The 288,358-nt window shown below is 29.5% G+C and overlaps 9 protein-coding genes and 2 long non-coding RNA genes across 43 annotated transcripts in view; 8 read left to right on the forward strand and 3 right to left on the reverse strand.

The window, feature by feature from the left end:
* The first annotated feature begins 4,493 nt into the window (after positions 1-4,493).
* LOC148237501 (uncharacterized) lies at positions 4,494-97,980 on the forward strand. 2 transcript variants are annotated; one of them, XR_015812609.1, is made up of 4 exons: positions 4,494-4,633; positions 48,691-48,720; positions 96,140-96,241; positions 97,899-97,980. It is a non-coding gene; the product is annotated as an uncharacterized LOC148237501 (long non-coding RNA). The 2 variants fall into 2 exon arrangements; XR_015812610.1 differs by lacking the exon at positions 48,691-48,720.
* A 785-nt stretch (positions 97,981-98,765) lies between these two features.
* Positions 98,766-166,983, forward strand: unc-13-4A (BAI1 associated protein 3). Its single transcript, XM_088205072.1, has 22 exons — positions 98,766-99,043; positions 114,808-115,039; positions 123,881-124,073; positions 133,070-133,289; positions 152,385-152,673; positions 157,163-157,341; positions 157,408-157,574; positions 157,642-157,862; positions 157,926-158,099; positions 158,376-158,459; positions 160,376-160,537; positions 160,609-160,660; positions 160,728-161,010; positions 161,150-161,213; positions 161,395-161,546; positions 163,321-163,411; positions 163,477-163,648; positions 163,717-163,942; positions 165,405-165,567; positions 165,647-165,806; positions 166,368-166,614; positions 166,674-166,983. The coding sequence occupies exons 1-22, from the start codon at positions 98,881-98,883 to the stop codon at positions 166,763-166,765; spliced, it is 3,786 nt and encodes a 1,261-aa protein (XP_088061198.1). The 5' UTR covers positions 98,766-98,880; the 3' UTR covers positions 166,766-166,983.
* Positions 166,984-167,928: 945 nt separating this feature from the next.
* LOC148237503 (THUMP domain-containing protein 1 homolog) lies at positions 167,929-169,015 on the reverse strand. Its single transcript, XM_088205073.1, has one exon. The coding sequence runs from the start codon at positions 168,945-168,947 to the stop codon at positions 168,051-168,053; it is 897 nt and encodes a 298-aa protein (XP_088061199.1). The 5' UTR covers positions 168,948-169,015; the 3' UTR covers positions 167,929-168,050.
* Positions 169,016-170,591: 1,576 nt separating this feature from the next.
* On the reverse strand, positions 170,592-179,997 carry scny (ubiquitin specific peptidase 36). The gene is made up of 9 exons (XM_088205535.1): positions 179,596-179,997; positions 175,839-176,063; positions 175,462-175,612; positions 175,089-175,380; positions 174,821-174,985; positions 173,655-174,748; positions 173,434-173,587; positions 172,124-172,270; positions 170,592-172,049 (listed from the first exon to the last, which is right to left on the reverse strand). Exons 1-9 carry the CDS (start codon positions 179,849-179,851, stop codon positions 171,879-171,881), a joined length of 2,655 nt encoding a protein of 884 aa, XP_088061661.1. The 5' UTR covers positions 179,852-179,997; the 3' UTR covers positions 170,592-171,878.
* A 5,647-nt stretch (positions 179,998-185,644) lies between these two features.
* LOC148237505 (uncharacterized) lies at positions 185,645-191,956 on the forward strand. The gene is made up of 13 exons (XM_088181329.1): positions 185,645-185,970; positions 186,062-186,296; positions 186,359-186,430; positions 186,502-186,573; positions 186,658-186,732; positions 186,803-186,898; positions 188,121-188,697; positions 188,764-188,912; positions 188,974-189,109; positions 190,910-191,054; positions 191,115-191,257; positions 191,569-191,731; positions 191,813-191,956. Exons 1-13 carry the CDS (start codon positions 185,779-185,781, stop codon positions 191,954-191,956), a joined length of 2,199 nt encoding a protein of 732 aa, XP_088037455.1. The 5' UTR covers positions 185,645-185,778.
* Positions 191,957-193,551: 1,595 nt separating this feature from the next.
* Positions 193,552-194,536, forward strand: LOC148237506 (uncharacterized). The gene has a single exon (XM_088181321.1). The coding sequence runs from the start codon at positions 193,623-193,625 to the stop codon at positions 194,313-194,315; it is 693 nt and encodes a 230-aa protein (XP_088037447.1). The 5' UTR covers positions 193,552-193,622; the 3' UTR covers positions 194,316-194,536.
* Positions 194,537-209,759: 15,223 nt separating this feature from the next.
* On the forward strand, positions 209,760-269,481 carry Shab (potassium voltage-gated channel shaker cognate b). Of its 21 annotated transcripts, none has more exons than XM_088205428.1 (13): positions 209,772-209,919; positions 225,079-225,243; positions 257,642-257,898; positions 257,963-258,497; positions 261,512-262,358; positions 265,308-265,432; positions 266,682-266,765; positions 267,035-267,112; positions 267,223-267,373; positions 267,441-267,850; positions 267,928-268,000; positions 268,125-268,261; positions 269,341-269,481. In XM_088205428.1, exons 3-13 carry the CDS (start codon positions 257,708-257,710, stop codon positions 269,455-269,457), a joined length of 2,748 nt encoding a protein of 915 aa, XP_088061554.1. In that variant the 5' UTR covers positions 209,772-209,919; positions 225,079-225,243; positions 257,642-257,707; the 3' UTR covers positions 269,458-269,481. The 21 variants fall into 21 exon arrangements, 12 of the variants coding, with proteins under 12 accessions (XP_088061556.1, XP_088061554.1, XP_088061553.1 ...); XM_088205427.1 differs by having other exon boundaries at positions 225,079-225,239; XM_088205435.1 differs by having other exon boundaries at positions 225,079-225,239; positions 267,480-267,850.
* On the forward strand, positions 252,111-254,187 carry LOC148237508 (uncharacterized). 3 transcript variants are annotated; one of them, XR_015812681.1, is made up of 3 exons: positions 252,111-252,822; positions 252,922-253,022; positions 253,094-254,187. It is a non-coding gene; the product is annotated as an uncharacterized LOC148237508 (long non-coding RNA). The 3 variants fall into 3 exon arrangements; XR_015812680.1 differs by having other exon boundaries at positions 252,111-252,676; positions 252,758-252,822; positions 252,922-254,187; XR_015812679.1 differs by having other exon boundaries at positions 252,111-252,564; positions 252,633-252,676; positions 252,758-254,187.
* Positions 269,482-270,998: 1,517 nt separating the features above from the next.
* LOC148237509 (uncharacterized) lies at positions 270,999-272,596 on the forward strand. The gene is made up of 3 exons (XM_088205440.1): positions 270,999-271,135; positions 271,294-271,433; positions 272,390-272,596. The coding sequence occupies exons 1-3, from the start codon at positions 271,046-271,048 to the stop codon at positions 272,502-272,504; spliced, it is 345 nt and encodes a 114-aa protein (XP_088061566.1). The 5' UTR covers positions 270,999-271,045; the 3' UTR covers positions 272,505-272,596.
* LOC148237510 (glomulin-like) lies at positions 272,515-276,943 on the reverse strand. The gene is made up of 6 exons (XM_088181330.1): positions 276,863-276,943; positions 274,945-276,709; positions 274,489-274,829; positions 273,025-273,231; positions 272,766-272,954; positions 272,515-272,695 (listed from the first exon to the last, which is right to left on the reverse strand). Exons 2-6 carry the CDS (start codon positions 276,671-276,673, stop codon positions 272,660-272,662), a joined length of 2,502 nt encoding a protein of 833 aa, XP_088037456.1. The 5' UTR covers positions 276,674-276,709; positions 276,863-276,943; the 3' UTR covers positions 272,515-272,659.
* A 2,697-nt stretch (positions 276,944-279,640) lies between these two features.
* LRR (capping protein regulator and myosin 1 linker 1 leucine rich repeat protein) overlaps positions 279,641-288,358 on the forward strand; it is a 12,623-nt gene continuing 3,905 nt past the window's right edge. For all 10 annotated transcript variants that reach the window (XR_015812317.1, XR_015812319.1, XR_015812316.1 and 7 more), the window contains exons 1-15: positions 279,641-279,786; positions 281,512-281,609; positions 282,216-282,266; positions 282,447-282,555; positions 282,615-282,721; positions 282,793-282,920; positions 282,990-283,079; positions 283,141-283,388; positions 283,455-283,642; positions 283,708-283,785; positions 283,850-284,034; positions 284,106-284,254; positions 287,578-287,693; positions 287,764-288,182; positions 288,244-288,358. Coding sequence is in view for 3 of the 10 variants with exons in the window: in XM_088204258.1 (XP_088060384.1) it covers positions 279,750-279,786; positions 281,512-281,609; positions 282,216-282,266; positions 282,447-282,555; positions 282,615-282,721; positions 282,793-282,920; positions 282,990-283,079; positions 283,141-283,388; positions 283,455-283,642; positions 283,708-283,785; positions 283,850-284,034; positions 284,106-284,254; positions 287,578-287,693; positions 287,764-288,182; positions 288,244-288,358 (2,118 nt within the window). In the remaining 7 variants the exon portion in view is untranslated. The remainder of the gene's footprint in view (positions 279,787-281,511; positions 281,610-282,215; positions 282,267-282,446; positions 282,556-282,614; positions 282,722-282,792; positions 282,921-282,989; positions 283,080-283,140; positions 283,389-283,454; positions 283,643-283,707; positions 283,786-283,849; positions 284,035-284,105; positions 284,255-287,577; positions 287,694-287,763; positions 288,183-288,243) is intronic.

Below are 288,358 nucleotides of genomic sequence, written 5' to 3' on the forward strand. Positions count from 1 at the left end.
ATATTGTATTTATTTATATGTTATATTATAAGATCTGCCAAGATTAGTATAATTATAAGAAAGTTAAATATATAACAGTTTTAAAATCAATAAAATAATTGCAAGCATTTTTGTAACATGTTTTTATTAAAAATAGCTTTTATAATGTTTTGTGTAAAGCAAATGTGTAAAATATAATAAAATTTTGTGCCATACTCAGGTTTGCCGAAAGGGGGTCTCTTAATATGTGATATATTTCTTATTGTTTAATAAAAATATTTATCAAAATCACATACGGCATTACGAGGGTGAAACTTCCGACTTAAGTTACATTGACTTGTTGTGAAATTATATACATTTTATAATATGAAAGCGAAAGTTATGATTGGATTTATATTTTGATGTATAAAGTATACAACAGTACTATTAAATTATTAACAAATATTATAAATCGATACTTATATAGGTAACATAATTTATTTATCATAGGAACTAACACAATGGAAGGTTACGCAGCGGTCATGTTTTTATTATATTGTGAAAACGTCCTGATAACAATGTGTTTTTATTAAAAATAAAAATGCTTTTTTAATATTAAAAATTAAAAATCAACCTACATATTTTTTATTCTATTCGTCTACTGACGCATGGAAACATAAAACAAATATATAATTTAATGTAACCGCTTGGTGTTGTCAAAAGACTATGTTAAATATGTTATGCTAAGGATTCCATAACGTCTTATAGTAGCAAAAATTGTCTGTGTTAAAAAAATGCACTACTCCCATAAAAATTCTGTTCAAATATATAAAATTGATTTGCACTTATGACATTATTAAACATAACTTCAATTTGTTGGGCTATGCATCGCAATATTTAAAAATATTTTTAAAACTAAGTAAGAACGCGTAGTGCGAAATTTCTTTACTGGACTAGATTTTACGTGAAGTGTGAAGCGGCTGTTTTTCTGAATTTATTATTGTATGTTACTTTCATTATAATATATTATTAATATCTCGTAATATTTATAAGCTGATGAGTATTCGCACAAATTCAGATTTACTATTTTTACAGAATGACCTGGAGTCAATCGACAATCGACTACTTTTAGCATCGCTAAGTGTCACGTTATCACCTTTTTTAGATCCCTAACCTGGCGGAATCCTCTTACAATTTATGCTTCACTAAGTATGATCATATGTTATTAAGATTATAAATGAAATTCGATATAAACATAAAGAAATGGGTTGCAAATATATCTACCTTATTTTTACCTGTCGAGGGAAAAAATACTAGCCCTACGCAAAGAAGTCAAGTTATTTTTTCAGCATCAAAATAGTCATAAAAGTTAAGACATTTTAACTGACGATAAGTAGGTAGCCAAGTTTGTAGACTTATTCACACTACGAGGTAAAATAGATGCTTTTTAAAAGAAAATATTATGAAATGTTTTCAAATTTTGTTCAACAGCACTTACAGAATCATTTGTCGTTATTATCCAAAGAAATAAGATTCCATGCATTGGTATATTTGGATAATAAATCCATTTGCAGCAAACATAAAAAATAGCAATTTAATCATTAATGAAAAAGAAAGCCTTCAGTTTAAGAGCGCTAAATTCCTGTTATTCATATTTTTGGCTCTCCATAAAATGTTTGCTGAGTGAAAAAGCAATGAAAGTTTTGATCCAATTTTCGACAACATATTTGTATGAAAAAACCTTTTCATCCGTCACAATAATTAAAGCACGGTTTAGATTTGAAATAAAAACGATTCTCCGTTTTGCAGTAACGTCATTAGAGTAAAAAATATATTTAATATAATACTAAAATGTGTATAAGCTTAATTTATTTTGTAGTAAATAAACCATGCTATAAATACAGATTTTTAATTTAATTATATTAAATGACTGTATTTATCAATAAAATATTAATTTTCCGTTTTTTATTTTATATATGAATTTATCATTTAAAAAAATATGTAAGTGGTCCGCGGGTTCTTAAATTATTATTTTAAAAAGGTTGGCGACCGATCGCTTACCTGAAGAGTTGCGATCACGTTTCTTATTCTTGTCCGTTGCGACTAGGACGTCAACGCTTGAGAACGCTCCTCTTACACGAGCCATCCATCTTATCGATGAGCCTGCCAATCACAAGGAAAATTATATGAGATGGTGCTCATCAATTTACATATGCACATTAACTGTTTTTTGAAATATTTATTATTGTTTATTTAATGGCCATCATGACACATTGGGAAACAATAATCAGATTTGTAATAAAAAATAAAATAATAAAAAAATTATTGCGTCACTTATTCCATCACTTCAGCGCCTTAATTTACAAATTTATTTATCTAAAGTTAGTATCTAAACCTAATTTTAAGCACAAATACAAGATATCTATATGTGCTCTCAGATATAAACATTTTAAAAACGGAAACTTTTGCAATATAAATTTTTTTTTTTTTTTTTTTTAATCCTGCTAAAGAGAAAAACACAAAAATCAAACTGCAAAGAACAGATATTAAAATATATTTCTTTGCTAAACTTTTCAAACAGTACAGAAAAATAATTAATTTCCTATATTTGTAGGAACATTTTTTCAGAAATTTCAAATATTTTTGTATCTACATATACGAGATTTTTATCCCCTGATTAAAAATATATTTTATTAAACAAAGGTTTAGTAACGTTCAATAGATAACCATAAATTACTATTGATTTTAGATGATTAGTACGTACTTATTTATGCAGCGTACAATTTTCATAATAAATTGCTATTGAATTTAACCAATTCGATTAAATTTAAAATATTTATAATTTTATTTTTAAAGATAAATTTAAAAGTTTTAATTATTTTTTGGCGTACGTGCTTATCAGATATTTGGGTGGATTAGAAGCAAAACATAATTCAATTTGTCAAAAGGGACTAATTAAACTGCCTACAAAGTCGGTAAATGTGTGCTGTTTAAATTACAACCGTTACGCAAAAGTTATTTTTTTATCATTAATACAAATTTGCCAATCTACCAAGTTTCCCTTATGAGTTATAATAGCCAGTATACAGAATGTAGGGATCACACAGAGCACTCGTTTTGGGGATCTTATTCTTGAAGCTCACGTTAAAACCTGTGACCAAAAATAATTATTTATCAATAAGGATAAATTAGACAAAGCAATTAAAGATTTCCCATAAATAACGCGCAAGGATTCTCCGGTGCATTTAATAAATATTTATTTGTTAATAAACGGTAACGAGAAACAATATATCACCGGAAGACAAAAATCACTGTGAGGCCACAACATTCCCGTTTCACAATTTGACCTCGGAGTTGCCCATTAAGCAAATGTTACTTTTTATTGGAGTATACATATTTAGTTTTTATAAGAAGCGAGTGCAACGATTGTATGGATGATTGTAATTGGTCAGTAAGCTTTGCAGCCTTGGATACTTAGGCCTGGACTCCAATGAGGCGAGACTAGCAGACGAACAGACAACATACTGTCATGAACGATTACATTCAGAAACGAGCACTGTAGCAGAGAGGGATCAACCTCCGCTATACTGTCGCTGCCACGTCACCTACAATACCTCTAAGGATCTTCCGCCGATATCATCCCTCCACCACTACTCGGAAAAAACATTGCGCCTATCATAGTCTGTCGCAATATGTAATAACATTTTCACTAGTTTCCACCTGCGTCTTACTGGCTGCGAAGTCACACCACTGAGGGTTATACACCCGAAAAACCCAAATAACTAACGAGAATTTTTTGCACAAAATATTAAATTGTATTTGCCATACGTTTGAAGATTTTACTTATTTTTAAAAGCTTGCTAATTATTTAGAGTTTTTAATAACTTAAGAATATACATTTTTGATTTGTCATTCAGAGGCAAAGAGGTTGCGACCTTTGTTTCAGATATGGATTTTTAACATCAAAATACATTTAAGTATATTTTGCGGCAAAAAGGTGTTAATTTTCTGTACAATAATAACCTTGAATATTCAGTTGAAGGACGAATGTAACGCAAGATACAGTTTAAATATGTATAACGCTGCTTATAAAATGTTTAAAAATGGCCACCAAGTATATGGTCAAAAAACCCTAAAAGAGAATATATAAATATAAGAAAATTTATCGCAAGCCTCTCGGGTGCAAAAAATATAATTCCAAATTCCAATTGAGGTCTAATATAAACGATTCAAGTAGATATATACATATCAAAGGATATTTCAATTTAAAAATATCGCTTCTCAACATCTAGAAGCTAATTAAAATTCGTTTTTGTCATTTAAATTTTTCTCAAACAATTTCCTGTCACCGATCGCAATTATTCAAATCCATCTCTATTTATAAACGCCAAAGAGTCCTAGGAGCGATTTTTATTTGTCGCGAGGTGAAAAGGTTCGCTTCGGAACGGCGGGGCCTCCAGGGGGCGCCGGGGGTCCTTTGACGGGGACTCGGGAGCCTCCCCGCCAGTAAGCGTCGAGCTCCCATCCCGGTCGGTCGTGGCTCGTATCTTAAATATCGTCGGCGCATTTTGAAAACTTTCGATAACTCCAATCGGCGAACGTTCATCCAGGAAAAGCCGAACATTTCTCCTGAAAAAGTGCTTCAAACATTCAACATCTGCGTGAAACACTCTATGTGAGTAAATTAATTAATATTATTAGATTAATGCCCTTTTATTGTACGCCATGATGTATTTATATGAAGCTAATTATTATTTTATATAAAACACATTCAATATGAATAATATTTTCACTTAGAAAAATTCCAAAAGTACGGAAGTACCTCATTGAAAACATAGCTAGAAATTTGGATATTTCGAATTATTTTCGATTTATAATAATAAACATTTATTAAAATATTCATTCAAAAAAATGGTAGACAAATGATGATCTAATATATATATATTTAAATAAACAGCAACACACTGTATTCTATATATATACTCTCTCACACTAATACCATTTCCATCTCTTAAGAAAATTTATTACTTGCAAAAATCACTTGAAAGTAATTTAACTGTTGATCCAGCATTAAAAAATAAAGATGTTTCTTTATTGGACTATTGCATTATTTACTACATATAGACTTTCTAGTATTTTAAAAAATACAAAATAATAACATTTCTGATAGTAAAGTACTACATATTCTATTATTGCTAATTTTTATAATCACCATCAGTGGCGGTTTATCCATATGGGCTGCGTGGCTGCAGTCCTCCCAGTATAAAATAAATAACAACAGGTATATGCTCGTATAAAAAATTAAAAGTATATTCATACCTGGATTACTATTGTGTTGGCTGGTTTTATTAAAGAAAAATGTAATACAAATAAAATAGTGTTGAAAAATACAATATATAAATATTTTCAAACATATGAATCTCTAAAATATAAATCAATTATTTTATAATGAAATCTTTAATTAAATAAATTCACAGTCATTTGATTTATTAAGCTTTTAAATATAATAATATTTTAAGAACATTTTTTATTATAAAACTTATATTTCATTTACTGGTTTATAACCATTTTCATGTTTAAAATTTGTTATTTGTTACAATTTAAAAAACAATAATTGGAGGTTTAAATTTAAACTCTTGACTGATCATTAAAGTATTGATCGATGCGTGTCTCTAATATTATAAAAAAATGTATTATTTTTATTGGTTGTTGATATTATTTATATCGCAATTTACATTTATTATATTATTATGTTGACAGTATTTTCGTATATCCGTCAAAATTAATTTTCATAAATTTAGTCTGAACTCTCAAGTGACACTATTCATGTTTGATTTAGTTCAGAACAATCTCAATGCAATAACAACACGTCTGTTCTCTGGCAGTTTTGTAACTACGGGAACTGCACGGATATAGATTCAAACTTTGCTAATGTCAATTTAATTAATGGAAAACCAGTTTAAGTTTGTTAAGAAAATTATTATTATTATTATAATTTCTACATTTTTATTTAAAAATAAATTATTCCTTGAAGTGGGTCGCGATAAAACATTGCAAAAAACATCAATTCGCTGAAAAAGAAAAAGTTTTTAGCGCAGTGGTTTCCGGTTTGCTGTTTTTACAGTTAAATGTTTAATGTTTATTATTTATTTATTGCAGTATTTTTATTAATAATTTGCTTGGCAAAATTATTATTTTGAATATCATAACATTATTCAATTAATTAAGTATAGACTATTTATTTAAGGTACAAACGCTATCATCTAATTGGACATGTCTGTATTAAAATGTTAATTTTTTTAAACGAGTACGATACTAGTAATAACATATTTCTTTGTGTTTCTTATTTATTCAGCAAACAAGCATGTAAACAGTAATTTACTTTCTGGTATGTGGGTTATCTTTAGGGTCTAACAAAATTACATTTACTTTTGGCACATATTCGGTTGTTTCTTTTTCATAAATATTTTATGGCCATTGATTATATTATGATTAAAAAAATATATTTAAATAGGTACATTAAAGCTATTTTTAATTTTTTATACTTCTGACGATGTATTAAACATAAGTTATAGATATAAACTTTTGTGGAAAAATCTTGTTGCATAGTTTATTTTTAAAATCTTGTGCCTTGAAAATATTATATCTTCTGTAATTATAGAAAGCACATATCTTTTCAGGGGTAAAAATCAGTATTCAATTCAATTTCTATGTGTTTTTTGAGCCTTTCTAAATTATATTGAACCATCGATCTGAGACAATAGTGTTTCCAGATAAATCCTGGATTTACTCATTCAGAACATTAAGAACATCATCGTTTATTTTATATAAAGTCGAACAAAAAGAGCTTAAATATATATTATATAAAATGTGGGCTCTCAATAAAAATAATTTTTCTGCAGTAAAATTAAAATATTTTGCATAAAAAATTGACCCAGTAAAGGATAAGGTTATATTTAATAAAATAATATTTTAAAGCATTAAATAAAAATAAACATTTAACAGTGATTTTTTGCTTCATTAAAAAATAACACTCATTTCAGAAATTCCTCAAGGTTATATTCTCTGCCCATTACTGTTTATAGTGTTTATTAATACTAATAATTAAGTTATTTATAATTTCAAATTCCTACTTTTCGCCGATGACCTTAAATTATTCATTAAAATAAAATCCATTTTTATTGTAAAAAACTTTAATTTGAAGTTAAAAATCTATGTCTATGGTTTACTTCTTACTTTTTAAACATGTCATTTCATAACATATTGTAGTGCAGAAATACGATTTAAATTTAATTATAAATGTGCTTCATCGCACAGAAGTGGTATCCGATTTTGGTGTCAATTTCAAAAGGACTACAGATGCATAAAAATGTAATAAAACCTTAAACATGTTGGGATTTTTATTGTGAATTGAGAAGATTGAGGGCACTGTGTGCCTTGTGTAACCCAATAGTGCGCAATATCTACAGATCCAAAAAAGATTTTTCAGATACTTGTGCATGAGGATTATTAATATAATCAATTTTTATTTCCCACAAAATTTCTATAAGGTTTGCTGGGATATGAATCCCTCGAGTCGCGTCAACGAGTTTTTGGTAGGGAATATGCATAATTAATTTTTGTGTACCACATAATTAACAGCGCTTGTGTTCCTGAATATTGTTTAAAGTATTGCACACATTGGCAATCGTGTCAGGTCACGATGGTCATAATTTTAATAAGAAAAAAATATTTAAACTATTATATTGATAATCATTTCTATGCAAATGTATATTTATTTTTAGTCGTGTTTCGGGCTCTCAATAAAAAATATTTTTTTGAAGTAAAATTTGCCGAAAAATCATTTAGTATTTTTTTGCTGAATATTTTTTTTGATAACGTATGTAATTTAACGTATCAATATTTACGGTTATGATTCACTGGGTTTATTTATATATTTTTTCGCAACTATTGCGGGCTAAATGAAAATATTACTCAACCTTCGTGTACACTTTCACACGATAAAAACGACTATAAAAAACTATACACCCTAGCGAAAAGCTAATTACAACACAAACCTTTCCTTATAACTATGATAACAAAAATTTAGAAAAATAGTATAAGCTTTGTTATATTTAAAATTTACAAGCCTAATTTTATGCTATACGAAATCAATTCTAAAAATTTGATTTGGAAATAATAAAATATTTGCCTTTAAGTTTAATAATGGATTAAGTTATCTTGTCTTTATGGAAAGAGAGGTGTAAGATTATCGTTTAATTTTTTTAAAAAATATTGTTACAATTTTGTGTAACCGAAATAACATCTTACTTAAGGAATATATTATATAAAAATATTCATTACTTCTTAATTATTTGTGTGTTTCACAAATAATTAGATATGTAAATTTTACCAAAATTTTGTGTATTTGATAAAAAATTTAAGCAGTTTTTCAAAACACCATAAAAAAATTAATATCATGTATTTGTAATAATGTAGTTAATAATAGCAGTATTGTTTTTAACAGAAAGCAAATTAGGTATTTTTTAGATCAATATTTAAATATTATTTGGTGAGAGAAATTAATGTTTAAAACAGTAGTCTCTAATACACATTTTCAATTAGGGTGTTCATTTAATTTTATATGCATTATATATTGTTTTTAATTAAAAAAATCTTCGATGTTAAAAATTTACTAATTTCGCAAAAGTAATATGGAAATTTAATTAATTGCTGTAGTAATATTATACTAGAAAAATTATGATAAATTTACATAAAGTATGTAAAAAAATTCTCTCTAAAAATATGTAAATTATAAAAATACTTTACATATTAGAAAAAATATTGTAAAAATGTCGAATTAAATGGAGAGTAAGCGATGTCAGATGAAAGGGTTGGAAATTTGCAAACTATGCGTTTCAAAAAAGGTTCAATCTGGGAAATTGTCATTAATTTTTACAAGCGCAACTTTTCGTTATATACCTCGTTATTTGATTCGATTTTTATTATTTTATTTCCAAATTGCGTTATGCTTTACATAAAGAAAGAATTTCGAGAGCGTATTATTACGTTTTCACGTACAATTTTCTGCTGAAAGAAAGTCGGGAAGGTGTTAAATTATTTCTTATATAATTATATTGAAAATTATATTATATTTGATAAAGCGGCTTTTATATAACGATTCTTTCATCGATGTCGTGGCACGAGAGTCGTTACGACGGGCTATCAGTTCCGATGATAAAAAGGGAATTAGGGAAGGTAAAAATAAAGGTAAAGAAGCAAAGAAAGCAAAGAGCACGTTACGGCATGCTTCGTCGTTCTCTTATAATGACCGACGTCAAATTATTCCTTTTTATTTTGGACGAATACACTCGAATACTTATACGCCGTATTCACATTGAATCATGGAACGAACATATAATATATAAAAAAATCAAAGATCACAAACAAATATTTACATTATTTTTCCAATATTAACTGAAAGCTTTAGAACAGTATCTAAAAAAATAAATAATGATGGATAGATAAAAGAAAACTGACAAATTGTTTTTAATCATACATCAAAAAACATGAAATAAATTATCCAATAAGGACCAGAATACTGCCATAAATAAAAGTCGTTTTATTCAATTTAAATTAGTAGTAGATCTGTATTGCAGCTGTAATAATTGTAAAATAGTATTGCAGCTTTTAATCCATAATCTAGTTCGACTTTTTAATATAAAAATATTTATCAAAATATTGATTTGTGAGATTATAAAAAAAATAGGAAAACTTTATCTCTGATGATCGATCAAAATAATAATTATTTAATAATCACGAAATTCCGATCTTTCAGACACGATAAAAATTGAAACATATTAAGAGTCCATATGGGATTTAAACATAGGTCTTTCGGGATTTAGTTACTGGTTTATCGTTCTGGTATATAATATAATAACACTAATTGCTGATTCACATGTAGGTGAAGCAAACTTTATATACTTAATACTCTTAACAATGAGTAATTCTTCATTTTTTTATAATATATCATTGCGTATATGAAGCTTTTGCTCTTTACAAAGCACACGTTTTTATATCGTATTGAACCGTCTTGAGCTTTTCTTTAGCCGATTCTGCTCGATTTAGTAATTAAAATAGTTTATCGTGTTTCTTCCGAGGGGCATGATGACAGGTTTGGGTTTTCAATTTGCTCCGGATAGGTTTATTTCAATTCGGTTGGGGACCGTCTGAGACGATTACGTAAAATTTGCATTCTCACCCCATTGCGTTGATTAGGCAAACAAATTTTATTTGCGTTTAAATTCAAGTAAAACTCGGTTTAAATTGTATTTAAAATATATAGCTTGTGCATTTTTTTTTGTGTGTGGGAGACATTAAAGCAATTGACATATGTTGATGATGGGAATTCGGGAGGAAAAAATTCGCTTTTATACATACGATAGGGTTTGTTCGTGACACAAGTTATTGAGTGCATGCATTATTTTATATTATATGTGATATAATAAAGGATAGGACGTACACGCTCATGTTATAGAGTACCTTTTGTAAAGCTTCGTTAGTAAAAAAAATAAAAATAAAATGGCTCTTTTGTGACCTTTTGTTAGCACCATTTTTGGTCTATATTGCATACGAAATATTTTTGTACTCTAAATTACAAATGTGCTATATAGAAAAAGTGATTTTTAGTATCTAAAGTGTTTAATGAAATTTTTAATATATTTGTTATAATGAAAATATTTAATAAATTAAACCGCAAATCAAAAAGTCGCTTCTTGAGACTAAAAGTGTGGCTATTATTTTCATACATACGTATGTATGTACTATATAATAAATATTTTCTTGTGTTATATATAGTATATTATTTCATTTGGGATTTAATATTATTAAATTCTGTACGATATATATTAATTATGATTAAATAGTACCTGTTGAAAAATCAATAGAATAAATAGATATCGGTAGTATATATTAAACCAAATTTTTCTTAACTTCTAAAACATTTTTCAGGATTACCTGATACAGGAATTCCTCAAGGATATAATTTCTGCCCATTACTATTTATTGTGTTTATTCATAATGATAATCAAGTTATTTATAATTTAAAATTCCTTTTTTTCGCTGATGACTTTAAATTATTCATTAAAAAAATCCGTTGAAGATTGTAAAAAACTTTAATTTCAAGTTAAAAATCTATGTTTGTGGTTCACCTCTTACCTTTAAAACATGTTATTCCATGTCATATTCTAGTGCAGAAACACAATGTGCTTCATTGCACAGAAGTGGTAACCGATTTTGGTGTCTCATTTCAAAAGGACTACAGATTACATCAGTATATATTATAGAAAACATATGCAATAAAGCCTATAAAATTTGGGATTTGTCTTGCAAATTGAGTGTTTAACCCACTGGTGCGCAATATAATTGAGCATATTTAAGATTTTTCAGATAATTGTACATAAAAGTTATTAATATTATAGTTTGAGAACCCTAGGGAAGTGAATCTGTAGCCGATGAGACTCATAGTGGAATCTAATTGGAGTTTTTATTACAATATTTACATATGTTGCGACGGACGATTAATGGCGAGACGTTTTCTCCAAGCGGTGGTGGAGAAGCTGGCGCAGGGATGATGTCCATGAACGATCTTCAGAGTTCTTGTAGCGAGTGTCTGGAGACTGTTTCTCTTGCTACGATATTCACGTCTGTCGGTGGGCGAGGTGAATCTGCTGTTCTTTTCGAGTGGCTTCTATGACTTTGAGACTTTTTAACTGCATGACTGCCTTATGTATCCAGGGCTACAAGGCTTGCCAAGCAATCGCAATTATGCAGCGATCATCCAACTAATCGCTGCAATTGGTTCGTAGAACGGCGAAATAAGTCTACGCCTTTAGATAGCAACGTTCGCATATCCAAGGTCGTATTACATTTTCGGGAATGTTACGGACGCGATGTTTCTCCACAAAGGAATTCTCTCAATTTACAGAGAATATTTATAGTGGTCCAAAATTCTTTCTTGTGATGGATGATTATTTTGCTCACAGTAAATTACCGTAAGTTTTGCGACAAAGACCCTTTCAAACGTAGTCATTAGTGTGTGGTTGCTACATTATCCATTTTTATTTCCCACAAAATTCTTATAAGGTATGCTGGGATATGAATCCCTTGAGTTGTGTCAAACCTTATGTAAATAAGTTTTTAGTAGAAAATATGTACAATTTAATTTTGGAAGAACATAATTTTTGTGTACCACCTAAATAACAGCGCTTGTGCTCCCGAATATTGCTGTGCAACTCTTCATCTGTGAGATAGTATTGATTTTTGCTCATCCAGGTACTCGCGGGTGGTGGATTGTGATTTAATATATATTTATTTTATGTATTTTGTTATTATATTTTTTCAAATACATTGTCTTCCTTAAGACCATATTGAAAAAAAACCAACGGTGTACCACTAAAATCAACTTATATTTATGGCAATGATTCCTAATATTAGAACATTTTAATTGTCTATTATAGGAATACTTAACTTTCCTTTATATACTTTTGAGGCATTAGGAATATAACGAACTCAACATATGCATATTATGCGAATAAACGTATTAAGGATTAAGCCTGTACAATTTTTATTAATTTTTTTAATTCTATTTGGCATAATGCTTCTAATACTGAATGCATATTTTTTATTATATAATAAGGTTTTAGATATAACCTAAAGTATATATTTTATTATGTTACTCTTAAAAAATTGTTGGGTTAATATTCGTCCGTAATATTCTCAAATCAAATATTTATATTGTACAATATAACAAACATATATTTTTTGCTTTTAGTAATTAAATTTTTGCAATCGTAACAAAGAGCGCACTATAAAAACAAACCAATGAAAATGAAACAACCAGCATTTAGAACTGTGGAATTAAAACTGCGTTATCCAAACGTAAAATTTCACCCAGCTTAACTCTTGAGCGACTTTACGTATATATTAAACGTAGATTTAGCCACGTAGACTATTGTTTACACGTACATAGATAAACGTCGTTTTTTGTCACAAACATCTGTCTCATGATTAGTAGGTTGTGGTTTTGAGTTGTGCGGGACAATTATGATTAAACGTACTAAATCGGGGTAATAATGATTGGCGTTGATAATAGGGCGTTATTGAAATATCCTTATCAATCAATACATCACACTCGACGAAGCGTTATCTATTGTCGTCGTTTACGCATATGATATTTTCATTAATTTTGGGAATAAATTGTAAGGGGGTAAATTTGGAATATTGAACCTAACATCTACTACTATTTTATAAGGTATATTGTCGTCGTTTACACATATGATATTTTCATTAATTTTGGGAATAAATTATAAGGGGGTAAATTTGATATATTAAACCTAACATCTACTACTATTTTATAAGCTTTAAAGTCTAAACATATAACCAAGTTAAAATAGTGCTTCAGTCTATTTATGTGTGCTTATAAACATGGCAGATTTTTGTACCCATTATCAGCTTAAGGTAATGCATTTTTAGTAAATGTCATTTTTAGTTTTATGTATAGTTTCAGTAAAGCAATACTTACATACATTACAGTCAAAACGGTAACGAGAGATTTTTGTAATAAAAAATAGTATACGATTGGTTTGACTTTTGCAGCCAGTTAGTATATGTGTTGAAAACAGTTCTGCCGAATTTGCAAGTCTTGAATGTTTTTATTGAGCGAAAGCTAACTAACTTTATATGATTAATATCTTAAACACTTAATATATTTCCTTCCATTTTAATTTCATAAGTGTCACTTAAAAATAAATTTCATCAGAATATTATTTTTCAAGCATAACTATATATTATTGTATTTCTATTTAATATGTCTTAAATTTGGAGTTCTTTCGCACAAATTTCCACAGATAATAAATATAACAAATTTGTTCAAGTGTAACCTTCGTGGATTTTTTTATTGTATTTGATACTAGTTTCCTATAATGTTCATAAGGGTGGAATTAATTCTTAAACGTACCTGGATAATATGGTATATTAACATATTTGTATATATGTCATGCATTTGAAGTTGTGCATGTCGCATGCTTGTCACTCATATTTATATATGTATGACCAAAATAGTAAGCGAGTTGATTATAATATTTTAGGTCACACATAACAATGTAGTTACTGTATTAGTTTACATATGTACATATATATTAGTATGCTAGAGCAGTTGGTAATACACTGTACATACATGCTTTGCCACAATAACGAGGCACCCTAATAAAATCGAGAAAATATAAATAAAAAAACGACTAGTGTTTATTTTAAATTAATTTTTAATATTTAGTAGGTTCACCCTTAGTTATAATTACAGCTGCAACTCTTTTTCTTTTAATTTTATCCATTAATTTTAAGATTAAGGATTTAGGTCTGGTGACTGTATAGGCCGTTCTAAAAGCGTTAAATCATTTGACGCAAACTAACCCCTGCTTTTTAGTTAAATATGACATGGAGCGTTTTCCTTTTGGAATCATGGATATATTTTCCAGTAGAAATCCATTAAAGTGGTTTTAAACATTGAAATATAAATGTAACTATTCATACTACCCTCGCAAGTGTACAGGTTCAGAATTGCACATAAACCACGCAGACGCCTTGCATCAAATAAGCATTATTTGAATTATTCTTTGTAATTATTGGACGGTTATCTTGGTTTTTGCTTTCTAAGTATTTTATAAAATATGTGACACTCGATAGATTTTAATTTTTATTTAAACACGCGACGCGACGCGCAAACCTACATTTTGGTGAATTATACTATATGGTCCTGCTCATATCATATAATATGTTATATATACCCCATTAGTTCTAGGGTAAGATGAAGATAAATTTGCTTCCGAAAGTATGTAGTTGCTACTACAAATTTTAATAAGCCCGACGATAAAATCGTAACTTGATACTTACATGCGGATACATTAGAGGTCCCGGCGTTTAAACGGGCGCCCGGATTTGTAAAACCCGCAAGAAATCCACACCCCCCGTAAACTATGCAGTAGACCCTTCTGAAAACCGACCCGTTTCCAACCCATCCGCCTACTCCTCCACCCTAAGTTTCCCCGGACGTGCAACAGGCTGACTACGACGTGCATTAACTGAAATCCGGCAAGCTCGGGTTACTGTTTCAGGCGTTTAAGGTATTAATTATGACTCGTGTGCGCGCGTAGAGAGAAAACCGTCCGCGTGGATCATAATCCGGCCCTGGCGTAGTTAAATGTTGGAATGCGGTAATAGCAGGTGTTTTATTACATCTTGGGTGTCAGGATTTGTTGGATTACATTCGTTATAAGCACTGAAATGTAATATAAGAAGGGAACAGAATACTATTGGTTTAATACGTATTTAAACATCCTTTATACACCTATATTTTTCAGTATCCGTTTTACGAGGATTCACTTTTTTATTTTTTTATAATATATATTTCGATTTGCCTTGAAAAAAATAACCGATTTTAGAATTTTATGCTGGATCGAGTGTTCATTATTTAGTGAAACAACATAGCTTCTACTTTTCATGTATGAACGTATTAAGCGTAGTAGATAATCAGGGATTTTGTTTCTGTGTAATTTATTAATCAAACCGTCGTGTCAGTGGCGTAGCTATGGGGGAGGGGGGCGGGCCGCCCCAGGCGGCACTTGCTTGGGGGCGGCATATTCGCGATGGGATCGTCTAGTATGGTTCTTAACCCTAGATTGACTAAAACATATATAAATCCATGAATAACAAGAGCTTAATAATAACCAATTTATTATTTTAAGAAATGCTGATTTTATGACCCTGTAAGAAATGTATGGGGGGGGGGGGCAATTTTAAGGATCGCCCTGGGCGGCACATACCCTAGCTACGCCACTGCGTCGTGCCATGCTGTGTCGAAAGCGTTTTCTATATCTAATATTAAAAGTATTGTACTCTTTTTCATATTAAAATTAGCGCATATGTGTTCCGTTAAGCTATTAAGTTGATAAAGTGATTTTCGCGAAAACAAAACTTTTTTTGATAATTTTATTCTAAATGAAAGTAGTAAGCTGATGGGGTGATAACTAATCAAATTTGTAGGATGCTTATCGGTTTTTTATATAAAAATACCAAAAAATAAGCAGACGTTAAAGATGTTTGTTAAGTAATGAATACAAATTTTAAGAAGGTGTTTAATCATCGTGCTATCTAGTCTATATATTCTAGAATGATTTTAATTTATAGTTCTCCCTTTTTTGACAATTATAATAAATATTTTGTAAGGATAGTTTTTCAATTAGATAGGAACAGACCCAATAGATGTTTCTTTCGTGATGCAATCTTACATCTTAGCATAAAAAACATATAATAAAGTAAATATTTAAAGAATGCGAAATTATTAGGAACAAATTACGGGAAGTGTCATAGTTCAAAGATAGTAAATATAGTTAGGGATATATGAGAATGAGAAATTAATAACAGAAACTATTTAAGTATACTGTCGGTCCTTCATTACTGTGAGGTACCGCAGCTAGCCAGTGTATGGGTACAGGACGCTGCGCTTTAAATTTATTTTAATTAATTTTGCTAACTGTTATATGCTAATAATACAAAATTAGTAAATGATCTACATATCCAGTACACTTATGACTTATTCATTGAGTCGAGCTGCTTCATATACAGCTTATTACAAACAAAATATATTATTTATATTAAAATACAATAAAAATGGGGGGGTATCCAGCAGCGGTTTCTAATGAGGAAAAATTGTAGAGCCTCACAGTTGTGAAAATTTTGTCTCTCTGGTATCTGGTTCTTGAGCGAGCTATGGGTTTTCTTTCAGTCTGAGAGTGGTGTTGTGACTAAGGGTCAATTAAGTATATATATTACTTGGACGAACGGGGAAAAGGCCAATTTAACTTCACCTCTTGTAATCCATAATGACAAAAAATACGTGAATTGTTTCTCAGCATGTGTTTAAAATGCTGAAATTTATGGCTATGTGTCTAAATACTCAAAGCTGTCTAAATAAATTTTCTAGTTAATTTTTTTCATTCATAAAATTATCAAAAAATAATATGCTAGATAACGGATAATTGACGACGGCAACAACACACTTAAAGACATAGATTTATACACGCTTTCCTTTAGAACGATTGTGGTTTAATATATATGTGTAATATGATATCATTGTCGGCGATTTATTGCGCATGAAAAGGTTACGTGTGCTCCCTGATGAAATTCAACGCCGTTTGACGTACGAATATAATATGTTACATGTAAATTGGGTCAGATGGGAAAGCGTCGTGTTTTCGATATTGAAGTTAAATCAAAATAAAATTGAAATTATTTTCGTGTATCGAATGTATAAAATAAAGCAAGCTCTCTAATAGTAAAATTTAATGCAACGCTTAAAAGATACATAAACTTGGGCGTTGTGGTTGTATTATGTCGAAATAAAATATGAAGTTTATTTAGGGTCGAGGGTTAAAATTTGGTAGAATCACTAGTTTGTTTAGAATATATTGGTTTAATTATCACGGGAAATAAAATAATGGCTTCGGAGTCGATAAAATATAACGATGTTTTTGTTTGTTGTACCTGTATTGTAATTGCATTTAACCTTAATACTGTATAAGTTGTTTCTTATGAAGATAAACACGATTTGTTTATACAAATACACGCTTTTTTATAATTGCTTGTTATATATATTTATATAAATACTTTAATACATAGTTCAACGCTAATTAAAGCATAACATTCTTGATATTCTATTGAATCGACTGTTGTATTAAGTTTTTTTTATTAGATGCAATTTAAACATTAACTAGAAAATAAAGTTGTTTATGTTGTTTCATTTTAATTGAAAAAATACATATATTAGATTTTAGTACTTTAGCAAAAAATTATGGACTATAAAATATTTTCTCTAAATTCTGTTTTATTTATTATTGAAAATATGTGCTCACAAATCTAGTTACTTCCAAAAAGCCATGACTTGAATAAGGCGTAATTGTAAGGCGAGGGATATTTTTCTCTGAAAAGATAGATCTTGTAAAAGTTTTGTAAGAAATACAATTTCATATTTTTTATTTGAATTTCAGATTAAAAATCTATGCATTTCACTGAAAAATTTGCGAGTAATATGATAAATCAATTAAAATATAGGTGAAAACTACAATGAAGTATAGAAATAACATCTATTTTGGAATTCTGCTATTTAAATAAAAGCTGGTTTTCCATAGCTTGAGCAAATTTGTTTTGTTTAGAATTTGTTATGGTTTGAAATATTGCAATGATAAGTTAGTTATTTAAAAAAAATTACATTGAAATTCTAGCACATTCAGTAAGCAGACAAGTAACAAAGCGTATTGTCTCAAGTGCATTTCTTCACTTTTTTATTGCTGTGATAATTGGTAATTATTATTGAATTTTGAAAGTGTATGGTTATTGTGCAATTTTTGATGTCCTGCACAATTGATATATCCTTTGTTGCGCTACCTCTATGTATGGTAGATCTCTCTTACATTATAGTCGTCTTCAATATTAATATTTCATTGTAAAAATCTATTTTATTGAATCACTAAGACTCTCTAAAATATATTTTTAAAGCTTTCACGCTTATTTTTTCAGATGTATTTACGATGTGCATCTCTTAGAATAGATGTTACTCATTAACATGTTTTTATTAAGTTTACTATGGCTTAATATGTGCATTAAGCTTTTGACTTTTGTCCCTAATATGACCATTAAACGGTTTTTACACGTGCCTTGCCTTTTTTAACAACTGAGATATGATATTTTTATCAGTGATTTTAATCAGATTTATGATATTGTGAATTATAAAAACTAAATGTCTGGGTTTTTTCATTCATATAACTAATGTGCAGTACTACATATTATTAATGTGCAGTACAACACATTGTTAAAGTCACACGTGTGACTTTAACAATGAAAAAAAATTGTGCAGGACACCAAGCATTGCATAATAACCACAAACTTTAGTTATCGACCAGTAGAATAGTCACATCTGATATCTCTTTCTATGATTTGGGTTAAATTTTTAAAGGTGTGTTTACGAATATAACGAGATCTTCGCAATAGTTCCCTTGAACGATCGATATAAAAGTTAAGAGAAATACGTATAGAGCGTTAATAGAACACAAGAAAAATATCAGAATTAAAGTATATCGAATACTATTTCGGGGTATATACCAGCAAATCCTCTCAGACAATTATTTTCAAAAATATTTATATAAATCACATTTTTGCTGTTGGACAAAGAATATTTTTTCCTGAAAATCATAATGCAGCAAAAATAAAATTTATATTCAGTCTTCGCTCTCTTTTCCGAGAGTCTAAACCGTAAATATTCAAGAGTTTTCGAAGAGTTCCCAAGGCAAAACTCTTTAATTGCGAAAGTAAATTATAATTGACAGTTTGAATACAAGGATTCGTATATTTTATATTTAATTATGAGAATGTAGAGATATTTTATTCTGAATTTATATAAACGCTTCACCTTAACGATAGCTACGCTATGCCATTAAATATGTATGAAATTTTGCGGCAAACTGGATACAACAAAAATATGTATCATCGTGTATGTATAATATATAACCATACCTCAGCAAACATGCGTATATACATTTTTCATATGCCACTACATCCTCTTTTGTATGGTAAATAGGTCAATTTTTAAGCTGTTTTTCTTTTCCTTGAATCGCATTTGTGCTGATTTATTATTTAATATAATATTGAATATCCTGGTTTTAGACAAGTCGTTTTAATAACTTTTGTCGTGATTTTTCACGAGCAGATGCCATTTAGGGATTGGATTAAAAAGTGTCGTAATCTTTTTTTCTTATGGTGGGATGAAATTCTCATAAAGTTTGAACGTGCTCGTTTAATGTGGATGTATTTTATTATATTAAAGCGCCTTTAGTGACACGGGTGAAAATTTTGTTTCTAAAAATAAGTTCTTAGCATGTTTGAGTGGAGTTGAGTTGAAGTATTATAATTGTGAACGTATTTGTAACTTCGTTGCGAAATTTAAACACAATAATCTTTAATGTGATATATGCTTTAAATAAAAATTAAATAATCAACCTGATCATTTAAATAGAGAAGTACTTTAAAACAGAAATAAAATATGTGATGAGAAGCTAAATAAAATATTTGTGGACTTTTTTATTAAATACAATAGCTTCAAGTTCATAAGTAGTATTATTATCCAACTATTTTAGTAGTAATTACGGCGTGATCTTTAAAATAACTTTATCTCATTTTGTCAGAGGTCTGATGTTATTTTTGTAAACTCTTAAGTATCCGAAGCAATGCCAGGAAAAGGGCTTTGATGTGGAAAAGCATTTCCCGTGACTTTCTTCCGTTTTGTTGCCGGCGTCATAAAGTTCAGCCTACGGTAAAGTAATATTGAAAATTCCGACTGTTTTAGATGTCTCTGTGATAATTACATAAATTTAAATAAATATATACAACAATATTTGAACCACTGACAAATTTATTTCAAACTTGTTCTATCTCATATTGTATACATTTAAATTTATTCGCATCCCTTTGAGCGCATAGTATTTAAATCAGATCATATTGAATATATGTACAACATAAAAAAATATATGCAAGTATTAAATTATATATATATAAATTTCTGCAAAATTTAATAAATTTTTTGGCGTTGATTCAAAGTTTGCTATTTCAATTGTGTAAAATTTCAATAAAGTCATTTAAAACTGCGTCAAAGTTTACGTTAATTTAACTCCATCTGTTTACTTTAAATTTAATATTATATTTTATAATACTGTATCTCGAATTTATTAAGCGATATTATGAAATTTAAATTTTAATATTGAGAGTGGAAAAAATATGCTTTCGGAAAATGAAAAAAAATCACGCGGGTTTGCTTGCTTGAGCTTAAATTCGGCCCACATAACTTTCCCTCATATTATCCACGGTTTTTTTAGCAGGAAAATCTCTTCATTTTCCTAATATGCTTATATTAAATATATATATTGATGAAACATTAAATTAGCTGTATTTATCTAATATAAAATAAATAGTTCGAGTCTGTTGTCATACACATTAATATAATATTAAAAACACATTTGCCATACTAAGTGTATGTATTTCTATAATATTACTACTTATTTAAAAAAAATCTTATTTCTGTCTCAATATTTTTTTATTGTAAATTGTGTCCAGGATTTTATGACTGTATTTAATTAAAAATAAACAACTCAATTTATATTTAAAAAAAACATAGTAATTGTGCTGATAGATGGGCTAGATATTTTTGCATTTATTTACATAAATACATTATTAAATTTTCCGATTTGCTTAAAAATTAATTTCATATTGTATAGCATAATGTATAGAAATATATATTTATCTTCTGAATTTTTAACTATTTATGTTATACACACATCCCTCAAATTATGCAATAAATCGAGGTATAGATTGAAATTTGTAATTAAATAGTATTTACTTCAACTTTTTAACGTTTCTTTAACTTATAAATAAATTAGCAAATTCAGCGACACGCATGCACTCTAAAAAGCAACCCATGAAACACTGCATGGACAGTGGGAGAGGTTACAGATGTAGGTCAAGTACAAGTAGTATGAGTAAGCCATTAAATCATGCTTTTCTATACTATAAATATGTTTGATATTAGGTATAATTTTTTAAACTGAGTAAAATGAGGGGTATTATATACAACTGCAGCTGAATCGAGTATCCAAATGTTTGCTATTTTCAATAGTAAATAATAAAGAAACTTTTATATGTACAATTCATACATATACAGAGTATGTTAATAAAGATTTTTTTTATTTCTGTTGCCAAAAAGTTGCTGGTAATGTGGAATTTATTTGAAATTATGTGTTGCATCAATTTAAACTCAAAGTGCTCAACAATATTAATATAATAAATTACTGCAGACAGACTTAATTTTAAAAAGATAAAAAAATCAATACCCGATTTTTATATGTCCAAAGCTGCATTTTAATAACTCGAAAAAATGAGTAATTTATGGAATTTCTGCAATTACAAAGTAGATTTCTTCCGTCATTTTCTATGTGAAAAAATATTTTTTTTGCACTATTGGCTGTAAATAATTGAGTTGTAGGAGGACAATTGACTACCTGCGTTTTTAAAAATACAGAACATATTTTTAGAGTAAAAATATTTACAAAGTATAAACTTTAAAATATTTTACTACAAATATAAACAATAACTTGACGAATAGTTAGACAAATATTTGATTAAAAATAGTTTAAAAAAACGAGCAATTATATTCTGTATTCAAATATTCGGATTATAGTCTCTGCTATGGGGGTTTAATGTTAATTTATAAAATAAGGTAGTAGCGAGTTAATAATTAAATATTTTAATAATGGTTTAATGGTATTTTTTATAGATATTTTACTAAAATACAATAAATTAATTTGATAATAACAGTATTTATACTGTATATTCCAAAATAAAGCAATATTATCTTATGCGGCAATTTTATAAAATGCACAATATTTATGAAAAGTTATTTATTTACATGTAAATTTTAACTTTTGTATTATAATTAAACGTATAATATTATGAATAAATTAAATTTTCCGCGAGTCAATTATGGGTAGTAAAAATAGAAAATTGTTGATTTACATATTTATGATATGTTATTTTCAGGTAACTACTCTCAGTTGATTTTTTAATTGCGAGACTATAATTTAATGTTTGTTGCAAAATTCATTCTATGGCTTTTACTACAGCATATTTTTAGTACAGGAATACCGGTATTCATATGGGTTTAAATCCTTTTTAAATTAAAATGACTATTACTATGAAATAAAATATCATAATAATATTAAAAAATAAATAAAATTTTATAAAATTCACAACAATAGTAATTTATATTTGATAGAGTTATCTCAATAAAATATGAGCTAAAAATATAAATAGATATTTTTTCTTATTTAATGTTTTTTTGTGACACATATTTGTGTTACCAGAAAACATAGAATATTAAAAATCATCATTTAAGAAATTCCTGTAAATACAGCCCATCAGAAATTCATACCAAGTTTAGCATTTGACATTCAACATATGATCTTTCTTTTATAATCCAGTACACCTGGTTGGTTCGCAAGTAAATTATTACATGCCGGCCGACCCAGAGAAAAAATTGCTAATTGCTCTTTTATTTGCCGATTTACACAAAGGAACAAATTATTATTTGGTAATCTCAACTCAAAAATAATTTGTGTAAATATGACTTGCTTTGAAATTGTTTAGGCTTGTCCAGGAAATTTTTTATCAACTTTATTTTTTTTTTAAGTGTATAATCTCTGTATAATATTGTGTATTAAGTGTATAATATTGTGTGAAAATTGGTTCACAACCGGTCTTCATAATCTTTATCTTTAGTTGTTTATCGCGGAACACAATATTATAGACAATCTTTTTTATTCATAAAAATACCTTTGAAATCATCAACGTACAATATTTTTTTGGGTCGTTCTATTGACAAAAATATCTAAAGATATGCTTTATAAAAATGTTTTCATTAAATCTTTTAGATTAAATAATTGTTAAAGTGTATGACGTTAATACGAAATATGACTTAATATATTTAATAAGTAACGGTATTTTAATAATAATAAAAATAGTTTTAAAACCATGATACTGGCATATGTTCATAAGATAAATTTATAAGCTCGTATTTTTAATATATAATACATACATATGTAAACCAACTTTTTCAATATGTAATATGAGCTTAATTCGTATTAATAAAATAATAATATCACAATAAACACAAAAGATATTATCTTATTGTTATAAATATGTAAACAATTAGAATATGTACCTATGTATGTTATTTTATATAAATAACATACATACAGTAAAATTGCTTTTGCAAAACCAAAGAACAGCGCAATAGTCTCTAAATACCTCAGCGGTACATCAGAGAAAAATGACTACCTGCGCTGTTGAATATTATACACAACATATTTTCAAACACAAATGCTTATATTATTATTTTTTATAAATTTAAATTTGTTGTTATAAATATGTTCCTCTATATGTTTTTTTACGTGTTTTTTAATATTTTCAATACTAAAAAACCTTTTTCTCGTTGATTTTTAAACGTAACATGTGAAGAATTTTTAATATATTTTGCATTAAGTCTAGTAATTTATATTATCAAACGTCTTCTTCTTTAAAACGTTAATGGTATACAATCGATTATCAATACTGAACTAAATATCTAATATTATACATTATTCAAAGCATTCTCGCACGTTACACACATACATATCCTAAATCTAAATTACTTGGCGTTCAAACTAGCTCGAATACCAAACTATCGTGTGTTTATAGTGTATATTCACAAATTAAACAATAAAGGTTGATATAGTAGCGTATTTATTTTTAATTATACATAGCTTTCGCAAATTCCACGCCATTTTCTTTTACGGCTTATTCGTGTTGTTAATTTTAATAATTACTTTGCGTTACGCTGCCAATTATTACAAACAAAATTATCGCGATTTATTTACATATATTTTGGGTATAAATATATAAAACTAGCATCGGATAAATATCGCCGCACACTTGGTATAAAGCGAAATTAATCATATTATTATATTTATATATACAAAGGCTTCGTTTCGTTTAGTATACGAGGGAAGCCGGCAGTGCATCAAATTTGATTAGACACACGAGGATGAAGTCTGTACGTCTAGAAAATTGCTAAGCAGGAAAATGCGTGATATTTCCAACGTGTATGGCAATCATGGTTATGGAACTTTTATGAAATGGAAACGACATGTGAGTGTACATGTATATATGCGAATGTATGACACAATGGGACACTTATGTCGATAATTTTTTTTGTGCGTGTTTCCTGTTAATATTATATTATTAATGAGGTTAGCGAATATAATAACTTATTGAATTATTAAAAATATTTTATCCAAATTAAGAAGCTCAAGTCATTTCGTAAAAAAGTCATAGAAATATCCCGAAAAATATAAAATAAAATTCATTATATTCAACTCGATTTATAATCTAAATCTTGTAAATAAATGGACAGAAAAGTAAAAAAATTCTCATTCCAGTGAAATTATTTTTATTGTAGCACAAAGTCAAAGACATGCTATTATAATGTCTACTAAAGTAATTTTCATATTTTTTGTGATACAGTTTACCTTCATTAGCAATACAAATCTCTAATGTAAAGAACATGGACATTTGCACATATCATTTTGAATGTAATTTATAGGACAACTGTACTATTTTTTCTTTCAATTTTTAAATAATAAATTAAAAATATTGTATATAAGTAATTAAAAAAATAATTGTAGCCTTCCGCACATGTCTTCTTAGTCGCTAGTGGCTCTCTAAAATGTGTGTGCAGAGGTCACGTGAATGATATTCTGTTAGATCTATTGGTTACTATATGGACCAGTCATCTACTGATCTACACATGTAAGTCATTTAAATAAAATAATATTGGAAAACATGTCTGATATAAAAAAATACAAATCTATTATTATATTTTAATAATGAGTAAATTAAAAAAAATCATTGGCAAAATAAGGCATTTATTATTGAAAACGTTTAATTTTTTTTTATATTTTTCTGGTTATTTTGTATATTTTTTCTGGTTTAAAACTATTGCGATTTAGTAGCGTCGATACTAGGTTAACGAGGGTTCTCAATGTAGGGTTCATGAACCACTTGGGGTCCGTGGAAATATTTCAGATGGTCTGCAATCAGTGATTATAAAATAAAATATTATCTTAATTTTAACCAATCAATAGAAAGTGCTTGGCTAAGATGGTGTCACATTTTTAATCCGGGGGAGCGTTATTTTTTTTTACTGGAAAAGTGCTCTATAGAATATAAATAGGTGAAAAAATCCTGGTTTAGATAATATAGCGCTATGGCGCAGCTCTCAGATTTATAATTTCTGTGAGCCTAATTACATCATTTATTGTAAAAGACATATAAAAGGTACAAATACTCTCTTTTATGCTAATATAAATGATTTTTGAGGTTTTAAAATAGGCAAGGGTTAAGCCCCGGTGGCGGACCTAACTTACACGCCTATCGCAACAGAAATGTCTAGTGTTTTATATAATAACAGTGTTGTCATTTTAGTTACCATTATCGATTTTATATACTTTAGTATACCAAAATAGCACTTATTAGCATATATTATTTTTATTTTTACTTTACCATTATTTGTATGTACATAATCAGAGATCACAGATATGTGAAACTGTTGGACTTTTCAAAGACACGTTCATCTATGTTGATCAGTTGCAGGGGGGTCAGATTTCTTGAGACTTTTATGTATTTAGTCTTCTTGGTGTTGACTCAAAGGTCTATCTCAGTTGCTGTTTTCTACAATCTTTTGAAAGCCTTAGATTTGAGATCTACATATTTTAGCAATATCAACTGCATAGTCCAACAACTGGAAAGATTTTTGGAATATGGTACCTTTCGTTTTAAATGCATTTTTCAGTGCCATAAAAAACACATTTCTTTGCATCTCCCATTTCTCGTGTGAAGAATTAGAACGAAAAACCAGTAGTAATAGTTAGTGGCTAATACCTGTAAGACTTGGGCTCAAATCTTATGTTAGTTTAAAATTATTAAAAAAAATAACTGATTTAAGACGAATGGCACGCGTATTACAATGTAGTTGTTGATTGTGTTTACCCTGTTGTAACGCATTTGCCTAACTCCTATCATGTTACAACAGAAGATTTTTAATAAATAAATAAATAATCAAGACCAGAATACATTGGGTTAAATAATATTTTTATTAAATAGTACGATATGATGATTTTGATACATAATATTTTTTTATCAACTCTTCTTCTATAAATATAATACAAACAAGTCCAAAGCATAATTATTCATTAAGATCAAAACTTTAAATATCAACAATCTGTTGTAAAAACTATATGTGAGATTTTTTATACATATTAAAAAAATATGAATTTTTAATTTGTATAAAATTAATCTAGCTATTAAAAATTATGATAGTTTAACGTAAATAATTTTTTTTCTGTAGAATTTTTTTAGCGTAGAAAATAATGTATATAAAAAAAAGTTCAAATAAAAATGATTTAATTTAATTAATTGTATTATAGAAACAATAATAACATATAAATAAATTAAACGTGTAGGTACATATTATATATATGTACGTACATATATAAATAGAGTTATTATATTTTTATTGTAGTGCCGTGTTTTAGCTTACAATATTTTAATCCACTATATCTCTCTTTTATCCAGATGTATTAAAGCAAGGGATTTCGACACCATATTTGAGTGCTTTTGCCATTCAATACAGGGATGATATTTTTTTTTTAAATAATGGTAAAAGTCAAAAATAAAAATATAATGCACGAATTACGCAAAATACATATAATTGTATCAAATTAAATTTATATAGATACAATATATACAATTAATAATAAATAAAATTAAATATATCTTTATTGAAAAGTATTTTATTTTGATTCATAATGATAAATATTTAAAATATAAATGCAAAAAACTTTAAAGTTCCTATCTTATGATATTAAACGCTATTCTAAAAAAATCATTGAGCAAAATCATATTTTATTTTATTTTTTCGATTAAATTAAGACCATCGTGGCCTAACAGGTTACCCCAATGCGCCACGATGGTCGAAAGCAAATTATAAATTTATAAAACATAAAAAAACGTATATATATAAATAAATATAACAATACTTAAACATAACAAAAAAAAATATAAAATATTAAAATTAAAAGATATAAACCGGATCAGATCCTCGTAGCTAACATTAAATAAATCAATTTTCAATGCCAGCGTATTAAGGAGCCGTATGGCCACAGCTATAGGCGAGTCGGCAAGTGCGGATGTCCTAGCCCTAACTGCCATCAAAAGAGGTCTCGATCGTGATTCTCGAAAATGTTCCGGAACCCAAAACTGGAATTCCTCGAGAATAGCTGGATTGTCGACAGCACCTTTTAGTAGTTTGAAAAAATGCTTAGCGACATACAGCTTTCTGCGAGAATTCAGCGAATCATATCCCAACGCTCCTAAAAGAAAGGCGCTGGGATATAAGAACGGATAATAACCAAATGTCCTTTTGTAAAGGTATCTTAAATACCTTTTTTGAATTTTTTCTACTAAAAGGGAATATTTGGCTATTCGGGGATTCCAAATTATAGATCCCGATTCAAGAATGCTACGAACTAAGGTGTCATAGAGGATGCGAATAACTGACGGATCGTCAAAGTGAAAGGCATTCCTCATAACAAAGCCGAGCATCTTGGAAGACTTATCACAGACGTCGTGTATGTGTAGAGAGAACCTCCATTTGCTCTCGAAAGTGATTCCGAGATCTTTAATGGAAGTTTCTCTAGTCAAAATGTTACCACCGAGACGGTAGAAATAAGCTGATGGCGAACGGGATCGAGAAAATGACACAGTATGGCACTTTCCGACACTAAAGGGCAGACGGTTAACGGAAGCCCATCTCCACAGAGAGTCTAAATCACTTTGTAGAGAGAAGGAGTCCGCAACAGATCGAATGCATTTATATAATTTTAAATCATCTGCGTACAGAAGAAAACTTGAATTTTTAATTGCTGTATTTATGTCATTAATAAATAACACAAAAAGCAGAGGTCCCAGATTGGATCCTTGAGGAACCCCCGAAGGGGTAAAATATTCTTTTGACAATCGGCCACCATAGGTTACAAACTGTCTACGATTGCTTAAATAGCTCGAAAATAACCGAGTTAAATTATCTGAGCAACCGAGGTTCGACAATTTTTTTAATAATAACGTATGACAAACTTTGTCAAAGGCTTTCTCAAAATCTGTATACACGACGTCTACTTGAATTCCGGCATCAAGAGAAGTTGTCACCGTTTTGGTGAACGACAGAAGATTAGTAACAGTGGAACGGGCAGGACGAAACCCGTGCTGTTGGTCTAATAAAACGTGCTGAAAGTGATTGTAGAGATATTTATGAATAATTATTTCAAATAATTTAGCAGGAGCTGACAACACTGCTACTGGTCTATAATTCTTTATATATAATTTGTCACCCTTTTTATGAATAGGGGTGACTTTTGTGCATTTCCATAGATCAGGAAATGATGATGTTTTGAGAATCAGATCATAAATACATTTTAGAGGAGCAGCGAGACTGACTTCGCAACCCTTCAAAATAAAATCGGGAATTAAATCAGGTCCAGAAGAAAATTAAATCCGTATTTAAGATCTGAGTGCTCAGTTTCTTTGATGGTCAGTACTGAAGACCAAGAACATGAAGTAGGAAGCGACTGAGCAGAAGTCGAAAAATATTCCTCGAAAACAGAACGAAAATATTGCGCAAAACCGTCAGCAATATTTTGTGAACCATCCAATGTTTTATCGTCGAGGTTCATCACTTTCGACGTCGACTGAGTAGCGCGTTTAGTGCTAATGAATCTCCAGAACGCTTTGGGATCATTAATAATTTGTTTTTGGCAATTTTTGTAATGATTGCGATGACAGGAAATTATTAAACACTTAACGCGTGCTCTTAATGAACGAAATTCCTCGAGAGCAGATGGATGTCCCGATCTCTTCCATAACTTATGAAAGGCGTGCTTTCTTTTTAGCAATGAGATGATCTCATGAGAAAACCATCTAGGATATGACACGTTAAGCACTTGAGGGCGCTTTCGAATAAAGAGCTGGTCGAATGCACTATAAAGAACCTCATAGAAGGCCGCCAGGGAAGATTTAACATCAACACACCCGCCAGCTCGGCTCCAGTCCATACCTAAAAGTAAATTATTTAATAAACCAAAATCTACACAATTTCCAAACGACCATCCGAAATCATTCCGATCGCTCACGCATTCCAACTCATTCGTAGTTATGCCATTTTTATTTATATTTAATATATATGTTATTGAAAAATATGTAGTGTTTATTTACATATGAGTTTTGTATAAGCAAAACCTATGCTTTGCAATAGCTACAATTTGTAGCATTTATATATAATAAAATGCAATATGCATGCAATATATAATAAAAATGTGTTCCTTTATCTTGTACTTATTTTTACATTCACTCAAATTTACTTATATAGAAATTCAGTGGAATAGTGTAGTAAAGCGTTGGTGTAAGAATGTCATACTGTTCATATCATAATACGTTATGGAAATTTTACCTTGGTATCTTGGAAGCTATAATCTTACAGCATTTCTACACAATAATTCTCTAACAATGTAAAGGAAGCAGCTTCCAAGAACCGAAGATCGCATTCAACTATATATGCTTAAATGCATAATCTTTGCCATTTCGCTTTATATACCGCACTAGCAACGTAACGAACACCCGACGTGAAATGTGTCTGCAGCTCGATGTAATAATACAATGCAATAATAGCTGTATCTCGTTTTATAGTGTAGTAGATATTACAACCCGCGTGTTTCTAAATTAGACATTTTATTATTTTGATTTTTAACGCGGTGACATTAACGCTGTTATGGCGAAAGTTTATGATTCGGTTGTAAAATGGCAAACGCTGCCGTTGTGGTTCATGGTTCATTTATTAATATTATTTCCCTACAGGTTTATATAAATATCATGTTTTTAAACGTGTGGTTTTTAAAGCTGTTGTGATAATATTTCAGAAAAATATATCAGGGAATTTATTTAACATATGTAGTATATATTCACTTTAATATTTACTTGCTCTTTTTATTATATATGCTTTAAAATATATTGATCTAACATATACATAAACATTTATACATTATATTTTACATACTCTCTCACACCCATCCAATTTAATTATTCACCTTAGTATATTTATTACACTATAAAACAACCTCTCATTGATCTTATTTGAATGCATTAAGAACAAGATAATAAACTAAATACAATATTAGATAAATCATTCAGATAAAGAGTAGTCAATTTATTTATATCCTTAAATCACATTTATTTTTTCAGAATTTGTCTTATAGTATTATTATGATGTTTAAAGCTTATAAAAAAAATACTGAACTATTAGATAAGGCCTTATAACCCACGTATAATCGTAAGCTCAAAATGAATATATAAACAAATCTAACAGTTGATCTTTTTTCCCTAATATTAAATTTGACAAATTGTATCTTGCTACTACTTATCAAATTATGATCAGTTTGTTAAAGGATAAATAATCATGTAATTTCCGAGAATCCGTCTAAAATAAGATTTTTTTACCAACAATCTACTGACGTAGGCGTTTGTTTTTCTTCCTTATAGGAGCAAACATGTAATATAAGATAGTGTCCAAGAGCTGGTTCGATTATTTACTTGTGTCATATGTATATATTCATTTATATATACAGGTTGGTGAATAAATCTATTTATATAATATACCATTATTTTTTATGATACTAGGTTTAACATAATCTAGTTTATAATTAATAGAATAATATGTTTTAATGGAACTGTATACATATTTAATGGCAGCCGGTCAAAAGAGCGTGCGTCAAATGAGCGCCGACATATAAGCGCTGCGTCATAAGGGCGCTTACTAAAGTAGCGCTATCACAAAATAGCGTACGTCATATGAGCGCTTAAAAAAAGAGAGCACGTCATAAGAGCGCAAAAACAACTTGATATATATCAAGTAATGAATATTTTAGGAATTATGTATACAAAATATAAGTAATTGTGAGAAATTTACTAAGAATTAAAATTCACGAGATATAGGTGGTAAAATTAGTATTTTATGTGCCAGAGCGCAATGACGATGTTATAATTTATTAATTTTTACGTACATACGAAAGTTTAGCTCCCCATCCCCATACATGCGATATATGCATATCAGTGTCGTGCGATAATTTTGCAACAGGGCATGCGGTTAGGGGGGATAGGAGCAAAAACTATTTTTTTAAATTTATTACAATTTAGGTGAAACTCGTAAAATAGGGGGAATGGGAATAAACACTATATTTTTAAATTTATTACAATTTAAGTGAAGCTCGTAAAAAGTACGAATGCTCTCAACCTCACATATGCGCTACTATACAATTAAAAATATTTAGTAAAGAAAATCGTATCGATGATTTCTTCAGTGCTTAATTTAAGGCAAATGTTGAATTAAATAATAAGAAAGTTACTGCAAACAGATATATTATTTCCAAATTAATTGACGTGATTTGCTTTTTATCTAAACAAGAACTTTCTTTTCGAGGACACTCTGAAAATAATAATACCGTAAATGAAGGCAACTATGTTGAATTATTGTATTTTCTAAGCGAATCAGACACATTATTAAAAAAAGTGACAATAGATTGTCAGCTCTTGCATTAATATCAATCAAAAAAAACATTTGGCCAAATTAAAGAAAGACAATATACTGATTATATAATGCGGTTATTGCTGACTTTTGTAAGAAGGAGCGTCGAATAAAATTAATTTTCAATAAAAATAAATACATAATATGTTTATAAAATAAAAAAAAAAAATTTCAAAATATAGGTTTGTTCAGCCACCCCTAACCCCCATATTATCAATATGTAATAAAAGTATATATTTTTCACTATTTTCAACGAAAGAACGTCATTTGAAAATGTCGTAAATTTGGCACATATAAATTAGATTTAAATAATATAAAACTTGAAATCATGGACATTACTTTTAGAAGGTCAACAAGCTAACAACAAAGGTGACCTTCGTGTCACTCTCGCATTAAAAAAATCGAACGAGAGATACATATTTAAAAATAAACAAACAACTTGCATTAAAATAATTCGAATTAGAGATAAATATTTTAAAAATAGACAAAGAGGTGAATGACATTTGTTATTTTTAATGAATCATAACCTTGAATTGTCTGGATGCATCTAGAAATATTTAAAAAAAAAATACCAGTAGCTATGCGACCACGGTCGTAAACGGCCGAATAAATTCTTTTGTTACATTTGTCTCGAATAAGTGTTCTCGTTCATATTTTTTATAATAATATCCGTTTCGATGTTTTTAAATATAAAGTGATAGTGTAATTTAGTGTATGTGTTAGAATTAAGCAGTGTATAATTCAAATTAGTGTATATAATATTGTTACTATGCAAGGCAACCGACACGATGCGACGCGTCACTTCCCCCGCCGGCCTCGCGGGGAAGGGACGCCGATTGACGCCGAAAGCGCGGTATTTACAATTCTAGGCATTATGCGGTTGACAAGGTAATGTCTTTGGAATTTTCTGTGTCATATAGTTAACCCTTTGTACTAGTAACTCAACATTCCAAGCGTTGCACTCAAAACTTTCAATGCATTTATTGGCTTTGTGTTCGAGCTAATTTTACCAATTTCAATTTATTAATGGTAAAAAAGCTTCTGGTAGACACAGTTAAGTAATATAATGCAAATAAGTCAATAATCTTAAATTTACGAGTGTAAGTTTATTGTAAATTTTTTCATCGGAATATGGCCGAATCGAGCTGTGTTAAGACCGCATAACGCTTACTTGACAGTTTTAAGTTATTATTTATTCCTCTTAAACTGCTTTTTTCCTTCAAAGGTATCTATATTTTTATGATATGGGATTAAACGGGATTATATGCTCTAATTGTGCATAATTGTTACTTAATATTGTGTGTCTGTTATGAAATAAAAGGATTAGAAAACATCTATTTCGCTCGCACTATTAAAATTAGCGATTGACAACTATCGATCTGGGTATCGACATTTTTAGCGGCAACTCAAATAATAATATTAGTCTTTTCGAGCTAGTAAATTACTAAGTCGCGTAAAACAGAATTAGTAATCTGTGTTTTAATTATTTATAAATACATATATTGATTTATTTTTACAAATTATCCATATAATTACGAATGACGATATAATAATGAATGTTTAAGAAAGTGACGATGAATTTGATATTAACTGTGTGATTATTACTGTGATAGTAATAGTAGTAGGAATTATATCTAACTACTGAGGGGCCGTATACCTGCCCTATTATACGCATTCATTGAAAGTCGAGTCGATAAATAATAATATTTTATTAATAATTTAAAAAAATTATTTATAATTTATTATTTAATTAATAATATTAATATTTGTCAATTTAATGAAACATTATAAAACAAACGTAATGATAAATTTTAAATCAGCGTTTCATTTTAGTACAAAATATATAAGTATATCGTACGTATGGGAATGGGGAGTCATACTTTCGTATGTACGTAATAATTCATAAATAATAATGTTTTCATTGACTTTAATCGTTAATACGCTCTGGCACATAAAATGTTAATTTTACCGCCTATGTTTCGTGAATTTTTATTCCTTGTAAATTTTTCACAATTTACCTATATTTTGTATACCTCATTCCTAAAATATATATTATTTAATTTTCTTCAAGTATTTTTGCGCTCTTATGATGTGCTTTCTTTTGTTAAACGCTCATATGACTGTCTGCGCATTTGACGCGCGCTATTTTGTTACAGCGCTACTATGACGCAACGCTTATAATGCAGCGCTCTTTTGACACACGCTCATTTGTCCGCGTTTATTTGTGACGTTGCCATATTTAATATATGTATTATAACAAATATCTATAGAAAATGTATGTCTGTATATAAATTATAAATAAATTTAATCCTACACCTTTGATCAATCTGAGTAAAATTTAAAGCCGTGGAATTCGATACAAAACTGGCAACTGGAGCTACTAATTAGTGAGCACAAAGTTAATATTACCGTAGACTAGAAACTTATGTTAAACCTCACGTTAACATTAACATATATTTCAAACTTTTTCTGCCTCTAGAGGGACCATCTCACATTGTCTGGTTGAGAAGTTAAATTTATTAAAAGATCAATAAAGTTCGCCAGATTTAACTTTAATTCTATTTACTTAAAAACCATCGGAATTCAAATAAAATTATAAAAAAATTCTGGACTTGGACTTATCCGTTATTTTAATTGTAGATATCAGGCATTCAATCCGCAAGAGTGCTGTTTGTATATTTACATTAAATAAATATACATATTTGGTTTATATTTGCTTGATAGTTTTTGAAAAAGCCTTCCATTAGGTATGACTTTATAGGCGTGTGCTTTTCTCTAAGCGGTGGTGGAGAAGCTGGCGCATGGATGATGTTCGTGAGAGGTTCTCGGAGGTCTAGTAGATGGTCCTTTTGCATTTTGATCTCAAAAATATTATGATTGAATTCTAGCAATAAATTAATTTTTATTGTATTATTTTTATATGCAATAAATATTTTCTTGTTGTTTTTATAAATTGCTTAGTATTATGAATTTATTTTTTACGGTAACTTGATTGTCATTCGTTGGTTATAATATATTAAAAAAAACGGTACATAAAATATATACAAAATATATTAAGTAAAGAAAAAAGATACTATTAATTTAACTAATTTTATTGAAAAAAAAATACACTTAACAAGTATGATACTAGTTATATAATATCTATGCAAAAAGTGTAGGCTGAGAAACTCGCGAAATCTAATATCCTTTCGTGCTTTGTTTATTTTTTGATCAAAATAACGAAGCAGTAGCTATATAACATCTAATTAGCGTTCCTTTACCTATTTTTCAAAGCGTACGTATAGCTACGATTAAAAACAAACCCTTGTTTATGTCAAACGTAGCAAAGCATATGTATAATACATCTATCCCTTAAGTATAATCTTGAATAAAATACCGTTAATTACCATGTATTTATTTTATTCTTAAGCATTGATGTAAAAATATTAAGCTTAAAATTTCAACACGTTTTAAAAATAATTGAAACATATATAAAAATACAAGAAACGCTTCTAGTCAAATTTGCATTGCGTTTCACGGTAATTGTTGAGTTTGTTTTTGTGCCGTACCTCGAAGCATGTAGAATAATACCGATTTCGAAAGAGAGAGAGAGAGATGAGGAAAGGGAAGAACTTACACTGTGAGCTTATATTTTATAATTCACGGCGAAATTATTAAAATCGTTCATTTTCACCCTACCTGGAAAACACAGAGGGAGAGAAAGACAATCGTCGCGATAATTCGTCCCTTTTCTGGGATAAAACGCTTTGTTGAATCCAATTAGTAGCTGATGTACTGTGCTGATACTTTTCATCTCTTCAATAAACAGCTTTGTCAAAAACTCCTTGCGCAAATTCAAATTTTATTTAAGGTCGAAATAGCGCAGTTTGTACGGTCCCGTCTGGTATCCCAGAAGTCGCGGGTTCGAACCACGGCAGCGATTCGAATTTTTATTTATAAAAATGCGCTATTGTTACAAACCGACCTCAGCTAAAATGTGATATCTATACATGAATCGTCAATTTAAAAGTTATTATTCCCTAGAAGATTATTTCTAAAAATATTGCCAATATATAAAATAATTTTGAACTAGATTTTTCAACGAAGAGCAATAAAAATATACTAAGATTTCAACTCACTACCTGTAATCTTAAGATTTTTTCTTTTTACTACAACCTTACTTTCTATCTAAAATAGATTTTCTATTAAAAGGCACTTTATATAATAAATATTGCACAAGTTTAAAAATTGTTCACTCGACTGCATTAAATTTCTTACTATTCGCTAATAGTCTACCGGTTCAAAGCAAGCGATTTATTTTCCGGTCTGAAGGAAAATATTTTATGTTAAAAAATATGGTTGTACATACACATTTTAAAATCATATTTTTAAAATCATACTGTAAATTTTAATTAAATTATTGATTCAGTGATTTTATTAAGCTTGAAGTGTCAATATTGTTTTTTATGTACAAACGGGTCATTGAACTAAAATAATGGACCATTTACCATGCGATCTAGGGGAATATCGGATAAGTACCCGAGAAAATGGAATTGACCAATAAAAGTGTCTAGTACGTGTTGCGTCGGTGAAATAATCTAACGAATTAATTGGATTTAGTGAAGTAAAAGTTATGGGAAGAATTTTATTTTAATTAAAAGTGTTTATGTCCGTATGTATTCGTGTATATGCTAAATGCATTAGATATACAAACTAAGATCTGAATCATGTCCGACGATATATTTCAATTACAAAGAGATACGAGCGCCATTAAAAGCTTGTCGGACTAATTACAAGTAAAAAGGTCGCAGTAGATAATAAGAAAAATGATTAGGATTAGTTCGTTGCAAATTAATCTTATGAGTTATAGAACAGTATAATTTATGTTTAATGTTTTGATGCTTACTTGAAATTATATATTTTATCAGGAAATATATTTATTTACTCACATACATTTAATTAATATGAGTTGCCATATCGCAACCCCAATGCAAAATAGATCTAATTAAAGCCAGACCAAGTTTATGAAGCAGCATTTCAAAGCTTTGTATGAGCTATTTATTTAAAATTAACTTACGCGAAAATTCAACTACCTAAAACCGTATAGTTTATAAAGCTAGAGATATATTAAATTACTAGCACGACCAGTGGTATAGTCGGTGAGAAATACATGATAGTCCTGAGATCGAATTACATATGCACCTTTGTGTTTTTCAATTTCTATAGTGTTTGGGAAAGTATAATTGGTGATTATTATATATTTTTTTATATATAAGGTTTACTTAATCTCATATTTAAATTTTGTGATAATCAATTTAAATCGAGTTACATATTAGGTGTAAAAAAGATTTAATAATGAGTTACTTTTGCTTATAGAAAAAAATCATATAATATATGTATAAAAAAGAGATTTTCGGATATGTTTGTTTGCAATTGTATTAAAAATTAACCTTTAATCTTAAATAAGATTCTTGTGAAAAATCATATTTTTTAAAACATTTTTAGCCACACGGCTAAAAAAAACCAGTAATGTAAACTATTTACTAAATCGACAATTTAGCGGCTGTTCAATTTTCATTGACAACTTTAGATGTTCTACTTCGAGGTTAGTCTTTAACACAGAAATCTCACGATTCCAATACACTTTTGACATTAATGAACACTGAACATGCAATACGTTATCATAAATTAAACAAATGTTTCTGGTTGCTGTGGCTGCGTAATAGTTTTGGTGAAACTTGTGTAACATACAATTGCGCAGAAATAGTTTTTTTATGAATCAATAATTCAATAGTAAAAGCGTTTTTTTAAATAAAAATATTTTATATTATTATTTTTTCACGGAACAAACCTTTAATATGAGTTGATGCAAAAGTTTTGACGTTTTTGTATGACGCTAACATAGGTTTATTTCTTTGAATTGATAAGTAACAGACGTTTTTAAACTATTCCATTGTATTCCAAAAATATAATATTTTTAAAATACATTTTCTAATAAAGTGCATTTACGTTTTTGTACACTTTTTAGTTTTTGTAAAATAAATATTACGACTGTGTAATTGTGTATGGAAAATGCCTCTAAAACATATACATATGTGGTCATTGGGAATCCATCATCAACTTCAAAGCTTGCTCCTTTTGATTATCTTAAAACAATTTAATCAGTAGACGAGGTAAGCATGCTCTTGATCTATTTTTCACATCAAATCCACAGAATTTTTGTTTCAATGAAATACAGCATATATAACCAACCTATAAAAATGATGTAATTAATTAAATTAGTAAGCAATCATTTTTTAATTTATTATTAAAAAAACATTAGGACTATTCATTCAACCATATTTATTGTATATTGAAAAAAAATCAATATAATAAATTTTAATTAACAAACAACTTTTTTTAAAGATTCATTATTGGACATCACAATTGATTTGTAGTGTAAGTCAGTAACTAATGTCGAAAGACCCAGGTTAAAATTTCTTTTGGAAGTTGTATTGAATGTTTAAGATCAGGATTGGTGATTATCAAATAATTATAAATGTATAGGATCATCACTAATTATCTGTAGGGTGGCTATTTATATGTATTTATTTAGGTTTATCATGGCCAAGACTTGGCGGCACTTTAGTAACACTGGCGTGACGGATTCTCTAGATTGGCAAACTTTGGCGCGTTTGTACGCGCGCCGTTGCGGGCACGCGCACCCCGGCTTTTTACCAACTATGTAAACAACTTCAAATTTCAATAGATATAGTACTGCAGCGGATCAATCTGTGTCTAATTGCCAACTGTCACCTTCCGTCGTCATATAGGTTTTAATAGATTTTCTTCGTCTCATAATTGAATAAATAAAAATTAAAAATTTATATCGTACTTATGTATAAAATATATGTCACTGATTTACATACTTTAATTTCAGTCTGTTTTCTTTATACTCAGTAGCTGTTGATTGCGTTTACTCTGTTGTGACGCATTTGACTAACGCCTGTCATGGTCAAAGGAAAAAATATAATAAATTAATAAATAATTTAAAAGATATCGGGTTAAAAAGCTTACATACAAAAATATTTGTTATCTTTTATTTGGTAATTTTTGGTTTAAGAAATAACGACATTAAGCTTTTCTTTATTGGAAATTTTAGTGAGTGCTTTTTCCGATCATTTTCTCAATTGAATACTTAATAAAATTTCATTGTATGATATTTTATGCCTTTTTAGTTCACAAATCCCTGTATAAAAAAATGCTTAAACGTTAATAGGTCGATGATTTTCTGAATCGAAATTTTATTTTTCTTATATTAAATTATTCAGGCATTCCAAAATTTTGTGGTGTGTTGTGTAATTGTCGTTTTTATACTTACTGTAAAATATTATTTAACTAAAACTATACTTTGGTGCAAGCACAATAGTTAAATCCAGGGCTTTTTTTAAACAAAAAAAGTGCCTGAACTCACTTTTTATATTGTATTAAAATATAATTTTAATTTAATTTAAAGGAGCTTTTGCTATGCCACGGTACCTCATAAAAAAATAAACAAAATTTTTACGGCAGATTTATTTATTTCATATTATTTTGACTGGTGAAAGATTCTGAATTTTGCATTAATAACATCAATGTCTGGTTTCTTAGATTATATCATTTCTCTTCAATTTTCCGTTGAAATTTCGAGCGTAGCTCAGAATTGATATTTTCACAACGTTTTAACAAAAAATTTAAAGCACCTTCGGGAGTACAAGAACAAAATAAAAAAAAACCGTTTGAATTATCGCAAAAAGAAAAATAGCGGCAAATCGTCTTGCATTCTGCCGATTCCCATGCGTAATTTCTTCTTATCGGAGCGGATTCTTAGATCACCAAAGCAAAGATAAAGCCGCCGGCCGGTTAGAGCACTAGACAATCGCAAATTCGCAAGTCATTCAAATACTTTCACTCTTCCGAGAAAGTATGCATTTTTCAAACATCGGCCACGAGCACCTTTGGAAAGGTTTATTATCTGAGTGTCTTCCTTTTTTACTTATGCAAAAATAAGTATTAAAAATTTGTAAACAATTTTTCGTCATTCCCAGACTATTATTAAAATCTTTCAAGAAGTATGCGTATTAGCCATAAGCCCACCTTAAAAAGGCAGTGGTTGTAAATCTTTTGAACATATTTGTACAAATTTAATTTTATATAATAAAAAATGCTTTTTAAAATTTTCCGAGAAATGAGAATTCTCGATTTGCCATTTTTCTCAAAAAATAATTCTCGATTAAAAAAACAGTAGTTATGAGTGTGAGATACAGGGACGTCATTTGGGGAAGGCAGGTGGGGCACCCCCTCTCCTTCTTGAATTTGGCTATAAAAATGCATGTCATTTGATAAAATGCTATAAAAATGTGTAAAAAGTGTTTTTTTTTTATTTTTGCTTTGCCCCCCCCCCGCCACCTGAAAAAAACGAAAAGGACGTCAAAGAAAATCTAAAAAATAAAGTATCCCCAAAATATTTTTTAAAATACGTAATTTCAGTAAAATCAAATCAGAATACATTTTCACCGGTAATATAATAGTATTAATAACTATTGTATTAGTGAAAATACACATTTTATCTGGCAAATTATATTTTTACTAGCGAAGCTAGAATACATTTTCACCAGTAGATATATATTTCTACTAGTGAAAATATAATTTAACTGATGAAATTATATGCTGCTCTATATTGTATATAAAACTCAATTTAACAGTCGCGAAACATCTATTTGTTACTCAAATCCAAATTTAACCTAATGCAAGTTCTAAAACTAATTATAGTTTTAGAACTGTTATTAGGTCAAGTCTAAAAGTACAGAGAGACGTCGCATCTTGCATAGTTTTTCTGCATTTGGATGTTACACTCTGTTTTAAAAATATAATCGCAATTCTTACCGATATTTCTACGTATTTTGGATGTTAAAGTATTGGTCAAAGTGTATTCAAACCGAATTTTGGTCAATAGGATAGCGCAAAAATAATTATCACTTCTCAGAAGTAAAAAATTCACGTCAAAAGCAATAAAATCGTGTTGGCGCCGTTGCAGTGGGAACGCTCGGCAACGAGTGTTCCCACAGCAACGGCGCCAACACGATTTTATTGCTTTTGACGTGAATTTTTGACTTCTGAGAAGTGATAATTGTTTTTTGCGCTATCCTATTGGGCAAAATTCGGTTTAGATGTGCTTCATTTGATTTTCACACATTGAAAATCGTAATATTGTTAAAATGTCGTAATTTAAATTGTAGCATCTTATCTTATATATCTTAAGATGTTACACAAATTGTCAATCGATTTTTAAACATCAAAAGTACCAAAAAAATGGCGTTGGAACGTCGTTCCACCGCGTTACATGACAAAAAGCTCTGGTTAAATCTGTTATAAAAAAATTATATTTATTAAGTCGATTTTATCTTTATTTATTTACAATATATCATACATTTAAAAAGTATATTTAAAATTAATTTTAAAAATTAGCTGTCTTAATAATTTAAAGGAAAAAAGTAATAAATTATAAAATAAAATTGAATGAAAACGCCGCTTTAAAAACTACAATTGAAAACCACAAATTTTTATACAACCAACAATACAGTATATTTGATATGAAATGTAATTTGATTAAGGCAGTTAAGCATACATTTTGAAAGAATAACTTCCGAGTGCTTTTTAGTGATTTAGAACTGTTAATAAAGTATATTTATACATCAAAAAATATGTTTTGTTGCTGTATCATATATCTCTGATACTCAGTGTGGATTATTTTAGACCTATCCGTACATAAGCTGCAATTATGGAACAAAACCAACTCTGTTGATTTATAGCTGCCAATATAAACACGATCGTTTTGCTCAGAAAACGACCACCTACAGCTTTATGGATAGCGATTTCTCCACAATCACCCTCCACACGCATTTTTCCTCCTTCTATTTCTGGACACCAAATTAAATTTCATTACTGCCATAATAGGTAAACGTGTGCGATTTAATTTCGGTCATCGTGACGAATATCCCGTTTCCCGTAAAAACGTGACCCGACGCAAGGGATTTAATATGAAAATATATACATATAATTTAAATAACGCGATATCCTGAGTGAGGTCGCTTCAGACCCAGAGATTAATTTGCTTTTCTATTTCTATTTATATTTCACGTACATTTGAGGCTTTCTCTGGAACGATCCACAGCTCGTTTCAGCGCGAGCCGTTCGCGGAAGAAAGTGTAATATCCTTTTTAGTTTTCAATCTCGAACCAAATCTATGACAGGGCTAATTAAATATATGCTATCCATATACTGATATATAATATCATGCGAATCTTAAGTAAAAACATATATTTACATATATAAATTAATTCATAATTTTTAGTAATTATAAATTTAATCATATTTTATTACATGTTTATGATTATTAGTCGCAGATTAATCCATCTTGTGATTTGTACAAATATATATTTTTATTTTCTCGTCAACTTCCAAGAAGAAAGAATTATACAAACAGCATTTTTTTTCGATGGAAAAACGTAATTTTTTTACTTCTTAGAAGGAAAAAATTCACGTCAAAAGAAATAAAATCGTCGTAGCTATGGTTTCGATTTCGACGAATTATTTCAATTTTAATTTGGTTGAAAACGTGAAACATCGTGTAAAATATAAAATTATTATTTTAACAAATATAAAATTAATATTTTCTGATATTGAGTTATCGAACATATATAACCGTTTTAAGATAAAAATAAAATAGTTTTGCATATAGTAAAAAGCATAGTATAGTTTCAACTAGGGATTCTGAAGTCTCGGGTTTTTTCGACTCCCGGGACTCGAGACCCAAATTTTTAAAGTCCCGGGAATTCCCGGGACTCGAGACTTTGATTATTTTTCGTATAATCATGAAAAAAAATTATGTTAAAAAATTAACTTATTATTATTAACTATAATTAACTTATTATTATTAACTTTAATTAATTTATTATTATTAACTTATATTTTTTGTGTTATAGGTACGATAGGTAAAAATTTATTGAAACAATTTAAAAACACTTTATTCGATACTTATTTAAATTTAATTTATTACAATTTTTTTAATCGAAATATTTATATCAATATTAAGTTGAAACCTTTACTTTTGTAAGGAAAAATATGTTTTTAAAAAAACCAAGGCGTTTAATGATGAATCACATAGCCTGTTCCTGGTTTTTGTGGCAAATATTCCTGATGTAGAAAAAACTCTCTCGCTTTCTGTAGATGTTGGCTTAATTGTAAGCAATGATTTGAATAAAAGCTCTAGATTCAGAGTTCACTTGATAGTTGAATCTAATATCTGAAACTCCTTTTTAAAGTTGATTTTTTTATTTCTCATTCGTTGAAATATTTTGGTGGTTCGTGCGACAAAATTGTGTTGATTTCAAATATTTTTTAAAAAGGAAATTAACAATAATTTCGGAAGTTAATAAAGTGGCATCTCGACGACTTAGAGCTTCAACTGCCAGTTTTATAGGAGTGAGTACTTCACAAATATTTTCCAATACGTGAATGTTCGATTCATTCCAAATTTGTCCGATGCCAAGATCAATTAATGATTTTCTAATGCAATTTCGTAACTTATCAATATCATGGGTAATAAGAAATTCCACCTTGTCTTCATATCGAGATATAAATTAAGCTCGACATCAAATTCGCTCTTTACATAGTTTTGTAAAATTGCACTTCGGAAAGTCTCGAGTCCCGGGTTATTCATTTTTAAATTCCCGGGACGCGAGACAGCAAAAAATCTTTGAATTCTCGGGAATAAATTCCCGGGTTGTCTCGACACAGAATCCCTAGTTTCAACTAACCAACGACTGATTTTTATGACTAATGCTCGGTATATAAAATAATATTAACCAAATCGTCAGTATTATTTTTGTTTATGGAAAAAATAAACATCAGACGATCAGTATTTATTTTAAATCATAGTTATTTAACTGTGCTTGTTTTTATTTACTTGGCAAAAACTTTATTATGGATAGAATCTATATTTTTATTTATTTGTATAATTTTAAAGTTCTGTATTATGTAATTGGTACACAATATATTTTTGATAAAAAATTTATGGAGAATATTATTTTTTAGACAGTATATTTTATTTATCAATATTAAGTGGCCAATTTTGTACCTTCTTTAACATTTTTATCTGTCGCTTGTTGACATTCTACAATGGCAAAAACAGCAATCAATTAAAGCATTATATTATTTATTTAGCTAATAAAGCTAATTTTTACAATAATATCTTGTATTATTATTATAATAATATCATGTGATTAAAACCGATGAACTGTCAATATTGACAATTTTCATATAAATTCTGAATATTTGTTTTAAATTAATATTTATTAAAATGCTGATCAAATAATCATAAGCTTGATGTAATTTTTTTTTATCAATTATATAATATATTTATTGTTAGTGCAATATTAAAAACTCTACACAAAATTGTCATAAATTTTATAAATTGCTAAAAATAAGCAAAAATATTGCTGTGTTATTAAAACATATTTAAAATCCATTTTTATTTGCTTTTCAATATTGAAATTTTTTAATATCAATACATAATAAAGTATTGTGGCGGCCGACGTATGTCACACGGATGGAAAATAACGATGATCTGAGAAGATAAGGGATGACTTGCAGTGGAGTAGCCCTTAAAACCCTACGTAAATCTGCCATTAGGGCTTTACAATTAATTAATTTTACAAAAGACTAGCGCCTCAGAGTGCCATTTAAGAGCCAGCCTCACAGAGAGGGTTGCTTCCCTGAGCGTTTGTAAAGAGCATAAGATCACTGGCAAAACTCTCCAAAAAGCTGCTAATTAATTTTTTTAAGATAGACCCCCCCCTCTCAGAGATCCGCTGAGGGCAAACTCGGACTCAGGGAAAATAACATGACAAAAATGATAATTTATATATTTTTTTAAATCGTAATATAATTTCTTGAATAAATGATAATAGGTAGAAAATTAACTCTTTCTATGCTACAAATAAATATAAAAAATAGCCACCATTGTGACATATTTTCTGAAATCATATTTCATGCGAAATATTTTAATTAGGCATTTAAAATAACTAATCATAAGCCTTTCTTTGCTGCTCAGTGTTGCCATATAGTGAATTTCCAGTCCAGGTCACATAAATGTTTCTTATAAATATGCAATAAACAATGAGAAATAAGCATGAGAATCAGATCAAACCAATCTCGACTTTTGGGGTAGAATAAAACAGACAGAATTTTAATAAATTCTGTTTAAAAGTTTGTTTTTGACTGAGCAAATTAATCAAATTATGATTCTAAAGGAGTCTCTAAAAACGTTGGACAAATATAATAGGGACTTTAAAAATGTGAAAAAGTTTTATTTGTCGAAAATTTCACTCTTAATATTGTATAAAATTTAATGATTATCTAAGAATTTTGCTCATACGCGCAATTCAAAGGAATAAATGTATGAGAGCGATTTTCCAATATATTCCAATTATGATATGTATACTAAAGTCGATCGGCGTCTTATCGGGTTTCTCATGGCAATTAACTCACAATTTGACGTCAATTAATTTGCAAGGTCGTATCCTTTCACGTGGCAGCAAAAGGGCTTTCAACCTGGTGTAATTTACCAAATTATAGCTGCTTTTGACGTAATTCAATACTTTACCATTTACCGGAAGGTGTATTCGCGGCGCGCTGCATTGGAAATTTGCCTTTGAAACGCGCTTCCTGACTAATTAGCAAGTTTTGTCGCATAAAAGCGGCAATGGCAGTGTGTAGTGCTCAAAACGCGAGATTCAATCGAATTAACATATTTTAATTGAAGCTAATGTACCTACAGCTAGGCCGCTTTGTGCTATGAATTGCGAGCCGAGGTCTCTTTGACAGACGAACAAAACATTCAGACTGGTGATAGCGCATTTGTTGTAGCATTGCAGTTTTGTGAGATAAAATGTGTCGGTGTAAAGAAAAAAATATTGACATCTTTATATTTTAGAACTGTCGTTTCATCAATAATATTGTTTTAAATCTCTGTGAGATAAAATAAAATAGATTAGCAGACATCATGTGTAAAGACAGCATGAAATATTTTATTATATTATTGACACTAGGACACCCATTGATTCCATATATTGTACTTAATCTTTCGTTACCATTATACTAACGACCGTATTGTTTATTAATCTACTTCACAAAGTGATTCGAATTATAAACATATAATATATATCTTACTTTTCGCTGATGATCTTAAAGTATTTTTAAAAAATGATTGCATCGTGTATTGTGAAGAACTTTTACTTGATGTTGTACATCTGTGTCATATTTAGTATAAAAATATTCTTAAGCAAGAACACTTATTAAATTTGATTATAAAATGGATAATAATGTGCTTTACAGTATAGACGTGGTAACCGATTTGAATGCCCTATTTCAGATTCCATTAGCACATATAAACTATATGCAATAGAGCCTCAAAGGTGTTGGGGTTGATTAACTAAGGAGCTCGAGGGCACTGTGTATCTTGTATAATCATGCAATTGAACAATTGAACATTCTTCTCTAGTTCTGGTTGTCAAATAATGCAACTGACATACTAACATGAATATTAGCCATTTTTATTTTCCCACAAAAGACATACAAGTTATGCTGGGATATGAATCCCTCGAGTCGCGTCGACAAGAATACTTGGAAAAGTATTTTTTCATGCAGCTGTTAAGAAAGATTCTAAAAATAACTCGTTTTTTTGCTCCGGAAATTTGTCCCCTCTCGGCAGGCCTGTATATGTATTACGTTATATTTTGTAACACCTGATTTGTGTTGCGATGTAATTACTAACTGTTGCGTTGGCGTTCGGATTGTATTTAGCTTATATTTACTCACCATAGTATCAAAATGTAAATTCAAAGAAACATTTTTAGAGCTTGGTTTATTGAAAGTATAGTATGAAACATAGTGTAAATAATGTTGTGGAATATTAATAAATTTACCATTTTGTCACTGTGACTTGACAGGCGTAATCCTTATGTGTTAAAACGAGGTTAACACAATCAACATATACATGTAAGTGGTGAAAGACCAGGCTTAAAATCCATTCCATTAATTATAAACTATAATTACATATTACAATCAATATATGTGATCAGTTTTTAATAAAATATATATACATATTTAAAAAAATAAAAATTCCAGTCTGCTGCAGGACTTGAACCCGTATCCTCTGAATTATTAGTCCAGCGTTTTATAGACTACGCTACTCAAGCTTAAATTTAAAAAAATCTCAACACAGCTTTTGTAAATATAAATCTATCTGATCATTTCAAAAATCAGATGAAAACAATGAAAAGTAATTTTAAACTATCATATTAATAAGCATTGATATGTATTATTTTTATCGTTAATTTTTTAAACATGTACCAAATGGCGTATTTTTGAAGTTCTGAAACTTTAACCTCTTGCATATATTCTCTGGTTTAATTCGGATTTTTCAAGCAAGTAAACACTTTCAATATATACATATATAAAAGAGAACAAGCTTGTTATATTAGTTTAAAGATTACATTGTGGAGAAAAAACGAAAGAAAAGAAGTTCGCGTCTTTTCGGCTCTAATAAATTAATAAAGGCAAAAACATTTTTTTGATCGATTTATTCCCAAAGGATCTTTCAATATAATGGATAAAAATACCGTTTTATTTTAATATAAATGCGTGAAGATTAAAAGGCACTTTGATACAATTTTTATTATAACTACACCAACTAATTTTCTGCATTATTGTGTTCATTTCATGATGGTGTGCTTAAGATATATTTGTCACAAATATAAATTTAATACTAATTACTCATAGTAGCTTTTAAAGCGATAATTAAAGTGAAGCCACCTTTGTGCGTGAGTAATTAATTGGATTTTTCGGCGACTTCACATTAACGGCTGGTTTGACCTTTTAAATGCTTTTCTTCTTTATACCAACTTTACAAACTTTGGGCTTTCATCCATTAATTTGCATCGCTTTGCATTTCTTTAACAATGAGACTTGACACGCAACGTCACCGCGCGTTTATATTTACAAAACCGAAAATTGAATTAATGTTGTATTCACGTAACAGAGAAATTCATAACTCTATATTGTATAGCAATAATATAATGTATTAAAATTCAACATAATTATAGATCACCATTTATTTTATTAATCGCGGTTTACGGAGGTATTAATAATAAAAAAATATATACAAGATTTGCACCTCTTTCCATTAAGATAAAAAGAGCTTTAATATTTATTAATTATTAAAATATTCTTATAAGTTTAAATTAAATTTAAAATTGACGCTACTTATTTATTCCTTAAACTTATTCATTATTGATATTTTATGATATTTTCAGAACGAAACCCACAATACTGTCATTGTTCATGTAAGTACCACTCAACTTTTTAAATGTAAATCGCAATTGCATTCGTGTTATATTATATAACACATTTGGTACATATTTATCTCAATTCTTCTGTAAAAGATCTAGCATAATTTTGCATTAAATGTATAAATACTCCCTTTAGAGTAATCACTATATAAACATAACGCAAAATAAGAACTATCAGAAGTGGATATCGCCACAAACTTGACCAAAATGTGACCAAATACCCTTTAAAATATTTATATAACCATTTTTTACGTCTTAATGATATAACTATTCTCATTCAAATACGTGCCTTACAATTTTCTATGCCAACGCGGAAATTAACTTAATTAATAAATTATCTATGGATTGTACTCCTGTAGAAAATACATACATACGCATTATATATCAAGGGGCTTATGAGGGGGAGGGCGAATATTGCACGTACAGCCTAATTAGTAGAAATAATCCTGTTCATCACTTATAAAACCGCTATTAGGAAACTTACTCATTCTGAGAAGCAGTAACATAATTCCTTAAAGTACTTTTACTACTAATGTAATTTTTATAACTAGCATGATGACCTTCTACACCACTTTAATGTATCTGGACTCACATCATTCGACTTTTAATATATCAATATAAATACAACAATTTATAGTTGTAAGGCATGTCACATGTATTAAGATCCCCTAGCTTAGACTTTAATATACCATCACAAAAGATCAGTGTTATATAAATCAATGACTAACACTTGAAAGACCTTGGTTCGAATCCCATATTAACTCTAGTGCTTTTTTATTTATATCCCATCTAGGATATCGACATTTGTGATTATTAAATAAATATAATTTCAATCGATCATCACAGGTTGAGTCTTACTAGATTTTCATAATCTCACATACATTTGAGTTTAATGCTTCACTACTTATTTGTAGGTATTACTTGTTTTTAACCTGTTGCAACGCTTTGGGCTAATGTCTATCATTTACCAAAGAAATATTTACAGATTGATAATAGGCCTCGGATACACAATAGTTTAAAAATCACCTTAATAGTGTATATTTTTTATGTTTAAGATTAATGTAGTAAATAATATTAAATAGCAAGAATGACAAAATATTATTATTTATTATTAATGAGCCCCCAAAGGATTACACCTAAAATTAATTTATAGCCATTGCTAACATTGAAAAGGGATCATTTTGCAGTACGCCGTCCTTTTAGTATTATAATGTGTCATTATAAATTAAAATTTATAATCAGAGTAATTTAATATGTTGGCATTAGATCAACATTCCTAGAATAGTTGGTGTTTTCATTGAGTGAGCGAATAAAATAATGGATGTATGTGTTTTATGTCGAAAGCTTGTTAGCAAGTATGGGGAAAGCTTCGAAAACCTTTCAACCGCGAACGTTCGAGCAAATTTATGGCAAAGCACGTTTCGTACTCATAAATGTTTTCAGAATTTCCTCCCAGCCACCTCCCCTCTCCACCGTCGATACGTGTCAGCCTCCCGCGGAGTGCTGTTAAATCTTATTTGATTGGATTTGATGATGTGTCATTTATGCCCAAAGGACTCTAATAGGGTCTTGGCCTCCTTACGCCTCCTTAAAATCCCCTCATCTCCTTCCGGTTTCGTATTCTTCTCGCAGAGATTATCCTCGCGTGTTCGGCATGTTCGTAAAATTTATTTTCTTTCACATTTGAGAAGCGCTAATATGCCGCAGATGTAATATGTTCTCGATATGGATTTCTAAAATTCATCGCTATGTCATATTCAATTTATTGTATAAAAAATTCAATTAAATTTTAAACGTAAAATATTTTAAGAGAATTTATTATTATAAATATACATAAAAATATCTTGATTTATTATGTAACACCAGATTAAATGTGAAAGCATGAAAAAGCTACTAAAATAATTTATATCAATTCAACATTAAAAATACTTGTGTGCATAAACAACACTTGTAAATCCAATTAACAAAATATATCTGAAAGAAAAGCACCAGAAGCTCCATGGTTTGTCCACAGCCTGGTTCACTGAAATTTAAATATATATATATACCTCTATATTTTGATGGAATTAAATATTTTTTATTATTTTCCGAAACTTATTTTTTCAGTCAATGAATCAAATTTTATTTAAATTATGATTAACAAATTATTTAAATACAATTTCATTGGAAAGGCTTGTGGAGCAAAAGTATGTCTGCCGGGTGTTTCTTTATAAACAAAACCACTGTGCTCACTTCTAAATATGGTAAATAATACTGTTCGGTTAGTTGAAAAATGATCATATTGCGACGTATTTTTAAAATAATCTAAATACATAAAGGTAATTGCTGCGGTTAGGTTTACGATAATTTGCGTGTTATTGTTTATTTGCTCTTTACAAAGTCTTGGGTGTTGCAAATATGACGATTAACTCGTATTTTTGTTTGGTAAAGTGCCTTTGTATGCTTTCACTTTATACTAGTTGTTATTGAACAATTCTGAAAAAAAAACTGTTGAACTATATTTCGCAACAAAAATAATATTTAGTACTTGGGGTTAAATAAATAATTTTTTTAATGTACGGTTCCATGTTAAGTATTATTTTCTTTGTCTTTCCTATAAATGTGAATTTAATACAATAGAAATTATTATAAATTATGATTAAAAATTAAATTATATATGATTATAAATTAAACTTATAAATTGATTTCATAGACTTTAACATCAATTGGCTTAAGAATTATTTTTTTTAATATTTAATATAGCTTATTTTTTGTAGATATTTAATAAATCATTAAAAATACGTTAAGCAAAAATAATATATCGAAGGCAAAATAATAACAAAATAAGTTTGGAAAACATGTTATTTAATCTATACTATATTTTTGCAATCCCAAATTCTCAAAATTCCATCTCCGAGCAATCAGGTAACAATTTCATAGTTGCAATTCCAAACGTAAAAACTTTAATCAGATGAAAAACAAACATTTAGTTCCATACAAAATCATTTAAATTGCTCAGGGGATCAAAAATAAATATAGACGTTGAGAAATGAAATTAAAGAAGGGTAGCCTTAAATTAAAAAAAAATATTATAGGTTCATGTGGATTAAATATCATTTTTTATGGTATTTTAGCCGGAGCGCTAGCATAAAAATATTATTTGAACTTTACTTTCGAATTTAAAATACGCGAGAATTTATCATTGAACTTGTATTCAGCGAAGCTTACGCCGAATCGACACAGTCGGCACATTTAAAGTCAAGAGTTCTACTCAAAATTATTTAATGTATATGATTTATAAAACTTTGCAACTTAACATTGAAAATAGACGCGGGTTCCACGCAAATATATTTTTATTTTAATAAAATAATTGTAATATTGTCGTAAAGTTAAATTATGTTTATATATATGTAGTTCTTAAATGACTTTTCAATATAATTTTAAATTTTCAGTTAAGATTTTCATGAACCTTAGTTTATCAGATTTTTTCTCAAATTATTTTTTATCCCCACTTACATAATTTATTAAATAAATAAAGAATTTAATACTTTTCTAAATTATTTAAAAATTAAATACGTATTCTATAAAAACTAAAACATTTGCTTCATCATTGTTAATGTTAAATTTTCATTCAGCAAAATCATTCATTATTTACCACACTAAAATGTGGATATGACGTCAAATGTAAAAATGTTAACGTCGCTTTTAAAGTAAATATTTATTTTGTGAATTTCAATGAAGCTCACTTCATGAAAAAAATATTCAAAGTCAACATTTTGCTTGTTTTTACAAAGTGAGCAATCACGAGTCGCTACATGCCAACTTCGTATGTGGGTTAATATGAGACGTGCAATTCCGATATAATCGACTTCCGGCCAATAAACTCGTCGATTTCCGTCCGCAATATCGATAATGATCATTTCCGTAGTGGCGAGCTTTGGAAAAGCTCATATGCTTATAGGAGTGCAGCTTCGTTTGACGCCATTATTATCTCAAATGGTTAACCACTTTTTAGATTTGCGCTAATTAATTAATCAGGGCACCCCAAGTATCTGGTTGTATATGTAGAATACATAATTATCAAACCACAAACTATGGTTTAGGTATGATTGACGTTTCGTTGTGGTGTGTAATAGAGATCTAATATTAATATAAAAAATAAGTTCATTAGTTAATTCACTATTTAATGACATTATCTATAATATTTTATTTATATGGCAATGTATTTGTTGTCTCTGTTTTCTGATACGTTAAAAATTTTTTCGGTTAAATTATTCTGTATTTTTACCATATACTACTATACCGAAGTAGAACGAAATTAATTCTATGTGTCATTTCACTAGAGCAAAATTGTTTATCGGCATGTCTGACATTATCGGTGCTCGTTAATCAAACAAAAGGTAATGGTGCTGTTTCCTTATCTCGATCTGCCGTAATTATAATGTGAAAGGTATTTTTTATCCTCCATCAAATCGTACGAATGACATAAAATATAAACAATTTTTTTTTTAATATTTATTAAAAGGGCATAATATTTTTTAATGATACGTGTAATCTGTAAACTTTACACTAAAATCCTGTAGCTATGTAACTATGTTAAAAGCGGAAAGTTAGAGTCGCACGGCGTCTGTTTACAAAGCATCCATTAATAAATATAAACTTATGTACGCCATTGTAGCATGACGATAAAAAGTTAAAAACTACATAAAGAAGAGCTTTTTAATTCATAAAACTTAATAACTTGCAGTTTTAATATACTATTTATATTATTTATTTATCACGTGCTGCCTGTTTATATATTTATATGTTTCTGGACTTTGTTTAGAACATACCTTTTTTTAAATATTTACTTCAAAGTATTTACCATTCTGATGTCAGTGTTTTTTTCCATCCAAAAAACATTATTGCTATGCAATATTTTCTCTAGTCTTATAGCTTTTCTCATAAAACGTTGTCCTCTTAATTTGTGGAAACGTTAAAGAGATGCAGAGGGTCATACCTAAAAAATATGGAAGATGTCGTATTTGGACAAAAAAATATTGTTTTTTACATTTCTGGTAAACATTCGTAATGGACTATACCGTTTAAATAATAAAATTATACAGTAAAGCGAGCATTGATTATTGATCAAACTTGACGTGCTTTTTTGACTTTGACTTTTCATTGCACTTTTATTAAAACGATTGGTTCTTTGGTACGATGATTCATCACCTGTTTCAAGCAATTCTGGATTGCTTGAAATTTTCTCAATCAATTGCTCAGCAATTTCTTTAGTCTTGAAACAAAATTCACTGCTACTCGTTTCGCGTATAATGTTGATTTGTATGAATCTTAAAAGATACCATCTTCTTTGGCAAACTCTGGTAGATAATATACTTTAAATAGTATATTTTAAAAAGTAGTAATAATTCAAAAATTGAAACTGAAACTGTTATTTGGTGGATGATACCCACAGTTTTAACGGTAATACAAAACTACCACATATTTATATTTTGTGTTACTATCTTTATTTGCACTTAGAGAATTATTTTCATCAAAAATTTTCACATTACTATTTTAATAACAATTCTGATTTGAAATTCTCGTCGAGGCGCTCGTTTAACGGCGCAGTAAAAAGTTCTAGCGCCAAAGTTCGGCTTGAGCTTTCGCAAAAGATAATCCTTATGAGATGCACCGAACTTTCGTACCAGTACATTACCGTAGGATGTTTATTATTTACTACTGATATAGCACAGGCTCTGTTCATTATTTAATAAATTTCGTTAATTTGGGTGATTTTGATCAAAATTAATTAAGTATTTACTATTGAAAATAGTTATATTAAGCATTTATAATTCTCATTAATGGTCTTAATTTGACACCGCAGAACCTTCCTTTTAAATATATGCAATACATTTTTGCTATTTTTAATACAAGTCCAACTTTCTGATTCGAGGATAAATACTGGACGCAGTATTGTAAATACTGGACGTAACAATCACAGCCTTGTTACAAAAGCGCGGAGGAAAAAACCACGGTGTTAAAAACGCGCGGTAAAAATAGCGCACCGACATAAGTGCGTACGACAAAAGCGTCCTTTATGCTTTTGTTGCTTTGCAATGTTTTTATTCCCTGAATATAAGATGAATAATACCGTATTATATATTATTGTTTTATTTATGTTTGTAGCAATAATCAAAGTTACCATTTTTATAAATTTGTCAGTCTTTTCGAATTGATGCACATACACAAATATTTATTTTAGGCACTGTATTAAGTAAGAATCATCACATATGCTACTTTCTCAAATTTAAAAAATCTTTGGTTATCAATTACTAGGATTTATCAATGACAGCAATGCTATCTGAATATTTCAACATTTTGAATGTGTCATTTTGGATCCTAATCATACTTTTTTTGCATTTGTAATTTTGTCAAGTTTTTGACAATATTATATTTGCCCCTAAAATCTACAACAATATTGTGAATATCGATGTTTTATTCTTAAGACCTGTGTTTTTCAGCTCGTTCTTATTGCGTGGTATAAATAGTTTATACATTTATTTACTGTTTGATTTTTGACCGATTGCATTAAATCTTTCTATAATACGATTACTATATGTATTTATGATTTATTTCAGCTTCTATTTTCTACATTTATTATTCAATGAAGCTCGGAAAATTGCTCGGGATTAAGCTCCATTGTCGTGCGGTGGAAGCTGCGTGCACCCTTCCCGACCGAAAACAAACCGGTCATGTGAAAACGAGGAATGCTTTCAAATTTATTTTTAACCGATTCAGGGCCAGGCTGTTCATCAAATTATGCGAGTCTCTTGTTGTACGTAGTATGTATATATCTGCAAGATGTACTACTATTAAAAAAACTCGACGCTATGCTTCAGAAATTTTGCTTAAATATGGCTCATAGTTCACGGCGGTGATTGAAAAAAAATATATACTAGAATACTCAATGTTTTGCTTGAGTTGAATTAAAATTATCAGTTCTATTAAAAACCAGAAATTCAACTAAAACAAAAATTAAAACCCTTGATAGTATATTAATACGTATATGTATGTGATAAAAGAATAGTAATTATCTTTTTTATATACATTGTTATATAATGTGTATTGATAACATGTACATACATACTTTCAATAGTTAGTAGATACATAAGGAAATTAATAATCTAATTACATTTTTAATTATTTGCAAACACATTAGTCAGTGACTTATATAGAAATAAAAAACCTATAAACAGATCAATCAATAGTAACCACAAGGGAGTAAATGATTTAAACTCGATGTAGTAAATTTACTGTAAAAGGCAAATAAATCACTTAAGAAAAAAATGTGTATTGCAGCTTTAACAATTATTTTTTATTTTTTTTTTAATGAAAGAGACAACCAATATATTAATTTTACTTACAAAAACATCAAATGTGAGCTTAAATAATTTTAAAGTAGCATCTCTAATAACCACATTTTTAACTGGCCCACTTAATAAGTAATAGCAACTCAGTCTTAAAAAATTATAAGATGTAAACTTGATTACGTAAGTAATTGATTCTTGATTGAATTGAGCCAGACCACCCGCCACCCGCGCTGCAGTCGGCTTTAGCCGCTCCCTCGGTATGGTTGTCTGTAGCTGATTTTCATTATATTTAATTTTTAGAATGGTTTTACAAACCATGCGTTGCATTTACCGCATGCATGAACCTCATGCCACTGGTGGGGGTCTATGAATGAAAATTAGTTAAGAAAGTACTGAAAATCATAATAATAATATCCAGTCTCTATTTAATTTTTTAAATTATGTTACTCGTCGATTTAATAATTTTAAACTACTTTATTATATTAAAAGTATCGATTCATTATAAATCAATACGTTTCATATATCCCTCATTAAAATTTTTGGTGAATCTGTCAGAGATTATTAGATACAAGTTTGTGAAATTAATTAATGTTATATTACGTAGGTTAAAAGAGTTTAAAATGAGCTTTTACTTATAGTTTTATTCTGTAATTATCGGCATTTTTATGCTTCATAAGTTGTTTTCAAAAATAATCATTTGCTGTTTTTATAGATGGTACCTTATGTAGATTTATATTACAAAAATACTGTGCCTGAATATTTGCTTCGAGACAAATTAAAAAAAAGTATTTTAAAGTCGGGAATGAAATTGAGATTAAAAATATGACATTTTTCTTGCTTAAGGTGCAAAACTAATTATATTTTTAATAGTTTGCTTCTGGTGTTGTTATCAAATAGCTTATTTAAAAAATAATAATAATAACTTAACATAACATAAAATATAAGTTATACTATATAGGTATATATTTATTATTTTACAATAATTAAGGTTCAGCAAAAAATAAAACTTACACAAAGGTTAAAAAGCGTGTGATTTCAGTTAATGTTTTGGCTATATTTATTATAGATAATAATAATGATTTGTGGCAAATAAAAGTAAAGAACAAAATACAATTTTTAGGGTAGTGGAAATGGCAGCTAATTGGCTTTTAAAAGTTGAGATTCACATTAGAAGTTCAATCTTATTTTTCCAATAATTAGTCATAGCAACGTCTGCGAAAATCTTTTTATATAATACAAAGTTATTATTATCACAAATTAATTTTATTTTATTTTGTACGATTAATGCAATATTAAAGATGTTATTGCACCTACGTTGTCTGCATTTGCTTTCCAAAGATCATATTAGATTCATGGATTTCAAACTAGGTTTGACTTAAAGCGGGAAAAAACTGCTTCCTTGGTTTTTCAAGTCTCAATTGATATTTGGCGTAGCTCCGCTTGGTGCGCGTTCAATGAATTTTCGCGTGTCTCAAGCTAGAAGCAAAGTAATATAAAAGTAAAGTTCTAACTTGTATAAGTTTTAGATGTAAGATTCTGATGAAAGTGTATTCCGACAGGAAGGGTCGTGAGTATGCTATACTTGCTCTTATATACTCATTTTTATATGTGCTTGACTTTTTTCTACTTTAAGTAGTTTGCCAAATTTGGGGTTGAAATAAACTTTGCTGTTATATATTACCTTTATATTAATAAGCATTTTTTCTTATAGCTATTTAAAAATCTGGATACTTGCTTGTCACTTTTGTATTTGTATAGACATCAATTGTCCTCTGCAAGTTGTCTCCGATTGTCACGTACGCTTGCATGATTTTTTGGTTTGAGATTTTTTATATATTATTTATATTTTTTCAATCATAATATTAAATCGCGGTCAATATGTTAAATACGGGCGATTTTATTTATGGTTTTTAATAATAATAATAAAGCTATTCGTAATTCTAAATTCATACTGCTAGATATAAAGTAATCAGGAGTAGTTTTATTGATGATTAATAAAATAACTAAAATGTGCAGCTTTTGTATAGTCTTTTTATTTAAGACTGCATGCTATACATTACAATATTTCTTAAATTGAGTTTTTCTTTAAAATGATTCATTATAAATTATAATTTTTTTAGTTTTTCGTAATTTTTATTATCAATATCTAGTTTACTATGGTGAATCATATATAACAAAATACGATTTTAAACGTTACCACCAATCTCGTCGTATCTTTCATCCTCGCCGTCATCCGGTTTATAGTCTCATCCGCTTCTCTCGGTCCAAGGTTGACAGCTTTTCACCTCCCGACATACTTCCGTTCATCCGTAAAACCGGAAATAACTCGATTATTCGTCTGACGGGAGTTTTACATCGAGGACGACAAGTTGTCGCGGCCGATGCATCATTGTTGCAAAGCGAGTGATACGATTTAGATGAGGACTGCCTTCAACGCTTGCTGTGTTAAAATAAAATAAACCTGCTATGAAATCTTTAGGAAAGGTTTTAAACTCGTCAAGTACTGAAGCGCATCTGCGCCGAGCGATAAATCACAGAATGATTGACGCAAAGTTTACAGTGTTTCCAATGTATACAATGTTTCAGTATACCTTTGAAATTGCCTTTTTTAGAATATATGAGATATATTTGAAATGTAGAGATTCAAGGCAAGTAGAAATGAAAACATTTTTTAACTGTATTTAACTGTTGTTTATTTTTTTTCTGTATTTTTTAAAGCCATACTTAATTGTCGTTATAAATACAGAAGAAGCAAAACATAGTGACGTTTGAATAAATTAATTAAAATATAATGCTTAAAAAATATTTTTATTATTATTATTACATATATTGATTTTATAATAATTATTCATAACGATACTCATCCTCATGAACGAATATCATGATCAAGAAAATTTAATAAAACATATCTACGTAGATTTTCCTGTTGAAGTTGGTTATTTTCTTGCATAGCTAAGTACAATTGAGGACATTTAGGAAAAGGAATTTGAGATCACGATCCCCACAATATTTGTTGTATAATATGTATTGCAATATAGTCCCTATTCAACAAAGAATTTGTTTCACAAATTCTTTGTTTTGTTTAATCGTATGTTTAGGAAGCTTTATTTTTCCGTGAAGGTTATTGGGCCTATTTGACCTTCCATTTTGATGCTGATTGCTTGCAGGAAGTCTTAATCTAAATAATATTTATATTTTTTGTAATGTTTAATCAAGCATAAAATTAATATTGCTGTCCCTCCATAGGCGATAACATCTGGATGCTCCGTATAATAAACATATATTATAGTTATAATTTTTTTATCTAGCATTTACAGTAAATTGTATTTTAGAGAACATTGTATCTATGTTGGGGTCTAGCAGAAATTATTAAGTTCTTGTGTTTTTTACTTCAGTCCGTTGGCGTTCCAAGTTAATATTTTCGTAATTTTGGTTACTGTTCATTTTAAATATTAGTGGCGTTGAGTAAATTTGATAGAATTTTGATTTTACTCATCAAGTTTGATTTTACTTCTTCAAGATTTTTTATTATTTTTTTTTTCATATTATAGTTTTCTGAATTTTGTGTTGAGTTTTTTTTTTTGCTTAATCGTTTGAATAGTTTCTTCGATATAAAGAAAAGAATGCTTTGCTTAACATTTCTTCTATAGGATTTTCTGGCTCAATAATTTTTTTTCTTAATTATTAGTACAGGATTTTTTTTAAAGTTCTTTATAAACTAGATATTTTTCACCGCAGCTACAGAATTTAAAATTGTTATTCATGCCTTTTATTCGACACTTTTAAGTTTAATGTGATGAAACGTGAAAAATGCGATTTTTATGTGTCCGTAATTTTAAAACCTCATACATTGAAGGATCTCTATTTTTTATTCGGCTGTGCAATTTTAATGTTTAGTATTTTGTCAGTTTTATAAATATCGTTGTTGTTTTCATTTTGCTCAATATCTATAAATAAACTTAGGGTTTTAAGGCCTAAGGGATGTGACTTTGCAGCCAAAATACGCCGAAACAAGCTGGTAACAGTTTATTGTTAAGTTGTACAATTAACCAAAGCGAAATATTAGATTGGGCGCTTGTAGAAAAGTGATATCCTTTGAATGATCCATTGAGGTCTCTCCTGTTTGTTGTTGTTGTTTGTTCACTGTCTCGGTCTGGATGTCTTTCATCTCCAATCATGTTTTAGTTTGCTTTTGATGTGTGTGGTCGTCTCCTAAGGTAACTGTCAGATTTTTTGAATTTTTGATACGAATCATCATTAGCGAAATTTGTTTGCTAATTGTTTCGCTTGCATATACGACTAACGAAATATGTTCACGCCTTTAATAAATAAAAAAAAATCTTAAAGGTAGTTATAGCAAAGGTTAGATTACAATAGCGGTTTTTACGCGGGATAGATGCATTGTCTATTGTATACTTATGCACAAGTATATTTTTTAATACAACTCGAAAGATTTTTTTTGTTTAATTTGATACTTGTGACGGTCTTTGCCTTTTTCTATTATTTTTTATCATATTGTTTGTTGTTGCTAATATAATAATGGCGCACACACACTTACAAATCACAAATTATGATCTTCAAGATCCATATGGGGTTCAAACGTATGTCTTTTATGTGCTATTTAGCAACTTTTCCACTGGTGTATTGTATCAATTAATATACTAATATTTCTATTTTTGCTGCCTTTTTTAAAAGTTGTAATTAGAAAATGCTTTTATATTAATTTAATAATGTGAAACAATTGTGATTGTTTTCCTCGTACATTTTAAAAGCCCAAACTCCTTTTCCGCAAACATCATGAGATAATTGTACACAAAAAGGTAATTTAAAAGGTCTGAGATCTAATAAATGAGCTATAATTTGTTTACATCTAAACGCGAACCTTTTTTATTACTCTCATTTTTCTCGGTGTAAAATAAAATTATGATTATATTTATTATCATTTCATGCTTTGAATGCTAATACTTTATGCTATAATTTAAGTATTTAAGTTGAAATACTTAATATTATTTGTATAATATATTTATCTATATTATTTACCATATCAAGTAAATCATATTTTACGTAAGGTTCGTCGCTGTATTATTTCAACTTCTCGTATTTGCAACTTTTGTCATAGTTAAAACTATGTGAGCAGTTGCCTGTTGTTCGCATAATGTACTAGACAAACTTTAAATTTGAATGTGATATAGTACACTGTACAGTAGCACGCGGTTGTATACTTTTAATTAGTTGTAACTGAATACATATGAACAAATAAATAATAAAATGTAGTAGTAACTTAATATAAATATTAAACTACTACCTATATTAAATTTGAGGATATGTCTGTCATTTAAAATTGAGCTTTACCAGTATCCCTTGGTTTGAAAAAGTAGGTCATACCAGTGTGTGTGTGTTCCGGAGCAAAAAACTAAAATTAAAATTAATAAAAAATTTAATGAATATTACTTGGATATTCGGAATTTCTACTAAAACAAATGTAGGTGTTAATATTTATTGTACTGATTCGATAATAAGTGTGAAGGATTTTAACATTCCTTCTAATTCGCAATCCGTTGACTAATGCAGGTGATTCGGAGCAAAACAGACTCTTTGTTTTTGTCATATACATATATTTTTGGTGAATGTAATTGCATCACAATAGATCAAACATTTGTCAACGTGGTTATTCTCTGAAATGTATAATACAATTATAAAGTTATATATTTGCAGTGCTAACTTTTTTTGTTAAAGTAAGGTCCAACCGTTATAATACAAATGTTAAGACACAATTAATATATAGCATTTATATACATTTTTACGGATATGCATAACTGATTATTTTGCTTGTTACGCTGCAACTATGTTTCATTAAGTTTTAGAGAATTTACTACCCCTTTAAAGAGTCTACTATAATAACGATTGTCTGGGGTCCTAAAGAAACACATCAAGTAATAATGTTAATGATTGAATTCCTAAAATGTAACTCAATAATATTATGGTATTTCAAAATTGAGGATTATATCTGATTATTATATTACATTTTAATGTATCGAGCTATAGTAATCATTATCTTTAACTTTCAACACAAAAAACAGACGTTAGGTAATTTTGGTAATTTGGATATTTTTTTAATAATGGAAAGCAGTCTTTTATTTTAGTTACTAGCATTAAGTAATTGCCATATGCATTTAGAATTATGAATTTTATAACATATCTGTTTTATGATATTTTTTTAAAGATAAAGCTAATCGTCGGCTTTTGCTCGGGACAAAGCCCGGTTGAGCAATTTATGAGCAAAAATATATAAATGCTACTAAATATTGTCCAAAATCGATCACAAACATAAATAGCATAGAATATTTTCTAAAATCGATCTCTCTAATTTGTGCATAAAATGTAAGACTTTTATACACAATTAATTTGCCATAAAGATAAGTGTTTTAAAAATAACGTTTTATTTTATATATTGTATATATATATATATATATATTTAAAACATTTTTGTTTTGATTAAAATATTTTTACTTTCACGATGTAGTGAATTTTAATATTTTAAAAATAAATTTTATGTTCAATATTATTAAAAATATAGAGCATTTTTAATATAAAAATAAATAAATCTTATTGTAATGATATTATTTAGTATTCCTGTATTTTTTTAATAAGTTGTTTTTATTATTTCTTAGTAAAATATATCTCAAAGCTATGTGTATAATTTATTTTATTACAATACAGAACTGTAGTTATGTTCTAGCATTTATGTTTTTTATTTTTATAAATTATATCACGTGTATGGTTATTATTCTTAATTGCCAATGAAATGCACAGTATCCGAGAGGCACAGGCCCTCTGGTAATGCGGCATCTATGGAGACGCGTTAGCACCGTCAGTTCTCTTTGGGTAGAACATAGGTACTGTACTGGCTTCTATTTTTTTTCTGCTGCAGTCTCCTTAAGTAACGATTGGGCCATTTCTGTGGATTTGTAGTCAAAAGTTTTTTAAAATTGATTTTGTCTTTTGTCAAATTCAGAGGTTAAGTTAGTTTAGATGACACATTGAAATTTACAATGAGTCATCTCTTATCTCTTCGCCAAGGTTATTAAAATGTTGATATTTTTATGTGTCATAGTTGAAACCATATTATATGTTTATTTTTATATCTAAAATATCATTACGATTACTAAAAATCACACTTTTAAAGCGATTTTAAAACAAAAAAATATTTTTGAAATATAAATCTAACTAAATAAAATATTTCTTATCCATAAAAATGTGAATAAAACAACATCCCAATGACTATCACAATTTTATATTTCTTTGCATTAAAATAATTAAAATAAAAATAATTACTGATCCTTCTGACGTGATTCGAATGAGTTTATACCTTTGTTTTATTTATTTTTTATTATAATATTATATATAAGTAGCAATACAAAACTTTCACCAGATATTTCTGAAAGTTGTCAGGACAAGATGGAGCTGTAAAATCAACGATTTCGTTTTCGCATAGTGATGTTTATTGACGTTTTGTCGAACGTTTGGCAGACTTTTCTATACAGTACGTGCCCTTTTTGTGTGACTTTATAAAAGGCAAACACACTTCTTGTCTGCTCACTTCAAGGAGTTGAAAAGTGAACTTTGAAAGAATGTCGGTCATGTATGTATAACATGCAAGTAATGACCGATCGATCATCCATCCGCATAGTCGAGTGTGCTCGTTCGTCATTCATGCATGTTTTATTTCTTGTTTGCGTCAAAAGGTGTCAAATGAGTAAGTGACGCGACACTTCGTTTTTCGCAGAAACGAATAAATTAAATGTTAACGGCAAAGTGTCGCTAAAAATATATGATACTGTGTTATTTTTATAATTCATATATTCAATTTTTAGGTGACACGACCATCTGATATAAATAATAAAATTTGCATGGAATGTCAAAACTTCCAGGGATTTGAGTCGAGGGGTGTCAGATGCCAAATATCGGCCGGCGGAAATTAATCTGTACACCGGCCGATAATATATTGCTTTTTATTTGTGACATTATTGGTTGACTGTTGATTGATGATTTCGGTATTCACGCTTTTATAATGCGCCTTTTATTCTGATTCTGATTACGCAATGCATCCAGTGTTATTTACTTAGATTATGTAAGATTTTACATGATGTATTTTGTATATGTACAATAAATTAGAGCTAGGGTTTATTTACTCGAATTGAAACCTAAAATTTAGAGCACATACATTTTAATGGCTTGTCGTTTTATGGTATGCAAAAGTTTTTATTAGTAGTGTATCGTTAATTAGTCTTAAAAACAGTATACGTATAATACTAATTTAAATTATTATATTTTACTTTTTAAATGTCCTGTTTTTTTTATTAGGATTGTATTATTTGTACAAAAAATAAAATAAATATTATTTGTTCATGTGTATGTAAATTAAAATTGTTTCGAATAATACAACTTTTTCATTATAAACTTTAACAGTAAATACTCATTAGATAAAATAATTCGTTGCATTAGCTCTTATATGTATTGTAAAAAAAAAATTAAAGTTGAAATACATATTTTTCATCGTTATTTAATTTTTATTTTAAACTCTTTAAATATATTATATTTACGTATAATGGAGAATTTATAAAATATAACTTTTTCATTAAAAAGTTAATAATTACTCGAGCAGGTAACATCGTAGCATCCCTGCGACTTTTTGTTTCAATAGAAATGTTCACTGAAGTGGAAACTTTTGAAACATTTCTTAAAATAGCAATATTAGCTTCCATATATATGAAATCCATTAAAAATAATACATAAATTATATTTTAATATAAATAAACATCCTGTAGACACAGGCTTACCACTTTCATCCCTGATAAACAATCTGAAAGGCTTTCAACGTTGTTTGCAAGAAACATTGATACAATCTTAAAATCGTTCACCGTAAAACATCTCATTTTATTTCCACTTAGTTCGATCATATTGTAAAATCCGTTTCGGTGCCTATTTTAAAATGAAGAATTTAATTTCCTTCGGGCATAATTTGATTGGTATCGGCTCTATATTTCAGATGAACAATTTATCTCGCAAATTTTTTTCCAGTTTAAATAACGAAATCTCTGGCAAACAATACCTTTTGAAAACACGTCCGAATCGGGCATTATTCGATATTTTTACTCCAGCGAAAAATGAATAGTTTGCGCGCTTTAACCGAGCAGTTAAATGTCATATGCACAAAGCACACGTATATACTACGTACTGACGCGAACGAGTCCCGGGGAGGCTTTTCAGATTATGAAAAGCCTCTCTATGGTATCAGACATAAAAAGCCGTCTAGTTATTACCTAGAAACTAAGTAGTCTTTATGAGGTTTAAATTAATCGCGAAAGAAGATGGAAAAAATTAGTTTTTAACGTCTTTGTTCTGCCTTTTAATTTATAATGTTATCTGCAACTAACGTGTAATTATACGTCAATCAAAAAAAAAATGAACGTACATTTATTCTAAACTATAATATGTAAATTATATATCTAACATGTGACAATCGTGTAATATTTAAGAGATACTGAATATAAATGTCAATGTTAATATGTATGTAATAAACGTAGCTAGAAAGTGTATCTAATAGTAGTATACGCAATATGAAATCGTTTATTTAAATACATAATGTATGCATATTTTATCTGACATTTAGATTGAACTGTAAATTAATTTAAATTAATAAAGCAACTTACAGTATTTATTATTCAGATATGAAAAATTAAAGCATATTTTTAGATGTATATAAATATTAAAATTTAGTTTAATCCTAAATAAAAATATGCATTGTTAATATCTATCAGTATTAAAAAAAATCATTACTCTAAAACTGAAAATAAAGTAAATATTTCAATAAAAAAAAATTGAAGCATACATAGTAGATAATAATTTATTCGTAAAAATAGCCCACGGTAAATTTTAAATATCACTTAAAAAGTTCTGGAATTGAAAAATTAGATGTTGATCAAACACCATCTTGGAATTTGCATTCATTATTTAACAAGCATCTTTAACGCTTGCTTATCTTTTGGGTATTACCCAACCATTTGTAATAACGCCAAAATTAATTCGATTAAAAAGTATCCTACAGTTACAATTAGTAATCGACACCGGAATTTTTGGGGAATATAATTTTTAACGAACAGTTTTCCGCTAAAATCACACATAATACTGTATTTTAGTGTAAAAAATAGTGCGGTCCTTTTAATGTAAGATATAGATAAAGCTTTCGACGCTGTATGACATGACGGTTTGATTCATAAACTATTCTATACTATACTTTACAAATACAAAACCTCAGACTATATGTTACGTATGATACGCTCACACCCAGGCCTGCCGAAGAGGAGGGGGGGGGGACAAATTCCCAGGCCCGTTCTCCGTGAGGGACCCAACTTTGTAAAAATCAAAGCAAGAATATATTTATATAAAAAGTTAAAACTGACCTCAAATACAGTTGTTTGAGATGTACCTATATACTGATGTATTTCAGATATAAGTTCCTTTAGCTTTTAATGCAGCGGAACATTGCCTTCAATAGCACCCACTTTCACAATAAACATTATAACTCAAAGGGACAAATTGTTGTTTTTTGACGCAGCTCCGTTTGTGTTAAAATTTGTTTGCAAATTATTGTTGACTTTATTGCTTTTAGAACGTTTAAAAAATATTAGACACGGGGGAAATATTCAACGAATGTAAATTAGTAGCAGTAAATTTAGGTATTCGATATGCAAATTTAGATCGAATACCTAAGGAGCAAAGAAATAACGAAAATTCAACAACAGCACCAGCTGAATTATATAAATTTATTATCGGTAATTTGACAACTTGATTTAATACAGAAAAATTAATAAACAATAAATTGAGTGACATGTGTTTATTCCTAAAATAAAATCTAGAAAAATCAAATCAAAAATATTTTTTAAATATGTCATTTCAGTAAAATCAAATCGGAATACATTTTCACTGGTAGATATATATATTTAATAGTGAAAATATGAATTATCTGGCAGATGCTAGTAAAATTATATGATTTCAACTTTCTATATGTAGTAATATACATATGTATTTACATACTCATCATTATTTATTTACATCCGATGTATAAATGTTACAGCGTGTGTATTTTTTGGTAAAGTGATATATCCAATAGTTAAGTCTAAATATATTTTTACCAGTAGATATATACTTCTAATAGCGAAAATATAATTTAACTGATAGGCGCTAATATGCTTCTCTAAAATATCTGTTCAAACCCACACCTACCTAACGAATGTTCTAAGACTAATAATAATTTTAGAACTTACATTAGAATACGTTTGGGTTTGTTTATAAATATGTAAGATTGAATTATTTTTTATGCATTCTTCAATATTTTTTTAGAAGGTACGATTCAAGTGATAATATGTGCTCATATTTTTATATTATATTTAGAGCTCTTTGAAAGGTAAAAAATAAAAATATATACAATGATCTGTAAAAATCTTTCAAATATAGCATATTTTGCTTCTTTGTATCGAATCATAATAGGGCTTTTAACTGCGAAGAAACGAATAATGGATGTTGTACAGCTATTCTTATCTATTATATAAAATATTTTATATTAATTAATATTGCTACAAAAATAAATGTAAACATCTTTGTTGTATTTATTTGATTGTGTAAAAAATATTGAAGTTTAACTAAAAATATTTTTCTAAAGGCGCAGCTACAAAGCCTGGAATTGACAAAGGGATCATTTATGGTGTTGTTTGAATTATTTTGTGAATTTGTGTACATATTGAATACAATATCATCAATTATTGTATTTTTCTAAATGCCAAGGAACGATATATTGTGACTGTTAAATTATATTCTTAGAAAGATTTGTATGTCCTCTGGTGATTTCACTTCTAGATTTATATTTATTTTCAATTACAGTTCAACATTCTACTACTTAAGTTTCTTATTCACTTTATGTTTACTTGTTTCATGCTTATTTTTTATGGTACAAATTTTAGATAGTAAAAATAAATTTACAACTAATAATTATTTGGTAAAATAAAAATTACTAATTGAAATAAAGGGAAATTATTCATACAGGAATACTTTGCTACTTTAATTACAACGAGAATCAAAGTTCAGGATTAAATTTGCTTTTATATTGATAACATGAATTTTTCTTTAAAATGGCTTAGATCTAGGCCCTAGGGTATTTTTTCATTTGAAACATTTACAATAGTTTTAATCAGCGGTCGGTGATTTTAAACAGACTTGCTAATTTTCAGCTCAGTTGCAAATTATTTAAAAATAAAAATAAAATGTATTCTTTATTATTTATTTCATTAAAAAACATGTATTGCACATCTTATCAAGATATTTTCTTGACAAAGCAATAAAATTCTGCTTCACAACTTTTGCATAAAGAATGTTTTATGAAACTGGCATTTATGGTAGATATTACAACATATTTAAATAATCTCAACTCTTTGAGCGGTATCGCCGTACATGTACGGCAGTCGATATTTCACTGTTTTGCGGTACTCCAGATAGTTGTTTATTTACATATATAACTGAATAAATAATAAATAAAAAACATTATATTTATTTAATATTTTTTTTATAAATTAAATATTGAGTACGTATATGAATATAACAAAAAATATGTTATATTTATTTTATAAAATATTTTATTAAAGCCGAAAAATTTATAATAAAATATAAAATAAATTACTGAAATTTAATTTTAGAAAAATGTTTAAATAAATTATTAAAACACTGATTTTTTTCAATAATTCACAATACATGTAATATAAAAAATAATTTTACGCGTTGTAAATATATATCTGCAATTGGTTGGCAAACTCTTATTTGTTGGAAATATCAAAAATTTACAATGTGATTTTTTGAGAAGATTTTCGTAAAAAAAATTAAATATTTTAATTAAATTCATTTAATACTGAAATTTATGATGTACCGCAGATATTTTCAAACTTATTTGGCTTAGCGCTCACTTTTCAACTGTATTATATCTCATCACTAAATACTGAATGTGGTATACGACAGTCTATGTTAATAAAGAGGACTTCATTAACAATTTCATATTGAGACTGATTTTACCACAAGCTTAATTATATAAAATAAAAATCACGTATTAAAAACATAAACCCTTGAAACATCAAATTGCCGTTTAAATTCTAAGAAATAATTTATTGGGTGAAACTGTCACCACAACGATCTCTCGGTCGAGATGCAAAACCAATTTCCCGGTAATCCTGGTAACGACGGCACCTTTTTGTTGTTGCAAGCTTTACTCCGCGATCTGTGCATCACTGTGACGAAATTTATTCAAAACTTTGCCCCACCGAAGTGACGTGAAACAGTCGCTTTCTCTGAAACTTCACAACAGTGATAATTAATTGTGAAACTAGCAATATGTTCTGCTATCGTGAGAAGGCGAGAATTAAATACGAATCGTGTTTATTGTCAATGTGAGACGCTATTGTGCTCGCAGATATTTATTTGCACGAGCGATATATTGCAGAAGAATAATTTTGTTATATAATATTTCTATGAAAGTTGGCTCCGCAGCAATAAGAAACTTATTATTAATTTTTGTTTATTACATAATTAAATAATACATTTTTATAAACATATATATTTACATTTCATTGGTTGCTGGTTAATTACCATTATCACAATTTACGATTGATTTGCTAAATTAAGAGGAATTACAAAAATAAAAATAATAAAAGAACATAAAATACGTTAAGTTTAGGTCAAAGTACATAAACACCTTTAACAATAAACACCTTTAACAAAATAAGAAACTTGAACTTCTTCGGGGACTTAAGAGAGAGATATTTATAGTTTTACTTTTTATTTTTTTATATGCGATGTGGTCGACCTGTTTGGTTAATATTTTTGTATGAGTATGAATTGTCGTCTCTTTAATAATGCATGTAATGCTTACATGTTTTCTCATGGGAATTAAATTTTATTCAAAACGTCACGTACATACACCTATAAGCAAACGATTACACAACAGTTTTCATGTAAAATAAAATTTGTGTGTTACCATGAAACCCTGAGAAAACAATAAAAGTTGTATTTTATTTATAGCAGTGAACGTCACATCTTCCACTCTCTATCCAAATCACACGCACGCTTGACTTACACTGTAGGAGTTAACAATCAGTTACTGTGATATTACATATATATTATTTTTTTTATTTATTTTCTGCGAAATATGCCAAAATATTTTTTTTTATATCTAATGGTGCTGTGTTGATATGGTTTGTCATATATATATATGATTGTAAATTTTTTGAGGAAATATTAAATGCTTAAAAATTTGGAGTCATAAACGAATATTTTATAAATTATGATTAAGATTGGAAGTGCGTTGACGGTGCCCCAGGAGTACATTCTGAAGTAACCTCAAAAAGTTTGTGTTGTTTTGCGATATATTATCAATTAAAAAATGTGTATTGTTTTTAGTCAATTCTGTATTTTTATTAAATGCATGATTTTTTATCCTAACTGCTAATAAGCGTATTTGTAAAGTCATATTAAATTGCTCTTTTAAACGGCTATATTATATTTTACTGATAAAAATACGCTTCATTAAATATTGAATTTCAAACACAGGTAAATACGTATTTATCCCTCCTTGACCCGTTTAAAGGTACATAATATTAATTTGCTCATGACCTATTTTGTAAAACAAATATTTGCAGTGAAAAGTTCAATTTCAATAGAGGGATATTCATACAAATGCGAACATTGAACGAAAGTTTTATAGCTGCATAATCTGCCCTATTATTTATCACAAAAAATAAATATAATATGATAACTAATAATGATATATTTGCCATATTAAATTAAACGTCAAACCAAAATTTCCGGCGAAATTGAAATAGAGTTTCTGGTATTAGATATAGCTTCGGGGCCAGTTTTGCCAATTAACTGGACCCTTTCACTGGTAATCTGACGCTATTGCTTTCTGCTGATCAAAGGCATGCAATCGTGTCCACTCATTATCGAGATTGGAACTCGATGCTCAATCGCGTTGATCCTGAGATCATCTGTATATAGTCAGACCTCATATGGATGTGTCGATTTCGTCCTAAATCCTATATGACGCCCCTGACATGCCTAAGACCTTTTTCGTGTTAGCTTTCTTCTTGACACGCCGTTGACATTTATAAAAATAGCCGAACGAGAGTTCTATAAAATGCTAAAGTATTCCTTTAACATTAAGAGGATTTTTCGGATGCTATAAAAGCACACATGTTTCAAAGATTCTGACAGTTTGATGTATTATACAATAATTTAATGTAGTGTAAATTAAACTTTAAATTATATATTATGTTTAAATGTAGTTGTTAATTTTTAACAAGAAAATCATAATTTAATTAATGCGTTTGTGTATGTATTTTAAAAGTAGCAAACATTGTGTATAATATAATTAATGCACTCTTATATAAATTAATAATATTGTGCGAAAAAATACATAAAATATAATTTTCCTAGAATTTTTGTGACGAATATTATCAATGGTAATTTGTAATAAATTATTTACATTAATGTTTTTCAATAAAATATACTTCTGTTAATTTATATTAAAATATCTTATTTCAAATTAATTAATTTAATAATGTGACTGTGTTAATAATAAGTTAGTATGCAGTTTATATAGAATTTTACACACTCGATATCTTATATATAATTGTTCTAAGCCGTAAAAATGAAACATTCTATGCTAATTTTCTGCTTATTATAACGGTGTATATAATAATATAAATAAACAAAAGAAATATATTTAATTATAATAATAAAAATAAAAATTGAATATGCCCGGTAATGAACTCTGTTGTTTCGACCAATGAAAAATAAGCATTCAAATATAAAACAAGATGGCCGACAGTTATAAATAATTTTGCTACGCGACAGTAATTTTCATTATCTTCTCATGTTCGTTGTTCGATTTAACTGAATATAAATGTTCGGATTGCAAATTAACTATGTGTGTGAGGATAAGAAGAATACATTGATTAAACTATATAAACAATCATAAAACATCTTCGTGTTGAAATCTACAAATTTTGAGTTCCGAGGCCAGCAAGTGAGTTTTTTTCTTTTACAATACATAAACATTATCATTGCTTCCGATTTAATACACATATTCGTTAGATTTGACTTAATATAATTACTCGAATTGAAAATAAATTAGGTACATTTTAATCGTGAAAATGTAATATATACTTAGTACTAGTTAATATCGATCAAACTATACAAATGCTAATAAAACGTAATTTTTTATCTATTGATATTTGGGGATACTATCTTTCACAATGATTGTGATGCAGTCTGTTATTTACCAGAAGAATTTTGCTTCCATTTTTGCATAATCATCTTATTGCTCGCTCATGGGTTTTAAAAAATAATTATAAAGAATAAAAACTATGTACACAATACTTACATAGAGAATCGACAATGATATGACATAATAATTTGGCAAGGATGTAGATATTTTAATTTTTAAATTAATTTAATAATTACTGATAATATTTAGGATAGTGAGTTAGTTGTTGTGTACACAAGGTATATAAAAAAAATAAAATAAAATCATTATTGCATAAAAAAAAATCACCTAGATCGTACCGTTCCGAGCAACGACTCGCAATATATGTATATATCAGCAAATGGCCAGTTTATAAATGAGTTGCTTCTTGGATGTTATCTAATATACGAGATCTTACAATGAATACCTGGAATAGTCGATAGCCAAAATATCTAAGAGTGGGTTATTTTTAATTCTGATGTGACAAAATATGTATCTATGTCATAGATTTTTTTATCAATTTTTGTCCTGTGCAATTATTTTTCTTTTGGAATAGCCAATTTCAGGATATTCAGTTACAGCAAACTTATGAAGTATGTTCTTTAAAAAAAAAATTCTTGCTGATAGTGACTTCCACATGAGATGATTCACTTTCTGTTTATATATACCAATTCTACGTTGTCGTAATATAACTCATCAAATCATTCCCTCTGAAAAAAAATTAAAAACAATAAGACCTTATTAAAAGGTAAACTTATAATCCAGAAATAAAATTTAAACGACAACTGAAGAACAAAATTAGCCGAAGTTACCGTAGAGGACTAAACACGTAGATTGGCATATTTTCTTCAACTAATAAATTGTAATAATTTAATTGTTTGCCATACGTAAATGACATTCGATCTTTCATTACTTCTGAAAATAACTGTAAACGATACTATAATATATAGTGGATAAAATGTAACTTTGTTTTTACGCTAATATTTGATTTTTTATTATTACTACCATTGTAATATGTTTAATTAACTTTGGTATGCATATCTTTAATTTTCAAATCACTGCTGTTTGTCATTTAATATTTGATCCTAAAAATTAAATAGTAATTTTGTTAGAATAACCGTGTTATATTATTCATATAACCAAACACTTACTGTCAAATTCATAATTTAATGTGTCTATAATTCCAAGTGTTAGATTATTTTTAATCATCTTCAATTAACACTTTGTAAGAAAAATGCTGTGATTATAGCATATTTCACTGTTTATTTAATTGCACTGAATCGTGCGTGGCGAGCGTTTGACAGATGACAAGAGAGTTGTCATATGTAAGCAAATTTTACATTTAAAGGAAATCCCGGTTTTGGCGCGCTTAACAACAAACTACGCAATTGATTTTAATTATAAAACTCTTATCAAAATAGGTAGACAATCATACAGTTCTAAAAATATATTTAGTGAATAAGGGATTTTAAATATAATATAAATAATGTGGATTTGTATTAGCTTTACTATACAGAAAAAAAGTATAATTATATTTTGGCGAGTGTTGGTTATTTAAAGTCAAAATTAAACGATCTCCAAAATTACAGTTAAGTTAGGAAAATATTTTGTGTAGCTTTTTCTATAGCATATCCAGATCCTTATGTAAAAATAGTGAATCCGCATTTTTTTAAATGTTGTAATACACTTAAAAATCAGAGATATATATATTTTGTGGTTTCAATTGGCGCATTTGTGTCGTTATTAAAAAAAAGAAAAAGCATTGGCTACCAAACTAACTTTAGGAAACGTTAACAAGTTCGCTCGTTCAAGTTGCTTAACTTTCGAAGAAGTTTGTAATAAAATTTGTTAAGTGTCGGTATTGACTACGTCGATCTACATTTTAGTATTAAGGGATTATGTATTACTGGCAAAAGGCTTAAAAGGTTAGCGACCATAGAATAAAGCAGATGAAAATCATGTTTCTGTTCTGCTGAAACATATAGACATTGATTATGGATATATTTATATAAAAAAGTAGCAAATAATTCCGCAGATGTCATATAAATAGCCACTGATTTTTAAGTTTCTTTGATACATAGTTTATCATCCGTATTGTGTAACAGAATGACTCTCGTACATCGAAAAAGGTTTTAATGTCAAATTGAAAATATATAAAGACGATATTATATAATTATAGTTCTGATTGATCATCTGAAATTAGGTAATTTTAAATTCTTCTAATCTCACTGTTGAAAATTGAGATAGGCCATTTTAGTTCATCGAGAATATTTGCTTAAAAAATGATAATAATTAGATAAATGAAGAAACTTTTATTTGTTGCTAATGATGTTTATCTCATGTAAATAAAATATTGCAATGAAACTAAACTAATCATATTTATTCCTATTTTTTCTGTTTCAAATCCATTGTCACGTAAATATTTAATTAAAATTCGCAAATGGTTTCTTCCGGTCTATCTGCATGCACAGTTTGCAATTTAAAAGTCAAATATGTGCAGGTGGAAATTAATTAAAATGTAAATGAAGACAATGACCGATGGTCATGAAAATAGATTATAATATAGATACGTATTTATCGAAAAGTATACCGCTTTAAGCTATCCCCACACGTTCGTTGCAAACTTCCGCCACAGACTCCATTAGTGCAATGTCAAAGTTTGACATTAGACAAAATCGGTCAAACTGTCTCATCTGTATGTACGAAATTTTCGCCACGTATTCGCTTGCGTGCACATAATCAAGCACAGACGCTAATTAAACTCAGCCCCGTCTTTGCAAAGGACCAATCTGACCAGATGAAGCTTTTATGCTGGATCATAACTAAAATTGGACAACCGAAAGGGTATTAGTGGGGAATACCAAAACCGAAACCTTTCAGTGACAAACTTAAATAAGCGTATATATATTATGTATATCATAAAATCGATTTAGATGTACATGTTATTTTATATTATGCCCGCATTAGGATCTTACAATTTGTGAAATACTCACGTATTTTTTTCTTTAAAATTTAATTAAAGGATATCCAATTTAACTCAATTACAAAAGATTGTTACCATGGAAATTTCAATTGGACGATACCGTTCCAACAATTTTACTTTTAACGAAAGATCATAATACATAACCATTATTTTCTTTCATTCGAAATTGGGCTTGATATTTTTTTATGATTAAAATTCATAAATTGATTCAAGGAGCGTTGTTAACAATATTCAAAATGACGTTACATAACCGGAGTCACGTGAAGTAAGACCGTAGCATTTAATATTTTATACTTTTATAATACCGAAAAGTTAAAAAATTTTTAACTCAGTGACTGACGTGTACATTGTATATATCAAACAATTTCTAGTTAAATATACGTAAAAAAGACTGCATGTTATAATGCTATTAAACATGCAACTGACACATTGGAAACATTTTTTAACTCTTCTGCCTAGAATATGTCTTTCAAAGTTACAATATAAATAAAATATACTGAACAACGTATTTTTGGTTGCAAGTAGTTAAATATAATTAGTTTTTCTTTATAGTTCTACGTTTATTAATATCATATTAAACACATTTTCTCTGAAAAAATACTAAAAAGTGCATGTTCATGAAATATCAGTGCATTCTGTGATCTCTAATATATAGTAGGAGTTTTACGCCTTGGATTATAATTAAAATTTTAGAAATAAAAAAAAAATTGAAATAAATATCTTGATAATTTTTGTTCTATTCTACACATTACTAAAGTCAGCAAAATAAATTTGTTTTGGATTTTAAATACTTAATAATATAATTTGATTATTATACAATGTAATTGATTTAATTTACAACTTGTTTTAAAGCAAAAAACTATAATTTTTTATATTTTATTTCGATGCAGGCTTAGCATCTGAATATTTTTTGTCTATCACATTTTTTGTAGGATTTTATCCGATGAAATTATGATAATTGAAGTTTTATATTTGCCACCATTTTGCAAAAAAAGATACATATTTTCTTTTCTTACCAAATATTATGGGGGTGCTTAATAATTATATATTATAACAAAAATTCAATTCTTAGTCATTAAAACAATATAAATACTTGCCTTCAGTATATTTCAAGTCTTATAAACGTTAATATGCAGGGCCGTTCGACCTATAGTACTGTACTTGTTTTGAAGCAAAAAACTATTTTATGACATATTTTTTTTAGCGAATATTTTAACGGCTCTATTCTATAACAAAAATTTGAGTCTTAAAAACAAAAGAATTAACAGCGTTAACTAAATTTAAAATCTCGTATGGGGGTCCAATCAATAAGCTAATACAGAAACATAAATACGAATATGCGATAATTTTTTTCGAGCGATAGTAACAAAATACTCCACCGTCTGACATTGTATGTCCTTACATATTATACAAGTAAATATTGTTTCATCTTTCTATATCTAACAATATATTCCAACTAGTAGATATACACAAATTACTGTTTTATCTTTGATAGAAAGGGACAGATAACATGTTTTTGTCTGCCTTGTACATAAAGGCAGATATAAAAAGTAATAGGTCTTTATTTACTAGTTAAGAGTGACAGTATGGCAACTGAAAATAGAGGTATTGAGAAATAGTGTGACTTACTAAAAAGTCGCTGGCATTTAAAAGGTTAAAAACTAATGTTTTAACGCTGCTTGAACGATTGTGTCCAAGTTTTTGTTATTTTATATACATACATATATTTCATGCGAAAAAATTGACGAATCGTAAAAGGGCTTATTTCTACTAATTAGACCATACGGTCAATCTCTGTTTCCTAATAAACGCTTTTTCATTAACACATTTGCTATCTAGAAGCTGTAAGGTTATTTTACGCGTATTTATTGCAAGCATGGCAATTACAAATGGTTATAGAAATTTAAATACTTATTGTTTATGGTAACGTATTTAATAGGGTCTCTTGAACGTCCATTGTTTACGTTTTCAAAAGTCTGATGGAAATTTTTAATTCTTGGTGTTCTCATATGGCGATTTCTTGTAATGGTTATAGGATTTTTTAGAGACAAACATAATAAGCTACGTGTCTTAAAACATTTAAATATGTGCTTCTGTTTTTTAATTTTATTCTTTTAAAGATTTCTGATACTTTAAATTAGTTGCTTAGTTTCATTAGCCTAAATGTTTTTATACTATTATATTTTCCACTGTAATAATATTGCTCCTAATGAATATATATGTTTAAATAAATCTGATTTTTGTATTTAAAAACAAAAATTTCAGTTGAAGCGCTGTTTTTGGTAAAATTAGATCTACGGACCGCCATAGCGTCAAGCTCTTAAGTGCAGCAGTGTGTTTATTAAATTCATGCGCTGAGTCCAACCTTGGTATTTAATGTTCAACTTTACTATCCTGTTTACATTAAAGAGACAGTGATTAAATAAATATTTAAATTTTACACTTTTACTTTAATAGTACAGATTGTACACTACTTTAATATTTCATAGTAAATATACCAAAATTTCAATATAAATATATTCTGCAAAATCTCAAGAGTTTATTGGTTAAAAATAATGTTGAGAAATAATGAGTTATTATACGTGTTTAATTTAATTTATCGATTATCTTTGTGGAAATTATTGTGACTGTACTTATTAAGATTTTTATAAGTGATAATTTAAATTGATTAAATGTTGCGCCTATATTTAAAATAGTAGTAAAATATTTATAGTATTTTTTTAGCTCTGTAAGAAAATATTAATGAAGCTCGTATCAGTTGATAATTTACCTTTGTAAATTAATGCAAAATTTTAAAATTATTCTAAAGAGATTAGGTGATATTGTTATTAGGCTTGGTCTTGAATGAATATATACGGATATTTTACTTTTTTAATTTTATTCTGATTTTTTTTCAATAAAGATTGATTTTTAGATGTGTTGTGAGAAAACATTTCAGACCAGTGAGTCCTCACAAACAACATACTTTAATATGTAATATATTTTTTTAGAAAGTATACTGAAGTGAGGTGCCTAAAACAACACTTTGTAGTGTCGAATTACTCGATTAATTTATTATATAAATATATGAAAGAGGGTTCAAAATAAATAAAGTGTGTTTTGATAAAATGTTCGCACTGACTATGTCGTGTCGTATACAAACATACCATAAATCATTAATATCCAAAACGGCACTTAAGGAAATCCCACATGCGATGGCCAATAATAAAGCCTTCCCGGTTAAAGCGAGACAAATGGTCTCAGTATACAAGTAAAAGGGGTCGTAAACGACCTTATAAAATACTAGACAACTTTTAGGGTCGTCACTCAACGCTCTATACGCGCATGTTTACATGCTAAAACTTTCTTGAAAGATCAAGTATAATACTAACACTTTATTGCTTAACTTTTAACATGTACATAAAAATTTGAATAAATCGAACATTTTAAAAGTATATTTAGACATATTACAATATGAAGAATATTTACACTTTGATTTTTTTATTTGCTTTCAAATTTTAAAAATATATATTTTGTAGAAAATCAGTCAATTCGAATCTGTTTATATTTTAGTAAACTTAGGAAAACACATAAATCTAAAATTAAAACCTCTGACTTATTAAGTTCATAATATATGGTTCAAAAAGTTTGCTTTGCTTCGAACCGTAAACATTACTCTGACAACAAAGAGGTTAATTAGTTTCCTTTGTTCAAAAGCAAACGTTTTAAAATAGTAATGGAATACTTTGATCGTTTAGAATTAATTAGAGTGTATATTTTCGTCGAAATCGTACTTAATACGTTATAAGGAAAATTGGGTTGGGGGAAATTTATGTGAGCTTTATAAGTATCGAATAACTTGCTCTTACGTGCTTTTTCATGATCTTGAGCCCAGCTTCATTATTTTTATTTCTTTATAAAAACAATTTAGTAGAAATTTGCTCGAATGGTAAAAATCCTTTAAACCGATTAAGATATTTTTGCCTGGATCAAAGTAAGGATCGTGATATAAGAGGATTTGCAATGGTGATAAACACCGACTCTCCGTGGGTTAATTCTTGAATATCGGCACATTTCGTAAGCGAAAGCTCATTAATGCCTTCAGAGCAAACGTTTTGTTTATTATTTATTTAAGAAATATTTTTTGCTGTTTTTGATATGATCTGTAGCGAGCGCTCATCTGGATTTAGACGCGTTTTAAATGTCACATTCAGTAGTTGTCAACAGTTTATAATTTTTTTTACGTAGTGGATGAAGGCTTGACGTTTTTCTGAAATCTTATATATTATTTAGTATATTTTCAAGATATTTAAAAAATGTCTTTTGTTAAAAAAAACATGTATATTTTTAAATAATGGCAATTATTTTTGTTAAAATCATAACTAAAAATCGCTATAAATAAGGCAGTTCATTTTTTAATTTTCATAAAATTATTTTACCTTTCTAACAAAAATATTTATATAATTTACAATCTTACGATAGAAGATGTGACATTGAATGATAATAATTTAAGGCGACGTTTCTCTTTGTTATTATTATAACAATAATAATAATTTTCATTGAAGTCATTGTAATATTTTAAAAGGAAATTTTAGCCCGAATAGAGCAAAACTGATTATTGAAGAAAATTTTATTTTAATTTTTAATAAAAATCTGACTTTTCATACGCAATAAAAGCATTAAAAATATGTTTACATTTATTGTGTATAAGAATAAGGGTAGATTTAAAAAAAAATCTTCAAAATACATTCGTCCTTAAATCGTGCTCGAATGAAGCGAACTCGAAAAGTGCTTATAGGGATCAGGAAAAGTGTGCAGCGTTAAGTCCCGTGCAAAACCCTTCTGACCCGTTTTCTACTCTTACTGGGTCGTTTTTCTTAAGAAAAAGCCCTGGCGCGATATTTATGTGCTCTGCGTCGATTTGTCTCCGGTGTATGGACTTTATCGAATTTTAAAACAAAGGGAATTACGTCCGAATGTCCATCCATCTGTTATTTGATACACAAGAAGGGATTTTTTTTTTGTATTTACACTTTAGATTCACTAATATGGTAGTAAAAGAGAAAAAAATATTGTATGTTTGTTGTTCATATAACACAATCTATTCTTATAATATAATACAGAATAAATTGATTTATATTATAATAAACTGAATTATTTCTTAATAGCATTTAATGTTTATATAATATATTTTTTTTATGCTGGAAGTAATATTAAAAAAAAATTACCAGTTTAATATAATTAGCTACAAAAACAACAGGAACGTAATTCGCTGAAAGAGTTATATACAGGTTGTGTTAAAATATTTTTTTTACAAAATATATTGATTTATTCGTCAATATTTAAAGTAGTTAATATGAAATATGATACACTAAGGCATTAGCTCACCTTATGTTCGCATTGTATTTATTCTACTCTATGGTCTAAAAACTTTATTATTTAATGTTTTACCTGAAGGAACAGAAAAAGTCACAGGTGGACATATTTGATGAATAGAGGCTTTGACCTTTGTACAATACCATTCACAGACATAGCACTTTAGCAAAAAAGCTTTCTTAAACATTTGCATAACTTCACTGAACTTGATTCCATTTCAAACACAAAATCCAATGCACTCTTTGTTTTCTCAATTTAAAAAAATTAATTACTAAGCTTGACAAAATGCGTCATATTAAATGTCTGTCAAATATAGCTTACAATTAGCCAGTGAGATGCAGGTGAATCGAGATGTTTTCTACGAGTGCCCATGGCCGTATATTGTCCGCGGGCGGGGCGAATCTGATAGTCTCTTCGAGTGTCTGCCAGTGTCTGCCTGGTCCTATGAGAGACCAGCCTTAGAAATCCAGGGTTGCAAAGCTTGCTGATCAATCACAATCATGCAACACAGCGAAATAGGTATACGCCTTTAAAAAGCGTCATTTGCTTGATGGGCATTGTCCAAGATCGTATTACATTGCAATTGGAATCTTGTGGATTCAGTGATTTAATATATCCGTAACCGTTTTGCAACAATGACTATGAATATTTACAGTAAAAATACTTGAGTGTTATTTTTTCTGGTCGTAACGGGGGCTTCTGTGTGGTCCATCCTTTACGTTATTGTTTCGTTTCCTTGTTGATGGATGATCATTTTGGTCACAGTCAATTGACGCAATTTTCGAGAATAAGACCCTTTTAAACGTAGGCATCTGTGTGTGGTCGCTACAGATTTAATCGATTCGAAAGTAATGGTTTCAAAAACTATTTTTTATGTGTTAAAGTTAGCTTTTTGTTTATTTTTGATCCAAATATTACCGGAAAACTTTAAGAGATCCTAATAATAAGTTTGGGATTAATAAACGTGCGTAGGAAGGCCAGAATATTTGCTTATTACTCAGCGATAAAAATCATAGAAAGGTAGGACGTAAGTAATAAAATAGGATATAGATAGGAGCATGTCGACATTTTGTTAAACATTTTAATTAATATAATAAAATTCACATATTTAGCAAGATGTCTAAATAGTTTAGTTTGTGTATTGTTGTGCGTTGAAAATTCACATATTTTTTTCTCATAGTCAATGTGAGATAATTGTCTGATCTGAAAAAATATGTAATCATCAACTAATGATAATAATTCGCAAATGTTGTTCGACGAAACTTTGTGAATATGAAAAACAACAACCCAGATTTTTTTTGTGAATTTAATTAGTTCCATAATTATTAATTAATATGTATCATTTTCAATTTTAAAACGCATTATAAAATATATTACATATATGTATTATGAGTGTTTTATACAAATTAATTTGTTTTAAAATAAAATAAATGGTGAGCTTTGATATTGTTGTGCTTTTTGTGATTACTTTATCGATTGAAATATTTTTTTAAACATTTTGCTCAGTAAATATATTTATATTTTTTATTAAAAATATACCTTTGTTTAAACTAAACATAAAAATCACTTAATGTTAATTAATAATCTGATACCCAGAAACAGCGCTGTGTGAAAAAATCCATTACAGAAGTATAGTATAAAAAAAATAATACATAACAAAAGGACGCATGTATATGAGTATTAAAAAAAAGGACATTTGGGGTAGTTTTATTTCGTCTCAAAAATCATAAGGTAACAAAGTTTTCAAACACCCCATATATATGCAAATTTGCCCAAAGAATCCATTACGCCGGATAATATCTCCGCATATCGCTGTTCCGAAAAAGTTTTCTAGCTCAAAAATTCAGGTTCATCTATATGTATTTCAGAGTTTATCGTATTATGTTGGTTATTCTCTTTTTGTAAATTGTGATTGAACAACCATCGAAGGTTATCGGATTATCCGTCGTTGGTCGTCTGGGGCTTACAAGATTATAGACCTCACTACAAACGATCTAACATCGTTTAATTAAGGACCCAGGAACTAATTTTGCAACGTAACACTCTTGGATCAAATTAATAGTACATAACGCGAACCGTAAATTAAGACAAAATTTATGTCTTTCAAATACATAAAATTAAGAGTATTTTACTAATTAGTGTAAAAATTGTTTATGACGTCAAAACGAAAAATAAAAATATATGACAACAATTGTCTATTCAATAAAATAAATTTAAATTAGTTTAGAAATATTTTTTTTATTATTATATTAAATGTATTAAATATACAGATTATATATAATAAAAATAATAAATAAAATATTTGTAACATTTTCGATAACAGAATTATTATATTAATAAAATACTTAAAAACATTATCAAATATTTTAACAAAGTTCTTGGAAAGCTTGTCTTTATATTTTAACGATCTATTGTAGTAATTATTTATTATAATAAATTGTTACTAGATGTTCCTATTTTTATACCAGTTTTTTTAATGCTTATAAATAAACATTTATGAAATATTAACACAAGTGTTTATTCCTATTATCTATCTTCCATTTTTATGCCTTAATTTTAAGCTGAGTTGATGTTTATTTTCATTTGTTTGAAATGGTAAAATGACCTATAAATTAAAAAACATCTTATATACATAATATATCAAGTTATGTTGAAAGCTTAACAATAAAATATACTGTATGTAAAAAGTATTGATATCGTGGTAAAGATTTTAAGTGAAATTAAATTATCAGTAATTCTAAATTACTCACTTTGATTGGAAAAAGCTTAGCAATAGTTTGATTCAGGCTTACACTATTTCGATTAAGATTTAACGGTATAGTTAAAGGGTTACATGTTAAACAGAGAATATTTGTTCAAATATAATACAATATTATTAATATACATGAGAATGTAGAAAATGCTAATGCTAAGTTCAAAGGCTGTTGCTTGTTTTAATGATAAGTTGTGTAGATCTGTGTTTTGTTGTATAAAATATAACAATATTTTGAATCAGCCTAATGCAAATTATGTTTGTTTTTTTTAGTGAAAACATTCTTAGCAAAATATATATGTATATGTTTTAGTTTATTGTAAACAATGAACTGATAATTGTAAATATGCACTGAGCTTTATCGGGGTGAATTCTGTTTAGAAATTAATTTATGGCATTTTCTGTGGAAAAATGTGCATTTTCTCTCATAAATGCTCATTTTTCACATAGTTTCTTTAACAAGCTTATTCCCCGTTGTCCGGCGAATGCTTTACATACTCAATGGGAATAAACGAATAAACATATTTAATGGCGACCGAGAGGAAATTTTCCTCAGCCTCTGTAGATACTAAGAATTCTCTCCAGGCAAGTCTTGACCCACATTTAAATTGAAATATATCTTTGAGTCTTACAGACGTAATATTTAGATGAACCATTATTGTGTGTTTATTTACTTTAAATAAATTAAATTGTCTGAGAGAACGTTGTTGTTATCGATGAGCAAACAGATATAATTCAACGTTTATATTTCGGTACACAGTTTTATTATTTAAAATCATCATTAGAAGCAAAGAAAATATTGTATATTGACATTAAAATTAATAATTCTCATATACAATTTTGTGTAAATAAGAGTAAAAATCCTTTTATTTAATAATATTCAAAATAAAAAGCTCTCCAATGTTGAGCAAAAGCTCGCGTGTGTTTGCGTCCAATTATTTTATTTTTCATCCTTACTTTACAACGCTTTTAATTACAGCTAACTCAATTATTTACTTAACAAACATTTTTATTTTAGCGATATTAAGTAATAAAGAAAGTCTTTTCGTATATTTTCATCATAATATATTTAGTACTTTTTCAATTCATTATTAATCATTTTATATCGTTAAATATTGACTATTGCTTAGTTATTTATATCAATTAAAAATTGCATCAATATTTTAATCAAAATATAATATTAAAATAATTATTACAGGTAAATAAAATTTTAGCTTCTGTCATTAAAACACAAAATATTTATAGAATGTCCTGATATTTATGATAAAGATTTAAAATATTTTCTAAATTAAACGTCTTTATTAAAAAAAATGTGAGCGGCGTCAAAGGAGAAAAATTCGACTAATTCGAAAAATGTGCACTGAAGTGAACGTTGACATTTAAAAGTGATCATAACAGCTTTTCCTGAGATCACTGAAGCTTTCTCGCTATAGATAATATATATTATACATGGGAAAAATTACAACAGATATCTATTTTTGATAACCTTTCATATTAAAATAAATTATTCGAACAAATATAAAATTAATGCTTAATAAAGACCGGTAATTTTCTTATATATTTTTTTAAATTATATTATTCATATTTATGTTTTGTATTTTTTTAAATGATTAATGCATTTAGCGCTTCGGTGGTTAAAAGCCAGTTTTCGGCGCTGTTATTTAATACCTTTAAGGATATGGTCATTAATTCTACTTTTATGGCGCATAAACAAGCAAAGTTAATAAACGTCCCTACGATATATGTACATACATACGTGTGAGGCTTTTCGTCCTTAGAAAATGACGCTTGATAAAGGTTTAGTTGATTTAATATATTTATTTACGAATTAAGTTAATACTATTATTTAATATTTATTAAAAAAGCACATTTCTCACGCCATTACAATTTTTTATTTACTCAAAGTTTTGACTATTTAACGTCGATTAAATTTATATTAAAATATCTTATATGGATTTTATGAATATGAGTATATTACGTATTTATATAAAATCACTACATGTATACGCATAGTAAAATATATATGTATTTTATATATATATATATATATATATATATATATATATATATATATATATATATATATATATATATATATATATATATATATATATATATATATATATATATATATATATATATATATATATATATATATATATATATATATATATATGTTGCGAAATTTCGTTCCAAAAAAGTATCCGAGGGTTCTTTCTTCCCATACTTAGGTCATTAGTAATGCTATATAATCTATACGATCCATTTGCTTCCAATACCTGAACTTTTACTCAAAATTACAATATTTAAGTCCTCTGCATTTTTTTATCCAAAAGTATTTATTAAAATGCTCATAGAGTATTTGCTTTGGAGAAAAATAACATTGTCTCTAAATATATTTTTTTTATGTAAAACGATATTTATAAAATGATTCCAAATAGTTTGGCAAACATGTGATTACTTTAGCATCCCAAAAAATTGTCATATTTGTTAATTAGCATAACAATCACCTCAATATACTTCATAAAAAATATAATTTTTTATTCAAAAACGATCTAAAATATTTCCTGTGATTTTATTTTCAGGTTTTTTATATTTCTCATGACATACTAAATAATTCTTATTATATTATTATTACGTAGGATTTTTGTATTATTAATTATATTTACTGTATGAATTCCATGTTCCCAATATTACGTCGACTTGAAAATTTAATGTGTCTAACGATAATATATGTCTCAATTCTTTTTTTAACAATTTTTATTTTTACTTTAACTTTAACTGTACTATGCAAAATATATTCATAGAATAAATATTTAAACGAAAAACCATTTTTTATATAACTGTCAAGGTAGTGTGTATTTAAAAATGTTTTATTTATAAAATATGATAGATGAGGGTTAGATACAATTTCAATAAAAAATATAACCCACAAGTCCTTTTTTTAAAGCTTTTTTCATGTTATATCGGAACAACGGCTTCAACTTTCAATAATTAAATATTATTCTAACTGCGTCATTGTTGCTTTAATATTTATAATAGAGTAGAGTAAAAGTGCATAATATATATTCTGAAAGTAAAGATACAATGTGCAGATATATTTTTAAAGGCATCGTATTTTGATTTGCTTTCATTGCACCCACTTTTGTGACCAGTCCAGACCCGACTGCGAAAGCCTAGGTAGGAGGTCTTAGCCCACGCTGTATTGTGAAGCAAAAATTTGATTAGGTAAGAGTCGAATACTAATAATTCGGAACTCTTGAACCTTTTTCAACTACTTAAAGAGGGCAAGGGTATTGCACCCAATGTCATTTTAAACAACGTTGCTACAAATATAGTCTGCTAAATTATTTCCATTTTATTGTTGTATTTTTACTTTTTCGACATAGTCAGTGAGGTATTATATTATAGTAAAGCTCTATTCTTAGCTAATAATGTTATATTTTTTAGTTCTCACTTTTTTATCCATTTCCCACTACCAGAGACTCAAGTATTCTATTTCAATGTTTTTTCTTCCGCTTGAATGTTTGCTGCATACACACGTAAAATAGACTTTATACATATTATATCGGATGCTGTTTCATCGTAGATCACGTTCTCATGTTATTTGCATCGAAACAAGTTGTTTCTCCGGTAACCTCAATAGCTTTCCCGCATTTGCGTCCTTGCGGAATACTCTCAGGTATTCCGCAGCATCGACGCATTCATCTCCAAATGCGCGTTCCAAACACTCCTTTCCCCTCTCCTCTTCATGAAACCAGACCACTTGAATAGAAATAATAAATGTAGAGCCAAACGCATGTGGATAAATTATAATCAAGTGTTGTATGTATATTTAAATAAATGTCCGAATGGAACTTTAAAGTGCTTTGTACTGAAATTGCGTAGTTCGAGAGCATGAGACCATATCATTTATAAAACTGTAGTTATGCGTGTTATTGTAGCATTAAACTTTGTTTAGTTTATTTGAGTTCTATTTAAACTAAGAAAGTTTATCTATATGTAAATTATTTAGTAACAAAAACATTAAATTATATGAAAATATTTTCTCCTTTTCTTACACCAGATTTTATTTTAAAATTTTCAGAATTATATTTTATACTTAGATTCTAATAACAGAGCTTTTATTAATCTGACATTTTTCACAGGTACAGATAAAGCTTAAACATATGTTATGCTTTTTTTGTTTGTCGTATAAAATTTTACCTGCAGTATTTTAATTATTATTATATTATTTTTTTAATACAAAATTGTTTTATAGCATTTATTTTTTCCACTTATAATGATTAAGAGTTGTTTATATTTAATAAAATAGATAATATCGCTATATGCTGTCTTAAAATATAATAAATATTTTTTCAATAGCACTTCAAAATAAAAATAAAAACCACATCAAATACATCGCGGAAAGCGCAACTCTTGCTTAGATTGAAAATAAAATCTACTTTACGTTCTATACGTCAGAAACGCTTCCTCGACAGCGGAAAAAGTGTTCGCGAAAATTTACCTTTAAAATTATATTATCACCCGCCGCCCCTGGGTACAAACGTGTCTGCCCTCATCCGTTCTCGTTCTTCTTTGACCAAAACGAGACTAGAATCGCAACGAGATAGGTTCATTACTACCAAAAAATGTTTAGCTGCGAGTTTTAATAATGCTTACATTGCGCATACACATATGTAATCAAAAACGCAGACCATCTGTATGCATATTTTACTGAACGTCGCATCGAGAGTAGGAGTAGGGGTGGAAGTGGAAGTGGGAGTTTTCAAATTTGGTTTTTCTCTCATCCTTGGCATGTTATTTCCCTTGGAAATACGAAGGTAATCAAAAATTAAAAATAATAATCCTTAAATGTTTTTTTTTGTTAAAAAAATCTGATATTATCAAAATAAGTTTACACTTGTAAATATCAATATTATAAGTGCCTAATTGTTTTTGAATAAACATACAAACTTAAAATTTGAATCCCGATACGAACTAGTATTTAAATGGTTAACTATATATCTGTAAAATCTTTACAAAGAAAATAAAAATATATTTACTACATATACCTAGATTGCGAAACACAGTATTTTATTGTTTTTATGCGCGCACGCATATGAAAGGGGTTTATCCATATTTTTTCTCATGTCACACAGCATGTTGCTATTTTATGGTGTCGTGCGACTTTTCATATGGCACGAACGCAAAATTCACGCCACCATGGCGCGTTGTCGGTTCGTCGAACTTTTCTAATTGTGGTCTATAAATTACTGTTTATCAACTTTGTACTAATAATAAACAGAGCCGCTTTATTTGCAAACTTAATCGATGATCATAGTTTTGTCTGTATTATTTCCACTGGGATACTCAGACACTCTTTTGATAGCAAAAGTTATGATTGAGTATTTTGGCTGACGAGCTGCGGTCAAATTAAACGCCGCACGGGTTATAATTATATGTTATATAAACTATATTTTATTTCTCAAAGTTTGCCTGTCAAAAGAAATTTCATAGGAAGTATAAATTTCAAAATTTAGGATATGCCAGTTGCAACACGTTTATTTTTATAATTTAAAAATTAATCAGCAAATAATAAAGGTACCAGTTATCGTAGTACGTTTCTAAATAACATGAAGTATCATATATTACCATAAAATAAACTTAATTTGATATGGGTAATGCCTGATCTTCTATACATTGTAAATCTTTCATCCAAATGCGTAACAACGAAGTAAACACAATCAACAATCACTTAAAAAGGGATTATTATTATTTATTTGTATTTACACTCCAAAACTAATAAATTCGATAATATAATAGTGGAATAAAATAAAATATTTTTTTTATTCTCATACACAATCATTTTTTATAATAATAAACTTAGTTGTTTCTTAATAGCCTGAAGAGCACAACTCTTCTAATATATAAAGAAGAATTACTAGTTTAACATTATTAGCTAAAAACATAACATGTATCATATTTGCAAAATTAAAATTTGCTGAAATAGTTAAATATAGGATATGTGACAACATTTTTATTAATAAAAATATTTATTTATTTTTCTACAAAGTACTAAATATCAGATAGAACACACTTATACCAGTGTCTCTTCAAACCAAAAAATATTTGTAAAATTAACTATGTAAAATAGCTTTTAGTTCACTTGGTTTTCAGATTGCTTTTATTAATCATTAATCGCGATGACAAAGACAGTTCATACGTTTGATTGATTGATAAATATTAAAAATTTAGTAATGATTTTAATTTTTATAAATTTGTTTAAAATATAAACAGGAGTAATGATAAATAAATCGAACGTATATTCATATCGTGTGCTTTAGAGCTAATAGTAGGGGCGTAAACCTCTTTCGCAATTATGAATAATGATGAAATGGATGGCTCTCAAACTGACTGTGTTAACGCAAATGTAGTATAGTTCAAAAAAAAATACTTTTTAATTATTATTTTCAATTTATAGTTTGGTGTCCCATTACTTATTTGGTAAGTGTTGATTATGTTTATATTGTAGGAAATAAAATCATATCTCACTACTAAATAAGTAGTGGGATATTTATGTATAAAAATAATTAAAATGTATTATCTAATCAATAGATGTAACACTAGTGTATTTTAATTAGTCATCACAATATTCATTCGTGAGATTATAATAATACAGGTAAACCTTAGATGCTCAATGAGAATTTTAATTATATAATAATCATTAAGAGCGATTTTTCCGACACGTTAAAAATAATGCATGATCTATCTAAATTTTATTTTAATCCGCGAAACCTTATCTGAAACACTCGATTGGAATTTTAATTATAAAATAATCACTAACTACTATCGATAGCAATTTAAAAACATTTGGATTCTTATGGGATTCTAACTTTCTATGTCTTTTTGGTATTAAACACCATGGTATTAAACCAATTTGTAACGCATATGGTTAACTTAATAGAATTATTAGAAAAAGGTATATGTAATAGTAATATAATTTACATAAAATATATGAATAATTAATAACTATGTTATTATTAGTTAAATTTATAATGAAAAATATAAAAAAGTCATTATGAGTTGTGATATTATTATTTATTTATTTCGCAATGCATGCAATATTTATAATGTCACGTTTTATATTCATTTTATAAGCGTTTCCATTAAAATAATTATCGTAGAGAAATTATACGTTAAATGGAAAATGCATTTGTGACGTGCACGTAATTCCTTCAACTGTTATATAGAATAATAATTATATAGAGCCTATGCGAATTATACAGAATTATATAAAATGCATTTTTTAAATGAGCAATACATATGTATATGTATACGAAAAAGTACAAAAATGATCAAAAATGTAATTTATTTAAAACATAAAAGTCAATATTCCTAAAAGTCAATATATCTTCTAAATAAAAAATCTTTAAATACAGCATAATTATATTTTTCTTAAAATGCGTATCGTCAACTTTAATCATGTTTATTAAATTTCTCTTATTAAAATACATTGTATATCCTAGTTATTATCTTCATAAGGATTATCTGAGCATTGTTACTTCACAACACAGTTTCTCGGAAAAAAGCTTTTGAGTGAGTTTATATTTTTTTATCTTACGGTGCATATTTATACGGCTGGCGGACTTAAGTATATTTTATTTATACTTGTAACATAACAGTGATTATATTAAATCTTTAGAAATCAGACTCAAGCTTCATTTTTAATGGTAAATTTTGATTATGATGTGCAAATCAAACATTCCCTTGAGTCTTAATTTTTTTAATTTATAATGATTATGTCACGTAGAAAAGAATTTTCATGATTTATATTTAATTAAAAGTAAATTAATTTTATACATAACATACGTATCTTAAAGTTTAATCCAATGTATTAAATTATTTTCATTAATTCCAATTCTGAATTTATGACAATTTTTAATGTTTTATTACAACCGCCATAAAAATTAATTAAAATAATCCAACATAATTGCAATCTGTCGACATATTTTTTGGATTATGAATTCATCTACATTTTCATTTCATTCATAAAGATTGATTATTGTATTGTATTTTTAAATTAACATCCATATTTTTTTCTGAATTATCAAATTTATTCACGTTTTAATACTTTTTAATAATTAAATTTATAATAATTATTTAGAGCTCAAAAAAAACATATATGATATACCTAATAGTTTATTATACTTCCTCAGAGGCTTTCTCTGACCCTTTTACTGACATTTATACTTTGAAATTCAAGGCATCATTACTTTAAAAACTCTTGTACTTACTAAGTTCGTATGAAATTTGACCAAAAATAGGCCCTCATATCCATCGAAGATCGCAGAAGCCGCTGCTTCTCTCTTCGCATCTCCCGATCTAGCTCGAGTGTTTCTCAGAAACCTGGAGCTTACAGACGCAACCTACGGAAAACTTTCCTTAAGCATATATAAATGTATATAACAATCCTTATTGCTGCACAAAAATTAAATAACAAAGAATAACTTTGTCTTAAACGAAAATAAACACACTTGATATTGTGTCAGGAGCTATTTTATTTTTATAGCAATAAAGCCTAACGAAATTATTTATAAATAGAGAAATATGTGTTAATTCAAGCATTATTTTACAATTAGAACCTAAATATTGATACGCATTTGATTGAACAAATATTATATGATGAAATAAAACGTGCAATTCTTTAAGAAAATGATCAGATAATGCCAAAAAAAAAATTGCGAAACGTCGTGTAGCACTAAAATTAATCCATGTTATCGATTATTATATTTTTTTTTAATTTTAAACTCGTGTAAAATATATTAAAAATAATTGCTAATATACAGGTATATTAATGTAAATGTATTTCTATTACAAATATACCTCACAGTAGTCCTTTTGTGCACGTTCTCATTTTCCGTTTGACATGTTCGAGAGGGCCGACATGCCTGGTGTTTTGCGGTACAGATAGCGGCTTTCCGCTAGTTTGTGACTTTAATGACCTAGGATTTGACTATCAGATAGCAAACCGAGAGATGTTAGAGCCCTTTCGCCGAACAACAAACCGAGCCTACCGTAATTACTTTCCGGCCAACTTTTTTCTGACGGTTTCGTAAACTCTTTGTTATACTTCTATATATACACTATTTTGCCACTTATTTTTTATTCGACTTGTATATAAAAATATATGATTTATATAATAAAAATAATGTATTGAATACGATTTCCTTTTTATCTTCACATATGCGAGATCTTTCAATGATACTCTCCATAACTACATGCCAAATATCTGGCTATATCGCTCGGATTTCTTTACGGATATTGTTCTTCAACTCAAGAAGAGATCGAAGCTTATTGTCAAACACTCGCTCTTTTAAATATTCCCACAAAATAAATCGTGGAGCTTTATGATAAGAGAAACTCGATGCATAGCAAAATTTCTAGAAATAATTAATTTTTGAAGAATAACTTCTTATATGAAAATTGTGTTTTTATGTTATATATTTTAATTTTTAGGATCATAAATTTTGACTAAATAATATATAACCCACTATTTTGTTAAATACGTATTGAGAATCATTAAAAATGTTACCAACTCAATTATAAATTTTACTATTATTTTAGTTAAATCAACTTATAGTGTACGTAAATGGAATGATTAAATATTTTCTTATGAAAAGAATATGAGAAATTATTATAAATCTAGTGAGCAAACATTTTTTATTCTTCATAAAGTTGTCAATAATGAACTTAGCTAATTTACACATATTATAAGATTTTTTTCGTATCTCATTCGAATCGGTTTAATCGATCTGTGACAAATGAAACTTATTCTTTCTTCTTCGATTTGGGGGTGAAAAACTTTTGATCGTGTCTGCGACTACGTCTTAATTTTGGAGACACTTGCCCTTAATGTTTTTCTCACATGATCGATATCGGCAAGTGTCGGGCCTCGCCTATGTATGCGAAGATGAGGCGAGAAGATACCTTATTTATATTCGCGGGGCGAACCTTAACCGCCCCCCAGACAACAAACTTTGCTTCGATATTGAAAGCTTTCGCGTTTTCTACCTTTGTTTGATTTCTACGCGTCTGTACCGCCGAATCTATTCCGTTTCTTTTCTTTTTTTCATCTCGAACCTGAAATTTCCATCAACTAATTCTCAACGCACTATACGGCAGCGGATTCAGTGAAAAGCTTATTTATATACGTTTGTATTATATATTAGCTGTGGATATATACCTATATGCCTTTTATGTGTGTACTTAACGCTTCACATGTGATGCTTTTATCTAGAATAAATAATAATGAATTTGTTATTTGGCTTATTTTTATTTTAAGCAGTATATAATATTAAAAATCTTACATACTTCATCTTGCAGATATTCAAACATATTCACAAAAGTTCATTTGCTATATTTATAACTATTTTAAGTAAAATAGATGGTTTTAAATTAAAAATTAATAGATATATATTAATCTTTATGCCTGCACTACACTCTCTGGAAGTTGTCCGAACGGAAGTTACAACTGAAGTCGGCCGAGATCTATGACTTCGAGTAAGCGACCACACTGTCGCAAATTTCGCGGCGTGAATGATGTCCGGACGGCGGGTTCTGTCACGTACAGCCGGCATATTTGCGCGCGATCGAAAAAAGTGCCAAATATTCGCAATTTTTAAATTGTCATATTAATAAAATTACACTACTGATAATTATAAAAGTTTGTGTGAGCACTCACCAATACAATATAACGAGCACCACATGTGTGACTATCCTAGAATTTGTCTCCATCGATTATAAATAAGAATTCGTTATGGTGTTACATTTATATAAACCGATCTAGGAAAATACATTTCTTTTTACAAAATCAAGTACCACTAATTATTTTTAATTATTTAATTTTATATGAAAAAAATATATGATATATCAAAAATATTATTAATCCCTTATGGTGCCCTAAAATATTCAAAGATGTCAGTAAAAGATTTTAGAGCGGGCAGAACCGAACTCGACCGAAGTAACCCACTATATCCTCCGTCCTTAGCCAACCTTGGCCAACTTCAAGAGAGTGTAGTGTAGGCATTACACTTTATGTATAAAAATACAATTTTATTTTTAATTAATTAATAAATATTTGTTAATGTTAATAAACAACGTTTTAATGGATATCAGATTCATAAACTTCCATAATGAATTGTATTTTAATGCATCTGACTTATATTAAAACGATAATACTTAACATTAATGAGTAATCGTTCTATAATAAATAACAAAGTAAAATCTGGAAACATTTAAAAAAGTATATTGTATAAGCTGAAAACATTTATCTCGAAATATTTTTAACAAATGTATTTTCTAAATTTTTTTTATTATTAAAATCAATAAACAATTTTTTAAATATTTATGAACTAAAATGTGAATTTGAAGCTTGAGTATGAAAGTTTGATAATATATTACGAAACCTTAAGACTGTAACTTCGCTTAATATTCTATAATCTCTTTATAACTTTGGATTACTAATGCTTTGTGCTAAAGAAGTTTTAGCAAGTTAAAATCAATTAAATAATATTTAAAATTGACTATCGAAAATTAATCCTAATATAACTATAAATAAATAAAATATTAGTAATTCTGATGTAATCATAAATTTGCGTGAAAAAAATGTTAAAAAGTATTATATGTATAGTGTACCCAAAAACTGTTTAATAAATAAATTAATCTAATATTGCATATAGACATTTATACATGTATATGTATGTAAACAGAATTAATTAGTTTGATATTCGGTATTAGTATACCTTTAAGGATTATAACTGATTTCCTTATAATAAATAATATTTTAATGTAATATATTTAAAATGAAATACTAATATTTATTTAATAGAAACTATGTATTAACAATAATACTATTAAAAGTAATTTTGCATTATTATTAAAGCATATAACAATTACTAATAGAGATTATATTAATTGTGTGTTTTAATATTATTGTTATAATTTAAATGATATATATTTTGTTGTAGGTCAATTTGTCTTAGTAATACAATAATGACTAAAATTGCTAATACAATAAACCTAATTCGCAAATATAAAACGTATTAATTAACCATGTTTTGGTTGAGCTTGTTTAATAGTATGTATTACATACATATGTATATAAAGATCACAGAGTGTAATCCTATTGTCTTCTGAATATTGTATTATGTATGTACGTTTATATTAATTATTCAATTAAGAATCATAAGCATCGATTCGTATTATACCTTTGTAAATAATATAATAGGATATGACTCGAAAAGTAGCTTAAATAAGCATGAAATCAATTGCGAATTTGCATATAAATAACCGATATAACCACTTCTTAAATAATTAATTTTTTTATATAAAGGGGAGAGTATAAGCTATATAATGTATATAACTTGATATATTTTCCTCATCACGTTCTTCGCTTATTATCCTGACCATATAATTATTATGTAGGAGGAAAATGATAAGAGAGTGAGTGAGAAATTCAATATCCGATCGTATAGTGAAAATGCTTTGGAGATCCTTAAATTTTCAGTTTGACAAAAATTTAATTTATTTTTTTATTTGTGACTTTAATATAATTTAATTCAAATATACGCTTAATAACTAATCAATATTTTACTGTTTTGTTTCAGATGTTCTTGCGGCTATGAATTGTCTCGACATGTGTCTGGTTAACGATCGTTTTGAAGATATACAAAACATAGAGTGGTGTAAAAAGTTAATTAAACAAATCGGTGAATATTTATTATAATATAGAATATTTAAGAATAACGTAAAATGCGTTTTGTATTTTGCATTATAATTATTATTTTAAAAAATATGCTTAAAATACTAATTTTTTTCTTTAAAAATATGTCGATTTTTAAGCAATTCTTTCTTAATAAAAATAAATAAAATATAAAGAGCAAAGTATTTAAAACAAACAGGAACATAATAACAATATAAATAAAATAAAAACATAACTATGAAGAAATAGGAAATAAATCATAATTAAAAATAGTAGCTTATTTATTTTTCAATTTATTTAAAAGACTAATATCAAAAAAAAAAAATTAGATTAGTTTTCGACAGTTAAAAATACATATAATTTCCACAAAATAGAAAATCAGTTGTTCGATTGTTCATCACCCATTTTCCATAGACGTTAAAAGCATATCGAATGAATTTTAACTTGAAATTATAGCCCTGCAGTGTGATATAAATTTAAAAGATTTTCATCATAGTGTAGAAATATGATCATTTTATAAATCATTGCACTTGGAAAACTTTGCTAATTTGAAAAATTATGCTAAAAAATGTACGTTATTTTTGGATCGACGTACATTTGCGAACAAATATTTTCAATATTAAATTATAACAAAAACTCATTAAAACGTGTATTAGTGATAAACATTTAAAAGCAGTGTTAAGAATTTTAACGACAAAATTTACACCAAACAACTAAAAATTATGTGCCATTAAATTTTGATATGTATTTTTGGGAAAACATTTTTTTTAATTTCATTCGCTTCGATAAATTTAGTTTTATATAAGATTTGTCTATTGATAAGAAATTGAATATACTTCAAGATTCTTCTTAATTGTGAAGATTTAATTAATTAAAAATAATGTTTTTATTATTTATATATATTATGTGGATTTAAATATTTTTTTTATTTGTTTCATTTACATTAAAAGCTTTTATTACATATTTTGAAACGATTATTTTTTCTTTTGTTTAAAATTTTATTTACCTCATTATGTATCGCACAATATATGAATTGTACTTACGAAAAAATGGGATACTTCTTAAAAATTAGGTAATTAGTTTTTTTTTGCTTTAATGATAAATTATTGTATATATCAATCTTTCACTAAATTGTATAATGATTTTATTAGCAAATGTATGTGATGTGTAAAGATTTATATGCATATTGATAAATTTTTCCACCTCTTATATCTTCCACAATATGAAAATTGTACATTCTAAAAAAAATTAATGTTCTTTAAAATTTAACTCTGGTTTTCAATTTTTAGTTTAATGAAAAATTAAACTCATTGAAAACTCAAAGATATATATATTTATGTAGGTTAATGTTATTAGCATTTTAAAAAAATATCTTGTTGTTTTATGTTATACGATTAATATACGTTTTGCTAAATATCTGATAATGTTAATTTTTTGTATAATAAATACAAATTTTGGTTACACTTAAAAAAAATACAATTTTGTAAGTTGGCTCGCGGCCAAAATGTTCAGTAAACTATTTTTAACTGCTATTATATACAAAATATTCGAGAAATGATTGTGATTTATTACCATAAAATTTAAATATAATTTTATTACTAATTAATGTACAGCTAAAAGCGAAACATTCTTCCATTTAATTAACAGTTTATTATTTATTTCAGTAGTGTGAAATTTCTGAAGTCCAGAGTTGCTAAAATTGTCGAAATGCATTTAAGATATGCTTAAGCAATATGTTGGAAAAATATCTGGTGAGTTTAGTGAATAAAATAATATTTCATGGCTTAACTTATTTTTTTAGAAGGTTAATCGTGCATTATCGTGAATGAGAATAGGATCTTTTGATTGCCCATACGAGAATCGGACGTTCATGGTTTTGGCAATTTTATGACATGAACTCACCATTGTAATGGTTTCGCTATTATTAAAAAAAAAAACAGTAGTATTTATATTATATCGTAGGTAATATAATCATTGTGTAGATCACTAAATGATATTTTTTATTTTCATTAAATTCGTGCGGTAACCATTTTAATTTATTTTTATTTTGTTAGTTTTAAGTAGTTTAAAACTGTTATTAAATTTTGTGTTACATGGTTTTTTGTTATCAACTAAAGAAGAGCTTTCACGATCTTCTTCATCTGCAATGTTCATCCCTCTCTCGCCTCTAGTAATATTTTTTTTAACCTCCCATGCACTATACATTTTTTTATTAATAGCCACACAACAATCAGTTTATACTACTTTAATATTCGTTTTCTCTTATACAAAAAAAGCTTGAAGTAATTTATTTTCTATTTTTTAATTCAATAGCCAAATTTAAAGCAAAATTAATAATAAAATAAAATTCGGTCATCGCGAAATATATTTTGAAATAAAAATACAATTGCAAGATAGTTAGATAGACTTATAGTTTTATTTTTAAACCATATATTTTAACTATACATTAATTATATATTCAAGTGCCATTTTTACACATTTCAGATCAATAAAATAATCAAAAACATATAACTGACTTAACCAAGATTTAACAGTTAATTAATACTAACTTTAAAGATAATAAAAAAATGTTAAATTTAATCTAAATTATAAGATCGAGTGATAAAAAAAAGTGTTTAACAAAGTTCAAAAAGTGCAATAGTCAAGATGAGTTTCTTCAGCTCCATTGGCCAATATGTGGCCGACAGCGTGGCAGGTCTTTCGCTGAGTCCCAAGCGGTTCTCGCTGTCTAGGCAGGGCTCCGGGGAGGTGCCCCCGCCGCCGTCACCCGCCCCGGGAGCCCCCGGTGCCTCCGCCCCCGTCCACCATGGTAAGTCGCTTCCTTCCCTTACACGTTCTCCTCGCTAATGTAATTGAATGCTTTCAACACGGATATAGAGCAGATTTTATGCCCATCTCTTTTGTGTTTCCGGTAATCCGGATCGCTGATCCGAAACCGACTGAATCCGTACATTTCTGTTCTTATTTCTTTAAGATAAGCGCGAGAATTAAACACTACGTTCTTGTTGTTAGTTTAAGAACCGTCGCAAAGAAATCTTTCAAGTTTCGACGCAAAGTTGCTTTAAAGATCGAAACGCGTAAACAAACTTCGCTTTTGAAACTTTTGTAAAAATAACGACTTTGTAATAATGATGATGGAGTTTGTTATATTATGTATACTTTTTAATTATCTTTGATATTGTGGATTGAAAACGTAACTGAAATAACTTTCATCTATGATGCTATATATAAATATTGTTATTATGCTAATTTAAAATTATATTTTAAAGAAGGTTTAAGATAAATACTTTATTTATATTTTTGTAATGAATTTCAAGAATTGTTAAAGCACGAAACCATGCACGCAAAAGTAATTAACCTAACTGATTAAAATTTAGTTTTAATTAATCAAAGCTTAATGCTTTAATGAATACATTTAGAAAGCAAAACTAAGATAAAATTACAGTTTTGCAAACATTTTTGAACAAAAAGGCTCTATTAAAATAACTAAATCATAAATTCTCATTTCTCGAGAAATGAGCAAATTTCTAAATTTCGCGTTTTTTTTTTTATTTTGAAGAAATTCCTGAAAGTAACTTTTAAATAATTAAACCACCTGTCATTTTTGTCGGGGTTTCTACCTGCATGTGCTTAAATTGTATGCTGAATTTTGTCAAACAATATATGTATTAATTAAATTTGAATTATTATCTTTCTGTGAAATAACCAACTGTCCCAAAAACTCAGATCCTTTATTTTAAATTTTAGCACAAAGTAGGTCAACAATAAATACTTATTTTAAAAGCGTTTATTGCATCAAAAAGCAATACTCAGCGATAGACAAAATCGTTTTTAAGTTTATCAAATTTATTTACCTACTGTTTATTATTTTGCATTTATACATATGTATCAGTGGCGTGCGGTCCTTACATGCGGTATATGCGGCGCATGCCTTGGGATTCTAAAACGATTTTAAAAATCTAATATTTTTGGCTACAAACAACCATTCCGGGGGAGCGGCTAAAGCCGACTGCAGCGCGGGTGGGCTGGCTGGCCAGCTGTCTTAAGCAGTCGATACGCGTGTGCCATGAATTACTTTTCGGGAATTGAATTGGTCGCGCACGCGCACTAGAACTTCAGCCGTTACTCGTGCTCGTGCTTACAGTAGCCTGTCATTAACCGTTCATGCGGTTGACGTTTTGAATCTGTCTATTTATCCGGCCTTTCGGCCTTCATGTCTCGTAGTGGGAGCTGCCGGCCTCCCACAGCAATAGCCGGGCAAGTCTTAAGTCTCGCGTGCACTTTATATTTCGATTATCGTGTTCTAAATTTAAGTAATACAAAAAGTGCTTTTGTAAAAAGATCATTTTCTTCAACAAAAAGTATAAATACATTCACTAGAAATAGTTAAAGTGAGAATAGATTGTTAGCTCTTGCATTAATATCAATCGAAAAAATACTTTTAGACAAATTAATGAAAGACATTATATACTATTATATGATGCGGTTATTGATGACTTTTGTAAGAAGGAGCATCGAATAAAATTAATTAAAAAAAAAAATACATAATATGTTTAACAAATAAAGAAAATAAATTTAAAAATATTGTTTTTGTTTCCCCCCCCCCCTTACTGCATGCCTTGTTTCAAAAGTCACCGCATGTCACTGATGTGTATATATTATTTTTTGTTTTATACGTAATATTAACATATAAAAAGTAATCAATTTTACATATTATAGTTTATCTACAATATATAAGGATGGAATAGCGTAGTTCGTAACGTCTCAGAATAGTAACTCTGAGGTTGCGGGGTTGAGCCTCGGCAGCGGCACTCGAATTTTTATTTCTAAGAAATGCCATATTTTAAAAAGCCGGCCTCAGCTGCAGCGACATCTATTAATTATAGCATATAATCATTTATAATTATTAATATAATGAAGACCGATTTCCAGACAGTTGTAACAAATTTATTTTACAGATAATTTTTGCACAAATTTGTATTTAATATTTCATATAATCGCAATGTTGTGTAATTTCCTTTGTCTTAGTTTCTAACTATATAAACTAAATAAATACTAGCTTTGATTTAATATCTAACTGTGCTATAAATATGGTAAAAAAAGTATTCTTGAATCTTTCATTAGAATTTTCTATTCCTAGATGTCTTGATTTCTTAGTGATTACATAGTGATTTCTATTTACCAAAGATGATCTCGAAACATATAAATTTGTTTAATACATAGATTCTTATTAATCAAAAACCTTTGAAACGAGCGGTATATCCGGCTTAAAAAGCTTATCTTTAACTTCTTATTTGATAAGCGTTCTTGAGCTTCACGATAAGGCCGTTTTAACGGAGCTTCGAAGGACCAGTGAAACACTCAGATGTTTTAATCTTTTATATCGTCTTTTATAGATAGTTAACATTATGTAATATGCATGCTACGTATGCCGAAAAATGACAAAAAACATTTGATATTGGAAACAAATGGATTACGAACCAAGAATTTGGATCACTTGATTTTGTCTTCGTTTTATGAAAGCAAAATTTATTATGAAAATTAAAACCAGGATTCAGAAATGTCGCTTGAAGCATTTATTTTTATGAAAGCTTTTTAATGGACAATTAATATTTATTAAAATTATATAAATAAAATAATATAAATTTATAAATATATTATTACAAAAATATTTATAGAATGTACAAATTCAATCTATTTTTTTGATGGCAATTACATGTAATATATTTATACATATAAATTAAAGATTACAAGAAATTTATTTTAAACTGATGAAACATAACACATTTTTTAAAGCATGTATATATGTATATTAAATACATCTTGAATCCCGGGAATTCATGGAATTTATCATAATGTTTGCCGATAATTCCGAAAAGTGTCAAAAATATTATTTCCTTGTAGATATGACAAATATAATGATTAACAAATATTTTCATATGTATATCTAGTTACTAAATTCGTTTATTATGATTAAATCGCAAAATAATATGTGCAGCTAAATTATATCATATAAAATACAAAGAAAAATTTTAAAAGGCTTGTCGACGTAGTTCATAAAACAAAAACGCTTAAGTGATTTTTTTGTGAACAAAATATTCGTGACCCAAAAATGCCTAAAGTATTTTGAAGGAAATGTCTGTTTACGACAGGTATACGCATTTTCTCAAATAAGTTTCTTAAAAAATATAATTAACAGTATTTTTTAGCAATGTGCGGCAACTATAATATATAAAAGGTAGACGGAACTTTACTCTTTGTCAATCTACAAAATCAGTATAAGAGTTTCGAGAGGAATTTGTTTCATAGATTCAGTTCATTATCTTAAATATTTCTATTGATGTGTCTTCATTTATTTCGTCGGCTCGTGGTCAGGACTATTAACCCTTCGGTTTTTTCCCGTTCTTGTGGCATAAGTCAGCCACTACAGAAAATACCTAAAATTATGATTAATATTTTTCTGTAGCTTCAAATAAAAGTTATGTTTTATTTTAAATAAATGTATGTATCATAATTAAAAATTAATTGTTTTTAGATACCTAGTTTTATTTTTATTTTCAAATTACCAGTTTTTTACAAAATAGCCTGTGTTCTCAGCTTGAAACTTGCTCTCTAAATAAGTGACTTCAGATTTTACTTCAAACAATATAATTCAATTCAAAGTTATTTAATAAGAGTAATATATTTTCCTGCTGGCCTAATGTTCGTATTTAATTTGTTTTTTTATAAATTCAACAAATATAACAAATATTTTGCATCAAACATACTTATTTTCAAAAATCATGAATATATTTATACGTTACATTTTCACGCAAAATGCTTACAAACTTTCGCGCTCAAGTTCGAAAAATCAGTTACGGGCCAAATTGGGTCCTCCAGGGATTTTACTTTTCCCGTTGACCCCGCGCGATCTGAATGATAAAACATTTTTCTTTCGCATTTACATGTTTTCCTCTTCATTTTTTTCTTCATCATAAAAATAAAAAAATACACCCCTCCCCCGCCACTTGCCCAAACGTTAGCGATTATTCAGTTCGTTACTTTTCGAAAACGTTCAACTGCAATATCAGCGAGGCCTTATTAAAACTTTCTCTTATATTTTTCTCATGTTTTCTTCTTCATCTCATTCGTCTTATCGAACGCCTGGAATTTAATAACATCGCTCAATTTAATTTCGTTCGATATTTCGAACTTATAAACATTTTTCCGATGGAAGCAATAACAGCCACTTTATTAGGGTCGTTTGCGGATTTAATGTGATTATAATTTACGATAATCTGAGAGGTACACAGAACCCTCGGTTTTTGGGTAATATTTAAATCTAGCTTGTACTTTATTTTATGAAGCGGAATTGAGATGTGCAATATCGAACAACGCGTAGATAACTATTTAATGCCAACTGTGTAATAACAATGGGTTTAATAACCGCACTAGACAGTAAAACTCTCAAATTATATCAATACTGTTCAGCGACTTTATGGTCGGTATCATAAATGTTGCTTTAGTGCTTAGTTCTACTGAATGTATTAATAAAATAGTAATTGATTTAAATAGTTATTACGGTATTATTAATTAAATCAATTGAAATGGCACAAATATTTTTTATATTTCAAACTTTAATTTTGCATAAATAATACTTACAATTCTTATTAAAAATCACTTCATTTTATTATTGTTTTTGTTATAAAACACTGCTAACTATCTTAAAGCTAAAAACAATTTAAAGTTTTAATAAAATTTAATAGCAAACTACCTAGAAATTAATTAATTCCACGTAATAATTGTTTTACAACTATCCAACTAGTTGAAAAAGCAATAGAGAATACTTAAAAATTAGCGTAAATCAACTGAAAGTTTCATATAATATTAACGATAAAAAATACATAATTAATTGAAATAAATCTTGTATTTTATAAGAGCTGAAAATAATTTAACATGTATTTTATAATATTACGTTATATTTTTAAAGTGCATGGAATTAATTTATAATGCATTTATGTTATATATAAACTAAACTTTATTATGATTATAAGTAATTTATAATTATTTTTTTTTGCTTTTGACTTTTATATAATCTTAGTCTAATGCATCTTTAGTTAAATATTATATTATAATTAATTCCATATATTTATAATTAAATAGTATATCGTAATTATTAGAATCGGCCATTATAAGAACAGAGTAGCGTAATCCGTAACGTCTCAGACTAGTAACTTTAAGGTTGCGGGTTCGAGCCCTGATAGCGGTTTTTATTTCTAAAAATCTTCTTATTTTCACAATAATAAACGGAATAAATAAATAAAAATATAGTTAAAATATTACTTTTTCTTTTAATCAAATTTATGATTTCAACTTAGATCCAGAATTTAGAACTAAATTTATTTTGTATATATTATTTATTATTTTCTATCATAAATACTAATAAAAAAATATTATCAACCTAATAAACATATTCTTTGAGTAATACATTTTAAAAGCAAAGAGTTATGTTGAAATTATTATTAAAAATTAAAATTAAATCAAGTTGTCTTTAACTTTGTGGCTTCATAAATATATTGCAACAGTATTATTTTTTATAATCTTTACTTATGGCTATTTAGAAATACTTCTGATGCTTAATTGACTGTTGTGAAAGTTCATTTAAAGTATGTGGTTGTTGTTTTGCTTATTTAGCTTAGATATGTTACAATAAAATAATAAGAAAAATATTTCATTTTCTTTAAATATACATTTCCAAGCACATAATGACGCGACAACAGCACGCGTCCGTATTAATAAATTTCCATATAAACTTCATTTAAACTTCATTACCAGTCTCGAGTGAGTCCTACGCAGCTCGTAAACGAAAAAAATACACCTCAGAGGTGTTCTTTTGTGAGAATTTCGTTGCGAAACGACCGACGGAAAAACTTTTTCAATATATATGGACCACTCGCTCTTTCTTCTCATACCACAAAACCTAATCTGCGTTGCCATATCCAGCGTATTTATTTATGGATGTAGCTTTTGATGTTGCCAGTTGCAAGGCACGTAAGCTTCTATAGTACGTAGTACGTGACCATAGGCGCTTTCTAGAATTTTTCCTTTTCAGTAGGAGAGAACATGCCCTTTTCGTGTGACAGTGCTCGAGCGTGACCATACTCCGCAACGGTCCGTCGCTAATGCGAAATACGGGCTAGGGATTTTTCATCAGTTGATTACTCGAGAAAGGCTTTATAAAGCGATTTTTCATCGGCAATTGGGTTTTGGCGCAGCTGCCCCGTCTGCCTCGAGCTTTGTTTCTCGTCTGCGAGCACGAGAATATATTTTACTCACGTTCAGCGTGCGAGTTGCTCGCTTCGCCGATCGTTTGTCTCATTGATCTATTTTTTGAGTGAAGAAAAGTCCAGGTAGAAATATATAAAAATCTATTTTACGTTAGATGAATAAATAAATTTATGCAAACGAAGGAATGTCAATTATTTAAAACATTTCATAGAAATTGAACATGGTTTTCTCTTTCATCATTTCGTGATCCGCATAAATGTCAACTACAAGTCTTTTCATTATTTTCTTAATTTAGCTGTTCGTAGAATTGTGATCAAAGATAAGGTAACTTTGACTTAAGACATAGTGAATATAAAAATTTAAATTTCATTATAAATATAAGAGGGGAGCAAAAAGTTATTTGAACCAAATATATACGCTATTTTTGGATAGTATTTTTCTTATTTTTATACATGATCTCTTTTATGTTCTGTTTCTTTTAAATTAAGCGGATTATTTTTCTATTGCAACATAAATAGAAAATATGTCGCTTTATATAAATACTATGCACTTCAAAAAGTATAGCTTTTATGTCATTCACGCAGTTTAAATTTATATGATTCATAACAATAATTATATACATATTATTCAAACTTCCTTCGTAACTAAACTAAGATACGTTTCGTGATCATTTTTTGGCAGGACTCTAACAAAAATTACGTTGCAATCTAAATGTCAATAAAATAAAATTATTTTAAAAGTCCTTATTGAAATTATTTTTGGATGTTCCAAAATGCAGATTTTTATTATATTTTTCTTAGTATTTTTTTTTCTCTTTATTTTAAAATGAAATTTGCTAATAATAATGTTTGTAACGTAAATTCTTCAAAATAAAATAAGTTGTTGATTTCAGCAAAAATTGTATCTTTTGTACAGACGAAACGGACCACACAAAATAATTACAACCAAATTTAAAGCATAATCTAAAACTAGCCCATATATTATTTTGCTTCGTGTTTCTTGGATTTTCTAAGAAACAGTTTTTGTTCTTTGACGTGAAAAACAATATTGACTCAATAGCAGTTGCAAAGCACATGTGTAAAAATCGTGGACCTTACTTTAACAAAGGCAAGGATCAGTGTCCAAATATTTTCCCTATTATTAGGTACAGAATCAGCGCATTTCATAGCATATTTTAGCGCAAAATAATTACAATTTAATCGCAAGAAATCATATTAAATAAATAAACAATATTTAATAATGTATTGCGATACATGTAGGAACTTTTCTTAGAAACACACACGACAATTGTGCAAACTTTTTGGCAACTCTTGATCTCCGGGGGATTGCACTCATCAAATATTTACGTAATCATTAGAAGTGGAAGTAATTCGTAAAACAACACACAACAAAGGCCGTTCGCTTATATATGTATTCTATCAGATCCATTTATAAGCAATTAGGAGTCTCTTAGTTAAACAATAAATTCAAGCTGATAAAAAACACAATATAAACTTAGAAATCACGAATTAATAGTAAACTGTTTTTAATATATTAATTAATATTTATTAATGGCTTAAATTTCTTAATTAACCTACCAACTAAAACGGTTGTTTTTTATGTCTTAAGTTTTAATTGAATGAATCGGAAAACGTTCGATAAAGTTTCAGACAGGGGCGTATAAACTAAATATGAAATTTAGTTTTTAACCCCATGTTTAAAATTATGTGATGGTAATCCCACGATAATTTAAATAAACCGTTAATATAACATAAAATATATTTTAACCGTTAATATGATATAATATATATTTTTATTTAATTATTTATATGGCTCAATTAAAAAGTCGTTAACTTGAACCCTGATTGTCACGCAATATACGCAATGAAGTTTATTTTTGTGATTTGGATATATTTGTTATTTTATACCAACAAAGTTTATCTGTAAAAATACGGAAATCTCGTATTTTGCGAAAAATGCGACAATGATGCTATAAACGCGTATTTTTTTAAAATAAATTATATTATATAGGGTTTAAATTATTCTTTGCAATTGTCGGACGGTCTTTATTAGATCCTAATGCGATTGGTACTCAATCTATATTTGTCCAGCTTTCTTAATTGACTACTGTAGGTTTTTACAAGAATAATAAGTGGCTTTGTTAACATATTTATTATTTTGTTAAATCAGTAAACAATTATATCTTTTTTTATTTTGTAGTATCCGATTAGGTTTACTTTTTAATAATATTTCATTAAAAAAAAATTTTTTTTCGGTGAACTTCTAATAATATAAGTAAAATTTGTTAAATGGTCATTCAATTATGCTTTCCACATTATATATTATTGTCAATAACTGTTAGTGTGTGTTTAATATATTGTATTTTAATACTATAAATATGCTAAAATAAGTTTCTCAAAGGATTATTTCAAATGTATCAATAAAAATATTAAAAACTTTGAAATCTTCAGCATAAGCGATAAATAATATCGAAAAGCGATAAAAGCTCATATTGGTATTATCGGATATATTTAACGACGGCGTAAAATCGCAAACTGGAATTTAAAACAATATATTAGAAGGCTACGTATATTTATTAAATTTAATAAAAAAAATGTGCAAAAGCACGAAAAACATGTGTAACTTGAATTCTCTGTGAAATTTAGCGCTGTGAATCCCATTTGAATATTAAAATTTGCCAAAAACGTGCACGAAAGCTTAAATTTCCAAATAAAAATTCTTCCGTCGTGAGAAAGCTTCTAATGAGCTTCCTGTTTGTGCACCGTTTGGTTGATGGTGTAAGAATCTCAATTTTAGTATAAATATGTCTTTATATATGTTTGTACATATACGACAATATAATTTTATAGCGTAATAAAATAAGGCTGACTTCGTATTAGATTAGCGCGAATAATTATTTAGGTAATGAAATGAATCTCTGAATATGCAGCTAGATTATTTAACAATCAAAGTTAAATGTGTCGGATTCACTTCTAGATCATGTTTTGAATTAAACATTATCTGGTGGCAAATTTCATTAGTTTATAAATTAGATACAATTCAAACTGGCATTTCGTGAATTACTGACTATTAATTTGTGAATAAATTTCATATGCTTAATTCAGGGTATTCCAAACTGAGATATGGTTAAAATAAGCTAAAAATTATTAACCATAATATTTGCTGCTTGAAAATATTTGCTTATTTTTTTGATTGGTAAAACTATTTTTTTGTGTAGATTATATTTATTTTAATAATAATATGGCATTAAATAAGTTGATGCATAGTTTTGATAAAAAATCTTATGAATCATTATATATTTTAAATGGTCTTATTTTACATATGAACCAAGCGAACAGTCAAAGGCCGGTTTCACACGTGCCGGATGGATTCACCCGGCACCGAGCCGGCGCCGTGTAGTGGGGATGGTGTTGTATGGGCTAGTACTTACCATTTCAGACGTGCCGGACGAATCCATCCGGCGCCGGCCCGACGCTGCCCATACAACACCACCCCCACTACACGCCGCCAGCCCGGTGCCGGGCAAATCCATCCGGCACGTGTGAAACCGGCCAAAGGCTTTATTGTAATGTCTCTATATAAAGTATGGCTTTGTTTACTATATATATTTATTAAAATCAGCATAAGAAATACTTGGATTATGTTTCAGATGTTTTTAGGTTGCATTTGTCAAAATAAAAATCACCCATCCGCTATTTTCTTCAAGCCTTGCTCCTCTAAAAACTTTTAATTATATACGAGTTTACTTTATAAATAGATAAATGTTTAAAAAAATGTTTGAGATTTACATCGAAGCACCAATAGCAGATAAGCAGAGTTGCTATAAATAAGTTTGCAGAATAGATGGAAAATACATCATTTATTAATTCAATATTTTTTTCACAGTACTAATATTTTTTTTTAATCTGTATGTGCTTAACGGTGTGATTCATTCAGATTCTATTTTTATCTTCAACAATATACATTTTGTCGCCAATCGATGGGCATATACGTAATCACTCCTTTTATATCATATTTTTCCTACATAATACTGATTTACGCCTGAATCCAATCGCGTGAAAAGTGGGCATCGGACAAAATGGCGAATACAAATAAGTGGCCTGTGTAAAATGGCCCACTAATCCCGTTTCAACGTCGTAAATACATGATTGGTCACAACGATGACATAATGGAGTCTGAGACGAGCTCTAGATTTTTTTTCTTCGCTGCTCTCACTTCCATATCGACACAGTTTACACTTTACACGGTACGATGGGCGCCATTTTGCCGTTCCGAAGCTCTTATCGAGAAAAATAATAAAAGCTCCACGCGATAAAATGATGTACGACGTTTTTAAAATAGTTTCGTGACGCGTAACGCAAATCGTGACGAGCGTGCAGCGATTATTTTGCAGCTTTGGCGACGATATACAATATTATTTTATTTTATGCGAGCGTGTTATGAATTCTGAAACGACGGGGCTTAGATTTAAGAATAATGTTTAGGTTATTGCTTTTTATTTTTTTGACAGTGAATAATTTGTATTTTAAATTATACATATACACAAACAAAATTGTAATCTGTGATAAGCGATGGTTTTTACAGCAATTTATCTGTGTCCAAACTCATTAAAGCTGATCGCACGTCGCTCATGTTTTCATCGTTGCCGGTTTCTCGCTAATGTAAGGACTACAAGCATATATGTTTATTCTCTCAAATTTGTAAATGCTACAACTATAAATACATAGTTATAAATAAATAAAAAATATTAATGTTAAGTTTGCTGAAGTTTTACATACTAGAAACCTTCACAACATAAAAAGAAAAAGTTTTTACACTTAAAGTATGTTAAATTACGTCGAGGGTTCAAATATAAATGTAAATAAACGTTTAGCAACCCTTATGTCAATAGCAAATATATATTATATATACTGTATACAAGGACGGAATAGCGTCGTCAGTAACGTTTCAGATTAGTAACTCTGAGTTTCGGGTTCGAGCCCCGGCAGCGGCACTCGAATTTTTATTTATACATGCGCTATTATTTATAAAAAAACTGGCCCTAGCTGCAGTGACATCTATTAATTATATATTATATTAAACATAATAATTTATAATTATTAATTTAGATGTCACCAATTCCCAGACTTCCAGTCTGGTGGTTAATATTCAGTTGTAGGTATTAATTTTGTCTGATTGAAACATAATTGGGCTAAAAAATATACAGGCATGGCGATTAGATCTTCCTACCCGCTACTTAAAATTCGAGTATAGTCCCGACTAGGGTTCTCAAATATTCGTAGTTTTCAACAATTCAAATATTGAATAAAAAATAGGTGAAGTATACAAATATTTAAATATATTCGTAATTTTATTCGTAAGTAAACTTAAGCTTAAAATAAATTATTGTTTAAATTTAATTGTACTTTCACGATTGTTCATTATTTAGCGAAACAGCATAGCTTTCATCTCATAGATAAGGGCAAATTATGTATAGATAATCAGGGCTTTTATATTTAAATAGTTTATTCATTAAACCGTAACTTCACACCGCACCAAAAGCTTTTTACGCCAAGCCTTAAAAGATCAACCTTATATTGAAATTGTGAAAATGTATTTGCAAGTCTGTTAGGTCGGTGAGTAGTTAAGTGCTTTTTGTGAAAACCAAATTGTTCGTTGATTATATTTTACCACCAGATTCCTTTGAGTGCGATAAGTAACGGTAATAAACTAATTGCTAAACATATTTGCACCTTTTCTAGTATTTTTTTTAATCTGACGGTCTTTTGCTGTTTTACAAATTGTGTGAAAATACTTAAATGTCTTAGTTAAGTAATGAAAGCAATTAGTCGGAAGTTGTTTAATTAAACTGCTATTGACTATATCAATTCCTTGGGTTTAAAACGATGATAAAAAAGCACAGATTAATTGCTTTAAAGTTGCATTTGTAATATTTATGTGTCACATATGACGTAAAAAATATGCTAACCAATATATCCGCTTTCTCTTGGTTATTATTGGCAATGTTTTTTCATAATTTTAGTATTAAAATGTCTAAGCTTTTATTTGAAACCTATTAAATTATTTAAAAATATTTATATTAGGTAATGAGAATGTTATTATTAAATTATATAACAACTGTTTATAAATATGTAACATCGCTTATTTATTTCATATAGTATACATTTAGGCATGCTTTGCCTATGTACTTTAAATACTTAAAAACATTTTTAATTTAATTCATATTGTTAAATAAACCATTGAAAAACTAAGATTTTTACATGACCCGTAACTCTTTAAATATTTTTTATATTAGTAAAATTAATTTCGTTTTGATAACTTGCTTTATATGTAATACCGAGTTAATCTAAAATATGGTATTATTTTTTTGCATATACAGTTTAAGTGACACAACTTATATGTGTCTATTATAATTTTGTTTTAATAATTTAAATACCAAATATATATATATATTATTAGTAATGAATTTGGATAACCACATACTGATATAAATGAAGTAAAAAAAAAACTAAAAACACAATAGCGAAAAAATAATCACAGGCTTTAATGTCGTATACTTAAAAAAAATATAAATAAATTTACTCAAAAGCGACTAAAATAATACATGAAAAGAGGGTTAAATTTTAATCAGTAATGCGTGAAGTTTTTTTAATATTGTTGTTTATGTTTCGAGCAATGAACTTTAAGATTATGCAACTGACAGTTGCAAATCTTTAGCAATATAAAAGCTTAATTTAACTGCTTTAAACTTGTTTTGTTATAATATTTCATGCTAAACTTTTTAATTAATTATTTTATAAATATTTTAAGCTCAGCTTACTGCATTTTTCTTTTAAAATACAATCGAATTTTAATTAATATTTTTTTCAACCTAGCTTATATGTTAATTTAACTTTATTATTAAAATCTCTTATCGCAAATACCAAAGTTAATTTTGCATCGTTTAGTGACACCATAGCAAATACATTTATGAGAAAATTTAATTTCACCCTTGTTTAAATTGTAAAATGCTATTTGTACGTCTAGAAAGTTTATGAGAATGTTTGAAATTTGCGATTTAATATTTCATAAAATTTTAGATGTGTTTATTGTCATATATATTTTTTTCTTCTTAAAATAAAGGGATAAGCATATTGACAAAGGTTTCGAGAGCTATGAATAAATTATAATTATTCATGATGTTTTCGATGCGGGCGAAAATTGAAACATAATAATATTCCGAAACTCGCTTTCGAATAAAAAAATTATGCATGCTATATTATACTATACAAATATTTATTTTTATAATTTGTAATATTTTACCAGCATATAATAAAGGTTCGATTCATTCAAATATTTCAGATAAACCCACATTAATCATTTATGAATAAAATTTAGGAAAATCGAATTATTTATTATCATACTGAAAACTTTCTACGTGAAATGATAAATTCTAAAACATAAATAAATTTTACGTACCAGAAATATATGACAATAACGTTATTCCCATATGTGTTTTGAAAGCACACATTGCACGAAAAGGTATCGATTCCAGAAAAACATAATAAAAAAATCAATGGTACGTTGTTACATGAGCGTATATAGAATAAAACATGATTTGATTAATAGCTACAAGTCATTAAGCTGATCTATTATAGTTAATGATTTGCAATATCCGAAACATAACTCAAATGTCGTATACGCATTATTCATTATAGTTTTTTTCTATGTAACTAGACAAAATGTATATGGAAAAAAATTGGATTAAATAATATTATTTATTTTCATATTATATTTATATTATTTCTATAACTGAAAGGGATACAAAAATACACTTTTAGCTTCGAATTTTATTTAGGCACAATATAATGCTTTAATATTTGATTGACATAAATAGAGTTTATTTTAACTATTTATGTATGTTTACAATAGTTTTACTAAATAAAATACAGACTCACTAGTAACATAAATAAAATAGAATCGATATTTGATTTTTGATATTATTTTGTTTATGGTGAAAAATAATGATTTGCACAAATATGTAGTAAAACACACGATTTAATTTTAAAAATTTGTATAAAAAAATCTGGAAACTGTTTTTAAACCATACTCGCTGGATTTCCAACCTGAAACCAAAAAAGAAGTACGTGAATACCCCAAAACGCACAAATAAGATTGTTTATAGTTCACAAAATAAAAACAGCCATAATAAAGGATCTAAACTCAACAGGATATGACCTATAATAATTATAGAAAAATTAGTAAAGGAATTGCTAGAGAAAGGCATAAAATTCATTACATTTATATTAAATGCCATAATAAAAATAGCATACTACCCTGATCAACGAAAGGTTACAGAAATTATATTGATTCTAAAAATAGATCTTAGAAAAACTTTTTTAGTGTATACTATTTAATAAAGATTACATTAACCCTTAAATGCATGATTTTTTCAATATCAAAATATTTTTATACTAAAATTAGGCTGAAAATTAAGGCAAAAATAATTAAAAAAATATTTAGGTTTATTTGTGGATTATATTTATAAAAAAGAATGCTTGTTGTAAATATGCAACATCGTTCAGAACGCGAACAAAGTATATTAATGTTATAAATATAAAAAAAATATATACAAGTGGAAATTCTTAAAACAATTTTTCTTCTTATTAAAACATAAGTCCACACCACATTTTTCACACATTATTTGTGAAATTCCATTGCATTTTGGCATTTTGCATCTGTTTCTCTTTGTCAATATGGGCCAGTGTCTACAACTGCATGTTTTGTTTATTTTATGCAACTATTACAAAAAATAAAAATCTTAAATAAATAAACAATGGTAAACTTACCTTTTTGGAGTAAATAAATTTTATTTCGTTTTATATCCACTAGCACCAATGAAAACAAATGTTAAAATTCCCAAAAATGTGACACATTTGCACCCATTTGCGATTTTTTTATGGCATTATTACGCATACAGAGACATCTATCAGAATAATTTGAAAACACAATGGCTCGGTGTTTGTTACACATATGTAACATTATGCAATAGAGTTTCTTTATTGAACGTAGACTGAGTTACTGCAACACCATGCATTTAAGGGTTGAAGGGGACGATACCAATATTGATAAATAAATCATCACTTAATATTAATTTAAATTTTCTTTATTTTTTATCACACTATATAAGCCGTTGAAGTTATTATTTTTCTTTATTGTGTTATACAGTGACTCACATTGTACGTGTATCTATAATCAACAAGTGTCCCGCTGCATCCACAAGTGGTTCTCTCCACACATACTTAGACGTTGGTTTTTGTTTTGCAGGTTTTCCGAAAGTGGTGCCGGCGCCTGGAACCAGCGTCCTGGCCAACAGACGCCGCACTCTCGAGTGCCTGGCGCCGCCGCCCGGGCGCACGCTCCGCGGGGGCTCACTGCGCCAGCCGAGGAGAGAGCAGAATACGTCGACAAGCCCCGCGGCGCCGCCCCATAGGCCTCCGCTCGCCTTCTGCCGACGCCGTCTCTCCTGGCCGGAGGTCGATCAGCATGCCACTTCTGGGTAAGCCACTTGTTAATTATTAAATACAATTTATATTATAGCTCCAAAGTGATTGTAAATCTGACAATATGTACAACATACTTGTAGAATACAGGATGGGGCATAAATATCTTTCGTAATTCAATGGGTACTGTGTAGTTTGTAATGGGTGTAAATAAATAAAACACGAATTTCTCTTGTGAACATCTGGTCTGTGTTGTTCAAGCGTATTATGAGAACAACTGTTCAGTAATAACCGTTCCGTATATGCTTTGTTGTCAGTTTGAATTCATATATACAATATCAGAAAACGATTTTGATATATATATATCTAAACTTTGAGCAACTGGATTCACAGCCAGAAAATATGAAAGTAGTATGAGTATACATTCAACCATTGTCTTAGGCGTTTGGAACCCATTTGTTTTAAATAATCCTGAACAGATTGTTATCATTTAACTTTATTTTCTATCCAACCATTTTATAGATCGCTTTTTGTTGTCGATAAAAATTAACTTTCGTCGCACGTTACAACAATACAAGTAGAACCCATATGTCAAATATTTTTATTTTCCTAGCTGCTTTAGGCGATCTAAAACTGTACTAACGCCAAAATTTTCTGCAAAACCTTGAATTCTTGATCATTACCAACTGAAAAAGTTGCCAGTTTTTTTAGTATCACCGTTACAAATTAGGTTCTTCAACAAACATTGCATTGCACTAACATATCTTAAAATCTCACAAAAAATACTTTATTTGCGTTTTCCATATTTTATTCGAAATGATTATTTAGCTACTTAATCTTATTATCCATTTTTATAGACACGCGTTTTCGAATATATTAAAAATTAACGACAAATATCATTTTTTCTCGAATTTTTTAAATAAATATTAAATACTTTGTTAACTGAATAATGATGCTAGTACAATAATCTTTAATAATTCATATAAAATATTTTTTAAATAATTCGTAAACTTCTTTTAAAAATTAATTTGTTTAAGTGGTTAAGAAATACAAGCTAATAATTTGGTTATGAACCTCTAAAAAATATTAGACCGCTTGTCTGCTATTTAATACATTTATACAAAAAAAAGTTATAAGCTATATTTTTATTTTAAATAATGAACAACCAAAACTGGAATTTTTTATTAAAGTAATTGTATTTTAAATACTATTGATATCCTAAAATTTTAAATACGCCATTACGATATATGCTAATGACAAGTTAGAGACAAGTATTGGTTATAATCCACATTTTAATGCATTTTTAATCTAGGTAGTCGAAAGAGGAACAGATATTTACGTTTAACACCCCAAAAACTATGTAAGTTTTATGACCAACTCGAGGAATTATTATACAATTTACTTTATATATTCATTTTTTATTTTAAAAGACTGACAGTTTAGACAAAATGTGTTACTGCTGTTACTCCATTCCTAACAAGCATGGATAAAAATTGATCAGACTATTTGTGTTTATATTAGACTTTCTTTGCTTTAATTTATCCAAAATAAATTCATTAAAGTAATTTTAATACTAATTTTATAAAAACTTTTTAATAAGCAACGATTACCAACGAATAAAGAATATTGTTATTTTTTCACTTATATTTGCATAACTTATCACAAATATCAGAGACAACGAGAATATCAAATTTAAACGTAACCACACAATGTCAAAAGCACATGTTACTGTAGAAGCAAGATGACACATTTTTAAATGTTTTTATGTATTCAGCTTGGTATATATTAATAATGCTTTAATATCTTGGTAATTTTTTTCCCTTACATAAATTACAGATTTTTTTGTAGTTCTAATATGCTTAGTATTTTTTATGTAATTAAATAAATATAGTAATTGTACATTACATCATCATATATAATACCTATCACGTTAATATTTATCTAATTTTTCAATTTAGATTATATCAAAATATATATTATCATTTATTATCAGTCATATATTATCAACAATGAAGTATTACTATTCTGGCTCTCTCTAAACAACAAATGTTCATGTGTTATTCCAAGAAGGGATGGTTGCCTTTTTTGCTAATATTAGTTCGACTTTTGAGTCAAATACGTTATTTTTTTATTTTGGTATCCGTCGTATGTTGTTGATTTTTTTGTGAATTTCAGATTTTGATCAAAAATTTAACGAATCTATTATTTATTTGACTCACGTTTTTAATATTTCTTAAGCCTTGATTTAACCATACATTTTATTTATTATTTAATTGCTTTAAATTGATCCGATTTTTAGAAATATTCCAAAAAGTTCATCCATTTATTTTATTATAAAATTATTCATTAAAAAATATTTAATAATTGAATTATCATTACAATATAATTTTTCGTAAGCTTGATACCTTTCTAAATAAAATAATCTCGATTTCTTAGAATTTTCCGGGACTTTAAAATATTGTGTCACTTTAATAAGATCAAGACTTTAGAATTCCTATCGGTTATAAATTTAGATTAAAATTAAAATCATATTGATTTTATTGTGTAAGAATATGTATTGTAAATTGTACAGTAAATAGCATTTTACATAAATACAAGGTACACATTTATATAATTAAAGCTCGTGTACCAAGCATTGAAAAGGGTTTTAATCAACATTAATTCCCATCACAAGACCGAGTTTATTGTCTTTCGAAATCATAGCTTCCATTGATTTTGAGTCTGCAATTCAGTATTACCCGAAGCACCGCCTTTTGGGAATACCCTTTGTCAAATGTACTATGCTATAGTAACCACGGATTTGCACCACTCGAAATCCTGAACGTCGTTCGGTAACTGGTTATTGACGATAACCATGATGAACGTGCGAGACACGTTTGATTAAACGCGTAGATTGCTTTGTAAAATTAAATCCATCAACAGTTAATATAGTAGTACCATATAATAAATGTATTGGTAAATGTCGAAATACGTGTGTACGTCAGGTATATGTATATAAGGATATTTTCGTATAATAATTACCTATCATGCGTGTGTTTTTTCTGCTCTAAAAGTCAAATACAAATTACAAGTCGATCGATCATACCGTCTTTACAGACAACGTCACAACATCAGGTATATGTTTGTAAAGACACTTTCATATAATAATGTATTTAATGACACATGAGCAGCACGAGAACATATACTCCACCAAAATCACAGCCGACAATAATACAACTTGAAACGCCAGCAAACATTTCCTGACTTTTAAACCTCCTATATTTATTTATATAAATGGTTATAAAATATATTGTTCGGCGGTTGTTTGCATGCAAAGTCACACCTCTTCGACTTTAAAACCAGAAAAATCTTCACATATGTTTTATTCGGTTTTAAATAATAATCATTTATAAACCGAATTGTGTTAAGTGATGGTAAATAAATACCATTTAAGAACATATTATTAAAACACATTTAACATTGAAAATTGCGTTAAACATAATAGAGGTCTTATGGTTTGATTTGTATTGGAATATTTACATTGATAATATATGATATAAAAATATAATAAATATTTTTATATGTTATATATTATCATCATTACTATTACTTTTGTTTTAGTATATCTCAAAAATAAACGCAAATTAGTGGAATAAGCCAAAGCTGTAATATTCTATGTACTATACATAAATATTAAAAATACATAATAATTAAACTTAGAATTAAAATAAACCTTCAAATATTTAGCACGTTCGTAACGTACATTTTAAGACATGGTACGCTTTTGAAATATATTCGGTTGATCGTTATCTTCTCTCTGACGAACTCCTTTGATATATTTTATTTCATATATTATACATGTTCGTACGTACATTCACATATACGTAAATCGAACATCGTGTAAAATAATATCTTTGTAAAATAAAAATTGAGGCAAGCTATTAAAGAGCTAACTTTCATTTTAATATATAATAAAACAACTTTCAATATAAAAATAATACATACAACTGTCCATTAAGAAGGCAATAGTCTAATGATAAATTACATAATAAATGCGCCCCCGAATCTTATAAATTCGAAAACCCAAAAGTATACACACAATAAGTCTTTCTATAGCAATTTCAGCAACTTCTGGGCGAGAAAGTCAAGTAAATCTGTATTTTTACGGTTCAGTAAAGATATCCTAAGTAGAGCGTTCTATCATAATATTATAGTAAGTAACAAGCGCAAATTCCTTTGAGGCATATTTGTATAAAGCCTCGCATACTGTAATATACCAATCCTTTGATGTTCAGGCTGACCATCATATAAAATCGAAATCGACCTTGGATTCTCTCTGGACTGAATTAACATTAACGCTAGATGCGGAATTCCAAAATCTGGTTACTGTGTACTTTTGGCTCAAAACCTTTGTGTCTGTCGTGTAATCAAGTTGATTACATCAGTTGCGAGTGACTCTTGGTTACGGTGACCAGTCGTCTCGTATTACGTGATACAGAAAAAATTAACAATGCTGGAGTTGTTACGAAAAATATAAAAAATAAATATATATATTTTCTCGCGAATATTATGTTATTGAGGCGTTATCGTGTGTCCCGCATATCGATTCTTTATCGTGATATTTCGAATAGATCACACCAGCCATCTTCGGGCGAATTTATTAAATTCGTATATATATATATTCTCTGAACATGTCCTAATTTATTAATTTATTTTAGTTGTAAAACATGAATTTTATTAGAGATTTAAGCATTAAAAATCTGGTCACCCTTCTCTAAGTATTAAGCGAATAATCAATAAGCATTATTTACTTTTCCAAGACATGCGATTAATGGGCTCTAAATTGGTGTGCCTCTCCAGAGCCTAGCTGATCACTAACACCAATATTGCCTTCTTCGAAATGCCAAAACAAATATTTGAGTGAATCGTGAGAAATGTTTGCTAAGAATTTAAGTGCTCGTTTATTTTTATTGTAATACGTAATGATTAACTTTTTAATTGTACATATTGACGATTTAAGACATGCGCTTGTTATTAAATGCAATTGTAACATATGCTATGTTGTTCGTGCCGTAGCGCTGCGTTGTGGGATAAGCTATTGGCGCTTTAAAGTAACTGTTTGACTGGACAAAATCTTACGGTCGAAATAAAAGCGGCTGCTTGCATTTAAAATTTAGAAACGTAGGTTCAGAAAATCTGTGAAGATTCTGCGTATGCTCCTCTGCATGTGAGCTCAATATCAAATTCTCGTATATTTCAAATTTACCAAATCGTCTTAGTATAAGTGAATTGAAAGGCGATCAACGACCCTCTACTCCTTGCTTAATCCTTGATTATTTGGAGTGAAATTGGGAATGGTTTTAACAAGTGCATTTAACTTGAGTTGCATAAATCGCAAAACAAATTAGTAAGACCTGCTGAATACGGTATTTTTCTAGTTACTTTTAGGTGTTTGGGTAACGATTGTTCATTTTTTAAGGAATGCTCGTTACTTTTGCTACTCACAATAAATTCTGTTCTAGCTTTTGGAAAAAAGATGCATTGCTTGGCTTGTTGTAGAATATTCCTTTTAGCCATGCCGCTAAAATTCCGTTTATTTTGTAAATCACACAAAATAGTTATTATTACTTTTTATGACTCTTATAACGTGCAAAAGTGATCTGGACCTGGAATCAAATTACATATGGACCCTAATGATTTTTAATATATATCCCATCAGAGAGATTGGAATTATTGATTATTATATAATTTTAATGATTGATTAATAATTATTTTCTTATCCTTACATATGTAATGAATGATTATAATAATTCATTCATAGTGACTTAAATTAAGTGTAAGCTCTAATAACAGTTTATAATAAATAAAATATATGTTGTAAGCTTTGATCTGAGATGATACATTACACACTTCGTAATTGTTAACTATATTTACCCCATTGTAACGCATTGGGCTTTTTTCAATCATGTTACAATAAAACATATGCAAAAAATACATAACCTCGAAAGCCTATATAATGAATTATTGACATAAATTAGCGTATTTATTAATCGCAAAATATTTTTTACTAAAACGCCAAACCAACAAAAAGTAAACAGCTAAGCGAAGCACTTCTATGATTCGGTTTTAACTACCCACTAATATTATTTTTACATAACGAACTACCTACGAATGGTATAAGTCTCTGATTATTGACCTGAAATACTTGGGTTGTAATCCAATATGCACCTTAATGTTTTTAAATTTCAATCGCGTCTGAGATCGGAATTAGTGATTGTAATATAAAAATAATTCCAATCGAAATACACTTTTTTTTATAAATAGCTATTAATCTTTTTAATGTATAAAAAATGTATTTTTAAAGTTGCGTTAGAGTTTTATGCACTTTTATTTAGAACAAATCAGTATAGATTTATGTTAATTTTTTTTACAATACGCTAAGAATTCACCTTTTATTATTTAAATATTATTTATTTTGTATTTTATTCTGTACTTTTAGTACATTTAACATAATTTTTCGTATTTTCAAAATATTTTGATTTTGTATTTTTATCATATTTTAAGCATAATCACATACTAGTGTTGAAAATATGATTAAGTAATGAAAGCTCTATTTTAAATATATATTAAACTAAAATATATTAAAACATAATTTAATTAAATTACTATTACTACAAATAATATAAAAAAACTTTAAATCAATCAATAGTTTTACATTATTTATATTAAAAATATGTACATTTCGTTAGCAATATTTAATTAATAATGTGCGATGCTTTCAAAGGGTATGTGTCAATATGACGCCACCAATTCACTCTATATTACGAATTTGTCACTATATCGTGTTGTGAATGCATCCAATCAGTTAATTGATTAAATTTAAATATATTAAAGCCTCAGACACGTATCATTTGACTCTAAATATAAAAACACTACACCCCCAAACAACCTTTAGTCGCTTCACTGACAAATTTCACCCATTTCTACTCTAGAAGCCTTCATTTACACGTGTCAATGACATGGTATAACATTTGACAAACAAACGAGCTTGTTTCTATTCATGCATAAAGAACGCGATGAGGTTATATATTTTAATGATACTAATTCAGACGGTGGAAAAACTTTTCATTTGTAAAATAATAGAGTGTTGTATAACACTATGATTGTTTAGTCTGGCTGCTTTATATTTAAGACGCCCTAAGCGTGACCTTCTGAACAATTCGAGCGATTTATCTTTTTTGGGCATAATATATTAGATTCTGTGGCTTTTAAGAACCGAATATAATCGAGCACCTGTGATACATTTTTGCTTTCAAAAAACCTATTCATTGGTTTTTCAGTGCTGATAAGGCACTTATTTAAAAGTAGCTAGCATAAAAAATCACACGTGCCACAATAATAAGCCATTAATATCATGCTTCATTAAATATAAGTTTTAAGTAAAAATTAAATATTTTGATAACCGATCTTTGATCTACGTATATATTAGCTTAATTGAGCTGCCATGTTTTTATTACTATATTGTCGGTAAACGTGGAGCTCAAATTGCCACAGCATATTTAAAAATTGATAGCAAAAGTGGCATACAATTATGAAATGTTTAAAAATTCCATTTAATGTCTAAAATAAACATGAGGTATTTACGATGTTCGGTATATTTGTATAATAAAATTGTTACACGCTTACTCTAAAGAATTCCATTAAACAATGTCAACATAAAAAATAAAAAAATAACTCGCTAGAATTTTTCATTTATACATTTTATATAGAGAGATATGTTATTTACTTTTATGTACAAAAATAATCCTCGTTGTAATAAATTTATTACCAGATATGAATGTATCAATATAAAATAGCACACATACGAGGTACTACAATTAAACTTATGGATTATGGTTGATATTTAATGAATTTTATTTTTAGTACATGTGTACAACACTTTTTTAAAGAATTAATGCGTAATTAATAAGAAATTAGTGAACTAGTGACTTATTTATATTCACGGAAAATAATTGCGTACATAATTTTCAATATTTACAATCAACTGCGTTTTATTATACAGTTTTGGTAGCAGCATCATTTAATTAGTCGACTTTTAACAAATATCCAGGCGCGTACGGTGAGATACATCATGAAGTACATAAACTTTGTGAGTGTTAAAATATATGAAAAAAATATAAGTTCAACTTACAGACAAAATTAATTGTTAGCCGCAAAGATTAAAAGACCCGTGAAATTGGATGAATGTATATTTAGGGCAGCTGTTATATATAATTCACCCAATAGCTTAGTCATCAATACCTAAAGGACGAGGAAATACTCTAAATGGGAATAATTCGTGCCATATAAATTAAGCAAAAATAATCTATAGCAAGGAATGAACGTATTTACATTCAATCGCGATTGGATATTGAGCAGTTTTTAAAATCGATCAAAGTTTGATTGGGAAATAATCCCATAATCTCTAGACATCGCCCCATCAGATTACTACATATTCCGAAGTTTGCAAAATCATTTGAACGGAAAACGATTGCCTGACGTGGATAATGTTATAAATGCACAGAAGGACTTTTCCGTTCAAAGTCATGGATAAAAGAAAATAAATTAAACTTTGTTCTTGATTCAAAATAATTAAAAAGTGTGTTGTAAATGTAAAAACATATGTTAATAAAAGATTATTTACTTATGGGATAATCTGATATTATCATATTATATAATATAAAAATTATAAACATCAAGTGTCTCATATTTTTCTCCCCACAATTTTTTTAAGGCGCTTTTATCACCAAAATTCCTCGGTTAACCGACACCGCACATAAAGCTGAATTATAATTTTTAAAACAACTTTTTTATACTGCGTTTTTTAATAATGAAATTAATATTAAATACTAAATTCGCTGAATTATGTTTATTTACAGAGTTCAAGAGACGGACGGTTCGTATTTCGAAAGCTTCACGGCGCTTTCGTGGAAGCAAGAAAATCGAAGGCTCGGGGCTCTCAGAGCTGGTGAAGCTCGAGCCGAGCAGCCTCCGCCCTGCGAGTCGGCTCTTGGAATTCAGCAGGTATCCAGTGAGATGAACCTGCACGATAAAGAGGCACTGTACATAGAGGTAAGTTTCTCACAAAAATAAACTAATTAGGGTTGAAAAAATACACATCAAAGTCAGATTATTTTATAATTATTTGGGGAAATTCGCAATAAGAGCTGACGTCAGGAAACGTCTGAAAAACGTCGGCTGAACATTTCACAGCCGCAAACTTGTTTAAAGTCTAATTAATTTCACGCTCAAATCTTACACGTTGGCGTTTAATAGGAAATTCGTATAATCAATTTGGCATTGAAAGAAAGGGTCTTACTTGGGTTTTAAGAGCCGTTCGGATTTGTGAGGAAATAAAATGTATTACCCACATCAGTTCGAGGATCCTTCTGAACAAAATTGAATTTGCTGTTTATTATTGCGTATTAAATTATTTTACTTATATATTTTTTTCATGATCCAACTTTTGTATACTGATTCTATTTTCAGTTGTCAATTGCGTTGGTGTTGTTCCATAGTTCTGAAATTAATAGAATCTTTAAATAAACGTCTGTTTGTAATGAATCTTGCCCTGAAATAAGTTATCGATATGCTCAAACTGTAAGTAAGATGTCTTGTGTGTATAGATTTTGTCATGCTATGATATTTCATAGACCGACTCATATAAATTTTAATGTTTACGCATTATCGTTCAAGAGAATCAATGGATCCACAAAATGAATTTTGTGGATCTCTTAATAACTCTTAGATGTACTGGTTTTGCTATGTTTAAAAAAATTAAGAGGATTATAAATAGCACATATCATTTTATTTTTATTTAATTTTGGTTTTCCGAACTGCTTTATTTTTGTCCAACCATTATGCGTGTCGCTCGATCGCCATCATTAAGTTCGAAAGTTTATTTTTATTTTTTTATTGCAAGCTCTCAAAACTTTGTGCGTTATTCTGAGTAAATTTACACCTTTAGTTGATCGTTATCAACTGAAAAAAAATATGCCAACGACTTTCTATTTGTCTTCTAGCTTCTGCCATTTTTTTGATAACTACTTTGGCATTTACACCATAATCTTGTTTAGTTCACGAGCATATTTTGCCGCTGAATCACCTGCATTAAGGACACACAAAAATGTTGCTTTTTTATGGAAAAGAATTCCCATCTTTGTTTTAATATTTAATGAGAAGAGTCTGAAGTTATTCTAACAATATTTGTTTATATTAAAAAAATGCCTATTTTTCAGCTTAACTTCAATAGCTAATTAATATCAAAATCAATAATTAAACTTAATAAGGTGCTACTAAAATACATACGTAATAATCTATTACGGCTAATAATATTATATTTAAGAAAAAAGTAAAATAAAAAACTTTTCTAGCAACTAATGAAAATATTTTACCATAACTATCTAATGTTGATAATATAAAAATTACAATGTATAATAAAGTTTAGTTCAAGCCATTTATAAACTCTGAGTAATTTAAATTAGTTTATTAAACTATTATTAGTTAGGTTAACTATTACACTGTAAAACATGTGTTTTGTTACAAATATATAATTAAATTATAGATACGTCTAATACACATTGATCATAATTATATTTTATTTTCTTATAAAATACATTTAAGAATCATTATTAATATTTTTTATGATTATGTATTTATTGAGTTTTGGGTTATAGATTATTCTAAAAAAATAGTATATATTATTTTTTAATATTTAAAAAAAAAAAATATATAAATAATATATTGTAATAGTCAGGTTTATTGTTGTTTATTTATTATATAACATAATTTTTAATAACCAGTTTTATATATAAAATTATGTACAATTAATATATTTTCTATATAAAAAATTAAAAATATAAACATCTACATCTTATAAATAAAAAATATTTAGTAACAAAAACGCTAGATGTGTATTTAGCCAAAGCAAAAGTGTTGAAAAACGATTAATAAAACCCAAGTTATAGTATTAAAAAATATTTAATTTATCAAAAAAAAAAACAACGATACTGTGGACAAGTTATAAAAAAAACATTTTGTGCATTTCACATGGATTATGTAATACAGTTACATAATACGTTACAAAAAATAGGATTCCTTAAAGCCATTCCGCCGCCCGACGTAATGCAATTCAAATAACGGATCTTTGATATCCGATTAAAGCTAGCGCTAAAATTAGATTTTGTTATCATGTTATATATTTATGATGATACCCATTCATAAGATAATTTATATCTATAATAAGCCTATAGATTATTTATATCTAATATACATAAAGATTTAAAAATAAACACTTTACGCGATTATTTCGATAAACTTAAAGTAAATTACCATGACAGAAATAAAAATCATTCTAACCCATTAGTTCAAAACCTTAATAAGATAACATAAATATTTAAAAAAAATGCTAGCTAATTTAATAAGAAACAAAAAGTTTTTACCTATGACTTATAACTTATAGCGTATGGTTTGCAAAATCTATGTATAACCTTTTTAAACAGGATAAAAACGTGAGAGCGATTTTATCCTATTTAAAAAGGTTAAGACTTGTTACTTTGATGTAGTACCTTTTTCGCAACTGTGAAATTACTAACAAACTAATATTTTAAGTTACTAGCCTATTCTAGGAGAGTCGTTTCATAACAATCTACTACACTCATACACAAAAAATTTTATCTTTCACTCATACCTTTATATTTTTATTACTAATATAATAATGTCAGCGTAATCTTTCTGGCAGCTTTAAGAGTTATTAGTAACGATATTCCCACAAGAGTTCTATCGTTATTTTAAGATTTTTATTTTACTGTCTTCTTCATTGTACTCGTAGTTTCATATTTTAATATCATATTGAAAAATATAAATATGAGATAAAATACTATTCGCTTTTAGCATGGATTTATAAATAAATATTCTCATATCGCAGAGATTTCCTTTATGTATTTACAATATTTAAAATAATATTATTTTCTTATATTTTGATAAGATCATATCCTAAAAATAGGTTTTCATAAATATTATTACAAAATATTATTCTTAGAGTTTTGTGTGAATAGATAATACTAAATATCATTATTGTAAAATAATATTTCATTTCGCTCGCATAGCTAAGTTGTAAACATGTTTTGAATTTCTATAAATATATTGGGTTCCAATATAGAATTAGGCAGATCATTGATTTTCCAATACGATATTCGCATTCGCGTTTTATATTATATACACATAAAATATAAGCTTTTACCGTACCGAAACATACTTGTAGGGGTAATGCAGAATTATTAAATTCCTAGAATATGTTACCTCTGCCATGTTGCATAATGTTTTATTTTGAGTTCGATATACAAGGCGGGTGAATATCTGAGAATAAGACGGTACATTGATCAGGCATGTATTTATTTTTCGTATTAAACCGACTGAGCGAGACACTAAAAAGGGAGAAACGAGACTAAGTGTGCTTATGTTCGAGTGGCGGTAAAGTTTTCAGCTTCAGCTACATCATGGTGGACCACTCAAAGATCAAAGTCGAAGTTCACAAAGCGAACTTTTGAGTCGGCTATTGAATGTTTGTTAATTGTTCGATTCAATTCTTGTTTGTAGTTTGTATTAATGCGTATTATACACACAAGCAAACGAGTGTCACCTATATTTTATCAAAATGACTATGATATGAAATATGGGTGAGTAATTTTGGGTATTGTGTTAAATTTGGAGAGCGTCAAATTTATTGTCGGTTCAACGCAAATGTATGGTTTTGTAATTTTAATCAATATGCAGTGAAACTTGACGAGCATATTTCCTTTTTCATATTTTACAAATTTCTCCATTAGAAATGGTGTAAAATTAAAGTGATTCGTTCTAAAACTATACAAATCTTTTTAAATATTAATCTATAAGAAAAATTTGATTTAATAATTATTCATATTAGAATCACTTCTGTCTGACTAACACTGATGGCTCTTAAAATAGAGCATTCAGTTTTCTTAAAATAGAAAACAGTAAATTACTTTTTAGCATAAATTGACAATAAATAAATACCTGATTTAAGTAGCTCGATTATTTTTAAATAGAGATATGTAAATTTATTTGTATATAAAATGTGTTATTTCATATTTTTCGTAAATAATGCAAATTTTATGTTTAGTATTATTTAATTAATAGATAACTAAATATCGTTTAAAGTACTTTTCATTAATATATTAACACTTTGTATGCAAAAAACAAGAATATTTATTTTGCGACGTTATTCGGTTAAAAGTGTTTACTATTTACTATTTAAAACAGAAATATACTTTATTATTTTAAAACAATAATTATAATCGAATAACAAACATCTAGTTAAAATATTTTAATTTGTTTTATCGAGAATGCTAACTTTGTTTATTTAATCTTTTTCTTTCCAAAACCATCAAAGCCACTTTTGAAATTATTTTACGACAGTCAATAAATATTTATGTGACGAAATAATGACAGATTTATAATTAGACCATTTATTGGATAGAGAAGAAATTAAATTTATTATATAAAGATTATTCAACTTATTTTGTTTTCCAAATCGATAAAAAAATTAATATGTTTTAGAAATTTAGATTTTTTATTAGCATGTGGTGACTACACATATAGGCACATTTAAAAGGGCGATTGTCTCATTGCTAATGACCATGATCAAAAACGTTTATTCAATAACAATGAGAGCACAATCATGGCACAAGAGGGATTTTTTTTGACCACACACAACACGGGTCGTTAAGAGAATCCCTTTTGTGACAAAACGGTACGGACGCAATCAATCACCACAATACAAACCCTTTCTGAAGAATTTGAAAGTCTGGAGCCAAGCAAAAAACTCGTTTTCGAAAATACATACTTTTGGAAATATAAATGATTTAAATAAAATTTGCATAAAAATGAATCGATTTTCTTGTACATTAATTTAATCTGGTTGCTTACAATACAGATTTTTTCCATTTTGACAAAAAAAAATATTACAGAATTTACATATTATTCAAAAACTACCCATGGATCTTTGGTTGAAAACAGGAAATTTGACGAAAGAAATACCAAATACTTCTACTGATACATCTATCATCGAAGAAGAAAATAATCCAAAAACTGAGAATACAACTGATCAATATTATGCCTGTATAAAAAAAATTGTAATATAAGAACCCAAAATCATCAGTCATTAGGAGTTTTATTTATTTAAATTTTTATGTTGATTTAATAAATGATATTTCTTTTTTAACATTTTTTTATTTTTATTTATACTGTTATGAATTACCCAACCTAAAAAATAAGCTAAGTGTTCCGCCAAAGTTTTCGGATTTGCCAAGTGTTCCGTCGCTGAAAAAGTTTGGGAAGCCCTGCTCTATAGGATATAAAGTCCGGACGAGGAGAGGGCAGACGGTCCGAAATATGAGACGATCGGATGCACCATACGAGACGGCCCAGACAAGCAGAGAGCCAACGACGCAGACTGCTTGGAGACAGCAGATACAGACACAGACGACCAGAGAGCCAAGATCTATCAGCAGCCATGCTGAGGAACCAGCCACGCGCTCGCCGCACGTAGCCTAAGAACCCTGAGAATCGTCTACCGACATCACCACCTGCGCCAACTTCACCGTATTCATGAGAAACGTCACGCCGTAATCGTCCATAGTCAAAATGTAATTATTACTTAATAAAAACAGTCTAATAGGATTCACCAAAGAGTCTCATTGGCCGCGAGGTCAACCATCCCTAGGGCTACGCCCCCTAAAAGCAATTCATATGATATCTTTATACAATTTATTTTTATAGAAGTTTGTTTATTTCATTGAATTAAATATTGATTTAGTTTACTTTGTACTTTTTATAACTTTTAGTTTATTTTATATTTGTAATCACCTAAATATTTCACTTCCTAAAGAAATTTAAAATTAGATATTTTTTTAAATTAAAAAATCAGGATTATGGATAAACCCTAGCTACTACAAAGCCCTGAAAAATCGATTATATCAACAATCCATAAAAAAAGCAAACTTTGTGTCTTTATGATACGTATATCTCTAGAGATTTACGTAAAGTATTATATATACTAGTACATATATTATAATTATTATAAAAAAAATTCAATACGTCTGGGAGAATTTATTATTTAATTAATCCTAATTGGCTAATTCTAAATAATTGTGCTGTAAACAGGAGCGTGTAATAGTCCTTGGTTTACCAAATTTTTAATGTTTTTATATTTTTAGTCTGCAGTTGTATAAGAGCGAACTTTATTTAAGCCAAGAAAATGTTAACTTTTTTATTTAAACTTTCATACTGTAACTAAACTTGACTTGAAAAACTGCAATTATAATGATAATAATGTGTTCGATCGACTTTAGTATGTCCATAAAGCGACGGACGGGCCAGTTAAGAAAAGTCTTGTAATTACGAACGCGAACAGAATATAAAGGTAAATCAATTAAATCTCTTCTAATTAGCGGGATGGAAGTTTTCTTCGAAAAGAGCCTCGAAGAGCAGGTATCGTTTTCGAGTTAATTTCGTACGGTTCAAAGTCTCCACCTCACACTCCTGTTACATTTCGTCGAGCTTCTCCTGTCAATATTTCCACCTCGCACATCTAGACTACGCCTGTCAATATCTACGGAAAAATACACGTGTGTAAATTGCGTAAAATTTGATAGAGTGCCACTCGAGCGGAGAGGCATTTTTATACGCAGCATCCGTCGCGGAGAATCCTCTCGCGGTCGTTGGCGCGATACCGCTACAAGAGGAAGCCATGAAATTCGATATAATGCGTAATGCGAGTATCTACGAAAAATCGCGCGTGCCGTGTGAAAAGGTCGTGATGCAAGAGAAAAATTGCTCGTATCTCTTAAACGAATAAAGCTGAAATTAGGTTAGGCGATACAATGAAATTGTAGTTTCGCTTTGTCACATTTGAGAAAAACACACGAAAGCTTTGTGAAAGCCTATGTTTAGTTCATAGTTTCACTAACTTTTTTCATGGGAAATTTGTTTTTTGTTCTACTGTATATCTTTATATCTATCTCAACTATCCTTAAAACAAAGCTCTTTGGGTAAAGTTAATTTGTATTTTATTTAATAAAAATTTATTTAAGCCAAGAAAATTTTAACTTTTTTATTAAGACTTTCATACTGTAACTAAACTTGACTTTAAAAACTACAATTTTAATGATAATAATGTGTTAATTAAACGTCTAATATTATTTTTTTAAAGATTAAGCTTTCTAAGGAAAGCGATAATGACTTTTTACACGTTATGAGATTACAATGTTTGTTTAACAAATTAAGTTTTTAAAATATATCTGATAAATAAAACAAATCCCATTTTCCCAAAATTGTTTTTATCGTTTATAAAAGATACATTACTATTCCAAAGTACAACAACGCAATTAAAACAATTACCCTTTAATAACCAACAAACTTTTGTGTGTAATAGAAAGTGCTGAAATTCTTCCTCATTTTTCTTACAGAGTTCTCGAAAAAGACGATCTCGAAGTGGACTTGATTTAATGAAATTTATTGTTTTTATTACAATAAAAGAGAGACGTGTTTAAAGGTCCTCTCAACCTTCTTACAACGCTAGATTACGCATTGTATGCAAAAAATATTTGGCACATAATTTTTACAGATATTTGCCAACCATTGAAGCAGCCTTATCGGTTGCACAAACTAGTATATTATCTTCATACATAGCTTCTTTCAAGTCAGTTTTAAATTATCTGGCAAAGAGCATTTCTTTAATGAGTTTGCCGTTATCGTAGGGATTCATTATCACGTATAGACGATTAATCTTTTTGCAAGGCAATTTTCATAACTTGCAAATGAGCAATTAGCTTTTTTCAATTCATCGATACGCCTCAATGCGAATAATTTCTCAAAGGAGTAATTGAATTTGAAATTTGATTCATGACCCTTGAAATGACAAGACACTGCTAACAAAATCAAAGATTCGGCAGTAATATGTTCTCTTTCGACTTTTGCAATTAACTGTGAAATCTCATAGGAAGCAAGAAAACCATTGATCTTTTATTAAATGCTTGTAATATGATCGAAGCTTGATTAAAAATCATCTTGAAGCTTTATAAAGTATTTAAATAGTTGTCTTTCTTGTCTTTATGTTTGGTCACATGCTATCATTTTTAAATATATTTTTTTTATTAAAGTTTATTTCAAATATATATATATATATAGAAACATTAAATTCACAATGCTGGTTCATTGTTTACATTTGTTAAAGGTATACAATAAAAAAATAAAATAAAAAATAATAAGACAGATACATTGAGCTTATCAGTACTTTTATCAAAATAAAGTACAAAAGAAAAGTTCACTTCTCTGAGTTTTTTTATGAGTTTTTAGCATTTCTTGTTGTTAAAGAAATACTTCTGTATTTTTTCCTTGACCTTATATGATGAAACTTATACGACTTATTATAATAATTATACTACTGAAAAATGTTTGGCTTAATAATATTAATATTATCATTGCGAATTGCGGAAAAAACATATATTTATTATTTAATTCCCATCGCTCATTACAATACATCCGTAATTACAGCAGTAAATAAAATCAGAAGCCATGCACTCAATGCTAAATTGTTTGAATAGCTTTTCATTTAAAACGACGTACACTTCAGTCGTTTGCTACTTCACACAGAAGCACGTTGGCTTTCAAGGGTTTTTTGTTAAAATCGATTTTATAAACTCTTTGTCGCAATTGTTCGTAACTGAATTAGTTTATATGAGCTGAATTTAAACAAAATGTAGACTACTATTTCTGCATTTCTTACTGATTATGGATATATGTTAGTTTATGATTGGTCAATAAAAATATAAAAAGAATTTCAAATGCTGTATAAGATATGTATCTAAATAAAGTTTAGCGTTCCCTAGAGAAGCTTGTATACTTCAATGTTCAAGTAACCATGATGAAATAAATGAGTAAAAGGATTATGAAGAATTCTATTTTATTATATAATATAAATACAGCCGACCAAATCAATGCCCGTAAAATATTTTTTTCCAGGAATAATGTTTCATTTTCTATTGTAGGTATTGTATACGATCGCAAATACTGTGGGGGCCCCTGCACCGGGAGGTCAATTTGCTCACTACAAAGAAGACCTTCATTTGTATGCTCAGCGAGCTTTCGACATGAGTCCCGACAGGCATTATCGTCTTCTACACGCTGCTGGGGAGGAGAAACCGCCCATTGTTGTTCTCTCTGTGAACGTCATCGAAGCAGATGGACTGGAAGCCAAGGACGCCAACGGTAGGAAAATAATTACTATTCTCTACTGTACCTCCCTCACTTTCTCCCATACTCCCACCTACTATCATCGATTTTTTCAATCAATAGAGTATAATCTTCTACACTAATGATCTATTTTTAGCAACTTTTACGTATTATATAATATAAATACAGCGTGTTTCTTTAATGGTTTTGAAGTCTCAAAAAAATCAGTCTAGAATCCTGATATTGTTAATATTATTCGCACACTTATGAATGCTTATATATATATATTTTTATGTTTTCAAAATTTTAAGAAATAGAAAACAGATTTTAATCAAATATATTAAAGGCTTCCGTTTATGCTTCCGCTTGTTAGAGGTCTGAATAAAATACAAGTGTTTGAAATAATTTAGGCATAGAAGTTTAAATATTTGTTTGATAGCAAAATATGTACGAATTAATTTAATTATATGAATGTAAAGTATGCGCTTGCAAAACACACATTATATTTTTATGTTCGGATCTGTATCGACAATCTCTGGATCTATTTGTGATTGATATTTTGTTTTGATGGCAGCTAGCTTTAAAACGCCAGTTTCACGTACATATGTTGAGGCTGAGAGAGTACGTGATCTTCGTCGCGTCGCTTGGCACTCCACGTGGCGATTATTACGGCGTCCCTGCTTATATCAGAGAAATGCATATACATTTTTATATTATATTTTTATTTTTTATTTTACCGGCCCTTCCTTTTTATTAAATTAATTTACCATATTTTTTATCAAATAAATAATTTTACTAATTTGCGTTGAATCAATACTTTTTTGTCAAATAAATTTCTTAGCATCTTGCAAACTCATGGTTTGCTTACCACTGATCTAGAAACTTTTAACCGAATATTCTAATATGCAAATTCGTTGTTGTGGAATATAAAAAAAATATTAAGTAAAAACAGACAAATTCAAAATGCGTGATTGTATCTTTGTGTGTTACAATCAGCATTTATTCATTCCTTCCCCCCCCCCCATGATGTACAAAAGCATTATAAATAACCTATTGTGCCCGTTTTTATTAGGCATTATTATATTTGTTATTTATACTAACCATGGCTATAGCAACTTATAGCATATAAAAAAATAAAATATTAAAAAAAAAAATATATTATAACTGCGGAATTTACAGAAATAACTCATATTTTCAAATTAATATTATTCAGATTTCTTAACGGCTGAAAGTGATTATTTATCTTTTAAATTAATACAAATAATATTTCACTTAAAATCTCTAGTAATTTATAATAATAATATTTTTGTTCATATTTGCTGTGAAATATTAAAAAAATATATTATGTAAAAATAGACTAGCTGAAATTCGCGGTTGTATCTTTGTGTATTACAATCAAGCTGTATTAATTCTTTCCCTCCCCCTTCTCTGATGTACAAAAGCATTATAAATAGCCTGTTGTGCCATTTTTTGTTATGCAAAATTAATATTCTTATATTCATGACCATATCAACTTATAGCCAAAAAAAGAAAATAATAAATAAAAAAAATACATTTTAATTGCGGAATTTTCAGAAATAACTCATATTTTCAAATTAATATTATTCGGCTTTCTTTACGGCTAAAAGTGATTTTTTTTATCTCTTTTAAATTAATATAAATAATATTTCACATAAAATTCGTTTTTAATAATTTAATAAATAAATTTGTAATAATTTTTAGACACTTAAATATTATATTTATTTTAAAATTGAATTTTTAATTTATAATTTTTTTTTTTTTTACAACATACATTTAGATGTGTGAAACTGTATTTATTTTTCAAACTGTATTTTTCACTTCTTCATAACTTTATTTTATTTTTAACCTAATTCTAAAATATCTATAAATGAGAGTAAGTTCCAAAAATTCTGGGGAATTAATACTTTCCTTTTTTCTTCTTTTAAAAACCATATATATTAATTTATTTAAGAATATTATACATATTTATTGTATATATATATATATATATATATATATATATATATATTTATAATTTATAGGAACAACAACCATTATAAATTATAATTTTATATATTAAACAGCAACTGTAAAATTATATGATATGATAAGATTTTAAATACATTTCTCTAAAAAAAAAAATTTTTTATGAAGAGTCTACTTCTAATTTTTGTAGTAAACTTTTCTGCCGTTAAGTTGATGTTGGCATAATTTTGAGCAAAAATTTATGTAAATTATTTATATTTTAAGTTAATATTACGGTTGGTTGAAAAAATTTATATTATTTTTTTTTGACATACAGTATTTTTTAGCGATGAAATATTCTGGTCGATTATTAGTAGTTTGTTTAATTCTTCTTCGATTGTCAACGTCATATTACTGAAATCGTCATAATTTTTTTCTGCATTAATTATAACTGATTCTAAATTATTTAAATTAGAAAAAAGCTATCTTAATAAATTTTCCACATTTTCAAAATATATATTTTTATTATGCAACTCAATATATATGTTTATTATTCTCTTGACAACTTAGTAAAGCTTTTTTTAAAAAAATATTATTTTTATTATTTTTTTATTCAACGCTGCGAACATTTTTAATGATAACGTTGTGTTAATTTCAAACAACTTTTCAGTAGAAAATTATAAAGTATCGAGTCTCGAGACGAAAGCTAATATTTTTCTTGGAACATGAAACGACACAAAGCTCGGTAAATTCCTGGAATATATTCTTAGGTTGTCTTGATACAGAATCCCTACTATACTTTAAACCTCTTATTCGAATATTTTAACACAGAATACATATATTCGTCCTTATTTTTTACTATTTTCTGTTCAAATATTTGCACAACTATTTGTTATAAAAATATTATATTTAGTGAAAATTCACTTTATAAAAATATATTAAATTTAATACTGGTCTTCAATAATGTAAAAAGAAGGCGAAACTGATTTTTAACTAGTTTGGTTGTTGTTTTTAGACTGTGTTCATAAAATAATAAAATAAGTCGGTTTTAATTTTGTTACAGATAAGTAATTATTTTACTAAATAAAAACTAATAAGCTCTAAAATAAAATAATGAGTTTTTGAATATAGTGTGCCGATTAAAGTGACTGTCTGCAATTTTGAACCTTCATGGTACATTTTTATATTGTACAAGTCATTATGTATACACAGGTGTAAATCAGGCGGTGATGTCAAATGCATAAGAGTCCAGATTAATCAATAGGATTTTATCAGACAGTCGATGCAGAGTATTTCTTGCAAGTCCTTAAATTTAAAATTATTTTATGTATTCCCACATAGAAATCTGGACTTGCAAAATGACTCCTAAGTGACCTAATATAAAATAAACTATTGTAGTCACTTTCTGATGATGACAAAGTTTCTAAGTGCTAAGTGACAACAAACTATTAAACAGTTATAATAACTGTGAAGTCTATCACGGTCTTTGTTTACGTCGTACTTAGCTGCTCAATTTAGTTTAAATAACACTTTTCCGGATAACCCTTTATAAATAAACCATCTTGGTCATTTTCGAATTTCGGCAAAGTTTCGACAAATGAAAAATGCATATTTAGATCAATTAGGTAATGATGGCCAATTACCTATCTAATGTCGCCCTATAATAAAGCACGAGTAATATACGTCTACCGAGTACCTCTTTACAAACAAAACAGATTTACTCTAAAGCTCTTTCATATATATTTATTTGTTTTATCTCAGGACAGGTCTTTGTAGTCATATTGTCATATGACTACAAAGAGCAATTCCTACACGTTTATCATATAGTCAACTAAAATTAGGAGGATTTTAAGAAAATTTAATGCTGATTGTATAAGTTTTTTTTAAATATATTAAATTTTAACCGACTATATAGTGACTTAAAAAAATGTATATAAAATACATATAGTAGTTATCTGTGAAATTGTTGGTAAGAAAAAAATATAACTTTTATTTTTTAAAGAAAAATGAACGACATTAGTTAGTTGAAGGGACTCGGTTCAATTCACCGGAAGGCATTAAAGGATTGGTCCAAGAAGCCATATTGTAAAGGGTTCCAAAAAAGGGAAAGGAAACTCACCTTGTCGTGGTAATTTTAAATGGAACCTTGGCAAAATGTGTGTCACGTTCTATACGTAATAAGAAGTTAGCAAGTGCCATAATTCAAATGATCAAGAGTGTCAATGTTTAATTTTTATTTAAGTAATTAAACTATTTGCTATGAGACATTATTAATAAATTTAATACAAACTATACAGATTTAATTATGATAAAAGCTTCATATAATTAATTTACAATATAATGGATATGAAAACATACATATGTAGTCTATTCGAGTATGTTTAACCCTTTATAAGTATATATGAAACACTAGTTTCTACATTCCCTTTGTAAAATATTATACATCCAGAGGCAAACTAGATATTGTCGTAAATCATACGTATAATATTTGCCAATTATTTTATTATTATTCTTTTGATTTTCGTTTGCTTTTAATATTATGTACTAAAATATTCTAAAAGTTACGAAGATATTTTTGACAAAAAAAATAAAATTACAAAAATGCTTTAAAAATAAAAAATTCTCATATATTTTACCAAAAAAACTTATTAAAGTGCTCAATAGAATTAAAAAACAAGTGACGAGAGTGAATGAGAAGAAGTGGGCATATAACGCACGCCCTTATCTCTCACTCACTCTCATCACTTAACACGCGAGTGAGCGAAAGAGAATGTATCTCACCGTACGTGCTTGATTTGAAACGCAATTTAACAGTTGCTTAACGTTCATTTGCTGTTAAAACCCAAACCAATCATTTCAATAAACGCTGGAATTTTTGTCTTGCGTGATCTTGTTCCGATTGCAATATAGATTAATGTATATTTAAAATTTATGTATATGATAAATATTTCCTCGTACTTATTATTCTTATATATTATCCATATTTTTTTACTTTGAAAATTCCCGGAAATCAAATTAAACTTGATTTAACTTTTTCGAGTCAAATTGTTGCGAGCTTTCTCATCTCGTTGATCTTGATCTTATCCATACAGCTTTTACATAGATTGAACAGTACATTTTCTTAATTCCCTGGAGAGCTTAAGATGTTTCATTTTTTTCACTCCATTCAATATGTATGTATTCTACAGCGCCTATATAAAGAAATTAAACTGTATGTCAAGATAACTTCTCGAATTTCGCGGCCTCTTGAGAATCCCGACCATTATAAGACTGACACGTGATACGTGAAACATTTTCATATATATATTACAATATATACATATAAAAGTATTTATGTTGCAAATCTGTTCCAATTTCGAGTACATAATAATAAAAATATCTATCTCTTGCATATTTAATCTTACACGAGGCATGACGGGAGAAAAGTGTGAAAATCTCCTTTAATGCGGTGCACGAAAAATATTAAATATGAATAGCAAATATTTACACAGTGATGCGCAAGGCTTGAACGAGACATTTGCATATTTAAACCTTGTTTATCCCAAAGAAAAGTTTGTGTGTTCTCACCTTAGACCCTAATCTGAGCACACTCTTGATTTCCGCAAAGAGTTGCTCTTTGTATTTTTCCTTTAAAGGTCTTAAATATTATAATATATGCGGTTTGTCTAGTATATTAAAAAATAGTGAGGTTCTAAATTTCTTGAAAAGCATTTTTTTAATGATTAAGAGCAAATCATAGAGCTCTTAAAAAGTTTACTTCTAAAATTCGTAACATCTGTACAAATAAATGCTGTCTTTAAAAATGCAAAGTTGGCATTAAATAAATATTGCGTAATATATGTAATATAAATATTAAGCATCACAATAAATGTAATATAAATAATGATTTAAGACAAAAAAGCGTAGAAAGCGTGAAATTCTGAATATATATTGTATCGCCTATCATTGATATTTAATACACGTTATGGGTATCGGTTTATAAACGTGAAAAAAAAAACAGATTTTTACGATAAAAATATGATTTTTCTCGAGGGAGTGACGTTACCGTATTTTTTAAATGAGACGTTTTATCTAAATTAAATCTGATATTATGATTTTAATATTTTCAATTAAATATATACATACTTCAATGAAACACTGTTACCTCACATAAATAATTTCATATTTACAAAGAGTTTCGTCTCTTTGAAACTTTTCGAGATATAAATTAAATATTGGTTTTTAAATTAACGAGTTACTGAATTATTAATTAAAATTGTGATGAATAAATGATATACTTAATCGAGAAGACTTGTTCAATAAATAAGTAACGAAAGGTCGATATAATTTCATTTGTACAAATATTTATTTAAATTATTTTAATGAAGAGCTATTATTGAATCGATATAATGTAATTAAGTCTAGAATCTTTGTCATTAGGTGCTGCTTCTTTGAAATTTCATATAAAGCTATTTTTAGTATTCTTGTTATTAGTGTACCAATTAACTGATTTATGACTATGGTATATTTGATTACACACTTTCCTAGAATAATATTAATAATAATAGGTTTCCTCAAATGTCAATTATAATAGTGGAAAGTGATATTAAATTTAAATATAGTAAAGCTTTTACGTTTCTTACAAATGAAAAAATAAAATGATGTATTGAAGTCGCTATAAAAATATTTTTTAACGTAATGCTTTTATTTTTATACGACACGATTTTATTGCTTTTGACGCGAATTTTTGCCTTTTGCGAAGTGTTGTTTTAGCGCTCTCTTATTGACTAAAATATACTTATTTATTATAATTAGTAATTCCGTTCCATTTTAAATGCACTTAATTCTAAAAATAAAACTTTATTTTTAATTTAAAATGAGCTCTAAATTTATATAAATGTTATGTATTGTCGCGCGATAAACTGCTAGCGATTAATTGCTGGCGGTGAATTGCAAGCAAACTTCATCCAATCGTTTTTTAGAAGTAAATGGTCCTTTAAATTTTATTTAAATCCTATTTGAATATAATTTTCTTTAGTAAAAAGCTTGAACAGTTTAATTATATAAATGCGTTATTTCAGATTTTGTTTTGATCTTAATTACCGAAAGTTTGCTATACATATACTCAATTTTGCCCTACTTCGAGCACTTCAAGCTACCGTAACTCCCGGCATGATATCAGATATATAATAATAATTACGATGATAAACGTGAAACTATAGACACTAGTCACGTAGGCCCTTCACGCCGTGCTCGCATTAAGTGGCATACGGTTATAATAAAACGTGCGACAATATTTGTATTCCATTATCGGGCACTCGGTACGAACGTGCTCACCAAACGAACAAAAGATCCGATATCAATTGCAAGCCGAGTTTAATTTAATACCTTTCGACACTGTGTCAGGAAAACAGTAGCCAAGATGTACTATGGGTAGGAGGCAAAACAGGAAATTTTACAACGCTCTAGCACGACACCGTAAATTTCGATACGATGTATTGTACGTACTACAACTTTAAGAATACGTTAATATGTAATAGAATAAATAAACGCATAGTTTATATATATATATATATATATATATATATATATATATATATATATATATATATATAATATGAGTATATAGTAAACATACTAACAAAGACTAGATGGCTAGAATTTAACTTTAAAAATTATTTACTAAGCAATGTTTGATTATATTCCGATCCTAATATTTATTTCATTACAGTCGACCACCCTATAGCGTATGTATTGGGACTTACTACGTTATAGGGGACTAGGCACTCATACCAAATTTGAGGTTCGGTTCTTTTAACTGTATTTTTTTAATTTAACGAAATCAGTCATTTTCCCCTATTTTTTATGTATTGAATGACCTTCTATTTAGTTTGTAAACAAGAGCACGTGCCCTGTGTTCTTATTGCGATACGCGAATATCCTTGATTTTTAAGTGCCAGAGAAGTCATCACCTTCTTAATACCTTATTCATCATCATCTTCATTAATAACAGGATAATTTTCTTTATTGTCATCTGTCTGCATTTCTTCTCAAATTTTATAATATGGTGCTTGACATTTCGCTAATTGTTTATTTAATTTAGCAGACTGCTATGTGGAACAATCGTATTGAATAAATTATATGATATTTACATGGATTTTGCATTTAAATTGTGAAATCGAAAATTATTATATTTTAAATATATCTTATAATACTTGTTTAGATTTGTAATAGATATGTATCACATATTAAAATATTATCATTATAAAAAATCAGAATGGTTGAAATTATTTTTTTGTTGACTTTCGCGGTAATATCATCAATTAGGAACTACGGCCCGCGGGCCAAATCTGGCTCGCTGCATATTTTAATCCAACCTACGCACTAGAAAAATATTTAACATTTTCAAATTCATTAAAATTTCATAGTTACGCTATAATGAAATGGCCAACAGCTGAATTAAGGAGTTGCGAAAAATAACCTTATGTGGTAATCCTATTGCTTCGCATTTCACTGTAACATTACACAGTTACAATTCGATAGCGTCTTCAGTGTCCCATGTAACGGTTTTATTCTCATTTTATTACCCGTGAATATATATTATGTCACTGTCAAAGTCAAAAAAAAATGACTAATGGACTTCGAATGTCGTGCTTTTGAATCAGAGTGAAGTATAAATTATTTTGATAGCAAATTAGATGACAAAGCATCATGTTTATTAAGCAATGACATTATGTTTGTTCTAAGAGAATACAATATAATATATACCTCATTCATCATTACAAGAATAAGCATTCGACACGATATTTCAGAAAAGTTTTCATCACAGCGTATTTTTTTCGCAAAAATAAAATATAGAAAACGGTTGTAAAATCGTTAAAAAATTTATCGACTTTGAATCTAAATCCGATTTTAGCAAATTTATTAAAATTAATTTTTGCCAGCATATAATTGATAGCAATAAAAATAATTTCAACATTTAAAATTATAAAAAAATATATTTAAAAGAAAACAATATGTTAATTATTTAACACACCTTCATTGCCTTATTATAATGAATAAGTGTTTTTAACTTTGAAACAAATATGAAGCCTAGGTAGCTAAATTCATAAGCAAATATTTTGCTTTTATTTATTTATAAAACAATTTTCAATTAGGTTACGTTCTTTTTTGCATTTTTACGACATTGAATGAATTGGATTAGGTTTGGTTGTTTTTTATTGGACCCTTTTATAATATGGAGCCTGGGTAGCTTGCACCCGTTGCACCACCACTGTGACCGTTCCATATAAAATAAAATTGAGTACACATGTACCTCAATTTATAATATTCCCCTCATATTTATAAACAAGATTAGGCTAGGTTAGGGTACGATAAATCGTAGCCTAACTCAGCCTAACTCAATTTTCAAAAAATTCTATACTAAAAATAAAAGTGATTTTTTTATATTTTTGCTCCTGCTTTATATTATGGAGTCTGGGTGCCTTGCACTTGCTGCATTGCCATTGTACCAAATCATAAAAAAAATATGTTAGCATTTAGTGTCTACCATATGGTCCGTCGGACACTTCATAATATCTATATTCACACGAGTCGCAGCTAGCTCGTAAAGATTATTATTATTTTAATTTTTTAAGTATAAACCAAAAGTTTAATTAAAATGTCCTAAAACGTTACGCGGTAATCTTGAACCTGGAGGTCGTCGAGTTTTATTAGTTTTATCTTAACAACCACATAATTCATCAACGACACGCGCAAAATTATAACATAAAATTGGTGGCAGAGCTGATTTATAACAGTATAAAATATAATACAATAATAAATATTATTTTTCCAAACATATTTTCATCTTGAAACCAGAAGATTTAAATCGAAAATTGCCTTTTAATATTTATTTGTAGCATACATTTTATTTTATTATTCTTATATCTTATATTTTAATTAACTTAAATAACATTTTGCATAGTTGCTCCCTAAAACCCAGCTGTATTATATTTAATACCATCCGTTCCAAATTTTACTTATTTTCATTTTAGTAGCTTGAATAAAATAGACACTTTCTCTTGTATAAACTAAATTTTGCATTCATCGTTACTTTTTAAGATCATTGTATTTTTATTATTTATGAAAATGTTTTGAGTTAGGTTATGTTAGTTTAGGTTTTTATTTATTTTTTGTATTTTTTATGAAAATAAATAATTTGAGTTAGGTTAGTTTTTTTTTCATAAAATATTTTGTTTTTATTTAATTATAGCAGGGCTGTTAAGTCAGTGAAAGATTTACTGACTGACTTCAACTTTATCTTATACACCCATCTCCCGATATACGCGGTAGATACGTTCTTCCCAAAAAACGCGTAAAAAATTCAATCGATAGGTTCCATTACATAAAAAAATAGTTAAAAACTAAAATTTATCAAATTCAATTCAAAGCCGTCTCCTCCCAATGATTTTGACAAATTCAATATTACTGGATGTAACGATAATATATTTTGCAAAAAAATACATTTTTCTTGATCGCGTTGAAGTGAACCGCGTAAATCAGGGGATGGGTGTATTTCGCTTTTAACATTATTGATATTAATATTTTTTGTCAGCATATAATTGATTTTAAAATTTAAAAAAAAATAAAGATATTCAAAAATCAATAAGCAATAAAATTCCACGTCTATCAATTTAAAATTAATTTATTTAAATTAGTTTTTCTTCTACTTCTTTACTCGTTATATATTATTGTGAACATCCATTTGCTTCAGATGTATCAAACGATACAGACCATAATAAATTTACTTATCCAAATAATATACATAAAACTTTATTTTTAAAATGCTAAGCAAAACTTTATGAATATTCTTTATTGTATTGTATCAAAAGAAAGTTTAGTTTCTCTTTTGTCGAATTGTTCGATTTTTACACAACTTTCTTGATTGTATCGTATATTTATCCCAGAAGAGTATATTCAAAGCTTAAATTTTGATTTTGAATAAACGTTCAATTTATTTTAAATAATGTTACGCGTTTTAAGTTGGCCTCGAGCTAGCTGGTATTAAAATAAATTCAAAGCATGCGATTGAAAGACAAAAACCGCGAGACAAAACGAGATTTTGGTGTGTTTACATGATTGTGCGAAATTACAAATTCATCTGAGTAAATTTCTATGTTAATATTTGCTCGAAAGATACGCTTTGATACAATGTTATAATCGCGTTGCGTATGTGCGTGAATTAGATATGAATCGTTACGAGGGCTAGGATTTAACTGTATTTCTATTGTTCAGGTACTAGAATTTGTTCGCGAAATTAATAAAGATGTTGCCAGACGCTTTTTAGATTATATAATCCTATTGACAAACGGAATTTTTTAGCGCTAAAACATAATCCGATTGACAAACAAAAGTTGCTGATTTAATATTTATCGTCAAAGCAAAGTTTGTTTAGGTTTAGTTCATGCAAACAATTCGGCGATAATTTGAGACATTTTAATAATTGATTGTGCTAAGTTGAGTTGAATATATATTAATCAATTAATTATAATTACAACAAGCAACTCTTTTAAAATGCAAACCACAGAGCTCAGTTACTAATTTGCATTTGAAGTGTAAATAAAAAAAGTAACTAAAGAACCAGCAGTAATAAAAAGCTTAAAAGATAGCAATGGAAAGTTGAAAAAACACCACTCAAATATCAATTTAAAATTCAAGACAATTTTAACTCTTTTAAATTAACATTTCTATTTAATTAATATAAGTTTATGTTTAATTTAAATAAGTTGTAGATATTTATATTTTTAATATTTTTCGTTGATATATGAATAAATATAAGTATACTCTAAATTAAAAAAAACTGCATTTACATTTAAGTCTATATGTTATCTATTAAACGTTTTTATACCAAATATCCCAAAATAACTTTTTAAAGAACAACCTTTTTCCTCAAGATTGACGAAGTACCAATCTGACGAACACAACATCACCATAATACACCCAACAACAATACATCTTTGGGTTTTTCCAAGAAAATCGTTTTGTGTACTTACGCATTTCAACCGCAAGATCAAGTGGCACTCAGCGAATTATCGGGTAAAATTGTGAACGAATCACACAGTGTTGTCACGTAGGCCCATCCAATTCCGAGTAGGTAACGTAGAAAAGTTTTGTGTGTGATTGAAGGGGCGAATCTTCTTCGAGAACCACTAAATTGTTAGCTACCCTCTTGGCCGGTTCGGAGTCAATGGACTGAACCGATTTTTATGCGGCACATGGGGAAAGAAACGTTCAGGGCGATTCCTTAACTGGAACGGTTCGACTTTAATGTGACTTTGGGGGGGACGCCATTTTGTATAGGAATAAATAAAATAAGTGATTGAATAAAATACAAATTTTAAATATAAAAATGTTCTGAATAATGTAACGAGGCAATGATTTTATATTTAATGTTTAGAGCTAACATTATTCCATAACAGTCAAACCGAAGATCAAATTAAACTATTGTAGATTAGTGATGTTGTGCTTCACTAAGTCGCAAGCGAAGTGGTAGTTCTGTAGTCAAATCCTGACTGAACCTAAAAAATTGTGAGAATGTGAAAGTACTTTCCTAACTTCAATCCTTTGATAATTTTGTTATTGTCTAATATAAATCTTATCAGAATTTTTGACTTTCAATGTTTTAATATTAGCTCATTTTTATAAATTATATTTGAGCCTGCTACCTATGCTTGAACCCGTGGCTTCTGGTTTGTAACTTTAGACCTTACGGACTACGCTATTCCGACCTTAATGATCGTTTATTTATACTAAAATAAAAAAATATGTGTTGGATTCGAAACGCTCTTGATTTTTAAATAAATATAATGTATAGGTATATATTGACACAAAAATTATTATAGATTTATCTCAGTAGAGTATCAGACCTTGTCAACAACACATTACATACACGTGTAACACAATAATTAAATTATTATTATATATACGTGGAATGGATAAATCATGTTATTACGTTTTCACTATATACAATAAATAATCAAATGAAGAAATCAATCAGGCGCTAGAACTATAGGAGCATACAGTCGTATTGTTCACGGAGCATCCTTACTCACTTTCGTCTATTTGATACTCAAGCAAAAAAGAGCATTGGTATTGTTAGTGATTAATAGTTTGAATCCCATATAAACATGTGTTTTAAAATTTCATGTCTGGAAGATCGGAATTCCTATAAAAAATCTCAGATTAGATTTTCCCAATTTAATGAATGAATAATTAAAATTAAACTATATAATGAACTTTTTCAGCTCATAGAGAATATGAAATACATATGTATCAAAAAGTCAGTCTTTCGTAACTTATTTTGATATTTATAATGCATACATTGCTACATACTGTTGTGAGTGTCTGATTATAGATAAAACCATATCTAATACTCATATTATAGATAAAACTATAACTTAATATAGATTTTCATTAAATGTAAATAATATCAGTGAAATAAAAAAAATATTTTATGAGCTTTTTTGCGAATTCAAAGACGTAATTAAAATGTCATTGCCATGTTTTTAGATTCGGAGACACATTTAGTATTTTATATAGATCTAAGTCTTTGAATAAAAAAATAAGCTGAAATTATGAAAAGATGCAAACCTAATATGGCACATAATCTTTTAATTAATATAGTGAGTGACCCAGTGGAAGATAGCAAAGGGCTATCCAGAATGAGAAATGCCAACTGTGCTTTCGTGCCCGTTGGGATAGTATTATGTATGTACCAGACCGAGATATTTAAAGCACTGCCAGTTAGAATTATTATAGAACATAATTTCATTTCGGATTTTGCGAGAACTGATTAAACCCTGCGTTGTCCCTAAATTGAACCCGATGGCCAAATTTATCTATCATCTCGTTTCGTCGAACTGAAACAACGAACACTGTGCCGTCGAACGCGAAAATATAATTATGTATTAATCCGGCCGGCAAACATTGTGTACGCTGTTGGTTCCATTAGCGGCGCTCTCCTTGTAATTGCGGCCCATTATTTTAATAGCGACGTAAAATTCGCACATGCATCGCCGAGCGTTTAATGGGTTATACATAATATTTAAAACGTTTGAAAATTGAACCCCCTTGATTCATTTCGGCTCACCTGTTGAACTGGGTCACCCGTTCGCCCGGTACACATTTGGGTCAAACACGCGATTGAGCTTTTGGAACGACCCCAGTTTGTATGTGTGTGTATGTGAGATTTCGAAAGTCGACAGGCGCTTAAGCGCTTACTGCTTGTTGTTATTCCATCATCGCATTGCCAGTATTGGCTTACGTCATGCCGCAGACCTGAAACCCTTTCAGTAGACATTTCTGCACCTCGTTTTAGGTCTTCTTACTTTTATCCGCCCGTCAATCTTGCTTAAAAGCTTTTTCAGTTCTGTAACATAGCTCGAAAATTTGAGCCAGTAAACTTATTTCTCGGCCCAAATTCGGTAATAACTGTCTATATTCTTAAAACTTGGTTTGATTTATTAAAAAACATATTTTATTATTTATAATTTTATAAATGTCAACTCTATACTAACGATTATAAAGTATGACTTTCAGCATATTTTTAAATCTCAAAAATCTAGACTTTAAAATAGTAATACATAAGACACAGATTAAGATATTTAAGTCCCTGTAAAATTCAAATTAGGCAAGTAGTTTTAAAAAAAAAAATGTAATAATCTAATAAATAAAAATGAATTTAGGTTAAATTAAAACCATCGTAACCTAACTGGTTACCCCAATGCGTCAAGTTGGTTGAAAACAATAATTGTATTATTTAATACACAATACGCTCATCATAGTCAATATATATCCATATAACAATATGTAATATAATCTAATAAAATTCTTACTAGTTTCCATCTGCGTCTTACTGGCTGCAAGGTAACACCCTTCAGGACTAGAATCCCGAAATTTTATACAAAAATTTAATAGCTAGATTGAATTTTTTATCATTGCTCATATTTTTTTGGATTTCTTGCATAAATTTTGTTGTTAAAATTCTTAGCACTGAATTTAAATGTTTATAACCAGGGCTTTTTGTTACACAGAAAATGTGCCGGAACTCACTTTTTACTCGAATATCATTTCAATTCAATTTAAAGCAGCTTTTTAACATAAAAAATAAAACAAAATTTATCAAAATTTTGTCTTTACTTTAAAGATGTTAAATCTAAAGTTAAACGAACATATACAAATATACAACTTAAGACTAAATGTAAAATAAATTTATAAGATATTATATATTGTATTTTAATAAAAGTTTATATTGATTTTCGAAGTTTTTTCCAATTTTCGTCTGACAAATCGTCTCGATTCATTTTTCAGTGCTAGTGTCTATAGGCGAACGAAATCTGAGAAACCACAGATCAGCGTATTTTAAAGGATCAAAAAGTTACAAAAGTTCTGAAACTGTATTGGTCTTAAACGAAGCTCTTAATGGGGTAATAATTAAATTCATTTGCGAAAACCCGCGTCCATGTTCACTTACACAGTATATTTATAGCAATATTAAACGCAATATTTTTTCAGGACATCTTTTCGAGAGTCTGACTGACATGTTTCTGATTTCTATCTTTCCAAATGTCAATATGACATCAATATCTTCAGAATACGCGAATCCAAAGTGCAAACTCAACATTTTTGATATCTAGCATCCCTTTTTTCAATTGACTCTTTCAACGTGGAATAAAATGTTTTCGAGTCAATAGGTGGATCGTTTTTGAAAATATTCGTGATATTTTGAAAAATCTATCCCGAAAATATTTTTTAAAATATGTCATTTCAGTGAAATCATATCGGAACATATTTTCATTGGTAAATATATATTTTTGCCAGTAAAAATATAATTATATTTTTACTGGTATTTTAATTATTATTGTAATAAAAATACTATATTATTTAAAAAAAAATAATACTAAATAAATTACATATATTTAAAATAAAACAGCAAATATATTTTTTAAAAAGTAAACACATTCAAATAATTATTTACTGACGCGTTCGAGGGTTGTAACACACTTATTTAAATATTTTTTAAATTATAACGATTTATTTCAAAATATTTTTTCAATAATAAAATTAATTTTTATTTTATTATGGATTTTAAATATGTTTAGTTTATTATAAATTTTAAATACAGTGAAAACTTTTTGTACTAAATAATTATTAAAATATATAACGCTGCGCAGAAAATTTATTACATTATTAATATTTTAAAATCGTCTTTTGTGCTTACTATGTATTTTTGGTCTGAAGCAACAGATTAGTTGGTCAATATTTTCAGCTTATTGTTTCTTTGTAATTAGTAACTGTAATTAAGAACTGGCTTTTGTATTTACACATAAAACATATACAAACTATTTTAATTATAAAGTAAATTATGGTATAACTAAAAAACTTATTATATATTTTTACTAAAATTTAAATTTATGATAAAATTGTATTATATTATATGTTAATTATGTTGATGTAGTAAAATATTATTTCATAAAAACGGGTACTCAAACACCTAAAATACGCTAAAACACAATCAATGACTTATAATCGCTCACATTGAACTTTGTTGTAGCGTCCGTAAGGTGTAAAAAAATATCAATAATATTTCTGAGCGGATGTGTAACCGATGCTATTTATTATTATTATTTATTTAAACTGCAAACATATTTTTAAATTATACAACAGTTCTAATATTATTTTTTATGCTGCAAACCTTTTTTTTATTAATATATAGTTAAGTTGCAAACCTATTTTAAAACGTAATACAATGATTAGTTTTATATTATCTAGCTAAGTTTTAAACACAATCTTACTATATGTACAATATTTAGTTTTATCACTAAATATCTAATTTAACTTTAAATAATATAAAATGTTTTCTGGAGGAAATATTTAGCGAAGTTGTAAACTTATTTTCAAATGAATTGAAAATGTTAGGTATTTTATTATAGATTGAACCATTTTTACCAATAATTACAAATTTTGTGGCAAAATATTCTTGGCTTAATAACATAACATCATTTTTAGTAGCGGTTAATATCTACAAAAAAATATAATCTGAAACACGAAACAGTATTATTGTATATTATAATGAATCATAAAAATAAAATAAATTTTTAATATTTTGACAAAGCAAAATTGTTAATAACAAATAATTCAGTTAAATATATTTGTAGCCAAAAAAATCAATGTTCCTGTACTGACTGTTTGAAATAATTTTGAAATAATACAAAAAAATGAGTTCTGTTCATTCAATTTAATCAATAACATTGACTGTTAGTCAAATTAGGGCAAAGTATTAATATCCTGGATATTATAATTTATTTTAAAATATATACAAAGATATACGATAACATTCCCCATAGAAAAATCCAATAAAGATAATTGAATTATGCACCCTTCCTACGCCTGGATCGAAAGCTCAACCATGAAACACGTTTTATATTAAATTGATACGATTCAAATCTTAATCATTAATATTGAAAGAAAAACATTATTTAAAAGATAATTTTTGATTATTAAATTGACCAAAGAAATATGTTTATATGTATATATAATACATATATACATACTATAATAACTTTTTGCTTTAATCTTTTATACCATTTAATAATATATTTGATTGAAATTGCTATTATGGACAATATATAAGTCGGCAATAAAAGCGTATTGACGATGTTATAACGTGTACATGTACAAATATTTTTATGCAAAAATACGGAATTGAGCGATAACAACAAATTTCCTTTTTTTAATAAAGGTTATTTATATATTAAATAACACGCTAACTTTGTTTTTGTAAAATATTATTATACAATCTGATCATTGTTATGTACGTATACAATCAATCATTGTAATTATTTTTTATTTCATAACATTTTTCATCACAATTATAAAAAAAAATATATATATAAAATAATATTTAAAGAACATTTTTATTAGATGGATTAATTCATTTTTCGCCATACATTTGCCAAGTTTCAATGTTATAGATAGAAAACAAGTTAGTAGATATAGTAGGTAATTTCAAACGTTTCCGTCCATTATACGCTTTTTCGCTCTGCGTCAATACGTCGTTTGATCACTTTATTCTGTGTTCCCGCGGGGGAGAAACTCGAGCGAACGGCTTCATAAGCTCTTGGATAACTTTTTTTATTTTATATCAGCTTCTTTCGAAATGGTCTCGCGTGTGGGCCACATAAAACGTGTGTAGATAGTAGATAGATAAATGAAGAAATTGCTTAATCTATAAAATAACTTTTTAGTACCCAGCGGTTTTATAATATAATATTTTTTTATCTCATGCCATATACGTTCGGATATTTTGATAATGATATTTTTTATTTATTTTATGCTATGAGTAAATTTAGTATTTTTTAATTCAGAAAGCAATATCTTTGAATAAAAAATAAACGTGAAACACAAAGCGCTTACTTATGTAACTGTAACAAAATAAATGACTTGTTACTTTTGACGACACTGTGTTTTTCTATCTACGTCACTCTATCGCAACAGGTTCACTTCCTTTTAACAGGATTGTTGCGGAAATAAAACTGTAATCCTTTTTATGCGCCTAGATCCGAAACGGAAATTTATGAGTACTTTCTTGAAAGTATAAAAAATATATTTACTAAAAAAACAAGCTCGCTCATTCATCATTTTAATTTTAATTTGAACAGGTTTACATATTTATATTACAAAAATAATTATTTTATTTTATCTATCGAGAACTGTTTTTTTAATTTTGTGACAAAAAAACTCTATATAAGCAATCATCTACACTGATTTTGAAAAAGCTTCTGATAAAGCTTAAAAAAAAAAAAAGATATTACAAATGCTGACGAAGAGACTCTCTTTAAGCAAAATTGCATTCTTAATAATCAGCCATAATGACTTTGTAGCCATAAATAATAACTACAATGTGGCGTGACAATGACATTGAAACAAATCCATTTTTATTACTCAAGAACTACTAATATAAGACAGCATTGTAGTTGAAAGAACTGCGTCTTAAAAATCCTGTTTATTAATTTTGATTATGCTAAATTTTAAAAGGCTACCTGAAATTCCCAAATTGAACGTTTCACTTAGTAATAAAATTATTAATTTAATCTAAGAAAATAAGATTTGTTTTGCTGCTTTATTGATTTGTAATCCAATTTCCAGGTTTCAGTGATCCGTACTGCATGCTCGGAATACAGCCTGTGGGCGCTCCTCCGTCTCCTCAGCCGCCATCTCCTCGCCTCAGCGAACCTTCCATGGAAGAACACGGCTCTCCGGGTCACGATAAGCTGCGCAAACACCACAGCTTCCGTCTCAGTTTCAAAAGACGTGAGGGATCATCTCGGCGAGAGCACAGAGACAGTCTGGCCGGTCAGGTCCCAGCCAAGTTCATCAGGGCCACCTCGGTTAAACCGCACACGCTGAGCCCCAAGTGGAACGAGAAGTTCAGATTGTGAGTGTGTCATAATATTATATACTATTTCTACGTATACATTGTGAGCTTAAGTATGATTTATGCGAGTCTGAGAAGCGTTTCAGCTGTAACGTTCGTCTTCCCTTGGAATATGTTTTTAGTTCAACCTTGATTTATTTTTCTTATGCAACACGTAATCTATGATAATATTACAATTAGTAAATTAATTTAGAATTTAATTCCAATAGCATCAATAGCCAGATAAATTAACTGAAAAATAATATAGCACTCCAATAAAGTATCGTCCCAATAGCTTACCTTTAAACTAAACTAAAAATGGTTATAAGTCAGTAACTTTAATACTACATATTTATTTGTTTAAAACATGGGAAAGCAAAAGTTGAAAATTATAAAATATAGAAGTTGACGTACAATTGTAAAAAAATTGCCGTTTGGATATAAAATTGTACGAACAAATAAAGCATTTCAACGGAAAAATGCATTGATAAAACATGCAAAAAAATAATATACAAACTACGTGACTAAAACAAAATGTATTACAATCATACAAATATCTAGATTTCATATCCCATCTTAGTTGATAAATGGTTATGAAAAGGAAAATATATTCTACACAAGACGAATACAGTAACATAACTTGATGAATTATTTAAATAGAAATTTACGTTCTTAACACTTTATATACCCAAATAGTGTTATCAGTTTCTGAGAACTACGTGTTATGATATTTGCATTCTCTGTGAATCAAATGAAGGATTTATGAGCGAATTTAGTATATCAAAGATTTTAATATGTACGAGCTGAAATATAAAATTCAAAGCTTTTAGTGTAAAAGCTCGACACTAATACGAAACATTAAAACTGCAGCTCTGTTTTATATTCTATAGGCTCTTTGTGATTGGGTGAATAGAAACGTATCTGAATATAAAAATATTTCATTCTTTCTGTGCTAACTGCTTCAGGTGAAAAATTTATGCAAGAATAATTCAGTTTTTTTTACACAACGATTATCAAGTTTTTATAATTATCAAAAAATATGTTGTATATATTATGGCACTAATTGCTTGTATTCATTCCATTTCAAAATTTACAGCAGCTTCTAAATATTTCTTAGAATTACGTTTTCCTCAGTCGTTTTTTATTGTTTCTTGTTAATAAGCTGGAGCTCATGTGAAAATTTTCATTTCTAAAGTCAACCAACATTCTCGGCATATTAACATATGTATTATATAAAATATAGAAGCATACGTATAATACTGATATATAATACATACATACAAATGTAAATTATTTTATGTTTAGCGAAATCGTAACATGTTGTAAATTTTCTACATCTCGTGAATCATTAAATTTTGAAACAGTCTTTATTGTAAACCTCTATATAATTAAATTGTTCGTGTGCATTGAGCATTATTGTATATAAAGCTTGTACGAAAAAGTTTCTTGTTTGATGCGAGACATGAGCTTTTACAAATCTTAAAAAAGCTTAAAGAAAATACAAGCCTTAATTATACACGAGGTCTTCATTTTGTTATTATATTTTTTCTCGATAATTGGCAATACATTTTTTGATGATCAAATAAGATAATAATTATAGACAAAAACTATGTACAAATTAAATAATACATTTCTTCAATAATTTATCAGATCCAGAATTTAGTAATTAAAAATAATCATACTACTTTAACAGCTTAACGACCGGTATTTATTTGCCGAACTTTGCTTGGTGGCCGGGCGATCTCACGGAAAAATGGCAAACAATTATCTTTTTCAGTAAATTCCCTATAACTTGTAAACCAATTAAGATATTGTATTCAAATTTAATATGTAGCTTACTTATGATTTTTTGCATAAATACCTGTTAAGTACGTCATTTAACCAGTGTTTCTAAACCTGTGGGTCTAATTTGTTTGAAATAATAGTTTCGAAAACAAATTTATAACATTGGCAAACATCTTACAAATACAAAGTAAATGAGACTCTTCAATAGATTAGTATTAATTACCTGATTTTTTATCACTTTTTAAATTTAAAAATAAAAATTTTGATTTGTTATTTCTGGGCCACAGTGTCTAACCATTTGTATGCCCATTCTCACGAAATGAATTTACGGTACACTTCACTAAAAATATTTTGCTTATTGCACTTAAATAAATTAAAAGTAACATGTATGCTTTCAATATATTTAATATTCATCATTTCCATTCTTTCCATAATAATAATTTGGTACTATATAGGTGATATAAACAAAAAAACAAACATAAATTCTCAGAACAGTTTCTTTCTAATTATATTGTATGCCCCGCAATTTCTATGAGCGAAGGCCTACACCCATTTCAAAAGGTTCATTGTTGACAATTTACTACCTGCACTTGCGATAGATACATTGGCTCTAATCTTAGGAAAGATATTTTCTACTTAATTTTGTATTGGTTATTTACATGAAACACAAGTTAGATCAGCCCATAATATTCGCATACACTACAAGGAGTTTAGCAATTCACAAAAATATTATGATAATATTTTATTTAAGAAATTATTATTAAAAAAAATAGTTTACGATTTTATCTATTGTTATTGTTAATTTATTATTCTTAATCTTATAACACATCTAAGCACTATATTTTTTACCAGCTTAACGCCCGGTGTTTTTTGCCGAACTTCCCTTGGTGGCCGGAGATTTCGCGGAATAATAGCAAAAAATTACCTTTTTTAGTAAATTCCCTATAACTTGTAAACCAAATAATATATTTTATCGAAATTTAATTTGTAGCTTCCTTATGATTTTTTGCATAAATTTATTGTAATTACGTAATTTAACCATTGTTTCTAAATCTGTGAGCTGCATAATTAAGTGATATAACAAAAAAAACTTGTTTACAAATATAATATTAAATATTTACTATAAATTACAATCAATGTTATTCTCAAAGGGTAAATCGCCACTACCCATCCCGTTTTATCAGCTTACTTTGTGCATACCTTTTAAGAATTCATCTATTAGGGTATTTGACACTTTTTTTATTGTGGAATTCCTAAATTCGGGAATTCCACACAGATAAAAAAATGCATTTTATAATCGAAGTAATGCAGTATATTTAGTCTCCTCTGAACTATCGGTCGAAGCGTATCGCGAAAATTGCTCTTCTCTCTGTGATACTTTGTGATTGTGATTTTGATTTCAAATTTTTATTTTCAATCACGGCAAAATGGACGAAAGAAATTAAGCCTTTTTCGAAAATTTTGAAGACGCGTTGTTTAACGCCTCCAGTGATTGTGAACATAGTGATGTGTGCGAAAGCAATTCTAATTCAAGTGTACGTGAACATAGACCGCGTGTGACAAATTTGCACTCATCCAGTTCATTTTCTTCATAATGACAAATGTTTTTACGACGCCAAAAAATTTAGTGAGTGCAAATTATTATATATTATAAATGGATATTTTTTATAAATCGTTTATACAAAAAATTTTAGAAGCATTTAAACATACATGTTATTAATTTAATTATCACATTTTTAAGCTAATGTGGTGTTCAAAAAAAATCGTGCACTAATCAACGTTGTCAAATTTCAAAAATTTCCTTAATGATTATTTAACTATTTTTGTAAATACGCAATTTACTGTTTTTATTATTAATTAACTTTTACTATAAATTATCACTTATTAATAACAGCAACAATAAATAAAAATATAATATTCCATAATGCAAAAAATATGGTCACTGTAAGTGGGAGCGGCTTGGAGAACCGTTACCAAACAACACACTAGCCCAAAAATATTAGAATATAACAAACTAAAATAGGCGACGACTCGTTGCATTGCGACGCAGTGGGATAAAACGACTCTTTTTACGAAAAATTAAAGTAAAATATAATTTATTTTATATTTTATATTAGGTAGATATAGTATACTACCATCTAGCATTATAATATAGGGGTAAACTGTATTGTATCATAGTGTATTTTTAATAAAAGAAGACGCGTGACGCAGGACGCATGGGCGAGTCCTCGGCCGCTGCAAAAGGTTCTCTCAGGACTCGTGGGTGAGTCCTCGGTCGTTAAGCTGTTAATATTTCATATTAAAAATAATAATGAATACGGGCATTATAAGCAATACAAATTTCACGATGCAGGAGATCACAATACATTTTTTAAGAGATTCTGCTTCATAATTTAGGTTTGAATTTAACGCACTTCGTATTAAGTTCTGATGCTTATAATAAAAAATCTCAAGGAATGCTGTGCATTTTTAGCCATATTCATGACTGTCAGGACTAGATTAAAAGTATTTAAATACGACCAAACAAATCTGAGGGCACAGACCTTCGACAACGCGCCATCTCATCACTAATTTAAAACAATATAACACATTTAAATAAGATAAAAGAATATACTTTTATAAATCCACTATTTTCTCCGAAAAGTTTCATTCATCGTTGTTCGTACAACATATTTAATTAGCAGTAAAAACTATTTAACTAACCTCAAATCTACGTTTCTTGTAGCGACATCGACGACGTTCAAAGCGATTCACTCCATTTGGATATCTGGGACCACGACGACGAAAGTTCAGTTTTGGATGCAGTTTCCAAGCTGAATGAAGTTCGCGGAGTTCGCGGTTTAGGCCGTTTCTTCAAGCAAGTTTGCCAATCTGCGAGGCAAGGAAGTCAAGACGACTTCTTAGGTAAGCCGCATCGACTATATTGTTAAATTGTTATTGATGTTTACAACCATTGTTTGTGTTTGGCAGGTTGTGTAAACGTGCCTTTGCACGAGATACCCTCGACGGGATTAGAGGGTTGGTTCAAATTGGAAGCACGTTCGCAAAGGTCGTCCGTTCAGGGAAGAATTCGACTAAAACTATGGCTGAGCACCCGAGAGGATAGAGGAACCTCCGAGGAAGACAGTTGGACCGAAGTAGGATGTTTTTAAAACAATTTCCATGCGTTAATGAGGCAAAATTAAAAATAAAACTAACTTTAAGGTACGACAGCAAGAGCGTTTGTTTTCGGTGCTGCTAGCTTATGAATCGCGACAATTATGCTTGAATGAGAGTGAAAAGAACGGCGGATATGGACTATCGGGTCCTGCGGCTACTTTACTGCATCAGCATGCTGTCCAAGGCGATTTATCTGCTCTCCAAATAGCCATTGCTCATTGGGCTGGCGCAGTAAGGCAAAATTTGGATAAGACTCTAGATCCAAGGTGAGCTTTTTTAATATATGAGGTTTAAATTTATCAGATAGCTAATAAAATCTTTTTCTTTAGATACATGCATAAGTTGCTATCTGAGCTAGATAAAGTTTGGTGCGCCAGAACCATTACCAAAGAGGAGGAGAATTGGTTGGCGGAATCTTTCACGATGTTTTTGGAAAGGTCGTTGAATCAAATCAGAAAGCATCGAGAGTTATATCCGGCTCTACACCCACCTTCGTTGGTTAGGTACGAAATTTTGCTATTCAAATATTGTAATACAGTTGATTATATTTCCGTTCAATTACCTACCTGCGTTAAGCTGATTGTATTTATAAATCCATTAGCAAATAATGCTCCATTATAATAATTCACAAGGGAATATATTAATGCTGAAAAATAAATTTAATTTGTATTTATAAATTTATGATAAAATATATATTTGTATAAAAAGAAAAAGTCTTAATAGACAACCTGTATCCAAATTTCTGTATTTACATAAAAATATTTTTTGCAATATTACAGACTCGAAGGGTTGCTGAGATGCCTGGGCTGTCTATCTCAAATGAAAGCTTTTTGGAAATGCTGTCCTTTCAATAAAGAAATACGGTAAGAATCTACCAAAGCCACCCCTAATCAAGAACTTGCTAAATGAGCCTCATAAAACTTAATTTATTTGTATCTCATGGATAAAAAAAGATATTGCGTATCTGAGTTCAAAAATATGTAGAGCTTATTCGTACAAAGACCTTAAAAGTCAGTGCCTAATACATACATACGTTACACTAAGATATACGTAGTCTAATAAGAAATGTATTAACAACTACAAATAGTCTGGTTCCGCTCCAAATCGTCGTTATTAGTCAGATGATCTAAGACTGGAAAGAGGCTGGACTTCTTCCAATTCTGATGGATATATAAGTTTCCGCAAGCTATGCCGAATCGATCGAAACCAAAGAATTTTTAAATCAAAGAATATCATATTAATTTACAAAAAATACAATATTTTTGAGTAAAAATCTACAATCTACGTTTTAGATCATTGCTTATTATTTTAATAAGATTTAAAAAAAAATAGACATGCAGTTAAAGCTGAAATAGTGAATGAACGAATTGGGTTATATGGCTTTAAAATCACTTGATCTTTGACTTAATAACTGTGAGGTTTATTCATTTTTTGTCTCTACAACTGGTCGACCAGAAAGTGTAAACCCCTTGTTAACCGACCCCGAGGGTCATCTTTATTCTGGTCTAGTTTATTGACCTTAGAGTGAGACATTTAAGCTAAAGGCATATCATTGCTAGGGATTTCAATACCGGTAATACCGGTATTAGGTCAAAAATTAACCTTTGGTACTACCGGTATTACAATTTTTTTTATTTAAAACCGTACATCTTGTGAAAGCAAAAGCGTATAATAAAATGATGATTATTTTAGGTAATTAACCTAAGTAATTTTATAGGAACAGGATAACAAAGTAGAATAATATTATCCCTTTTAGTCCAAGGGGACTAAAAGGGAAATATCGGTCCAACCTACCTATGCAAAAAATCCCACCGGCCGATATTTTAGCGCATTTTTTTTAAATCTCCTAGTAATTATTTCATATAACACAGAAATGATCACGCCTCTTTATGATAGGGATGGCTGGCGAAGTGAAATCAAAATCAGGTATTGCATACACGAAATTATTTTTACTATTTGTATATTTTTGTCTTCATTTAGCCATATTTCACCCAAAAAATATGCTTCACTAAACATTGGTGTTAAATATTAATAATAATTAAGTCTCAATAATCATATTTAAATAAAAAACATATTTGAAAAAATTAAATAAAAAATATTTTTTATTTCTTTTACTAACTATAATTGGTTGTATTAGACAATATAATAAAAATAAATTTTATTTAAAATATGTTGACAGTTGTTTTTTTACATCAAAATTTATTTATCTTTCATTTTTTTAGTAAATAAATATGAGAAATATTTTTTTTCTACAGATTTACAATATTCTAAGCACACCTCTCTCATAAGTTTTTTTCGGATAATCATAACTAAAAGATACAATTTTTTTGGAAAATAGATATAAATAAATTAAAATACAAATTTACCAACAAGCTCTTATTTTTATATTTATTATTTTTTTACCTCTTATAGTAGTTGCTATTTGTCCGAGTAGTAGTCTTTGACATTTGACATGTGATTTTTCCAGTTATTGCCTATTTTCAGAAATTTTAATGAATAGCAGACAAGGCTAATTAAGAGCCAATCTCATTAATATCTAACCCCCCCCCCCCTCGATAAAACAAAAATCCAAATCAAGGTCCAACGTTAAGCGACTGTTGGTAATTACCAAGAGTATTATCTGTACGTGTGTGTCTTGAAACTTATACTATGCTAATTTACGATAATTGCTGGTTTTGGAAATATTGAGTGGCTATTGTGCAAACATGGGTGTTCTGCATGATTTTTAAGTAAAAGATTTTTAAATGTTGTCTTGAAATCCCCACGCTTTATATTTCAGGGGTGAGATTGCAGTAGCCATCCGCAAAGGAACTGCCGAATGGTACACCAGATTAACCCGAGAAGGCGGAAGAACATGCGCTATTAAGCTCTTAGATTTAGCGACAAGTCTTCTCGTTGATCTCCAACAAGGGTTTACATATTATCATCCACTTTTCGAGACGTAATGATATTTCATATACTTATTATTACTTATATTATGATACATTTATTTGAAAAATTATTTCTTTTCAGCACTAACAACATACCGTACTTTACCGTTGTTTACAAGCAACTTGAAAAAATGGCATGTGTTCTAAAATATATATTTTAATAAAAAAATGTGTTTCATGATTTTATTTTGTACATTCCAGTTGGCTGAAGATGTCCGTCGTTGCTTGGAGAGTTGGGAGCCTCTTCCGCCTTATCACTGGGCTTCTGCCGAAGGAGATAAAGAGCCAGCTCAAACTCTACCCTTCGAATTATACTTGGGCCTTCAGGAGTTTCTCGCTCTGAAACAACATTTACCAACTTCAGCAACGGACAAACCGCTTTCTTTGACAGCTTGCCATGAATTGTTCTCCCCTGCGATCGAAAGATGGCTCGTCATAACCAAAGCGAAGGCTTTACACAGGGTTAGAGCGGCCATAACGTTAGGTAATACATTTAGCAACCGAAGTAAATAAATCAATTAAATATACTCACAAAAACGAGCTTTATGCGAATTTGATTTGAAAGCTTTCCACGATACGTTTTAATATGATTAAATTTCATTGAAAGTATTTTAATTTTGTAGATCGAATGTGCGAAGGAGAATTTATAGTAAAGCACAGTACTTCTTCAGTTGACACAGCAGCATGGTATGTATACATTACTGTATATAAATTTAAATTGTCAGTTTAAAACACGCAAAAGGTTAACGAGTATTTTAGTGATATATGTATATATAGAATATGTAGTGTTTTAGTTAATTTCGTTAATAATGAATTTACGAAATGTAGTCTGAAAATTATTTTTAATAAATCTTTATTTGTTTTTCAGCTTCTACCAGGCTCGCGAGTTTTGGCGCTTGTTGAGCTGGCCCAATCAAAACCATGCCCTTCAGTTGTTGGACGCCCTTTGCGCTGCGGCCCTGCACTACGCAGATCTCATACATCAGCGGCTCGCCGACAGTGGCTACTACGATATAGTCGGTATGTGAAGATAAACGTGACACCCATTCCGAAAAGCCTCGTCAATGTTCGAGACTATTAAATAGGATTGGGGTGCCGGAAGGGATAAATTAATCTTTAATTAAGGGATGCTCTCTATACGTCCCATTGTTTGTCACACACTTCCGTTCAACATCCCTGGGTTGGACGATTAGGAAAATCCATTTATTAAGGATTTTGCCCGAAATATATATTTAATTTCCGACGTAACGAACTTAATGCGTATTTGCCTCACAGTCATAATTGAATAAGATAATAGACTGAACAACCATTTTGAACTTTTTGATGATATTATTAATTTATAAATTTAATGCCTTATTATTAGGCTTTTACAGAAAATAAAAATCAATGAATACATTTTATATAATTAAAATTTTTTTTTATCTTTTCTTAAAAATATATAACAAAATTGGTAAAAAAATATTTACCGACGTAATCTTGGCAATGTGGATTGCACACTGTAGTTGAAATTAACATTATTAATATTAAATAAATTTAGTTGCCGCGTTTGTCTAGTTGGTATTTTTATATTAACCATAAAGATTAATTTATGGCTTTTCAATATGCTATTACGTATTTTTAAAAATATGAATAAATCAAATCGAACCCTTCTATAATATATTATTTCCTAATAAATTTTATTTTATTTTTTTTAATTAACTAGTATAGCTGATTTTTTAATAATACAACTGTTGTTTAAAAACAAGTTGAATATACTTACCACTTCTTAAAAAAATAGAAAATAATCAGTTTTACATTTTTTCCACCACAAAATAAAAATACCGGTAGTCCTGAATCAGTTGCGTTGACCTAAAAAGACCAGTCATAATAACCTGCGCAACTTTCGTGACGCCTTAAATCACCACTAAAACTTTTGCTGTTTCAGCCAACAAAATTTTAACTTTTTAGTTAAGATTTGTGCAAAGCTTGGACATAAATTATTTTTAAATCACAACTTATCAAAGATTTGGTTGAACTTTTGGATTCGACTGTGTTTTTAGCCAGGGAAATTTGCCCCTCCCCCCTCGAATTTGAACAGTAAAATGCATGTCATTTAATGAAATACTATGAGTATTAATGAAATTAAAATATTTTAAAAAATGAGCATATACTGGCGAACTTTTACCACCCCCCCCCCCCACTCTGTAAAAATCTAAAATGACATGCCTGATTCTAAACTATAAATAATAAGGTTATCCCTGAAAATGATTATAAAACAACAGCCTTAATTTACTCTTTTACCTTTACCTTTTTTACTTATACTGATCTTATCAGATATATTCCGTGTATAAAGCTGTAACTAAACCATGAATTGGTACATTTAGCGACTTAGCTGTTTTCTGTAATGTGCAATCAGAGCATGGCGTATTTGCTCGGCGAAGATAAATGGCACGGATTCATGTTTTTTGTTAAAGTAAGGTCAAACGGTTTCAGTGCACTTGAAGAACTTCGCTCAGATACGCATAATTGTTTGTTTATCACACTGACGAAAAGCTCATATTCTGATTTATATGCAGAGTTTCTAACGCTGATTACAAAACAAAACAAAGCAAAAAACAAATTACATTAATAGACATTGTAGAACGATAATTATAATATAAAGCCTAAAAACTTACCTGTTTTTTTTTATATATATTTGCAAAAAATCATGAATACTTCTATCAAATTATATAGCTTATGACTGAGTACTGTACAATATTTGTTTATGTGACATTTGTGAAGTGTCTCCAGATTAATTAAATAAATTGTGCTTTAGGTCCTTTCAAAACAACTGATGAGATGTGTGTCGCTGTTAACAATCTTGAATACGTAAGAAGATCTTTAGCAGAATTTGCAGATGAAATCAAGTAAGCTAACTTTAATTCCGTATTTAAATATAACTTTAAAATCTGTCTATACTAATAATTTACAGACCAGAACAAACTGGAGATTTGGAACGTGCTCGCGTTCTGGATACAGCTCTTCAACAATTGGAAGCTCGAGCCGAACAAGTGCTATCCAGAGTCGCACCACAAATGGAATCACCACTCAAAAAGACCATATTCCATTTAGCTTGGTCACCAGATTCACTACCGACACCTCAAGTACATTCACTGCATTTTAATATAATTTTTAGTGTTATTTTGATATCACTAACTGTGCTTCTTTTTAGGCAATCACTCCACTATTGGAATACTTGGACATACATTTGGCGATGCTGAACAGTGCTCTCTTGCCACGTAACTTCTCCCGAGTGTTATCAGTTGTATGGGCTGGTGCTTTAATGGAGTTGGCCGCTCAAGTGGACGCTCCAGCTGTGGATAGACCACCAGTTTTTCATGATAGACTTGCAGAAGCTCTAGATATTTTGACGGACTTCTTCCACGCTGAAGGAAAAGGTATTCATATATTGTATGTGGGATATTTATTTATAGGAATGATGTTCTGGAATATAGAGCTAGATCTAAATGACGTCCCTGCTTCAAAAAGAGTCTGTAAAATTTTCCCATTTTTCAGGGAATTTAATTCAAAAATCCACTAATAAGGCAAAAATTTGGATATTTGTAAAAAAAAAATTTTTTTATTTTTACAAATTTAACCCCCCTCCCACACTTTTTTTTACAGAGTATTGAGTTCAAAAATTCATAAGAAAAGCTATACAATTGTAAACTATAATTTTTTTGTTCCTTTTCGATTTTTCTTAAAACGAACTCTAAATTCGTCCACATATGATTAAAGTCCACAAATTCCCCCCCTCCTCTTTTTTTGATTTTTCTTGAAAACAATCTCGTGAAAAGTTCTTGTAATTTTTTTCGTTTTTCTTCGATTTTTCCCCTTAATATGCTCTAAATTCGATAAAAATTTGCAAAAAAATGCATTAAAAGTCCACAAATTTGTCCTCTATATCCTGTTAGGGGTTTGAGGTCAAATGAAAAATGAAAAACCTTTTAAGTCCACAAATTTGCCCCTCCATTAAAATATCCAGCAAAATGGCTAAAAATTGTGGATATGTAAAAATTTATGTAAAATATAAATATGTACTATATATGTAATAAAAATCCAGCAAAAAAGCTCTAAATTCATAAAAAGTCTTGTATTTTTTTCACTTTTCTTCAAAATCATGCAACATTAAAAACTTTCTGATTTCACGAATTTTCCCTTTCCCGATTTTTTGCGCTCAAAAATTCAACAAAAAGGTCTAAAATTTGTGGATATCTAAAACTTAATATAAAATGTGTTCATAAAAAATCCAACAAAAAAAGCTCTAATTTCATGAAAAATCTTTGTATTTTTTTTACATTTCTTTAAAACAGTGATATCATTTAAGCTTTTTCCAGAAAATTGTCAAAAGTCAGTGGTGGTTTTTTAATATTTCGAGTACATTAGGATTTGTAGTATTTCATTAAATGACATGCATTTTTTAGCTAAATTAAATGGGGGTCAATGCCCTCACCTGCTCCCCTCCATCCTCCTCAAATGACGTCTTCGTTTTAGAGGTCTTCCAAAATTTTACTACTAATACTTGGAAATGAAGATGGTCGAGACCTGTTCAAAATATTCGATATCCACAGTTTGACATTTATTGATTTTATCCAAATTCCAAATTTGATTTTAAACGTTATCTAATAAAAATGTATGATTATTTAAAAAAAGTTTTTTGCCAATTTTTTTTCAAATTTAAAATTGAAATAAACTACAAATATTTTACACTGTCGACCAACAGATATATTACAGTGGTGATAGCCAACATGATATGAACACGCAGCACAAATAAATAAAATCACATATTTTTTTAAATATCACTTATGCAAGTTCTGCATAGCAATGAAGTGTATTTTATTAATCATGTTTTTTATTTAGGCTTAGCAATTGCCGAATTGCACTCCGACGCATTCTGCCGGGTCGAGCAACGTTTGCAGTACCACAAAACGCCTACAGAACGTCTCATCGATTTGTTTTACTCGCATAGACTGCAAGATCAATTCAACACTATGATTATACCATTCGGTATATTATCTGTTCGGTAATTAATACAATTATTTATATACGTAAAACTTTGTACAATTTTTCAATATAAATATTTATTTTTTTATTAAATATAGGGCATACTTTAATCATGATTCGCTCTGTGTGGAAGTATTATCGGCTAAAGATGTTCTGCCGTTGGACCCAAATGGCTATAGCGATCCATTCGTTATCGTGGAGCTCTTACCTAGACGAGTATTCTCGCATTGTTCTGAACAGCAAACAAATGTTCATAAAGTAAGTTTATTTATATAATGTGTACTGCTTGAAGTTATCCACGAGTCGATTATTAAATGGTTGAAACTTGGCTTAAGTGATATACTAACTATTTTAATATTTGTGAATCAAATGAAAATTTTAAATATGTTTGATCTAGTATTTTATTTAATTAAAATGATACAAAATCATTTTCTATGTAATCTTAAAGTATTGAGAATTATTTATTGCATTCTCTGTGTAGCTTGTTTTCAATGTAGTCATTTTTTTAATTGTTGAGGGTGGTGTCGACAATTCGTAGATAATCTAAACAAATGAGTTGCGAAATGAGAAATGAGAAAATGACTTATTTAATTTTTGGATTTGAATGGATTGTCCCTTATTCCTAACGATTGTGCCCAGAACGCTCCTCTTACACGAGCCATTCAGCTTCCCAACAAGATTGCTTTCACCAATGGTTATTACAGTATAATAATTGTATATTGGTCGCACTTTCAATGATTTCATTCGACTCATTATAATAAATTGATTGTAGATCTATGCATAGTTAAAATTCATACTTAAATACATGTATTCTTTTAGAAAACTTTAAATCCCATATTTGACGAATGCTTTGAATTCTCCATAACATTGGAGCAATGTTTATTGGAAGGCGCAATGATTGCGTTCACTGTGATGGATCACGATGTAATCACGGCCAACGATTTCGCCGGAGAGGCTTTCATGTCTTTGGCTCACATTCCCGGAGTGGCCGATTGTTCGTCCAACGTCGATAACTTTCACGGATTGAAGCAAGTCGATTTGCCGTTGATGCAACAATACGACAGACGTAAGTTCCTTGAGCTCTATTTTTATATAAAAATAATAATATTAAAATTTATTTTTCAGAACATCCGATTCTTCAGATATTGGAGTCCAGAATGACGGACAAGCCGGCGATCGATTTTGTGAAGAAGCAAAAGTTGCGATTTGCTCAATAAGAATCTATATCGAACGAAGACAATCTGCAGAACGATCAGTGTGTATATTTATTCGAAGAAAAAAACTTACAATACTATTATGGTCAATATGAGATATGAACGATTGACAATAATGTTATTAACATCATCTTGAATACGATTATTCTCCGTTTCTTGAAGCTAAGCTAATATCTACTTTATGATTTTTAAGACTGATTAAATAATTAACCTACATTTGATCTACTTATTTAATTTGTTATACACGACTAGTACGTAACGAACAAAATTTCTGTACATATAGTTCTCGGCTGTGATCTTGTCTTTTCTTATTTGATAATCGTGTTATTATTACAGGAATTGTACCCGTCGAAAGATCATGTTTATATTAAATTATTCCTATTACTTCATATCTTGCTTTATACGTTAAACTAAGAAGTGTTCATTTAATTATAAATGCACTGCTTGAAAGCATGTCGTTAACTTTAAAATATTAATCTATAGTATTTTTCTAACTATCCTATACGCTAACACGAAAATCAAGTATTCATAGAATTAAGAGATCTTTTTTAGCATTAAGGTTGAAAAATTAACAATGAAGATAGTATAATAAACGTATTTATTTAAATAAAAATTATAAAGGCTTAAATTAAATGTTATTTATAAATGAATCAAAGGAAGATGAAAAATATATATTGTAAATAAATAGAATGGCGCATTAAAAATAATAAATATTTTGATGTTACTATAATGTAATCGTTTGACGAAGCTTTCATTATATTATTATTTGCTTAATATGCAAACCTTATATGTATTTTTAACAATGGATTACTTTATAATAATAAATAAATAAAAAAAAATTGATTTTACCATATATGTACATAGAAGGTTTGCCTAGTAATGAAACAATATATTAATAATTAATAAATAAATTATATTACTCATATAATACGTATCTTATTGAATGTTTTAAAATCGCAAATATTTTGAAAACACCTTTTAAAACGTTATGGACCAACTAAAAATTGAAGCACCAATCGAATCGCCGATATAATCAGAGTAAATCATTGATACACATATGAAAATGTTCGTTTCGTATAATAGTAATAATACTTATAAAAATATACACATATTAAGGATATAAAAAATGAAATGTATACTTATATATGCTAATAAAAACATTTCAATATCAATAAATTCACGTTTTTATTCGATACATAAAAAAAGTATTATAAGTTAAAGGTTACATAAATATATGAGTTATAATATATGTAAATTTAAACAGAAGCTCTAAAGTGGCGTTTAATGCTTATGATGCTTCTTCCTCGTTTGCGTTTGCGTTTGCGTCTTCGTCTTTGGATTGAGTGGTGCAGTCCAGAGGTACGGCCGAGTCGTCTTGTTGGACGTCGGAGGTGGTAGCGGTTTCGGCGTTGGAATTAGAGGATGCCGGTTTGTTAGCGCAAATTTCGGACAAGTTATACTTCCTATATTTGTAATAATCGGCGACGACGCTCATCAGACACAGTCCTTTGATGATTTCGACGATGACGAACAGATTCGGGTTCTGCAAGTCGACTTTGTGAGCCGCGTTCTTGGCCACCACCAGATTGGCCAGCTCTTGTATGATCACGTCCCTAGGGCAGTTGCTGTAGCGCCTGTTGAACACGACGCAGAAGGTGGTGGGCTCTCCGGTAAAGTATTTATCGAACAGTTTGTTAGCGGCTTCGGTGATTTCGTTCAATTTGATGGAGCACGATACTTCGACGGGCACCAGTCGGAGTAAAAAGCGAGTCTTTTGCCTCTTAGTGGCGTGTATGTCTTCGACGATGCTGTGGCACAGTTTCACCGGATCTTCTATGTCGCTTTGAATGAACACACAGTTGGTGACGGAAGTGGCTAACGATTGGAATCTTCTCTCTCGGGTGGTTCCCTTTTTAATGTCGGATATCTGCTGCTTGAGCAAGTCGGAGAGGTCCAGCGGCTCCTCGCTCTCGTCTTCGTCTTCGATTTCGGGGGGCGGTCCCAATAGTCTGTCGGCGTATTCGGTCAATATATTGCAGGCTTCGCTGATGCAGTTCTTCTCTTGAAAATTGCAAGTGCATAAGAAACCTCGGGCGCCCACCTCCAGCGAGTGCAGCTTTCTCTTTTTATTGTCCTGACAGAAGTATTTGTTTTTCTTATAACCTCTCTTCATGGAGTCCGCCATGCTGAAAGCGACAACCGAATTGACAATCTGTTCTAGTGATGTGCCACAAAATTCTCGTTACTATTTTACAATATTGATTTAATGCCCGTTATATTATATCTTTGAATCAAAATGTGATCCCATTTTTTTCTTTATGCACATGATCTGACCGATGATGAATTATATATTATTTTATATTGCTGTCGGATATTACATTTGTGTCCTACAAACTTCAAATTGCCACCGTTCCAACCAGAGATATCATTTCACTTTTTTCCAGGGGGGGTCATATGTGGCAATATATATACAAAACAGTTTCGTATCTATTTCATTTCAATGAATCCAATATGTCATTTTCACCGGTAGATATATATTTTTACCAGTGAAAATGTAATTTATCTAGCAGGTACTGATAAAATTATATGATTTCAACATTTCCATATGTAGCAATATATATATACTTATTATTTATGTACATGCGATGTATAAATGTTACAGTGAGTGTGTATTTTTCAGTGAAAATATGTCTTTACTAGTGAAGTCCAAATACATATACATATTTCTACTAGCGAGTATATAATACAACTGATAGGCGCTAGTGAAATTATATGCTGATCTAAAATGTCTATGAAACTCAATTTGATAGTTGCGAAATGTCCATTTGCTGTGCAAACCCAAACCAAACCTAATTAAAGTTTTAAAACTATACTAACCAATATACAAACTAAGTCAACTCATCTCTCAGGGGAAAATAAGCGGAAGAAAAAGTAGACACACATCGCATCTCGTACATTGCTCCATGGTTTGTCTGCACTTGAATATTTTACATGTTTTTAAAATATGTTAGATATCCTTACCGATTTTACTAAAGACTTATAAGTGTTGGTTAAAGTAAAGAATGAAAAATTTGCTTTATATATGCTTCGTTCGATTCTCACTTATTGTAAGTCATAATTGTTATTAAAAGTTCTAATTTGAACGCTAGATAACCAATCATTTCCACTGCGATAGCGACGACACGATTTTATCTTTCGCCCCGCAACATCTTTCGGCTTCACCGTTGTCCGTGGAAGTTCTTTGTTAGAAGCTGGAACCACATGACCCCAATCCCAACTCATCAAAAGGATAAATACTATTATTTTCAAAAATATAAACAATTTTACTAACTCCTGTATATTCAAATAGAACAAATAACAAAATCGTGCATTTAAGAGCATGTCAGCATAGGCTTACAATGTTTTAAATAAATACACAGCATCCGATAATCAGTATGAGAAATTATAATCAAATATTCTATAGTATTTATCTGCCAGATACCTAATGACAATATATAGAATAAAAAACCACACAGGTCCCTACCAAAATATAATTTTAGATCAAACCTTGACTCGGAAAAAAGTATTAATTTGTTTTCAGCACTTGTGTATTCAATTTAAATTTAGTTAGCTGTGACCTTACTCGACCGTAAACAAAACAGGCAAAACAAACGTTATTGACATAACAATATTGTATAAGTATTGATTTTTTCGTTGGGAGAATATTGTTTACAAACCTTGAAATCAATTGATTTTTTAGTAGAATCTTGAAGGTGTTTCTAAATCTTTAATTGCTCTAGTAGAGCAAAGTATCATTAAATTGTAGTATAAAACAATGAAAGTCTAAAAATTTGTGTTATAATATATTTTTAAGTATTTACAATTATCAACCAATCCCCGGAGCTTATAAAAGTCAGTCAGTCATGAAATGATCCATTTCACCCGTGCATCACATGAAGAATGGCAGTCTTTAGTCGGCGAACGTCACAATCACATAAACTACCGACATCCGCACAGCCACTCCGCCGTAATAAAAAATATACATATTTCTTTCTATATCACTATTAAGAATGAAATATAAAATTTGCTAAGAAAACGAAATGTTCAACTGAGAATATCAAAAAATAATACAGCTGCAACCCTGCAGAACCACATTCTAGAAGTCACTTCGTTGAATGTCAATCTTTACCAGAGTCGATCACTCATAGCCATAAAAGGACAGGGTTTATAACCTGGATCGGTTGGGGAGCGATAACGAAAATAATACGTAATCATAATCGTTAAAAGTATATATACAACACATAGGAAACAATATTTACATGTTTTTTTACTAATTTGTACTAAATTTAAATTAATCGCTCTATACAACTTAGTGACTTACGGCTAATTGAAATATAGTCATTACCCAGCTCTCGCCATTCACTCGTATATCTTTTTATTATTATATAATCATTTTTAACGTTAACGTTACGAATTGATTGTTAATTTTTAGGACCACAGGCCCAAACAAGCACCAACCTTCCCTAATATATTACATTGTACAACATAAATGCTTCTAGGTCAAAGAAAAAATGCAATATTCCAATACTATCATACATTGCTCTTAATTTAAACAAATTAAATTAAACAACTATCATAAATATTGCCATCGTCCATCAAAAAAAAGTAAATTATATTATTAATTAAAAAAATTTCATCATTATAAAAACCCATATAAATAGAAACGGACGTATGCCACAAACATAAATCTTACATAATATAACAATGACTGAATTTTTATATACATATTACACACACAATGTGTGCCAGTTATAATAAACCCATAACTAATATAAACATTTATATACATTATGTATATATTAAGATGTGTTAATTTATTTGCTTTATTTTTGGCATTGGAATAAATAAAACTTCAATATAAAAAAATCAAAAAAATAAAATAAAAAGCATATGAGAAAACTTTAAGTTACGATAAAAAAAGTGATAAAATACAGAAAATAGTATCATGAATCATTTATAAATACATATACGAGTTACATTAACAATATTTACTTTATGGAGTAATTTTTAAAAAGCGTTTTTCTGTACGAAGATGACAATACCTTCTCACTGGTCATCGTCCTTTAAAAGACAATCGTCAGCGATTTCGATTGTATTGATTATGGTAATGACCGCCGTTATGATATCGCGAATAATGAGATCCGAACTGAGGTCTCGATTTGTGCTTATTGTAATTGTTTCTATTGAAATTGTGAAACTTTTTGTAATTTTTGCCATTGCCCCATTTGTTTACGTGATTTTGACTTTCCTAGAAAAAAATAAAATATTATTTTTATTTAAAATATCAATAGAAGACATATAGAATTAAATTAGGGCACTTACTTGGAAAGCATTGTAATTAGTATTTCTTCCGTTGTGATATTTGTTATTATAATTATTATAACGGACTTTTTTGCTTCTACCCCTGTCAATCTCGTCGTCGTCGGAATTGGCTGCTCTTTTCAATTCACTTTTACGATCATCAAATACCTGATAAAGAAAAAAAATATTATTACTACAATTAATAATACGAACCAACAAAAATAAAAATCAGTCAGATTGTATGTATTATGTAATCAATGAAATAAAAATCCATCGAGGAGTAAGACAAGAATGCATGCTATCATTTAAGAACTTGAGGCTTGATGAAATATATAAAAAGCATAAATAACATTTGATACAGAGACTACACAACTACATAAATGCAGATTAACAAATATTTTTAGTCATCAGAAAAAAGTTTGAATAAAGATGGCTTTTTCTCAGATTCTGGAATATTTGTTTTCAAAATATAATGTCCCATCTAGAGATGGCCCTTCAACTTCCAACGGAAGAATAATAATACTGAATCGGCCTTAATCCTTTGGATGCATTAATCAAAAATAAATATAAAATTGTTTTTTTTTTAAAATGCAAATTTTACCTTGATATTGTGTTTAAATATTCTAATTTTTTAATTTTTATTTATTTACAATGATATTTTATGTATATTCACAAAAAAAGTTTTTTTTACTGATTTTTGCGTAGAGATAAAAATAGTCGATTTCCGCGTCCAAAGGGTTAAATATCTGTTCAATAACAGACTTGTTTATGACACTAGTAAGAGAAACTTTTCAAAGAAGTCTGCCGATAATCATCAAAGCTAATTTTCAATACCAGTATTTCAGAATTAGTATATTTTTTAACTTTCATGGCATTCTGGCATTTATTGCATTAATGTATTTGCTCAATTTTTTACCAACACACCAAATACACAAAAATAAAACAGATGCGCGAAACCATATTAGAATTAGGATTTTACCGCCCATTTAAAAGAAATATGCTTTGTGCTGTAATGTTTTGGAAAAATAAAGCAATAATTTAATAAATATAATAATGAGATGTCAAACTATTATACCATACTATACGTGAGTTCCAAAACATGCATGTAGAGATCTTTGTGATAATGAGAGAAAAACACTGCAAAATATAAGATAATAATAATAAATGATGTCATGACTCTTTTACATCATGAAGCAAAAGAAAGACATCGCGGGACAATACTGAAATGTTTAAGGAGTTGAACTAAAAAAATGTTTTTCATAATGAGTGTTTCTTTTATTCTTAGATTTCATCTATATTTTTGTATATATAATTTATTAATTGACACATACTTGTCTATTGAGCTGAGCATGAGTTCCATTCCAGCTGCTAACAGGCGCTCCATAACCGCGATGAGAAAGACGCTGAAGCTGATTAACCGTTTCCTTGTCTTTCGGAGTACCCTCGGACGAAGAAGGTTGATCCCGTGTTTCACTAGCAGATTTCCTATAATAATAATAATCATGACAATCTAATACTCGCAATAAAAATAATAAAATTAAAGACAAATAACCTGTTGTAATTTTTCTGTTGATTCGGACTCTGCTTGCTTTCAGGCTCTTCGACCGTCGACACCTTCCACTCTTGAGTGGCTTTGGTCACAGTCGAAGTGACAGAATGCTTTTGGAGTGATTCATTATTTTTACACTTATCGTCGTCGTCTTGATTCTCTCCGCTCGACTCGGAATCATAAGGCACAAGAGAGGAGATGCCCGTCGCCGTACCGTTAAACGATTTACTCTTGACTTTTAACTTTACTAACTCACTGTTGTCAGTCCGACTCGGTAAAGTTTTATTTTTAACGCTAATTATGGATCTATCACTTAACTTATTATTATTATTATTACTACCGTTTGTAACTTTGCGCATCACATTGCCGTCAGATTTATTATTATAGTTTCCATTAAGAATCGTCGAACATGATCCATTTTTATCACTTGTGAAGGTGGAGCTCGTGATGGAGCCGTTTGAAGAACTTTTAATAATACCGCTCGGAGTCTTACTAATCATAAGAACATTATTATTATTATTATTATTTGAATTGCTAACCGAGGAACTCGGACTATTTGAACTAAAATACGATGATTGATTGTAACTGTTGCAGTTGACTTTCAAACCGCCGTTGGAATTTTGACTATGAGATGCTCCGTTGAAGTTTTTGTCTTTCGAAGACGACTCGCCGCCGTTCTCGTTCGACCGGAAATTCAACGTTAGGATTGACGGCTTAGATCTTGCGCCGTTTGACATGTTTTCATTGTTGGATACGACTGTTGCGGTTTTAATGCTGATTTCGTGAACCTTTATGCCTTTCGGCATTACGGGACCGATGAAATTCGAATTGATCTCTCTGGGTTCTTTTAACAGTTGATTCGTAGACACGTTCGAGTATTGTAGGTTATTCTTGTTCGCGCCGTTGGTGAAAGACGTTCCCAGTTCATAAAACAATATGTAGGCATTGGTGTTTAAGACTTGCGACACTGGAATTTCTCTCACACAGCTGTCGTCGAATTGATAAAACGATCCTGATGGACTGACGCCGGCAGCGGTGTAATGTCCACAGTTTTGCGATTGGCCGAGGTGAGTGACGATCGAAACGAGGCGATAATTCTGCAAATATCAACAAAATCATTAAACGACTAGCATTATATTTATATAAATATATAGAAACCATATACACACCAACTGAACAGGGTTTTTCGAGTCAAACATGAACTTATTTATCGATAATCTAGGTTTGAACTGTATGTGCTTTGTCAATTTACCACCAGTGATGGAAAACCTTTTCAGGGCTATGCACAAAACCATAGGTGGACGTTCAATAAAAAACTGTTTGGTCGCTGATACCTGAAAGGAAAACATAGTTATTTATATAATCAAATTAGCCTTGAACTAAAAATTAAAAACAGCTTTGGCTCAAATCCAAGCATATAAAAACAGTCTAAGTTACCTTTCTCATACAAAATTCACATTTATATCCCAAATCTTCGAGCCTCTCTCTTGTGAAAAAAGTTTCCATCGCTTCGTCTATCGACGACGCTTTTCTCGCATCCACTAAAAGATCTTGAAAATGTTGAAACGTCGTAGAGACACCGCCGCAAGACAGACACCGGACTACAGATCGTAAATAACCACCCAATATTTGATTCAACGGCGTCGTTTCTTTACTATATTGGTCAAGGTGAGAAATTGGGCCGTCGAGTTGTGACAAGTACGCCTTCTCCATGGCCTCCACCAAATATCTGCGCCAAACAAAACAAAAAGATTAGTGTCTATTACTTTTTTATCAGATATAATCCAATTAAAAATAATAATGTAAGTACCTTAAGAATTCATGGGCATCTTCTTGTCTACCAGGCGTTAAATGTCGACATATAGATCTCAAATTGGTATAAACTTGATACGGTTTAATGGGTCCTCCGGAGTTTTGCGTGTCTACCAATGTTTTCTTCATACAGCATATGATACAAACCCCTGAAATAAAATATAACTAAATATTACATAACAAATGAATATTTACAACAATAACTCATTATGAATCATATCAATAACACATAAAAATTACTAATAACAATAACAAAGATAATATAAAGACAACATTGTTTATCAATAAACATTTGATAATAAAGAAACTTGAATTATTTACATATAATTGTACAGGTACAAAGTTAAAACATATACATCTAAAATAAATAATTACCATTTTGGGTGCATTTGTCAGAGTGTTTTTCAGAGACTAGCCAATTGACGAAAGCCGACACATGGAACAGAGCTTGCAGCGTAGAATTAAGGTAACACGTGTTACCGAAGTTTTGCATGCCTGACCCCACTTGCCACCCGTGCTTCCATCCGTGAACAACAGACGAAATAGGAAATAGAACTCTTTTAGGTGTAGGGAGTTCACAGTCTGAATCATCGTCGGGATCTGTAAATAAAAATATGAATTATTAACTTGTTTTGAGCAAAACAACTACAACACAAGTTCATCTATACAGCAGTAGTTCTAAACGAACGTTGTCAACAATGTTATTAACTGTTTTATTATATGTACAGTTCTTAATTATAGATGCTAATGATGTAAGTCAAGAAATTTTATATTCTCAACATCAAAAAGACAATCTCAAAATATTTTTTTATACTATTTTTTTTTAGTACCTCTGAGGAATTAAAAAGTGGCAAAATGATTTTACTAAATTAGTGTTTTCTGTCTAAAATTATTTTAATCCTGATTAAATATAAAAGTGATGTAACTTACACAAAGCAAAAAATCTATCACTTATTATTATACAATTAATAACATTGTATTATCTCGAGAATATATATCAGGCAATATACAATTTATCTTGCAAAAATATAATCGATACAAATATAACTCATATTTCAGGATGCACATTTTTTTAATAGCAATAGAAAAATCTGTGTGATATTTTGCAATAAATATTTTTATTTATTTTTTGTATTAGATATTAGAGTAAAAAGTACATAAATAAATATGCTGCTTTTTATTGTTATTATATATTCTTTTTGTCTTCAAAACAAAGATTTTATGATTATTATACTTAAATGACATTTAAAAATAAGGATGCGTCTTATAAACTTCATAAAAATTGAGACATTTCAAAGTAGCCGCGAAAATGAAAATATTTACAATTGAAATCTCAGCCTTAAACGAAAAATATAAACATGTACAGATCAGTGGACATTGAACTGACCTTTTAACATAAATATCCAATGTTATTTATAAGAACAAACAATATCTCAAAAGTAGCAACTTATATGTATTATTTTTCCATTTTTATAAAAAATAGTTTTTAAGAAAATAAAAGCAGGATCAGTGGTTATGACCCACCAAAAGGGGGATGGGCTAGCGGAGCCAACACTAAGATTTAAAAAAAAATTTTCACTATTTGTTACTCGATTGATTAGTTGTGTTCGTCTACGAACTTCAGTTAGTTTTACTTGTAATAATTTCAGTATATCTGCTATGACCGAAGTTCATAGAATTTGTTTGTTGCGATCTCAGAAAGGCTGTAGTATCGTAACTATTTTTATGCTCATCTTAAAACAGATGTGCATTCCCATTTATATTGCTTTGAGTCGTAAATTTGTATTATATTGTACACTTAAAGCTGATTTTATTGTTACTGTTTATTTTAATTAAAAATTAACCATGTTTTTCCACATTATCGTGAAATATAATGTAATCAAACTTATATTTGAAAAAATTGAAAACCCAACTATAGGTAGGATTCATAATTTTTCTTTACTAATTTCGGAACATATGCATAATTTTCTATTAACGTAATTATTCATTTAGAGATGTAAATATAACTGAAGAGAAGACTTTCAACCAATAAAATTTGTTCAAATTTTAAAATCCATGTGTATCACAACAAATTTTAACCGCAGTAAGTAAATTTTATTTAAATCAAACTTTTTATTGTTCCTTCTTATTTTTTTTATGTATTTTTAAGCAAATCACATGTAAGCAGTTCAATTCCCACACTGAAGTCGTTATGGCACACAATTGATATTATATCCAGAGAAGCAGATTAAATTAAAGGCATAATAAGCGCACGCATTCTGTCCATCGTCGCGGGTCACTTTTATTATAATGAGTTGATTAATTAATTCATTAATTCAAATAAAAATTTCACAAACATTTCATGCAAATGTAATACATCGATTGATATGATTTGTCAAATAAAATATTCTCAGAATTTTTTTTATCAGAATAAATTTAAATTTCTACCACCATGTCTGATTCAAATTACAAACATAAATCTTGCCCTCAGAACTTTAATGTGAAAATAAGTCATCAATCCATGACAATTTTTTCAGATTTGAAAATAAAGAGAACGTGACACTCGCTGCTGACCATAATGAAAGCCATGATAATGATAACTGCCATGTTGAAGTCCAATTATAAAATCTGTAGCAAACGGATTCGCAAGCTTAAAATTCAGTTGAGGAAAATGTGAACATTATATGTTACTGAATAACAAAATAAAAGTGAATGACTGAAAGAACATGATGCAATCGATTATTTAGATTGATTCTGTCGAAAACTCAATATAAAATATGATGACCACAAGAAATCTCAAATAAATAACAACAAATTATAGTACAAATGATCAGCTTTCGAGAATTCCTAAATATTTATAAGGATTTAACAAAATATATAAATAATGCAGAATTTCAAGATTCGATAATTCTAAATAAACAGTGTTAATTCTTGAATTTTAGAGAAGAACCAAAGTGCGACGCACATTCGTTAAATCGGGTAGGAGTCAATGCCGCAAAAATTACCAAGATGTGCAATTTTTTTTTAGGACATACAGAAAGCTTCTATTTTTTGTTCTCTCACAGCCCTGCACCTTGGAAATTGTTGAGAGAATATGTACATTCATCACTTCAAAGTTTATCAAATACAAAGTGGAGTGAAAGAATCCTAGTTATGCGACCAATTGTTAAACATTATCCCAGAATACATGAAGACAATGGCTATAAAATTAACACATTGAATTGAATAATACGAAATCTCTTAAAAAGATCTGTTAATAAGTGTTTTGTCACAAAATTTTGGCGAATATTAACAACAACAATGTAAAGGAATATCCCTCCATGTCGAAATTGCGTTATTAAAGATTTAGTGAGAGACGTAGCATATACGCGACTCTCGGAAAATTATTTTTCATGAGATGAAATTATTTTCCGATACTTTAGGAGAATAAACAGTCACAGAAAATAAATGAAAATTTGTTGAAAGCGAAAAACATTTCAGAACTTTTATATTTTTTCCTACTTCAGATTTTATTATTAATTATTTGAAGTACAGCAGCGAATGAAATAAACAAATTATTTTCACTAATTTTCGATATTAAAAATTTATATGGTATAAAAGATTAAATTTCAACGAAAGGAGCAACATTGATCAATCTTTTCGACAAAGATTAACCGGACGATTTAATAGAAAAACTCTTTTATTTGAAAAACGATCATAAAACAGTTATTCTCTTATATCTAAGGAAATATGATACTGAAGAAAAATATAAAATTTGTTAATGTTTATTAAAAATAGCAGCTATAAAATATATATTGATGAAATGCTTTTGTTAAATGCTACCTACTGAGTGTGATTTCTGAACCAAATATTAGTGTATGTACACAACAACTGTCATAATAATTGGTGTTGATAGAGAAAAAATAATTTTCAATTAAATAGTAAAATTTGACGATAGCAACACTGTTTTTATTTAAATTCAAATGTCCATTATGAAAATATGTCTTATCTGTGAGGATTTTGACGAGATTCGAAATAACAATCTCAATCGCAATAGGAAATCGAGATCGATATCTCAAGGATGACACATGACATTTGAAGGTTATGGGTTTGTCCGAAGGTTGCGGCATTGAAAGAGAGCGGAGCGAAACGAATCGAGGGGCGAAGCACTCACGTTCTCCAGGCGTCATCTTGCGCGCGGGGGCGGCGGACGAAGACGAAGCGGACGAAGGCGCCGTCGCCGGCTCCGGCCTGAGCACCGTGTACTTGTTCTTGAGGTTGGCCGTCAGGTGTGTGCGGTAGTCGCCGGCTTCCTCGAAATCGACTGGGCGCAGGAGGGCGGCGTGCGGAGCCTCTGACGCGGGAGCGCCGGAACCCCCGTCGGCCAGCGCCAGCCGCAGCGCCGCCGAGACCGGCTCGGGCGCCGGCATCGCCCCACCGGGCCCCGCTAACGCCACCAGTTTGACGATGCGCCGGTACCCCTGCGAACTGTCTTCACTCTTCCGCCGTCAATCTTCAATCGGCGTCCTTCGACCGCGCCAGCGCTAGCGGCCACGCGGTGTCCCCCGCCTCTAGTGATGTGCCCGCCGCGATCGAGCGGGATCGTTACAAAGAGCCGCGTTACTATTTTACTATTTCTTCATTGACCCACTTTCCTTTTTTTACTTACGTCGATTTCAATTTTATTAATGACGCAATTGACACAAAAATCTAAACTTATTGTTACAATTCTAGGACTAATTTAATTATTTTAATTTATTAACTCGAGTATCGTCTCTTCTATATCACCATGCAAGAGTGTCTCCGTGTCTTGTTTTACTCTTGCGCATTTTTTAAAGACTCGCTACTAACAATTATACATTTTTATTATTTTAGTGAGGCTAATGCCTAACAACAAAAAACAGTTAAAATGTAGTTGTACAATTATTTGTAGTATGTATTTACACTCACAATTAATAAAAAAAAGCACAAAAACACTAACACAAACAGCTAAAAATTTTTTTGAAAAAGTCGACGATAACTGAAGTCAACGAAAACCGAGGTACCACTGTATTGTGGTTTAAATTTTGCGTTATTTCCTTCGTGACATGGTGCTGCAAAAGTCTTGAATGTATTTGTTTGACTGGACCAGTTTTGACAATCAGTGGAAGTGGCAACTTTTTTCTGAACGTCAAAGTTATATTTTGTATTTCTAAGTCAAAAGCGTTGCGCGAAGTTTTAGCGGACGTTGAAAGATCCAGTGATTTCTACGATTCTCTTTTATGTAGCAATAATTGCGCTCGTTGCGGTAAGGTAAACTATTCACACTACTACATTACACCGTGAGCGGTACGACGGTTCGCTTGCAGTATATTTTGTAACGCAATTTGTACAATTCAATATAAAACTGATTAAATCAATCAAAATTCACAATCAGCAATTTGATAAATACGTTATAAATTTGGATTCAGTTTATTTCGTTTCTCTAACACAAATTATGTACGACTTGGGTGGAAAATGAGGGACAGCTCCAAGCCTTGCAATATTAGAGGCCTTAATTTGACAATTCAAAAATCCGTTTTAAAGGATCTTTATAAAACATAATTCATGTCTGGAATAATCCTGTCATTCAATTTACATTTACACGGTAGTAATCTTCACTTTGCCTTTTAGTATGATATGATCAAAGTTTCAGCTTATCTATAAATGTTGTTTTGATATTCAAATTGACGCAATCTCTTAACATTTATCTAAATATATTATGGGGATCCCGAGACGACCGTCCGTGACGCAGCATAAGTGAAAGTGATTGTCCCGCTGAGCCGTGCACCCGAACTAAGCGACGTTGTACAACCACAACGCACCCCCGCCACCGCAAGCAACGCGCGGAGTGGGGATACTGTTGCGCACCCGACCGGGATTATAAGGCGGCGCTAAAAGGCTCACAAAAGACACATCAGACACATTCGACTCTGGACTTCTGACTCTGCAACACTCACTGGACTACACGGATTCTACACCTCGCCTCCTGTCTGAGCAATCATCTCCAGGACATGCGCTCGAGGTTTAATATCGACGACAGTCGAAGGATCCCAGTCAACACGCGTCAAGAACGTACCGGAAGATTCATAAGGGCCACTTTGTAAGCCGATAACTACAAATATAGAAGCGTAACCCCGCGACCGCTTCAATATGTTTTCTTGGCTAATAAAAAAGCGCTTAATGTAGTCATACGATTAATATTATAGGAGCCGATTTACATTTAGATTTGTTATGGCCAAAACTTGGCGGTACTTGAGTAGCACTGGCGTGACGGTTATTCTCTAATTGTCACCCGTTGACAGCCTCCGCCGCCGCCAACCGCGTGACCCAGGAAGCACCCGCCCCGCCACGTGTCTTCAGCGAAAAGCCACCAAAATGTTGCCGTAAACCAAGCTAGACTGGACCATGTGTGACCCATCACGCATTCGTAGAGCTACGCCAGCTCCTACCGCATGTCGTCCGGAGCCCGACGCGCGCGCGCCCTGTGTAGCTGCACCGACGTACCAAAGGGCCCCGAAAAGTGCTCCCGGACATGCCGGTTCTTCTTGCGCCCCCTGGAGCATTACGAGCCGTCCGGGTCTACATGTGTTTGAAGCAGTTTGGAGCGAAGCACGCCACTCGACACTAGAGGCCGCGCCCTCGCGCCTCATGGAGCCCTACACGCGCTCCCAGAAGCGGTGCCCTTGAAGCTCTATACGCAGAGCCGGTGCCGCCACACCATACGTCAAGACTTTGTTACTTTTGTGCCGCCAGCATTTAATTAACAGCAGTGCCGAGGCTCCCATTCCCTCCCCCTGGTTGAATTTTGCAATTATAAATTGCTAGGGTCGGAACCATTTGGGGGCCGATTTACATTTAGATTTATTATGGACAAATCTTGGTGGCACTTGAGTAGCACTGGCGTAACGGTTATTCTCTCAACTAGCAATTTTCAGGCGATTGGGAATCGTCGTCTTGCGTCCACCTTTTTAACAATGTAAACAACTTTAATCGTAAATAAAATATTTCTGTAGCGGCTCAATCTGGGTCTAATTACCACCCGTCAACATCCCGTCACTAAAGTATAATTTGTTTGTATCAAATTTTATAACGCAATTATTTTTGATTATTTTTAATAAAATATATAATAATAATATTTATTAAACAATTTACATTTTCCTGAATTATAAATATACATATCTTCGCGTGCTGTTTATTTGGCTTTTTAATATTTTAATCGTTAAGACTATAAAATGTGGAAATATTTAAAAAATAAGATATAAATATATATGTATATAGATCAGTGGTTCTTAACCGGTGCACCGCGGTGCACCAGTGCACCGCGAACTTATTGCAAGTGCACCGCGAGAAAATTGGTAAAAACAAAAAAATACGCAAAATGGTGAAATCTTAATGTTTCAATCAATTTATATTTTATCATAGTCGTGATACCCCACAATGGATAAATTTATTATTAAACGAAATTGTGAATCAGACCAAAATATTAATTGCACTGGGAGTACAAGTGGAAGAAGTAGTGACGATGTTACTAGACATCATACGTCTCATACAAAAGAAAATATATCCAGTAAAATCAAAAAAATGAATGAACAGTATTCTGAAGAATATTTACGTTTCAGTTTTACTAGCATCAATGAGGAAGGATATCACATTCCACTATGTGTTGTATGTGGAAAAAAACTGTCCAATAGCGCGATGTATACTGACAAGTTAAATCGCCACTTCACTACGAAGCACGCCGATCTTGCATCAAAAAGTAAAGATTACTTCAAAAGATTGTTAAGCATGCAAAATAAACAAGCGAAATATTTTGAAAAAACTGTTAAAATTTCCGATAAGGCACAACTGGCGTCATACAAGACTGCTGAATTGATTGCTGTACAATTAAAACCACATACTATAGCCTAATTTTAAGAGTCTCTAATTTTACCTGCATATTGTGAAATAGGAAAAATTATATTTGGCGATGAAGCAAAAAGGAAATTATGAAAATTCCTCTGTCAAACGATACAATAAACAAAATAATTGAATATGTCGGATGATACTGAGAAAACAGTTAACGATAAACTTTCCAAGCGATATTTTGTTTTACAAGTCGACGAATCTACTGACATTAGCGGTAAGGCACAAATACTAGGATTCGTTCGTTTCATAAATGAAAACAAAATAGTGAATCAATATCTATGCTGCAAAGAACTTACCGAGCATACGACAGGACAAGATGTTTTTGATCTTATTTATTCATATTTAGAACAATTTAAAATATCATGGGAGTTATGTGTAGGAATTTGTATAGATGGTGCTCCTTCAATGGTAGTCACAAGAAAACCTAATATTATATCTACGCACTGTTTTTTACATAGAGAATCTTTAGTTTCGAAAACATTACCAGCAACACTAAAACCTGTACTAAATCAAGTTGTAAATATAGTGAATTTCATAAAATCAAGACCTTTAAAAACACGCATGTTTAAAAAACTTTGCATTTCTATGGAATCTATGTACGAGTGTTTGCTTTTTCACACTGAAGTCAGGTGGTTATCTAAGGGTAAAGTTTTATGCCGATTCATAGAACTTAAGAATAAATTGTTAATCTTTTTTCGAAATGAAGGTATGGATGATTTTGTAAAATGTCTTCAGAATAATAATTGGTATGCTAAAGTGGCATATTTAGCTGATATTTTTAATTACTTAAATAACGTTAACACAAGCATTCAAGGAAAAAACGAAAAATTCATGACATCCATTGACAAATTGACATGATTTCGGAAAAAATAACTCTTTCGAAAAATCGAATAATAGAAAAAAATATGTTTCCTTCACTTAACGAAAACATTCCCAAGGGAGTTATTTCCGCAATAATAGACCATTTAACTTTATTGGAAGAAAAAATTGCACATTATTTTCCATTCTTAAATATAAAAAAGTATGACCGGATACGAAATCATCAAATTAGTCCAATTGTCGACTGATCGTACTCTAAAAATTAAATTTTCCGAAATAACTATGAAGAATTTTTGGATTACTGTCCAAGAGGAATATTCAGTTCTTTACATGAAGGCACTGAAAATTTTGTTACAGTTTTCGACATCATATTTGTGTGAGCTTGGTTTCTCAACAACAACTAATATGAAAACTAAAAAACGAGAAAGACAGAAAAAAATTTAAACGAAGAATTCAGGGTAACTACATAAAATATTCGACGTAATATTTCTGATATCTGCAAAAGCCAACAAGCTCAGGTATCATATTAATTAATTTTTGATCGATCATATAAATTCCATTATGTTAAGCAGGAACGTCATTTTGGGAAAAGAAAGTGGGGAAAATGCACCACTTAGATTTGCCATCCAAAGAGCACCTTTAAATATTAATACAAATATTTTGAATAAAACACGTAATTAAAAATTGGTTCTAGGGCAAAATTAACTACCTAAATTTATTTTCAATACTAAAATTTTTTATATAATTTAATTTTAAAAAATATGTAAAAAATTTGCATGTAATTTTGTAGGTAACTATTATTTTTTTTAAATATTTAATAAAAATTATGTCCACGTATTTTTTTCGACCTCTTAATTCAGGTGCACCGCCACTTTTTCCCTTGATCAAAAGTGCACCGTGACTTTGAAAAGGTTAAGAACCACTGATATAGATCAACAAATTATAAATGAATTGCCGTTAAGTTAAGATTAAGATGAGATATCTTCAAGAAAATAGTGAAAAATAAACTAAATACCAATAGTTAAATACGTGGGAATGATTATCAACAATTTACCATGCGATAAAATAATATTTTTTTGCTATAAGTGAGCTTGATGTCACATGGTAGTCACTAGTATCTTAAAATATGCGTAGGTTTAAATACCTACAAATAAATGGCATTTTAGGAAATGCTGATTTTTTAATATTGGAAAGAGAAGCAAAATAATGTATTTTTTTGCGTTAAGGTTGAATAAAGATTTTTTATTTGTTTATACAATTTTTTGTATTATGCTCTCTTTTAACAATATAATGTATATAAATAAAAAAAATAGAATAATAAATTTAAAATATATGTTAAAATATTGTCAGAACCATAAACGATTTTCCTTTTAAGTGTATATTTGAAATTATTTTAATTTTATGTATTAAAACATGAGCAATTTCAGATATTTAAAATTTATTGTAGTTATTACATTATATTGTTTTCTTAAGCTTTCGACCAATAAAAAAATTGACCATTAACTCAATGTCAAACTGCCGCTCGCCGCTTGAAGTATAAAAACACATGCCGAGTTCGCATTGAAAAATAAGAGTATAATTAGCAGTGGCATTGCCATAAAGATTTGAAAACATGGAGTCTCTCTGGTTTCTTCGAAGAAACAACTTCCCGCAGGAAACTTATACATTGTATAAACACCAAATGATCATCGGTCGTTCGGATCATAGCGGAATAGTTTTATCTCACACTACAGTATCAAAAAGACATTGTCGATTGACAGTTTCGGACGATGGATCGACCGTGTACTTGGAAGACTTGGAATCGGTATGTAAATAAATATTCAAATAATGACAATTTTACTCAAATAACATAAATAAATAATGCGTGAGTACAAAACTGTTGAACTCAATTTTAGGGCAATGGAACATATGTAAACAACAACGAAAAAATTGCTTCTTTAAAAAGAATCGAACTCAACGAAAACGATCAAATAGGCATTGCTCTTCCACCTGATCATATTTGTCCTAATTTAACGATAAAAGATCATTATAGTTTCAAATTACTAAAAAGACTCGGAGAAACACAACAATGTACAGAGTTTAACACAACGGATACAATAACGATCAAGCAAGAAATTATACTTGACTTAGGTGAGTCAAAGATTAATTCAAAATTTTATATCTTAATACATACAATTATTATTTTTTTGTAGAAGACGAAATGGAAAATAAGGAAGAGGTAGAAAATTATGAAGAACAAAATATTGCTCCAAATAATATTGACGGTAACGATGGAGTTATATGTATCTAAGATTTTTTTCAATCATTTAAATATAATATATTATGTATTTTCTAGAAGATGAAATTGATGATGAACAAGAAGCGGAAAATCGTGACGAGCAAAATTCTTCTCCATATAATATAGATGGTAACGATATTCTGTATTTTTTAAATACTTCAAAAATGTGTTTTTTTTTTTATCTAATTATAACAATTATATGTTTGATATAAGACGAAATGGAAGACGAACAAGAAGATGAGAATCGTGAAGAGCAAAATATATCCCCAGATATATTTTGTATAGACGGTAATGTATTCTCAAGTTTTATAATACAATCAGAAATTGTAATCATCTAATTATACTTTATATTTTCTAGCAGACGAAATGGAAGTAGAAGAAGAAGATAAGAATATTCCCCCAGATAACATAGACGGTAACAATATTCTGAAGTTATGCGACCTAATTGATAATAGTAAGTATTTTTAATCAATAAATTATAATGCATATATATAATATGAAATTTGCTACATCCAATTTTGTACTCAACATCTGTATATACACTATTATCTTCATATATTTTTATGTGAAATATATTCATTCTAATTATTGTATTTTTACAACCAAGTAAGATTACAATTTTCAAAATTCCTAGAAATTATCTGATATATAGTTTTTATAATGTTATACCAAATATAAATGTTAATGACTTTATTAATACATATGTTACATTGTTGTTAAATTTCTAACTATACTATTTGGTAAAGAGTACAAGAATCTTTTTTATTTATGTTATATTGACACTGAATATTCATCCCTAATCTAACTCACACATTAATATTGTTATCATCTATTAATCAATAATAATAACATATCCAAAAAATATTATGAGTCTATTTTAGGAATGAACTTTGTGCATATTTTTTGACCTATAGCAAAACAAATAAGTAACGTAAACATAATATATATAAAGAGAAAAAAATATTATTATATAAATTAAAATTAATATTAAGATACGATATAATTAAATACCCGTGCTGCATTTTGTATTACTGTGCTTGCTACCACCGTTCACTCACAAGAATGGAGAATGGACTTTTCTATGTTAATGTATTAATCAGTTCACTGAAAATCCCATTATTAATGCATGATGACGTCCCTTTTTTATGAATATATATTTTTTTAACTTTGACACCATAATACATGCAAAATTATATATATAATCTTTCCTGATAATGAATGTCGAATTTACTTGTCAACGGTTCTTAACAATTTTCTTGTTGATGACTTTACTATGCATTATTTGTAAAATTATCGTTAAGAGTCGATGACGCAAATATGCGTCATTTGTAAAATTATCATTATAACTGTGTATGCATATCATGATAGTCGTGATAACAGATATCTAATTATAATATAATCAATAATCCAAAAACCTCGAAACAAAATACAAATTGTTTTAACGAATAGTCTGAATAGACTATAATTTCATCAACATAAAATTATATATACTTGTTTTGTGTCCATCGTAAGAAAAATCTTAAATTTAGAGTGGTAACTTTTAAAGTTATAGCAATTTTAGGAAAGAGTAAAAATTATGACATTTTTATTTACGAACAACGCCTGTATAGTTTTTAGCGAATTATCAATACATATTTTATTTAAATAAATTTTATATTGACCAACTTTATTTTTAGATGTACTTAAGATAGTTCCGAAAGCTATGGTTTACATTCCTGATGTAATACCTATGACAAGTACTAGAGGTCGAGCTTCTAAAAAGAATGATCGATCTAATGTAATGTCTTTGAAGCAAACAAAGACTAAACGAGGAAGAAAATCAAGTAAAAGTTCAACACCGATAAAACGCGTCATCACAATGAGTCAAAAACAAATTAGATTGTCAAAATTGAAAGAGATAGCCGAGAAGCAGAATGAAGAGAAATCAAAGGCATTGAAAGATTTGGAATTGGAGCCTAAGAAAGATAAGACAGTCGTAGCCAAAATTACTGCTAAAAATAGGGGCTCATTTCTTTTAAACGACCCTAAAGAACCTCCAAAAGCGAAAATTGTAAAAAAGCAAAATATTAATAACAGTCGACGGTTCGATTCTCATGTTAGTCTGGAAGAAAATCTGACTTGGAGTAAATTCTTACATTGGATAGCATGCTGGTCGGCGGAAGAATTCAAAAGCTGCAAAGAAAACACGTTTCTTAGGTTGAAAAATAACTTAAAGACGATGGAAGTATTTAAAGATTACGATTCATATAAAAAGTAAGATTTTATCTATTAATATTTTATAGTAAAAAAATATTGATTATTATATTTAAATTATTACAGAGTTTTGACCAATTTTCTTCTAATTGAAATATGGAATAATGTAAGCTCTTCTTATGAAAAAAATAAAAAAATACCTGAATATAAATTTAAAACTATGCATTCCATCGAAGAGCATAGTTCTGATATGTGCATTAAAATTTGCATAGGACGTAAGTGATATGAAATACTTATTTTTTTCTAAATATTCAATAAAAATTTTATAATTTTCAGCTATGAGCATTAAATCGCTTGTGTATCCAAAATATGGTGAACTATTAATAATTAAGTTTAATGTAGAAGGCATAGATTATACTCATTTTGCCATTGTTAAAAATATTATATCAAATTTCAATGATAAAGGTTGGTTGTATAATACATAATTTTACTTAAATAATGTTTTAATTATCTAATTTTTTTAGGAATAAAAATTTTAGAATTGGCAATTTTTTGGCGTAACAGGTATTTAAAAGTCATGTTTCATACCGAAGTGAATTTAAAAATAATTTGTAATATTAGTCACGAATTGTCAATGCTTTCGGCTTTGTTTCAACTCAACAACACTTTAGTCAGAGATATAATAGTATCGCCAAAGATATCTGATTTTAGAAATACACTATATGATTACCCTAAAAATTTGGTATGTTTTATATTTTATAGACAGTAATATAATTTTAATAGAAAATTTACTGATTGATTGTTTTTAGCGAATTCATTCTATGGACAATTATCAGCTTAGTGCTCTAAAAAAATGTTTTGCAGCTAAAAGACTTATTGAACCGACAGTGCAATTAATAGACGGACTTCCAGGAACAGGTTAGAAATTATACATAACCCATGACCCAAAACAAACATTGATTGATTTTTAATGCTTAAGAATCAAAAATACTGAAAAATGGAACAATTTAAGCCATTTATTTTATGTTTCGCTAAAATATTTTTACCGCCTTCAAACTGATTTAAATTATTTTATAAAACTAAAGTTATATTTTTATTTTTAAAACACTGTTAAGAAAAAATAGTTACGAGGACATAAATATGAATTTTAATGGTTTACCAATGAATAGTACTTCTTAAAATAACTACCTCTGTGGAGTGGAACGACACAAGATGCACAGATGTGTCGTGTTTTGTCATGTTTTTTTTTATGTGCAAAAAAGTGATCCATTTATAAAAAAAATTGTGGTGCTCATAATTTTTTTTATTAAATATGTTTGTAGTGTTATATGCTCCTTAACAAATATTACTAATAATATTTGAACACATAGACTTTAAAAAGAGTCGTAGATAAATGTTTGAAGAACTAATAGTTCATGAGATAAATTTTTTGGCCACACTTATTATTTTATGTTTTTTTTTGTGTTAAAGGCAAAACTATGTTAATTTGTTGGATGGCTTTGGAATATTTGGCAAAGTTTTCGGAATCAAAGTATGAGAAAATACTGATTTGCGCTCAATCCAACACCGGTGTTGACATGTTATTAAAACAATTACTTAAACTTGAAGAACAACATTATAAACGTAAGATTTGTACATATTTATTTATAAATAATATCATACCCATTGAGAAATCATTGGAAAATAAATTAACTAAAAGTTTTCTGCATTTATTATCCAATTGCTTAAATATTGATATTTTTTAGTAAAAGTGGACTATATTATGTCGACTATTATAATAAAATAATTTAGTTTTATATTGTTAGTAAACCTGTACTATCTTATTATATAAAATACAACAATAATATTTGTACATAGTTTAGCCAAGTTTAAAACCATTAATTCAGTTTCATGCATTTATACAACACAATGTATTTTGTAGATCTTAATTTAAAAATTGTTCGTCCTGGACGAGAGATCGCTATGCAACCTTGGGCACAGAAATTTAGCATTCAAAATTTAGCGATAAAACAACCGACATCATCAATTGTATATATTAAGTTTTTACTGATAATAGTATCGTAATATAATATTTATATTACACAATTATATTTTTGAACCTGCTTTTAGTATAATACTTCAGAAAACATTGAAAAAGATATTCTTTTGGGAGCCAATATTATCGTTACGACATTGCACTGGACTACAAAGCTTTCAACGTGTGGTTTTATTAATTATATATATATACAACATAATCAGCACTCACATTTAATTCGTTGTTTTAATATTTTAGAATAAAGAATCTAGTAACTTGGTGTATGATTGACGATGCATCTTCAGCGAACGAACCGGAGATCTTATGTCCAATAAGCCTCAATGTAAAACACTTGGTTTTATGCGGCAATATAAGGAAATCACCAAACGCTGCTTTATCCAAAGTATAATTGAATCAGTAATTAAATTTTGTTCAACAATGAACTCGATTTAATACATTTTAGGTTTCATTGGAATACAAATTTTTGAGAAGTACCTTTACTCGAATGCTGTCCGAATTGAAGCCTTGGGGAAATGATTTAGTGAACTCGTTGGAAACTCAGCATAGGATGCACCCAGAAATCATGAAGTGGCCAAATAAAATACTGTATTTCGATACTCTAAAATGCAGTGAACATTCGACAAAAACGATAATGCCTCATTATAGATTATTCGTTATACCGGGCAGTAAAAATATAAACCATGACACATTTGAATCAATCTTAATAGCAAGAATAACTTGGGCGATATATGAACTGGTTAAAAGTGGCAAATCAAATGTTTCACTTGTAGTTTTAGCTCAGAATCTAGATCAATGTTCTATTATAAAAAAATACATGAACAACGATAACGGGTATTTTTTTATTATTTTAAAATAGATTATTATCGAATTATTAATGATTTTTATGTATTTTTTAGACGAGAAATGATATCAATAATGACCTTTGATCAATTCGAGGGAAACGAAAATGATATAGTGATAGTAGCGCCTCTTAAAAATCCTTCCAATAAAGAAATGGAAGCATGTTTTATTCATGCCAAACAAACACTAATTATATTCTTTCGATCATCACAAAAACTTGTAAGAAGGATAATTTATTGTAATATACTATGTCTTTGTTTGATTATTTAGAACTGTTATATAATTTTTATCGCGTTTCAGAATACAAGATTGCATGAACTTTTAGAGGATGCCCAAGAACGAAACATTACGGTCGATATTCCTCCAGCGTTCGGTACCTTAATCGGATGCAGGGACATCAAGTCTGATGCTGAGCTTCTAAAGAAAATGCTCAAAATTAATTAATGATTGTTCCAAAATACTTATATATTACTAGTTTTATCGGGATATTATTTTCTAAAAAAGGAAATGAATTCAAAACTGTAAAAATTACTTTGTGAGGAGGTTGTATAAATTGGTTTCATTTCCAGTAACATTTATATATTAGAAGCCATCAACTTCTGCTTCAATGCATAGGCATCAATATGTCATTCTTTTGGCTGATCATTAAGAATATTATCTACAATGTGATCTGCTACATATTGATGCCAATTAATAACTTTATAGTTTAATCATACACTTGCTAGAATGACAGACGTGCATATACTCATAAACTGAAGGACTGAGGGCAACTCTATTGCATGTTTCATGTGATATGACTATTTTAAGTTACAGTTTTTAATTTCTGTTGCATGTCTGATTCGTACTGCCAAATATATATATATACATATATATGTAACACTGCTGCTAATTTATAGTTCGATAGAGCGGTCTATTGTATTTTCATCATATTTTTTACTCACTCTCGTATATCAGTGCCTTCAACTCATGTTTCATTATAATATGACATGAATCACATATTCTTATACATATCTCATTTAAATATTCTGTAAAAGTATTTGATTTATCTACGTATATTACGACCAATCTTATAGATTTAAAAAAAAATTGTGCTATGCTAGTCCATTTGTGGTTTAATCTACCCTAGATTTAATTTACCATAAAAGACTTACCATTATTAAAAATTAAATCTTATATTCTAATATGTACGATGTAAAATATTGTATGACAATGTTGAGATGTGATAATACGCGACAATGTAAAGAATCTGATTTTTTTGGTCAGATTTTAAATTATGAATTAGAAAGAAGAGTGTGAAAGAATAAATTTGTTATTGAAGTGCTGATACAGGTGGGGTTGATACATGTTATAATCGTGAATATGTAAACATTTTATTAGTTCAAATTTATTAAAAAAAAATGTACAAGCATAAGCATTTTCTCAATAATGGTATTTTCTCAATAAATTTAATAATGTTAATATATTGCTTTAATAAATATAGATATAAAACTCGGTTTCACTTGTGATTTATAATTATGCTAATACTATTATTATATGTATATTACTCAAATTGTTGAATATTTACAAATGAATTGAGAGCTTATACAAAAATTCTGATGTCAAATTACGATTAATTCATTGACTACTCAAGATTTGATTTTGAGTTTATTTGGTGATCTTTTTTATGTAACATTTTTTAATTATCACTTTTAAGTTTTATTTATAAATATATGTTGATTATTAAAAAGCTTTTTAATATATTCAGCTGGTGTTTTTGTTGATTATTGGTATTGGTATTATATATTCTTATTATGATTTTTTCCAGAATCGGGCCCCTTAGGAAGAACGGCTTGCGTATCATGTTTTTTCCATATATTATTTTAATTATAAATTCTGTGTGTATTAAAATAATACAATGTATTGTTTTCGGCTACTGTGACGCATTGGGGTAAGTTGTTGTAATTTAATTAAAATAAATAAATATTTTATTCGTACAATTTAAATTTTTTACGGTTTGTGTTCAGTTGTCTGGTTACCTTTATATATAGTGGCAACCCTCACAAGTACTGTACGGTGCAGTGTTACCAACAGCGTGACAAAACTAAACATAGAGCTGTCAGAATCGCATACAATGGGCGAACCTTGTAGTTTCAACGCAGAGAGATTAAAAAGAATTCAAAGAGCAAGAAGGAACGGCGCTCCTTATGCGTGCGTTTTATTAGATCGTATTCATTCTCGTCTGCGAATCGCAGTTCACACCAACAACTCGGAGCTGGTGGACACACTCCTCGACTCCGGCGAAGACCCGAACCAAACCGACGTCCAGGGTCGAAGCTTGCTCCACATTGCCGCCTGCTGCGGATACCGCGATGTAGTCAGAGCACTTTTGAAGAAAGGAGCCAACCCCAACGCTCACGACTCTCTCGGTAACACTCCTTTGCATTTAGCCGTATGCGCCAGTCATATAGCAGTTGTCATAGATCTCCTCGACGCTCACACCGACGTTTCTTTAGTCAACCGATACAACCGAAATCCTCTTCAGCTCGCACAGAGCAAACTCAAACTCATCCTCGAACGTTACAAACTGTTCGATGGGACCAAATTCCAAGACGAAGTTAAGCTCATCGTAGATATGATAGTTAAATACTTGCACGTTCAAAATAAGGATTCGGACGAAATGGAGGCCTTGGCTCAGCGCTTGCAGAACATCAGTACAAAAGAGGAAGCCGATTCTCAACTCAACGATATACTCAAACATTTGAATGGACTCAATTTATCAACGAATGTCACAAACGACGATAACAAACAACTGCCAATTGTGTGATTTATATACATATATATATAATACATGTCATTTTTTTATGTATGAGATTATATTTCTGTAACGTGTGATTGTTATAAATTTGTACGGTGGACTATTGATTATTCGGGCTAATTAATAATCCAAAAACTAATTCATTTTTAAGTATTTGAGAACCTTTCGATGCTTTTTGATCTGTAAGATTTTTCCTTAGCGCTATTATATCATTATATTCATATCCTTATTAGACAATGTTTTTAAATAACCTCAACATTTACCTTTTCAAGTTGATTGATTTTAGAAACAATTTCTGTATCACTCATAAATTGAAAACCCCCGGTCGTTTAATATGTTTTCTTAATCGGAATTTTCAAAGCAAATTTTTTCATGCCTTCGTCAGAATCGATTAAATAAATTTCTGCATTAGTAAAAATTTTACAAATAAGGCAATAGCTTGTTTTTATTATGTATTCATTTAGATAAAAAGGAGCATTATTTAATATTAACACTAGTTTATTTGGTAACCCTCTATGTTTGGTTTTGAACCAATCTTCACAGTTCTCTCTATTTACTGTAATATTTGACCGGAAGCTATTTAATTTCTGTTTTGCTGCTTCAAAAATTACTAAAAGTTTCATTTTATTAGTTATTTTTAAATTTACATAAAATCGTTGATTTTTAATTCATGGATTATCCGCACCTAGATAATCAAAAATACACTATATTTGTTTAATACAAATTTTAATTTATTCCACAAGAATAAAAAATCCAAAACAAACATTGTACAAGATGCAATAAAAATTTAGGCCCTACAAATTCACAAGAATATGCTCCTTAAATCTTATTTCCGGCGCAATCAACGCTTTTAAAACAGAAATTTATTGTTGTCCTGACATGTGTTCACATTCAAAGTAATAAAAGAATGTGACCTTTTGAGATAGACGATCATTCCACAGAAACAATCGAGTCACAGACATTTATTGTTCAACAAATTCCAGTGTAAAACGATTTTTATATATATACTCGCAAACATTCCTGATATATTTCATTTTTGAGCGCATATGCGATAATCAATCTTATAAGAAAAGATCAATTGAAAAGGGAAAGAGTAAAGGCAGGATAATTGTTGATCTTTCATGCTTTGACGATATATAAATCGGAACACTTCACTTCTGACTTGGGACTATAGAGCTCGGACCAAATTGATACAGACAAACCATTACGTGCAAAGACCTTCAAGCCAAAGTCAAAGACTAAAGCAGCGTTTCTGGATCAATCGTCATTGATGTAAAAATGCATCTCGCTCCAGACGACTTGTTATCACACAATAGATAAAACCAAAACCACGATCGACTTGCACAACTACTACCGCTATTGTTTCGAAACGAAACGAAAGCTCTTGAGATGATACGGGCTATCGATTACTTTAAGCATTGATCATAATTGGTCAAACTGAAACAAGCAATCGACAGGAAGAGGCCAGGTTTGGCCATTAGAAAGAGTAAAATACTCAATTGTGACAATGCCCGACTGGATTTTTTTTTACTAAGAAAAAAATGTTTCAACTTTCTTGAGACAATCTAAATTAGAGTTTAGAGCTTTTTTGAATAACGCTGTACTGTGGTCCCTGTAATTATTTAAGAGAAAAATTTACAAATAATTTTAAAAACACTTAAAATAGGGCGTATCATTGTAATGTCTTAATTTGTCATGGTTTAAAACTTAAAATGTATTAAATTTAACAATCGAAGACTGATAAGGAATAATACAGCATTTAAAATAATGTGGTATTCTAAATTTTAATAATGATATAATTAGACATTTCGTCTACTTTATCCAGTTTTTTTAACACAAATCGTGCTTTTTGATATTGGGTAAAATGTTTTGTTATATGTATGTTCATGATTGGCATTTTATTAAAGCAGGCGATTTGATAGATAGATTTGAATTGTATTTTTATAAAATAAAAAGTAGAAATAAATTTCAAACATGTCATATCTTATAAAATATTATGTATAAAATAAGCAATGTTGCTAATTCTAAATTATAACACCAAAAGCAATATGTGTAATACATTGTGTAATCTCTATTATTATAAAATTATTGTTAAAGATAATAAATATTCTTGAATTTATTATAATAATACTTTTTAATCACTTTTATATAACCAATAATTGATGTAAACATTTTTTGTGTTATAAAATATTATGTAATAAATATTTTTTAAATTTAGAAATTTATTTTTGTTGTTTCATTCCTACGCAAATATGTAGCATTTTTTACATTATATTAATAAATGGCTATATAGTTAGTTGTGTATAAGTTTTATTTTTAAGTTGTATATTAACTTACTTATTTTGAAGTGATACACTATCCCTATAGATTTAAAATTTTGCTAAACATTGATTAATATGAATTTAACTTGGAATAGTCACAGTTAATTTATATGAAAAATTGATAAATATGATGCAAACAACATTACATCATTTTTTTATCAAAAATGCGAAATTAGCTAGTCTTGTTTTTAATTTAATCGATTTTGCTTTTTAACACTTGCTTTGACAAAACAAAAATAAGCATATAATAAAATAAAGTGCATAAGTGAAAGATGGGTTAACCGTTAAAGACAATGTATGTACTCTTAAGTATATTATTAAAATAATAGTTGTTGATAATATAAAATATATGGAAGAAATTATAAAATAGATAAATATTTTTCAAGAAAACAGCAATAGTCTTTTACATTCCAAACATAAAACATTATTGCTGTACGAAGTAAATAAATATTTTTCTCTCCACACATTTTGAAAATTACATCTTCTTTAATGGGTCCATTTATAAAAATAATTATCTAATTTAATATGAAAATTTATTTAAAATGTATGATTGTAATGAAATGGATGATTTTATTGCTTTTGGCGTGAATTTTTGACTACTGAGAAGTGATAATTGTTTTTTGCGCCCTCGCTAGATGTGCTTCATTCGAATCTCACTCATTGTAAGTCGTAATATTAATATAAAAAGTCTTAATATGAACGCTATATAACCGAGCGTTTCTACTGCAACGGTGACAGCTCTATTTTATTGCTTTTGACGTGGATTCTAAATAAAAATGTCATGGAAGCGGAGGGGGTGAACATTCACTTGCGAACACTATGTAAACTTATAATTTTTAATAAAAGTATTACTGCAGCGGCTTAATAAGTGTCCCGTAGGCAAAGAAGCGTATATTAATCGAATTTTGACCAATAGGAGAGCGCAAAAAAACAATTATCCCTTTTCAGAAGTCGCCGATCAATTATCCCGACGCCGTCGCAATGGGAACACTCGTTACTGAGCGTTCCCACTGCAACGGCCCCGACGCGATTTTATTGCTTTTGACGTGAATTTTTGATTTCTGAGAAGCAATAATTGTTTTTGCACCCTCCTATTGACCAAAATTCGATTTGAATACACTTTAACCAATACTCATATATTAGAAGTCTAGTAATATCGTAAGGATAGCTTTCTAATTTTTTAAATATAGTGTAATACCCAAGTGTAGACAAACTATAGAGCAATATGCAAGATGCGACATCTATCTGTAGAGTCTGTAAATTTTGAAACGACTCCACAACCCTGGTTTAAACATTAAATGTACGTTTTGTAACTGTAAAATTTAATTTTATAGACAATTTAGAGCAGCATACAATTTCACTAGCGTTTATCAATTAAATTATATTTTTGCTAGTGAAAATATATAAATCTATCGGTGAAAATGTATTTGGACTTCACTGGAAAAATACATATTAACTGTAACATTTATACATCGCATGAAATTTAATAATGATAAGTATGTAAATTTATAAATTATTATATGTGGAAATGTTGAAATCATACAAGTTTTAGCAAAAAAACACGGGATCAACCTTCTTCGTCCGAGGGTACTCCGAAAGACAAGGAAACGGTTAATCAGCTTCAGCGTCTTTCTCATCACGGTTATGGAGCGCCTGTTAGCAGTTGAATGGAACTCATGCTCAGCTCAATAGACAAGTATATGTAAATAAATAAATTATATATGCAAAAAATATAGATGAAATACGATAAAATCTCCATCGAAAAATAAAAGAAAAACTCGGTATTAAAAACCTTTTTTGGTTCAACGCCTTAACTGTAACATTTATACATCGCATGTAATTAAATAATGATAAGTGTATACATTTATATATTACTACACGTGGAAAAGTTGATATGATTTTACTGAAATGTCATATTTTAAAACAATATTTTCGGGATAGATTCGAAACTGTTAAAGAGGGGGGGCTTAAATTTCACGAAAAATCTGTGACATAATTTATGAAAGCCGCCTTATGCATAGAAGGCAAAAAATAATAATAATAATAAAACACAGCACATCTCGTGAAATAAATAAAAAAATAATTATTAATTATGAACATTTTGTACGAATCACAGTTTGGTTCCTACTAAGTAGAATTCGGTCACTTGATATTCGTAATTGCAACAATCTTCGTCTGATTTTTTCCCCAAGCACATAAAGCTTGAACGACGAAGGAGTTGAAAAGGATAGATGAGTCAAAATTCAAAATTTTCGAAGCTAATCGCTTCCAATTCGTTCGCAGATGTCACGAAGAACAATATAAAGACCAGTGTTTGGCTGCAAAAGTTGAGCACGGGGGACGCTCTATAATGGTTTGTGGGTGTTTTTCGGCGAATGGGGTTGAACCCTTGGTTATTATTACTGGTTATTATTCATGAGAAACTGTTAAGAAAATTTTAAGGCAGTATGCTATTCCACCTGGAAGCCGTTTGATTGCAACTAACTTCATCCCACAGCAAGACAACGAAAAAATGATATAAAAGATTTTTAGAGTAAAAGACGTGCTGGGGTCCTTGATATGTTCGATTGGCCGGCCCAGAGTCCCAACTGAAATTTAAGAAAAAGTAAAAATACGCCCAACAAATAAGGAAGATTTGTGGAAAGTGCTAAAAGAAGAATGGGCAAAAAAATTAATTTCAAGTACGCCGACACACATGGCAGAAGCAGTGCGCGCTAAATGGGGGCATACAAGAAAAATAGATAAGTAATAATATATACTATAGAAAGTGTTTATTACAATTAGCTAATATAATATAAAAAATATTTAATGGAATTTACGAACTATTATTTTGCCTTTAGCATTACAAAATTTCAAGGTATTTTTCACACTGGCAACATATACTTTTACTGCAGACAGTCTCACCTGCGCGGCGAAAGCAAACAGCTGTCAAAATAGCTCAGCTCTCTAACACAATGGCAGCTCAACGAAAACGAAGCCCAGGCGTTGAGTATATATCGCAACGACGTGCAGAATTGAAAATTTCAGCCTCTCCTTATGCGTGCGTCTTTGAAAGACGTCACCGTTCTTGGCTGTGCAACGCCGTGCGCACTAAAAACACCAAACTGGTGAATGATCTACTTTGCACCAATCGAGACGCGAACCTAACTGACGAACGGGGTCTCAGCTTGCTCCACATAGCCGCTAGCTTCGGTCACGACGATATTATCAGATCCCTTTTGGAGTCGGGAGCCAACCCCAACGGTCGAGACTCGCAGGGAAACACGCCTTTGCATCTAGCCGTATCCGCTAGTAATAGATTGGCCGTTAAAGACCTCCTCGCCGCTGGCAGCGACGTTACCTTAGTCAACCAGGAGGGTCGGACCCCCTTGCAGATCGCGCAGGACAAATTAAGACTCGACGTCGACTCTTGCAAGCTGTTCGAAGGGTCCAAATTCAACGTTAATCCCACCATAGATGTTTTAATGAAAAACTTACATGTACAAATTCAAGATCCGGACGAGATTAATGCGCCGGTACAGTTCTTGCAGGTCACCAGTACAAAAGAAGAGGCCGATTCTCAACTTAACGATATTCTAGAATATTTGGAAAGACTTACTCGGTCGATGAAAGTCACAAATGAAGTTTAAAATTAACTATAAGCGATTCAATACTCGTTCAACAATATTTAAATAACATGCATTATATTTATTCTTCAATCGACTAACGAATAGAATATAAATAAAATAAATTACTTTTACTTTGTAGTTGCATTGTGTTAAAATAGGTAAATTGAAAGTTTAAAAGTGTATCTTTAGATTTAAAAATAATTAAATATTAAATCGTTGTTTATATTCAAAGAATAAAATGCCAAATAATATTAAACATTGTTTTTTAGGTTTTAAAATAATTTATGTACAATTATTGTATAAGATAGTCAATTTTCTTGGACTATATTATTAAAATAAGAATAACATTCCAAAGAATTATGTATTATTATATATCAACTCATGGACTCTTTATTGTATTATATTATATTGTAAAATAAATATGTATCATTAACAAAATAAAACGGTTTAATTTTTTTTTATTACACAAATACAAAACTTCAGAGATTTACATAAAAAATGTATTAATTGCATATGTTAGTTACTGAATTTATAACTTTAATTATATAAAAGCTCCACGGACTGAACATCCACGACAAAAGATCTAGCTGACAAAAGCTCCATGCGACAAATGGTACACACGCCATTTGATCTAACAACATAATGTTCACACAAAAATATTCATAATGAATTTTTAATAAATCAATGAATCGAGGGGTGACGAAAATTTGTATGTTACTCTTTCGCAGATTACTAAACATAGGTAAGCCAATTGTGGGGATCTTATTATTGAAACTCGCGTTAATGATTAACCAAAAATAATCATTCATCAATAAGGATAAATTAGACAATAATGTAAAGGATGGTACCGTACAAAGCCTTCGTTGCGACTAGAAAAAAGGGGCACATAAATAATACGCAAGGATTCTCCAGTACATTGACAATATTTTTCACCACAGGACAAACAATATATCACCAGAGGATAAACAGCACCGTAAGGCAATAATATTACCGTTACACAATTCGACCTCAGAGATGTCCATTAAGCAAATGTCACATTCTAAAAGCGTATACACATTTCGTTGTTCTAAGAAGCGAGTGCAACGAAACATAATAAACCTTTAAACTTTCTTAATTAGGCAGGGATGTCATTTGGTGGAGGGTAGGTGAGGGCGTTTACCCCCCTTGAATTTAACCAGAAATATGCATGCTCTGAAATGCAATATCCCTGATTCTAACACAGGAATAAACAAAATGGTTGGTATAATAATTAAATCATTGTTTAACCAAAAGTTAAAAATTATTAATATATTATTAGATTATCACATAGTGGGTTTCACTATGGATAAGAACAGGAGAACAGAAAAACGTTCATGCGTACCGCCGTTCGTCGTCGTTCTCAAACAAAGGCAAAAATTATTAGTATATTGTTGCGGCAATTATTCCTCACACAAAATTATTACAAATGTATAATCAATATTCAAGTAATCATAATAATAGAACAACTTAATTAATAGTTAATTGGAACTTATTAACGACACGCGTTTAATGTTTTTCACTCAGTTATTATGTATACAAATCAGCTCCGCAACGTTAAGCCGATTTTTCATGTTAATAGTTACTTATGCATTTCAAGCACGCAATGGTTATTAATTAGTTAACAAAACGCCCGTAAATATTTGCGACATTTTAAATAATAATTATACTGTATGTATCTAAGTAGATATCAAACTCGTTCAAGTAACTTTCTATTGAATTGAGAAAATATCAATTTTATTTTTAGTTTTATAATACTTATTTTGAACTTACATATGCAGCTTTATGGCATATGTAATGAAAAGTATATAAATATTTTAGTTTTATGGAACGTTAGTAAAGGTTTGTCACCACTACTCTGCAGATAGATAAAGGCTTTTATTTAATAACAGCACTTTATCTGAAACGGAGGTTCTTAATGTGTAGTTTTTTTACGCCGAATCATTTCCTTCACAGAATTAAGTGGTAGTCATAAAAACGTCGTAAAAAATTTCGCTGCCTAATAATATATTGAGGCATTTTTATCAACTAAAATATATCACACTAGCTGCTTAAATGTGTAACCAAAATATAGCAAAAGTCCAATTCTTATTTTAAGGTTACTGTGATAATTGACATTGGGTTTATCATGAAGTTAATATTATCTATCAGCGAAAAATTGATACTAATTATTTTTCAATAAGACTAACAGTTCATACGATATGTTTCCCTATTTTTGAGCCAGCGGATGTTGGCTATCTCTTGACGAATATTTGCCTTAAATTTATACAAGTTAACACGGCTTTTGGGATAACCCCATAAAAATCAAGAAGAGGTATATCTGGGCTGGGAGTGGGAAGAAAGGGGGACATAGGATGTCACCTCTACGCTATTTGTAAGAGAGAATTTCCTCGATTTGTAAGGAAGAATTTCCTTCACCACCGATATAACTACATTAGATGTTTGGCAGATTGCCAAAATTTGCACCGATTGGATCTTATATGAGTGTAGTTTAAAAATTTGACACAAAGTTGATTTTAGTATCGCTATAGCAGCAGAATGCTTGCGAGTCGACAAGCCTGGATCTTCTTGTGCAGACTCATTACTTACGCGACATTCTCCTCGCTTTTCCTGCTCCGTGGCTGCCCTTTTTTTTATTTAGTTCCTTGCACTTCCTGAGATACGATTTAATTAAATTAACAATCGGATTGTGTAATCAGTAGTGAGCGCGAAACAGGCGCCGAACAATCACATAAGAATCGTTGTTTTGTAAAACTGTTTTACGCAGAACAACCATGTTCCCTCATGAAGCGATCCATTGCGACTAAATTTCCAAGGACCGCGCTTTGCTCGGTTTCCGCTCAGAAGCGATTTACAAAGTGCAAAAAATTATGGTCCACTCTGTTTTATAAACTTTCTTATGTCTGTGTCACTTGAAGATGAATCAAATGAAAAGTCTTAAGAATATGTTTGTTGAGTATAATTTTATTACAAGGTTTTAACTTTGGGATCACTCATAAAAAAACATTATGAATAAATGATCTGTTTAATTTAAAATTATATCATATTTTTATTTATATTTTTAATTTTATAATAAACATATAAATTTTATCTATGATTTTAACTATAAGTGGCGGCTTCTAATAAAAAAATAACTCAATCAAAAATGTACAGCACTTAGTGCCTATTTTATTTCCAGTATCCATAAATAATAATAATATTCTACTATATTTTCCCCGCAATTAATTATTTATATTACTAAATATGAAACACTACCAAGTAGAATATGAGAGTAGTCTCATATTTTTATAATAAATAAATAAATAGATATGTGTATATTCTATAGTAGTACATAATAAACAGCGTAGAACTAATGAGTACAATTCTTTCCTTTTCTGGCTCGCTTACAAATTGCCGAAAAGAAATACTCACAACGGAGGCTAAAAGCTAAGAATCACTATAGATATACAAGTAGTATTTATACATACATGGAAAATGAGATAGAAAGAGACGGAAAACACAACCCCTTATTATCGGCGAACGCATTTAGTTATCTTAGTCACTTGGAAGTTTCCTGAAAATTCACAAATGTTGACAATGAATCGTTGATTGAATTTTGATGACAAAAAACGTTCTGCGAAAACATTTATATATGCATTAAATTGATTAAATATGTGCCAATCTAATTACATACGAATATCTTCATAAAAATATTTTTATTATGTTTTCTTGTAATGTGATAACATTGTCTCATGTTTACGACCGGCTTTCTGTTATTGAAATGCTGCCATTGTCCCCTCTGTTCTCGGCGTTCCGTTTTATTACTCATTTTGTGCGAATTCTGGTGATAAATTATAGTGAAAACAAACTTTAGCCGAAGACATAAGGCGCCAATAAGAATCGATCTGTCTGTGATTTCGAGATAGACACGTGTCATACATTCTACATGAGTGTATAACGGGGGTACTCAATCTGAGATGCCCACAAACAAAGAGGGAAAGTAATTTTGAGTTATTGAGTTATTGAAATTGTATATTTCTCACTTGATTATCTAGCACTTAAAAAGTAATCGTCGGGTAGAAACCAGTTGAAGTAGAATTTGTGTGAAACTAGGTACACTTATTTTTTATCAATCATTACAAGACGTAGGAATGGTCTTAAAAAGTCATTGAAGATTATAATCACAAAAAACTAAGATTAATTTTACTGTTCACATTTATTTCAAATTTAATTTAAAATACACGTTTATCCGCAGTACAAAAAAATAAAAGTTTGTCTAATTCATCTTCAAATATGATTACATTTTTATGAGGTGTGAATATTAATCAATGAATGCGGAGCAAAAAAAGAGTCGGGAGCCGCCGGTGTATATGAAAGGCTCTACACGTACTTTTGCAATTACAGTTACAATAAAAATACCCCATAAACCTGGTGAAATTCAGCGATTTTCAACCAAACATGGACGAGTTCAGAAAAATTCGGAAGCCACGAGCGTTTTATTTTTTTTTTATAAAAAACGACACGCGTACGATAGGTAAAGCACGCGACACTTCCGAATTTTCCGGGCTTGTTTATTGCATTTTTTTGCGTGCTATATACTATATGTACAGAAAAAATGTTGGAATAAAAAACTGACAAACATAAACTCGTGTATATACATTATGACCTACTTTATAAATAGGGCCGTTTTGAGAACTTTGTAGGTCAATGAACTAGTGGCAAAATTTATCAATAAAAAATATCAACTCCCCTAAAATTACAATATATTGAATATAAACCAACTTTTCTTATAATTTTATTTTATATATTGAATCGCATTTTTTTTCTACAGTACCAGTTTACGAGCAGTTTATGCTGTTTTACCACCAGTTTTGCACTCATAAAAAATGCTCTTTTTTGCTTATTTTCCATATTAAATCTAATAATAATAAAACTGAATTCAATGTTACTAAGAATCAGATATAAAAATATTTATTTATTTAAATTAATTGTGACCTAAAAGATTACCCCAATGCGTCACGATTTAAAAAAGACAATACATAATATTATTTCAATTAACAAAAAATATAATACGAGTAAGATAAAAAATTATTTCATATATACATAGTAAGAAAGAATAAAATATTAATATTAAATGATACGACAATAAGTTTTTTAACAGCTTTATTGAATTTGGTTTTGTCGCTTGGTAATTTTGATTGTTGCCAGTTTTTGTGTAAAAATCTGTGACCAAAAATGATCATTCATCAATAAGGATAAACTAGACAATAGTGTAAATGATGGGACCACACAAAAGCCCTCGTTACGACTAGAAAAATGGGTTTCCCATAAATAAAACGCAAGGATTATCCTGTGCGTTGAATGAATATTTATTTGCTACGAAACGATCACGTGAAACAATATATCACCGGAAGACAAATAGCACCATAAGGCCACAAAACTCCCGTTGCACAATTCTAAAGCAATTAAAGATAAAAAAGACCATTAAAATAATAACAAGTCCACTACTTAAAGCACATTTACTTCTAAAAGAAGACAGTGCGACAAAAATTGAGAACTTCATCGAAATTATCTGGAGAACACATTTTAACCACTTTCAAGATAACACTCCAGTAAACATCGGATATAATAAATAGTCCACAGACTTCTGTTATATGAAAAGAAATTTATAGCGTAATTATAATAATACCAGCAGAAGAAAAGCACATTAATATAATTTAATCACTGGATCTACCTATATATTAAACGCTACAGTGATGTTAAAATATGTGCTTAAAACACATAGATGCCGGGGCGCGCACATATGCGCGCTTAAATATTTTTAATGCTTAAAGCTGCCACTACTAAAAATATCAAATTTTGTACTATTTTTCCGTGATTTACTTTTACAACTTTTCCTTACCATTTATAGAACAGAAAAAATTGTAACATCATTTTTGGCCTTTGTGAAAAGCACAAAAGGAATTTAAAAAGGGGTCTTTCATATTTTGCAACTTAATTTTTTTCGACAATATTTTTTTAATCAATTATTTAAACAAATGTACCTATACTATATTTGCGTAAACACAGTTAGTTTAAGAGCTATCCATTTCATCATTATTAATAATTGAGAAAGAGATGGCAAGTTTGGATTTACGCCCCTTCTATTATAGCTAATTTGGTTCATCAATTTGCCTTTCAAGAATAGTTTTTGCCGTTTTTAGCACCCATCTTGAGATGGACATTGACACCTTGTTGTTCAAGCGTATTATAGTAACAAGCATTCCGTACACGCTTCGCGCTCATTCAAAATGTGTCTGTACCATATCAGATTTATAATCTTTGTGCAATTGCAATGAATCATCTGACCGTTACAACGCCAGAAAAAAGCTGTAAGAGCATACATTCAGCAATCTTTAAGGCGTTTCGAGGTATCTCATTCCGCGTGAGATACCTCGGATAGTGAAACTTGGGAAGCGTCTTCAGCAATCTATTGCTAACATTTTTTTATACTTTTTAGACGTATATACACATCTTTTCTAGACAGCTTCGTTCATTTTTTACTACTACTGTGGGATATGTTTATGCACCATCCTATATTTTTTATTAATGCGATATTCAGCGGTATAGTGGCATCACGGTGGTTTCATTTATAGATGATCAGGGTATCCTCTCAATCTACTCATAAACTGCAACGACTGGATTATGGCGTATCAAATTAAATTAGAATAAATCTCAGCATATCAACATTACAAATATAATAATCGATCTGTTATCGATATCGAACAACCAAAAATATATACCGTATACCACTACCGAAAAGTATCGTGGATACAAAATTGCTATGGACACACGCAAAATTAAGTGTAAATAACTAAATTACGGCTTTGATAAATTGCAAAGGATTCTCGGAAGACACTTCGTATAAAATTGGCAATATATGATATCGCAACAAGTTCTAAAGCCTATCTGGCCATTCGATATCTAGCTTTGGGGATGTGCGAGAAAAATCCGCGCTGATATCTATAAAAAGACTATTTTCTTACATATACAAGAAAAATAATTTCTTGTAAATGACATCAATTTTTATTTATTATCTTAGTTTATTAGAAAATAATCTATAATAATTAGATTTTTTTATGTTTTTTTTAAATATATTAATATGTTTTATTGAAGGAAATTTTCCAATGTACTGGTGAACAATTCACTTTAGTTTTAAAGAATTATAATTGTTTTATAGTCATAGAAAATCCTAGACGGAACCTTACTATTGTAAATGCTAAACTAATGGAAATAAATCTGGTTTTAAAAATACTGATTTTATAAAAATATATACTTCCGCAGTTTTTATTTCTTAAATCTAAATTTTAATTAAAATCATATAAATCTTCAAAAAAATGATTTAATTCTGAAATGCTAAAGCTACCTATGGCCAATTTATATGTACAGATATATAATTAAGTTATGATTCTAATCTCCCTCAATGAACCTCAAATTTTCTCGCAAACTACATAAAATATGTATTTGTGAATTATGAAACTACTCAAGACCCATTTGTTTGACATGTTAGCTATATAGGTGATATAGATAACTTAATTAATTATTATAACAGGGTTTCTATATTTGATGTGCTAAGCTAGGAATATTTCTCGATGCTTAGTAGATCCATTTTTTATTAATCGATCCATTGGTGTCAATATAAATATAAAAATATTATATTTATAAAAGCATAGATTGTAAAATCCATATATTATTTATTGACTAAAGTAGTTTATCTATTATCAATGTTATAAGTGCGGATATTATGTTAAATGAATATTGTATGTAATATACCGACTTTCCGTTCGAAAGAACCCCTTTTAGTTCAACGAGGCAGGCGAAGCCATCCGCCCGAAACCTTCGTGGATGAAATTGAATTTTCCTACAAATGCCAAAGGTCAAATTAAAATATTGCACTCTGCGAAAATGAACTTTCCGAATAAAAAGGGCGAGATTTGTATTCCAATATAGCATTCGCTGACTGTTCCATAAAATAATGTCCATCGACCGACTAATGGGGAGGTTAAATTGGTCATAATTTCACCCCAGAGACACTTTGTCATTATTAAACTTTTTATATCGTTCTAAAAATAAAGATGAAAAATTGCAATTCGGAAGAAAGGGAACGTTGACCTTCTGAGACAAATTAATTACGATGGTTTGTGAGATTCCTAGTTTATAAATTATACAATAATTGGCTACTATAAAGAATCCGGTGCCAAGTTTACGCATGTTAGAGTATTTGGCTGGCACTACTCAATTACATTTATATTCTGATATATTTAAAAAATGCAGGAGTTATTTCTTATAAGAATAATAATTTATGTAACGAATAAAGCTAATATTTTTTAATGAAATGTATCGAATATAATATTCAACTTTGTTGTGCCTAAGGTTTCTGGCAATTAACCACTTGTTTGGATTCCGCCCAGATTTCCAAATTTGTTCGGACTTTTCAAACCAGCTTAATTGTATATTAAAATTTGATTTGAATGCCCTTTTTCTTATAACTTTTATCCAAACTTAATTATAATATATTGTATCCCTAGCTGTACATAAAAATACAACAGCAGTATATTCTTTTCTATTCCAAAATATATTCACTCTATTTTTGTAGTATGTTTTAGTTATAACTGTAGCGATTCATACATGACATAAGTCAAGAAACACGGCACATGCGTGTCTGAAGTTTCGCGAGCGGTGCCTACGGACCTAGAAGCTAGAACACTCGCATTCACTACGACTCGTCTCTCGCCTGTTTGAGCATCACCTCTAGAACTCGCACTCAAAAACAATTACCGACGCCACTGAAAACTTAAACTAATGAAAGTTCAAAAACTTTAGTTATTATAGTTTTAGAAATTTCATCAGGGCAAGTTGGGTTTGATTAATTCGCTTAGGTTAGGTTTGGGTTTGAGCATTTTGCCTTTAACAGGTAATGTGTAAACTACTTTTCAAAGGAAATTCGTCAGGGTGGTGGCAATCTATAGTTAGCTTTAGAATTTTCATTTTAAAGCACACTTGGTTCGAATAATAATAAAAAAATATATCGAAAATAAGCAATATTATGACTTTAATAACTCAGATTAAGAACTTTTTAATAGTTTTAGCATTAAGTTTATGGCTAGTTTTTGCCTCGACCACCCGTTTTGATGTCTTACGTGCTACTTTTTCCATATTTAATTCAAAAGATTAAGAAACCTAAAGTGATATGTGAGCGTTTCTCTTTAGGCATATTTTGCTATAAAGCCTTAATCCGTGGTAGCGTTACGAAACAAATTGAACGAAAAGCTCGCTTTAAAAGATAAGGGTCTACGGAAAATCCCGTGCGCCGTCATAAGTCTGTGGCAAAAAGCGGAAAAGCTCGCGGCCGAACGGGACGCTTTTCCGGCCGATCCTTGGCCTTGCCTCCGCGGAGGGCTAGTGACGGTGCGTTATCGAGCGCCGGAGGTGGGGGGCCGCGATGAATGGCGTGGGGGTCGAAGCTTTGGCGCGTGCGCATTAGGTCCTCCGGCCGCAATCTTTTGCCGTACGGCACTCGCGCACGGACGTGGCCCCCGGCGGGCCGCGACGCTAAAGATAGCGCGTGCCGCTTTATAATTACGCGGGCGGGTGGCGGCCGAATGTCAGCTGCCCGCGCGCCCGAGGAGTGTGCCCCGGCAGCCTGCAGAGGTAACCGCGAAGTCTTTCCGCACGCCGCTCGCCATCCGGTATCGATTGTGCTTTTGTGAGCCTTTGTTACCACCGAAACTTTCGACGAGCTTGTAAGCCCACGACTACCCTCCCACCCGTCGACCGCCCCCACGCGGTCAAAACAAAGAAATTGAGGCGCGTTTTCAATGGCCAAAATGGCTTAAAAGTTTCAACTTGCAATGCAAATGTTGGCCGAAGCAAAATAAATTGAGGCACTGCATTCAACTGTTTCGGACCACAGACAACAATCATTTTAAACCGACGTAACGACTTCGCGTGCCGTTATAGTATGTCAATCAATTATAGATGTAAAATACAGATTTCGATAAAGTGAACCTTTTAATCTTAGCTATTTTTTCATAGTTCACCATCGAAATTTTTTCACCATTTATACTTGCACTATCCACTTATTTAATGTACGAGTTCTATATCATTTTATATAAATTTAATTTAATAAAATGAATATTCATTTCCGAAACATTATCATCGTTTGACTATAGAGAAACAATTTGATATTTTTAATACTTAAAGCAATTGGGATATTATAATATATACACAAATTATGTCGAGCCACTAGTTATACTCAGACTTTCACACGTGGCGGACTGATATATTTTTTAGTCTTAGCCAGGAACCTACACGTTAAAACATTGCTAAACTCACCCATTCAGGAATCCAAATAAGTTGTACCGTAGGAAGGGGTTGTATTAAAAAAATATTTATGTAAAATAAATCAACAAATTGGGAGACAAGTTTATTCATTTGTTTATACATTTTATTTATTTATATTTTCATTGAAAATTAACGTTTTTATACATAAATAAATGAATGAATAAATATTTTTTTTAAATAAATTTTACCCACGATAACAGAAAAGTAGCAAAACCTTATTTAGCCGTGCAATTCAAAATTTATGTTATTGAATATTTTCACTACAATTAATTTGTGGTAGGAAATTTTATAAAATATTCTATAGGAAATTGAAAAATTATATTTATTAAGCGATTAATTCCTCAAAGTCCTGGGTTTGTATCCCATATGAATCCTAGTGCTTTTCAAGTTTTATCGTTTTGATTTGTATGATGATAACAAAACAAACTGTCTCGTACCAAACTGAAAGTCATACAATTCCTGCAAACATCTGTTTTGTTGTGTTCATGAGGTGTTCACTGTTCTGACCAACGCTCACTCGCTGCCGTTCGTTCGCACCTAATCTGTTTAAACAATAAAACATATTTATGTACCAAAACAACGCTTTAAAATTAAAATAGGCTAGGTGCGAACTAGAGATTGCAATAATACCGGTATTTCAGAGAGAAAAACATTCAATATCGGAATTACCGGTATTGACTTTATTATTATTATTTTAATTTTATGATAGTAAAAAAAACGAACAAATAATCCGAGTACCGCTCTTTTGTTTATTTATTAGAAAACTTAAAGCAAAATAAAATATTTTTAATAATATTATTATCTCTTTTAATTATGACATTGTTTACACCCAGTACGAGTAATTATGTTTTGTATAAATTTTAATTATTTTAGATTACAATTTTATTACTTTAAATATTCGTTCATATTTATAGTAAAATGTTTTAAATTTATTATTAAAATTAATAAAACTATGCCCCCCCCCTCCGATGTACGATTTTTTTGTTTTAAGAAATTATTCTTCTTATCTTAAATTATTCATAACACCCATGGCCCAGCTAATAGCAGACAAAAAAGCAGTAGCATATATTGTAGCAAAAATACTTGATAACTGCTGAAATTCCATAAATGACTCATACTAGCTAATATTATGCAGCTGTGGACTTTTTTAATGGCTGGTATTGACTTTTAAATGTCTTTTCGGCAGCAGGAAAAACTAAATCTATTTTTTTTAAATTAAAATTAATTGCCTCAATACTTTTTTATTGTTAACATAAAAATATGTATGTATGCACATGTCATATTATAATTAAAATGTGTTTTTGATTCTTCATAACTTTACGAATATCTTAAAACTCGAGCTGCAATCTCCCATCTTTGCCAGATTTAAGCGAGTGATTAAGTACTAAAATAAGTATTTAATATTTAATTGAAAATAAGTGTATATTTTCATTTATATGGTACATAATATCCACCATAAAATTTTTGGTGTTTTGATAATATATTGACATTTTCTTTAAAGATATTGGCATACATAAATTTTCATTTTATGTAAATAATACGTTAAGGTTAATTGGTCACACAATGAAATATTTTTGTGAAATTTACTCATAAATGAAAATTTATTACAGTTGTCGGCATTCGTCCCCTGAGGATTGCCCCAATTCGCTCACAGAAGGGATGGAAATAGCATTTTATCTTCATTCATTCATTTCTACTTTATACCATTTAAATATATTGCCATTTAAATCGTAATATCCTTCATACCGTTTTTCATGGAATCTAACCATTTTCTTTGTTAGTCTAATGTTTAACTAATACTTCAACTCTTCAATATATTGGACTAAACATATTACATAATTTTATTTTTTCTGTTTTTTATATATAATAGCATATAATTTAGTAATAAAATCAATATTATTAATTGTTGAATTTTAAACCGTTTACATCGTATTTTATTTTAAATGAGTATTCGTAACCTATTTTTCTGGTTGTCAATATTATAATAAAATGTAAAAGTTAAACTTTGATAGCTAAACAGGGAAATATATCGTTAAGCTTAAACTTTTTGATTAATATTTTTAAAAGACTTGAAAACATGTCTAAACTAATTTAGTGTTAAATATGATATACATATACAAATATTTTTAGTTTAAGTTTTAAAAAAATAACTAAAATTTGAGCTTGTTTTAAAATAGATCTGTCAATCAATTGTTAATTTTGTAGTGGTGAAAAGCTTATTCAATTAAAAGTAATTTAAAAAAAGCAGTGCTTTTAGATCACAGACAACATTTTATATTCAATGTAACGAGATTTAAGGCTTTATGCATTAAAGTATATTCAATGTGTAATAACCTGAAATTATGGTTACAGAACTACTGTGCTTTTTTATGTTACAAAAAAAATTATAATCGACGTAATTAATACTACGAAATTATTATATTTTTAAACAATTATTTTGATGTTATGAACAAAAACTTATTTAGTTTTCATGCAAGTTATGAACCCTTTAACAGGCTTATAAAAACTCGTGACTGCTTTTGTATGTATGTACATAATAAATCATTTTGATTTAATGTAACGAGCGTTGCGTGTCCAAATCTTTTAATTTGATAATTTTTAACATTATTTGTTTTTTTCATTTACGCAGTTTTAATTACAAAGCCTAGTAGTAAGACACAATATATAAATTAGTTATATGAGATTTTTTAGAAAGCTTATAAATTACTACAATTAATTTAAAAGGATAGAATAAAAATGATACTCAAAATTTCTAAGGAACCTGTTTAACCTCTTTTAACTTTAATACAAAATTTACAAAAGCATTTTTTGTAAATTTATGTAAGAATCTATTGGGTTCATCAATCGAACCACTCTTCTAGTCACAATTGAAGGGGTTAAGTTGTGGTATTTAATCATAAAAAAGGCAAATTGGCACGTTTTAATCGTTTAAATAAAATCGGTCTCTTTTTTAAAATGGGACACCGCCGTGTGAAACCCTTTAACAGCTAAAGTCGCAAGCTCACGCTATAAAGCTGCAAGGATTAAAATATGGACGTTTAAAATGGACGTTTCTAATCCCCTCGAGCGGCCAATAGCAATTTGTTTGAAAAAAATAACTTTTGTAATTAATCATTCTACCGTAAAATAGGCATAAAAATTTTTCGAGGAGGACTTCTTATCAACGATTTTCTCCGATATTACTAGCATTTGCACTTTAACATCCACTCCGGTGTTTAAGAGTCCTCTAGGTTGGATCACAACCAAAAGGAGGCCGATACACTTCAGACCCGTGAATATCGTAGAAGCCGCCGCTTCTCTCTTCGCATCTACCGGGTTTGTTGGACGTCCGGAATCAACCCGCACTGGAGCTTTCGTATGCACTCACTGACAATACTTGTATATTATTTAAAAAAAGTATTTTAATTTGATTTAACCGTATTTTGAAGAATCACTACATAAAAAATCAGACATATTAATATTTTTTTATAAAAATATTTTTAATATCTAATTGCATACATAGTAATTTAACAGTCTTTTGGCAATATCATTTTATAGCTCCTAAGTTAAAAATAACACTTAAAATCTTGATGATATTTTGCTTAATAGCTTTGCTTATTTTTCTTCTTCTAAAACTTTTTTATTAGACCTTTAATCGCTGTTTTTTCCCAAGTTTTATTATCATAGATACACCTCTCAACACGTGTATAAATATTTTATAGCAAAAATAGTGATGCGCCGATAAACTTTATTACTCCTTCGCTAAGTCGGATTTGATTGAGATGTAGCTAATTTTATAATATTTTTTATTATAATGCGAAACGTTTTATTATTTTTTCGTCGGTCGATAAAAATGTACATATTTTCATCAAGTTATTTGCTCGACGCTATTTATCTTGGGACGTATTTTTTATAGAGAAAAAATAATAAATTTACTATTAGTCTCGGGTGCATTCGTTGAAAAAATATTTTTACAGATGAAGGATTACATTTCTTGATTTAGATATCGACCCAATTTTCTCAACATTTATACCATAATTACCCTAACGAGAATCTCTATTACAAAATTATACAATCGTAGTAAATGTATAATGTATCTGAGCAAAAAAATATAACAATCGTATCGAATTTGGAAGTTGGCCAACAATGGAGTTCTTTGCGTCGAAAGCACGTATAATATTTTCAACCTTTCAATTTTATTGTTTGCAACATTTGCATTTCGACAATTGCTTATTTTTTCTCGTTGGTAACATTGATTAATCGCGCGATATTACAAAATAAGCATTGTAGTCGTTGAAAAGCAACAGTGTTTTTAAATATAAATTTATAAATTAATAGGTAGCTTATTATTTAGTTTAATTGATATATTTTAGTTATACGTCAATCATATTGTCAATTGTACGAATTAATTAAAATTTCATGCAAAAGTAAGCAGAGGCGTTTAATTAAAATAAAAGCACAAAAAATTCTTATAATTAAATGTTAAAAAACTTTGTAAAATCATATATTTATTAATAAAAAGTTGCTATATAACAATTATTAACAAGAAAATATTTTTTTGCATCATCTTAAAGCTTAATTGCGAATGTTATAAAAATTCTTAGAAGCAAGAGAATTTATAGAAGCGTCGTTTTTCTACTCTCACTCTACTTTCTTCTTTATTTATCTCATTTGCTAGTTTTTTTATTCAGCGACTCGTCGCTGAGAATAGCTTCAATTTGAGTCATTGAAAAAAAATTCGCTTTTTCTAGTGAGCTGGAAACGTATAACTTTTTTATTTTTGCAAATTTCATCTCATTGCCAAAGGTCGGAGTTCGTCGAAGTGCAACGGTCGCTAAACGTATCACTGAAAACGTTCAATAAACTGCTGGGATTGTTCCAATTTCATTGTACGATGTGCATAACCCATTATGTATATCTATGCATCTATAAACAAGTATTACAACACCCATCTTCACAAACAATTTTTCATATACTGTATTTTTGTCACTAATATTCAACATCACAGTTAATACAAATATAAATAGGATGCCATTGGCCTTGTTCAATGATGAGCTTTTATAAATCTTAATCCAGTGACATTTAATTGCGATGACCAATATGCATATGTATATTTAAAGATACTTTAGTTACTATTCATACATTGTAAATACTTAACTTATTATTAGATGCTCCATAATGTCAATATGTCATACGCTCTATCTCTTTAGCACCGTTTTGTCTTTGAGTACCGAATTAGAATATCGTTCATTGAGTATTTGTGGATCTACTATAGGACATTCTATAACCAGAACAGTGAACCGTATTTAACTGTGGTGCTTCAAAAAATTAACGGCCATAAATAGCCAGTCTTCTAAAATTAATCCAATGCTCGCAACGGAGCTTTTAACCTTTAAACACTACATCAAATTTAATTGCTCCCTATTACCATATCTTAACAAATGTAATTATAAAACATTAGAAAGAGCATAGATTAAAACTTTGCTTGTAATAATTAAAGTTCTTCGAGAGAAACAATAATTGTATTTGTATTATATATTAAAATTCGATTCCTTAGTTACTGTTATTTTATTTAAAGAAATTGTCGATATACATTACAAAACGCAGCGTGAATTTTTTGATATTTTTTTAGTAAAATCATTTGTGGGTTTTGTGGAAAAGTGAATTTTGAAATTAGTATTCGAAAACTACCTAAAAAATAAAGATCACAAAAATGAGTTTAATTTTTGTATTAATTTTAATTCAGTATGCCAATGATCTGACTTATATATGATTTCATTGAGGTTTGAGGGATAGTCCAACGCCCCTTCCAGTCTTCGGTCTTTTGACCAATGTCAATGATTCGGGGCGGAACTAGACTCTTTGCTATTTGTTTAATACAAATGTTATTAGACTACATAGATGTATGACAGTTGATTAAAAATCATTTAATGGAATATGTAGTTTAGACTTTGGTACATCTTTGGATTTTAGTGTACTTGTACGGAAAAGTACAAGTTTTTAAAAAAATTATGGATACCGTTGCATAAATATCAGTTTAAAATGAGATTGCATTTTAATTTTCAGTTTTAGCAATTGTAATAACACGAAGCTTAGAATATGTTAATGAGTCACGTTGCCTCTTAAAACTATGTATTTCTATTTGTAATCAGCGTGTGTCTTTTAAAGGTCTTACGAAGTTTAACTGGAACCAAATAACTATTTGTTAGTGTTTTATTGACAATCTGTACGAAGATCTTAAATTGAAATATCTTGTAATTACTTTTATTTTCTAGTCATATATTAAATATGATACTATTTTATGTTTAAAACATGAAAAATAACAAATCAATACTAAGAAAAATAGCTCACCTTTCAGTGTCTCATAGAATATGTATGGACTTGTTGCAGTATATAATTTCATTATAGGGCCCTATTAATTTTGTAATTTTTCACGGAACACAGTTTATAAAACGCAGGACTAGACTATAGTATCATATAATGAAGGATTGCATTTTGAACAACGAAACATCTGCCTTACAATACTAATACCTACGTTTTAAAATTATTTTCATTTGGCACACCCTGTGCAAGCATGCTTAACCGATGTTTCAAAATCCCATTTGGCCGAGTGCACCAGAAAATAACCAAGCAACAAACTTCCCAGAAGACACCGTCACATTTCTTCTTGTATTACCAACGTATAAAATCGTAGCATTATTATATTAGCCAGCTAGCGTATAATGTGCGAATTTTACGGTTGGCACGTTCCCTGAAATCACGCACCGTTTCAAACGTTTCGGCAACTGTGCACCCCTCACGTTCGTGCGGTGTATATATATATATATTATATGTATGTATCATATTGATTTTTAATCATACAAAGGTTCGAAAATTGCCCCGCGTGCGATGATATACCTGAGTGACCGCTTAGTCATATCGGCTCGTCATACATTAGGAAAATTGTGGCAGGGCTGGTTCTTTTAGGCGGCCGCCCGTGGGCGCGGATAATTGACAATTTAACGCCCGACGGATAGGATAGTGTGTTGTTCTTATGCCAAGTCGGCTCAATACCGAGAGAAGCGTGCCAGCGAGTAACGACCGGTTTTGATTTTTTTATCGAATAGTGTCATCGGGCGATCTCGCAATTACTAAAAGCGTTTCGGTGCATCAATCTCGACGCACAATTGTGCAAACTGTGTTGGGCAACATTGGAAAAATAACGCTGTGACGTCACAATTAGGTCCTTTAGACTTGGAAGTAGACCGTCACAATACAAAATTAATATAATTGAAGATGACAAAATTTGTATTATATAATAAAAAAACATCAATAACTTTATTGCCGAGGAGAAAGAGTACTTTTTTTGGGTGTCCCAGTGTCTTGCATTCTCAACGTAGCGTGTATTTAATGGGGTTGCTAAGGGATAGTGACAGAGCACGGACAACGAACCGACTCATCTGAGGTCTTTCACAACACACACGATCGGATTTGTCTGCCGGACATCCATCTCGGACAGATCCGTGCGTGTGTGGCCAGCTAATATGTTGTTGATCGGCGCTATTTGTGCTATAGAGAGTGCCATAGAGAGTCGCGATTCTTCACCGTTGCGGCTAGGAGTCTTATTATTGAAAACACTCGTCTTATACAAGGCATTCAGCTGCTCAACGTGCTTGCCATATACGAATATATCTTCAGCGAGAAGTTGAAAAAAATTATGTAGGATGGTAAACATCTCAAAACTAATTCACTTTCCAAGTTTTTAAACACAGTTACGATATATCTCTTAATACATTTTTCATACTATTGAGAAACGTAGATAATTAATAAAATCTCTAATTTTTTGACATGCTAATTAATTACCAAATTATTGTTTCTATAATCTAAACTCTCACTATAAAAAACGACATTTATAAAGTGATCAAAATATGTGATCCAATTTGATTTGTTTAGCTTTGTGTGTGCGATGCTTAAACCACGTGTCTTTCAACCTTAACTCGTATAATTCTGGTCTTATTAAGTCACGTAACGTTAGTGACAGTTGCAGCGTAATTCTCTGCCATTTATATGTATGTATAAGCAAACACAGTTTTGCTATAGTGCGAAAAGGCAGTGAATTTGGCGTACGTATGGGTCTAACCAGTCGGCGTCAACCGTTCAAACGGAGCGGTCGGTGCCTCGATATCTTAAACGCGTGCAAGACACATTAAATTAAGTTATTATAAACAGTCCGCGCATCCTAATACTTGTGTATATTGTATGAATTAGCAATTTGTAAAAGTTTTAATTATACTTGTTTACATATCCTGAAAAATAAAAACACAAACACAGGCGTTTCTTTAAATTTTTATTATATCTGGGAAATCACTGATGGAAATTTATGCATAGTTGTATCTATAGCTCATAAGCTGTAATAATAGTTTTAAATTAATAAAACATATTGTAATGCATTATGCTAATTCCTGTCATATCAAAACAGATGATCGAAAAAAGCATTGTTTTTTATATATATTTTTATTTATTTATCGTGAATCTTCCGTTGCAACATGACAGGTGTTATGCATAAATAAGTATTGAGACACCAAACTGAAGTCATTTTGTAAATTAGTGACATCTATTTTATTAAGTATAAACTATTTTTGCTCTTATTTTTATTTATTCATCACGATATTCACCCGCGAGATAAGAAAAACCTGAAATAACCAATATTCATGATCGTTTAGAATTATAATAAAATATTAGGGTCCATATGGGATTCAAACACAGGTCTCTCAGGTATTAGTCATTTATTTATTTTGAGTCGAAAAATATTAACGCATTCTTTAAATGCGTTTTATTATTTATTGTAGCATATTTTGTATTATTTTTTATATAACTAACAAGAACCCGACGACATAAATTATTATTTGCAAAAATAACGGTCTTTTCTTATAGGATCATATTTTTTGCGCCACCTTGTCGTACTTCACAAACTCATTAGAAAATGCCACGATTAAAAAGTAATTTTATTTTCATTTCTCTTGTATTGTTATTCATGCAATACATAACAAGAAACTTTACATATGGTATATATTTAAATGTAAAACAGCAAAATATTTATACATAGTAAGAGAATGCATTCAGAATGATAAAATCATGAAATGGCAACAATACTGTTTGAAGCTTCATTCTTTTCTTTCTTCATGCGACAAAGATTTATCATATTTTTTTGTAGCTAAATCATTTTATTTTTATTTACATATAGAAAAGCAAGTTTGATTGAGTGACGCTATAACATATAATAGAAAGACACAAATGCTATCATCAAAAATCTACAAAATTGCCATGTTTATTTTATATATTAAATATCAATAATTTTAAAAGTATGTAGTAAATTAATTGATAGTACTTATAAAAAGTAAAACATACTTTAATAACGCACAGGTGGAAAATTAACCTGAAAACTTTTTTTACTGAAAGTTATACACCCCGATACTTTCTTAAGAAAATTACAATGTATGCAAAACAGTTTTATACCAAGCGTCAAATTTTCTTTAATCGAAATAGCAGTTATTGCTAAAATATCTTAAATTTTCATGCATGTCGTGATTTTAACAACTTGAATATATGTATTATATATCATTTGAGGATTTATGTATTACTTTTCGAATTATAAATATTAGTTGCTATTGCCGACCATTACAAATTATAAATATTGATCACAAAGCGGCTTAGTAAGATTCGATATTCATCCGCAGGGAAATCTTAAATAAACTCTCTCGAAACGAACTGAATTTAATTCTTTTTTTCAAATACATGCCGTATTAAAAGCTCATTTAGTAATTCCCTAATGGGCAATTCCAATATCTCGTTAAAATCAAATTACTTACGAGATATTTACTAGAACAGAATTACAACATACATTAATGCCATTGAATTAATCCAAGCCATAAGCAATTATTTCACACATTCGTTACTCGATTACTGTTTTTGTTCTTCTAAAATCTTTAGCATATAGCCAACTTAGTAGCGAAGTCCTATTTGGCCATGTTCCCAGTAATAGTTGACATGATATATCGCTAAGTAACTAAAATATGAAATTATGACTTATTTCTTAGAATTGGCATAATTTTACTATGATTTATTATTTAATATTATAGTGGTTCTTCATTCAATCTAACTTGACGATATCCATTCTTGTCATAAATATCACTTCAATAAAACACACACCTGTCGTTAAGTGGCCAAGTGGTATCGATCGACGCCCAGTTTAATTAATTCATAGTTCAAAGAAATTTTACCTATGAAACTATTACATTGAATATTGACCTAATTTATTTTTAAAAACACGCTGAAATGGCGAGTACCTAGAGCATATAAGTAAACTTTAATATTCTAAACAGCAACTGGGGCAAGGTGTTATTTTGCTTAAAATTTGCGTTTCTTCAGTAATTACCGGAGAAGGAAATACACGAGGTCAGGTTTTGATCTGAAAGATAGAGTGATGGATGTGTTTGAATACGTTCTGGGTATTTAACGGTGTGAAATTTCATTTGCATAGAAGAGAATCGATATTTATAGTTAACATTCGAGAGTCGCAACATAAAGCATTGTTCAACTTTCAGTAAAGAGGCATATTACCGCTTATAGTGTTATATCTTTGTGCTCTTTTAAGTATACATATTAACGAATTTAACAAATTTGTCGATTCGATAGTAGATCTTCGTTTGCAATGGTAGGTCCTTCTTAAAGTCGTCGGTTATATACACCGACGGCTGCTAGGTACAGTGCCACCGCTCGCGGGACTTCAGACACGCATGTGCCGTGTCTCTTGACTTATGTAATGTATGATTTGCTACAAAAATATCTAAAAACAAACTAAATAAATACTTTTTTAGCTTTTAGAAGAGAAAATAATATAATGATATAATATTGTTATGTACAGCTAAGGATAAAAATATCAAGTTTGGATAAAAGTCATGACAAAAAGGTCATTCGAATCAAATTTTGGTATATATATTAATTAAGCAAGTTTGAAAAGTCTGAACAAATTGAAAATTTGGGAGGAATCCATACAAGGGGTTAATTGTTAGAAACTTTATTATTATTATTATATTCGATATAATTGATTACAAAGCTATATTTGTTAAATACATAATTATTATTCTTACGAGAAATAACTTCTGCATTTTTATATATTTGACAAATGCCTTAATAAAAATATCGTTAGCTGTTTTTAATATGGTCTTTTAAACTTCGTAAATTATTCTATATATAACATTGAACAAAAGAATAGGAGAAAATGTTATTCTGTTTCATGATTCTGTGGAGGATTAGTAAATGCAGCATTTAATATACATATATGTTCAATTATTTAGTAAAAATTAGGAATGATTCAGGTGTAGTGTCAGAATATATTATATATTACAGATGTAATATATAATATATTCAGATAAAATTTAAGACTTTTCTGGCTAATTTTACTGATACTTGCTTCACCGTGCGTTCTTTTCTTTTTAACCTTTTCGCCGCAATACTCATTTAACGCGAGTCTTCCCCCAGCGCGGCTGACATTTGTAAAACTGGAAACTGTTTGATTAATAATAATTTAAAATGTTTTGCTTGACTTTTACAAAATCCGTAATTCATCCCAAAATTTAAATATAAAAACATGTATACTTATCAACTGTATGGTGCAAAAAACATGGATCGAATAATAAAATTATAAATATATTAAAATATTTAAATACTTTATCCATTTTTTATTCAAAAGTTATTACAGATTTTTTTTAATAGTTTTATTTCATTTAGATTTGTAGCATTTAATGACATATTTTTATGGCCAAATTCAAGGTGACAAATTACGTCTCTGATAATTATCTATGATTAAGTTCTTTCAAACACGATAGAAATGAAAAAAAATATAAAGGTTCATACAGGACTCGAACCCATGTCTTTCAGGTCAATATCATGGAAAAGCCCAATCCTATATATTTTATTTAAAATATAAAATAGAGTAAAGTATTACTTTACAGTATATTTTGTAGCAACATTCGAGCCTCATCCTACTTTTGTATTGCAGTATAAGCTTATGTACTACATATATATTAAATATGTATAATATAAGCATCCCATTAATCGATAATCGAATGCTAAATTGTTACACTCAAGCCGTTTCATTCTTCATCCCCACGAAGGGTGTCAAATTCACGATCCGGCAATTCATTCATCTTTGTCCTTTGACTTTTTTGCCTCGACTTTTCCTCCAATTTTTTTTATACATACCACTCGAGCCACTTTACCAAAATATTTTCGCACGACCTCATCAATCATCGTTTAATACGTCGGCACGATTCTACAATGTCAGATTTTTTCGGAACCCCTCCGAATTATTAGCTTATTACAACCTATTTATAACACCTTAGGCTAGGTTGCACAAGCTTCGCATGGCAATCAACAGTTGCCCCAATTGAAAACACTTTTGCAAGAAGTTTTTCTTTTTCTCCAATTCTTTCCATTATGTAACGCGCTCAACACGCAATCCCTCTTAATTGAGACGTAAACAAATTACTTCAACCTCACCGGTCAATACGGTATCGTTTCTAAATCGCTGTAAAGTTATCGTGTCTACTAGTGTCTAGAGGTGAAACGTTGCCAGTTTTGTTTGTACTTCCATTAGTACGTTAGCGAGAAAACTAAACATTGCATGAACGAACTGCTCGACGGCCAGTAAATAACTTCAAAATACTGCTTATCCATATATCAAAAAGTATAAGAATCGACGCAATGCTGTAAATATACATAATAAAGATAAAAGAGATCTTGAAAATATAAAAAAAAAAACTAAAATGGGCCACTAAAATTGTGGTCTGGTTAATGTTGTAATTAACAAAGGTTTTGTTTACCACATTTTTTTATTAAAATGTTATTTATAGAACATGCTTAATTTTATTTTTAAAATTAAACATTCTATCTCTATTTTTGCAATTATGCAGTAATTAAAAATACACATTCGAGCACATGCCAAATGTACTTAAACCCCTTAGTTTTCACACCGCTTTTCTAGAACACGCCAAGTGTTGACCCTCTGACCTCTGAAGTTTTTCAAATTGCGTTTCTTTGTTACAACGCTAGATATATATACGTTTTTTCTAATAAACTAAGTTTGATTTGATAATCAAAAAGCAGTACAAGTATCAATCAATCAAACATTTTTAATGTTGATTTTATCAAAATGAATGATTAGAATTGAGTAGAAGTTTGTATACTTAACAAAGTAACTTAACCGTAGTTTTATTATAGACTAACTAAACTTAATCATATATGGGGATTTTATTTGACAGCAAATTTATCTGTTTTTATTTTAAATAATCGTTTTTATATGTTAAAAAATATAAGAAAATACAAAACTTCATTTTATAATAATTTTCTACTTAACAACAGAAAATTAAAAAGATAAAATAATACTAATACTAATAAAAAACATAAGATAAATTAAGGAAAATATTCCAAAACTAACAAAACAAAGCAAAAAATTAATAAAACGTAAAGTAAATATTTAAATTATTAAGCTTAAGATTAATTAAAACTATTTCAAAATTTTCGTGTAACGTTTCGTGTAATATTTTTATTAGTATTTATAATCTACTATACTTTTTTATATTTTAATATGATATATAATGGTGTGTTTTATATAATTTTTATTACTTTTTCTAGAATCACTTAAAGCTTAGACAAAAAGATTTACTATGGAACGCATATGTTTTTACTAGTATAATTAGTTCTGGATGGTCCGCTAGTGACCTTATGATATAAAATGTACTACAAAAGAAGCATTTATTTGGCATTAAATCTTATTTATTGTCATTGCCAATGATTTTTTAAATTTAATGTGCCTTTTCTGATAAATATTGCTCTTAGGGACGCAATGGCAGTAAGCCTTTTAAATCTAAGCTCGTTATGTTTAGTAAATTTGAGCTTTAAATCCAGATGCATAACTTATTTGTTGTCATCACGAAGAGTATGCGAATTGGGAATTAAAAACTCTAGTAATAAACTTTTTCTTGTCATCAGATACAATAAGGATAAGGACGGAATAGCGTAGTCCGAAACGTCTCAGACTAGTAACTCCGAGGTTGCGGGTTCGAACCCCGGCAGTGGCACTCGAATTTTTATTTATTTTGAAAGCAAATTCAGGTTTTGTTATTAGTAGTATAAAACTGATCGTTTTATTTACATATATGCATAATTTTTTTTCCTCAGGGTCTTGAGTGCAACTGATTTTTTTAACACATATAAGATATTCTCTATAAACCAAAGTAGCTTATTATAAGAGAATTTTTAATACTTTATATTTACAACCTTATTCGATTTTAATTAATCATCACGATATTTATCTGCAAGATTAGGAAAATCTAGGTAATCATCTATGATGATCGATCGGAATTATAATAAAAAATTAATGAAACATTTAGGTTTATATTAGATTCGAATCCAGGTTTTTCATGTCTTTGTGTTTTTATTTTTCAGGATATGTAAACAAATAAAATTCTCCTGGATACGACAGAAATTGAAAAATAACAAGGTTCATACGGGATTCGAGCACAGATCTTTCATGTCAATAGCCAGCGACTTATACCACTCACAGTGCAGGTTATCTAAATGCAATTTGAAAAAAATGAAACTGGGAGGTAAGTGAGTGCCTTTTTTGTTCAGGGTTCTAAATAGTAATTGCTGTTTTGTGGGTTAAGTTGATCGTTCAACCATTTTATAATGTGTTTCGAATTGTACTTTTAAAACCGCTGAAAAGACAACTTTAAACCTGTTTTTGGATCTAAAAATACACGTTATATATATACATACATATATGAATATTATATATAAAATTGTAGTAGTGTATCCAAATTAAATTTAGTCACAGAATCATTGTATATTTTGCTTAACATAATTTAAAGTTACAAGTTATCCTTTTTTATGTTTCACAAATAATTGTGCGCTTTTTATTGGACTTTTTCAGTTACTGTGAATTACTTATTGTTGAATTATTTAATTGTAACGTATTTTTATTTCTGTAAAACTACTCATATATAGTAGACAAGCCCAAAAAAATCGCGCGTGACGTCATTATTAAAAGGGAATATATATCCCAACATACATATTTCTCGACGTGATTGAGAAATAGTATCGAGCTATATTGATATTAAATTATATTTTTTTTAAATGGCAAAAATATATATGTATATGTTAAAATAGCTTAGCAATTAAATTAAAAAATATTAGAGCCATAAATATAAATTTATATAGTTCTTTGTTTTCTAATTAGATATAGTTATTACTTATTTTTATAATTTATGGTATAAAATACATTAGTTATGTTTATGTTTTCTTAAATTATATATTAAGTGTTATAAAACAAAACATGTTGGCAAACTAACCCTCACATTGAATTACACTTACCCTGATGTTAGTGACGTCACAACTCTTTGGCCTGTATAAAAATGGTGTTTCGTTTATTAGGCTTCCGAACTTTCACTGGCATATAAAAGCGCTTGTGCTGTTTTGTCATTAAATAAAAATTGTAGGGATGCAAAATATTAAATTTTGAAATAAAAGCTTTTCAAAATATTTTTAAATACGATATACATATGTTAGGATATGGAACATATATTTTTAACTAAAGGCAAAGTTTGAAAACAACAATTTGCGAAGGTAATATGTAAATATCGGTGTTCGCGTAAAAGTTTTTCTTTTTTTTTATATTATCGCTGAACTCATAATTTTACTTTACGGAACCGTAATTGAAAACGCTACCATAGAATGTTTTATTCGCGAATTTTGTAAAGGTCATAAACTGAAAATATCAACTTAAGGCTTTTCAAGAAAAACTTCTTCAAATCTTAAAAAAAATACTTTGACCTAATTTATTAATTAAAGGAAAAGATAACTTTATTATATAATATTTTTAAATTACACTGCTTTAATAGTTAAATTCATAGTCAAATTTCTTACTTACTTTTAGACATTATATAGTAGCAAAAATTATAAGCAGCTTTTTAAAAAAAACTTTAACTTTTTCCTGCTATTTACAAAAGCGAACCTTCTTAAGTGAACATATTTTTATTATATTTTTAATAAAATAAAATATCTATCTTAATGGCAGTTTCCGATGTACAGTTATGCTTTGCATCAGTTAAATCTGATTTAAAAAAAAAACAATGTGACTTAAGACAAGCACAAAAAATTGACTTATTATTTGATATATGGCAAATGAGTCTTATATTTTTTTATGCGTAATGTGTAATGTAAGATCTTCTAACTTTATATTTATGATCTGTCTGGTATATATAATACTTTTATTGTACAATTAACTTTAATTTTACATTGGTAGGGCTGCAGCCCCGCAGCCGATATAAACGAACCGCCACTGTTTCCAATATATATATATATATATATATATATATATATATATATATATATATATATATATATATATATATATATATATATATATATATATATATATATATATATATATATATATATATATATATATATATATATATAAATTAGGTATCAATGTTGAATGCAGAAGAATCCGGATGTGTTTCAATTTTTACATAGCGTATTATATATCTCTTATGAGCGGCTTTTACGAATGGTGATCTGATTTATTTCTACCAATTAAGCTATATGATAGATTCCCGCCCCCTAATATATGCCATTGTTTCCGGCGCGTGTTACTAGAGTGTGACAATTTGTAAATTTAGTAGCTTTATGTATATTTAACAAAAAAATGAAGACAATAGTATTGTTATTGGGCATTTCAATTCCATAGTTTGAAAGAGGACAATCATATTGTTTTTGCGTGACAAACGGTATATAAATATTTAAGTTCATACTTTAACGAAAGCTGCTTTGTTTGTACAAGGGTCTTGTAAAACCTTTTGTTACCGTTCTCAAAAGTCTATGGCGATCTCGCGTTTTGTTTAAATGGCTCTCAAGGGTTGATTCATTAAATGCCTTTGTTAAAATGACGCGAAATTATTATAGTGTCCATTATGTGTGAATAGGATATTAAATAATATTTTTATAGTACAAATATTTAAGACTGCGACACCTATTTTTACTACGCCGAGAAAAATTTCAATCTTTGAACACAAACAAAGCATTTTTATAAGCTTTTAACAAGTGCAATCATTTATTCGCAACGATCACAAGTATTCCCAAAAGTACAATGTTTTTAGAGACATTATTTCAGCTTATTTTTAAAGAGGGGGGGGGGGTTAAAATTTGTCCAGTAGGTAGTTGTTTTTTAATATTTTGATTTAATTTAGATTGAGGGTATTTTATTAGATGACATTTATTTATCTGGCAAAATTTAAGAGGTAGAAAATTACCCTAACTGCCGTCCCTGTTTAGAATCTAGGTCAAAAGCAATAAAATCGTGCTTTTGCAGTAAAACTCTCTACAATTTTTATAGCAATATTGCGATTTATATTAAGTGAGAATCAATTTCGAGCAATAGGAGGGCGCAAAAAACAATTATTCCTTCTCAGAAGTCTAAAATCGTTATCAAGCGTTCCCACTGCAACGACGCCGACACGATTTTATTGCTTTTGACGTGAATTTTTACCTTCTGAGAAGTGATGATTGTTTTTGCGCCCTAGGAACAGGACTAAATTAAAATACCAAAAAATTACACTTTTTTTAAAGAAATTAAAAAATAATTAAATTTAAAAAAATCAAAAAGGCATTATAATAAATACATTTTAAATAACTATAACAGTAGTGAAAGAGGCTATATGATAAAAATATTCACAACCATACCTTGAGAGAAAAAAACATATAATTTTACTAGCACCTGCCAGATAAATTATATTTTCACTGGTAAAAATGTATTGCAATATAATTTTACTGAAATGACATTTTCGGGAAAGATTCCAAATTTCATATTCTGGTTAGTGGTAATTTTTTTAATGTTTTGATTTCATTAAATGACATGGATTTTTCTGGCCAAATTCAAGGGGGGCAAATGTTCTCACCTGACTTTCTTCTCTAAATAACATTCTGAAATGTTTTATTTCCTTTAAAATATTTAAGAAAGTATACCACAAGACTACGAAGTATACATTTTTACATAAGTATTGAATTTTACGTACACCCTTAACTTTTTGCTCCGGAACACGCTTGTGCGATGCCATCTTACATACTGTTTGACTAATCCTAACGTAATGAAACACTGTTAATTTCACTTGTACAAAAGCAATCTGATTAGTGAATGAAGTATCTGCAGTTATATATATCTTTTATATTGTATTAAGGAAGTTTAATAAATTCATATTATAATTCAATGTAAATATATCGAAAATAACTGAAATAGTAAATATAGTAATCAAGAGAAAACCACTACATTTTCTAAACGCAAATCTAAATTATAATTTTATTATATCTCGTGACACCAATCGCTAAAGAAACAAACATTTATTCGCAATTTTATGTTTCGCTAATCGCTTGCGTTTCAATAAATCCGCCGTGGAGTGTTGCCAGCGCTAAAAACAAAAATTCGAAAGGGAAATTTGCGGCGTACAGTGCGTGGTCATAATATAATGGACGTGGACACTAAATCAACCGTCAGATGAGTGGCGTCGCGCGACCTTTAGCTGAAGAGCCAGGGATACTAGGAAATCTGCTGAGTCCGCTGCTTCGAAATAACAACAGAACGGCGTTGTGTATTTTTAAATTTAAATTTCGATTGCGAGCCTCGCGCCGTATAAAATTAAATGTCACTTAGTCATGCCCGACAACGGCGCGGTTTGGACGTGTGCTAAGCGCGAGCGAATGTTTCAATTTTGTTCGCCGGACTAAACACTCATCGTGAATAAAAGTGTGCTGAAGCTTATAAATGCTTAGTGAATAGTGCTGTGGGACATAAGTTTACAACTTAGTAAAGCTTATAAATTGCATCTGTATTTCAAACATATAATGTAAGTAGTTTATTAGTGAAAAATATAGTAAATTTGAAAAAATAACAAAAGCATATATTCAGTATAATTTTATTAGTTATTAATTCGTAAAAATATACAAAATATATATTTTTTTTAATATATTATATAAATCTTAAAAAAATAGAAAATTATTTATAATTTAACTATGGCAGTCAGCGTTAAAGTTTATCCTAAAATCAAAACAATTTATAATGTACAATATATAAAGTTAATTTAACAGATATATAATACTAGCAATATAAAATTAAATGACAATGATTTTCACAAACAAAAGAACTCGTAACTTCTAGATTTATCTAGAGCTTTTCATAAGCAAAGTACGTTTCGCGAAATTTCATAAAACAAATTTATAGTCATACGAGGAACATAGTATTATAAAAAATCCTTAGCACCCATATTTTATGGAAGATCCGAATTAAAAGTGATGAAAATGCGCATTTTATATTGTCAAATTTTATTAATAAATTTTTAGGATATATAAATTAGGTAAAACTTCATATTTTCAAAGCATTATTAGATAATTTTTTTAATTATTTATAAATAAAAATAAAAACATAATAAAATTATTTTTAAATTAATTCAGAAAATTTTTGTAAAACGTTTATTTTACAAACATTAAAATTGTTTATATTTTGATACAAAAAAAAAACTATTTAAATGTGCTTTGGAATTACTTTCTTATATTAAAAACACATGTTTTTATTGTTTTTTAAGATATTGGATATTTGTAAATTTTATGATTATCATTTTTGAAAAATATTAATATAATTTTTTCTTTATATTTTCCAATTTTCATAACACACTTTTTTCGCATACCACCATTCGTCGTCGTGCGACGAAAAGGATTATTGTATATATGATATATGTATCACAATATACGCGAGTAACTTCATTTTTTCCACACGTATTTGATAATTTATTATATTGCTTGTCTTTATTTATATATATGAAAACAATCTTTTTTAAACAAATCTTATATTTAAACACTTCAGCTATTAGTTTTAGCAAAATTGATGCTCATAGTTATTAAATTACAAACAGCTTTAAAAATAATAGTGTATATTTATAATTTAATTTTTTTACTAATGATTATAACTTATTGTAAATTGAAATTTATACAAAATTCAATTATTTGTGTATTAAGAATTTCATTTATTTAAGAATCATGATTAGATTAGAATCAATTTCGAGCATCGTGCTTTGTACATTTTTGAGGATTTCTATGAAATTGATTAAGTTTTCGACAAGTTTCAAAATTTGTTGTTCATATACTTTTTTATTTAAACAAACTAATTTTTAAAAAAAAATACATTTATACACTAGTAATTCATGTATGACAACTTATAAAAAATTGAATAATTTCACCATTATGTGTATTATTTTCATTGTATATAAATACTATTGAACCTAAAAAATCTATATAGTAATAATGTAGTGTTAGTCTACAGTTATAAATAAAAAAATGTGAATTATACTTATATTTTTTTAAGAATTTAAAGTTGTGAATCTCGAATGACGCATATATGCGTCCCCCGGATCTAACGAGTTATTATTTATTAAAGTTAAACAATTTTATATTAATTTTGTAAAATCCCAAATAAACAAAGATATTCATGAAATTGCGAATACAACATTAATAATCGTAATTATTAGTTTAGTGCTATTTTTATTATTATTATTTTACGCAGGTTTAAATTAAAAAGTAATGTATGTTTACCGAAATGTCACCACATTCTTTTTTTATTCTTCTTTTGTCAAAGATTCGCCAAAAATTACTTTTGGCATTCTTAGGAGGTTACTTAAATGCCTTTTAATATTTTTGCACAATTTATGTAGTAAAACAGATAACAGTTATTTAACAAGATAAGTTAATTAACAGTTTCGAAGCTGATCTCGAAATACAATAGTTAAACCGAATTTTTTGATATAGGGTAAAGTAAAAATTAAACTTGAAATGTGTTTAATTTGTTTTTGAGAAGTGTTCTGATGAACAAATGACGTATATATGCGTTTTCCGGCATCATTTGCAAATTCATAAGTTAAAACCTCAAATAAACTCCGACGTTCTTAAATTTTTGTAAAAAAATTATAATTCAAAATTATTAATTAAAATTAATAGTATAATATTATATTTAGCAGAGGTTTGATTTAATACAAGCTCTTTTAGTATTTTAAATGATTGTAGTTATAAGTTGATATTAATTAGGCATTGGTCTTCGATTATCATTTACAAATAAATAAAATGCATTTTACTTAACCTCCTAAAATTGCCGAAAGATATTTTTGTCGAAACGTCGTGAAAAATTTTTCCTAACGCAGTGAAAAAATCCGTAAATATAAATTAAACGTATACATTATTAGTATAAATATATTTACTTCAAAATATGTTGTACTACTTTAAGTAGAGCTTTGTGATGCAATGCAGCAATATGCCATTTTTTTAAGATATATTTCTCCCTGCTCAGAATTGATTATTTTTCAATTGAAACGTACTATTTTTTATTATCAAATTTAATTTACTTTACTGTTTATAGCATGAATTTTTTTGTATAAAATACTATATTTTCTAAAGAAGATATATAATACATTTATAATTAACCATATGTTCATAATATCATAAACAGTTCACGGAGATATCATTCTGAATTACAGAGATATATCTAATGGTGCATTATCAGTAATTTATTGAGCAAATAAAATGGTGATAGCGTAACCTTTAACATTTTTTTTCTAAATTTATATTCACGTATTATGAAGACATAAAAAACTTATTAATAATAGTATCGAATGCCCCTAGATATTTTAATTTATATCACAGTGTTGGCAGACGCGTTCAGTTCACAAGAAGTGTAACATAAAAGAGAAGACAATATAAATTGTCTTAAAGGAGATTACGCCCACTCCTGGCCTGCAAGTACCTTTTTGTAATTCATTACTGGACAGGTGCGTGTCGTTTGGACTCCAACCAAGCATTGCATTGCCTCCTGTCACAGTTTTTCATCTAGCTATCGATCGACTGTTTATCTAATCTTTGGTGGAAAATCTAACGACTAATGAGTGTGGTGGCCCAACGTTTTACTACTGCGTAAGCAAAATTGCGTATTGTTATCTATTCGCGTATCCACTTCATGTAAATTAACACAAAGAGTTCCATTTTCATTAATTCAAGATGTAAATAATTCACTCGATACTTTGGTATCGAGTGAATTATTTTTCGCCATTATGCCTACCGTAACTGTTGCTCTAAAATCTTACCACTACTACCACCCAACTTCCAATTCCCTTGTGAACTTTATAGAAATTCAATATTTTCGCTGAGGTCCGTTTTATTTGCATCTTATTTAAGAATGCATGAGTTTTGCGTGTGCGGCGAATGCTTGAAGCAGAGTTGAGGTGTACGAACTGAATAAGTAAACGTCAGCGCCATATTTTTGGTATTTTGTTGTTTTTTTTTGTTCCTCGTAGAGCTTGAATATTCATATCCTGACAGAGGTGTTCGCAGGGATGGGTTACGTTTTATGGAAGTCCGCATTTCGAATTACATATTATTTTTTAAATCTAGCGATCTTTCATTCAGAAAGACTAAAAATGAAAAATTTGATGTTCCATAATTTCCATTTATTTTTATACTTTAGTTAAATGTTTGAAGTACATATTTTAACTAATCGTTATGTATATTACATATATTAAAATTGGTCTGTCCTATTAAAAACTCCAATGAAACACTATTTTATTTTTATTTTTACGTAGATAATTATTTAAAAATATTATAAATTTATCTTAATGTCATTTATCTTAAAAAAAATAGGAATCTATAAAAAACATATCGTGAAATTTAGTAGAATACTCGAAACCCATATTCCATCGCGTCGAGGAGATCGAAATTAGTGATTATTGTATAAATATAATTCGGATCGATCTTCACAGATTTGGTTTTCCTAGTCTTTTTTTCTTTTCCTTATACAGTGAAATCTCTTTGTAACGAATACAGAAATAACGAAATTTCCAATTTCTCCCCGAAAAACTTTCATACAACGAAGTTTTCATTGTAACGAAGACTGATCTCAGTATAACGAAATATTTTGATCTTAATTTTAGAATGACGTTACAACTTAACACAATATTTCTCTGAATTCAATTCGTTCTTGACTTGACGTGTACCGGATGTGTTCACAAGCGACATTCAAGGAGTTTCGCTGATCCACAAACTTTTTTCATAAAACATTTTTTTTTTAAATTTAATTGTGATTATTACAGTATCCTTAAAACTGGACAAATAACGATCTGTCGATCTTATAAAAGGTTATTTTGATACTGTAGTAATAAAATATATCAATACAACGAATTTTCAGTATAACGAATTTTTTTAATCGGTCCCGTAAGCTTCGCTATACTGAGATATTCGCTCCCGTAAGTTTCTCTATACTGAGTATTACACATAAATATCGTGATATTAAAATAAAATCGAGCTAGGTCATACATATCAACATTGGTAATAATATTTTAATTAATAAAATATGCCCCTGATTTACAGACTTTGGTTTTAGTCTGGTGTCGTACTATTTTCTTAGTAGTTGTTGATTGTGTTTAGATTTAAATTCGCTTTCTAGAGGTATAATTCGTTAGTGACAATGGAACGACGCGGGCGAAAACAATATTGCTGATCCCCTTAACCCTACCGATAATGATTATAAATATATTTGTTAAATATATTTTAATATATTGAATATTTATGAACAGTTTGATGTCTAAAACAAGATCTGATATCTCACATTATTTTTTATATAATGATGCGGCCTAATGTGAAATATTTATCTAACATTCTGATATATAGCTATGGGGGCATCGCCTTTCCTTTGCCTCTAACCAATTCCAACTTTCGCTATTATCAGATATAATCTTTATTGCTACGTATGAAGATAAAAAGAGTTAATAACGAAATTCTCAACAGTACAATACTCGTTTTGCATATTATCAGACCGATAAAAATATAACGCACCTTTGGATACATTTTCATATGAAACATGTTTACATTTTACATACGAACATTTGTTAAATATCAATAGACACACGCCGTTTAATTTAAAGAATAACAGAATTCATATCAACAATAATATTGTTTTTTTTTATTTAAAGCAACAACCTAACGGTGTATATGTTTTATTGTTAGTGAAACTTCAATATTTACTGTATAGTGTATCGTATAAAACCACGAACTACGCGCCTATAACATTTCTTGCGAATACAAGTAAAATCAATTAAGCCTATGGGTACTAAAAATAGGTTAGCGTTCTTATATTTGCATAATTAAACAATTTGCAGCACCCTTTGTCAGAAGTGAATTATGGTTAACCCACTTTTTATTCTCACTGCGCATTTTCAATAACTGTATGTACAGGAAATCATTAATTTATAACTCGTTGGCGTTAATTTTGGCTCATATATCAAAACTGCGGAAGAGATGACAAGGAAATGTCAAATATCTGTCATTTTTTAAGAGTTGAATTCGTTAGCGTGTAACGAAGCTGGATTGGTGAAAAAATATATGTATTCTAAAAATGTTTTTATTAGTCACGTTGTGTTTTATTCTTCAGAAACGAAACACAATATATACTTTCGTTTAATATTCACGTGTAATTTTGCGTGCCAGCTTTCTGACTACAATGATTTTTTTTCAGTAGCGATTTCCCGAGCGATAGAGGTAGCGTAGGTGTTTTATAACTGGAATACAATACATTTCCGTAGACACATTTTTTTATTACATTAAATTAATTCATGAAATTTATATACACAAGATTGTGAAAGCTTCTCTGTATGAATTTTGATAGCGTAGTAAATATTAGATATTTTTTTAGTGACAGGTAAATGCTTATTATCGAGCTCATTTTATTCTAAACAATTTGTTATTATCTATTGTGAAAATAATCAAACATAAAATCCCAATTCAAGAACATAATAACTGTGTGTTATAATATCCAATAAATTATGTTTCTTGTGGTTTGTAATATAGAAAATTACTTTAAGAGTAGAAAAATATTTTTCTATTCCATTACTCTATGAAAATTATTTACATATTTACCGGAAAAAAATATATGCATATTTGAGGTTAAGTCATGCACGCCTTTCACAAGCTATTTATAAACAAATAGGGCACATAAAAGTTTTATTATGAAACAGAAGATATTTAAATATGACGGTGTTGAAAAATTATCTTCAACGTCTCTAAATCGTATCGAAGCGTAGCTGTAATATATCAGGGTCGTCTCGGTAGATTCTGTGTAGCTCTGCTTGGTACGAGTTTGCCTGATATGGTTGTTCAGTAGTCAAAAGCAAAGAGGTACCAAAGTTTAAGTATAAGTTTTTTAAATAAATGATTAAGTACGTCAGTTTTGCCAATGATTCAGAACGAAACCAGACTCTGTTCTACCGATGCAAATGTATTCCGATATGATTTTACTAAAATGTCAGTGAAAATATATTATTGATAGTAATACACATTCGCTATAACATATACAATAATTATAGATATAATAATTAATTTATTATTAAATTTTAAAACATTATGCGACAGTATTACGTCAGTTTTGCCAATGATTCAGAACGAAACCTCTTAGTTCTACCGATGCAAATGTATTCCGATATGGTTTTACTAAAGTGCCAGTGAAAATATATTTTTGATAGTAATACACATTCACTATAACATATACAATAATTATAGATATAATAATTAATTTATTATTAAATTTTAAAACATTATGCGACAGTAAATTATTTTAATTATTTACGTAAAATATTATTATTAATTTATTGCACCTTCTTTGGCTTTTAATACTGCAAAAGCATGCTATTTATATTACTTCTATAAGTTTTGTTTACTCGTTGAGTTGTGTAATCGAATTGTTTTCTTAAATATGATTTAAATGTATCGGCTTAATTCAGGTCAGTAGAAAATTTATTTTCACACTTTTCTTTATATTCTGAAATATTTTATTAACGTGTTATGTTTTTCTTTAACCACACTAAATTTATATTTAAATAAAACATTTTTGGCTGACGATAGAGTGCAGAAAAATCCGTGAATTTGCAATCAAAATTTACGCTTACATGCTTTTTCATCAAAGGGATGAAAAAATTTAGTAAAGTTTAATAATCCACAGCCTAAGAAATATCTAAGAAGTTGATACCTTCCATTCCGATATATAAAAAGCACCCTCAGATCATTTGACACAGTTGCCTCGTCACCTTGATGAACAACAGAGTGCACCTTATCTGACCCGGATACATTTATTATACTCTTATCACTCGACGATCCAAAACAGTCCAGCTTTTATGTCAATTGGCTCATTTTATAAGTGTTACCAAGTGTTTTTTTTTGGCAGGAATATGACTGCATACATTCCCTTACCTAAGCCACATATAAGAGTTATCCACATTTATTTATTCTTTATTAAGTCTTTGAACTGATTTATATTAATCAACAGACTGTAAAATGTCTCTTGTCGATTGACAATATATAATTTTTTTTCCACGAAAGCTGTCGGTTAATTTATAGATATTATAGAAACAATTTGTATACTTGAGCAACACATGTTGTCATTTTTTTCTCATTATAACCGAGTGACTAGTGCCGCTCCAAAATTCTTGGTTTCAAATGTGCCTTTTTTTGTTTCGAAGTGTGAAACATTAAGACGCTTTCTCTTTACAAAAAAAAATGCCTTTACGCTTTCGAAAAACATTTGTGAATAGAATGTTTATCGGTTGTATCTATTATGACCGAAATACGCAGAATTCGTTTGTGCTACGTTTTTGTATTTGTTGTTTCAAGATGCAAATTTTTTATTTTTGTCAAAAAAAATAATTCAATCGCGGTTTCGACAAAATTTATTATTTATATGCAAATCCGCACAAAAAGATCCTTTATAGCAATATTACGACTTACAATTAGTGAGAATCGAATAAAGCATATCTAAACCGAATTTTGACCAATAGGAGAAGGCAAAAAGCACTGTTTTTTGCTTTTGCGCTCTCCTATTGACTAAAATTCGGTTTGAATATACTTTAATCAGCCCTTCTATATTAGAAGTGCATAATTATATCGATAATAATAGCTATCATATTTTTAAAATATAGTGTAATATCGAAATGCTGACAAATTATGGAGCAATATCTGTACTTATTCTTCCGCTTATTTTCCCCTGAGAGGCTTAGTTTGTATTTTGGAATTGCCCTAATGAAAGTTCTAAAACTATAATTTGTTTTAAAACTTTTATTAGGTTAGATTTGGGTTTGAACAGAAAATGTTAGTTTCGCAACTGTCAAATTGAGTTTTCATAGACATTTTAGAGCAACATATTAGCGCCTATCAGTTAAATTATATTTTCGCTAGTAGAAATATATATCTACTGGTTAAAATATATTTGGAATTTACTAGTGAAAATATACCTTTACCAAAAAATACAAGTAAAAATATATATCTACTGATGAAATTGTAATATGATAATATGATTATGATTTTACTAAAATCACATATTTTAAAAAAATTCGAGACTTTTTTCAGATTTTCTTTGAGGGATAACCAGAGAATTTCTGGTTTAGAATCAGAGAAGTCATTTCAGCTTTTTTTAATATTTCTATTTTAATAAGATTCATAATATTTAATTAAATGGCTTGCATTTTTCTGGGCAAATGCTAATATTTAAAGACAATATTTATATTTTTAATTTTATAATATAATCTAAATAAATAAATACAGTGCATCGAAAAAAAATCTAAAGTTATTTTAATATTTTAATGTTGATTTTATGTATTGACTAAGGTCCGTTATATGTTATAAAAATAACTTTCTCTTGTTTCTAATTATAATATAAACAGGATCACTTTGAAATTTGGGAAAAGCGCCTTTTTAGAAAATAAAATGTACATCTTACATAAGTTCTATGCCTACAATAGACCACTACACCATCAACTTTGTCACCGACAAAGGAGCTTTTCGTCAAAGGGTCTCGTGTATTGCGCTTGTAATACGCAAGCTTCTAAAGCACCGGCATTTACTTGACATTTATTGATTGTGACTATAGTTCTCGATTGTGTGCTGTACGGTATGGTCGCTCTCTAACCCATTAAATTCTGAACGTTCGTTCTCAACCCATCCATGCTTGTAGAAACGTGTTTCACGTATATTCCAGACCATCGATATTAAAAAATGTAAAAATATAACCATTAAATTTAAATTCTCGATTCTAATTCTCAAAGAATATAAACTCAATATTTCAAGAAAAAAATTATAAACATCTTTATTGATCGCGATCGCGAATGTACTGTTTTGCTGATCATTGCTGTAATCAGGCATTTTGATTTCTGAATGATTTTCATTTCTCGAAATTCTAGTTATTTAATTTATATAATTTATATTATAGTTACATTATTCCATATTATTATTAAAAGAACATATGCCATCTAAAGTAGAATCAAACATCTCTGTTTTTTTTTTATTTTAAACAAAAATCGGCCATGAAAAAAATTAATTAATGACAACAATGTCTGGTTTCTTCAATTATATAATTTATTTTTAATTGCCTATTTAAATTTTGAATTTAGTTCAGAATTAATATTTTTCAATTGTTTTAATAGAAAATTTAAAGCCCCTTCGACTGTCAATAATAGTCGTGAAACAATTGTCAATAACAGTATGCATATTTTCAAACATCTTGCATGAACACCTTCGGAAAGGTGTGATTAAACTGTTTCATTGACACTTATTGACTTTATTTATGAAGTTATAGACGGAGCTTATATGTGTTGTCAAATAAAAATATTTCAATAAAAACATCTATACTGTTTATGTTGTTGAAAGATACAGTATGACTGTAAACGAAAGCTAGTCATGAATAAATCAATCATTTAACGATTAATGCGTTTCCATCGCCACAAGATGCATTGCCAAATGATGCACAACAAACGTCTGAATTTTATACTAATGTTGAAATTTCAAATCAGCATTGGTCATTTCGATTATATTTTTTGAGGCAGAATATGATTAACTTACATATGTACAGTATCCTTTATCTTTTCTGTACATCCCTTCCCTAACCATGCTCTATAAATAAACTTGCGAATTTTCGGTCGACGTTCCGATGCATCATAAAGAACTCTCTTTACAGGGGCGTCGCCCTGTCCGTCGTCACGTACAAATATAACTTTACGGTTATCGATGTGCGCTTTGTGATCAATTTTGTGACTTACTGAGCAACAAATGTTGCAGAGCAAAAAACGGCCGGCGGCTTAGCTCTGTCATAAAAATAGAACCGCTGACCGATTAACCTGGCCAATGCACGATACGAGCTGTTGACACTGTTGTTACTTCATAATCGAACATATTACACAAAGCTCTGACTATACCCTAAAACCACTTTATAAATAAACTACATATATCAGAAGCACTACTATTAATTTCGGGTCAACTATGATTTTTTTAGTCAACCGCTCTACCGTTCTTCCAAGCCTTCCAATTTGTTTGACTTTAACGTGTTTATCAGATGCGCAAGCTTTACAACGATCTCCGAAAAGCCTCAAAATTGACCGAATAGCTTTCGTCACGATTGAAGCTCTTTTTATACTTTACACAAAACGCTGCGTTTTTTCGTTATTTTTTTAAATTAAAATGGAATATATAAAACATTTCAATGCCAATTATTATTATTATTATATTATCACAAATTATTTACGAATTGAAATACTCAAAATATTTAATACGTTGTTATTAATCGCGTGCAGTTTATGATTAATTAGCTTATGGGTTTTATGTATAATGCAACTTTTAGCAATTATTAGAATATATTCGAATACTTTTAGTTCATTATTCGATATTCGAATAGTTTACGATATTGAACAGTTATTATTTAATCTTTAACAACTAGGCCCTATAAAAAATAAAACATAAATAAACAATATTTTGATTAAGCAAATAATATTGATTGACTTTTATTCTAAAAAACAACGGTTTTATTTAATAATATTTTTTTAATCAGTTATATTGATTTTGATTAGTAATTTAATTTAACGGTTAGTAGTTTTATTGAATGATCAGTTATTATTTAGTAAATGTTTTTTATATTAAAAAAAAATATTTTGACCGCATGTTGATATTTTAGAAGATTATGATAGATCTGTAAAAATCGACTATAAAATATTTATATAATAAAATCACAAATAATCTTTTAATAATAATACGAATTTATATGTAAATGTAATATGAAAATAAACTAGTTTTTATGTCGTTGCTATGGAACGGGAAATAACAATAAAAATCTAAGCTTAACTAACTATAAATGAGAGAGTTACTGATCATTTATAATAATTAACTGACTCTATAATAATAAGATTACTTACCGTTCCAATAAAGTTTCTAACCACTAATGTTGCAATATTTTGTTAATCAGTGAATCTCAGCAATTATTTGTAATCTAATATTTTTTAATATTAATATTTTGAAGTGTACCAAACACAATGCCAGATTTATATCTGATTATTATTTGTTTTTATCTATTAGCATACCATGATTCATTTCTCATAAATACTTTGGTATATTTTTAAAAATTAATAAAGTAGCAGTAAAAAATTAAAATTTAGTTGTTAACTATACTAATAAAAAAGTTTGGTTTTATTTGCAATTTTAAAACTAGAATAAGGTATAACTTGTAATTATATTGATATTCGTACACTAACTACTTTTATTATATGTTAATTAAAACAGGATTATTATATTTGTTTTTATGTAGTTTTGCGTTATTAAATTATTTTATTTTATATTTGCTTAATACCACTGATTTGTTCGTCATATTAAAAATTTCCAAAAAAATGAAAGCTTTGGAACGTTTGATTATTTACAGATGTTCCTAAAACTGTACAGATTTTTTTTTATTTTGATCTAAACACTAGCCTTTCATTTATATAGGCGTTTTAAAGGTAATAAAGGTAGTTGTTTAATACCACTAATAGTCATAAAAATTTAACTTTAAAAGCTCACCTGCAAAAAAAATTAATTCTAATAGTAAAACTGATAAAATAAATGCGGCTAATAATAACAATTTAAAAATAAAATGGAAGGCTTGGAACGGTCTGCTCCAAACCTTCGTCGAATTATTTACAGATGTTTCTAATACTTTACACATTTTTTCTTTTAATTTGATTAGCCTTTTATTTCTATAAAAATATCATATTTAGGCATTTTAGTTATATTAAAAATACTACTAATTATTCAAAAATATTATGCGGACATAAATTAAATATTTTTTTTTATTAATATATTATTTATTTAGTTAATCCAAAGACCAAAGGGGTTGACAAACAATACATTTTGAATAACAAATCAATAATAAAATCATTATATCTTAAAATTGAATATGGAAAATAATAACGATGCAGTTAGTCAAGTACTTTCATTGTAAAACTATTGTATTTTAAATGTTACAATGAACTAGTAAAGTTTATTTTCATTAGCGTTTCAGTGATATTATATTCGAATACATTTTCACTCGTAGATATATATTTATATTTTTAAAAATAAAATTTAAGTGTTAGCGGCTAATGAAATTATATGTTACTCTAAAATGTCTATGAAACTCAATTTGTAAGTTGCGAAAATTTGGTCAATATGGATTTAGTTAATTTGTAAAGATTTAAAATATTAAATTATGAACAGTAAACTAATCAATAGTTTATACATTTTATCTGGCTTAGTTATTGAAATTATATTTTACTAAAAAAATATATATTCACTGTAACATATACACTTTTTGGAATTATTTGTCATTCACGAAATCTTCAGCATTTGTCCATACCACATATTAAAGGTTTATTCATAGTTCTGTTCTAGTCTCGCCATGATGTAATTATTTTATAAATTATGAATTCATTTTTATTTTGATAAAGTAATTGAGCTTTCAATAGGAACAAGATACGTTTAGGTTGTCACAATAATTCAGTTATATTTCACGCATTTCAGCGAAATGTATACGACTTTTTATTTTAACTAACCGTCAAAGTTTCTTTCAGTTCCGCTTATTTCGACACCACCAACTGCTCTGACCGCATGCTATCGAACTTTATTTCCCACGGTTTCAGAACTTTTTCCAACTCGCGTAAAGTTTCAAAAACTGCAAAAGTCTACAGGCGGTTGTGAAGTGTAAAAAACCATCATCGCCGTTGCTATATTTAACTTCGCAAAAGTTCATTATTGACCAAGTCGTTTGCCAAACGGTAGGACACAATACACTTAAATTCCTACTGGTAGTTGTATTATAGATAGACAGTGGGAGCATTTATTTATACTGTCTCCGGGAGCGCTTTCCATCGAGCGACACACTTTTCAATGGCGACGTTTAAAAGCGTATCCCGGATCAAGTTCACAAGGTCGCCGTCCCAGGAAGTCGCGTGTCCAAGGTTCCTAAAGTTTAGCTAGTTTTTTTTGTGGTGTATATTTTTACTAGTTATGGTGTGTATATAGTATTGATGCCGTAACTCTGTTGCGGCTGAATGTGCGCAGGTCTGTTTTGGCATACGTTTATTTGGGTAACTAGGGCAATGTTAAATAATTCAAACACCATGGATGCACCGAGAAAGGTGGTTAAAAGTTTTGTAAGCTAGGTGAAAAGTTTGGATAGCTGGAGAGCGTTGGGAGAGCGCGAGTGGAATACACTATGAGGACTTGATGCAATATTTATGTACATATGCTTATGTTTTATTCACGTATCTAGAAACGTATGTGTACAACTTGGACTTGCAGTAAATTGAAACGTTTTTGATATACATACATAGATAGTTACTTTACTTCGATCTTCAATAGTGTTATCTAAGTTAATAGTACTTTGTTACAGTATATTTTTATTGTATATATATGTGACTTATGTAACCAGTTGAACGTTGAAAGAGCTGTTTGTTATATAATTTTACAGATATAATCCAAGTGTCAGTATTGGGAGGCAGTGTCGAATGCGGAAGAGTATAGATTGATCCAAAAGGGTTGTTTTAGCCGGGCGTTACATAGCATTTTAGCATAGTTGTAGAGTAACATGTGCTAGTTTGATCCTTTGATTGATTTTTGCCGTAGGCTCATGATTATTGATACCACCGATTTATTGTAGGATCTACTCCTATCTGTCTCATTGTCTCAATCCAACACTATAAAAAGTGTTACATATGTTATTCTGGATTATAACTGAGCACAAAGTTTATAATCCTAATATTTCATTACAATATAGGTAAAAGGTAATAATAAAACTCTTTGTCAACCATCTAAAAGCGTGTATTTCATTAGTCAAAATTTGAACACATTATATATAGAAAACCTTCGTACATCTGACACATCTCTGAAACCCTTGACTTACAATGTTAGTAACCCAAGAGTATGAGTTGACGTGGGCGATGTCCTCATCAGATTGAATGATCCAAGTAATAAGAACGCAGCTAAAATACTTGGACTGGATGTTTACACGTCACTTTTAGATCATTCTATATGAAGAACACATATATATTTAAGGACGTCTTGATATTTTTTCTTTTATTTGCTTTGCCTTTCCACGTTTAACGTATTAATAGTTTTACCGTTTGTTTATAAACTATTGAACGTGATAAATATTTTAGGATTATTATCGGGCGGTTAGTCGAATTGGCAAAGTCTGAGAGTCTTCGCTGTGGTCGTCAATGATACCCCGTGATTCGTTATTGAGAGTAGCTACCGTAGCCGTCGTTAGTTTGTTAAGTGTCACATATTTTATATATGGTCTTTTGAAGAGACGGTGGAATAGGAGAAAAGACCAATTGAGAGACAATCACGTTAGAGTAAGCTCCCTTTAGTAAAGATCAATTAAATGTGGCTCTTTATTTAGATTATTTAATTACAAAGATTACGTACAACAAAACTATTCCATGCATAATTTATACTTATAAATATTGATTATATATATTCAGCTGCTATTGTGCAATTCTTTCTCTTTTATTATATATGTCATTGTCATATTGTAGCATTTTCCAGCTCCTCTTTATGACGGAATTATTTTACAATGTAGTTTAGATGGAAATGTTAAAACCGGAAGTACCTATGTCAAATATTTAGGAGTGTAGGTTAAACAGGGATGTAGATTTAGTATACATTTCATCAAAATTTGTGATATGGTGTCGTGTATGCTCGTTTTCGTTATACGGAACGCATGTTACTTTATTAGGGATTCGCGTTCTATATAATAAATAAGTTCGTAACGTTCAAAATCTTAATTATTTGTATCCTATTTAAGCAATTTACGCCTCGTTATTAAAGAAGATTTAAAATAAATTTCGGTACAAGTCGGTTTTATCACTGCCACCGAAGCACTTGCATACGTATTTGAACACATGTTTAATGTGTTCAAATACGTATGCAAATAAAAACGCAAAAATTTTCTTAGCCCTCGACCATTTATTTGTCACGTGATATATGAAAATTTAGTTATAAAAAAATTGTAACAAAAAATATGATTACTTTTAAATTAAAAGTAATCATATTTTTTTGTTAAAACTATAAATGTTTTGACTTTTTGGAACATATGCTAAAATTATTTATTAGTGTTTGTCAATCTGTGGATCGCATAAGACTTAAATAAAAATCATAAAATTTAGTTTATTTTACTTAGTTTTCTGGTTTGCAAAAATATTTACAAAGAAACCAAATATATTGATACACAATATAAATAAAATAAAAAAAATGCTGTATATAAATAAAATAAAAAAATAGGTGTAAACGCGCGGTAGCAGTGATAAAACCGACTTGTACAAAATAGGGAGTATACTCTTTTTAATTTATTAATGTATTGACTCATTGTTGAAATTGATGTTATTTGTGTGCGTATTTTTAAAACGGAATTTTAATCTCATTGTTGATAAAAAAATACCATTGTCAATATATATAGATAAAGCTTTCTATTAATTTATACTACTTTTATCATATTAAAACCATATCACTTATTAGCGTCGCATTTTATAAAATCAGCGTTCGTGTCACAAGCAATCAAAATGTATTGGTTATTGCTAGATAACTTTATCTATTTAAAATCTCAAATCGACATGAACAAGGGCGTGAATACTAAATTAAAACCGGAAACTATTAGCCATCGATTATATCTGAAACTAGAGGTATTGTGACAATTTGATAAACTTTCATTACAATGTTGTTGTAATCTAGATTCCGATTTTAGTTTAATTTGTGGTGTATAATTCAGCGACTACAGTTCAAAAATAACTATGTTTTTATATAGTTAGTTTGGAATTCGAACTTTGATAATCTTCATTGTCATCACCGCGAGCGTTGGACTAGTTCTGTGTATTTTTACCTTTATTTATAATCTCTTGTCTTCTCAATCTCTCTTAACGATATCTTCCGTGAATGAAATTGATGTTATTTGTGTGCGTATTTATAAAACGGAATTTTAATCTCATTGTTGATTAAAATTTGCGTCACAAACAGTTGTGTAACAATATTTGTACTTTTTCCGAAATTCGTTTACCACGCAGGTTTTATTGTATATATATATTTCTTTTTAACGGTTTCGCGTAACTCGAAGCGTCAAACTCTGTCTTTGTTTCGAGTTACGCAACAAGCGTTTATTCAACCCTACCCCCTGCGGATTTTCTGACGCGTTTACCAATCAAATTCACTCCATCAATACACTTCTAAATATATGTATACATTTCATAACATAGTTTATTATGAAAGGCGAACTTGCTGTTTGATGAAAAAGCGATTGTAAACTAATTTTTTAACCCGTTTCTGGAATGATGCGGATCGTAAAAATTGAAAATGTATAAACACATCAAGAGCATTTCTTGTTTGTAGAACAACTTTCCACCGCAATGTGAGGTAATAGGCGAAATTGTGTATTCGCCTGTGTGCGTGTTTAATAACCGAGCCAAAATTGTTGTTTTTACTTGTATATAAAACAGAAATGACCAACCTTTATTCGCCTGAGATGGGCCCTTTTATTTTATTTAACTGAGCCCAAGAAAGTTATAAATGTAAATTTGTGTTATTTACTACTGTCGAAAACTTTACTTTCAACTGTTGTTTTCGGACCTTATTAAAATATTATATAAAGAAGAACTCTTTCTTTTTATGTTTTAACTGAGCGAGCATAATATATTTTGTCACGCAGCACAACATTTTAGGGTAATTTATTTTATGCGATTTTCCTTGAAGAAAATTTTAATATACACTAACCCGCAGAGTCGCATTAATGTTTTTTTTGTAAATAAAACTATTACTTACTTCAAAGAATGTGAAAATTCTCTTATCAATGATCCAGTAAGGTTTTGGAAATGTGTCGGGTTTAAGCGGTGCGCACAATCCGCACTGACAGTGATTCATCACGATAAAAGACTTTCAACACTAAAAGGATATCGCCAAAGCTTTCGCAGATTGATCGCAATGAAGACAATCCGCACTCCAACTGTTCGTACATTTTAGCTATAAATTCGACATACACAAATCGCATAGCTTCACAGAATCTCTTTACTCCCTTTTAATACATATTTTCAGTTCATCACTTTAAACTTCTTTGTTTCCTGATCCCGATACAAAAATGTGTATCAATACTACAAATCAATCGCCATTCCATTAGTACACATTTTACAAATATATTCATAATCAGCGTCAATAGGCTTTATTGAACCAATAACACGGTTTTCGTCCGCGTAATATTATTATAAAAAGTCTTAATATATATGCTTGCCAATCGAGCGTTTTCACCGCGATGGCACGATTTTATTGCTTTTGACCAGGACTGGAAATTCATTATATGGCAACACTGAGCAGCAAAGAAAACACGATTAATTATCAGATAAATATTATGAGTAGATATGTTTAATAATTTTCAATGCATAATTAAAATATTTCCTATAAAATATGATTTCAGAAAATATGTCGCAACTGTGGAAATTTTTATATTTATTTGTAGCATAGAAAGGGTTAACTCGTACCTATTATTATTTATTCAAGAAATTATATTATGTTAAAAAATATATAAATGCCATTTTTGTCATGAGGCCCGGATTCATTGTCTTCCCATGGCCCGGGTTCGCTCTCGGGAGCCCTGCTTTATATCTCATAACCCAGTGGGTTTCTCTTATAGTTTAAGCATAAATATTTCAACCATAAATACGTATGCACATCGCTAAAGTTTACGAAAAGGCGTTGAGGATGCTCAGCTTCGTTATACGGAGCGCGTGTCACTTTATTTTTTTTTTTTGTTAATTGCATTCTGTACGATATGATAATATTGCAAACATTGTGAATGTGTGAAATTGATCGTGCACACGAAAATTTCACACTTAATATAATAATATTGAAATTTATTATTAATATGTTATGTTATACTATAATATATAATTCATATTGTATATATGTATGTACATCATATTTAAGTATTTTTCAAAATATACTAATTTAATGAAATTAAATGTCAATATATATCTATCATATAAATATATATATAAGCTTTTGTAGATTACTATATATTGGGGAGGCCAACATATAAAGCAGGGGTTTTCAACCCAGTTGTGCTTAAGAAAAGTAAAAATTCATTCTTTATAATTTCATATATTATTTGGTAAAATATCACATGGTTGATACGCAATAAATTTCAGACATATGCATATACAATATTAAAATTGAAACCAAAAATATGCATTTTTTTATAAATATATTTTTTTACTTTTTTACGATAAAATTTTTTTTTTATTATTTTAATAACGTGTATAGTACCAATATAAATTGTTAAATATTTTTAAAACATGTTTTTTTTGTAAAAAAAATATTTATATCACTGAATATATTTATACGAAAAAACGAATTTTTGGTTCTGCATTTGATATTTTATATGCACACCGAAATACAATAATTATATTTTATATGCACACATTTTATTGGAGAATGTGAAATTAGAGTAGGGTGAAATATATTGCATGTGTATTTTTTCTACACACATTTTTTGCTGTGTAATTTTATCCCGTCTATTTTTTCGTTTCATTTTTTCATTCAAAAATAGCGAAAAATGTAAAGCAGTTTGAGATAAAATTTAAATTTATTCTTAATAAAGCAAAAAAATATTATTAATTCAAGTTATTATTTGTATAACGGCTAAATATAATAAATTACTAATTTTATTGTATAGTTTTCCGAAAAAAAAAACTTGTATCACACAATAGAATATATTTATAATAATAAATGCACATTTTTGGTTTCAATTTCGATATTTTATATCCTTACCGAAAGAGAATGTGTAAAGTTTTTACATGTCAACGTCATGCAAGTAGTTATACAAATTACCAATATCATACGAGGAGGTAATAGGTCTTTAACTCGTAAGTTTTGCTATTTCTTGCGCGTGAGAAAGATACTGCATTCGGCGATTTTCTGGTTAAGCGCTGGAAAATGCATGGAGCACTTTTTGCCATTTTATTTCAATTTATCTGAAAGTGTACAATTTAGTTGCACGTTATTTAATGATGTGTGTGATCGGCGAACGAGGCGCCGCTGATCGCCAAAGAATGTGTTGCCCTCCGCCGCGCCGCCGTCGCGGAAGTGTTACTATTGCCGCCTAGTTTTGGTTATAATAAAATAAATAGCCCCCCTCCACCCACAGTATATTTTCTCTAATTTCAATATGAATTTTCAATACATTTTGGAAAAGGATTTGCAGACCCTACTAACGGCAATATTTAAAAAAATAATATATATATTTAATAGTTACTTATTACATTAAAAAATTCCAATACGGCCCGAGGACAATGTTTTATTCACACTGCGGTCCCCGACTTGCTTAAGGTTTGACAATCCTGATATCATATACTAATATATTAAGTGTGTAATTTTCGTGTACGCAATTTTCGATTTTTTTATTCTCTAATGTCATGTAGCATACAAGGTTTTCATTTAACTCATTCTCATATATCATTGACCTTTTCGTTACGGTGCGAAAAAATCCTCGCGCTCCGGTGATGTACAATCAGTGTACATTTAGTGATTTAAACTGTAAAAAATACTAATAAATGCAGGAATTGTAAGTAAAAAATATTTATTTATGAAGTATTGATAAATAAAGCTGAAAACCTTTGTACGAGGTATGTAATTATCACTCATGTATGAAGCAAAAAATTCAACTGGCAACACTGTACTGTATTGGTAAATTGATAATAAATAAAATATTAATTGCATAGAAAAATAAACAAAATTGTATTGTCTACGATAATGTTAAAAATTGTTTGCATATATCAACTTGCTACTAAGAAAAGGTCAACACAACATTTTTTAAATGTCAATATCATAAACAATGCGTAAGGTTGCCATAAAAAATAGACTTCATCACCTTTTTTTACTACAATTCCTGTATAATATATTGCTCAATTTGACCCCATAGCACATATTGATGAAAACATACACAGATTTTAATATAAGCATAACAAAATTAAAGTTCATCGTTTTAATTTTTATTATTAGCATAGCGGGAAAAATTCGTTCCATAACGTTCTTTAGCTCGGACATTCCGGGCTCGCTTAATTGCACTCTAAAATTTTCTGAATAGAGGAAACCCTTTTTGCCTTTAATTTTATTATTTTTATTAAGACACAGATCGAGTTTTTAGTTGACATGATTATCTATTGTATGTTATTACTAGCTGTCGGTACCTCACTATCGTGAGGTACCGATAGCTAGCGAGTGTGCGAATACCGGACCCTCAACTTTTTGGGTTTTAAATATAATTTTTGCTTCGTTCTGATTTTTATAAATATTTTTTAAAATTTAATGGTTCAAATTGGACATTACTATTTAGGATTTTCAATGATAGACAAAATAGTTCAATCTATAAAAAAGTACTTAACATTTTCAATTCATTTGAAAATAGGTTTACAACTTGACTAAATATTTCCAGAAAAAAACATTTTATAAAATTTATTAGATTTACAACGTTAGATTTTATCGTTATATTGAAACTTAGATATTTAATGATAAATCTAAATATTGTATATCATTTATGAATAGGTTTAAAACTTGGCTAGATAATAATAAATTAAAAATTGTACTATGAAATTTCAATACAGCGAAGTTCACGGAACCAATGAATAAATTTTAGTATACTGAAAATTCGTTATATTGAACGTAAGGAAGATGATATATTTTATTTTTAATTATCACATTACTACAACATCAAAATAACCTCTTATAAGGTTGACAGATAGTTTTTTGCCCATTTTTTTTAAGGATACTGTATGAAACAATAAAATTTGTGAAAAAAATGTTTTATAAAAAAAGTTTGAGGGTCAGCGAAACACCTGTAATGTCGCTTTTGAACACATCTGTCACATACCACGTCAAGAACGAACTGAATTTGGAGAAATATTGTGTAAAGTTGCAACGTCATTCTTAAATTCGGATCAAAATATTTCGTTATACTGAGATCAGTCTTCGTTATAATGAAAACATTTTGTATGCAAGTTTTTCGGGGACAAATTAAAGATTCGTTATACTGGGAATTTTGTTATTTCGGTATTCGTTACAAAGAGATTTCGTTGTAATATTTTTTAAAATAGGTTTGTAACTTTACTAAATATTATTGAAACAAAAAATATCAAAATGTTTTCAACATAAAAAATAATATTAAAACGTAACATTTTGTATCATTTAAAAGTAGGTTTACAGTTTAATAAATAATAATAATAATAAATAGCATCAGTTACACATCCGCTCAAAAATATTACTGATATGAAAAAATATTTTGTTACACCTTACTAACGCTACAACACAATCGATCATATATAGTTAGTGCAATGTGAGTGATTATAAGTCATTGATTGTGTTTTAGGGTATTTTATGTGTTTGAGTGCCAGTTTTAACGCTGCATAACACAATTATATCATAAATTTAAATTTTCGTAATAAAAAAGTTTTTTGGTGACATCATAAGTTACTTTATAATTTAAAAAAAATATTTCTATGTTTTATGTGTAAATATAAAAGTCAGTTTTTAATTACATTTACTAATGAGAAAGAAACAATAAACTAAAGATATCAAGCACCTAATCTGTTACTTTAGACCAAAAGTGCGTTTTAAAAATATTAATAATTTTGAAACCTTTGTCTTTTTTGATTAAAAAATATTTTGATTTACATATTTTTTAAAGTAAATGTTTTTCTGCGCAGCATTATATATTTTAATAATTAATGAGTGTAAAAAGTTTTCACTATATTTAAAATTAATAATGAACTAATGATATTTAAAATCTATAATAAATGATTAATATTTAAAATCCATAATAAAATAAAAAATATTTTTAATGTTGAAAAAAATATTTTAAATAAATATTGAAATTTTATTCTGAAACTTTTAATTTAAAAAATATTTAAATTAGTGTTATACATTTTTGTGTAGGTTAGTTTCAAAGGCGTCAGTAAGATGGATTTTTGCAATACTGTGCGCTTAGTAGTTGGTTGGTAATGAATAGTACTTATTTTGAAACTTTGCCCCGTTTTGTTTAAAATACTTTTTAAAGCAAAGTTTTAAAAATTCTCTAAAAACTAAAACTTTAAATTGCCAACGTTCGCCAAAATTTAGGTACATATTTTTTCTGTATAGAGAAGCTAATACATATCCACATTATTTATATTATATTTTAAATCTATAAACTAAAAAAATATTTTAAAAAACATTTTTTTTTGTATTTGATGATTTTTATACATATTTTAATAAATTTTATACAATTTAAATCGTTAAAATAAATTTCGCTCGTTAAAATCAATTTCGCTCGTTAAAATCAATTTAGTTCGTTCTCAAGCGCGGGACTTCCCAAATTTGCTTTGACAGTTCTTCTGTCAGATCTGGCAAGAAATATGTTATAATCGCGGGATTTTTGTTACAAAGTGACAATTGAAGATGATTCAAGTGATGCAGCATTTGAAATTATAGACAAAACTATAAATTGCGGGTGTGCCAGTAAGTGTTTAGTTATAAATGAATAATATAACACGGTTATTCTAACAAAATTACTATTGACTTTCCAGGATCTAATATTAAAAGACAAACAGCGGTGATTTGGCAATTAAAGGTATACATACCGAAGTTAATTAAACATATTACAATGCTAGTAATAATAAAAAATATATGACATATTGTGACAATTTTGTAGAAGATGAAAAGATGCCAATCTACGTGTTTAATCCTCTACAGTACATCCATCAATTGTGTTCTTTGGTTGTCGTTTAAATTTAATTTATGGATTATATTAGTAGTAATAATGTGTTCAATGTTTACTCTTGATAGGAGTCTTATTGTTTTTTAATTATTTTTCAGAAGCAATGATGGAACAATTTGATGACCTATATGGCTACAACGTAGAATTGGTATATATAAACAAAGAGTTAATCTTCTCGTGTTGAAGTCACTGTCAGCAAGTATTATCTTTTTATAAAGAACATACTACATAAGTTTGATGTAACTGAATATCTTAAATTTGGCTATTCAGAAAGAGGAATGATGGCACAGAACAAAAATTGTACATATTTTGCCACATCGGAATTAAAAATAATCCACTCTTAGATATTTTGGCTATCGATTATTCCAGGTATGCAATCACATATTTATAATCATTGTAAAATGTCGTTTATTAGATAACATCCAAGAAACTACACATTTATAAGCTGTCCGACAGCGCCGATTTGATCGACATTAACTTTCAATCCTCACATACTAAGGATATATTACACGTTCATGTTTAAAACATAACTGGTTAATTTAAAATTCTTAAAATCTAACGTATATGTGTATTAAATCGGAAAGCAATGATAATGTTTATGTAATATAAAAGAAAAACTCACTTGCCGGCCTCGGAGCCCGGCGACGGGATTTCAAAATTTGAAGATTTCATTACAAAGATTGTTTTATGATTGTTTATCTAATTTAATCAATGTATTCTTCTTATCCTAAACACATTATGTATATATTTAATTTTCATAGTTATATAACACACCTAGTTAATTTGCAATCCGATTATTTATAAAAGCAAAAACTCACTTTTAGGCCTCGGAGCCCGTCGCCGGGAATTCAAAATTTGAAAATTTCATTAAGAAGATTATTTTATGATTGTTTATCTAGTTTAATCAATGTATTCTTCTAATCCTCAACACATTATGTATATATTTCATTTTTATTCAGTCAAATGACGAATTAATGAAAATTATTGTCGCGTAGCAAAATTTTATTATTAAATAATAATTATTTAAAAGTGTTGTCACGGTACTGTCTACTTGAATTTGAATGCTTATTTTTCATTGGTCGAAGCTATTTGAATATTTGAATGCTTATTTTTGATTGGTCGAAACAACAGAACGCATTACCGGCGGCTCGAAAATCAATCGGAACAAATTCAATTTTTATTTTTATTATTATTTATTATTATAATTAAATATATTTCCTTTGTTTACGTGTATTGTTACACACCGTTAATACAAAGCGATACGATTTACAGAGTAGATAATTGAACGGAGAATGTTTCGTTTAAAGTTATGCGCGTCCGGAAGCGACGGCGGAAGCGGATTAGAACAATTATATATAAGATAATTAGTATTGGTTCATCAATAAAATAAATCAAATGGTTGGTCCAAACTGAACGTTAACAAAACAGGATCGATTTCGCTTAAAGGTCGTTTGATATATTTTTCTTCTAAAAATACACTTTGCCATTAATTTTTAGCGAATAAGTGGCACAGCTTACTATGCGCTTATTTTATTTATTACATAAATCGACTCGATTAATTTAAACATTTCATTTCTATTCCTACGAAATATATCGAACGAATGAATAAGAATACAGCCACCCCAATTTTACGATTTGATGGATGTTTGCCAAAAAATACCCCTTGGAAATGTGCCATCAAAACACGTGCTCACTTTTCCGATGCCTAGAAATGTATGTGTATGATTAATGAAAATGATATAATATCAGAGGCGTGGCTGTGAAGCATATACTTTATTGTAAACAAGATTATATACTTCAATCGGGATTACTAATTCCGACACATTTTGGGACTTTAAATCGACCGGAAAAGCGATCTAGATTAGATATAATATCATATTCCGTGACTAGTATAAAGTTATTAACATTAAACATTACGCCTTTAATCGCCAGCTTAGCCTTTTACACAAAAGTTTTCCAGTGCTTTTTATGAAGGAACTTCATATCCTCTTTCCACTGCGATCTATTCATTCATTCAAGTAAAATATGTTTATGTAAGTATATTAGTGATATATTAATTTAAGAAACGCAAACAAAAGTAAAAACTGTTGCTGAAAACATGTTTCAAAGTGAAGTATCGCTGATTTCGATTTGTCGGATTCTTGGCATAGAAATAGCGCATGTATGCGCATTGCGTTAGAATAATTCAGTGCTGGTTTTATAAATAATATTCAATTTTAACGTTACTTTTTGATATGATAAATTTATTGGAATGACCTTCAAGCATAGAAAATATGTTTTAACCCAATCTTCGCATATTAAAAATAGTTTAATATCATTAAACACTTAGGCCGGTTTCACACGTGCCGGATGGATTCACCCGGCACCGGGCCGGCGCCGTTTACAAAGCTTTCACACGTGGCCGGTCTCTGGCCGGTTTCTGGCCGGTTTCTTCCCAACCCGACCTATACCCCGTCAACTGGTGCCAGTAATTTAGGATTAACGGCTTCACATAAGTCCTTCCACACATTTCGCGTTATTTTTTTATTTTTGTATGTATTCTACTAAGATAATTAAAAGAGATTACATTAATATAATTAAAATTTCGAGGTCTATTTCTTCCGCTATTGCCTAAACACGAGGAATATATATTATATTTTATTACAAGATACCACAATCACTGTCAACGGCCCGGTTCATGTTTGAGTTTTACCCCCACCACTCTCAATTCGGTACCCGGCGCCGGACAGTTTAGTGAGCGCGGCCGGCGACAACCCGGCAGTCAGCGCCGAGCCGGCGCCGGGTAAATTTGTCCGGCACGTCTGAAATGATAGTACTAGCCCATACAACACCATCCCCACTACACGGCGCCGGCCCGGTGCCGGGCAAATCCACCCGGCACGTGTGAAACCGGCCTTAGTTAGAATTTTTCTCCTTAGAGTCTATTGATTACTTTTATTAACAAAGCATTTTTTTTTGTTTTTTTCTGCAAAATTCAACTCATTGTATTTTACAGCCTTTACTCTGAATTTTTATTAGTTATAATATACAACATATGTCTACTTCAAAAGAGCTTAAAATTTGTATTTTCTTTAGCCATTTTAAAACCAAAAAAATAATATTTTAGTTTAAAAAAATAACTATAGAATATTATAATCAATCTTAAGATTCCTTTACAACAATAATATTAATAATAAAAATGCAAATAAAATGTTTTTTTTTTAATAACAGTCTTGAAACAACAAATTCAAAAACGAAACACCACACTGTTTTTGAGATAAGCGTTAAACGATAGTAAAGGGTGGACCTTTCTAACATTTTGTTTCATTCAACGAACAAATTCTGTGAATTTCGGTCATAATAGACACCGCCGATAAACATTTTTATTCAGACAGAATAGTTTGTCTATACGTGAATATTACATTACGTTTTAAAAATATGATAGCTATCCTTACCGATATTACTACGGTTTTCTTTTATGAGACTTTGGTCAAAGTGTATTCAAATCAAATTTTGATCAATAAAAGAGCGCAAAACAATTATCACTTCTAAGAAATCAAAAATTCACATCAAAAGCTATTCAAACTCAAGTTCTAAAACTAATTATAGTTTTATCTGAAAGTCCAAAATCAAAATTAAGCCAATTCATCTCTCAGGGGAAAATAAGCGAAAGAATAAGTACAGATAGACATCACATTTGACATATTGCTCCATATATTGTATGCATTTCGATATCACACTATGTTTTAAAAATATGATAACTATCCTTACCGATATTACTATGGATTTCTAATATAAAAGGGCTCATTAAAGTATATTCAAACATAATTTTGGTCAATAGGGGAGCTCAAAAACAATTATCACTTCTCAGAAGTCAAAAATTCACGTCAAAAGCAATAAAAACGGGACGGCGCCGTCGCAGTGGGAACACTCGACGCGGTTTTATTGCTTTTGACGTAGATTTTTGACTTCAGAGAAGGGATAATTGTTTTTTGCGTTCTCCTATAGTTCAAAATTCGGTTTAGATATGCTTAATTCGATTCTCACTTATTGTAAGTCGTAATATTACCATAAAAGATCTGTATCAGCGTTTTTTCTGTGCGGATTTGCATATAAATTAAATAATGATTTAACCGCGGTCGAATTATTAAATCGACAAAAATAAAATATTTGCGTCTTGAAACAACAAATATAAAAACTAAACGCCACGAACTTTTCAAAAACTTGATAAATGTTAAACGATAATAATGGGTAGACCATTCCAACATTTTGTTTCATTCAACGAACGAATTCTGTGAATTTCGGTCATAGTAGATACCGCCAATATTTTATTCACAAATGTTTTTCAAAAGCGTTAAAGCATTTTTTTGTTGATAAAAATAACCAATAGATGTCATTGTAGCTGGGGCTGGGTTTTTTTTATAATACCGCATTTTTTATAATAAAAATTCGAGTGCCGCTGCCGGGGTTTGTCCTGTCAATCCCATGTTTTTTCTGTATTAGCCACTGATTTATACTACTGTTCTATCGTGTTGATTAATATAATAGGTTAAGTTGTTTTTGTTATGGTAATTAACGCGAATGGTTTTTGACTGTCTGCGTGGCCATTGTGAATTTTGTTAAGCAAAGTATCTTTTTTTGATTGTCGCTTTTTACTAAGAATTAGTCAGACAATACTGTAAAATCATAAAAAAAATTTTTTAGCTCCGATGTGTATGTTAACGATGATTATTCTTAAGGGGGGGTCAGCCATAATGGCTTAAGGACCAAACATATTCATATTGTTTTTTTTAGTTTATTATCTATATTCGCCTAATATATGTTTTCTCTTTCTTTCAGATGATAGTAAGATGGTGAAATCAAGACTAAGATAGGCGATGAGTTAGGCAGGCATCCGAGTGCCACATGCTGGGAAGTGAGCGGGGAGGGGTGCGGTGGGAGGTGGGGGACGCATCCCCGCCGCCGCCCACTTCACTCCAAATGGGGTACACGGCGCCTCCGCCCGAACTGGGCTTCATCGAAGATGACACCAGCAAGGAGCCTCGATACGGGCCAGCTCTGGTCGCACCGCCCATTCTCCACCGGGCGCACTCTAGGTACGACAGCACCGCAAGCTTCGCCCTAAACCAACTGATGGGTACCAGGATGCTTCTGTTTCAGATCCATGTCGTCCCTTCCGCCCGAGCCCTTCATGATAATGCGATCGAAGGCGTTGAATCGCAGGGTGTGCATCAACGTCGGAGGGGTCAAGCACGAGGTGATGTGGCGGACCTTAGAACGTCTCCCCCACACCAGGCTCGGTCGGCTGAGGGACTGCAACACCCACGACGCCATCACGGAGCTCTGCGACGACTACTCACTAGTGGACAACGAGTACTTCTTCGACCGCCACCCGAAGAGCTTCAGCTCCATATTGAACTTCTACAGAACCGGAAAGCTCCATCTGGTCGACGAGATGTGCGTGTTGGCCTTTAGTGATGATTTAGAATACTGGGGGGTGGACGAGTTGTATCTAGAGTCGTGCTGCCAGCACAAATACCATCAAAGAAAAGAGCACGTGCACGAGGAGATGAGGAAAGAGGCCGAAAGTCTCAGGCAGAGGGAAGAGGAGGAGTTCGGCCAGGGTACTTGCGCGCAATATCAGAAATGGCTGTGGGATTTGCTGGAAAAACCGACGACAAGTATAGCAGCGCGGGTAATTTTGACGACAATTTGATTTAGATCGATACATAATAATTGATTAACGTCAGTTTTGCATAATATAAAAGTGGGGTATAATATCAATTTTTACATTTCTTCGATATCACAGTTAGCACATTTACTTGCAGAAAAAACCATTATATTATATATTTTAATCACATGCAAGGGCGTTTTTTGATACGTCCATATTTATTACATATCTCGATTCATATTATTTTACATTTGCAAAGAAATTAACTTAGCACAGATACATATAACTTTGATTGACACATCTACGGCTTTGTCCACATTCCGATCAGTATATAAATGCAGATATGAAAATCAATACCAATTAATGTGTATATATTATTATTAATGAGATTAACGAAGAACACTAAGTATTTTATAGCGTAGCATTTTAATAATAATGGGTATGTTTTTCAATGTTTTAATGTCTGGTTATTTAATAATTCAAAAGTGATTTATAAGTTATTCATCGAACTTATAAATTGCTTGTTCGTGTGTATGTTCGACGTGTTGCATGTTTAGTGAATGCACTTCGTGTTCCATAGTCATAATCACTTTTTAAGTATGTTTTTTTTCACTTCATCGTTACAATGGCTGTGTATTTTATGTTTGTTATACTAATATTTTAATCATTCGACTGACACTCGCGTGCGTGTTGGTGTTTTAACACTTGCACACACAAATAAAAAAGCAACTCATGTGTAGGGTAGTAGCGGGTAGGATCGCTTCACTTTATCAAAAACAGTAGTTTACTTTCATTTTAATAATCACGAATTAAATTTTTATGCTACAACAAATTAATGCCAAATGCACAGGCATGAAATGTAAATAATATCTATTGAAATGAAATGGATTAATATATTATCTTTTTAATTTAACTATTTATATTGTTGTATATGATGAAATTTTATGTTTACAGCGTTATCAAATGTGCAATTTAAAAACGAGCAGATCTTTTTCTAGAATAGGTTTTTGTTGATGTACATAATAGTATGTACAGTGACAAATAGCATCTTGCGTTTCTTTCGTTTTGGGTCAACGTGGCTTAAATTGTACTCCGGCAGGTATGGGGATGGGCTTGTGCAATATGACCAGTCACTGCATAGTGTCATAAAAAATCGTTTTCGCATATGGCCGCGTTGTTCTCGTACACCACGGTGACACGACCACAATGCGGTCGGGATTCGAAAACGCTATCAGATACATAAAACGACACTAATCAACATTTTTACTAATACTACGCACAACTAATTACTTAATATTTATATATATATAAATATAATTTTATACTAACACAACATTTATGTCTAAAACTAACAAATACTAACAGCCATAATCATATCTATGCATTTGTGCTTAGCTTACTTTTTATTACTAAACATATTCGCTCCACATTACACACCTATACATACTATTATACATGCTCGCGTTTCCCAAACTATATTCTGCGGCCTGAAATACATATAATAAGTAAAAATGGGTGCTTGTAAAAAAATAAAGGGTAAAAAGGATTAAAACAATTTTTGACAGGACTTGTTATTGTTGGTTTGCGCTCTTCTATTGGCCAAAATTTGATTTTTATGTACTTATTAAAAAACGTAATATGCTACATCATTCACACTACTCTCGGCAACAACGCTCGGTAACGAGCGTTCCCACTGCGACGACGCCGATACGATTTTATTGCTTTTGACATGGATTTTTTACTTCTCTTACGTCAAAATTCGGTTTTTATATTTTATTGCTCACTCTTACTCCTCAACACCCCATTAGATTTCTCCAAAGCCCACAGGAAGACCAATTTAAAAACCATGCTTTAAAAATATGATAACGTTTTGCGAACGTACTGAATCATATTTAAATTTAAAACCCCACACTTTTTTTAGAATTTCCCCCGCTCCCTTCTTATCTATACCAATTTCCTCTAAAACTCACAGAAAAGTCGTATAATTCACATTGGAGGCAAATACACTATGAAAGCTTATCAAATTTCGTCTCAATTAAAAAACATTGACTCACACCTGCTTTTAACTTTTAAATTTATTTATTTTAATACAAAATGTATCAAAATTTCAATGATGGTTAAGTTTTAACTTATTAATATTGACAAACTCATCAACTTACTATGATGATAATATTTTATATATCAGTGCTAGCAAAATTGATGTTTTAATATACAATAAGTAGTTCAATGATATCTTATTGACTAATAAAATATTTGATTTAATTGTTTATCGTATCCCAGTAGTTGAGAAACTTTGCTTTAAATTAAATAGTAATTATTTCTTCAATCAAAATTTGTGTTAAAGTAATATAAAATAACGCTATAGCACCTGTAAACCATATTTTACTACACATAAATATTAGCCGGTCCAAGAAAATATATAACGCCGTCTGAAAAAGTTTGGGAAACAGTGTTATATGCTAATGATATCGCTTCATTGATGAATGTTGTCATTTAACAAATCATGCTAAAGTTGTAAGCTAAATTATTACATTTGTCGTAGAAGAGTTTAAGAGTGTAAATATTGATTTGTAAATATATATTATCTGAAATTTCTTGTTCCAGACTATCGAATGAATATAATAAATATCTATGTAACTAAAAAGCAATGTTTGACATTGGATTGGTGAATATATGATATTTATATATGACAATCTCTACGACATCATTGACGCTATATACTATATATTTTATTAACTCTATACACACTGACACAATATACATTACTATACAAAACTGCATAGATGATAAATATATATCATATATATACAAAAATCATACTAACAACCAAATGTACAGTGTAATCACATATGTCCATGTACTTCATTATGGAAGCTTACAGCTATACTATTTATACTTACAATATCACAAAATGTACATAAACACGCTTGAAATGTGTTGAATGAATGTGAAAAATATATTATTATATAATATGTATGTTGAAATTTTCATGAAAAAAATCGGTGCACAGATAGTATGTATCAGTGTGTGCCTTACAGGTGATTGCTGTCATCTCTATTCTCTTCATTGTGCTGTCCACCATCGGGCTCACGCTCAACACCATCCCGCAGATGCAAGTGTACGATGACAAGGGTACTGTTATAGACAACCCGCAATTAGCAATGGTGGAAGCTGTTTGTATCACGTGGTTCACGCTAGAATACGTCTTGCGCTTCAGCGCATCGCCCGACAAGTGGAAATTCTTCAAAGGTGGACTGAATGTAATCGACCTGTTGGCCATATTACCGTACTTCGTCTCCCTGTTCCTACTGGAGACGAACAAAAATGCGACAGACCAGTTCCAAGACGTTCGTCGGGTAGTGCAAATATTTCGGATCATGCGAATCCTAAGAATCCTAAAGTTAGCTCGTCACTCAACCGGATTGCAATCGTTAGGTTTCACGCTGCGCAATTCGTACAAAGAACTCGGTCTGTTGATGCTCTTCCTGGCCATGGGTGTGCTCATTTTCTCTTCTTTGGCGTACTTTGCTGAAAAAGAAGAACCTGGAACCAAATTCATTTCGATTCCGGAAACGTTTTGGTGGGCTGGTATCACAATGACGACGGTAGGATACGGTGACATTTACCCGACTACGCCGTTGGGCAAAGTTATCGGATCCGTATGCTGTATATGCGGCGTGCTAGTAATTGCCTTACCCATCCCCATTATTGTCAACAATTTCGCCGAGTTTTACAAGAATCAAATGAGAAGAGAAAAAGCCCTAAAGAGACGAGAAGCCCTAGAGAGAGCGAAACGCGAAGGCTCCATTGTATCATTCCACCACATCAACCTCCGAGATGCTTTTGCCAAAAGCATGGACCTTATAGATGTCATAGTAGATACAGGTCAGTTGAACTTTTAGATACAAACCTTACTCTTTTTCTTGTTGATAACACATGCCATGTGATTCTTATAAATACTATAGTAGTACTGATATAAATTGCCGGATGTATATTCTAAATATATTCACAATCAGTCACCCCTCAATCTATACTGGTACTCTATAATATAATACAATAACAGAAATGCTTGAACTTTAGCACTAGCATGTAAATCGTGAAACTTCCATCAAAATTATACAATGCAACCGACGGTTCACGGATTTCATACAAACGCGCGTAAAACTAACAATTCACCGTTAGAGTAAAAATAATATAAAAATCACTACGACCCGGATACTGGGTGCTAATGATGCACGGTTTTGTATACATAGTTACAGGAATCACTTTAGAGCTCGTTCATCTGAGATGAACAATCCATTGAAGTATTTTTATATAATAAACTCATATTATTCCTATCAACTATAATTTAATTATTCAATACACCGAATTATCATTATTCATTGTATAATTTATGTATAGTTTATGTTAAAATGTATAATCGATTGCATATTTAAAACAGAATGTAGTTTGTGACTCATATTTCACTTGAACATACGCACTCATGATCACTATTTTGCGCTTGTAAAGAGCTGATCATAAAACTAAAATCATAAAACTGATCTTCCTTTCATATTTACCAACAGAAATAGTGATTAAAACCACTCAATGTTTATATGCAACAGTGGTGTAATAGAAAATGTGTGTTGCCGGAAAGCAATTGATTACATACCAAAGTAAAAATCAGCAAAATCGATCAAGCGTCTTCACGCTTGCACCACCTCGCTTTGTAAAACAGAAGAAATACGAAAATCGGTCATGAACTTCAAATGTATTGAGAGAAGCGTTAAACAATAGTAAAGGACGGAACATATTGATTGTCTATTTAATGTGGAAGCGCCATTTACAAATACATTGACTATGTATTAGTAAAATTAAGACAGAAATGGTCCATTGTGTTCTCAACGTGTGCAGCACTTTATTTTATTAAAAATAATTTAAGATCGATAGAAATGTTACTATTTTAATAATAAAACGTTATGTTTTTAAGCTTGATCATAAAACTTGAAGGACGCATTATTTTCAAAAAGCCTTTGTTACGACAAGAAAATGAAAAGAAAAAGTATGACTGGGTTAAAAGACACTTGAAGATTGGTACAATGTTTTATGGTCTGACGAATCAGATCGGAGAGTATTTGTTAGACAAACAGTAAGCGAAAAAAATAACTGTATTGTGCAACTATAAGGCAAAGTGAGTTATGATGTAGGGTTGTTTCTCAATAGATATGATTTAAAAAAAATTAAAGCAAATTTAAAATAACAAGTGCTACCTATAGGCAGACATTTAAACAGGCCAGGTTTTCTTTTCAAACAGGACAACGCTCCCAAACGCTTTTCTAAATTGTGCAGGGGGTTACTATAAATAAAAGAAGAAAGAATATTAAAAAATATGATTTGGCCACACCGATCGCCAAATTTAAATCTAATTGAGCTTATAAGGGATAAGCTTGGTTAGAAAATTCGCCAGCACTCACTATATTCCCAAAAAGCTTTATGGGAACGATTACAGAGTGAGTGGGCTAACATATCAACCACTACATTGAAATTGTAGTTATTAGAATGCCAAGAATAGTTAAAACCGTGTTATCCAATAAGGATAGATTTTTTGACGAAATGATTTTTTTATTATTTTGTTTCAAAAATACTATTTACAATATTGTAATTTTAAGTTTAATGCTTTCATATAATGTTGTTTTTTTAGGATTTATCTAATTTATAATAGGAATATCAACAAAAAATAGTTTGATCTTAAACTTTTGACCGGTAGTGTATATTGCAACAGTTGTATGTCAATATTATTTTGCTATTGTGCCAAATATATGTACGTATGTATATTAATGATACTACGACATTCATAAATAGTAGATTGACAAGCGTTATTTGAGATAATTCTGACAGAATAACTGGTCCTAACGTTCATGACGTCACAAATTAAGGTTAAATTTTAGGCCTTTATAAACCTTAAAAATTTCATTTATTAAATGTTATTAAATTATTTCAGATAATATATTTAATCTTTGCTAATAATACATTGAAATTAATATAGTTATACAATATTATATTAATGGATTGTTCAGCCTGATTCAGATTGTGGTTCTTGTATACACGTATACGCACTCGTGTGTTAGTAGCACCTGTAATCCTGAGCCTAACAATCACTCATATCATCTAACTAAGGCTTGAAATTATTAGTTAACGCTTATTCAATATACGCTGGTCCTGATGTGGTGCACTCAGAGTGTTTTATTCCTTCCCTCTAGGTGACAAGTGTGTTCTCATAGAAGCTACAGAAGACATCAGACGAACAGCTTAGTATACAAACACTAAAAAGACGATCTCCTCACACTCAAGTTAAAATAATTGACGTTGCATATGATTACGGTTTACAAATCAAAACTAAAACTAATTTGAATTGGAAGTTACACTGTGTGCACCCTGTGTATTATTGGCTCTGTGTATTGTGCTTAATTTATTTGTTCCGTGTGGTGGACTTTTAATATGTATTATGTAGATTTGGCAATGTGTTTTTTTGGAATTACAAAAAAAATACCGGACCGCGGTGCCCACCAATGTTCAGTGTAATTTTGAACTCCGATTACAAAGCCCGTCGCTATCGCTTCTTATGTCTATCGCTACTACTACCTACATATTACGAAATCTAGAATGCTTACGTATTTTTTGTGAGGTCGAGCTTCATTACACGGTGACTATACAATAGTATTGGTATCACTATATTGAATAGTTTCATGAGTGATAGTTTCAAGATTGCACATATCGTTGGTACGAATTGGGTGTGGGTGGGGCAGCGGTCCGGGTCTTATTGGCTGGAACATTGACTGAGCTGGATTCTCGCAGGACACAACCTATCACAAGGTGATGCTTTGAGCTTCGAGGGTGATCCGCACCACTTGTCCACCGTTGGTTGCTACAAAACATACGATCATTATGGTCAAAAGCCCATTACAGCAGATCCAATGCAGGTAAGGAGATGCAGCCAATGCTTATTTAATAGACATATGTAAATCTTTAGAGTTGTTTAGAAAATAATGGACAAGATAATAATAAACTATAGTGAGTCAGATGAAAACCTTGTAATAAAGTTTAGATCTTGGATTACTAAATTTCAGATCAGATGATTCTTGAGTAAATAAGTAACAAAATTTTCCTTGTGAATGTAGTGTTTCATAACTACTCCTCACCCTTTCCAAAAGAGAGAATTTCTTCAGTTTTTGTGAAAAAGTATGGCGCTATTCTTTGCTCACTCTCTTGGTTTTCGAATTATGGCAGTGAACCTAAATTTCATCTGCATTAACAATTCTTTATAGGAAGCCATCATAATCTGCTTCAAGCTGAACATATTTTGCACTCCAGAACATCATGGACTATGGGGTGTTCTTTCTTTAAAGCTTCACAATGCCTTCAATCACTCTACAGCAGTTAAAGAAGAAGAGTCTGCTATATAACTCACGTTGTATCTTGACATTTAAAAAAATGCTGTATTGAATTAAATAGATTTATTAATAACACTACTTAATTATTTCCTTAGCGTCTATCATTCATAAGAAATTCTCGCAATACCGTAATTGTGACTAATAATATTAAAGTTTTTGATCATTCTTTCTGACTTCTGGTAAATTTTGTAAATTTACATGTTATAACTAAATTTATTTTTCTACATATGACTTAAAAATTAAATTTAGAGCACAAATCTATTCCAATGATTCATCAGCACTTACCTAAGATCGATTGTTTCTGTGCCATGCAGCTGTAAAAGATCTCTATGTACTCCGTCCAACCAATTTAGTAGCAGTCCACCTTCAGACTTATTAAAAGTTAACCGCTTTGAAGGTCTCGGGTTGTTCATAAGGGACAGATGTCCGGCCCACATAAAACTCTTATTAAAGTTTTGTAAAGACCTGTTTTAGTTTTTCATGATATTTTTGAGATGCTTGTGTATATCACAAAATCTTTTACTATTCTCAGTGTTGATTATTTATATAATATGTTTACCACTGATGTCTCCCATACTCCTAAAATTCACTTAAAACTCATTGGAAAGAGTATTGAAATGATTAAAGAATAACTTTGAAGTAATAGTAAATTTATTTTAATTGTTCGATAATTTTCAGTACACTCTTATGTATCATTATTTACTGAACAACTCAATACAGTTAGACAGCAAAAACATGGTTTTATTTAAAAGCATATTTTATTTTCTTTATATTTTAGGTGAACGGAAATAATGATAAAGAATACATCATGGAGGGAACAAATCCTGAAAAATGCTTGTTATTAAACCCAGAACCCACACCAGTAAGTCACAAATGAGAGCATAAGTGTATGTTTTTTTAATTGTAAATAACTATTAAAATTTTGTATCTAACATTTAGTTCTAATAAATAATTAAAATATTTAGACATTTTTATTTTATGTATATAGTATGTATTGATACACAGTATTAGATTAAAGAAAATAAAAAAAGACAGTAAGAACTCGCCTTGAATCGGTGAACTTCTGATATGATAATACCCTTTTGAACATTTTAACACATACATAATAATTTTCTAACAAACTAATTTTAGGAGAAAAAGCTTCCTGATAAACAATTAGAATTGGATCAACTACCGTCAGAATTTGAATGTTGTTTTTGTACATTCAAGGTATATAACATTATTCAGTGGTGTAAATATGACTGAAAATGATTGAATTTATCAGATTTTTTTTGTTTAATCTCTAAACGTGAATGTTAAAGATTTCTATGTACTTTTAGGGATATAAAGAATTCATAGACGCCGAACACTTAATGCCTTTGCCGACGTCAGATTTTAAACAGCCCGTATGTGTTGAAATGAATTGCATGCGAAGGGAGGGGATCGCCCCTCGCGCAGTGCCGGAAACGGCCCATAGTTTAGATAGTTCAGGTACATCCTTTCTAGATTTTCACACAAGTAGTACACGTCCCATATACACTCATATGTTATATTGCAGATACATTTGCATCATGTCTTATGCAAAATTTTCCTTCAGAGGGCGACATCACGCGGGAGAGCGACTCCAACTTGTATGTGAATCCGTTGGATAGTAAAAGTGCTCCACGGGATGGCGTGACGCAATACAAAGGCGTGAAGAAGAGCACGTCCGGCGATTGCGCTTTGATGTGCGCAAAGAATAATTTTCAGGGGTCGAGGAGTAGTCTGACTCAGACAACAAATCAGTCCATGTTAGGCTCTAGGAGTAGCTTGTCGCCGATGCAGAGCAAGACGAGCATCTTGCAACAAATTTCAGCGGCGAAGTCGAATTTCGCGCAGGAGTGCAAGATGAGTCCGACACAGCCCATTCCGGATTCACAGCCTGTGAGTGACGTTCTTCCGAAGCACAGAAAGACGAGGTTCCAACAGGTAATTTCAATATTGGTATGTGTTATCAAACAAGTAAGTAACAATTGGAGTAACACGTTTTTTAAAAACATTAACAGGAATGGAATGACGACGAAAAACGTCCGCCTAGAGGCATTGCGACCAGAATCATAAATCATCACATTTTCGGTGGTAAAATAACCAATAACTTCATTATTAACTGCATTATGTCATTGTCATTGTATTTTTAATGAAAATATAACTTCTCGCTGTGTGATCTTTAAACGATATTATAGAGTACTTGTTGAATTCACAGGTAAAAATGGCAACAAACGTGGTGGATGGACAGTAGAACAAGATAGCGGTAAAGCAAGATCGATATTGAAGAATAAAGAATCACGCGGTACAGATAGTGAATTATTAATACAAAATGCTACATCTATGGGATTCAACGTAAGTAATGATAATAATTAGTTTTAGAACTTTTATTAGGTCAATTTGGGTTTTGTTAATTTGTGTAGGTTAGATTTGGGTTTGAACAGCAAATTTATGTTTCGCAACTGGCAAATTGAGTTTCATTGACATTTTAGAGCAGCATATAATTTCACTAGCGCCTATCAGATAAATTATATTTTCACTAGTAGAATTATATATAAACTCGTGAAAATGTAATTTGACTTCACTAGTGAATGTATAACTTCACTGAAAAATACACATTCACTGTAACATTTATACGTCGCACGTAAATAAATAATGATAAGTTTGTAAATGTGTATACTTCTACATATGAAAAAGTTGAAATCATATAAATTTACTAGCACCTGTCAGAAATATTATATTTTCACTGGTAAAAATATATATCTACCAGTGAAAATGTATTCCGATATGATTTCACTGAAATGACATTTTAAAAAATATTTTCGAGATAGATTCGAGCGTTTTTTTTAGAATTTCTTTGAGGGGTAACCCAAGAATTTCTGGTTAAAATCAAGGACGTCGTTTCAGTTTTTCCACGGAGGGGGGGGGGGGGGCAAAAGTTGGCAAGTCAGAAGTCGTTTTTTTAATATTTCGAGTATTTCATTAAGTGACACGATTTTTCTGGTAAATTCAAATCGGGGGGGGCGCAAATTTGCACCCCCCCCCCTAAATGCCGTCGGTTTCAAAGGTTACAAAGTTTTTATATAAATTATCTTAAATTCACAATGGTATACAATTTATGCAGTAATTCTTTAGTTCTCGCTGTAGTACTGCATCACAGTCTCCAAGTTGTATCGAAAATAGGGTTAAATTATAGGGAATTTGAGTGACCGACTGCCTTAGCTAAATTTGGTCAGATAGTTAAAGGAAAACAGCTGCTTTCTTCAGTCTTTTATGGATCGTTTTGACATTGCATCTATTAAAGTGAGAAATTAAAAAAGGATTCAACTATAATATGTAATATTATTATTTTTAAGTTATGTTGTTATTAGTGAAATAAATAAAATATCAAACTATAAGAATTTAAATATTGATATGTAATTATTTATTTTCAGGGTGATTCAGGAAATGAAAGCTCACCAATAAGAAGAAGCGGCGGAAACAAAGTTCAAAACAGGAACGACATCAACTCGCAGGATCCGAATAAAAACGACACACTAAAGATGGACTGAATAGTGCAATAATTAGACATTGAAACATATCAATGAGTGATTGTGAATGCTTCAAAATTATTTTACGTTTTAATATCAAAAAAAGATGAACATCATTCCATTTACGCAATTAGATTTATTTATACATGCATATATTATATATATATTATTATTACGTAGGTATATTGTTAAGTTTTATTATTTCATTTTCAAGCCAATTTGCATTCAATGTGCTGGTGTAAAATGCAAAATGTCTTAGGAAATTTTGAACACGCGAATAATGTGATATAGCAGGACTGTAACGAGAGTTGTAATATTGAAAAATGTGATTGTACTATGATAATCTGCTGTATATACATAGATAAGTGAATATAATACACGTGTAATACAGCATTAATTTTGTACATATGTTTTCAAAATTCAAAATGAACGTTACAGAAGCTTAGATCACTGACGTGATTGCCTTGTTGAATTTGATTTACTTATTAGAAGCCATTCGTGTCTGTATTTTTTTGCAACAAAAATTAATAGCGATCAATGAAGAACTGGAAGTTTATAATATTTATATGCTTGCAGGGTAGATCATTTCTTTAAGTATAATTGTATATAGACAGTCCCTACTATCTGTGTTATCTTAGTAACCGCATTTCAATTAATCTTTTATGTATTATGCAAAAATCATGACCTAAATCAGATAATATATAAAAATATTATTGTATCATATTTAAAAAAAAGGGACTGACTATATATAAACGTGTTGTTAGGGGTTGTAAAATACAATGGTGCGTAACTAATAATTTGACGATCAAGTTGCGTATTGTTGTTATAGTATATAAATTTGTGAAAGTTACCATTCTGAATGACTAAATCAAGCAATTCGATAAAAAAAAGCAATTATATAAATAATTAAAAAATCTATATGATAGTGATTTTGAATTAAAACCTTATTTTTTTTATTGTTATAATTTTATATTTTGTTGTTATATTTATATTATATACAAATAGATTTTTATTTTATTTTTATATACTGTACATATGTACATTTGATCATAAATTATTTATTTTTCCCTCTTTAATTAATTAAAACATATATAAATATAATTATTTTATAGTAACTGTATGAATTTTATTACATATTATATACATAGGGGTGGCCAAACCAATTTAACAATAATTTATAAAATACCGAATAAATAAAAACTGTTTTTATCGATTCTGATAGACGTTTGTCGAATAAATTTCATTAAGGAAAATAAAATCCTAATTAATCCTATTGAAGAGACATACGACTGAAGATGATTTATTTTTATAATTACCGATATAAATATCATTTCATCTATCGATACATGCTCATCTCACTGTTTACTCTTAAATGTTTATTAAGTATTATCTACGTATATATATATGGCACTCGATTATATCATGTTTAAAATGTTTCATATGAAAAAACTCGATATTGTTTAACAATAGTCAATTATCTTGTTCAAATTGATCTTAGATTAGTGAAACCACATTTAGATCAGTGTTGTTTTTATATATGTGCAATAATACATCCTGTTGATTGTTGGACAAATTTTTTATTATTATAATTATATAAACCGCTACCACGATGGAGTGCGCATCAGTCGATACTGTCAAGATGCATTATTTAACAGTGACAAAGTTAGAGTATCCGACGTCAGTGTCGCTCAAAGTCAAGGTAACCGTTTTATGTTTATTTTATAAAAACAGAACCGATTGTTTAATATCGTTGAAAAAATTGCATAATAAAACAGATCTAAAATTTTTAGCACTCGTGTTTTAACATACCCGTGATCCTTTAATTCAGTGTTGTGTATATTTCATGTTGAAATCAAGGGTCTCATCACGCATGAAACTAAACTACTTTCGGAAAAGTTCAACAAGGAAGCGATCAACTATTCTGTGATCAACAATGCACATATAGAAGTTGACTTGGACGGAATCGAAATGTTGAACATCTTGGCAAAAGAATTTGGGTAAAAATTAGTTATGTGTAATAATATATGTTCTACTTAACCTAATGGTTGCCGATATCTGATATATCAGCTTTTACTACTTCTGTAAAAATTGCTGAATACGTCTTCATCATTGAAAAAATAATCAACTACATTTTTAATGAACTAAAGGGTATTTGCTTCAGGGATAAATAATATCTTTTTCCGAACAAACATAATTTTGTTATATAATACATTGATATTTAGAAAGTAATACCAAAAGGTTCAGCAACCAAAGGGTTAATATATATAATCCGTTCAAATATCTCATCAGAATATTACATTGACCTATAAATAACACTTACATAATATTCGAAAACAACTTGAGTTATTCTAACAAAAAAATTAGCCTCGAGAAGTACAAAAAAATTATCTTATAGGACAAATGTAAATGTGTTTTTTTAGATATATCAAGCGATTTCCATCGATGTATAATTTTTGAATGAACATGAAATGATTGAGTAATTTGGCATTATAATTACTAAAGTAAAATTAGGTGTATCGCGTGTAATATTTTGTACATTCAAAACCACAAATATTTTTTTGCAGTCTTGAAACAAAAATATTTAAGAAAAACATACAAAAAAACGTTGTCAATATAAGGCACTTGATAAAAACATTAAAGAAAATTCCATGTTTTCAGCAATCACATGAATCCTGCACTGATCTTGACAAAAATTAGTGATGTTTTTAATTATTTCATTACATTTTTTTTTAAATTTGCATAATAATAACACAACTACGTCTTGACGTAATATAAATTAAAATTCTGGAGCTTTGATTACTTTAAACATTATTAGAACATTTTTAATTTTTTGATAGCTACCGTAATTTTTTGCAACAATACGAAAATTATAATGTCAATTAGTAAGAGGGAATATATCGAATTTTGTCACAAAGAATGTAACTAAACTAATTTTTGTATGATGTCTATTTAGATACAAAGTAGTTGGACAAGCAATGGCCATGGAGTTATCTTCATTAGGTGGAAGATCATTCCAGATCGAAAAAGTAGTATGGACTCTCGAACAATCCGGTTGTAATTATAAATAAAACTTGTACATTTTAAATTTATTGAAGTTAAATATATTAAAAAAAGTAATAAAGAATATAACAATTTACTTATAAAATAAACTATTTTTCAACATTTAAGTACTGTGCACCTTCCTTTACCTTATACACCTAATAAAAATATGAATATCAACATTTTATCTCTTCAAGTTGATCGGAATGACGTTTTGAACCTAAAAATAATAGAAATAAATATTATTATCAAATAATATTTTATGTAATATAAAATAAAATATATATTACTGTTTGGAAAAAAGCTGATAGCAACTCCGGCGCTTGATACAAAGTAGTTGCGCATTTCAATTGATTAGAAGTAAATTTACGCGTTTCTTCAAGAGCAACTTCCGAGCTCTTACTATCGTTTCCCAACCAGTGTAATTCGCTAGCTTGGTAGATAGCAGCGATAGCTCCTCGGCGTAAATACCAATGTGACTGTAAATCGATTTAATATTTAAAAGATTTGTAATAGATGTATATATACATATGTACTAGTTATATTTACATCAACACTACGATCGCCAGCATAATAACAAATATCATCAGATAGTGACAATAATGCTTCAATATGATTCGGACCCATCTGACTTCCGACCATTATAGATAAAGCATTGCTCCACGATTGCCTATAAGGATTGAGCATCTCCAATCTCGTCACTATCGAATCTTCTAAAAATTTGACACGATTCTGATCATTGACTGTCTTAGATTTCTGTAAAGCAAAATTATATATGATACAGGGATTTTTAATAATGTAGATTCTACATAATTAAAAATCAACCTTCTACATTGTAGAAGGTCGCGTGTTTAGAAATAATATATTAAATAGTAAGTAAACATTTCAAATCTTATTTATAAATCAGTTTATATTATCTTTGTGGCAAATAAAATGTACTATATGTGGCGATCACGTGTGCCATGACAAACCGCTTCTAAATAAAATAAGATAAGAGATGACTCATCGATGGAAGTTTCGACATGTCATTTAAATTGATGAAGTTTGGATTCTGAGAACCCCCTCCCCTCCGCCAGATGCCAGGGTTAACAGATTCAAGCCACAATCAAGAACGCACTCCTCAGTCGCTTAAGATGTACATAAAGCATGCACTGCAAGATACAGCACAAATATTTTGTGTTTATTTTTTATTAAAAATAATAAGCAAAATAACCAAATGCGATTAGTAACAGATTTTTTTTTAAATCATGATATATATTATAAAACTCAACTTTAAATGAATGTAATATTAACTCTAAATTATACTGTCATAGTCAATGTTTTATAGTTGTAAAGAACATATGGTTCTAATATTTTTTTAATTAAACGAATAAATGGTACTGGTCGATTAGTGACAGGCCAACGCTAGGTTTGCACACGAATACCAAAAGTAGTGTTAACATTATTTATTTTTATTTTTTTTATACCGAGTTTCAAAATATTTGGTTTATTCGCAAATATGTATTTAAACTAGAAACGAATCTTATGATTTTAATTTTAATCTTATGTGACCCACAGATTGAAAATCACTGATAAAATAATTTTAACATATGTACCAATACAAGTGAAAACAGTTGATATTTTTTAATTCAAAAGTTATGATATTATTTTATGAAACACAATGAATACCCGTCGGTCGGTCGAGTGTTAAAGACTACTTTTACGCATGCGCCAAATTGCTTCATAATATGTGTGCTTGTATACATGCAGCGCAGCGGTGGCCGGCATAAAACCGTCCAGTAACGATTTTTTTTTTAAATCATGATTTATAAATTTGAAATATATAGTTTTAATACTTTTCAAATTTAATGAATAAATTATATTTTCCATGAAAAATAAATATAGTTCATTTATATTATTTATACCCATTTATTTTCAACAGATGTGATACGATAAATTTGTTGAGAATTAATAAAGAATAGATTAGCATTGATAAACCATCAAAGATTATAGATAAATGTTTTATTATAATACCTCTTTAATCTTGCTTACTAAATCAGCATTGCAGCTTAGAGTGAAATGATGTATTAAATGAGCAGCTCCATGTGGAAACATTCCATGAACCGTTGAAACGTATCCGACTGCCTCAGCTCCGCGTCCAATAGATTCATGAGTCCATCCTGATTCATTGACAAAGCTCATTGATGCCGATAAAATTTTATTTTTAACTTCGTTCAAGTAAGCTTCATCGTCTCTCGCCGACGAATGATGATCTTCTTGAGATTCGGAAGTAGCTTCTTGAGCATTGCTCGATAAGAATCTATTGAGCGATACCCTCGAAAGAAATAGAGGTGTTCGATTTACACCTAATCCGACTTAAAATAAATATAAAATATAATTTAATCAACAAGTTCCGATAATAAATAAAAAATAGATCTATAAGGAAGTGTTTTATTAATATGTAAGAATACAGAATTTATGTTTGTTTACGAGCACTGATGCATTCTTGTAGACGCGACAACAAGCAATCGATCAGATGTAAAGCGTTTAAGCCTGAGTTTATAACTTCTTTTTGATTTTTATTCGGTAGATTATTTAAAACAGATCCCGATACGGTAATAGACATCTTTGGCATTTCCTTATTTTCGTTGCTAAGATCGCGTAATTTGACTTCATAATGAGCTCTTGATATCTCCAAGCCTTTCCTCAATGTTACAAGATAATCTTCTTCGATATATTTCATGCAATCCCAAAAACCAGTGTCGTTAGATTCCGAATCTTTCAATGCTAAAAATCGCAACAAATTCAATACTGAAATGACATAATCGGCCCATTCGACAAGATCGGTTTCAGCACCGTGTTGCAACTCGCAGACAATCCGAAGAAACTCTTGAAGATGTTTACCAATGAACCAAATCACTCCGTCGCTTTGATTTATACGTGATTCTAATAATACATCTTTATATATATTGACAATGTAACCTTTGATCCCAGAATGTTGTAAGGTGGGTATCAGTTTCTTGATTATCATAAACCGACCTTGATCGTCGAATTTCAATATGTAATCTTTCAACAATACCACTGAGCCTTTTCTTACCAATTCTGAGCTACTGTAAACTGCAGTTACGCAAAGAACTCGCACAAAATTATTATATTCAGAAGAAACGAGCAAAGCAGATGATGACAAATTTGGAAGTCGATCAGTTAAAGCTCTCGATAGTTTTAAACCTTTGTACTGAATTAAACTAGTATCTTGCTTTAATAAATAAACAGCAAGGAATAAAACTTCTTGAAATATATAATCAACTGAATATATCTGAGGCAAGAGGGGTGCTGAAAGTTTTTCCGATAGTAATAAATAATAAAGTACTCCTAAGCTGACCGGAGAAAGTTTTTCATCCATGAGAAAAATATCAAGCGACGCATCTTCATAAACGCCGTTTTTATTAGACTTTTTAGGGGGATTACATTTAGTTCTAATGTACGGCAAAAACTTAAATAGATCTTCATTTATACTACAGAGATCTTTGAAGATTTGTTCAACTAAAACGCGAGATTGAGGCTTTGTTTTTCCGTCAAACTCCATATCTAGATATGCGAAAGGTTTGCCTAATAGATCGATCAAAAAACAAATCATAACATCTTTGATTACCGACTTATTTCTATTATTAGAGATCTGATCTAAAAAATAATCATAAAATATAGGTAGTTCATTGTATACTTTTAATATACGTCGTGCATTTTCATCGCAATCCATCAATAACTTAGATTTTTCAGTCAGATCGTTATCTTCGGGTATCTCGAGCTTTCGTATATATTCCGTTATGGTGTTAACACACCATTCAAACGATCTACCGTTCTTGCTGGTAGCTCTAATTAAAGCCGTTTGCAGCGGTTTAAGCATGGCGATGAATTGGGCATCGTTCTTTGCTACTTCTCCCCGTTCGATCAGCTCTAATAAAACTTCTTCAGCGTTAGCTTTCTCCGCCACGATCAACAGCAATTTTTCACAGCACCGTTGCAACGCCGGCCATCTTATTATAGTATCGTTGTCAATTCTACTCAACAAATAAGGGATCAGATCCCAGCAGTTATCTTTGAGAGCAGCCGCGTATCTATTATCATTGGGTAGTTCCAAAGCTTCCTTGAACTGCCCTGCGTCCAAGTGAGCTTTCACGGCGTCCAATAGCTCTTGCGAGAATTGCGAAGGAGTTTCCATCTCTACTTATTTATTAAACTATGTCACGCGACGTTTCTGAAAATTATACACAGAAAAACTCAAAACTCCGCCCACGTTTTTTTTTATACAATTTATGGAACGCATCAGACCGTTAAACAAACATAAATACGCGAACTAAATTTCAAAAATAAGTTGTGTTCCTCTACTAAGATAAGGGCGTATACTTACATTTACAGAATACGTTTTTCATCAACATTTCGTAAGATGAGCAAAAGTCGACGGACACGCAAATACAATGACAGTTACAATAAAGTTGCCATTTAAAAAAATATGTCAATTAAGTCTAGACATAAAATTACTTACAGCATAAATTATTTAAATATTTGAAGATATAATCAATTTTTAATTAAAAATAACCACGAAAACTGTATATTTTATCTAGTTAGAATTTTTAGTTCCACAATTATTTAAAGGCAAATATAATTATTTGGAATCAATCAATTCTAAGTACCTATATGTTGTGATGAATATTTAGAACAAGATATATAAAATGCATGTAAACTACTTATTTATATAGATTAAATATCACAATATTGATTGATATGAAAAAAACAGGATACACAAGATGAGATTTTAAAATTTATATCAACTTTAATTTCTAAACTTTATAAAAAAGAAATACAAATTTAATAACATCTTCAAATTTTTTTATTAATCGAACATTTAATGTATTTTATAAATTAGGAAAAATAATATTATTAAAACGGACGAACTGAACTTTATGCAGCAGCTGGTTCTTTCAATGTAATTTTAGATGTCTTTTTGTACATTTCGGAAGGTACTCCAACGTTTCAGGTTTGAAGACCTGGAAACTTTTTAAGCAAAACATCTAAAGTTGCACCCGATGTGTGGCAGTCGCACAGTCTCGTTGAAACCATAGGTCGTCCACACCAATATATTCAATTTCGTGTTAAAATAATCGAATATTATGCGCCTTTAGTGCTCACCATTGACAGTTAGAGTTTTTTTGATGAAATATTATAGTTTTTCTTTAGCAATCCAATACGAAAACATGAAAGGTAAATCACTTTCCGTAGAAAAAAAACGTTCAAAGCGTTACATGCATTACACTTCAAAAATTTTCCACATTTACACTTATTTGTAGTGTTGAGCTTGATTTAATGTATTGTAAAAGTTAATGAGGCGATTACGCGCACACGTTTCTGAAAATGCACGCGAATGCAAGCTTTCATCATCATTTGGTGACAAAATATTTTTAGTCCGCAAAATGGCAATGAAAAATCGTTGATTTTTTAATCAGTCTAAGTTAGACATTCGTTGCGAAAGCTAGATGCGGATTTTTTTCAAATATATTTTCAATTATAGTAGTATATGTGTAAAATTAAACATTAATCAAAGAGTATACTTTTAACAATACTTTTTCAAAAATCACTAGGACATTTAATGTTTTAAAATACTTTGTGCTTTCAATAGCTTTAAAAAGTGTTGTGAGGTTGTCCAAAATAAATATGTATATTCGGTAAGTGCCAAAATATTTCAATTACAATCATACAAACTATTAAGCAAAGATACGCTAATATCTGTAGCTCAAAAACGAAAAAAAACAGAAGGAAATAGAGTAAATCTCGCATAATCGAACAAAATTTCAGAATACGTTTTTTCAGAAATAAATATTGAACAATGTGTGAAAAATAAGAAATATATAAGTGAAAGATATTACGCTCAGACCTTAAATACGGCTTTAATAAATTTAATACGGGGCGTTTTTCTAGGCCTTATTTGATTACTGATTTTATTTTGAAGAATTGCAAAGTCAGCCTTTCTGCTCCTCTAAAACGTTTTGATATAATTCTCAAAATGTCATCATTTCCTGATCTATGGAAATGTACAAAAATCACCCACCTCTATTCATAAAAATGGTGTAAAATTGTATATAAAGAACTATAGACCAGTTCCAGTGTTGTAAAAGTATTACAACTCGAAAAATTTAAATTGCACGTTAAAGAAACATGAAAATTCAAATGATCATTCAGCAAATTTATAAATTTAAATCAAGCTAAACTTGGTTAATATAAAATCATATAAAAACATAGTGACTATGTATTGCATAATGTGACCCATTATGGTTTAATTGTAGACTGTGTTATACCTAAAGAAGAGGCAATTTCTAAGCTATGTCTATAGTTTTTCCTAATAATTCTCATGGATGTAAAACAAGTTTTGCAGACGGAATAACTTTCAATACAATTTTAGAATGCTCAGGATATTGTACATTGACATGTATTCAAAAAGAGGATCTTCAACCATATGCTAGCAGCAACATTTAATAGTTTGTCTTGCAAAGCGACATTTAAATTTGTCTATGATGCAATTATTTGTTTTCAAATAAATGTTTGGAATTGATAAAAACATTTAAAATATTTTTCAGATCTCGACACTTTTTAAATAGTACCTACCTATACATATTATTGTAAATTAAATATATTTTAAGTGTTAATAAATTGTATTCATAAAAATCGCATTTAATATCTGCAACAATTATTTTTCATGTACCAATAACCCGTATTTTTTTATAAATTTCACACCTTAGATTCACTAATGCGTGCTAATTAAATTTAGAGTTCAGCATACAATTGAATTAAGTTCACACGATTCAACCATAATAATATATTTTGCTTCACATGCTTAAAAATAATAAAAAAAGACTGTTGTATTTCTCACCATCGTCAGTGTGTGTATCTTAATTTTTATCTTATACAAAACAGTTGCTTAATGTAAAAAAATCTAAATATTATAATTACTTTTAAAAAAATACTTTATAAAAATGAAAAAAAATAAGTAAAATAATGAACGATGCATTTTAATTATTATTTGTTTTGTTATAATTATAATTTGTAAAATTATTATATTTGTTTCTCGCGAACTCGAAATAACGAGCGCTCGTTAAAGCCGATAATCGATACCGGCGTGCACGTCCCTAGGCGCAAATAGCGAGCTCCTGTCAGCGGGCGGAGGAGGGCGCGGCACGATGGCCTGCGGCCCCGCCCCCCGAACCGCCCGTCCCGACGCCCTTTCGCCACACTAACCTGCCAAAATGTCTACAAAGTCGCACCTCAACACCGACTGGAACGGTATTTACATACAACACCGTTACTATTCCATATCCATACATATCCGGCTTCGCGTATTTTTTTTGCACAATAAAAGCCGATCAATTTTCATTCATCGAAATCACTGCTCAACCCCAAAACTGAACGAATATATAATAAATTCATTCAAAACATAAAATATTTACTATCGTTTATTTATGCATGTATCGTACACAGTGGCGGCCAACTAAAACTCAAACTTACTCAACTATTGCAACTTTTTAATTATATTATAAATAATATACATACAAGCGAATGAATTCTATAACATTACAGTGATTAATATTTTATTTATTTATAAAGCCATTTATCTTATTCCTCTTTATGATATCATATCATTTATTTAATAATTATTTGTTATTATTGCTGTTTGAATCTAACTAGTAATTTTTATATAAGTTGTTTATTAACGTTACTACTACTACTATCTAAAAATATTGGTGTATTTATTAAAAAAAATGTTTTTCCCTGAAGCAAATAGCCGGCAGCCCATTAAAAATGAATCTGATTCTTTCCTCAATAATGACATCAGATCTGACAATTCTCGCCAAAGTAGCATAAGCTGATGAATCATATTTCGGTAAAAGAAACCTATAAATAAACAGTCGAATCTAATCCGAAAATATTTTTTAAAATATGTCATTTCAGTGAAATCATATCGAAATACATTTTCACCGGTACTTATATATTTTTACTAGTGAAAATATCATTTATCTGGCAGGTGCTAGTAAAATTATATGAATTCAGCCTTTTTCATTCGTAGTAATATATACATTTACATACTTATCATTATTTATTTACATGCAAGTATATACGATATGTTGTAGCGAATGTGTATTTTTCGGTATAGATTAGTACTGATTAGACCCTAGTAAAAGTTCTAAAACTAATAATAGTTTTAGAACTTTTATTAGGTCAAGTCCAAAATACAAATTAAGCCAACAGGAGAAAATAAGCAGAAGAAGTACAGACAGACTTCACATCTCGCATATTGCTCCATAGTTTATCTGCACTTTGATAATACACCATTTTTAAAGTATCTTTTCACATATTACATAATATAATATATTATATGAGAGTATTGGTTGAACTGTATTTAAATCGAATTTTGGTCAATAGGAGGGCACAAAAATAATTATCACTTCTCAGAAGTCAAAAATTCACGTCAAAAGCAATAAAATCGTGTCGGCGCCGTTGCAGTGGGAACTCTCGGTACTGAGCGCTCCCACTGCAACGGCGCCGACACGATTTTATTGCTTTTGATGTGGATTTTGACTTCTGAGAAGGGATAATTGTTTTTTGTGCTCTCCTATTCGTCAAAATTTGGTTTATAAATATATGTTTCATTCGATTCTCACTTATTGTAAGTCACATTATTGTTATAAATAGTCTTAATATGAACGCTAGATAACCGTGCTTTCCACTGCGGCGGCGATGGCACTATTTTATTGCTCTTGTCGTAGATTCTAAATTTAGTCAGAAAAAAAATACTGTGAATCTTAATGAAATCGAAATAAAAAAACGACCAATTTTTGCCCCTCCTAGAAATAGCTGAAATGATATCCCTTTTTTACTGCCACTATAGATCCATTATAAAATATAATTTATTAACAGTTTGCGGTTCTACTTATGCATCATCGATTACTGTGAATTTTGTGTTACTCATTCACTCTTTCTAATGTTTTTTTGTTGTATTTTCCTCAACAGATAGTCTTACGAATTTATTAGGGAAAACAATATATTTTAAAACTTTGGTACGCTTGGAAACGAGGGGAGATAAGACTAAAACAGAAAACAGAGTATTGGTGAGTATCTTTTTTATATTTATATGATATTTTAAATGTCCATTCAAACTGTCATCGCGTTAAAATGAGCGTTGACTGATTGATAAGATTAGAAAATTCAATATTGCGTGTTTATTTAATGTCATTGCTAGTTTTCTAAAAATAGATTATTTCCTAATATGTTGCGAAAAAGTTTGGCATTAAACACAATCGCATTTTTTCACAAAGTGATAATATATCAAAAATATGACATTTCTACATATACTGAACAAATATAACTTTGTCAAACTAGCCGTGATAAATAATTCCTTTTCATTTCAGTATTTTTTTATAGTATTTTTATTCTGAATCATCTTATATATGATTGTTCTAAGCCATGTCTATTGATTAATGTTTCGGGTGAAAGTACACAAAATTAACGCTATTTTATGAATAAGACATATTTATACTGTCTTAGACCTCAAGATTGATTTAAAAAATATTGTGGTTTTCTCAATTGCCTCAATCTTATTATAATATAATCAGTCAATTTTAAAATATTCCCATTTTTTAATAGCATTTAATAAATACATATTTACTATTTTTATATTTATTTAATTACATGTTTTAAAAATATTTATTTTACAGGTATTTTGTTCCAGTCGGATGTTTGTTTCGACCGTTAAAGTTCCCCCTAGAGTAAGTTTTATTTATAGCTATATCCAACACTGATTTTTTGTCATAAGTTTCGATTATTATTATCTAATGTCACTTTTCCTTCAGTTTAAAATCACAGTCAATATTTACATTACACATGTCAAATAGTGCAAAACTGATAAAAAGCTTATAATAATTATTATGGTCTCTAATTTTTTTTAGGTAGAGGCACATTATCATTATTTAGAAATTGAAGCGCTTGAGAGCCGTCAGCCGAATCATCTATGTTTTGTATTTGACGCCGACGCCAAACCTTTGTCATTATTAATCGGTAATAATATTTTAATTAATTAGTAATGGATATATATTAAATATATTATTATATTCTAGGCGATGAATCCGAAGGTAACGCTCGTGTTATTGGTGTGGTGTGTGCCTTAGCAGGAGTGCTTGCGCGATTGTGTCCAGGGTCGCCTCTGGCACACATCATCTCAAAAGTAATGATTATTATAATAATCAATTAATTTTATTATGTAAAGGAAATAATTTTGTTAACAACGAATTATAGATATCGGTACCGTGTGCTCTGGAAGCCACAGAGCGAGGTGTCGGAATAGCGACCATAGCCGGCGGACCTTGCGGAGGATTCTCAGCTCAATATGCCGCAGCTTGTGACTTACTGCAAGTTCCATTCAGGTATTTTTAAATCGGAATATTAACGTATTATAAATGGAGTTGATTAACATTTTTTAAATAAAATTTCAGAGAAGACGTCGCTTGGGATATTGATACTATGTATCATTCTCATAATCAGCGTATTTTGATGCTTCGTGACTTTGAACATCTAGAGCCAAAGTAATTATTTGAAATTAATCTAATGTGTGTGCGGATTGATTTTATTTATTTTTTATTTTAGGGAATTGAGTGCATTAGTGTGTGCCCTTCAGTACAATAGATGGTTTAGAGGTTTATACGGTGCCGGTGAAAATGGAGGTGCTCCTCTTGGCTTGGTGGCTGGTGCTTTACGACGCGGGTGTCTCCGAGAGCTGCATTGGCCGAGAGCCGCTCTTCGCCACGACGGAGCGGCCAGGTTAGCTCCGGCTATATCTTCGGCGGCTTGTCTGCACACTGTTGACTTGACGGAAAATCCGATTGAAGATAAAGGTATTATAGATCTTAAAACATAGCATTAGGCATATGCATATCATAAATTAAATTATCTTAAAATAGGTGCTATGAGTATAATAAGTGCTTTGGCTGCAAACGAAGGCGGTCTGAAACACGTTTGCTTTTCTCGCTGCGGCGTCACCGGCAAAACTGCCAACAGTCTCGGTACTATGCTCTGTGATAATATAAATAATTTGGAGACGCTCACGCATTTAGATCTCTCGTACAATAACTTAAAAGACGACATACACGTAAGCCGATAATAAATTATCACAAAAATACTTTCATTTACTAATCAATGGTTATATTCTTACAGGATTTATGTAGCTTTTTGGCGCAACCCAATGTTCTCACGCATTTGAATTTATCAAACACGGATATCATTTTAGAGAATGTAAGATATTGATTTATTTTTGCCTTTTCAATATATATTTTAATGCTGAATTATGCTCAATTAGATATTTGGAGCATTGCTGAGAGGTTGCAGTGCCAAACTACGCTGGCTCTCTCTTTCCGGCAATCCTTGGAGTCCTAGAAGAGCGAACAGAGATCCGCCGCCGTCTTTGCGGCAGTTTTTTACGGCTTGCTTAGCTTTGGAACATTTGGATTTATCACACTGTCGATTACCACAAGACGCTTTGAAGTATTTTATATATATTTTTTATTTTGTATGTATTCAAAGAGCATCGTTTATAACTAGGAATGATTTTTTAGGAACGTATTATTGGGATTGGCGTGCAACGAGGCGGCAGCCGGTCTACATTTGGTTTTGCGCGGAGTGCTTGCTAGCGGAGGTCCTCTAGTACTAGAATCCTGTCTTCCTGGAGTCCGTTGTCTATCGCATCTCGACTTGTCTGAAAATTGTATGATTTTATTTTTATTTTATTTAATTTATACGAAAGTGATTTTTTCAACAATTTCAATGCGTAAACAAGATATTTATTATTGTCTATTAGATATCTAGTTAGACTAACTGCATATAATGATTCATAAATCGGTCTTTCATAAATTCAAAAATCTAGGACAACATCGTCTTTGATTGAATGCTTCTGGATGCCTCCTAAACGTTTATACCACAGGCCAGAGCACCACTCGCCAATTTATTCCACTAAAAGATACTACTCATTCTTTTTTGTTGGTTGCAATTATTCGAAATAACCTTATGAGAAAGAAGTGCATAGAACTGAACTGAAACTGATATCGACGATGAAATAATCGAATTTAACAGTGATTAAATCTTCAATTGAACGGTGCACCGTTAAAAATAAAATTACTAAACATGACCCCCTACCCAAAGAAATTAAAGAATTAATTAAAAAAAAGAATCATTTAAGACATCTTTGGCAAAATTATCACGAAAAATCGGTTAAAAGACAACTTAACAAATTACAAAATGAAATTAGAATCGCTATTGCTGAACATAATAATAATACTTGGGAAACCAAATTAAGAGATCTAAAACCTGAAGATAATTCACTTTGGAACACTTCAAAAATTCTTCGCTGCGAATCCACTGGCATATGTAAAATTAAAACAATAACGGGTAACTTTGTATATACAGTTGAAGAAAAGTGCGAAACTATAGCGGACAGTCTTCAAAATCAATGCTCGGTCGATTTAAGTAAACTTAAACGTAAATTTAAAAATAAAACAGAAAAGTGCCTAAAATCCTTTTTTGAAAAAACAGCGGATACTAATATTGATATAAAAATTACACTATCTGAACTAGAAAACATCATCCGTCTACTTCCTAATCGAAAAGCACCCGGCAATGATTCCATACCAAATAAAGCTCTCAAAATCCTCCCCCCAAGTGCCATCAATTATTTTTTAAATATAATTAATTCTTCTCTCGAGTGCCTATACTTCCCGACGGTGTGGAAGCAAGCAAACGTAATAATCCTTCGCAAACCGGGAACAGACCCTTCATTAGCCTCTAGTTACCGACCTATAAGTTTGCTACCCGCTGCAAGCAAAATTTACGAAAAAATTATTCAAGCTAAATTATTAGTTCATGTTAAAGAAAATAAAATCTTGCCCGATGAACAGTTCGGCTTTAGAAACGCACACTCTGCTACTGATCAACTTCATCGAGTGGTGAAACGTATCCAAAGGGGCTTTGACAAGAGAATGTCCACTGGAGTAGTGTTCCTGGACATCGCCAAAGCCTTCGATCGTGTCTGGCACACAGGCGTCATATTCAAACTAATACATTTCAAATTCCCTGCTAATTTAATTAAACTAATCAACTCTTTTTTAAATGGGAGAAATTTCAACATAAAACTTGAAAATCATTTGTCAAATCCCAGACCTATAACTGCTGGAGTGCCCCAAGGTTCAATACTGGGTCCTTTATTATTCACTATATTTACGAGCGACTTTCCAACCAAGCACCGCGGTAACGACATAACTGCTCTATTCGCTGATGATACAGCTATTTTGTGTACATATAAAAATCCTCATCGAGCGGTAATTAAACTTCAAAATAAAATAAAAAATATTGAAAAATGGTTCGACAAATGGCTGGTCACTGCAAATCCACTAAAAAGCGTCGCAGTGATGTTCTCTCTTAGAAGAAAAAAAGCCTTTGCTATAGAAAATTTAGCCAAAATTAAAATGTATAATAAACCGATAGAATGGCATAATAAGGCCAAATACTTAGGTCTTACCTTAGACTCTAAACTTTCGTGGAAACCACACATAGACACTCTAATTCATCGAGTTAAATACACAAGAGCTAAGCTTTACCCCCTTCTTTGCCGCAAAAGTAAATTAAGTATAAAAAATAAACTGCTAATTTATAAAGCAATAATCAGACCCGCAATGTCTTATGCATCCCCTGTGTGGGGACATATTATAAATACTCGCAAATACCCTCAAAAATTACAAGCCCAGCAGAATGTTTCATTGAGAATCGCAGCAAACGCTCCTTGGTATGTTCGCAATTCGATGTTGCACCAGGATCTAAAAATAGACACTCTTAAGAATCATTTTGAAAGGCTTAATAATAGACACCGCGAAAGAATACGAAATCATACAAATGGCTTAATAGCTGATTTGTTTGATTAATTCCAGCTAATATTTCTTAAATTCAAATAAATAAAATAATAATAAAAAGGTGATGCGTGTTAACACACACAGACACCAATCCTCGTCAAGCAGGTGAGAGACTTAAGTCTAGAAACTGCGATAAAATATTAGATATTATATAGAATATTGTAAATCCGTTAGTTCAAAATGCGACATATTTTCTTTAAAAAACAGATTTATATGATTAATAATTGTAATATTTATGTGATTAAGATGTGATTTATTTTTATTATTAATTTATCCCTCGTATACTTACTTAGTTTTACTCATGTTAAAGGTAAAATTAATTAAATTTGAGTTTTAAATATTACAGAATGAAAAATACGTAAATACTGCATAACCCTTTAGTCCCAGACAATTTGGTGTTTAAAAATTTGAAACTTTTTTGTGTACTCTCAGTGATGTAAGGTTTTAAAAAAACAATAATATTTAGTTATTACAACAATAAATAAAAAAAATATATTTTCCATTTTTATTTACATACTTAAAAAAGTAAAAGATAAATCAACTTTGATATATAAAAAACACCCATCAACACATTTTAATTATTACTTATTCTAACTATATTGTCTGGTACAACCTATTTTAATTGGTAACAACTTTTGTGTTCATTTCGCCAGCCATCCCTATCATAAAAAAGGCCGTGGTGGTGCAGTAATTTATCTGTTACATAACAGAATCACTGGAAACTGCTATGTACTGTCAAACTTGTCTAAGATTTATTTATTTTATGTTGACACGTCACACATATCTTATATTAAATATTAAAAATTTGTGCTGAAATATGACCGGTGGGATGATTTTTCGCATTGTTAGGGTAGGCTAATAATTCGGCCCTTTGGGACTATATGTGATAATATTATTCTACTTTGATATCCTACACCGTAAAACTACTTAGATGAATCCCCTACAATGAGCATCGTTTTATTCTCTGCTATTTTCTAGCAATATGGGCATCATCGTTTTCGTATTTTAAAATGGTCATATCGTTTTCAACAAAAAAATATTTTCAGTACTACCGGTATTGCAATTCCTAGTTGTGACATTCACATTTTTTATATATTATTATTGATTGTACAATTTGAATGATCTCTAGGCGTTGAAGGAGAACTAGCAGGCGTGATGTCAGCAGCTGGTAAAAGCAGATCTTTACGTGGTTTGACAATCGCTAGGTTACAAGGAAGAAGACAATTAGCTGCTCCTATCGTACAGGTATTTAATCATCACATCGAAATTCATACATCTAAATATATGTTCTTAACCTTGGTTTATTTTTAATAAGGCTTTAGTGGAGGTGCTACAAGATCCAGAATCAATGCTTTCATCACTCGATATCAGCGATTGCAAATTGAAGAATACGCTACTACCGTTGCTCGGAGCTTTGGGAGCGGCTCGCGGATTAAACAGCTTAGACGTGTCGGGAAACGGCGTCGGAGATCCCGGCGCTCGTTTATTGGCGCGCGCCCTACGCTTGAACACGTCTTTGAGACACTTGACCATAGATCGCAATCATTTGACTTATAAAGGAATAGCTGAGTTAACGCAAGCGTTGCAATACAACCGCACGCTTCAAAAGATCGAATATCCAATAGCAGATGTAGTGGCCGGCGGTAGAGCTGCTTTAGAGAAGATGGAACCGCTCTGGCGGCAGTTGGACGAACATCTTTTGAGAAACGCTTCAGCTGATGTGTTTCCTGCAAAGTAAATTAATATATTACGCATTATTGAGTTTGAATCGATTTTAATGATATGTTTTGTGTAGTTTAAGACCCGAAGAAGATGACGGCAGTAGATGCATGCTTCCGCCTTCGCCGCTTCCGAGATTGCTCGAAACTACTACAGATATTGTACACGTTGGACTCACACATTATATGCAG

Source organism: Plectrocnemia conspersa, unplaced genomic scaffold (assembly GCF_051122295.1).
Source record: "Plectrocnemia conspersa isolate PC_06_02 unplaced genomic scaffold, ASM5112229v1 ptg000002l, whole genome shotgun sequence".
Classification (NCBI taxonomy): Eukaryota; Metazoa; Arthropoda; class Insecta; order Trichoptera; family Polycentropodidae; genus Plectrocnemia; species Plectrocnemia conspersa.

Bases quoted from the DNA above. Each gene is read 5' to 3' on its own strand.
- LOC148237510 (XM_088181330.1), bottom strand. From the start codon at position 276,673: ATGGAAACTCCTTCGCAATTCTCGCAAGAGCTATTGGACGCCGTGAAA. The intron at 273,232-274,488 runs GTATTATAATAA...TTTGCTTTACAG, and splicing joins TAGTAAGCAAGATTAAAGAG to AAATCTAAGACAGTCAATGA. The intron at 272,696-272,765 runs GTAATATATATT...TATTATTTTTAG, and splicing joins TATCAGCTTTTTTCCAAACA to GTTCAAAACGTCATTCCGAT.
- LOC148237503 (XM_088205073.1), bottom strand. From the start codon at position 168,947: ATGGCGGACTCCATGAAGAGAGGTTATAAGAAAAACAAATACTTCTGT.
- scny (XM_088205535.1), bottom strand. From the start codon at position 179,851: ATGCCGGCGCCCGAGCCGGTCTCGGCGGCGCTGCGGCTGGCGCTGGCC. The intron at 175,613-175,838 runs GTAATTATTTAT...ATTTTATTTCAG, and splicing joins TGACAAATGCACCCAAAATG to GGGTTTGTATCATATGCTGT. The intron at 174,749-174,820 runs GTGTGTATATGG...TGATATTTGCAG, and splicing joins CGAAAAACCCTGTTCAGTTG to AATTATCGCCTCGTTTCGAT.
- LOC148237505 (XM_088181329.1), top strand. From the start codon at position 185,779: ATGGAGTCTCTCTGGTTTCTTCGAAGAAACAACTTCCCGCAGGAAACT. The intron at 186,297-186,358 runs GTGAGTCAAAGA...ATTTTTTTGTAG, and splicing joins AGAAATTATACTTGACTTAG to AAGACGAAATGGAAAATAAG. The intron at 191,732-191,812 runs GTAAGAAGGATA...ATCGCGTTTCAG, and splicing joins TTCGATCATCACAAAAACTT to AATACAAGATTGCATGAACT.
- LOC148237509 (XM_088205440.1), top strand. From the start codon at position 271,046: ATGGAGTGCGCATCAGTCGATACTGTCAAGATGCATTATTTAACAGTG. The intron at 271,136-271,293 runs GTAACCGTTTTA...GTTGAAATCAAG, and splicing joins CAGTGTCGCTCAAAGTCAAG to GGTCTCATCACGCATGAAAC. The intron at 271,434-272,389 runs GTAAAAATTAGT...ATGTCTATTTAG, and splicing joins ATCTTGGCAAAAGAATTTGG to ATACAAAGTAGTTGGACAAG.
- Shab (XM_088205430.1), top strand. From the start codon at position 257,708: ATGCTGGGAAGTGAGCGGGGAGGGGTGCGGTGGGAGGTGGGGGACGCA. The intron at 267,113-267,222 runs GTATATAACATT...ATGTACTTTTAG, and splicing joins GTTGTTTTTGTACATTCAAG to GGATATAAAGAATTCATAGA. The intron at 267,374-267,440 runs GTACATCCTTTC...GTTATATTGCAG, and splicing joins CCATAGTTTAGATAGTTCAG to ATACATTTGCATCATGTCTT.
- unc-13-4A (XM_088205072.1), top strand. From the start codon at position 98,881: ATGAGTTTCTTCAGCTCCATTGGCCAATATGTGGCCGACAGCGTGGCA. The intron at 157,575-157,641 runs GTAGGATGTTTT...ACTAACTTTAAG, and splicing joins AGGAAGACAGTTGGACCGAA to GTACGACAGCAAGAGCGTTT. The intron at 166,615-166,673 runs GTAAGTTCCTTG...TTTATTTTTCAG, and splicing joins GATGCAACAATACGACAGAC to AACATCCGATTCTTCAGATA.
- LOC148237506 (XM_088181321.1), top strand. From the start codon at position 193,623: ATGGGCGAACCTTGTAGTTTCAACGCAGAGAGATTAAAAAGAATTCAA.